Source organism: Simochromis diagramma, unplaced genomic scaffold (assembly GCF_900408965.1).
Source record: "Simochromis diagramma unplaced genomic scaffold, fSimDia1.1 OVJJ01000271.1, whole genome shotgun sequence".
Taxonomy (NCBI): Eukaryota; Metazoa; Chordata; class Actinopteri; order Cichliformes; family Cichlidae; genus Simochromis; species Simochromis diagramma.
In genome coordinates, this window is record NW_024386909.1 from 1662039 (window position 1) to 1950396 (window position 288358).

Genomic DNA, 288358 nt, shown 5'->3' on the forward strand with positions numbered 1-288358 from the left:
GATGATGGCAGCAGCAGTCGTTCTTCTCTGCGTGAGTAGCTTAATGTTCGTGTGTAATTTACGTTGAGTAGGCTAACCACGTTATTACATTAATGCATGTAAGGTGAACTAGCAAACCTCATCATAGCTACATGCAGCTGTCTTCTTGTTTGATGGCAGATACTCCCTTCACCCTGGCCAAAAAGGCTAAAATGACCAAAGAAAAAGTGGAAAACAGTTAAACATGAGAGGTTTTTGGATAAAGTTTGTGTTTTTTCCATTGTTTAAGCACTGCTTCCAGCCAAGAGTGATACCATATATGCCCCATAGCTGCAGAAAAGGCTAACATTGTTATCTTTTTACAAAAAAAACAGCTGAACATGAGAGGTTTTTGGACAAAGTTGGTGTTCTCCATTCTTTAAGCACCAGTTTGAGCACCGGTTAAGCACCGGCACCGTTTCAAAAGTACCGGTTTGGCACCGGTATCGGATAAAACCTAAACGATACCCATCCCTAATCCTGTGGTAGAAAAACATTAAGTTGTGTCCTGCTGTAAATCACATGATCAAATCACATGATTAACCCTCTGTTGTAGAAAAGAAATGTAAATGTTATCGCTGCGCGGGTGTATACACTCTTTCTCACAGTGATCTCTGTGAGCAACACAAGGTAGTGAATAACACACCCACGGTAAATTCAAAAATTACAGTTAAAAAGGTTAAATTTGCAGAGTTCACATAGTCATGTAACCCAAGTTTCCTCCTGTGGTCTCCTTCTGCTCCTGCAACAGAGACACACACAGATACATCCACACCTTTGTCACGTGGATGGGGGTTAACTTCACATAGTGGTGTTAAGTCAGTCAGTCTTGTCAGCTTTAACCAGCTTTTACCAGTCAGTCAGTTCCCCATTTTTTTTATTTTCACTCATTCATTCATCCATTGATTCTTTCTTTTGCTTATAGTGGAAATTATCGTCGCATTTCGTTTCCACCCTCAGCAAAACGACGACAAAAGAAGAATTTTAGATCGGATAGCCTCGCTGAATCCTTTTGGACAGGGACTTGTTTCCTTAATTGTCCCAAATAAGTGACTTTCTCTTGAGCCTGTTTTAATTTTGGAGAAACTCACTTTGCAACTGTTCGCAACAACATGGTGTGTAGTTCTTCCTATTCAATGTTCAGATCTGCTTAGATGACAAAGAATATTAAACAAAACTTTCAGTGCACTGTGAAAGTAACAAAATAAAAAGAATAAAAGAAAGGAAAGGAAAGGCCTTCTTAAATCATGACACGTGTTCTTCATCTCAGGGGGATAAATCATACCAAACCCAATTGGCAGGCTCAACTTAGTAATAAAATACAAATCAACAGCCAGTTTAATCTCAAACATTCATCCAATCAGCCACACCACACACAACATACAGCATAACCCTGTTGTCTCATTACATAATAAGTTTCTTCTCATCTACAGGGAGTGCAGAATTATTAGGCAAGTTGTATTTTTGAGGAATAATTTTATTATTGAACAACAACCATGTTCACAATGAACCCAAAAAAACTCATTAATATCAAAGCTGAATGTTTTTGGAAGTAGTTTTTAGTTTGTTTTTAGTTTTAGCTATTTTAGGGGGATATCTGTGTGTGCAGGTGACTATTACTGTGCATAATTATTAGGCAACTTAACAAAAAACAAATATATACCCATTTCAATTATTTATTTTTACCAGTGAAACCAATATAACATCTCCACATTCACAAATATACATTTCTGACATTCAAAAACAAAACAAAAACAAATCAGTGACCAATATAGCCACCTTTCTTTGCAAGGACACTCAAAAGCCTGCCATCCATGGATTCTGTCAGTGTTTTGATCTGTTCACCATCAACATTGCGTGCAGCAGCAACCACAGCCTCCCAGACACTGTTCAGAGAGGTGTACTGTTTTCCCTCCTTGTAAATCTCACATTTGATGATGGACCACAGGTTCTCAATGGGGTTCAGATCAGGTGAACAAGGTGGCCATGTCATTAGTTTTTCTTCTTTTATACCCTTTCTTGCCAGCCACGCTGTGGAGTACGTGGATGCGTGTGATGGAGCATTGTCCTGCATGGAAATCATGTTTTTCTTGAAGGATGCAGACTTCTTCCTGTACCACTGCTTGAAGAAGGTGTCTTCCAGAAACTGGCAGTAGGACTGGGAGTTGAGCTTGACTCCATCCTCAACCCGAAAAGGCCCCACAAGCTCATCTTTGATGATACCAGCCCAAACCAGTACTCCACCTCCACCTTGCTGGCGTCTGAGTCGGACTGGAGCTCTCTGCCCTTTACCAATCCAGCCACGGGCCCATCCATCTGGCCCATCAAGACTCACTCTCATTTCATCAGTCCATAAAACCTTAGAAAAGCCAGTCTTGAGATATTTCTTGGCCCAGTCTTGACGTTTCAGCTTGTGTGTCTTGTTCAGTGGTGGTCGTCTTTCAGCCTTTCTTACCTTGGCCATGTCTCTGAGTATTGCACACCTTGTGCTTTTGGGCACTCCAGTGATGTTGCAGCTCTGAAATATGGCCAAACTGGTGGCAAGTGGCATCTTGGCAGCTGCACGCTTGACTTTTCTCAGTTCATGGGCAGTTATTTTGCGCCTTGGTTTTTCCACACGCTTCTTGCGACCTTGTTGACTATTTTGAATGAAACGCTTGATTGTTCGATGATCACGCTTCAGAAGCTTTGCAATTTTGAGACTGCTGCATCCCTCTGCAAAATATCTCACTATTTTTGACTTTTCTGAGCCTGTCAAGTCCTTCTTTTGACCCATTTTGCCAAAGGAAAGGAAGTTGCCTAATAATTATGCACACCTGATATAGGGTGTTGATGTCATTAGACCACACCCCTTCTCATTACAGGGATGCACATCACCTAATATGCTTAATTGGTAGTAGGCTTTCGAGCCTATACAGCTCGGAGTAAGACAACATGCATGAAGAGGATGATGTGGACAAAATACTCATTTGCCTAATAATTCTGCACTCCCTGTATGTGTACCCGATGGCGCGATATGGCAGCCTCGCTTCTGTCAGTCTGCCCCAGGGCAGCTGTGGCTTCAATCGTAGCTTGCCTCCACCAGTGTGTGAATGTGAGAGTGAATGAATAGTGGCATTGTAAAGCGCTTTGGGTGCCTTGAAAAGCGCTATATAAATCCAATCCATTATTATTATTATTATTATGTTAAAACTTCTTCACACATTAGAAGCTCAACAATCAGCTCACTCATTGAAAACCCCTCATCAGCATTCTGTTTTCTCCCAGGTTATGATGCAACCATCTGACCTAACCTCCAACTTGCAGTTGTCACACATTGAAATCAAATGTGTGATAAGCTGCAGGATTCAAACACAAGTGTAACTTATAAATACATGTTCATACTTTTATTCCACAATCAGAGAGAAAGAAACAGAGAGAGAGTGCAGGACAGACAGACAGGTGACAGTCTCAGGTGTACACACTGCTACAAAAAGGAGGATTTAGTGTTTGTGTTATTACGAGTGCTAAACAAGAAGAGTTCCCAGATGGTACAGTGGACACATGTGTGACTCCTGTGATTAAAGCATCTTTCTTTCAGCTTAACGAGTGAACCGTCAGCTCGTTCAAACACACGTTAAAGTCCATTTGGCTCGACACCACCGAACAGAGGCAGCAATATAACATAGCTAACATTAACAGTGCAGTGAATCCTGCTTGTGCCGTGATATTCAGGACTGCAAACCGAGCAGCATCACTGACTTTCAGCTTGTTGTGTTTGTGGATATATGACTGACTTTAATTATCCATAAAATCATCACATTCTCTATAAGATCAAGGTCAACTATTGAACGGCGTATATTTTGAAGTAAAGGCTTTAAAACCAAGTTAGTACAAACATCGCTAATGACACATAACTTTCTTCTCCAGCACTGATAATTGGCGTCTGTTTTGTGTCAGTGATGTAAAAGACATGACCATTCAAACAGCAGTCGCTTTTTAAAACATCAGATATGTATCGGATTCAATACCACATACGAAAGTGACCCAGATCGGATTTGTGCTGTTCAGACTGTCATACCGTGTTCGGATATGGGTCGCATAGGATCAAAAAAGTTGGATTTGATAAGCTTTTGCCTGCAGTGTGAACGTAGCCTATGATGGTGGTGATGATCGTGACCTCGCCCCCTCCCGTGACATCACACTCCAAAGCCCTATATGAGGTTAGTCATTAATATATTTCAACAACATGGGAATAGAGCAGCTGCAAGAGAATTCAAGATTAATAAATCAATTGGAGGAAGCAAGAAGAATGAATTGTGTAAAGTTTGATTTATCTGACTGATTTGTTTCACTTAGTGTGCCTTATAATCCAGTGCGCCTTATGGTCCGAAAACTACAATAAAGTTTAAACCAAAGCAGTGGAGTGGTTTGGTTTAAACTAGATTAAAACCAACAATGGTCTTAAAAAATTATATATTTTAAAACAAAAGAATTAAACACACTAACCGAAATTGGATTTAGCTAAATTCTGGACCATGTTTCAAGATTGCAGTAGCTAGATGGCTGATTGGAGACCATAACAGCTAATAAGAATTTTTGCATCCAAGTCTGTAATTGGTTGGGTTAGTGGCACACTTATAACGTGTATAGAAAGAGTTAAGGGTGCAGGGTGCAGAGGTGTGGAGAGCAAGAGTGAAACTGAGAGCAGGTCCACAGATGTCTATTATGGTCTGTCAGCACACTGATCAGAGATCTGAGCATGAGCCAATGCCAACAACTGAGCAAGAGGGGCTGTTATTGTGTGTGTGAAATACATTTCTTGCTCAAATTAAACTATTCTTTGCTCAAAAATAATTTTCTCCTCAAGATGCAACATTAGACTTGCCAATTTTCTTAGATGTGCTCAGAATAGAGGCAAAAAATAACAGCACAGTTTATTTTTGTGTTTTTGTCTCCCTCTAGGGGTGAATTAGATTTCCTGTGAAACAGTTGGATCCACTTTCTTTCAAGTTCACTAAACTGTTGAGAGAGAACAGTATTGGGCTTGGTACTAAAGAAAAATAATGTATTACACATTACCAGTTACTTTTCCTAAAATTAATGCTTTATGTTACTTAATTACTCACTGGAGAAAGTTAATTGTTACACTACTTATTACATTACATCACTGTCACTCAAAAAACTGACACTGTCACATAATTAGCAGTTAACAATAAAAACTTAAAGATTACAGGCCCACACACCCACACAATGTGTGTCGCCCTAATGAAGACACACATACAATCTTTCTTTTAGTTTGTATGTATGAACACAAAGTCGACAGCAAAAATGAACATCAGCCCAAAGAGACTTCAAAGTGATCTCCACAGGGATGCTACTTTAGAAACTTGAACATGTAGAAACAAAGGCTGCTCATCACTTTGTTACCTGATGAAGTTCTGGGTCTGGCTGCTGGGCTGTGTTAGCATGTGTGTTTTTCTTTGTTAACACGTTTCTGTAATGTGATCTCCTTTTAGACATTCATATTTTCTTCGCCTCAGAGTTGCTCTGTGTTGAACTGTTTTCTGGCTTGTTGACTTTCACCTCTGCAAACACCAAATCCTGCTGTTGTCCTCTGTCCTGCACTGAGTCAGAGGATGCTTCATAGCCTAGCAAAAACACGTTTATATCTCCATAATGGATGTTTTTCTTCTTCTCCTTCTGATTTACTTGCTGGCTCTTCAACAACCAGCTCTTCACTTATTTGAATCTATAAAATGAAACAAATAGAAAGTTTCATTTAAATCTATTAAGCAGCTGGTGGAGGTACTACAGTAAATAACCTTCTGAACAGTTCAGTAAATTACAGGGAAGTTTAGTATTTCCTTAGAGTCTATTGTTGAGTTTGATGCTTTAATTTTAAGCACTTGTAAGACATAAGAGGCCGTTAAACACGACTTAACTATCCTGTGTTTGAGGTTAAATATATGTGTAAGTAAACAGATAATTTAACATGCAGGTAACATGTCAGTGACAGCAACTGATCATGTTTTCTACTGTGATGTAATATTTACCAAACAAAGATGATCAAGAAGAGTGACATCATCCCGAGGATTCCTCCAAGAAGTGACCACAATGGGAAGGAGCTACTATTCTGCTCTTCTGGTAAATAAACAAGATCAATATGAAACAAACAAGAGTTAAAGTAAACACTTGCCTTAAATATGATTCATTTTTTTAAAAAGACATAAATCTGTCACATAGAAATATTTTCTGAGCTTAGTTCATTACTTTTGGTACTTTTCGGAGTTCAAGTGGGTCTCAACATCCACAGCTGTAGTATTTAAGTCAGAGTTATAGATATACACAGTTATGTTTAATAAGTGAATAACACTCATCATCTTGTTACAGTCCAGTGTTCTGTTGGGTTCTGATGCAGGTATTGTAAGAGCCACTAATAGAAATAATGGCAGACCAAATGATTAAGCAATCTTCTTGCATAAACTTGTGTGCCTGCAGTCACTTTGCACAGACTGTGCCTTCAGCTTCCTGTTGACAAACTTCCTCAATGTGTTTGAATGTTTCTGCTTTAATTTAATGAGTCATTTATCAGTTGAACCACATGGCCAAAAGCATCCATTTAAATGTATTTTCTTTCTTCACCAGCACCAAAATCATAATCACATATTGTGAGAAACATCTCAGTTACACCACAGTAAGTACAGTTTGGCTGTGATGCAGCAAAAGCAGGTGGCTGATTCTTCACAGCTGAATTTATTAGTTACAGATAGCAATTATTTTAAGCCTGCTATAAGTAAATGTCACATATTCTTCTGTTTCTTTGTTAGCTAACTTAAGAAGTAAATATTATGAATGTTTTATGTCTATGCTTTGTGTTAACATAAGTGGGAATCATACATGTGAGCATATTTTGCAGCTTTAAATACTCAGCTTCACAGAGCTGCTTACATAGCAGCAGACTCTAGTTTTACTGTATAAAAGAACTTGTTTCCTTTGTTATAAGAACTCAATGATCTATCTACAAAGAAAATTCAATAATCAATTCTTTAAAAAAAACTAGCATGATGTTTTTGCTGTGTGCTCTGTACCTAAGATCATTATTTAATTAAATGCATTTATTCATTTTAATCTTTTTTTCCTTTTGACTGCTCTATAAAAGTTATTGTGTGTCATTATGTAGCCACACCCAGGCCTGATTACTGCCACACCTGTTCTCAATGAAAAAATCACTTAAATAGGACCTGCCTGACAAAGTGAAGTAGACCAAAAGAGCCACAGATCATGCCGCCATCCAAGAAAATTCAGGAAATGATAAGAAACAAAGTAATTGAGATCTTTGAATCTGGAAAATAAAGTTTGGTATAAAGACATTTCTAAAGCTGTGGGAATCCAGCGAATCACAGTGAGCCATTATCCACAAATGGTGAAAACATGGAGAAGTGATGAATGTGAAGCTGATTAATATTACCCCAAGAGCGCAGCAATGACTCATCCAAGAGGTCACAAAAAACCCAGAAAAACATCCAAAGAACTGCAGGCCTCACTTGCGTTTATTAAGGGCAGAGTTCATGACTCCACTATAAGAAGGAGACTGGGCAAAGATGGCCTATATGGCAGAGCTCCAGGATAAAAACCACTGCTGAGCTAAAAGAACATGAAGGCTCATCTCTGTTTTGCCAGAAAACATAATTTTGATGCTCAACACTTTTGGGAAAAAACTCTGTGGACCAACAAGACTTTTGCACATCTGAGTTTGGGTTTTCTTAGGAATAAGCAAAAGCATCAGGTCTAGACATACAGATCCAGCAGTTCAAACTGATAAAATGAGTTTTGGACAAGTTGTAGGTGAGCAATAGAGAAGAAAAGAAAAGAAAGAGAAGGTTGATGCAAGGGGTTCTGCTGTTGAAACTGGGTCTAACAACATGGCTTCTATGTGCCATCTACCTCCCGATGTCACTAAAGCAGTCAAGGAGAGGCTGGACGGAGTATATACCAGAGTACTTTAGTGCAAAATAAACTTGACTGTTGTCTGCCAAACAATGAAAGGAAATATGTTTTGAGAAAATAGTGTCAAGTGGCAGCAGGTGAAAGGAGAAAAGGAGAGGTCCAAGAATTAAGCCTTGTGGTCCCCACTGGAGGGGGGGGGGGGGGGGGGGGGGGGGCAGAGGTGGAGATAAAACCTTCATTGCTGACACAGAGATGAGGATCTCATGGTCCAATGTGTCAGAGCACACAGTTCCCAAAATCAGTTGCTGAAAGAATATCATTAAATTCCCTTAATAGTGTTGTGGTAAACACAGTGTTGTGGTGAGTTTTATACGCAGACTGTAACACTTTCAGGATTGCATGTTCATCTAAGAAGGATTTAGATTTTGGTTTAGGCATTTTTTCCAGGAGCTAAACAAAAAAGGTTGCTTTGACACAGGGCTAAAGTTTGACAAAGCAGAAGAATCAGGCTGGAGTTTTTCAGCATGTGTTGCACAACAGCATGTATAAAATGTTTGGCACTACTGAAAAATTCAGGGTCCTTCAAAGTAAACCAAATCACTGTAACACCATTTTTAAAATATAAGACGTTTTATAACAAAGTCATGTCAAGTCAATTTATTTATAAGAACAATATTGAAAAACCAGTAAAACCATAAGACAAGAAATAGAGAGAGTAGAGAGCTGTTGTTGTGGTGTGAAGTACTTGCGGCTGGTAGCTTGTGAGCTGCAGCCGCGGTAAATAAAATGGCTCAAAACCTCGACCCGTGGACTCGCCGTGTCTCATTCACACCACATTCTTGAAGTCAGTAGATGATAGAACTGATTCACCCAAAGTTGTCCAGAGTTCATAAGAATCTGACCCAAAATAACTCATTTAAATACCATTTATTTAACACCATCAATCTGAAATATGACTATAATTTATTTCAGTTTCGTGGGTTCTCCTCAAAGGATGAAGAAAGAAGTGAAGCAGAGCCTGAAAACGGCACTCAAATCCAAAAAGTGACATCACAGTAGATCTTAACAACAGACACATTATTGGTTAAATTTCACTCGACACCAAAAGACAAAACTTTAAATCACCATTTGAATTTTAGTGTTCCATCACTCCACACTAACATGAAAAAACAAGAACACATTTCACTGAGCTCATCATCAGACAAAGCATCCACAACAATACTTGGAGGAACAAACAGGCACTAATAAGAGCCTTATTAGAACATCCAAATCAGAAAGTTTACAGTAGTTTATGCTGTGTCTCGCAGTGGTTTTTATATTATGCCATACAGATTTAGGGATATGCTGGTTAGACATGCAGCTCATACATTTAAAGATAAGATACAAATGTAGTCTGATTTACAGAGAAGTAATGGCATTTGCTCTTCAATGTGATCAATGTAACTGTGCAGCAGAAACTGAACTGCTGGGTCAATATTGACTTGTTTTAACATTTGTGGTGTGCTCACTTTATGTGCTGTCTGGATCATATCACTTGGAGGAGTATTTGTAGGGTTCAGTGCTTTGTGGTCTGGGCAGTGGTATATGCTCATAAATAAGGGCTGAACATCAGACTAAAACAAAATCTGCAAATATTTGAAGTTTACACTCTCTAATTCTTAAGAGTTTTTTGTAAATCAAGTTATATTTTCATGTGGAGTTTTCCTTCCTTTTAGATGTTGCAGCCAGAGATTAGGGAGACACTGTATGAATTGCAATATTGTTTTGTAAGCTTTACAACAGAGCTTGAAGCAATATGTGTTGGATTAAAATCCACCAGAAACTTTCTCTGTTCCATGAAACGTTGGGCGTAGTCAAACAATCATATTTGATTAGAGGGAGATTCGTAATGAAGTGAGGTGATCTGGAAGTATCTGACTGGCCACTTTAACGAGAGCTGGTCAGATTATCACTTCACAGGTGAACTCTCAACATCATGTTGGTGATGTTTCTGATCCAGTGATGTTTCCAGAAATCTTAGAAAAACTTTATTCCACTAGTGAGACAGATATGCAAGCATCTAAATGAAGTTTAAAGGGAAAGCAGAAACCCCCCAAAATATGCAGGAAGTGGTTTGCTGGGTTAACTTCATTGATTTCTGTGTTTCTTTGTTAATGGACTTTGGTAATGTAATGTCTTAACACAGCTGTTCTCACTTATTCGGACCTCAGCGTAGAGTTCCTCTTGGCCATGAGCTCTCTGTGTTAAGCTGTTTTCTGGCTTGTTGACTTTCACCTGTGCGTACACCGTATCCTGCTGCTGTCCTCTGTCCTGCACTGAGACAAAGGATGCTTCATATCCAGGCTCAGAGAAGTTGATCTCTCCATAATGGATGTTTTCTTCCTCTTTTTCTGTTTTACTTGTCGGCTCTTCAACAACCAGCTCTTCACTTCTTTGACTCTATGAAATAAACCAGGAGGGTTTGTGGCTGAATTTCAAACCATTCTTATTGCTATTTTCAGACAATTTAAAGTGAACATATTGCCCTGATGAAATTAGTAATCATCTGAACAAACTAAAACTTCGTATTTTCCTACCTGAGTCTCTTGCTGAGTTTGGTACTTTAACAACCTGAGAGCTCTGCTGTAAAAGGTAGACACATCAACTATAGTCACTTGTTTGTTAAATATTTTTGTGAGTAAAGTTAAGCCTGAAAGGAAAAGGACATTTTTAATATGTAGCTAAAATATCCGTGACAGTAGCTGAACATGATTTCTGTTTTGATGTGAGATACTTACAAAGCAAAGATAATTAAACAGATCAGTAAGACCAACCCAAGGATGCCTCCAAGAAGTGGACTCAGTGGTAAAGAACCATTATTCTGATGTCCTGATAGAAAAATATGAAAAAAATAATGTTCCCAAAAAAAGATGTTATTTAATTTGCCATATGGTGTAGTTTAACTTTACCTGCAACAGTCACGTTAATCTCTGCTGATGTCTGATTACCCAGATCATTAGTGGCCACACAGTAATAAACTCCTCCATCTGTTACACTGAAGCTGTAAATCTCTCCTTCAGATACTTTCACAGCTCCATCTCTGCTCTTCTTGAACCAGGTGAAGTTGCTGACTGGAGGTTTGGCTCTGCTGGAGCAGGTCAGCTTCACCCAGCTGCCTGCTGACACCAAACCTGATGGATTGATGGATGCTGAGGTGTTTTTCGGAGCATCTGGAGGAAAAGATAAAGTCCCATAAATGATGATATGTTGACAAAGTCCAACAACAAACTCTGATTGTCTTACATGAAACACTGAGAGTCTCTTCTGTCTCTGCTGTCTTGTTTCCTTGGTTCACAGGATATCTGGCAGAGCAGCTGATCTTCTTTCCATCATGTGTGTCTGACAGAGTGATGTTCTGCTGGATTTTAGTTGTAAAGTTTCCATCTGTGTTTTCCTCTGTTTTGTTTTGTTGGAGATTCCAGGTGAGTTGAGGAGGGGAGTGTGGACAGGGAGTGAGAGCTGAGCAGGTTATAGTGACAGACTCCTTCTCCTTCAGATCACCTGGGATTGTAATATTGGGCCTCCAAGGAGAATCTGTGGTTTCACATCACAAACGTATTTGTAAATCGATAATAGAGAAATACAGCAAATACAGACAGAGCTCAGTGTAGGTGTTTGAAAGTCCCCATACATGTTTCTACTGTACAATCGAGAACAAATGTAAAATGTATTCAGGTTATATTATTTGCAGAAAGTAGCAGACATGTTCTAGCTCTGGATTAGTGTTGTGATAATACAGGAAATACAGTCAAGACACAGAGAGTAATGTGGGACTTTTCCTGCATTCAGGGAATATATTTTATTAATTTTTTTTTTTACAATATGTTTATGTCATCTATCCTCTAAATATTGTTAATTACTTATTTACTTTTTTGCACAGTTTCATGTCTTTTAGGGTTTATTTTTCTCTTTCTGTTTCTTGCAGTTTTGATGGAGTCTTGGTATTTGCATAATACAGACTATAGTCCATATGTCTATGTATGTTAACATTGTGCAGTCAGGTTGTGTTTCGTATGTGTTTATAAACTTTACTAAACAACATTTATGCTGAAATGAAAACCTTTTTTATTTTTGACTAAATCCTTTTATTGTTCACAATAAAGAACACAAAGAATCATCTAAATACAAAACAATTACAGAAACATATTTTTGTTATATTGGACTTTGTTGTGTTGGATTTGTTTTTTGTTGTTTAAAACAAGGCTGCATTTAACTTTATATTTTTGTTTCAATAAAAATTGCATCGACTGATGAAAAGAAATGTATCTTACCTTTAATTTTTATTTTAAGAGGTTCACAAACAGCTGTTGCTCTGAACGGCCAGTTCATAATTCTGAAGTAGTATGTGTTTGTATAAGTTGTGGTTAAGTTGGAAAACAAAGTGGTGCAGTTTTTCTCCTTCAGGTTTCCTGTAATATTCATTGGATACATGTTAACTGTCCTACTGCTGTTGAAGATCTCATTGCTTGGAAATGTATTAACATTGGAGTGATTTTTAATCCACACTCCAAAGACAGCTCTTCCGATGTCAAACTTTACTGGTCCAGCAGCACTAAAGCTACATGGGATTTGTAAACATGATCCACTCAGAGCTTCCATCTCTGTTGGTGCAGTGATGAAGAGGTCTGAATACTCAGGACAAGCAGTCGAAGGCTCTGGAAAAAACAAACAAACAGAGTATATCATTAAAATGTTGAAATCTCTCAATTTTTTTCTGTCCTCTCAACATCTTCAATATAAAGTTAACTGAATGTAAATGACTGAAATGAGTCGACTCACTTGGAATAAAGAGGAGACTCAGTAACATGATGCCTGTCATGATGTTCACAGACTGGACTGTCACAAAACTCATCACCTGGAAAAATATGAAAAAATACATGAATCCAGTGATGAATAAGGAACATGTAAATTCTTTTAAAAAGTAATTTGTTATTAAAAATAGAAACACAATATCACAGTCTGATATAAACAAACAAAACTGCAAATGTGTTTTCTTACCAAATGATCAGACTGCTTCAGCAGAGAGACGACAAAATAAAAGTCAACGTGTGATTTCAGCAGAAGCAAAGTGAGTGAAACACTTCTCTGTTTGGATGTTGTAATGTCAAAGCAAACAGACGTCTGATGTTCCCATCATGCACTCCAGTTTTTCAGATGCTGTACTCCTCATCTGTCTGCCCTTAGATGTTCTGATTTTAACTGTGTTTGTGATTAATTTATAGTTTACCTGAGTTTATCAATATCTCATGTAGACACAGGATTAAAACCATAGATGCGTGAAGTAAATAACACTGATCACTGATCTCACAGTGCTATGTGCTGCTGGGTCCTTGCATCCATGTGTGTGTTACTTTGACATAAATCAATTTTAGATGCTTAAGAGAAAACAATCTTAAAGCAAACATCACACAAAAAGAAGTAATAAAGAGGCCAAATGAAGAAATTGTGTTGCAGAAAGCTGTGTGTCTACAGCTTTGTACACACACAGGTTGTAGAAACCTGTTGACCAATTTCCTCAGTGTAGAAAATATTTCTTCCTTTGCTTTGTGCTTCAGTCGAGACATTCAACCAAATGCAGATATTGGAATTTATTTAACTTTTTTATTTATTTCACGAGTGGCTCTTTCAGTGCCACAATTAGACACTAAACATGAGAAACTACACGCTAACAGTAAGTGCACAACACACAGACAGAAAGTATGAAGTTTAACGTCCATATGTTAACACTGAAAGGCTCAAAGGGCCCACTGGAACCCTAAGTTATTTTTCCTTGACCTTGTGTGTGTATTTTCTTCCTTCCCACTCCTCATAAGTGTTCTGGTACCCCAACATCTGACACAGACACTCATATTTTTGAGTTAGGTAGTCTTGTGTAGCATTGATTGTTTAAGCTGGGGACTGTTACTGGAAGCTTGCCCCGATTGGGAAGCTGCTGGCTAACACAAGCCAGGGCACTCTGATCATGAAGTATCCCCACCAGGATTATTTGTCTGTAACACTGTGGCTCCTCTGATGTATCACACTTTAGGCCATTACTATTTTACTTTCCTATGTGCACCATAGTTTAATCATGAAAGCATTGTACATCCTCAGAGGGTAATTCTACAAGCACTAATAATAACATTAACCTCCTAAGACCCGAACTCTTCCACAGCATGCATTTTTAATTTCTCTTTGATATTTGGGCATATTGGGACCCGATGAATGTAAAAACAAAGAATTACCTGATTTTTGTTTCTAAGAAAAATGAGAGCAACATATGAGGATATTAGTTTAAAATTTCGATAGAACAGTAGCAGTATAATGTCCTCGTAAGTGGATATCAGGCTCTTCAATGCAGCACTGAACTCAATACATCCCGTAATAATATTTAGGAAGGCAACCCGCTACTGCAGTCCAAATTTGGAAGTTGGCTTATGTTTGATAATCAAAGTAGGAAATACTAATGAAAATCTTTCAGCTTTGAGATGAGATCATAGAAGATCGTTCATTCTAGTAAATGTCCCTGGTCATGTGTGTGGAGCAGCAACATGTGATATCTATCTCTCCTCTCTTCAACTGCTGTACAAGCACTTCTTTTTCTACGGCACAGACGAGTGTGCTGCTGGTTGTTTTGAGAACTGTTCATCGAAAGTGTTTGAGCACTGACTCAAGAAACAAGCTGCGAGGTTTGTTTTCTTTTTCTTTCATGTTTAGATTATTTGTCTAAATGCATGGCTAAAGACAAAGGGTTCAGCTGCTAAGCAGTCACATAGATGTGGTTAGTACCTGACAGTTAGATTTGATAGGCTAAACTGTTGCAGGAGGAATCTCGGTTGAGAGTGATACTGAGGTTGGGCTTAATTTATTTCTTCTTCTGCTCATGATATTATTTTCTGACAAACTCAACCTGCTTTGTTTCACCATCATTTTTAACTTCATCTATATTAAAAGCAGCAAGCAAAACATACATTTCTGCCCTCATTACAAAGCACAGCTGTTTACTGAGTGAACACCAAATATCACTCAAAATATTTCCACTCAAAGGTTACTTGACAATTAGAACCAGAAGACAAATTGCTGTTTGACTATTTGGTGTTTCCTTAACACATTTAAACAAAAGACAAGAGACATTAATACATTTATTCAAAATTAAATTAAATTCTAGCTGACAAACTAATTTTCAGTTATGACCAATAATATTGGAAGAAATCCTCTGCTGTTAAATATTCCTTGAATGAAATCAAGAAATTATTATTTTAATTAGAATGTACTAAAAGTGTTCAAATGAAAAAAACCTTTCTGCAGTAAATAAACTGCTATTTTAAGGCACATTGTCCTTACTGGATGTGTTATGGTGTGACTCTGCTCTTCTATCAGTTTTCTGTCTCTAGTTTGTTGGAGTGTTTTGATGAACCATCTGACAGAAATGGGAAAAAAACTTCCTTTTTGACTTATTGCAGACAAGTTAATCTGTGGATTTGTCCTTTGTTCGCAATTCAAAGACATGCTCACAAGCATTGAGACTACTAATGTCTTGAGTATATGAAGGACACCAAATAATATCTCATAATAATATGTTCACCTGTAATGCAACAAAGGTCAAAGAAGTTTGAGCCTAAAACTTCCTAAAACATAAACATTTAGACAAAACACTGTCTCCATTACCTTGCAAGGCATACTACCAAGAAAAGAGGTAAATCATGAAAAGATTGAACTCAGTAAAATAATTATTACTAACTTTACCTTTAACAGTCACATCAATCTCTACTGATGACCCTCATTAGTGGTCACACAATAATGTTACATTGAAGCTGTAAATCTCTCCTTCAGATACTTTCACAGCTCCATCTTCTTGAACCAGGTGAAGTTGCTCACACCAAACCAAATTTCAGCCATCATCTCTGACATATTAACATATAACATAATGTAGTCTATAATCACTTTGTATGATTGAGATCAGGACTCTGGGTGAGCTATTTATGTTGAGTGCAGTGATGCTGGAACAGGAAGACATGTTCTAGTAGAAGGACGTCCTGAAGTAGACTCAGGAAACACAGATTCACATAATGAGAAAAGGCTTCTTACAGACAACTGTACAAGAGTTCAGTAGAGACACATATTACTTGTAGAAACACACAACAAAGAATCAGCTCTTCTGCGCCACTCTGTGATGATTCAACAGCACATGAATAAATATTAATAATTCAAATTTAAGTCATTTCCCCTTCCCATTAGCCTCAGGGTAACCTTCATTTCCTCTGCTCTGTATTCCTCATTCTCTGTCACATACTCTTGCTCACTGTCTGCTACACAGACACACGCTCTACAAAAAATGAAGTGGTTTAGTTGTGCTGCCACTGCTGGGGTGCAGTAACTCCACCACCCCACTAGGGGGAGGAAGCGGGTTTGTGTACTCAAGTTTCTCTAGTAAATATAGGAAAAGTTCATGGAGTCTGGCCAAGTTGATACCAGCTCACAAAATATTAGCTCTGAAGTTGGCTGTACTGGAGCATGAGAAATATATGCTTGTAAGTACGATTATATTCTGTGTTCATGTTAAGCTTGTGATGTAAAATGGGTTGTTGACTCTCATATTTGAAGCCGGCATGTTAGCTGCACTGCCGATGCTAATTGTGTTAGCATGTCAATAGGAAATTCCATTATGTGTTAGCATCAAGCTAGCGGGATTTTGAGTTAACATGTTTTCATTTATTTTTTCTTGGTTATACCAGCTATAGTTCAAGTTGCTAAGTCTTCAGTCTGTACTTTGTAATGTGAGAAATATATTATGTTCCAGATGTATGTTTTAATATGCTTTTCTTATGTTTGTAGTTTTACAGTGCCTTCATTAGGGAGACAAATAAACCCTGCAATGAGAACTGGAAGCCTTTGCCTCTCCTTTTGAAGAACTGTTTATCTATCTGCCAAACTGGGCATCAACGTACAGGGAGGGCAGAATAGTAAAAAAGCATCATTCTCATCAACCAGATAGTTCTCTAAAAGAAAGGATGGATGAGACGCTGGAAACAAGGTCAAAAGTGTCCAGTTCTTTACGTTCCAGCCAGCTTACATCATCATCTACTGCTGCCGCCAGAGCACGAGCAAAAGCAGAAGCTGCCCGTGCTCAGCTCTCCTTTGCTAAGCAGGAAGCCAGCATCCTAAAACAACAGGCCGAGCAGCTTAAAAAGAAAGCAGATCTGGATGCAGAGCTACACGTACTCAAATCGCAGAAGGCAGCTGCAGCAGCCCTAGCTGAGGCTCAAGCTTGGGAAGCATCTGCGCAAGAGAGTGAGTACCCACAACAGCCCCAGCTGGACGGCATGCAGCAAATCAGCCCATTAGAACGAGTCCAAGAGTATGTGCAGCAACAGTCAGAACTCGGCGACGATCTGCAGACTCCACAAGTTAATCATCCAGAACTCCTATCTTCTCTGGTGCCACAGCCAGCCACGGCCATCGATGCAACACCAAAAGCTCACAAGGAACCAAGTATCCATCAGCCCAGTAGGAGCAACAACCAAGAATTCACACCTTTGCCAGTCTTCCGTGCTTTGAGCCCAAAGAGAGAATCTTGCAACTGGAGCTATGGAGGCGAGCCAGCAAACTATGATCGATTACACCATCCTCAGTCTAAGGTATGGACACCCACACCTGTAAGGAGTAGTCATGCTGACACTTCTGATCTAACAAGATACCTGATACGGAAAGAGATGATCAGCTCAGGCCTGCTGAGGTTTGATGATCGACCAGAAAATTACTGGGCTTGGAAGGCTTCCTTTCTAAGTTCAATTCAAGATCTGGGTGTAACACCTCAAGAAGAGCTAGACCTGCTATCCAAATGGCTCGGGCCACAATCAGCAGCACAAGCCAAGTGAGTCAGGGCTGCGTACATAAACAATCCCACTGCAGGTCTTCAGATGGTGTGGCAGAGACTCGAAGAGTGTTTTGGCGCACCAGAAGTCATTGAACATGCACTTTTAAAGAAAATCCAAGATTTACCGAAGCTGACGAACAGAGACAACCAGCGTTTGAGAGAGTTGGGGGATCTTCTGCTAGAACTTCATGCTGCAAAGACAAGCGTTCATCTCCCAGGCCTTTCACACCTCGATACAGCCCACGGGGTGAATCCGATTCTGGAAAAACTCCCATACAACCTTCAGGAGAAGTGGGTTGCAGCTGCCTCGAGGTTCAAGAGAGAGAATGCAGTGTCTTATCCTCCATTTTCCTTTTTTTGTGAAACTTGTGAACGAAGAAGCTAAAATTCGTAATGACCCGAGTTTTTCGTGTGTAACCGGTGCCAACGCCAACAATCCTAGAATCGAGACAATGACACAACAGAAGTATCGTTCACATGTCTCTGCTAAGAGGACGGAGATAGCAAGTAATCTGGCAGCCAGCCCAAACGTTCCTACAGGCAAGAACAACTTGGACCCTGATAAACAGTGTCCACTACACTGCAAGCCTCACCCTCTCAGAAAATGCCGTCTTTTCAAAAGTAAGACCCTGGAAGAAAGAAAGGCATACTTAAAGGACAACAACATTTGTTTCAAGTGTTGTTCTTCTGTGCAGCACATGGCCAAAGATTGTCCTAAATCAGTGCGGTGCACAGATTGTGGTAGTGAAAGACATATCACCGCACTACACCCCAATCCTCGTCCTCAAAGAGCAGAGAGCCTGGTGGCTAGTGAAGGGTATGGCGGGGAGGAAAGAGAAGGAGAAGCAAGTGTGGCTGACGTGACATCAAAATGCACAGAAGTATGCGGAGACTCAGTTGGTTCAAGGTCATGCTCTAAGATATGTTTGGTCAGAGTGTATCCTGCTGGGCAACCAGAGAAAGCTGTCAAGATGTATGCTGTTCTAGACGAACAAAGCAATCGCTCCTTGGCTAAAACATACTTTTTTAACATCTTCAACATTGAAGGACAGCTTGAGCCGTATACACTGAAAACATGCTCAGGTGTTGTGGAGATAGCAGGGAGACGAGCCCGTGACTTCATTTTGGAGTCCCTTGATGGCACCACTCAGCTTCCCCTGCCTACTCTCATTGAGTGCGATATGATACCTGATGATAGGACGGAAATCCCATCCCCAGAAGTCACTCATTTCTACCCACATCTGAAGGCAATCAAGGGAAAAATCCCAGAAATTGATCCAGAAGCTGACATCCTCCTTCTCCTTGGCAGAGACATTCTGCGTGTGCACAAAGTCAGAGAACAGCATAATGGTCTCCATAATGAACCATATGCTCAACGACTCGACCTTGGTTGGGTGATCGTAGGGGAAGTGTATCTGGGAGAAGTGCATAAGACATCCAACATCTGTGTATACAAGACCAACATTCTACCAAATGGACGAGCTTCACTCTTGAGTGCATGTCCAAACAATATGCAAGTCAAAGAAAAGCTTGGTTGTCACACCTCGAACCTAAGTCTTCAAAGCTCTGCACAACACTTGAAAAGTAAGGAAAGTGAGTTTGCCAGTCAGGTGTTTCAAAGGACACAACATGATGACGTCCCGGCAATGTCAATCGATGACGAGAGTTTCTTGAAGACATTAGATGAACAAGTCTATAAAGACAGTTACAATACTTGGGTTTCCCCATTACCTTTTCGGTCACCACGAAACCACCTTCCCAATAACAGACCTCAAGCTCTAAAGCGTCTTGCATCTCTTCGGAGAACTCTGGAGAAAAAACCACAAATGAGGAAACACTTCATCGATTTCATGCAAAGAATGTTTGTTGAAAAGCAAGCAGAGCCGGCCCCTCCATTAAAAGAAGGTGAGGAAAGGTGGTATCTACCAATATTTGGGGTTTACCACCCACAAAAACCTGACCAGATAAGGGTAGTGTTCGATTCAAGTGCCAAACATGAAGGGGTTTCCCTCAATGATGTGCTCCTGAGTGGACCCGACTTGAACAACACTCTCCTTGGGGTTCTGATCCGCTTCCGCAGAGAACCTATAGCAGTTACAGCGGATGTGCAGCAGATGTTCTACTGCTTCAAGGTGTGCGAGGAACATCGCAACTTTCTGAGGTTCTTATGGTATGAAAACAATGATCTCCAGAAAGCAGTGAAAGAGTTTCGAATGACAGTACATGTATTTGGCAAACAGTCCATCACCAGCAGTTGCCATTTACTGCCTCAGACGAGCTGCTAAGCAAGCAGAAGACTCCACTACCAGTGCAAGGGAGTTCATCACACGCAATTTTTATGTGGATGATGGACTTGCATCCTTTCCTAATGAAGCAGAAGCCACTGGTGTCCTGCACACTGCCCAAGCGATGCTAGCTAAATCAAACATTAAGCTACACAAGATTGCATCGAACAGCAGCAGTGTTATGCAAGCATTCCCACCAGAAGACTTGGCCAAGGATTTGAAAGATCTAGACTTGGGAGTGGAGTCACTACCTCTTCAGAGGAGTCTAGGTCTAATATGGAATCTGGAAACAGACAACTTCACCTTCTGTGTGTCGAAGGAGGAGAAAACCCTTGACAAAAAGAGGGATTTTGTCTGCAGTGAACAGTTTATTTGACCCTTTGGGATTTGTAGTGCCAGTCACAGTGGGAGGAAGACATTTAGTGAGAAACCTCTCCATTGAACAGTATGACTGGGACACACCATTGCCAGCTTCAAAACAAGAACACTGGAAACTCTGGAAAGACTCTATGAAAGACTTAGATCAGCTCCAGATCCCCAGACTATATGTTCCAGTGTCTTTGTCTACACAGACTCAGCACAGAGAGTTGTGCGTGTTTTCAGATGCATCAGTCATGGCTATAGCTGCTGTGGCTTACTTGAAAACAATTTCTGCAACAGGAGAGATCCACGTGGGATTTGTTATGGCAAAGGCAAAGCTGGCCCCACACCCAGCGCACACCGTGCCCCGTCTTGAGCTTTGTGCTGCGGTTTTGGCAACTGAAATGGCAGTCTTCATTCAAGATGAGATGGATATTGACATTCATTCTGTGACGTACTATACTGACAGCAAGATAGTACTGGGCTACATATATAACACCTCACGCAGGTTTTATGTCTATGTGTCAAACAGGATAGCACAGATCAGAAAGTCGTCTCGTCCAGATCAGTGGCATTACATCACCACTGAAGAAAACCCAGCAGACCATGGAACTCGGCCAACAACTGCTGCAGCTCTCAAAGGCACCAATTGGTTCACTGGACCATCATTTCTATTGGGCCCTTCAAAACGACTCCTTCCCCAGAGTGATGACTTTGAGCTGATACATCCGGAGGTGGATCCAGAAGTTCGCCCTGAAGTAACGACCTTCAGCTCAATGGTTAAAGAAAGCTCGCTTGGAGCTCAAAGGTTTCTTACATTTTCCACTTGGAGAGCTTTGACTCGTGCAGTCTCCACACTAATCAAAAAGGCAAGGAGTGTTGCAGATACACATGGTGGCAACACTGGGGATGAAGAAGAACAAGCAGTAAAAGTGATCATTAAAACTGCACAACAAGATGCCTTTGCAAGGGTGTTGCAGTGTCTAGCCAAAGGGGACCGAATCCCAAAACAAAGTCCACTGCGAAAGCTGACACCATTTCTGGACAAAGATGGGCTATTAAGAGTTGGCGGCCGTATGTCCTCAGCCGATATGTCTTTTGATGATAAACATCCTCTGGTCATTCCCAAGACGCACATTGCTACATTATTGGTCAGAAGATATCACGAACAGGCTGCGCACCAAGGACGCCATTTCACGGAGGGAGCTATTAGGTTGGCAGGACTTTGGCTGATTGGGGGAAAAAGGCTTGTATCTAGTGTGATACACAAATGTGTAACTTGCAAAAGGCTGAGAGGTAAAATGGAGGACCAGAAGATGTCAGACTTACCATCTGAAAGACTTTCACCAGATCCACCATTTACTCATGTAGGGTTGGATGTTTTTGGACCTTGGATGGTGACTGCCCGAAGAACAAGAGGAGGGCATGCGGAAAGTAAACGATGGGCAGTAATGTTCACTTGTTTGACTACCAGAGCTGTGCACATTGAGGTTATAGAGACTATGACCACTACAAGCTTCATCAATGGGCTCAGACGTTTCATTGCCATAAGAGGGCCGATCAAAACAATCAGATCAGACCGGGGAACAAATTTCACTGGAGCCTATAAAGAACTCAGACTTGACACATCAGATTCTGAGGTGAGGAATTACCTTAAAAGCAACAAGTGTACTTGGATATTCAATCCTCCCCACTCTTCCCACATGGGTGGGGTGTGGGAGAGGATGATTGGTATCGCTCGGCGAATCTTAGATGCTCTTCTTCTGAGGCTGAATCCATCGTACCTCACACATGAGACACTTGTCACCCTGATGGCAGAGGTTACCGCCATTATAAATTCAAGACCATTGGTCTCAGTGTCTTCTGACCCAGAAGCACCGGCAGTTCTCACCCCATCAATGTTGTTGACACAGAAACGAGATACGTTGACTGCTCCCTCTGGGAATTTTGATGTTAATGATCTGTCCAACAAACACTGGAAAAGGGTCCAAGCACTCGCTGATGCATTTTGGAAGAGGTGGAAAACGGAGTATCTGACCACGCTTCAAACACAGAGAAAGTGGACAACAGAGAAGCCAAACCTTCAAGTGGGAGATGTTGTACTGATGAAGGATTCGCAAGTAAAAAGGACTGAGTGGCCTGTTGGACTTGTGATTAAAGCCTTTCCTAGCCAAGATCATAGAGTACGTAAGGTGGAAGTGAAGGTAGTCAAGAATGGCACTCCTAAAGTGTATTTGCGGCCAGTGTCAGAGGTTGTTTTACTACTACATCCAGGGAATGGGTAGTGGTATAATTCATTATACCAGGCGGGGAGTGTGCTGCCACTGCTGGGGTGCAGTAGCTCCACCACCCCACTAGGGGGAGGAAGCGGGTTTGTGTACTCAAGTTTCTCTAGTAAATATAGGAAAAGTTCATGGAGTCTGGCCAAGTTGATACCAGCTCACAAAATATTAGCTCTGAAGTTGGCTGTACTGGAGCATGAGAAATATATGCTTGTAAGTACGATTATATTCTGTGTTCATGTTAAGCATGTGATGTAAAATGGGTTGTTGACTCTCATATTTGAAGCCGGCATGTTAGCTGCACTGCCGATGCTAATTGTGTTAGCATGTCTATAGCTGGGTTTCATTTGACGTAGACGTGACGTCGACGTAAAGCGCGAAATTTGACTGGAGGGCGGAAGTGAAAAAGATCAGCGCAAAATCACAGACAGACAGTACGCAAAATGCCTTTGTCCTGTTGTGTTTACGGATGCTCCAGTAGGTCGACCCGAGAAACTGATAAACGGTATTTTAGGGTACCAAAAATAGCCCAACGAAGAGGAGAAAAATGGAAAATTCTAACCGAAAAACGTAGGAAAAAATGGATTTTAAATTTACGTTTACAGTCGGGAGGAGCAGAGTCTGCCAATGCCCGTGTCTGCAGCGACCACTTCGTCAGAGGTAATGTTATGTTTGCAAACGAACTTATTAGCATTATGTTGTCGTTAAATTCTCGTTTACTTAGTGCTTTTAAGTTAGTAGTCTAATATTGACTTGATTGGGACTATAGGCTGCCCAAGTGCTTTGCAATCACTTCTCCATCCTCCTTTGCAATTACCCAAGTCTTCAGAGGTGTCTCGTTAGACCTCTGAGAATGGTTTACCTTGAAACAAACAACTGTCACTCTAACGAAGTCCTAAGGATTTGGCATGTTTGTTGGCGTTAAAGCCGCTAACGCTAACTGTTAGCGTGTTTAAGATAAAGCAATATAAGAACAAACACTCACCCTTGCAAACACCAAACTGTATCCATCACGGAGACGTTTTGTTCCAAGGTTGTGGACCCACCCGCTGACAAAAAAATTGTACGCCTCCAGACTCTTGAAAGCTTTCATTTGCTGCCTAGTGTAGTAAGAAGTCTGGAGGACCAAGTAGTTGGTGATATCCACAGCGTCGATAGTAGGCAAATCCTTTACTTCTGTGGTGTATTCGGACATTTTCAAAGAATACGGATCACGTCCGATATATTTTTTAACTATCTGTTTATATCTCTCCCGAGAAACGGGGTCTAAAGTTGCACAATAGCTGCTCTCCTGACTCTCCACAGTGTCCTCCATGTTTACTTCCGCCCTCCACTCAAAAATCGCGCTGCCTCCGCACGTCATCAGAACCACGTGACTGCAACCCAAGTATAGGAAATTCCATTATGTGTTAGCATCAAGCTAGCGGGATTTTGAGTTAACATGTTTTCATTTATTTTTTCTTGGTTATACCAGCTATAGTTCAAGTTGCTAAGTCTTCAGTCTGTACTTTGTAATGTGAGAAATATATTATGTTCCAGATGTATGTTTTAATATGCTTTTCTTATGTTTGTAGTTTTACAGTGCCTTCATTAGGGAGACAAATAAACCCTGCAATGAGAACTGGAAGCCTTTGCCTCTCCTTTTGAAGAACTGTTTATCTATCTGCCAAACTGGGCATCAACGTACAGGGAGGGCAGAATATTAGTAATACATGAAGATGTTAATGAGAGTGTATCACTGTGGTATTTTAAAAATGCTATTTCATCAGCCTGAAACACACTGGCTTCCTCAAAATGCTTTCCTTACTGCTTGACAGCCACTGGTAAAACATACAATTAATCTAAGGCTTAACATTAGTAGTGCTTTTACTTACCTTAGTCCCCTTCCAGTAAAATATGTTGGTGGTAGTCCGATGGTATCAGAACTCTGCCGTCTACTAAAAAATGCTGAATGACAATGTTCAGCCATTTGTTTGAGAGCTCAAGCTAAAGTGCACTTAGGTTCAGCAGCAGGAACAGGATCCAAAACACATCAGTACGTCCACCTCCGAATGGCTTAAGTAAAACAAAATGCTGACTTCGGATCAGCCTAGTCAAAGTCTTAACCTGTACCTGAATCAGATGCTGTGGCATGACTTCAAAAACAGTTCATATTGAAAATCCTCCAATGTTGCTGAATTACAGCAATTCTCCAAAGATGTGTGGGCCAAAATTCCTCAACAGAGGTGTAAAAAGCTCATTGCCAGTCATCGCAAATGCCTGATTGCAGTTGTTGCTGCTAAGAGTGCCCCGACCAGTTATTAAGTTTAGGGGGCAATCACCTATTCACACACAGCCATGTAGGTTTGCATTTTTTTCCCCTTAATCATAAACATCTACATTTAGTATGGAAGAGGGTTAGGGTCCCTGGAAGAAAAAACAAGAAAAAGTGGGCATGTCTTTTTTTTCCAGAATTCTGGAAAAAAAAAAGAAAGAAAGATCTGAAACATGTAAGTGTGACAAAAATACAAAAAAAAAACAAAAAAAAAAACCCAAACAGGAATTCAGGAAGTAACACGTTTTCACACCATAGAGAGTCTAATGGTGTCATCTTTGGTGACATCTGGTGGTCAAAAGTATGAAGAGCAGCTTAATCCTAAAAACTTGAACTGGACTGCTTCATGATGATGACCTGCTCTGCAGAGCTGAGCTAAAGATTTTGTTTAACATCACGTGACAGTTGTAATAGCAGGCTAAAACTTTGGTGCTTTGAACATTATGTCTATTTGAATAATAAAGAATTTCATTATAGGTTGGGAGCAAGCTTGTGGTGTGAGGTCCATGCCTCTATGTGCTCATGTAAATAACCAGTGGACCATTTATATAAAATATACAATAACTTATATGTATAGTTTATTTCTTATGTATATTTTTGACCTGGGGTTGCTTGTGAACTAGTTTTTATTTATTTGTCTATCCATGAAGCCAGGCATCTAACCAGACGCTCACTCTGGATTTCATGACCTTAGCCTCCAGTAATACAGCGAGGAATCTTGGAGGCGTTTTTGACCAGATGTGTTTTTATTCATCTTTTAATGCCTAAAAATGAATACTTAAAATACATTAAAAAAAATTAAAAATACTTTAAAAAAAATCCATTTAATTCTGATTGGGAACATTTCCTGCAAAATGGAAACAAAATGGCATTGTTGGCTGGCTGCCACGAGATGGCGCCATCAACACTAAAGTTAGATGTTCAACGTGCCCATAGAGCTGAGAAATACTACAGTCAGAAAGTTGGAGTTGACCTGTCAGAGAAGGTGAAGACTGAGCTGAAGACACTGTAGGAGAGAGTTTAAAAGCCTCTTGACAGGAAGCCCATGATCACCAAGCTCACCAAGAATTATAAAATGTTAATAAATAAATCAAGAAACAAATTTATGAATGAATATGGAGATAAATTCTTCTTAAAAGGTTGATAAATGCATACAATATATTATAATACATAACCCATAAGCCTAAACTGAGATATACAAATGTTTGTGAGTAATTTTACAAATGCATGTTTGAAGCCACACACAAATTCAAATTGATTCAATCACACATAAAATTATTTTACAAATGCATTTATATGTACAAAGCTGAACTTCCTACTGTATCTTTACAATTTCTTTGTTTCATATCAGACATAATGTAGAGCAAAATAATTTGCGTCACAAATAATCTGAAAATCTGACACTTTTATCAATTAAGATAAAATATTTATATTTAAATAAATAATTTATAAACTGAAAATGTTTGCAGATGTGTTTTTGTGCTAGCTTCCCTATATGGGACATTAATTTTAACAAGCCTGCTAAATAAATAACAAATCAAACAAGAGCATGTCAATGTGTAAATACTGCATTAATTTGGCAACAAGTAAAATAATAGTAATGAAAAGATCGCTTTGCTCAGGTTGAGGTGTGGGTCATCAACCAATTGGAAGGACAGTGGATTGATTGCTTTTCTCCACATGATAAAGTATCCTGACCAAGATGCTCAACTCCAAGTTGTTCCTTGTTCTTCCATCAGAGCCTGAATATATGTAACTGTGTGCATAGAGAAAATGCTATATATGTACACTATATTGCCAAAATTATTCACTCACTCATCCAGATTATTGAATTCAGGTGTTTCAATCACTTTCATGGTGATAGGTGTAAAAAATCAAGCACCTAGGCAAGCAGACTGTGTCTCCAAACATTTGTACAATGCAAAGTGCTGGCTGTAGTGGTGTAAAGCATGCTGCCACTGCACACCACAGCAGTGGAGATGTGTTCTCTGAAGAGACAATTCACGCTTCTATGTTTGGTAGTCTGATAGACAAATCTGGGTTTGGTGGTTGCAAGGAGAATCGTGGATTAAAGACATGGATGAGCGAGTTTTGTGTGGAAGAACTTGACTGGCCTGCACAGAGTCCTTATCGAACACCTTTAGGATGGATTCGAGTGGAGACTGCGAGCCAGGCCTTCTTATCCAACATCAGTGTCTGACCTCACAAATGTGTGTCTGGAAGAAGACACTCCTAAACCTGTGGAAAGCCTTCACTAAAGAGTTGAAACTATTATGTGACGTCTGTGGCAGCAACAGAAGTGTGTATCAACAATGGATAATATGGAGTGCGGGAGAGAGTACCACCGTGCAGGATTTAAAGCGTGGAAGTACTGACATAACTTTAAGTTTTAGTCTGTAAAAAGTGACAAAAACATTAGCATCCACTGTACACGTGTGGGAAGAAAACTTCTTTCTACAGAAAAAATTTAACTTAAATTCTGAGCAAGCACAAGGAATGTGAAATTCACAGAGAAACTCCCCACTGCAGCACTGGGTAAACCTCCACTGGCCCCACTCCTGCTAAACACGTGAAAACAGACTTAAGAGCGACAGGACTTAGTGCCACTCAATCTTTGATTTTATTTATTTTTTGCTGTGTTTTACTTGCGTCTACTAGAAAGAGCGCGTGTAGACACAAAACATTATTTTATTTTATATGCTAGAATGTCACGATTCGGCTGTGTGGCAGGCAGGAAGTGGACCCAAACGCAAGCTCACAGAGGCAGGAATGAACTCAAAACACAGCTTTATTGCTGGAGGGAAATGGCAAAACAAACTGATAAGAAACTACACTGGGAAGCAATACACTAGCACACAGGCACACAGCCATGAATCAGGGAGAATGCGACACTGAACAGAGGGAGACGCGGACATAAATACACAGAGGTTTAACGAGGGAGGTGGGAGCACACGGGGAACACAGCTGACACAGATAATCATAACGAGACAGGGCAGGAGCAACACAACATGACGCATACTGACGGGAGACTGTCAAAGTAAAACAGGAAGTACACAGAGGCGCAGACAGGAGGAGAGAGGGAGCACGGGGAGAGCACAGGCATAACGGGCTGGGGAAAACATGGAATAAAACACGAGGGGAAACGAGGGCTCACAGATACATAGAGGAGCACACAGGGGGTAAAAGTCACAAGGGGAAATCAAATAAGGAACAAAATACAAAAATACATGAAACTAAGAATGCTGGGCCAACATGGCCCAGGATCATGACATAGAATATGCAGAAAATGGGTTTAAATGTCTTCAAGTCAAAGACAGTTGCATATAATTAAATTTTTGCTTAATGCAATGTGCATAAGATTAAAAGATTAAAACTCATAAAACTATTTTTTATAAAAGGCTTTCCATTTGATTCAATTTTATATGATAGATTATGCATAAAAAACATAATTGGTCTGAAAGGTCTGTTGCTTTATTCAGGTTGAGTATATATTTTTTTAAAAGTAACCAAGTAACTAAATACTTTTGAAAATTAGTAATCAGTAAATTAATGGGATTACTTTTTGGAGAAGTAATCAGTAATTAGTTACTAATTACTTTTTTCAAGTAACTTGACCAACACTTTATATAAGTACCAGTCACTTTACCGTTCCCTGCTGAACTGCTGCAACTTCTATTTACGCATATTTAATATCATAAGAGATCAAAATCTGAAACCAGCTGTATGAAATTACTACAGGAGGGTGAACATAAAAAAAGCTTTTTTTTTACTTCACTGAATTGTTCGGCAGTGACTATGACACATTTTCATTTAAAGGCTCCACATTCATATTTCATTCTTTACAGTTTGTAAACGCATACTTCTCATTTTTTCTTCACCTCAGCGTAGAGTTCCTCTTGGCCATGAGCTCTCAGTGTTAAGCTGTTTTCTGGCTTGTTGACTTTCACCTGTGCGTACACCATATCGTGCTGCTGTCCTCTGTCCTGCACTGAGTCAGAGGATGCTTCAAATGCCAGCTTAGAGAAGCTGACCTCTCCATAATGGATGTTTTCTTCCTCTTTTTCTGTGTTATTTGCTGGCCCTTCAACAACCTGCTCTTCGTGAGGTTGAATCTATGAAATAAGCAAAGTAAAATCTGTGATTTAGACCTATAGAGTCCATTCTTAATCATGTTTTTAGACATTTGAAAGCATGTGACTAGGTGGCTGTTTACAATCATGTAAACAGCTACAGAGTTCAGTATTGTCTTACCCAAGTCTGTTGTTGAGTTTGACGCGTTGACTTTAACCACCTGGACGACATGAGAGGCAATAAAAATTTATCTGTTTATGTTGAATATATGTGTGAGTAGATTTCAGCTTGATGAAAAAAAAAACATTTTAAAGTGCAGCTAAAATATCACAGGTAAATATCATGTCTTCTAATGTGATGTCTGATACTTACCAAAGAAAGATTATCAAACAAATGAGTAAGATGATCCCAGAGATTCCTCCAAGAAGTAAGACCAGCGTGGAGTGATTGTTCTGCTTTCCTGGTACATGAAAAATAAACTGTGTGAGTCGAACAATATATAATAATGTGGAGTTAAAGATACCCTTGTTAAAGTTGTTTTGGTTACATTATCGTCAAGATTCAGTGTAACAATGTTATTAATAGATCAACAAGGAAAACCTAAAAGATAAATGGGAGAAAAGCATGGCATTAGTGGCTTCAGCCTTTATCTTTACCTCCAACAGTCACATGAATCTCTCCTGATGTCTGATTACCCAGATCATTAGTAGCCACACAGTAATAAACTCCTCCATCTGTTACATTGAAGCTGTAAATCTCTCCTTCAGATACTTTCACAGCTCCATCTCTGCTCTTATTGAACCAGGTGAAGCTGCTGACTGGAGGTTTGGCTCTGCTGGAGCAGGTCAGGTTCACCCAGCTGCCTGCTGACACCAAACCTGATGGACTGATGGATGCTGAGGTGTCTTTAGGAGCATCTGAAGAAAAAAGAATATCCCATAAATCAAACTCTGACTGTCACCACTCACACTGATCAGTGTGCTCACAAGCATTATGATTCCCACAGTCTTCACTATAGTGCAGACACCAACCAGATTTCTGTAATGCAAGAAATTAGAGCAAAGAAAACTTTTTGAAGTAACAGAAGAAATGTTTAATAGTAAATAAGACCATTTAAAACGAATCAAAGTGATGGAAATGTTTACTTTTAAGCAACAGTGTAAAGGATGTTGCAGTAAAAAACTTGTATCTTTAATGTTTAAAAGCTGAATTAATGCACTGTGAGAGATGAAGTATAATCTTGATTTTTATAAAATAAAATTCAGTATCTTATAAAGCAAATTTCTTTTTATCCTCGTTCATAAAGTATATCACAAAGAAAACTAGAAAAGAAGGAAAATGGAATTTAGAGCATTCAAGATGGCTGCTAGGTTGCAGACACACAGCTTGGCAGGTCCTCTGCTTTTTCCAAAAACAAAACACCTAAAAAACATCTAAAAACCCCTGGATAGCATTCAGAAGTTTTCTGATGACTCTGTGGTGGTTGGATGCATCAGCAGGGATGATGAGACAGAGTACCGGGCTGTGGTCGACTCCTTTGTCACGTGGTGTGAGCAGAATCATCTGCAGCTCAACGTGGCAAAGACCAAGGAACTGATCGTGGACTTCAGGAAGACCAGGAAACACTTGACCCCTGTTTCAATCTAGGGGGTCAGTGTTGACATTGTGGAGGACTATAAATACCTTGGAGTACACATTGACAATAAACTGGACTGGGCTAAAAACACCACAGCACTTTACAGGAAGGGCCAGAGTCGTCTCTATTTTTTGAGGCGACTGAGGTCCTTCAACATATGCCGGAAAATGCTGAGGATTTTCTATGAGTCTGTTGTGGCCAGTGCGATCCTCTATGCTGTTGCATGCTGGGGGAGCAGGCTGAGGGTAGCAGATGCCAACAGATTCAATAAACTAATCCATAAGGCCAGTAATGTTGTGGGGATGGAGTTGGACTCCCACAAGGTGGTGTCGGAGAGGCGGATGTTGTCCAAAATAAAGATAATGTTGGATAACACCTCCCACCCACTCCATGACATGCTGGTCAGTCACAGCAGCACGTTCAGTGAGAGACTGAGATTACCGAAAAGCACCACTGAACAACACAGGAAATCTTTCCTGCCTGTGGCTCCCTGTACAACGCATCCACTTAACACACTGGTTATTGCTACAACTACACATGTTTCTTTTCCAGCTATTTATTAATGAGTGACGTATGCATGTATGTATGTATATATATATATATATACATATATACATATATGTGTGTGTGTGTGTGTTGGTTTATAATGGAGCACTGTAACAAAAAAATAATTTCCCCCAGGGATCAATAAAGTATTCTGATTCTGATATTGACATCAACTTGTTTTTTTGTTTTTATACATTTTTATCTTCTGTGGAGTTCGACATGTAAAAGAAAGCAGGATAATTATACAATTCTCCCAGCCAAATGGAGTCAACATCTTTTCTTCACAAAAATCTTGAATTTTGATTTTGATTATGAATTTATACCAAGAAGTCAGCAACAAAAGTAGCAGAAGCATTAGCATCAGCTAACTGGGAGCATTTATTGTGTAGTGATGATCCACAATTCTGCAGCAGTCACTTCACTGACATTGTCAAGGATGTTATATCAACATATTCCATTAGAGGTCGACAAAAAATAAAGAAAACATCTAATCTGCCCTGATTAAACAAAGAGTGCAAGAATCTAATGAAAACAAGAGATCAATTACTAAAACAGTTCCTGAAAACAGGTCTAACTCTGGATAGACAGAGATTTACTTCAATGCGGAACAAAGTAACAAGAAGTTTGAGTACGAGCCAAAGCAAATTTTTGGTATTGGTAAAATTATCTGGCAACACCTAAATAAATTACTTGGCCATCATTCAAACAAAAGCAAAAATACAATTGAACTTTATGTAAATAACTCTATTGTTAGAGAGCCTCTATCTATTGCCATTAACTGAAACACTTTCTTTATTTCATCTGTTAAGGAGATCAGTCAGAGCTTTGACTCAGTCGTATGCTCTGATAATGTGAATGATGCTGGTCAAAATTTGTTCACCATTACTCATATTTCAGACACTGAAGTTATTAAACTAATTACAGGTTTTAAGACAATCTAAAGCACTTGATGTATATGGTATTAACACAAATTTCCTAAAGGAACATATGAATTTGCTTGTACGTCCAACAACTCATGTTTTGAATATGTCTTTCGAACACTCCATTGTTCCAACAGATTGGAAAATTGCTGCAGTTACACCAATTTTCAAAGCAGGTGTGAAGACTGACATGGCTCATTATCACCCCATAAGCATACTCCCGGTCATATCTAAAATAGCTGAGAAGTGGGTGGTTAAACTCCTCACTGCTCACCTAGAAAACACCCAACCCTCATTACATCCACTGCAGTTTGGCTTTCGGGCACATCACTCTACAGATACTGCAAATAGTGTCCAGCAGGTGGCAAAAGATCTTACAGCTGCTTTAGCATTAATGCATAGCTGGCTGGAGGACTCATGCCTAATGTTGAACACCTCAAAAACTGTCTGCATGTATTTTTCAAAACGCCCCTTAAACTTGAAGCAGTCAAACATATTCCCGCATGGAGTAGAGCTTGAATTAGCTCCAGAATTTAAATATCTTGGGGTCATTCTAGACCCAACATTATCCTTCAAGAGTCACATAAATAAAGTGTCCCAGGTACTTAAATTTAATAATCGAAATTTTAATCATATACGTAATAATTTAAATATGAATGTTGCAAAAACGTATTTTTACTCATTGATCATCTCTCATATGGACTATTGTTTGATGTCCTGGTCACTTGCTTGTCCAACAACACTTAAAACTATTGAAAAAAACTGACTTCCCACCACCATCATGTGTTAAAAAAACATAAATTACTGAACTTCAATAACTTAGTGAAACTTAAAAGAGTGTGTTTAAAAAGTCTTACACTGCCTTGCTCCACCACCACTAAAGCAGTTCATTAGGCATAAAGAAAGCTCAGACAGGACCACTCGAGCTACAACCTGAGGAGACTTGTTTATACCCCACAGACGGACATCATTTGGGCAGAACGTCCTTTCTGTCCAGGGTGGCCATCTGTGGAACAGTCTTCCTCAATCCATTAGAGAATGCTCGACATTCAACTTGTTTAAGGCAAAGGTTAAAAACTGGTTATGGACAAATCAGGTGTGTGATCATGTATAAGTTGTATATGTATATGTTTAATGTTTTATTTGGGAATAAAATGGTGTGTATGTGTGAGTTTGGTGATGGAGTTTTTATTATAAATGAATTATGAATTTATTTTATAAATTATTATGTCTATTTTTTATGTTTTATGGACAACAGATGGAAATTAGCCCTTGGCTATAATCTGGTATGTTTACATTCATGTATTTTTTTTTTTACATGTATGTTCATTAACATGCACTGTCCCAAATAAATAAATGAAATTAATTTTTTAAAAATAACTGGTGAGTAATTTTACCTCCAACAGTCATGTTAATCTCTGCTGATGTCTGATTACCCAGATCATTAGTGGCCACACAGTAATAAACTCCTCCATCTGTTACATTGAAGCTGTAAATCTCTCCTTCAGATACTTTCACAGCTCCATCTCTGCTCTTCTTGAACCAGGTGAAGCTGCTGACTGGTTTGGCTCTGCTGGAGCAGGTCAGCTTCACCCAGCTGCCTGCTGACACCAAACCTGATGGACTGATGGATGCTGAGGTGTTTTTAGGAGCATCTGGATAAAGGTGTGTCACATATTATCATTATTCATTATAAATAGCTGACTTTCATAATAATAATAATAATAATAAGTAAGACAATTTAAGGTCAATAAATATTTTCAAGTCTAACGCATGAACAACCACACATTATAGGATAAAGTACATAATTTGAACTTCATCAAGCTAAATGTACTTCCTTCTCAACTCACTTTTAACGAATACAACAAAAAATGATTATAAAAACAGCTTTTGAAACTTAGTGCTGAGTAATTTTACCTCCAACAGTCAAACGAATCTCTGATGTCTGATTACCCAGATCATTAGTGGCCACACAGTAATAAACTCCTCCATCTGTTACATTGAAGCTGTAAATCTCTCCTTCAGATACTTTCACAGCTCCATCTCTGCTCTTCTTGAACCAGGTGAAGCTGCTGACTGGTTTGGCTCTGCTGGAGCAGGTCAGGTTCACCCAGCTGCCTGCTGACACCAAACCTGATGGACTGATGGATGCTGAGGTGTCTTTAGGAGCATCTGGAGAAAAAAGAATATCCCATAAATCATGTTGTCATATGGGATTCAGTTCAGCAACAAACTCTGATTGTCTTACATGAAACATTGAGAGTCTCTTCTGTCTCTGCTGTCTTGTTTCCTTGGTTCACAGGATATCTGGCAGAGCAGCTGATCTTCTTTCCATCATGTGTGTCTGACAGAGTGATGTTCTGCTGGATTTTAGTTGTAGAGCTTCCATCTGTGTTTTCCTCTATTTTGTTGTGAGAGTCTTGTTGGAGATTCCAGGTGAGTTGAGGAGGGGAGTGTGGACAGGGAGTGAGAGCTGAGCAGGTTATAGTGACAGACTCCTTCTCCTTCAGATCACCTGGGATTGTAATATTGGGCCTCCAAGGAGAGTCTGTGGTTTCACATACATATTCATTATAAAATCACACTGACATTTGTACCACTGATTCAAATCTGCAAACTTGTTCTAAATTCATACTGTGATTTATAAATGTTATCAAGTCCTTAAAATAAAGGCAGAGCAGAATTTATAAAAAACAAGCAATCTTCTGAGTGTCATGCTGGGACAATCATTACTACTGTAACACAAAATTTGCTCAACTGATATTGATTATAATCAAACAATACATCAAAGTCCTGAATGAAGGTTTATTAATAGGCAAAACAAAATACTGGAAAAACAAAAACAAAACACTATTAATTCTGACTGTTATTTGAAGAGGATCACAATGAGCTGTTGCCTTGAATGTTTCTCTCTCTACTCTGAAGAAGTATGTGTCTGTGTATGTGGTGGTTAAATTAGAAAACAGAGTGGTGCAGTCTCTCTGACTCAGGTTCCCAGTAATACTCATTGGATAGATGTTAACTGCTGCACTACTGTTGAAGATCACATTGTTTGGATTACCGCCAAATTGGGATTGATTTTTAATCCACACTCCAATAATTTTTCTTGTGGTGATAAATTTCTGTTCTTCTTTGGGTCTAAACCTACATGGGATTTGCAAACAAGATCCACTCAGTGCTTCCAGCTTCTTTGATGCATTTATGAAGACTGCTGCTCCATCAGAACAATCAGCCAAAGCACCTGTAAATACAATTTAATTATTAATCAATTCACAAATTAATCTTAGTTGACTACATGTTTCTTTATGTCCAAACACAACTTTACAAACAATTTATTTAGTGAGTTAATATTTTTGTATGTGAATATTTTCTTGTAAAATTAAACATTTAGCTGATAATCCAGCGATAACAGGAACATTTCAGCCACCATCTGCTGTTTGGATGTAAGATGAAAATATTCATAATCAGAGTTTCAACACTTGTCTATTGTAATGCTTGAAAGTGCCAACATTTTGTTAATATTTTCCACTTAAAACATTTTAATTTAAAGTCAGCACAAACCGTAGCTCCATGTTTTCTTTGTTACTACATGAAGTTCATGATGTAAAATTACTCTAATAATGCCTTTAAAATAACTGAAATACTCACCTGAAACAAAGAGGACAATCAGTAACATGCTGACTGTCTCCATGTTCACACACAGACTACTCTACTGCCTGGATTAAAAAAAAAAGACAATTTCACGTATGAAGCTCTAACACTGTACTTTTTTTTTTTAGTGTTTTCGATTTGTACATCTCTTGTTTTCTTTTCTTGTAGTGCTATGTTGAAATAAAGAAAAATGTAACACAAAGCAGTAAAACTAAAACATCAGTAAATAAAATTACTTTACATGTACCTGTCAGTGTAGTAAAAGAAATATAAAAAGTTACTGAATAAAAGCAATAAAATGTTTCCTTACCAAACAAGCCCAAGTGTAGTCTTATCACTTTACAGTTTTAGAAGAATTACAGTGAACTGTGTTGCCCAACCAATGTTAGAAAGAAGGAAGTACAGAAAGAGAACATGCTGTTTAAGTGCATTAAAGTCACAAAGCTGTTGTAGGCGTCACCTGATGCCTCTGAGAAAAAGTCTTCAGTTCTGCTGCATACTGTGATAGAGGAAGGCAGACAGTACATTTAAAGACACAAATTACCTACACACCCTCAAAGACCTCTTTATTCACTTTAGTTTTTTTCAAGCTTGCAAACTTTTATAGAATATATTAATCAACATGAAATAATTATTGATTACCAGGAATTATATACACATGTATGTAGAAAACACAAATGATGCAGAAAGGATAAGTAAGATACCAATTTCCTGAAAAGTGATTTTTTTTTTTATTCACTTTCCTTGTTTCATTAAAAATGCATGTTTATGTTATTAAATACATTTCATATATTTATTTGGTGGGAATTTTTAGCTGAAATTTACTCTCATGAATCGACACAAAAGACTTTGTTGACCAACTTCCTCAAAATCCAGTCACAGTGAAGTCCCTCTGTCACAAGCACTTACATTTACATTTATCTTGTAGCAAATCTGCAGCGACTGCATCAGAACTAAAATAAATCACAAAGTGTGAGAAAGGGCACAGTAACAGTACAATTTGGTTGTTGAGCAGCAACACCAGGCATTTGTCTTTTGACACATGAGTTTAGTTGTGGACAAAAATAATTTTATATCTGAGCTCAATAAATGTTCAGCCATTTTTAATTAAGCCATGAATTCAAATATAGATGCTAAAATAATAATGAATATGACATAAGAAATATAAGCTATTAAACCCCACCATCTAATATAACGAAGTTTTTCTAGATACACTCAATGAGAAATCATTTCTAATTTAACTGGTCTAAATGCAAAATGATTATAAACCTGTAATTAGTTCATCTAGTAGACTTATTTAATAGAATCTAAAACAGAATTGGTTTGTTCCTCAAAATCAGATCTCAGTGAATGTAATGGTCAGTGTTGCCAACTTAGCGACTTTGTCGCTATATTTAGCGAGTTTTCAGACCCCTTACGCCTAAAGACGTGAACGCGCGTATCGCTTTTACTCTCAACAAGCAGCAGGTGCTGTAACGCAGTCAGTTCTTCTTTTACTCTTTTACTCTTATGCTGTTTTGTGGATCACAAGGTTTAAAACTACTTATAAACACACAAACACAAAGTAACTCCACCAGAGGGCCTATTTCGGGTCACTTTTGCCGGTCCAAGCTTGGGTAAAGGAGCAGGGTTGGAATTGTGACATTAACAAAAACAATAATTGCTAAAAGAAATTTAATTTGTAGTTCTAAATAAACCCTAAATGCATTTAGGACGTTTTTTACTCACTTTATGTCTCTTCCACGATGTTATTTCTCTCTCCAACAACATAGGTTACAATTAGATTAGCATAACCAATTATGCAAATTAGGCAATGACGTCATTTAGCGACTTCTAGCGACTTTTAGGACAGCCAATAGCGATTTTCCTTACTGAGGAATTGGCAACACTGGTAATGGTCTTTGTCTTAACCCTCTTAAGCCCCCAAGGGTTTTTCTGAGCTTCCTGCTCAAAAATGAAACACCCCAAATTAATTGATTATTTCTCTGCAATTATAATCCCTGTGTCTATAATCTTGGTATCAAAATAAAGCTAACACTTGTGAAATTCCATCAGAGGTAGGGATGGGTATTGATAAGATTTTCACGATTCCGATTCCATTTTCGATTCTGTTTAACGATTCGATTCTTTATCGATTCTCTTATCGATTCTCTTTAAAAAAGGAGAACACTAAAATCGATTAGCTTAGAACTTTGTTTTATATCTTCTCTTTGAACAAGATAGAAATTTAGGAGTAACATGGCCTTACAAACCCAACAGTGAGATCTTAAGAGATCCACAGCCTACGGCTCTTCAATGGGGTGTCACAGGGTCCCCAGGAAAAAAATTGTAAATGTAAAATAATAAAATAAATATTCTTCTGTAGCAATAACAAAGTATAACATAAATTGTTCTGTGGCAATTACACAAGAATATCCAGAAATGTCCCTGCCTACAATTAAACACATTCACTTACCGAAAATCGGGGGCATCTGCTGTGGCAAATGGGTGCAAGCCTTTTACCACAAACTTAGTCACTGCTCGGTGACATTCGTCTATCCTGGCCTGAAAGGAGACGCTACCGGTAAACTGCAGCGAGAGCTGCCAGCATCTGAGCCAGCCAGACTCTGTCTGTCTCGTCATGGTCACCTAAATGCACAGTAATGGCAGGTTTGTAATAAGGCAGATCGCGCTAACATAATATGCACTGTTAGTTGATTATTTACCTGCCGCATTAACGGGGAGAGGACGTGCAAACGTTACCGCTGCTGCTGGGTTGAGATTCACGAGTCCGGAGCGGAATTAAAAACACGACATTCATTTAAGGTCATCGCGTGTTTTGTGAGCAAATGCTTTTGCATATTCGTAGTGTTTCCTCCCTTAAATGAAACATCAACTTTGCAAGTATTGCAAGTTGCCCTGTTGTCATCCGTTCTCGTAAAGTATAACCAAACTTTTGAGCGTTTGAGCCGCTTACGCGCCGTGTTTCCTGCCAGGTAAATGACGCTCCGCAACGTGATGACGTCATTCGGGGCGACTGGAATCGATAAGGGAATCGTTTGCAAAAATGGCAAACGATTCCAAGGAGTTGAAACAGTGGGAACCGGTTCTCAACAAGAACCGGTTTTCGATACCCATCCCTAATCAGAGGTGTAAATATTGCAGAAGATGTTAGTGTGTCAAAGTTACTAACACTGGAACACAGAAAAAGTAAGTCAATTTTTTCCTCACCCAATTTGTTTATTTATTTATTTTAGCATATAACCCTTTTAAAAATATTCTTCACTTTACATTACATAGTCCAGAAATTCAGTAACTAACATATAAACATCATCTGTTCAAAGATTTATGTTTCTGAAGTGAAACAGTGAAAAATGACAGCACTGTCTATCCGATTATTAAGTGATGCCGTGAAGAATCCTACTTCTGGGCTAAAGTAGTCTGCATTTAATATGGCTTTTGTGTTGTTAACATGTTTAATGCTTTGTATTTTCTTCTATTTAATCTCAAAAAGCTCCTAAAAAAAGTCAGTGATCACCGTTGACCTCCCTCGGCTTTTATTACCGCTAATCATTTATTTAAGCTCAGTTTTTAAAACCTTATGATGTAACTACAGCACAGCCCATGCAGCAGTATATGAATGACTAACCTCGTATTGTGGATGGATTATCTCAGTTGTTCTCCTGGCTGAAGTTTGGTCCTTTTACAGCATCCTGCCATGCGATTACATTTGTTCCTGACCACTGAGAACCTTAACGTTAACTTTTATCGAGTAGAAAAAAAGTTAGCTTGTTTATGTTATGCTAACATAGCTGTGTCGCTAGCGGTCACGTAGCACATCATTATATACCAGCTAGCCAAACTTCAGTAACCCTACAAACGTCACTGCTGTTTTGTTTTCTGTCTTCATTTATGTTGGAAGTGATAAGAAAGCTGTACGTTTTAATTTGTTTCCAAAACCCCGCAGTCAGGACATGCTATATTGTATTTAGATGGAAGCTAGCGAGCTAACTTCCTGCTAACTTCTAACTCCGTTAAATGTCATAAATTCCATTTTCATGGATGCCTGGATGTTAAACTCAGTTGTTACACCTGGTAGAGCAGAACGCTGATAATTTTATTAAAGATGAAAGACTTAAGACAGTGTTTTAACTCTCAGTAATGCCATAGTGATCATTTGATATATGGACCTGCAGCAGAGTTTAGGCCCAGACACAGCTAGTGACGTCAGACTGAACAATCGGATACATAAATACCCAGACTTTGTACAAAAATGTCCAATTTCGGCACACAATCGACAACATGTCAGTTGAATTTTTCAGGTATTAAAGAGCAGAAATGATTTAAGTTTATTATCAGGATCTTGGAGCTACAAGCTCCCCACCTGATCCAAGCCAACTTCAAAAAAACAGCCCCCCCTCCAACTTTTACTCAGTGACAACAGTTACACAAACACCCCATTGTAAAACAAATATGGTGCGTCGTAAAAGCTAAGCCACTGTGTGTGTGTGCATGCATGTGCGAGCATGTGAGTGCATGCATGTGTGCATGTGTGTCTATGTGGGTGACTTCCTGGTTACAACCATTTTAACAACATCTTTAGTCATAAAAGGGTCATCTGCCCTCACCCAATATATGGCTTAACCCATTTAACGGTCCACCATATACAAGCACAGGTGAGCCCATAAATGGCAGGAAGTAAACATTCCTTACTAAATAAGGAAACCAGAATATTTCATGCAATGTTCCTGCAGTTAGACAATAGCTTCCCCCAACATCCTACATGTAGGGATTAACCGAAAAATATCTAATAGTGCAGTTCAAGACAAGGTTTACAAATTGTAAACACAACAATCACAACTTTTAACGAAATCACTCCAACAACTACACATTCACTTGGCAATGGGCCTTTTGTGCCATGCACATAGAGCAATTAACTGGCCTCTGGCCCTTTAAACTCTGAGGGGCTATAACTTTGGTTTCTTTTGGCCAATTTGCATGATTGACACCTCCTTTTAATCATTTGAGCCAATAGGATGACAGTAATAATGCCAGGTTCACGTCACTTCAACCAATTAGAAGTTGCAAGGCCAAACCCCACGGGGGCCCAAATTTACTGCATATGGCATCTATCCAGTCACGTGTCTGTAGCTGGGTCTAAAATGGAGGTTGTTGACGGAAGTGGCTCTGATGCAGCTAGTTAGCCATGATAGGTGGTGATAATCATAAGGCTATCGGCAACCGGCGAAAATGACGGAGGAAATCGAGATGGTAAGCCAATTTCTGTCTTAGCACATTTGTGGTTGTCTTTTGCAGCTCCTTCAGTGAATTATGATCAGAGCGTGGCAAAAATTGGTGTGAGGAATCCGTGATAGCTAACTAGGCTTTCTTTAGCCAGTTACATTAAGTCTGGAGAATTTCTGGTTTGGTTTTGTTTGTTTAGTGGACTTTTGTGCATTTACGTAACTGCTCTTTTATATGGTTTATATGAGATTTTAGCTGAGGTTCTGTCACGGCTGCACAGCAGTCGTGTGGTGAATTGAGAAAAGGATCCAAGATGCAGGCACTGACTGGGGTGCGAGTGAATGTTTATTTGCAGAGGTGATAAGGTGACAAAAACAGGAGGAGCAGAGCGGGGAGTAAACCAACCTAAACTGGGGAAAACTAAAGAACTCAACTTAAACCAAACACGCACAGGAGGAGGAACAAAATACACAATGAAAGATGGCGGAGAGACGCAGACTGAACACCGGGTTACACAGAATGATGCAGACGGACATGGAGTTAAACAGACGACGCGACAGAGAGCACAGGAAAACACAGGGCTTAAATACACGGGGAGTAATCAGGGAATGGGCCACAGGAGGGAGACACAGCTGGGAGCAATTAGGCTAACGAGACAGGGGAGAGGTAAAACTGAACACACTGACATGAGACATGAACTTTCAGAATAAAACAGGAAACTAACAGACACTGAGAACCAGACAGGACACTGAACTTGACAGGCAGACTCATGAGCAGACACAATAACACCATGGACAGACAGAGGGAACACAGAGAAGTGGGAGCAGGCAGGCAAAGAACAGAAACCTAACAAATGGCAAAATCACAACAGAATACACACTCGGAATGAACAAAAGCATAAGGCAACACAAAACACTGAGTCCTCAGACTCAGGACCATGACAGTACCCCCCCCCCCCCCTCAAGGGCTGGCTCCAGACAGCCCGACAGAAACACAAAAACTGCCCAAAAAACCCCCCCCAAAAAACCAAAAAACAGAAAACGACCCGACCATGGCGGGCGGTGGGGGTCCAGGACGGAGGGACATAGTCCAAAAAGGCCCAGACGGACAAGTTCAGGGGGCCGACCCGGAAGCCGACAGCGCCGGAGGCCAAAACAGTTCAGTTCCGGGGGCCGACTGTGTGAAAGGCAGCGGCAGTGGGGCAGGTCCGGAGGCCGGCCACGCAGTAGGCAGTGGCGTGGAAACAGTTCTGGGGGCCGACCGTGCGGACGGCAACAGCGGCGTGGAAACAGTTCTGGGGGCCGACCGTGCGGACAGCAACAGCGGCATGAAAGCAGTTCTGGGGGCCGACCGTGCGGACGGCAACAGCGGCATGAAAGCAGTTCTGGGGGCCGACCGTGCTCACGACAGCGGTGGCGACAATGCATGTCCGGAGGCCGGCCACGGTGGCGAAGATGCCCAACATGCGGCCTGGCAGATGACTGACGATGTTGAGGCGGCAGCTGGGGACCAGAAGGCTGCGTGGCCCCCGCAGTACCAGGTGAGAAGGAGGCTGGACCAGACGAGGCAGAAGCAGAGGCTGGACCAGGCGAGGCAGTAGCTGGACCAGGCGAGGCTGAACCAGAGGCTGGGCCAGGCGAAGCCGAAGCAGAGGCCGAACCAGGCGAAGCGGGTGAAGCTAAAGCAGATGCTGGACCGGGCGACGCTGAGGAGGCTGCAGCTGGACCAGGCGAAGCTGATGAGGATGCTGAAGCTGGACCAGACGAGGCTGAATCGGAGGCTGGACCAGGCGACGTTGATGCGGATGCGGAGGCTGGACCAGGCGGAGGCGAAGCTGAAGCTGGACCAGGCGACGGCGTGGGTGAAGCTGAAGCTGGACCAGGCGAAGCTGAGGCAGAGGCTGGACCAGGCGAAGCTGATGAAGCTGATGAGGAGGCTGCTGCGGGCGAGGATGATGAGTCTTGGGGCTGGACGGGCTCCCCGGGCCCTCCAGCTGACGAGGCAGGAAGCTGGCTAGGTTCTCCTGAACCTCCAGCTGACGAATCTTGAGGCTGGACGGGCTCCTCGGGCCCTCCAGCTGACGAGTCTTGGGGCTGGACGGGCTCCTCGGGCCCTCCAGCTGACGAGGCAGGAAGCTGGCTAGGTTCTCCTGAACCTCCAGCTGACGAGTCTTGAGGCTGGACGGGCTCCTCGGGCCCTCCAGCGAAGACAGTCTCAGAACCAGTGGGCACCGGAGCCCCTGGCACACACAGGACAGAACCAGCAGGTGCGGGGACCTCTGGCAGAGACAGAGCAGAACCAGCAGGTGCGGGGACCTCTGGCAGAGACAGAGCAGAACCAGCAGGTGCGGAGACCTCTGGCAGAGACAGAGCAGAACCAGCAGGTGCGGGGACCTCTGGCAGAGACAGAGCAGAACCAGCAGGTGCGGAGACCTCTGGCAGAGACAGAACAGAACCAGCAGGTGCGGAGACCTCTGGCAGAGACAGAGCAGAACCAGCAGGTGCGGAGACCTCTGGCAGAGACACCGGTAACTGAAACTGCGCAGGGCACTGGCTTTGCCCAGGCAGCGCTGGCACGGTGCAGTTCTTAGCTGGCGTCTTGGCTTCCAGGGGTCCAGAGTCGGCTGAAGGCAGAAACTCAGCCTCTGAGGAGGCCCTGGGGTGAGTAACAGTCTCTAAATTAGCCGGTTTCTGAGAAACTAGAGTGGTTTTAATGGGTTTGTCTCTCCGCTTAAAATGGGTGCTAGGAACGGGTTTCAAAATGGGTGGCACAGACACAGCCTCCAGTATGGAGGGAGCGGGTGACCGGGCTAATGGAATAGATGCAGGCTGGGCTAATGAACTGGCTAAAGGCTGATGTACTGGTTGAAGTGAGACTGGAGGTGGTGGAGTGGATGAAACACAGTCAGTTACTGTTATGGATGTTTTGAGAATGCCAACTTGTGAGAGGTCAGTAACCACGAAGGTAGGTAAACGCCGTGTACTGTCTCTACTCTCACTATGAACAGCCCCAGAAAACACAGTCTCAGAAGCACCAGCGTCCTTAAAACTCACCACAGATGGTCGCACAGGAGTCCCTGAATCCGGCTGTGGGGTGAAGCGCCGGTGGCGCGAACGTTGCTTCCCCACCGCTGACGGCTCCGACGGGCAGGGCAAAACCTCAGGCGGGTCGGGCCGTGAAACCTCCGGTGGGTGAAGCTGAGACGGCTGCTTTGGGACGGTCGTAGTCCACTGTTGCTGGGCAGAACCCGCCACTTCCCGAGCTTGCACCGCCTCCCGGGCTTTATGCAGCTCAGAGATTAAATCCGTAAATCCCCTGACCTGGTGGAGATAGGGATTTCCATCCAGAATAGCCTCAATGGCATTTATCCCCACAACCTTCGCTCGTGCGTTGGAGGTATGGGTTACCCAGTCCACCAGGCGTAGGGCGCGTGTGAGGTCGCTCTCCCCGGTCGAGGCCGCTGGATCCATCTTGTGGTCGCGTCGTACTGTCACGGCTGCACAGCAGTCGTGTGGTGAATTGAGAAAAGGAGCCAAGATGCAGGCACTGACTGGGGTGCAAGTGAATGTTTATTTGCAGAGGTGATAAGGTGACAAAAACAGGAGGAGCAGAGCGGGGAGTAAACCAACCTAAACTGGGGAAAACTAAAGAACTCAACTTAAACCAAACACGAACAGGAGGAGGAACAAAATACACAATGAAAGATGGCGGAGAGACGCAGACTGAACACCGGGTTACACAGAATGATGCAGACGGACATGGCGTTAAACAGACGACACGACAGAGAGCACAGGAAAACACAGGGCTTAAATACACGGGGAGTAATCAGGGAATGGGCCACAGGAGGGAGACACAGCTGGGAGCAATTAGGCTAACGAGACAGGGGAGAGGTAAAACTGAACACACTGACATGAGACATGAACTTTCAGAATAAAACAGGAAACTAACAGACACTGAGAACCAGACAGGATACTGAACTTGACAGGCAGACTCATGAGTAGGGATGGGTACCGGTATCCGTGTACCGGTATGCCATGATGGCACCGGTTCTGACATAAACGGTAGTAACCAGACCGAAAAGCAGCGCACATTTCGGTGCTTTATCTCGGTGCTTTTTTTTTCCTGAGCTGTGATACACTTTAGATTCTAGCCAATCATTTTACGTTTCCGAGGATAGTAGGCGGGGCCAGGTACGTACGTTCTTTTAGAGCAGAGCTACAGATTAAAAATGACCAAGGCGAAGCGGTCAAAAGTCTGGCTGTACTTCACAGCAAAATATGCAAACTCAGCAGCCTGCAACAAGTGCTTTAAGGTGATACTGTGATACTGTCAAAGGAGGTAACACCTCGAATCCGATGAAACACCTGGCGAGGCATAGCGTTTTTTTTTTAAAGCCGAGAAATGCGCCGTATTTGATAGCTTGCTGCGAGACCTCACACCGAGCACATCTACTGCGGGTGTGGTGCCTGTTATCGGACCCGGAGTTAGCAACATTCCCCCAAAAACACGAAGAGGAGAGTCCTGGCCCCTAGCCCTGCCAGTGTAGCAGAAATGATGACAGATGATGATGGCAGCAGCAGCCGTTCTTCTCTGCGTGAGTAGCTTAATGTTGTTCGTGTGTAATTTACGTTGAGTAGGCTAACCACGTTATTAAATTAATGCATGTAAGGTGAACTAGCAAACATCATCATAGCTACATGCGGCTGTCTTCTTGTTTGATGGCAGATACTCCCTTCACCCTGGCCAAAAAGGCTAAAATGACCAAAGAAAAAGTGGAAAACAGCTAAACATGAGAGGTTTTTGGACAAAGTTTGTGTTTTTTCATTGTTTAAGCACTGCTTCCAGCCAAGAGTGATACCACAAATCCCCTGTAGCTGCAGAAAAGGCTAACATTGTTATCTTTTTACAAAAAAACAGCTGAACATGAGAGGTTTTTGGACCAATTTTGTGTTCTCCATTCTTTAAGCACCGGTTTGAGCACCGTTTAAGCACCGGCACCGTTTCAAAAGTACCGGTTTGGCACCGGTATCGGATAAAACCTAAACGATACCCATCCCTACTCATGAGCAGACACAATAACACCATGGACAGACAGAGGGAACACAGAGAAGTGGGAGCAGGCAGGCAAAGAACAGAAACCTAACAAATGGCAAAATCACAACAGAATACACACTTGGAATGAACAAAAGCATAAGGAAACACAAAACACTGAGTCCTCAGACTCAGGACCATGACAGGTTCAGAGGTTTCTGTGGATACCATAAATGTCAGGACTGTTTCTGACCCCATGTTATAACTGATTAAACATGATCTTCTCCCTTTTGCCCCCCGTACCAGGGGCGTGGGGCTCGTCCTGCCCACTTAAGATCAAAGAGGGCTATATGTGACCTGCAATGTAAAATGAGTTTGACATCATTCATGTAGAGACCTTCGTGGAATGGGTTTCCATGCTTGAGCAGCTTCATCATTACATCACCAAGCACAATGCAAAGCATGGACTACAGTGGCATAAAGCAAACCACCACTGGACTCAATGCAATGGAGACGTGTTCACTGGAGTTATGACCTTTGACATATACCAGGATTTACTCATTAAGTCCATACTGGTCAGTGCTGTTTCCCTTGTATTGTAGCCTGTTGTTATCCAACTTTGATAGTTGCTTCCTGTTGCTGATGGCAGATCACTGAGCTAACAGGTGCTTTATAGTCATATAATTGAGAAGAAGACCAGCTTCCAGCTTCTTACAAGACATAATGTGGATTGCACAACACTGGTCACTATATTCTTCATTTCCAGTTAATACTTGTACAGCTGCTGTTATTGTGTGTGTGTATATATATATATATATATTTATTTATATTTCTTCATACATTCTTATATAGTTCTATACTGTGTATTGTGTATTTTGTTGTACAGTTATTTTATTTTCAACTTTAATTTATATATTTTATCTTATTCTTTCCCAGTTAAATTTACCCTTCATTCTAATTTGTGTTGTACAGTTATTTCATTTTTTATATTTTATATTCTTATATTTTATTCCTTCCTAGTTAAATTTACACTTTTTAATTTTTCATATTTATTTCCTATCTTATTCATAGCCCTTTCCTTTTTTTTTTTCTTTAGGTCACGAGCAGTTGTCTAAGCATTTCACTGCATATCGTACTGTGTATGACTGTGTACGTGACAAATAAAATTTGAATTTAATTCCACCTTGTCTCACATGCATTACATGTCACGTTTTGCTACTATAGTACAGATACAGCAACTTAAAATGGACAGCAGATCTGTGATGGGCTCCCAGCTGGGCCTTAACCAATCCTTGGCTGGTCTTTGGACTTGCTAGTATAGTATAGTAACATCAAAAATGTGTTGTGACACTCACAGTGCAGCTCTCGTGCAACTTACCGTATTTCTCGGACTACAAAGCGCACCTGAATATTAGCCGCACAAGCTAAAATCAGGGGAAAATCCTATTTTGTACATACAGTAGCTGCACCTGACTAAAAGCCGCAGGTGTTTCAATGTTGACTTATCATATGTAAGAGAATATGCACAAAGGGAATTGTCAGGAAAGAGATGGCTGTTTGGAGACACATCACTTCTATTAATATTTTGAAAAACAAGTTATGGGCACATATTTGCATAACTTTTTAGGTATATGTACAAGTAGCGGTAATTACAAGTACGAAACATGTACTGTGCTTCATAAATGAGTAACAAATGTAGTACATAACAATAACCTACAGCACACCAGAAAAATAGATTCGGACTACCTTTTTGGCTCAGGTGCAGTGACACGGCTTTAATAAGAAGAAAAGTCAGTCATTCACCACCATCTTCCTGCGCACTAAAACCACCAAAGTCCTCTTCTCCAGTGTCGGATATGAACAGGCTCAGGGTGGCTACGTCATCCACTCTCCGCTTCTTTCCTTCGTTGTCACTTTCAAAACCAAACAAATCCTCGTTGTCAGTGTTGGAGTCGAACACCCTCAGAAGGGCCGTGGCGGTGTCCTCCTCTCCATCATGCAGCAGCCCAGGCCTACGAAATCCGTTGGTGATCATGGATGTTTTCACACTTTTCCACGCTGTCAGATTCCACCGGTGGAGTTGAGCATAACTTGCTTTTCGCAAGTTTATCGCCGCTCATCATCCACGCCTCCTGCTGAACGCGTAGTGCTACTTTCAAGTTTGTTTTTCGTGCTACTTGTACGGCACTATGTTGCCTGGCGGATGGACACGTGACCAACATACCACTCTTGAACCCCGATACTGTGTGTCTGATCACATGCCCTTCCGCCAGGCAACGTAGTGCCGTACAACAGAGGAAAAAATAAAACAAATCGTCTTACGATATCACAAAAATCATGGACAATCCATAGAAAAGCCGCACCTGACTAAAAGCCGCAGGGTTCAAAGCTTGTGCAAAAAGTAGCGGCTTATAGCCCGACAATTACAGTACTTAAATTTTCAACCTCACTGATCAGCCAGGAAGCCAAGGACCCTCGCATGCACTAGTTTATGACAAAAGAAGTACGCCAGATCTTTCAAGTTGTGCAAGAACAGGAGAAGACCTGAATCTAATTTATACTCAAAGTGTTAAATTGGGGGGGGGGGGGGGGGGGTTGCCATCTTGGAGTTAATATGATCTAGGTAATTGGTGTGATCGACCCAGAATAACAGTTTATTCGAGTTCTAATTGTGTAATTACTTTGTTTATTACAACATTTGTAATGTTATTCAACACAACATTGAAATTCTACTATTTTTAGTCATGCTCAAAAAAAAAAGGATCATCAGTGTATATAACCACCTCAGCCGGCAAATCATTAAAAAAAACAATTCACCTTTGGAACGCCACAAGATTTTTCCATACTGTCAGAAAAGCTGCTATTTAGAAATGCTCACCATCACCCAGAAAGACAGTTGTTCATCTGAGATACAACAACACCTAGGTTCAATTATTATTATTAATTGATTTTATTTGAAAAGGAAAAATGCACAATATTAACACAAGTGTTGTGATTCAATGTTTTGTACCAGAGTTAGCTTAAGATTATTTGCATCTGTAGGGCCTGGCAGATTACATGCAGAAGATCATAAAAGTATTACAAAAAAGTAAAACACAACACACGTGACAAATCCACACAACCATAAACACACACACACACACACACACACACACAAAACACATCATTATAGACATTTCATTTTGTTATTAAAACACTGTTGTCAGTGACCTTGAACACAGTAGCATCTAAAAGCACAACCCTGTCTAGTTTCCTATCATCTATATTTATTAACCAGTGATCCCTTATATGTGCTGAGGCAGTTCTAGTATGAACTGGTCTAAAAGCATGCTTTCCTAATATGAATAATCTGAGTGAGACAAGCAACCAGTTAAGCTCTGGTGGTATACATTTTGAGCCAGTATGGCCATTATTTTTTTTAATAATTTGACTAAAAATATTTGAACACCACACTATAAAGAAATCTACAAACATCCTAAATTCTTGTTAACCAACTCTTAAGCGTTAAAAAATAGTTTCATATTGTATTTTAAACTGGAGTTTCCCCTCCTCTTGCAACTTGCATAGACTTTAGTTGTTCAGTTGTTAAGTAAGTGTTCATTTGGCAAATTCCTATCTCTGATTTGTTGGAGCGTCTTGATCTGAAGCAGCTGAAATAAAAACAAACAAACAATAAAAAAAGCTTTAGTTTCTGTTTGGTTTGGCAGTGATGAACGATAAAGATCCATGAAATGTAGCCCACACACACTAAAAATGAGAATATCACAGAAAGATTTGTCTCACCACTCAAAGATGGCCAGTGTGATCACAAGCACTGTGATTCCTGCAGTCTGCAGTAGAGCAAAGAGACCAATACCACCTGAATGTTCAAACAAAAGATTTTAAAGTTTGCCTTCCTGAAGAAAAGTCGAACAATCAGCAATCACAAAGATTCTTTAAGAGTGTCATAGACAAGACAACAGTAATTCATAAACAGGAATGCCAAATGCCTCTTTGCATTCAGTTGAATGAATACTGGTTAACATTACCTTCAGTATTCACACAAATTTCTGCTGATGTCTGATTACCCAGATCATTAGTGGCCACACAGTAATAAACTCCTCCATCTGTTACATCGAAGCTGTAAATCTCTCCTTCAGATACTTTTACAGCTCCATCTCTGCTCTTCTTGAACCAGGTGAAGCTGCGGACTGGAGGTTTGGCTTTACTATAACAAGCTAGGTTCACCTGACTGCCTGCTGGCACTGAACCTGATGGGTTGATAAATGCTGTGGTTTCTTTGGGGAGCACTGGAAAAAAAGGGGGGAAATAGCTCTAATACGGATTCCTATTATCCATTATAAACATTTAATATTCCATTAATCATAGTTTACTCACAGGATCCATAAAAACACTATGATTGTCTTACATGAAACACTGAGAGTCTCTTCTGTCTCTGCTGTCTTGGTGTCTTTTCCTTGGTTCACAGGATATCTGGCAGAGCAGGTGATCTTTCCATCATGTGTGTCTGACAGAGTGATGTTCTGCTGGATTTTAGTTGTAAAGCTTCCATCTGTGTTTTCCTCTATTTTGTTGTGAGAGTCTTGTTGGAGATTCCAGGTGAGTTGAGGAGGGGAGTGTGGACAGGGAGTGAGAGCTGAGCAGGTTATAGTGACAGACTCCTTCTCCTTCAGATCACCTGGGATTGTAATATTGGGCCTCCAAGGAGAATCTGTGGTTTGAAATGATATATCTATATAAACAACACAGATCATCAAGTCACGAAGAGGTAATTTAGCTCTGGTAAGACATGTGAACACTGAAGTCTGTGGGTATGAATATAACAGCAGCAGAAAAATCACAAACCTTTTTCCAAAAAAACAGAAATGCTCTAGAGAATGCAAAGGAAAAACACCATGCAATGAATTGGAAGTAATCTTTACTTTAAATAGTTAAGGTTTTCTAGTTTCTTAATTTCTCTAATAATCATTAATGGTATAGGCACAGGAACACTTCTGAAAACCACTTTATTTTGCTAGCTCTATCTTTTTCACCTATCTCTATCTCCTGTTCTCCATAGGCATCCTCTCAGTCTCCATGATTGTAATAAACAATCAGTTTAAAAATTCAGCTGTCTTTTCTCCTAGACATCTCCATACCTGCACAGGTATCTGAACCGGCCACATTTCCACTCTTCATAAGTGCCCTACCAGTACAGACTACAATTGTGCTACACTCTAACCTGTTCACATGCTTAACTTTCTTTGGAGAAACATAGGTTGCACTAAATGGTCTTTTCAGCATGAAAATGTCAAACCACAGTGTCTAAACAGTGCAATAACAGAATGTCTCTGTAGCAAAAAAGTGCTTAACTGCTACAGTTTAAGCCTGTGTTGTTCTGAAACAAACCAAAAAAAAAACAAAAAAACCCAAGAATATTACTTTAAAGTAACTTTGTTTTCCTTTCGTCACACTAATTAAAAAAAGGATGTAAATGTTTTGCAGATCATTTCATTCTAATTTTATTTACAGCTTTTGATGGAATTATGGAAATATAAATATATGTATATTCAGCTGTCAGTCTGGATACTCATTATGATAGTATTGTTAATTTTGGTCTCCACAGACATATATGCCAGTTCATGAAGAGCAATTATTAAAATATTGAACTATAAACTAATTTAAAAAAATCTTTACCTCTGACTGTTATTTGAAGAGGATCACAATGAGCTGTCGCCTTGAATGGTTCACTCTCTACTCTGAAGAAGTATGTGTCTGTGTATGTGGTGGTTAAATTAGTAAACAGAGTGGTGCAGTCTCTCTGACTCAGGTTCCCAGTAATACTCATTGGATAGATGTTAACTGCTCCGTTACTGTTGTAGATCACATTGTTTGGATAAATGACAATTCTGGAATCTTTTTTTATCCACACTCCAACGATTTTTCTTGTGCTCTTAAACTTCTGTTCTTCTTTGAGTCTGAAGCTACATGGGATTTTCAAACAAGATCCACTCAGTGCTTCCAGCTTCTTTGGTGCAGTTATGAAGAGGTCTGCTTCATCAGGGCAGTCAGCCAAAGCATCTGTAAATACAGCATTATAGACATTTTTCCCCTCCGTTTAACAGTGTGTGCTGATATTTTTCAATCAGGGAATGAGCAGATGGCTCCATCTATAATGGTCTTTTGGCATAATTCTAAATTAGAGTAGAGTATAAATTACCCCTATAATATCTTTGAATAACTGAATAAACAGCTCACCTGGAACAAAGAGGACAATCAGTATCATGCCAACTTTCACCATGTTCATAGACGGAATCTTGTTCCTTGGGTTGGCAGAAAACTTGTTAATTTAATAATATAACTACACAAAAACTATAAATAAAAATGAAACTATAATAACTCGTGTTTTCGTGACTACAAGTAAAGCACTAGTAAACACAATAATGTCTCTGTCAGTACGGTAAAAGAAAAACAACAGAATAAGTTTCAGTATCACAAAACTAAGAAATAAAAGCACAAAATATTTTCTTACCTAACGAGTTCATGTCAGGTCTTTTTTTAGCAGAATTCTAATAACCCAACTGAACTACTTTTTGTCATGTCAGAAATGAGGAAGTATAAAGATACTCACTGATAACAAGTGTGAAACAGTCAGTGTTATGCTTCCTGCTTAACATGCAAAAGAGGAAGTTAGAGTCCAAGATGACTTGTCCACCCTGCAAGACATCTTAGACTCCTTAAATGCCCTTAAGTTAAACCTGGTGCAGCGGGAATTATAATTACAGCAGACCCGCTGGAGCGGCATTTGAAGATGCTGCAGCATAAAACCAAGGTGCAGAGAGCCCTGTTATAGGTTGTGACTGAATTAAAATGTATGTTGCTATCTTCTTTCGGAGCTGCCAGCAACACGCCTCCCCGCTGCTGCCTGCCCTCTTCCCTCGTCTTCTGCCTCACGAGCACCCTGTGCCTGCTGCAGACAAGTTTTCTGAAGAGCTGGACAAGAGCGGAGGATTTCTGACACAATGTGCTCTCATTTTCAGGCAGAGGCTCCGAGGAGCCTTTTTGAACAGCCTGAAATGTGAGTTGGCAATACAGGGAGTGCAGAATTATTAGGCAAGTTGTATTTTTGAGGAATAATTTTATTATTGAACAACAACCATGTTCTCAATGAACCCAAAAAACTCATTAATATCAAAGCTGAATATTTTTGGAAGTAGTTTGTAGTTTGTTTTTAGTTTTAGCTATTTTAGGGGGATATCTGTGTGTGCAGGTGACTATTACTGTGCATAATTATTAGGCAACTTAACAAAAAACAAATATATACCCATTTCAATTATTTATTTTTACCAGTGAAACCAATATAACATCTCCACATTCACAAATATACATTTCTGACATTCAAAAACAAAACAAAAACAAATCAGCGACCAATATAGTCACCTTTCTTTGCAAGGACACTCAAAAGCCTACCATCCATGGATTCTGTCAGTGTTTTGATCTGTTCACCATCAACATTGCGTGCAGCAGCAACCACAGCCTCCCAGACACTGTTCAGAGAGGTGTACTGTTTTCCCTCCTTGTAAATCTCACATTTGATGATGGACCACAGGTTCTCAATGGGGTTCAGATCAGGTGAACAAGGTGGCCATGTCATTAGTTTTTCTTCTTTTATACCCTTTCTTGCCAGCCACGCTGTGGAGTACGTGGATGCGTGTGATGGAGCATTGTCCTGCATGAAAATCATGTTTTTCTTGAAGGATGCAGACTTCTTCCTGTACCACTGCTTGAAGAAGGTGTCTTCCAGAAACTGGCAGTAGGACTGGGAGTTGAGCTTGACTCCATCCTCAACCCGAAAAGGCCCCACAAGCTCATCTTTGATGATACCAGCCCAAACCAGTACTCCACCTCCACCTTGCTGGCGTCTGAGTCGGACTGGAGCTCTCTGGCCTTTACCAATCCAGCCACGGGCCCATCCATCTGGCCCATCAAGACTCACTCTCATTTCATCAGTCTATAAAACCTTAGAAAAATCAGTCTTGAGATATTTCTTGGCCCAGTCTTGACGTTTCAGCTTGTGTGTCTTGTTCAGTGGTGGTCGTCTTTCAGACTTTCTTACCTTGGCCATGTCTCTGAGTATTGCACACCTTGTGCTTTTGGGCACTCCAGTGATGTTGCAGCTCTGAAATATGGCCAAACTGGTGGCAAGTGGCATCTTGGCAGCTGCACGCTTGACTTTTCTCAGTTCATGGGCAGTTATTTTGCGCCTTGGTTTTTCCACACGCTTCTTGCGACCCTGTTGACTATTTTGAATGAAACGCTTGATTGTTCGATGATCACGCTTCAGAAGCTTTGCAATTTTGATACTGCTGCATCCCTCTGCAAGATATCTCACTATTTTTGACTTTTCTGAGCCTGTCAAGTCCTTCTTTTGACCCATTTTGCCAAAGGAAAGGACATAGCCTAATAATTATGCACACCTGATAAAGGGTGTTGATGTCATTAGACCACACCCCTTCTCATTACAGAGATGCACATCACCTAATATGCTTAATTGGTAGTAGGCTTTCGAGCCTATACAGCTTGGAGTAAGACAACATGCATGAAGAGGATGATGTGGACAAAATACTCATTTGCCTAATAATTCTGCACTCCCTGTAGTTGGCAACAGGACAGCGCCCTACCTCCCACTGCGAGACCATAGTGCTGACGTGCTACAGAAAAGCAGCGGGGTAATTCTCGCGACTTATCTTAATGCAATAAACCGAGCCACTGTAAAAAAAACAGTGACCGTCGCTGCCCCTCTCTGCCTAGCACCTCCAAGCTGAGAGACTGACAGGACGGCTGCTGGGTTTTCCTTGCCCCGCCCCTGGCCAGGGTTGTTTTAATTCCTTTTGCATTTTTAACTGTTTTTGTATAATAAATTACATTTTAGTGATACAGTTTTTATATCCTTCTATTCCCTTGGCTTTTTTGACAGTTTCCCTCCTTAGAATAACACCTGTTAATCCACCATTACAACTGCATATACCTTTGTATACTGAAAGATGAAGGACAGGAGGACAAAGATGGATTCAGATTGTTGGGCTCAGAGTTTCTGTGGAATGATTTGGTGTGTGTTGTAAAGAAGTGGCCTTAGGGCTGGGCCATATTATACCGTTCACAGTAATACCGGTATAATGTTAGGCAACGATAGGAAAATGAAATATCGCGATAGAATATGAGTAAAACGCGAATGCGCAGTGCCTTTGTTTTCATACGCACATGGCCGATTGTTGAGTGAAACAGATGAACCAGAATTGGTTTGTAAAAATGGTGCAGCTTCAGTGATGTGGAACTGGTTTGGTTTTTGTCCGTCAGATACACGACAAAGCACATTTTTTTGCAGAACATGCAAGCGGCCGTCGTTATTGTCGTATTTGTCGGACTAAGATGCTCTTAAATCTGGGAGTAATCTGGGTCCTAAACTCCGTATGCTTCAGGTCAAACGAACACTGCAGCATCACCGAGAGTTAAAAACTGTCTAAATTCTTTCATCTTTAATAAAACGATCAGCATTGCTGCTTTACCAGGTGTAACTATGAAGTTTAACTTCCAGGCATCCATGAAAACAAAATTTATTACATTTAACGGAGTTAGAAGTTAGCAGGAAGCTAGAGGAAGTTAGCTCGCTAGTTTCGCTAGTTACCTAAGCATGATATTGCATGTTCTGACTGAGAGATTTCTGAAAGAATTCAAACGTACAGCTCTGCTATCACTTCCAACGTAAATGAAGACAGGAAACTAAACAGCAGTGACGTTTGTAGGGTTACTGAAGTTGGGCTAGGTGGTATATAATGATGTGCTACGTGATCGCTAGCGACACAGCTATGTTAGCATAACATAAACAGTGAAGCTGGAGGACGAACACTAACACTTTTCCACTTATAAAAGTTAACGTTAAGGTTCCTGATAGTTAGAGACAAATGCAATCGCATGGCAGGATGCTGTAAACGGACCAAACTTCAGTCAGGAGAACAACTGAGATAATCCATCCACAATACGAGGTTAGTCATTAATATACTGCAACAACATGGGAATAGAGCAGCTGCCAGAGAATTCAACATTAATGAATCAATGGTACAGAAGTGGAGGAAGCAAGAAGAATGAGTTTAATAAAGTTTGATTTATCTGACTGCTTTGTTTCACTTAATGTGCCTTATAATCCCGTGCACCTGATGGTCCAAAAAATACGCACTGCACACTGCAGTTTAATGTTGCAAAGCACCTCTTTTTAACTTCAGTGGATATTATGCATGGTTATGCTCAGGATATGCCAGCCCATTTCTACTGGAAATGCCTTTTGGTTAAACTTTCAGCAAGGAATTTGCATTTGCACTGTTACATTTTTATAAAGCTTTAATGTACATAAAAAACAGCTTATTGTTTAAGTGAAAATAAATGGAAGGTTGTCTTTTTGCGCTAGTAATGTTGTGGAGTTGTATTTTGTCTCGCATCAATTATATCGTCAGTTATATCGTTATCGCGAATTTTCAAATACAGGGAGTGCAGAATTATTAGGCAAATGAGTATTTTGTCCACATCATCCTCTTCATGCATGTTGTCTTACTCCAAGCTGTATAGGCTCGAAAGCCTACTACCAATTAAGCATATTAGGTGATGTGCATCTCTGTAATGAGAAGGGGTGTGGTCTAATGACATCAACACCCTATATCAGGTGTGCATAATTATTAGGCAACGTCCTTTCCTTTGGCAAAATGGGTCAAAAGAAGGACTTGACAGGCTCAGAAAAGTCAAAAATAGTGAGATATCTTGCAGAGGGATGCAGCAGTCTCAAAATTGCAAAGCTTCTGAAGCGTGATCATCGAACAATCAAGCGTTTCATTCAAAATAGTCAACAGGGTCGCAAGAAGCGTGTGGAAAAACCAAGGTGCAAAATAACTGCCCATGAACTGAGAAAAGTCAAGCGTGCAGCTGCCAAGATGCCACTTGCCACCAGTTTGGCCATATTTCAGAGCTGCAACATCACTGGAGTGCCCAAAAGCACAAGGTGTGTGTCAATGGAAAATTGTATTTAGTAGTCAGTATAATCTTTTAGTGATATAAGTTTGCTTATGGTAGGATGCTGTTTGTAGTTATTTGGTAGTAACAGGATGTGTGATTTTTAGCAGGCTTGGTTCACCCCCACATCCTGGGAGCATGGGAGAGGTCGTACCTTGTTTTATTGTTTTAACGTAGCTATGTCTGTTTTAGTCTAAGTGCTTTAACTGCTGGACTTCCTCACCGTGCCATCTAGGGTGGGGGAGACTACCCTCTTTATGACCAAGGATGTACCTTTTGTGCTTTCATGTTATATGACCCTTTGATCAGCAGGACACACACACACACACACACACACACACACACACACACACACACACACACACACACACCACTGAAGTATAAATAAAGACCAGGGCAAAGCTCAGCGCGAGTCTCTCAGTCTGGAGGCTGCCCTTGCTAGCAAGAAGTTCTGTGTGTTTCTCTTCTCTGAGTCTTTACTGAAGAAGTGTTTTAGAATATTTTCCCTAACAGTGTGCAATACTCAGAGACATGGCCAAGGTAAGAAAGGCTGAAAGACGACCACCACTGAACAAGACACACAAGCTGAAACGTCAAGACTGGGCCAAGAAATATCTCAAGACTGGTTTTTCTAAGGTTTTATAGACTGATGAAATGAGAGTGAGTCTTGATGGGCCAGATGGATGGGCCCGTGGCTGGATTGGTAAAGGCCAGAGAGCTCCAGTCCGACTCAGACGCCAGCAAGGTGGAGGTGGAGTACTGGTTTGGGCTGGTATCATCAAAGATGAGCTTGTGGGGCCTTTTCGGGTTGAGGATGGAGTCAAGCTCAACTCCCAGTCCTACTGCCAGTTTCTGGAAGACACCTTCTTCAAGCAGTGGTACAGGAAGAAGTCTGCATCCTTCAAGAAAAACATGATTTTCATGCAGGACAATGCTCCATCACACGCGTCCAAGTACTCCACAGCGTGGCTGGCAAGAAAGGGTATAAAAGAAGAAAAACTAATGACATGGCCACCTTGTTCACCTGATCTGAACCCCATTGAGAACCTGTGGTCCATCATCAAATGTGAGATTTACAAGGAGGGAAAACAGTACACCTCTCTGAACAGTGTCTGGGAGGCTGTGGTTGCTGCTGCACGCAATGTTGATGGTGAACAGATCAAAACACTGACAGAATCCATGGATGGCAGGCTTTTGAGTGTCCTTGCAAAGAAAGGTGGCTATATTGGTCGCTGATTTGTTTTTGTTTTGTTTTTGAATGTCAGAAATGTATATTTGTGAATGTGGAGATGTTATATTGGTTTCACTGGTAAAAAATAAATAATTGAAATGGGTATATATTTGTTTTTTGTTAAGTTGCCTAATAATTATGCACAGTAATAGTCACCTGCACACACAGATATCCCCCTAAAATAGCTAAAACTAAAAACAAACTACAAACTACTTCCAAAAATATTCAGCTTTGATATTAATGAGTTTTTTGGGTTCATTGAGAACATGGTTGTTGTTCAATAATAAAATTATTCCTCAAAAATACAACTTGCCTAATAATTCTGCACTCCCTGTATTGCCAACTCACATTTCAGGCTGTTCAAAAAGGCTCCTCGGAGCCTCTGCCTGAAAATGAGAGCACATTGTGTCAGAAATCCTCCGCTCTTGTCCAGCTCTTCAGAAAACTTGTCTGCAGCAGGCACAGGGTGCTCGTGAGGCAGAAGACGAGGGAAGAGGGCAGGCAGCAGCGGGGAGGCGTGTTGCTGGCAGCTCCGAAAGAAGATAGCAACATACATTTTAATTCAGTCACAACCTATAACAGGGCTCTCTGCACCTTGGTTTTATGCTGCAGCATCTTCAAATGCCGCTCCAGCGGGTCTGCTGTAATTATAATTCCCGCTGCACCAGGTTTAACTTAAGGGCATTTAAGGAGTCTAAGATGTCTTGCAGGGTGGACAAGTCATCTTGGACTCTGACTTCCTCTTTTGCATGTTAAGCAGGAAGCATAACACTGACTGTTTCACACTTGTTATCAGTGAGTATCTTTATACTTCCTCATTTCTGACATGACAAAAAGTAGTTCAGTTGGGTTATTAGAATTCTGCTAAAAAAAGACCTGACATGAACTCGTTAGGTAAGAAAATATTTTGTGCTTTTATTTCTTAGTTTTGTGATACTGAAACTTATTCTGTTGTTTTTCCTTTACCGTACTGACAGAGACATTATTGTGTTTACTAGTGCTTTACTTGTAGTCACGAAAACACGAGTTATTATAGTTTCATTTTTATTTATAGTTTTTGTGTAGTTATATTATTAAATTAACAAGTTTTCTACCGCCTGACTACCGAGGACAGTGACGTCATCAGCGAGAGACCGGTGACCAGCATTGCGGAGCATGACGTCCGAGCGGCACTGAGGAGAGTGAACACAAGGAAAGCGGCGGGGCCAGACGGCATCACCGGCCGTCTGCTGCACTGCTGTGCTGTCCAGCTAGCAGGTGTGTTCACTTACATCTTCAACGAGTCCCTGGCGAAGTCTGTGGTCCCCACATGCTTCAAAAGATCCACCATCATCCCTGTGCCCAAGAACAGCAAACCCTCATCCCTGAACGATTACCGGCCAGTTGCACTGACCTCGGTAGTAATGAAGGTGTTTGAGAGGCTGCTGAAGAACATCATCTCCTCCGCCATCCCAGACACCACAGATCCGCTGCAGTTCGCCTACAGATCCAACAGATCCACAGAGGATGCCATCGCCCACGTCCTACACACCACTCTCAGCCACGTTGACAAGAAACAGGGTAACTATGTGCGAATGCTGTTTGTTGATTACAGTTCAGCGTTTAACACAATAGTGCCCTGCAGACTGTTCACAAAGCTGAGGGATCTGGGACTTAACAGCCGTCTGTGTGCATGGGTGTTGGACTTCCTCACTGGCAGAACTCAGGTGGTGAGGGTGGGCAGGTGCTTCTCCAACAGCATCACCATCAACACAGGAGCACCTCAGGGATGTGTCCTCTCGCCACTGCTCTACTCCCTCTACACTTCAGACTGTGTGGCCACCCATGGCTCCAACACCATTGTGAAGTTTGCTGACGACACAGTGGTGTTGGGTGCCATCTCCAACAACGATGAGGCGGCCTACATGGATGAAGTGAAGAATCTGGCATCGTGGTGCCAGGACAACCACCTCCAGCTGAACGTCAGCAAGACCAAGGAGCTGGTGGTGGACTTCAGAAGGGGTCAGCACAGAGACTACAAGCCCATTATCATTAATGGAGCTCCAGTGGAGAGGGTGCAGTCCTTCAAGTATCTTGGTGTCCACATCTCCTCAGACCTGACATGGGCTGCCCACATTCAGGTCCAGACCAAAAAGGCTAGGCAGCGCCTGTATCACCTACGACAACTGAGGAAGTTCAGGGTCTCTCCAAAGATCCTCAGGATTTTCTATACAGGCGCTGTGGAGAGCATCCTCACACAGAACATGACATCGTGGTTCGGGAACAGCTGTGTGAAGGACCAAAAAGCTCTCCAGAGAGTGATCCGTACAGCAGAACGCTGCTGCAGGATTGCTCTCCCCCCGCTTCAGGACACCTACACCAGGAGATGCCGGACTAGAGCAGCGCAGATACTGAAGGACCCGTCCCATCCTGGCAACAAACTGTTCCAACTTCTGCAATCTGGTAGAAGGTTCCGCATGTTCCGGGCAAGGACAGAGAGACTCAAGAGGAGCTTCTATCCCCAAGCCATCCGTGCCCTAAACACACACACCCGCCCTCTCACATCATCTATAATTGACTGAGTCAGGACTCTTCCAGACACTAAACCAAGGCACAATGTACATTTCAATTCCTTTAATTTTAAATATGTTTATATTGTCTATCCTGTAAAATAGTCAGATATCTATTCATATTAATGTACAGAATTCACCTGCTTGCTGCTACTACTGCACATTCACCCAGTGTATATACTATATGTGTATATATATATATATATATATATATATATATATATAATGTTCTTCCTCTACACCCCCCCCCCAATTTTTGCACATGTCGAGAAGCGTGTCAGGCTACATTTCACTGTGTGTTATACTTGTATAACTATGCATGTGACAAATAATAAAGAACCTTGAACCTTGAAGAACCTTGAACCTTGAACCCAGGGAACAAGATTCCGTCTATGAACATGGTGAAAGTTGGCATGATACTGATTGTCCTCTTTGTTCCAGGTGAGCTGTTTATTCAGTTATTCAAAGATATTATAGGGGTAATTTATACTCTACTCTAATTTAGAATTATGCCAAAAGACCATTATAGATGGAGCCATCTGCTCATTCCCTGATTGAAAAATATCAGCACACACTGTTAAACGGAGGGGAAAAATGTCTATAATGCTGTATTTACAGATGCTTTGGCTGACTGCCCTGATGAAGCAGACCTCTTCATAACTGCACCAAAGAAGCACTGAGTGGATCTTGTTTGAAAATCCCATGTAGCTTCAGACTCAAAGAAGAACAGAAGTTTAAGAGCACAAGAAAAATCATTGGAGTGTGGATAAAAAAGGATTCCAGAATTGTCATTTATCCAAACAATGTGATCTACAACAGTAACGGAGCAGTTAACATCTATCCAATGAGTATTACTGGGAACCTGAGTCAGAGAGACTGCACCACTCTGTTTACTAATTTAACCACCACATACACAGACACATACTTCTTCAGAGTAGAGAGTGAACCATTCAAGGCGACAGCTCATTGTGATCCTCTTCAAATAACAGTCAGAGGTAAAGATTTTTTTAAATTAGTTTATAGTTTAATATTTTAATAATTGCTCTTCATGAACTGGCATATATGTCTGTGGAGACCAAAATTAACAATACTATCATAATGAGTATCCAGACTGACAGCTGAATATACATATATTTATATTTCCATAATTCCATCAAAAGCTGTAAATAAAATTAGAATGAAATGATCTGCAAAACATTTACATCCTTTTTTTTAATTAGTGTGACGAAAGGAAAACAAAGTTACTTTAAAGTAATATTCTTGGGTTTTTTTGTTTTTTTTTTTGGTTTGTTTCAGAACAACACAGGCTTAAACTGTAGCAGTTAAGCACTTTTTTGCTACAGAGACATTCTGTTATTGCACTGTTTAGACACTGTGGTTTGACATTTTCATGCTGAAAAGACCATTTAGTGCAACCTATGTTTCTCCAAAGAAAGTTAAGCATGTGAACAGGTTAGAGTGTAGCACAATTGTAGTCTGTACTGGTAGGGCACTTATGAAGAGTGGAAATGTGGCCGGTTCAGATACCTGTGCAGGTATGGAGATGTCTAGGAGAAAAGACAGCTGAATTTTTAAACTGATTGTTTATTACAATCATGGAGACTGAGAGGATGCCTATGGAGAACAGGAGATAGAGATAGGTGAAAAAGATAGAGCTAGCAAAATAAAGTGGTTTTCAGAAGTGTTCCTGTGCCTATACCATTAATGATTATTAGAGAAATTAAGAAACTAGAAAACCTTAAGTATTTAAAGTAAAGATTACTTCCAATTCATTGCATGATGTTTTTCCTTTGCATTCTCTAGAGCATTTCTGTTTTTTTGGAAAAAGGTTTGTGATTTTTCTGCTGCTATTATATTCATACCCACAGACTTCAGTGTTCACATGTCTTACCAGAGCTAAATTACCTCTTCGTGACTTCATCAAAGATGAGCTTGTGGGGCCTTTTCGGGTTGAGGATGGAGTGAAGCTCAACTCCCAGTCCTACTGCCAGTTTCTGGAAGACACCTTCTTCAAGCAGTGGTACAGGAAGAAGTCTGCATCCTTCAAGAAAAACATGATTTCCATGCAGGACAATGCTCCATCACACGCATCCACGTACTCCACAGCGTGGCTGGCAAGAAAGGGTATAAAAGAAGAAAAACTAATGACATGGCCTCCTTGTTCACCTGATCTGAACCCCATTGAGAACCTGTGGTCCATCATCAAATGTGAGATTTACAAGGAGGGAAAACAGTACACCTCTCTGAACAGTGTCTGGGAGGCTGTGGTTGCTGCTGCACGCAATGTTGATGGTGAACAGATCAAAACACTGACAGAATCCATGGATGGCAGGCTTTTGAGTGTCCTTGCAAAGAAAGGTGGCTATATTGGTCGCCGATTTGTTTTTGTTTTGTTTTTGAATGTCAGAAATGTATATTTGTGAATGTGGAGATGTTATATTGGTTTCACTGGTAAAAATAAATAATTGAAATGGGTATATATTTGTTTTTTGTTAAGTTGCCTAATAATTATGCACAGTAATAGTCACCTGCACACACAGATATCCCCCTAAAATAGCTAAAACTAAAAACAAACTACAAACTACTTCCAAAAACATTCAGCTTTGATATTAATGAGTTTTTTGGGTTCATTGAGAACATGGTTGTTGTTCAATAATAAAATTATTCCTCAAAAATACAACTTGCCTAATAATTCTGCACTCCCTGTAATTCCCCACGGTCCTCTGGCCTCCAGCTATTCCAGCAGCAGCACAGCTCCCTCTGCCTTTCGCTCGCTGGCTGTCGCATGCCCTCGCCACATACTGCACAGTAGTGATGTGTCAGTCACGAACAAAATGGCTCTTAGAGCCGGCTCCTTATCGCAAGCCGTGGGTTTTTGTTTTTTTTCTTCCCTTTATCTCACCCTCTCTCACACTTTTTTCTGCTTCACTCCGCATGTGAGCTTTGTGCTTTGCGCTGGGCAGAGGGGGGAGGGGTGGTAGTCACACTGGCAGTAGCACAGGAACAGAGCGGGGGAGAGAGAGCCAGGGACAACAACGTCACATTAGAAAGGTATAGTAATCATCCACAACTATTTTCAGTTGCAGATGATAAAGGATTCAGAAAGTTTATTCATGCAGCTCCATATGACAGAGAATATGCATCTTCTTTTTGTTTTCATATTTTAATTTATATTTAATTGTGCTGCGGTTTGCAGTGTTTTGTGTTGTTTCACTTTAAATTGGTTTAAAAGGAAAAAGCTGAACATTTAAATAGTTAAAAGTTGAACTGTGACTAGTTGGTTTTTGTATTATATGAATATTTATTACATTTTATGTGGAGTGAATAAATAAAAGAATATTTACGGTGGCCCCTAGAGACAAAGCACGTAAAAACTCCAAAACGCGTACAAACTCTGAAGCACGTACAAAACACAACAGAAGTGCTCCAGAATGCTAGGCGCAGTGTTGAGCTTTTGTTACCTAGTGGCTACACAAGCCAGCAAGTACCAATGACAAATGAACATTTTTTTTATTATTATTTGAATATATATGAGTGCTTGTGTATAAATACACATATGCTTTCAATTGTGTAATTTAAGTGATCTAGGTAGCTCTGTTTTGGAAGTTCAGTTAACTCTGGGAATGTGCTTTGGAGTTTGTAAGTGTTTTGTCTCTAGGGGCCACCGCATATATTTATATATAAACATATAAAAATAAAACCACTTTTTTTTTACATTAGTAATTCCTTTTGTTCATAATTTTATATTATTGTTAATAATAAATTAATTAAAGCAACAAAACAACATGAAGAGCCGGTTCGGAGCCGAAAGAGCCGGCTCTTTTTAGTGAGCCGAGCCGAAAGAGCCGGTTCTCTAAAAAGAGCCGGAAATCCCATCACTACCGTCTCGCCTGTGTGATTAGCATCCGCTGTGTTTCCCGGGGTTTCCTCTTTGCCCTGTTCCCTTCTCTTATTTAGTGTCTGTCTCTTTCTCTGCTCGTCGTTGCGTTCTTTTTGTTATAAAATTTCAGCACTCATCTAGATGACTTCCTCAGTCTCAGCTTTGCATATTGACGGTATGGAATCAACAATGCCAATGAAACTGACCACATCCCACTGTTGGTAGTGCTGTTTGTGATCTGAGACTGACAAAGTCACTTGGATAAATGATGAAACTTTCTCCCATTGAAAACACAACCATACCTGGATGACTAAGCATGCTTTGAGTTATTATATGTTATAATTGTATTTATTATATGCACACACATTCTTTAAAACCTTCTTCTCATTGATTTTATTTTATTTATTTTTTTATTGAGGATGAAGACTATGAGCCCCGACGGCCCTCATCCTCTACATGGCGACATGCAGCAGCTCTCACACCCAAGCAGGCCAAAAAGGTGAAAACTGGAAAGGCTAAACCAAAGTTCAAGGAAAATGGGTCTCCTGGGGTGGAAGAACTGTGGAAAGACAGGGATGAGGAGGACAGAAATCCCAACCCCTTCAGGTTTAAGCCAGCAAGGGACCCAGGCCCTACATTTAACACCACAACAGCATGGTCTCCTCTGTCGCTGTTCCAGCTATTCTTTTGTGAGAACGTTGTCAGAACAATTATTGAGAACACAAATGCCAATGCTGCAAAGAAAAGGAGGGCTGGCAGCAGGTTTCCATGGACTGCTCTCACGGTGAAGCAATTTTACATCTTCTTGGCAATTCTTCTTTACACAGGCCTTGTAAGTGTACACTACAGAGCTGACTATTGGAGAAAAAAATGGCCTTATAACTTGGCCTTATAACTTTCACTTCCCTCGTGACACTATGTCAAGAAACCATTTTGAAGCCATCTTGTGGTCATTGCACCTTAGCAGCCCAAAAGATGACGAGGACAATTAAAATAAAAGAAACACCCCAGAGTACGACCGGCTTTCCAAAATAAAGCCACTCTACAACCAGATTGTGACTGCCTGCAAAGCCCTTTTCCAGCCATATAAAAACATTTGCATCGATGAGCGAATGGTGGCATATAAGGGTAGGATATCAATGAAACAGTTTATGAAGGACAAACCCACAAAGTGGGGATATAAACTGTTTGTCTTGGCTGATTCAGACACTGGCTACACCAGTAAGAGTGAGGTCAGCACAACATATGGGCTTAGCTACTCAGCTGTTATGGATCTTTTACATCTGTCATTGCTTGGGCAGGGCTATATTTTGTATGTGGACAATTTTTACACAAGCCCTACACTCTTCAGTGACCTATATAAAGAAAAAAATGGCTGTTTTGGCACTATTAGAAAAAAACAGACAGGCTTTCCGCGCACACGCAAAAATTACTTTCCTAAGAAGGCTGAGAGGGGAGATGTGCGCTGGATAAGGAAAGGCGAACTGGTGTTTGTGAAGTGGACTGACACTCGAGAGGTCACAATGTGCTCCACAGTGCACAAGGCCTTCAGCGGGAAGACTGTGAAGCAAAAAGTGAAGGAGGCTGCAGGTTGGACAACAAAGGCTGTACCTGTTCCAGATTGTGTTGTAGACTACAACAAGAACATGGGTGGTGTTGATTTGTCCGATGCTCTGATTGGTTATTACACTGTCCTCCATATAACTATGAAATGGTATAAAACTTTGTTTTATCATTTCTTAGACATTGCTGTTGTTAATAGTTTTCTTTTGCATATGGAGTTATGCAAGAGGCAAGGTAAGGAGCCAATGACACAAAAAATGTTTCGGGAGCAGCTTGCCAAGGAGATGCTGGACTTTGCTCCTGCCTCAGCATTACCACCACCAACACCATTGTCTAACCTCACCTGCATGCCATGTTATTTTGGCAGCAATGCAACAGATCTGAGGAGATATTGCTGGAGGTGCCAGGATGCTGGCATCCTGAGGGTGAAAACCCCAATTTATTGTAGGGCTTACGACGTCCCTCTGTGCCTCACATCAAAAAACAACTGCTTTAAAGACTGAGAGTCTCTTCTGTTTCTGCTGTCTTGCTGACTTTTCCTTGGTTCACAGAATATCTGATAGAGCAGCTGATATTCTTTCTGTCATGGTCTGGGTGAGTGCCAGTGTTTATCTCTTGAGCCGGCAGTTCAACCTCTCGGAGGAGCCACTGTGTTCCTGCTCATTGCTCTCACCTGTGGGTAATTAAGCTGTGGACTGTAAAGGCCACCACACTCAACCACTCTTTGCCAGATTCTCAGCTAACTACAGTTAGTGCAGGCCACCACTGTGTTTTGTACACTTTAATAGCAAATTACCTTGTCTCACCTTTTATCGCTCTTTCATGACTACTCACCAGATTACCAGACGCAAATCTCCACCATACTACAGTGGAGAGCTCTACCTGGATAGTAGGTAAAAGGGTCTGCACACTGACAATTACCCTACAGTACACCTATTTGGGTTATGACAAACTTTGAAGGAGAATTCAGGCTGGACAATTCAAAACTTCAGGACAGAACACTTTAATTTGTTTTATTCATTCAAAAGATTGTTTAAAAAACCCATAGAAGTCACCTTTTTATTGTTGTATTTATTAAGAGATATGTATTACTTACAAGAAAGCCACCACACAAATAGGATTTGTAGAATATGATGGTGGACATTTAAGAGATTATACAGTGTTTAAAATGTGTTCACCTTTAATAGTTGCATAGTCTGTTTAACACTCATCGAGAGCATTTTTCTGCAGAATAATTACAACTTACTAATTATATTACGTTGTGGAGGTAAACACAGACGACACGAGAGCTCTCGATAAACACTGCTCGTTTATTACTCCTCCAGTGGTCCACCACAACATTTTATTTTTTTTTAAATGCAACTTGCTGTCACAAGATAGTGACATCAAAACTAAAGACAGATATTCAACATGCTCATGGAGCTGACATCCCACTTCATTCAGAAAGTTGGAGCAAGTGAAGGAGAGAGTTAAAAATCACATTGAGTTCTTTTCTCCACCAGAATACTAGCATTGATGTTTGACGGGAATGCATTCTAAAAGCTGTCTGTGTCTACTTAAATGAAAAGCCAGATGACCTATTAAAGAAATTCTTGGTAAGTTGGAAAAGGAACTGTTGGCAGTCACAACGACATATTTTCATGTAAATGCTCCACATTTATATTTTATTCTTCATAGACTGTAAACAGATACTTCTCATTTTTTCTTCACCTCAGCGTAGAGTTCCTCTTGGCCATTAACTCTCTGTGTTAAGCTGTTTTCTGGCTTGTTGACTATCACCTGTGCGTACACCGTACCCTGCTGCTGCCCTCTGTCCTGCATTGAGTCAGAGGATGCTTCATATCCCAGCTTAGAGAAGCTGACCTCTCCATAATGGATGTTTTCTTCCTCTTTTTCTGTGTTATTTGCTGGCCCTTCAACAACCTGCTCTTCATGAGGTTGAATCTATTAAAAAAACACATAAGAAAATCTGTGATGTAGACCTGTTGAGTCCATTCTTAATCATGTTTTTAGAAATTTGAAAGCATGTGACTGTGGCTGTTATAGAAATACAGAAGTAAATATTCATGGAAACAGGCAGGTAAAGTGATTGAACAAATTTAGTATCTTCTTACCTGAGTGTGTTGTATAGTTTGACGCATTGACTTTAAGCACCTGGACAACATAAGAGGCAATAAAATAAAATATTTTTATACTAAATATATGTGTGAGTAAATCTAAGCTTGGTGGGGGAAAAAAACACATTTTATTGTGCAGCTAAAATATGAGTGACAAAATATCATGTTTCCTACTGTCATGTGTGATACTTGCCAAAGAAATATTGTCAAGCAAATTAGTAAGATGGTCCCAGTGATTCCTCCAAGAACTAGTCCCAGTGTGAAGTGATCATTCTGCTCTCCTGGTACAAGATAAATATGAAACACCATGTGAGTCAAACATTGTATAATAATCTAGACACAGAAAGACAGCCATTGCTAAAGTTTTTTCACATCCTCTTTAAATTTCAGTGTAGCAATGTAACTGAAAAATAAGTAAAAGCATCCAGTCAAGAAGAAAAGGGCGCCAAGGTCTGTGGCTATAGACTGTGTTGCTTTTGATGAGAACCCAAATATAGACAAAACGAGGTGTGGAAACAAACATAAATTTAACCAAGGGTGAGACGTTTATTTAGGCTTAACACAAGAACACAAACTAAAGAGAAAATTAGAACACAAAAGTAACCTAAACTGGAAAACTACAAGGAACCTAGAAAACTATGAAACCTGGAGAGACAAGGAAAGACAAGAATGAGTGACAACTTACAACATAAAAACAAAAGAGGGTGATGAGGGAAAAGGAAACAAACAGGGAACACAGCCGGGGTGATGAAACATAATGACAAGACAGTCCTGTTTTACTTTGACACGACCCTGTCAAAGTAAAACAGGAAACACTAAGGTGCAGACTAAAAACACGTGGCTAGACACTGGTAGTGATGTGCGATACCACTGATTTCCTTTCTGATCCGATACCAAGTAATATTCAGGGTGGTATCGACGATACTGATCCGATACCGATACTTTGTACAAAAATGTATTTTATTTATTGGATCTCAAGTTATAGCGTCATAATGATTACAGGACATCAGATTTCTTGTTCTTATCACTTAATAATGCAGGGTTCATCATATAGAAATAAAAAAACTGAAGTTGTGCCTATTTGAACACCTTGCCTGGCTGCAGCACTAAAGGACTCCGTGAGAGACGTCACCTGTCCCTCTCCTCCTCTTCAGTTTGCCTCAACATACGCTCGTCATATTCTGTGATATGATTTACTTTGAGGTGTTTGATGAGGTTAGTGATGTTGCCACAACCATACATGCTAACCCTCCCGATTTTTCCGGGAGAATCCTGAATTTCAGTGCCCCTCCCGAAAATCTCCCGGAGCCACCATTCTCCTGAATTTCTCCCGATTTTCCACCCGGACAACAAAATTGAAAAACCATATCGCAGAATTCATAGCGCGGCCCAGCCAATTCCAGTTAGTTTTAATATTACTCTTATTTCTCTTTCTGGGTCGAAAAAAAACTTTTAACATATTTTCAGGTGAGAATGTAGCTGTGTAAACTTCAAATATCTGAGCCGATCGACACATCGTCTTCAAACCCCCGCGGTCTTTCACTACTCGGATTAAACATGATAGATAAGTCACTTTGATAACTTAAAAATGTTATTGTTTGGCTTTTTCAGTGTTTTATTTGTTCGCGAGTAAATTGGTTTGGCTGAGAATAAAGTTATTAGATTAGATTAAATTTAACTTTATTAATCCCTCAGGAGGGTTCCTCCGGGGTTTTCACACAGCTGAATAAACGTCAAACAGAAAACTGATTTAATAGAAGTGTGAGACGGTCGAGAGTTTAAGTCAGCGCCCGGTTATATTTTAGATAGCAAGGAGCAGACAGCAGTTTCACTCCACCGAGGGAGCTCACGTCATACTACCCGGCTTTCTTTAGACCACGAAGGCCGGGTCCTCAAGTGGAAGCAGCCTCTGAATTTGGACATCCCTGCTGTTTCCGGGCCGGCCAATAATAATGGTGATATTTAACGTATTTTATCCGATAAATAAACACTGTAAAATGTATTTATCACCCCCCCCCCCCCAGCAGCCTTTTTGAATGTCTCTCTAATTCTGAGGTCTCAAGGTTGGCACGTATGGCCACAACATCTCACTATTTGCCACATGTATCGCAAACCACATCTCGGCTGTTTGTGGATGTAAAATATGTCCACAAATTACTCCAATTACGCTCAGCCATTGTTGTGAGTGCGCACGCCAGAGGCTGCCAGACATTTATACGGCCGTATTTCGCACATGACTATGAAAGGCGGAAGAGGAAGTAGTTCCTTTGAATGTAGACAATCCGAATGATATAGTTTCTTTCCACTGTGTTCCTGTTAATGATAAACTACAAATTTACCCTAAACTACTAAAATATCGATGTTTTAATGTGAGAATCGATTCTAGAACATAAATGATTGGTATCGGAGGAATCGATATTTCAGGATCGATCCGCACATCACTAGACACCGGGCCAGAAGGAAGGAACACACAGGGGAACGAGACAGACTGGGAAAAGAGGGAAACATGGAAACAATTAAGAAAGACAAGACACAAGGAGTGTGTGTGTGTGAGAGAGAGAGGAAGGGAGTGAGTGACACTGAGGGAGAGAGAGACAAGATGGGCTGGGGAGAAGAAATATGATGCAGGAGACAGGGGCAAAGGGGAACACCTACATGAGAGAGAAACATACATGAACGGGAAGACAAATTTTCACAGGATGCAGGGATGATGGAAACGCAAAAGGAGCCTAACACAAGAAAGCATAACACAGGCAAACACGAAAATTTCAGACACAGAGTCAACTAAACTTTAGGCTGAGTGTAACACTAAACGTAACCTGTCTTAAAAATGCAAAGGCACAAAACCCCAATAACCTCAAAGCTAAAAAATAGAAAACTAAAACATGACAACACAAAGAAATCACAAAACACAATAAAATCAAAATGCTGGGACAAATGACTCAGAGCCATGACAAAAGAGGAGAAAAGCAAGTCATCGGTTCTTAACAGCTCTGTTAAGAAAAAAAATAAAACAAAATAAGGGAAAACAAAAATAAATAAACAAAGAGAAGAAATAATAATAATAATAATAATAATAATAATAATAATAATAAGTAAGACAATTTAAGGTCAATAAATATTTTCAAGTCTAACGCATGAACAACCACACATTATAGGATAAAGTACATAATTTGAACTTCATCAAGCTAAATGTACTTCCTTCTCAACTCACTTTTAACGAATACGACAAAAAATGATTATAAAAACAGCTTTTGAAACTTAGTGCTGAGTAATTTTACCTCCAACAGTCAAACGAATCTCTGATGTCTGATTACCCAGATCATTAGTGGCCACACAGTAATAAACTCCTCCATCTGTTACATTGAAGCTGTAAATCTCTCCTTCAGATACTTTCACAGCTCCATCTCTGCTCTTCTTGAACCAGGTGAAGCTGCTGACTGGAGGTTTGGCTCTGCTGGAGCAGGTCAGGTTCACCCAGCTGCCTGCTGACACCAAAGCTGATGGACTGATGGATGCTGAGGTGTCTTTAGGAGAATCTGGAGAAACAAAAATGGAAAGAATTATCCCATAAATCATGTTGGTCTCCTGAAACTTTTACACATGTCCCTGCTGCAAGACACCTGAATAAAATTAGTAGGTCATTAGCAAGACTTGACTGAATGCTGAGGTGGCAATCCCAACCCGACTCAAGTAAATGTAAGTAAATGTCAGTGCTTGGAAAAATGTACTTCTAAAAGTAATTTTATTGCACCATGTTCATTCACTCATGTGCTGCTGTAACATGAAACAAATGGCTGAATCGCCACCTCAGCATGCAGTCAAGTTCCACATAGTCTTGCAAATGACCTACTAATTTGATTCAGGTGTAATGCATCAGGGATACGTGGAAAGGTTTCAGGACACCAGCCCTCCGGGACTGCAGTTTGACACGTGTGTCTTGAAGGCTTCAGTTCAACAACAAACTCTGATTGTCTTACATGAAACACTGAGAGTCTCTTCTGTTTCTGCTGTCTTGGTGTCTTTTCCTTGGTTCACAGGATATCTGGCAGAGCAGCTGATCTTCTTTCCATCATGTGTGTCTGACAGAGTGATGTTCTGCTGGATTTTAGTTGTAAAGCTTCCATCTGTGTTTTCCTCTATTTTGTTGTGAGAGTCTTGTTGGAGATTCCAGGTGAGTTGAGGAGGGGAGTGTGGACAGGGAGTGAGAGCTGAGCAGGTTATAGTGACAGACTCCTTCTCCTTCAGATCACCTGAGATGGTGATATTTGGCCTCCAAGGAGAATCTGTGGTTTCACATAAAATCACACTGCTCTTTGCACCACTGATTAAAATCTGCAAGCCTAATGCTTTCAAAACCTGTTCTAAATTCATACTTTGTTTTATAAATGTAATCAAGTCTTGAACATAAAAGTGGAGCAGACGTTATAATAAGAAACAATTTTCTGAGTGTCATGCTGGGACAATCATTACAACTTTAATACAAGATTTGCTCAAGTGATATTGATTATATTCAAAAAAATAGATCAAAGACTAGATAGTCAGTACTAAATGTTAGTTTAATGTTAATGTAATACATAAACAAAAAATAAACAAACAAACATACTATTACCTCTGACTGTTATTTGAAGAGGATCACAAGCTGCTGTTGCCTTGAATGGTTCACTCTCTACTCTGAAGAAGTATGTGTCTGTGTAGTTTGTGGTTAAATTAGAAAACAGAGTGGTGCAGTCTCTCTGACTCAGGTTCCCAGTAATACTTATTGGATAGATGCTAACTGCTCCACTACTGTTGAAGATCACATTGTTTGCCTCGTTGGCAAATTCGGGATTATTTTTAATCCACACTCCAAAAATTTCACTTTTGTTGTTAAATTTCTGTTCTTCTTTGAGTCTGAAGCTACATGGGATTTGCAAACAAGATCCACTCAGTGCTTCCAGCTGCTTTGATGCAGTTATGAAAAGGTCTGCTTTATAGGAATAATCAGCCAAAGCACCTGTAAATACAATTTAATGATTAATCCATTCACACATCAGTTTTAAACAAAATAACTACATGTTTTTCTACTCCCAAACAAAACTCTCATCTCTCATTAAATATTTGCTACACTTTAGTTAGCGTGAAAAAAAATATTTGCATATTTCCATTTTAAATTAAACATTTAGCTGATATTCCAGAGATGGTAGGAACATTTCCACCACCATCTGCTGTTTGGATGTAAGATGGAAATCTTCATAATCAGAGTTTCAAAAACTGTCTATTGTAATGCTTGAAAGTGCCACCAAAGTTTTTTGTTCCTTAGGTGTTAACATTTTGTACAAAAACATTTTAATTTAAAGTCAGTACAAAAAGTAGGTCTATGTTCACTCTGTTAGTAAATGAAGTTTACGTTGTAAAATAACTCCAATAATGACTTTGAAATACTGAAATACTCACCTGAAACAAACAGGACAATCAGTAACATGCTGACTGTCTCCATGTTCACACACAGACTACTCTACTGCCTGGATTAAAAAAAGACAATTTCATGTATGGAGTTCTAACACTGTACTTAATATTTTTAAAGCTGTTTTATCATAAAAATGTTCCTTCTTCATTCATACAGTTCTTGTTTTTATTTTCTTGTAGGACTTTGGTTTAAAACATGGTGAAATATAAAAAATGTAACACAAAGCAGTTCATATAAAACTTGAACATCAGTAAATAAGATAACTTTATATGTGCCTGTCAGTGCAATGAAAGAAAAGTAAAAAGTTATTGAATAAAAGCAATAAAATGTTTCCTTACCAAACAATCCCAAGTGTAGAATTATTGTTTTGCAGTTTTAGAAGAATTACAGTGGACCGTGTCGCCCAGCCGATGTTGGAAAGAAGGAAGTACAGAAAGAGAACTTGTTTAAGAAAGTGCAATAAAGTCAGTTTATCACAAAGCTGCTGGAGGCGTCACTCGATGCCTCTGAGAAAAACTCTTCAGTTCTGCTGATATCCTGTGATAGATAAGACTTCCTTAAAATACAGTCACAGTGAAATCACTTTTCTACAAGTACTTACATTTACATGTATCTTTTAGCACATCTGCAGTGACTGCATCAGCACTAAAATTAATCACAAAGTGTGGGAAAGAGCACAGTAACACTACAATTTGGTTGTTGAGCAGCAACACCAGGCATTTGATTTCTGGCACATGAGTTTAGTTGTGGAAAAATCCTATTTTATATCTGAGCTCAATAAATGTTTAGCCATTTTTAATTTATCCATGTTGTAATGAGGCCACAAATGTAAATTTGGATTTGGGAAATATTAATTATTATGATACATGAGAAATATAAACTATTAAATCCCCCCATCTAATGAACTAACATGTATCTATAGATATAGATAAATGACAAATACTTTCTAATTTTACTGGTCAAAATGCAAAACCCTAATCAGTCCATCTAGTAGATTATTTAATAAAACATTACGGTACAAATATTACAAATTGTTCATCTGAATTAGTTTATTCCCAAAATCAGATCTCAGTGAATACACGTACTGGCTTGCTGTCGTAATGATCGTTTAAGTGGTCCAGTCTACTTAAGATCAAAGTGGGCCATATGTGGCCTGTGAGGTAAAATGAATTTGACACACCTGATGTAGAGTTCTTCATGGAATTGGTTTCCATGTTCAAGGAGCTTCATGGGTTCATCACCAAGCACAATGCAAAGCATAGACTACAGTGGCATAAAGCACACCAGCACTGGACTCAGTGCAATGGAGACGTGTTCACTGGAGTGATGACCTTTGACGTTTACCAGGATTTGCTCATTCAGTGCTGTTCTGCTTGTCTTGTGGCCTGTTGATATCCAGCTTTAATAGTAGTTGTTAATGGAAGATCGCTGAGCTAACAGGTGCTTTACAGTCAGGGTGGAAACTGGTCTTCTGCTCAATCATACGTCTCACATGTGTTACACGTCACGCATGTCATTGGTTCTGCTATTATAGTACAGATACAGTGACTTAAAATGGACAGCAGATCTGTGATGGGCCCTTAGCTGGACCTTGGCTGGTCTTTGAACTTAATAACATCTCTTCTAGTGACATCAAAGAACAACTCAGTCTGAAACCAAGAACATGTATTCTTCAGTGTGATCTATGTGTACAGTACAGTTTCAATTCACACGTATCCATAAAAGACCCAAAGTTCTTCACAAAGAAAAAACAAAAACAGGTTATTGGAGTATTTTATAGATTTTGTGACAATTAAAGCCTAAAATACTCTTTTCATAAACACTACAAAGAACACTTGTGACACTCACAGTGCAGCTCTGGTGAAGCCTACTTCTTACTTATCCAATTTGATTGATCGGCCAGGAAGCCAAGAACCCACACATGCACTGGTTTATGACTAAAGAATTACGGCAGATCTTTCAAAAATTGCACGAACAATGGAAGACCTGCATCTAATTTATTATGAAATTGTAGCTCTACACATAGCCATTTGACAAAGAAATACTTTGGTTCCTCTATTGCGTAGTGTTTTCTTGAGATTGCAGAATAAAATGAAACAGAATTACAATACAATATATGAACTAGATGCTCCCAATGTCAGAAAAAAATAGTAATGAAACACCCAAAGACTAAAACAATGTAAAAGTAGAGTCAGTCTTGTCCTTCCTGATTATGTTCAACAAAAGAGGAAGTCACTGTGACAGTCTAAATCTTCACCCTTAAATATTTGTTTTTTCTGTCACTCACTCAAAGCTTGTAAGTTTAACCTTTTAATCGAGTGAAAAAATTTCAGCACAACTAAACAGCAGGTACAGACAGAGTACACGCTGTTTAGGAAAGTGCAGTTTTCTTGCATGCAAAGTAAAATATGTTCTTATAAGAACATAAGAACAAGAAATTCAGTGGCTCTGTGACAGATTCACAGCCTCTGTCTCACGCTATCTCCCCCTATTCTAGCTTTGATAGGCTGCACTGCCCAGCTGGCTGCATTTATAAAATCAAACTTCCAGTGTTAAAGCTGAAGAGAAAAATTTCAATCTTTGTGTGTACATCAGCTTCAGTACTAACCAGTATCACAGCAAAGCATTTACTGTGGTATTATGTGGTTGGTTTGATCTACCATATCTATGTTTTCCATCCTGCAGTGTTTTGCTTAATGATATGCTTTTAGCTTCTAGTCAGTATTAAGTCATTACAATTTTATTTATACAGCGTCAAATCACAAAAAACAGTCGCCTCAAGATACTTTACATTGTAAGGTAGATCCTAAATTAATACATACAGAGAAAAACCAAAATAATAATTTAACCCCCTATGAGCAAACACATTTGAGAGAGTCTGATACATTTATTAACAAAGTGCTCAGTTTTTACATACTGAAATTATATTTCAAACAGCACCAGGCCATAAAAGGGTTAATCATCAGTAAATGTCTAAGCTGTAACTTAAGATCAGCAAACAATATGTGTTTCATTGCAATGTAAATGATCACACCAAAGCTTTGAAGGAACTACATTCAATTCACATGTACATACTCTGCAAACAAATTAGGCATCAGTACTCGAGTAAAATTAGAAATGTATATCACATGAAGCAGATTTTGAAGGAAGTGATGAAAATAGAAGTTACTCTGCTCTTACAAGATAAGCACCCAGATGTTTTGATGTGATAGCCCTACATGGCTGAGCTGAAGGACAACAGGAAAGAGTCACTGCTGATCACAAAGAATGTCCATTAAAAAAATTTCCACTCACAATATGAATATCAATATTACAAAAATCAGTGTAGCCAGTGTATTTAAACCCTCAGTTTCCACCAGTTCCTTGTCATGTCATTGTAGATATTATGTTTGCGTTCCCACCTGTTTTCAGTTGTTCAGCCAGCCATTCAGTCTTTCAGTCAGTCAGTCCTGTCGTTCCTGCTCTGTTCTTTCACTCGCTCCAGTAAAACATCATCATTCTACACCGTGAGTCCAGTGTTTGGGTCATCTCTTCCTCGCCTCCACACACAACCTCTGACACAGTCATAAATCTTAAAAGGCTCTACCTACAACCAGATCAAAGTTTTCCATGCTGTTGGTTTAAATCTCAACACATCCGTGCATAAACTGTGTGACCACATTGAAATGTCCAAAGACAAAAAAGCACCATCACCACCCTCAATCAGTAAATAAACTGTTATTATAGTAAGTTATATTTATAAAACCCACAGATCCTTTACCCAGCAAACTGGCACCACACCCAGCTTCCATAAATCATTGCTCTGCTAGTCAAAAGGCAGATACACCACTCCTTTACAACACACACCAAATCATTCCACAAAAATTCCATCTTTGTCCTCCTGTCCTTCATCTTTCAGTGTACCAAGGTATATGCAGCAACCAATTACTTTACGTGTGTCTGCAACCAAACCTCCTCGTTTTCACTCCCAGCACTGGAGAGTCTTGCGTCAGTTGTTCTCAATAGGTCACATGATAGGGTGAGGCAGGGTCTCGTTGACTGTTATAAGTAATTACCTAGCAGTGTCCAACATTTGAAACATGGAGAGCTTGAAGACAAAATAAATTTCTTACCCACTTATTTAGATAATTCAATTCAATTTTATTTATATAGCGCCAAATCACAACATAAGTCGCCTCAAGGCGCTTCATAGATACAGAGAAAAACCCAACAATCACATGACCCTCTATGAGCAAGCACTTTGGCAACAGTGGGAAGGAAAAACTCCCTTTTAACAGGAAGAAACCTCCGGCAGAACCAGGCTCAGGGAGGGGTGGCCATCTGCTGCGACCGGTTGGGGTGAGAGAAGGAAGACAGGCTAAAAGACATGCTGTGGAAGAGAGACAGAGGTTAATAACAGATTTGATTCAATGCAGAGAGATCTGTTAATACATAGTGAGTGAGAAAGGTGACTGGAAAGGAAAAACTCAATGTATCATGGGAATCCCCCGGCAGCCTATGTCTATTGCAGCATAATTAAGGGAGGATTCAGGGTCACCTGGTCCAGCCCTAACTATATGCTTTAGCAAAAAGGAAAGTTTTAAGCCTAATCTTAAAAGTAGATATAGTTTCTGTCTCCCGAATCCAAACTGGAAGCTGGTTCCACAGAAGAGGGGCCTGAAAACTGAAGGCTCTCCCTCCCATTCTACTTTTAAATACTCTCGGAACAACAAGTAGGCCTGCAGAGCGAGAGCGAAGCGCTCTAATAGGGTGATATGGTACTACAAGGTCATTAAGATAAGATGGGGCCTGATTATTTAAGACCTTGTATGTGAGGAGCAGGATTTTGAATTCAATTCTGGATTTAACAGGAAGCCAATGAAGGGAAGCCAAAACAGGAGAAATATGCTCTCTCTTTCTAGTCCCTGTCAGGACTCTTGCTGCAGCATTTTGGATTAGCTGAAGGCTTTTCAGCGAGTTTTTTGGACATCCTGATAATAATGAATTACAGTAGTCCAGCCTGGAAGTAATAAATGCATGAACTAGTTTTTCAGCGTCACTCTGAGACAGGATATTTCTAATTTTAGAGATGTTGCGCAAATGGAAGAACGCAGTCTTACATATTTGTTTAATATGTGCATTGAAGGACATGTCCTGGTCAAAAATGACTCCAAGGTTCCTCACAGCATTACTGGAGGCCAAGGTAATGCCATCCAGAGTAAGAATCTGGTTAGATACCATATTTCTAGGCTTTTCAGGGCCGAGTACAATAACCTCAGTTTTATCTGAATTAAGAAGCAGAAAGTTAGCGGCCATCCAGGTCTTTATGTCTTTAAGACATTCCTGCAGTTTAACTAATTGGTGTGTGTTATCTGGCTTCATGGACAGATAGAGCTGGGTGTCATCTGAATAGCAGTGAAAATGTATGCTATGTCTTCTAATGATGCTGCCTAAGGGAAGCATGTATAATGTAAACAGAATTGGTCCTAGCACTGAACCCTGTGGAACTCCATAATTAACCTCAGTGTGTGAAGAGGACTCTCCATTTACATGCACAAACTGGAGTCTATTAGATAGATATGATACAAACCACTGCAGTGCAGTACCTGTAATACCTACAGCATGTTCTAATCGCTCTAATAGGATATTATGGTCGACAGTATCGAATGCTGCACTAAGGTCTAGCAGGACAAGCACAGAGATGAGTCCACTGTCAGAGGCCATAAGAAGATCATTTGTAACCTTCACTAAAGCTGTTTCTGTGCTGTGATGAGCTCTGAAACCTGACTGAAACTCTTCAAATAAACCATTCCTCTGCAGATGATCTGTTAGCTGTTTGACAACTACTCTTTCAAGGATTTTTGATATGAAAGGAAGGTTGGAGATGGGCCTATAATTAGCTAAGACTGCTGGGTCTAGAGATGGCTTTTTGAGTAAAGGTTTAACTACAGCCAGCTTGAAGGCCTGTGGTACATAGCCGATCATTAGAGATAGGTTGATCATATTTAAGATCGAAGAATTAATTAATGGCAGGACTTCTTTGAGCAGTTTTGTAGGAATGGGGTCTAAAAGACACGTTGATGGCTTGGAGGAAGTAATTATTGAAGTTAACTCAGAAAGATCAATTAGAGAAAAAGAGTCTAACTTAACATCAATGGTACTAAGAGTAGCTGTAGATAATATTACATCTGTGGGATGATTACTGGTAATTTTTTCTCTAATGATAAAAATTTTATTTGTGAAGAAGTTCATGAAGTCATTACTAGTTAACGTTAAAGGGATGGTTGGCTCAATAGAGCTCTGACTTTTTGTCAGCCTGGCTACAGTGCTGAAGAGAAACCTGGGGTTGTTCTTATTTACTTCAATCAGTGATGAATAGTAAGATGTTCTGGCTTTGCGGAGGGCTTTCTTATAAAGCAGCAAACTATTTCTCCAGGCTAAATGATGATCCTCTAGATTTGTGACTCGCCATTTCCTCTCCAGATTACGAGTCATCTGCTTTAGGGTACGTGTTTGAGAATTATACCACGGAGTCAGGTACTTCTGATTAGAGACCTTAGTTTTCACAGGAGCTACAGTATCCAGAGTCGTACGTAGTGAGGAGGTGAAATTATTAACAAGATAATCGACCTCTGTTGGGGTAGCGTTCAGATAGCTGCTCTGCTCTATGTTGGTACAGGGCATTGAAGATGATAACAGTGGGTGGATTATATTCTTAAACTTAGTTACAGCGCTTTCAGAAAGACATCTACTTTGATAAGATAAGAGATAAGAAAAAGACATCCAGCACTTCACATCACAAAATACGGAATAAGCCTTCAGCACAAATTATATTAAATATCACACAAAAACACTTTAAATTAAGTAAACATATTTTATTGAACACAAGTTTACATGTTTTGATGCCAGCTTGCCTGCAGCCATTTAAACAAATTACCTGTGACAAACTTTTTCATTTCAACATGTCTAAAATGTAAATAATAAATCATTCAAGAGCACACACAACATGCAAATATTGTATGAGCACGATGATAGCTAAAATAATTTTGTATGTGGAGGTTTCTAGTCATCTGCAGAAATGTCTCAACTGTCATGTAAAGTAGTTCCTTATTGGAGTGCTGCAACAGTATTTACTATTTACACGTATTTAAGAAAAATCTAAACAAAAAAGTCAACTGAAAACAGCCGTGTGAGATTAAAGCTGAACATAAAAAGCTGCAGGATTTTGTTTAAGTAACTACTTAAGAACAACACTAAACCGGAAAAATGACATTTGTATGTGCAGGTTATGTGTGTATGTTTCTTTAATACACTGTGTTAATGTAATGTTACTTTTTTCTTCACCTGAGTGTAGAGTTCCTCTTGGCTGTGAGCGCACTCTGTGTTTTCGTGCTTTTTGACTTTCACCTGTGTGTACACCGTATCCTGCTGCTGTCCTCTGTACTGCACTGAGTCAGTGGATGCTTCATATCTCAGCACAGAGAAGTTGAACTCTCCATAATGGATGTTTTCTTCTTCTCCTTCTGATTTACTTGCTGGCTCTTCACTCACTTTTCTGAGGTTCCTGCTTGAAAATCAAATAGCCAAAATGAATAGAGTATCTTTCTGCTATTACAAACTCTATGTAAACAATCTTGGTATCAAAATATAGCTAAACCTTGTAAACCTTGTTCATTAGCTGTTTAAGTATCAGAGTCAGAGACACTTTATTTATCCCCAAGGGGCAGTTAAGATAGATGATACCTTGCCGACCGTACATACAATACACAAACATCACACTGGCAAGACAGGTCAGGCTAGGTAGCACTGGCCACATGAGCAGCGACCCGGAACCAAAACAATGGAAAATGCACAACATGAGGAAAGACGAGGAGAAAAAAAGAACTCTGCCCAGACTGAGCTCCAACGGGGAGATCAGTTTGAGAACAGAAAAAAAGCCCACCTCAGCACATAGCACATGAATCATCACATCTCACAACATAGAAGACATAAGCTTCGAAGGCATTTGGAGGGGGTGGGGGGGTGAGTGTAGGTCTGTGTCAGAGTACATGCATATGTGTGCGTGTGTGTGTCTGTTCCGTGTTCAGCCGAGAGAAAGTGTCCCTTCACTCGGTTGGGAAAAAGTCAACAATCTTCGGTCGACGCAGGTAGCCTTGAAGGAGGAGGGAGAGAGTCACAACATAGTCTTGTTACCTAAGGAGGAATTTTGTTATTCCCGTCAGTTTTTGCCTTGAGCATCCAGCTGGCGCCAGGGGGGCCGCATGAGATGGAGATGGTAGTTGTTTTGGTTAGTGCGAAGAAACTGCTTCCAATTTTACAGTTGGTCTAATGTCTGTCACTGGTCACCAGGTCTCTCAAATACTGTTGTTCTTCTCCAAGATCTTATCCATATTGCAAAGCCGTGAACTTCTTGAAGATCTTCCCATATGGTGTTCAATAAACACAGTCTGAGTACTCACAGCTTGCACATCGTCAATCATTTCGGCCAGCCTAATGCGGGTTTTGAATAGCTGCAACCGCTTTCTTTGTTCTTCGATAAGCCAGGTCCAAGCCAGCTCTGATCAGCCAGAACTCTGTTATCATCGTTCCGAATGGTAGATGTCATTCAGTGTCCTCCATCGCGGGTGTCGCCAGGCACACGACACAATCGGGTATCCGGCAGCAAACGTCTCTGAAGGAAAATCGGGTTCTCCTGAGCCCAGGCTTTTTGTTTAGAGTAGAGTGCCAATATCCGTTGAGGAACCAGTTGATCAGATCCACAATTCTTTGGGTTTTAGAGAACAAGACTGAGAGACTCTGAGGGTTAGAGTTAGACGAGATTAGACAAGGACATAGAAGCCAAGCAGGAAAGATAAGGGAGGGAGAGGGTGAGAGATCCACCAAGAGCCAAAGTAGGAAAAATAAATTGTATAAATATCTTCTATATACAGTGGGGCAAAAAAGTATTTAGTCAGCCACCGATTGTGCAAGTTCCCCCACCTAAAATGATGACAGAGGTCAGTAATTTGCACCAGAGGTACACTTCAACTGTGAGAGACAGAATGTGAAAAAAAAATCCATGAATCCACATGGTAGGATTTGTAAAGAATTTATTCGTAAATCAGGGTGGAAAATAAGTATTTGGTCAATAACAAAAATACAACTCAATACTTTGTAACATAACCTTTGTTGGCAATAACAGAGGTCAAACGTTTACTATAGGTCTTTACCAGGTTTGCACACACAGTAGCTGGTATTTTGGCCCATTCCTCCATGCAGATCTTCTCGAGAGCAGTGATGTTTTGGGGCTGTCGCCGAGCAACACGGACTTTCAACTCCCGCCACAGATTTTCTATGGGGTTGAGGTCTGGAGACTGGCTAGGCCACTCCAGGACTTTCAAATGCTTCTTACGGAGCCACTCCTTTGTTGCCCGGGCGGTGTGTTTTGGATCATTGTCATGTTGGAAGACCCAGCCTCGTTTCATCTTCAAAGTTCTCACTGATGGAAGGAGGTTTTGGCTCAAAATCTCACGATACATGGCCCCATTCATTCTGTCCTTAACACGGATCAGTCGTCCTGTCCCCTTGGCAGAAAAACAGCCCCATAGCATGATGTTTCCACCCCCATGCTTCACAGTAGGTATGGTGTTCTTGGGATGCAACTCAGTATTCTTCTTCCTCCAAACACAACGAGTTGAGTTTATACCAAAAAGTTCTACTTTGGTTTCATCTGACCACATGACATTCTCCCAATCCTCTGCTGTATCATCCATGTGCTCTCTGGCAAACTTCAGACGGGCCTGGACATGCACTGGCTTCAGCAGCGGAACACGTCTGGCACTGCGGGATTTGATTCCCTGCCGTTGTAGTGTGTTACTGATGGTGACCTTTGTTACTTTGGTCCCAGCTCTCTGCAGGTCATTCACCAGGTCCCCCCGTGTGGTTCTGGGATCTTTGCTCACCGTTCTCATGATCATTTTGACCCCACGGGATGAGATCTTGCGTGGAGCCCCAGATCGAGGGAGATTATCAGTGGTCTTGTATGTCTTCCATTTTCTGATGATTGCTCCCACAGTTGATTTTTTCACACCAAGCTGCTTGCCTATTGTAGATTCACTCTTCCCAGTCTGGTGCAGGTCTACAATACTTTTCCTGGTGTCCTTCGAAAGCTCTTTGGTCTTGGCCATGGCGGAGTTTGGAGTCTGACTGTTTGAGGCTGTGGACAGGTGTCTTTTATACAGATGATGGGTTCAAACAGGTGCCATTCATACAGGTAACGAGTGGGGGACAGAAAAGCTTCTTACAGAAGACATTACAGGTCTGTGAGAGCCAGAGATTTTCCTTGTTTGAGATGACCAAATACTTATTTTCCACCCTAATTTACGAATAAATTCTTTACAAATCCTACCATGTGGATTCATGGATTTCTTTTTCACATTCTGTCTCTCACAGTTGAAGTGTACCTCTGTTGCAAATTACTGACCTTTGTCATCATTTTAAGTGGGGGAACTTGCACAATCGGTGGCTGACTAAATACTTTTTTGCCCCACTGTATCAGTAACATGCCGACTGTCACTACGGTCAAACACAGAAACTCGTTATGTGCATTTGCAAACAAAAAAGGAAGTACAGACAGAGAACCCGCTACTTAAGAAGGTGCAATCTTGCTTTAGTTGCAAAGCTGTTATAGGCCTGACGTGATGATACCAAATACAACACTGCAACAACAGTTTTGTCCTTTCTGCAAATATCCTGTAATAGACAACACTAGATAATTACTTATCACAGTCAAACAACATTTTTACTAAATTGAGTTAATTCCAAACATGCATAACACCTTACAGAATACATATAACTCTCAGTATGAATGTCACATTATATCTGTAGACATCAAATATGCAGGTATTGTTAAGCTATGAACAGTCACAGCATCACCACAGGAGCGATGTAGTGACACTCAGAGACGTTACAAAGGAATCCAGTGTTACTGCTCAGCCCAACACATTTGAGGTCATAAAATACAAAAAGGGATTTTATATTTTAGTTTCATGCATGCCAACAGTGGTAAATAAATAAACGACTGAAAAAAATAATAGATGTGTTTCATCTTTTTGCTAGCTGTGTTTAAAACACTGTATGAAAAAATATGTTTCATTGGGGAGCAACACACTGATCAAACAAAGCACGCAGCAAAGAAATTTCAGTGCACATAAACTGCTTTTGTGACTTTAATTTAATGCCTCCTTTTTAAAAGAGTTTATTTCTAAGTTGTGTGGAAGCACTGCTCTCACCAACTTGTATATAGATCATACATGAACAATCTGAACATGCAACATGATGAAGAGAACATCCACACATTTCTTCTGCACTTGTCTGTGTTAAGCTGTTTGCAGTCTTTGACCCGTGAGTACACAAAATCCTGTTGCTGTGTGTCACCGAGAAGTAACATCGTTTTTTGGAATTCCACAAACTGCATGCTTGGATAGACTTTGACAGACTGGCAGGTCTTATAGCCGACAGCTGTCCAAGTCTGACAGCAAAAATGTCAGACTCTTTATACAACTGCAAGATGAAGTGCCTGAAATGAACTCAGAAATGAAACTAGTATTTTTGGATTGCATTACACACCAGGAACCTTTGCCTCTACGAAGAGTGAAATAGAGATGTCTGTTACGTGTCTATAACAGGCGTTAAAGGTAGTGAAAGGTCAGAGTGAGGAGAGCACACTTCATTTACACAGAAAAACAATTATGTTCTTCCTATTTAAGAACAGCATGATTAAAAACAGTGCAGTGAGTGACCGCTGTGCCAAGCAGAACTGCATTGTATTTAAACACAGACATGTGAAAGGGCCAAAATCTTCCCATCTGTCACTGTCATGTTTAGAGAGTGACACGAGGAGCAGGTTTGAGGATTCAAACGTGAAACTGTAGCTACACACTTATGCTTAGACCAGAAAAAGTGTGATGGTAAAGCATTCACTTCTAAATTCACCCTGTACCACTGCTTCCTACAGTCACTATCCACTCCCATGTTTGAGGTGCAGTGCAAAAAATCAGATTGAATGTCCTCTGTTTGTGTATCGGTGTTCTTCCTCAGTAGATTGACTCAGATTATCCATTCAGATACATAGTGAACAAACAGATTGCTTTTAAACTCGGATTCTTATTTACTTTGTTTTCCATCTTCAGTTTACAGTAACAAGTTACTTTGAGTTTTCCACACATGACATCCTTTATCCATTTTCCTCTTTTTCTCTCTTTAGAAAAAAAATCATTATCTTCTAATTCTCTTAGCATACGTAACATATTAGCTAAGAATGAGTTTTAATGATAGACAGCAAAAATATCAAAGTTGAAGAAGCCTAAATTAACATGCTGCAGAGATTAGATCGATACGCTGACCCGGGAATGACTCAACATTCCCCTGAAGGTGGACGAGGTGGGAAAAGAGAGGTCTGGGCTTCCCTGCTTAGACTGCTGCATATTTAAAATAAGCTGAAGATAATGCATGGATAATTTATCATTTATGTTTTTTTAGATTTGAACTTTGATTAATTAAAGTGGTTGTGATGAACTTTTGAACAAAGTGCATCATTCATAATACACAGTACAATGCACCACACTTTTCAGTCATTTTTTCAGGTGTTTTAATTTGTCATATTTAGTTTTTGACATTAAAGGTTCCAAAATATAACTTGAGTGTTTCTTAGTTTTAAACTCGTCAGTTAGTCAAATGTTTTCTCCTTGTTTAGTCGACAAAGACATTAGTTGCCAGGAACATCCCTACAGAAAAACTAGCTGTAAGAATTGAAAAGGATTTATCAATATGTAATGTGTTTGGGATTTAGACTCTGATGACCCCTCATGTTAGAATGGAATCCCAGAGATTTTGGACAGGACCCCTGAAGTCTAGATGCTGGGCTACTATTCAGCCTATGCATCAAGCTAAACATTTATGGCTTCATTGAGCACTCAGGAGACTGTTGCATTTTTCAGAGCTTTTACTAATGTACCTTTTGTGATCCTTTCATTCTTGTAAAATTAGGCTTGGAGTAAAAGCTCCACTCCCGTCATTACTTGGTGTTTCCGCTATTCAACCACCAGATGGTGGACTTCGACATGACCAGACCAGGAATAGAAATATTTTTGATACAGGGATTCAATTACTTATAGAACAAATGACTGTGCCTGGTCTTATACATATGACAGTTGCAAGGAGTTTACAGATAAGCTGACTAGACCAAAGGAGGTGCTGCTGCCACTGTCATAAGTAATGGACTGGTTAGACTAAGAACGCAGACTCAGAGGATTAAGTTCAGTGTGTTTATTTACAGTGAAGCAACAACAGAATGTGACAACAGAAGGATTTCCAATCAGTGATTCCAGGGCTCCAGTTCAGACAGGACCACAGGAAGTCTCTCTCTCAGTAACTCACTCTGAAGTGTTGACAGAAAAGTCCAGACAGGAGAGATAAAGAGAAAATGTTCAAGTCAGCACAAGCTAAATGGAGGATCACAAAGTCACCATTCACATGTTGCACTAGACTAAATGACTTTGCAGTCAGTGTGTAAATTAAAATCAGCTACCAAAAGGACTTGGTAAAATGACCAACAATATATTAAAACAGATCAGAGAATTCATTCAGAGTCATCACAGGATTTAGGAGGTTGGTGGATAATAATGCAGCAAACTGGACTTAACGTTGAAGGAATGAAATGAGCTCAGAGTAAATGGATCATAACTAAAGTTGCACTTGTAAATCACTGCTATTCCCCCAACACAGTCTGAACACTTCAGGGCATTCCAAAAATTTAATTTTTGTGGTCCACAAAGGGGGCAGCAGTAGCTGTTGAAAGGCTATTTAACAGTAATAGCAGGAAGACAGCTGTAAGTGTAATAGAGTGTACAAATATATTAATTTTCAAACATCATGCTGTAGCAATCTTACAGAAGTGTGGTGTTTGATCAATATTCATGGATAAACTATAAAAAATAAGATGGTCAGGCTGAAGCATCTCCTGTTTAACAGACTCAGGGTAGTGAAGGAATGATATGAAATTATCCACAAAGTAAATGTTTCGATTCCTGCAACACCATCTCTACACTCAAAGTAAAATAGTCATGTACAACTGTTGAAAGTCACTGCTGTAAATTTAGTTTTTTTTTCAAGGTGGAGTTTTTCCTCCTGTGGAAACTTTAGTTGATGTGTTGCGATGTGACTCTGTTCATCTGACAGCTTTCAGTCTCTGGATTGTTGGAGTTTCTTGATCTGAACCAGCTGAAGGAACAAAACAAATAAATAAACCAGAAAGAATGAATTATTTTATTTTACTACAGATGAGTTAGTTGGTTTCAAATGAGTGTATCACAGAAACATTTGTCTCACCACTCAAATACGATCAGTGTGCTCATGAGCATTATGATTCCCACAGTCTTCACTATAGTGTAGACACCAACCAGGTTTCCACCTGTAATGGAACAAAATTTTAGAGTAATTCAGACAGTATGTGACAAAATGAACATTTACCAGTAAATAAGACCATTCAAGGTGAAAAATTATTTTCAAGCCTAACACATAAACAGCCAGATATTGTAGGACAAAGTACAAGATTTGAATTTAACATAAAGCTAAATTTCATTCCTTTTCAACTCAATTTTAAGGAATACGACAAAAAATTATTTAAAAAAAGCTTTTGAAACTTAGTGCTGAGTAACTTTACATCCAACAGTCATGTTAATCTCTGCTGATGTCTGATTACCCAGATCATTAGTGGCCACACAGTAATAAACTCCTCCATCTGTTACATTGAAGCTGTAAATCTCTCCTTCAGATACTTTCACAGCTCCATCTCTGCTCTTCTTGAACCAGGTGAAGCTGCTGACTGGAGGTTTGGCTCTGCTGGAGCAGGTCAGCTTCACCCAGCTGCCTGCTGACACCAAACCTGATGGACTGATGGATGCTGAGGTGTCTTTAGGAGCATCTGGAGAGAAAAACATAAATATGTTGTCCGATGGGATTCAGTTCGACAACAAACTCTGATTGTCTTACATGAAACACTGAGAGTCTCTTCTGTCTTGGTGTCTTTTCTTTGGTTCACAGGATATCTGGCAGAGCAGCTGATCTTCGTTCCATCATGTGTGTCTGACAGAGTGATGTTCTGCTGGATTTTAGTTGTAAAGCTTCCATCTGTGTTTTCCTCTATTTTGTTGTGAGAGTCTTGTTGGAGATTCCAGGTGAGTTGAGGAGGGGAGTGTGGACAGGGAGTGAGAGCTGAGCAGGTTATAGTGACAGACTCCTTCTCCTTCAGATCACCTGGGATTGTAATACTGGGCCTCCAAGGAGAATCTGTGGTTTCACATCACAGACATATTAACACTAAAGAACAGTATATTATATACATGCAGTTTGAACCGCTGTAGATTCTCAGTTTTGGTAACATAAACTAAGACTGATCACACTGATACACACATAGATTAAAACTAAAAAGAAAATCTAAGGCTCAAAGTGTTACATTTGTTAGTTGTTTTTTAAATATGGACACATCAATCAATTTCTAAGAGTCCAGAAGCTAAACTGGACTTAAAAATATTAAAATCCAGTCATGAAACAGGGCAGCATAGCGGCACAGTAATTAGCACTGTTGCCTACATGTTTTCCCAGTGTATTCCCAGCGTACGGCTTCTTTCCACAGTTCAAAGACATGCAGTTAGTGGGCTTAGGTTAACTGGTCATTTGCAATTGCCCTTGGTTGTGAATGTATGTGCAAATGTTTTGCTGTGTCTATGTGTTAGCCCTGCAACAGACTGGTGATCTGTCCATGGTGTACCCTGCCTCTCGCACTAAGGTAGCTTGAATAGGTTCCAGCCCCCACTTGACCCTAACAATTATAAGTGAAAGAGAACTGATGGATAATGAAAGAATGACAATATAAGAAAGGAGGAGCTGTTGTACATGGAAGGAAGGCACTTAAGAATAATCCTTTCTGAAGCAAAAATGTAGAAATATTTGACATTAAAAATGTTACCAAGTCTCACAGAATTGTGTTTTTCTTTTTTCCTATTTAATAAAATAACAATGAAATCTGTCAGTTTTACCCCATTGTATGTTCCTTTGTAAATGCTTTGTAAATATCTGTAATAATTTACAAAATAATGTCAGGACAATGATTTTGAGTGTGTTGTAGATCAATCAGTATCGTTGACAATGTATCAAACAGGATCAGACAGCGAATATCACAACAAAGGTTTGTATAATTCAATGCTATAGATGGATTAAAAACTTCAGTCTTTACCTCTGACTGTTATTTGAACAGGATCCTTTTGAGCTGTTGCCTTGAATGGTTCACTCTCTACTCTGAAGAAGTATTTGTCTGTGTAGTTTGTGGTTAAATTAGAAAACAGAGTGGTGCAGTCTCTCTGACTCAGGTTCCCAGTAATACTCATTGGATAGATGTTAACTGCTGCACTACTGTTGAAGATCACGTTGTTTGGATATTTGTCAAAGTAGACATAATTTTTAATCCACACTCCAAAGATTTTTATTGTGCTGTTAAATTTCTGTTCATCTTTGGGTCTGAAGCTACATGGGATTTGCAAACAAGATCCACTCAGTGCTTCCATCTTCTTTGGTGCAGTGATGAAGAGTGCTGCAGAGTCAGCATAACCATTTAAAGCACCTGTAAATAAAGTGCCATGATTAACAAACGTCTGTTCTTTCCTCTGCTGTTCACTGTTTGTCAAGTGTTTGTTTTAAAATGGAGTTAAATTACAAATAAATCCAATAATGTCTTTGAATAACTGAACAATCAGCTCACCTGAAACAAAGAAAACAGTCAGTAAAATGCTGACTGTCACCATCTTCATACAATAAAACTCGTTCCTGGAATCATAAAAATAAATAAATAAATAAAATCAACAAAAAGTTAATGATTATGATTTAGTGACTATCATTTACATCTGTGGAGCTGTGTGCTTTGAAAATAGCTCAAACATAACAACAATAATGTAACAGAGTTTAAGTCTAAGATTAAAGCACAAGTTTTTAAAAAATGACATCATGTCTCAGTCAGTTCACTGAAGGAAAAATAAGAAAAAGTTTAGTTTATAAAGTTACGAAATAAAAGGAATAAAATGTTTCTTTCATAATAAGCACATGTGTTTTACTGTTAGATTAGGCAGTTTCTAAGAAAGTTTATAAAGACGACATGCACTTTAAGAACAACACAAGCCAGAAATAATAAATGTGTTTTAGTTTAGAAAGTTAAGAAGTAAAAGCAGTAAAATGTTTCTTTACCCCACATTAGATCTGATGATTTTCTTATGAGTGAAATGAAGCAGCCTTCAGCAGAACTACTATAAACTGTAAAATACAAATTATCATCTGAGGAAGTACATGTAGAGACACCCACTGACTGTAGCGCTGCATAATGAAGTCTGTTTTGTGCCGCCTGCTTATTTCCTGTCAGAGAAGTCAGATGTTGCCCTTAAAGACACTTTTGGTCTGTCGAAGCCTCTGACCTTAACCTTACACAACTGTTTTAATCATTCTCAGTACGATGTATATGTACAACCTGTGCTAACACAAATCAAGACTATGAAACACTAACTTTCTCTCTGTGTATACACACACACACACACACACACACACACACACACACACACACACACACACACACACACACACATGCACACACACACAGCATAAAGCATTCTCTCAGGTTGTTATCTGGATAGTTTCTATGCTGACAGCTTTAGGGTTACAGGGTTGTAAGGTGTTGTTATCCATAGGAGTATGGGTTACTCCACACATTTGTGGAACTTCATATAAAACTCCAGCATCAGTTGCTGCTTGTCATTTTACCACTAGGCCCTGAGAAGTGTGTGTGTGCTACTGGAGTGGAGATACTGGAAGACAGAAGTGGCAAAGCTGTGGGACTTGTCAGGGGCTTATTGGTATCACATGTCACATGTTCCAAAAGTAATGCATTAGACTAACATTTTCAGTAACACTGTACACATTACTGTACAATGATGCCGTTACTTGCGTAGACACAGCCCAACAGACAGATCCATGTCTACAGATAACAAAGACAGTGATTAGCAGTCAGCCTCCATTTCTGCCTGTACACATTTCTACCTGATCATGTTAAAGTTTCTTTCAGCTGTTTTTCAAATTTGTTTTGAGCTTTTTTGTGTTTTGAAAAGGAAGAAATTAACCAAACTTACCTGAAGCTGTGTGAAGAAGTTTTCCCCCTTGTTAAATAAAAAAGTATCTGTGATTAACCACAAATTTTTAGAAAACTCAGCTTAGTTTCATTAGCCACACTCAGGCCTGATTGCTGCCAGACCCATTGAATCAGGAAATCACTTAAGCAGAGTGTCTGACAAAGTAAAGAAGTTTAAAAGACCTCAAAAAGCATCACAACATGTCACAACCTAAAGAAACAACCAGGAAACAAAGTCAGTGACATCTATTAGACTGGAAATTGTTAAAAAAAAATAATTCAGAAGCTTTGAGATTCCAGTGAAGCACAGTGAGGACGATTATCCACAAATGGAGAAAACCAGAACCTGTTGAACCTTCCCAGGCTTCCAAGAGAAAAACATCTGAAGAACTGCAGGCCTCACATGCCTCAGTTAAGTTCAGAGTATGTGATGCAAAAATAAGAAAGGGAAGTGTTACTTCCTTATATTTATCATATATTTATGATGTTTCTCTTATAAATACGTTCCATAACAAAAATACAAAAATACACAAGAAAAAGATTAAACAAAAAAAACATATTTCACTGGAAACTTTTAATGATACATCATGAGGTTTATGAGAGCACTGGTCACCAACTTCAACAAACTACATAACTACAAACTACATATGTTCTGACTTGAATATCCTGAAAACACTGATCAGGTTCCCTGTGATGACCTACAAGGGAACATTTCTCTGTAACAACATTTGTTCAACTGCACACTCATTTACTCTGCACTTCTCTTCTGTTCTCAGTCTTGCACACTTACTTGCACACTCAGTAGATACAATGAGAGTTCATACTCTCTGGGCCTTCAAGTCTCTGCGTTACGCTGTTGCACACGTTGATCTGTGAATGCACTAAATCCTGCTTCTGTGTGCTGTCCTGCACTGAGACTAAAGAAGGTCTCTGCTTGGAGGAGTCAGTTTCATCATAATGAACATCTTCATTTTCTGCTGTTCTGACTGCTTTTTGAAGAGACACAATCTGTGAAATCAAACGGACCAAACACATCAAACAAGCCCTGTGCTGCAGCCAGAGATCAGGCTGACAGTGATTACCACAATAGACAATGAGGAGCTGGAGAAAAACTGTATTCCACCTTATTTTGTTTGTTTCTTCATCAGTTAATAATTATGCAACGAGTTGGTACCATCTGAATAACCACTACAATGTGTGACAGTCGGCATATATCAGTAAAGTGGTCAAACACAGAAACTAGCTCCCTGCGGTTGCAAACAAAAAAGGAAGTACAGACAGAGAACCTGCTACTTAAGAAGGTGCAATCTTACTTTAGTTGCAAAGCTGTTATAGGCCTGAGGTGATGATACCAAATACAACACTGCAACAACAGTTTTGTCCTTTCTGCAAATATCGTGTAATAGACAACACTAGATAATTACTTATCACAGTCAAACAACCTTTTTACTAACTTAAGTTAATTCCAAACCTGCATTGCAGCTTACAGAATACATATAACTCTCAGTATGAATGTCACATTATATCTGTAGACATCAAATATGCAGGTATTGTTAAGCTATTAACAGTCACAGCATCACTGCAGGAGCGATGTAGTGACACTCAGAGACGTTACAAAGGAATCCAGTGTTACTGCTCAGCCCAACACACAACATTTGAGGTCAAATACAAAAAGGGATTTTAAATTTTAGTTTCATGCCAACAGTGGTAAATAAATAAATACCTGAAAAAACAAATAAATGTGCTTCATCTTCATTCTAGAAGTGTTTAAAACACTGTATGAAAAAATATGTTTCACTGGAGAATTAAACACAAGAACACATAAACATTTCAGTGCACATAAACTGCTTTTGTGACTTCAATTTAATGCCTCCTTTTTAAAAGAGTTTATTTTCAAGTTGTGTGGAAGCACTGCTCTCACCAACTTGTATATAGATCATACATGAACAATCTGAACATGATGAACTAGACGAGAACATAAACACATTTCTTCTGCACTTGAAAGTAGATAGACATGTGACGGCCCAGAGTGTTTGTTAAGCTGTTTTCAGTCTTGCACACTTTGATCCGTGAGTACACCAAATCCTGCGGCTGTGTGTCTCTGAGAAGTAACACAATTGACTTCCACAAACTGCATGCTTGGATAGACTTTGACTAAAATAGAACAGGACAAAATTGGCAGGTCTTATAACAGACAGCTGTCCAAGTCTGACAGCAAAAATGTCAGACTCTTTACACGACTGCATGTCTGTTACGTGTATAGAAGCACGTGTTGAATTGTACCATCTACTCTTACCAGTAGTAGTTTATAAAGAAATAAAATTCATTTTGAACAGAACAGAGATCAACTTATGGGTGCTATCCTCCACAGCAGTCCCAATTTCTCATTTAGCCCATTCTTGCTCTAGAGCAGCGGTCCCCAACCTTTTTTGTGCCACAGACCGGTTTATGCCCGACAATATTTTCATGGACCGGCCTTTAAGGTGTCGCGGATAAATACAACAAAATAAAACTAGTATCAGTACCGAAAAAAAGAAGATTTATTCATAACACAGGTGAAAAGACCCAGGAAAACCGAGTTAATGATAAAAACAATAACAAAATAACGCTAAAAATTGACAAAAACCCTGAAAACCATACATTTCACATCCGAGCCTCAACTCTCGCGGGGGTTGGGGACCGCTGCTCTAGATAATAGGTTGGAATCAATCAAAGTTGAGGACAGGTCAGGCTGTAGCTCAGAGTCACATGCACACTAAACACCTTGACAGGGTGCAATCAAAAAACCTTTTCAACATCAGTTTAACACACAATACAACACAACTGAGGAAGAGTTGAAATGGCAAACATAGTTAACTCTGGACATAATGAGACTGCATAAATGTGTCTCTCATGCCTGGTTTGGTTTGCATTCATCACACTGGGACATGGACAGATGATACATATTAGATACATAATAGAGCATTAATCACTCAGCTCTTTCATGGTGCACACAGGTAAGGTAGAGTTAGCCAGTGGCTGAGTGCAAGCAGAGTTCAATCAGCACTACTCCTTTAACACTGAACAACAAAGCTGAGGTTACACTTTCCTCTTAAAGCTGATGTTTGGTGGAGTAGAGCACTTAACTCTGTTTGTCTGCTCTTGTTGGTTGTAAGGTTAAAGTGACGCTGATTCAGAGTGGGGACCGCACCCTTCACCTGTCTTTAAATATCTCAAAATGGCACTTGTGGAACAAAAACATTTGTTGACACAGAGATTCAATTACTTACAGATTGAATGACCATGACCGGTCTTATAACACAATATACTTATAACAAATGGTCCCATGTGTGAGCCCATTTGTTATAAGTAAGAAGGATTTCCAATTAATGATTCCAGGGCTCCAGTTCAGACAGAACCACAGGAAGTCTCTCTCACTCTGAAGTGGTGATATAAAAGTCCAGACAGGAGAGATAAAGAGAAAATGTTCAAGTCAGCACAAGATGAATGGAGGATCACAAAGTCACCATTCACATGTTGCACTGGACTAAATTACTTTCCACTCAGTGTGTAAATTAAAACACCTACCAAAAGGATTTGGTCAAATTTGACGACAATATATTAAAAAAACATTGGAGAATTCATTCAGAGTCATCACAGGATTTAGGAGGTCAGTGGATAATAATGCAGCAAACTGGAATTTAATACTAAAATCTGAAGCTTACATTAATTGGGTCATAACTTAAGTTGCACTTGTAAATCACAGTCTGAACACCTAAGGGCATTCAAAAAGTTTCACTTCTGTCTTCCACAAAGGGGGCAGCAGACAGCTGTTGAAAGGTTATTTAATAGTAATAGCAAGAACAAGGAACAAGACTGTAATAGATTGTAAAATTACAGCATTTTCCAAACAATATGCTGAATCAGTCTTACAGAAGTGTGATGTTTGATCAATATTCATGAATAAACTATTAACAATAAAATGGTCAGGTTGAAGGAGCTCCTGTTTAATAGAGTCAGGGCAGTGAAACAATGATATATAATTATCCACAGAGTAAATTTTTCCATTCGTGCAACACCGGTTTTTACACTCAAAATAAAATGGTCATGAACAAACTGTTGAACATCACTGCAGTGAATTTAATGATATTTGAAGGTGGAGTTTTTCCTCCTGTGGAAACTTTAGTTGATGTGTTGCGATGTGACTCTGCTCATCTGACAGCGTTTAGTCTCTGATTTGTTGGAGTTTCTTGATCTGAACCAGCTGAAGGAAAAGAACAAAAAAATAAACCAGAAAGAATGAATTATTTTATTTTACTACAGATGAGTTAGTTGGTTTCAAATGCGTGTATCATATAAACATTTGTCTCACCACTCAAATACGATCAGTGTGATCACGAGCATTATGATTCCCACAGTCTTCACTATAGTGTAGACACCAACCAGGTTTCCACCTGTAATGCAGAAAACAGTAAATAAGATTGTTTTAGATGAAAAAAAAGTTTTCAAGTCTAACACATGAACAGCCACATGTTGTAGGATAAATTACAAGATTTGAACTTCATCAAGCTACATTTAATTCTTTCTCAACTCATTTTTTAGGAATACGACAAAAAATGATTAAAAACAACAGCTCTGCTGAGGTGTCTTTAGGAGCATCTGGAGAAAGAAATATCCAATAGATCAAATTCTGACAGTCACCACTCAAAGATGATCAGTATGATCACTGAGCATTATGATTCCCACAGTTCACTATAGTGTAGACACCAACCAGTTGTATGTAATGCAAGAACATTTGAGAGCAAAGAAAACTGTATGAATTGACAGAATAAATGTTTAATAGTAAATGAAACAATTTAAGGTGAATTTAAGTGAAGATGACAACTACCTTTAAACAAAAGTGTAAAAGCTGCTGCAGGATCACACTTTTCTTTTTAATGTTTAAAGGCTGAACGACCACACTGTGAAGGATGAAGTACAATTGTGATTTTTATAAAATGAAATTCAGTCTCTTATAAAGCACATTTCTTTTTCCTCACTCATGAAGCGTATCACAGAGAAAATTAGAAAAAGGGAAAATTTTAAAAATAACTGGTGAGTAATTTTACCTCCAACAGTCATGTTAATCTCTGCTGATGTCTGATTACCCAGATCATTAGTGGCCACACAGTAATAAACTCCTCCATCTGTTACATTGAAGCTGTAAATCTCTCCTTCAGATACTTTCACAGCTCCATCTCTGCTCTTCTTGAACCAGGTGAAGCTGCTGACTGGAGGTTTGGCTCTGCTGGAGCAGGTCAGCTTCACCCAGCTGCCTGCTGACACCAAACCTGATGGACTGATGGATGCTGAGGTGTCTTTAGGAGCATCTGGAGAAATAAAAGAGAGAAAGTGATATCCCATATACTATATCGTCCTATAGGATTAAGTTCAACAACAACCTCTGATTGTCTTACATGAAACATTGAGAGTCTCTTCTGTCTCTGCTGTCTTGGTGTCTTTTCCTTGGTTCACAGGATATCTGGCAGAGCAGCTGATCTTCTTTCCATCATGTGTGTCTGACAGAGTGATGTTCTGCTGGATTTTAGTTGTAAAGCTTCCATCTGTGTTTTCCTCTATTTTGTTGTGAGAGTCTTGTTGGAGATTCCAGGTGAGTTGAGGAGGGGAGTGTGGACAGGGAGTGAGAGCTGAGCAGGTTATAGTGACAGACTCCTTCTCCTTCAGATCACCTGGGATTGTAATATTGGGCCTCCAAGGAGAATCTGTGGTTTCACATCACAAACATATTAACACTAAAGAAAAGTATATTACATACATGCAATTTGAATTGCTGTAGATTCTCAGTTTTGTAAGTATAAACAACAACTGATGTACAAACCGATTAAAACTGAAAGATCACATCAAAGAAATTGAATGCAATCCTGTCTGAAGCATCAATGTAGAAATATTTGACTTGTCCTTTTAAACTTAACCAAGTCTCAGAGTTGTGTTTTATCTTTTTTTGTTTTCTTCTTAGATAAAACAAAACAAACAAAAAACAATGACATTTCTCAGTTTTAATCCATAAAATGTTCTTTTGTAAATGTCTGCATTAATTTACGAAGTGTTGTGAGTGTTGTTACTTTTAGCTTCAACCAATATTGTTGACAATGAATCAAACAATAGAGAGCGAGGATCAGAACAAAGGTTTGTATAATTTTATCATATAAATGTATTAAAAACATCAGTCTTTACCTCTGACTGTTATTTGAAGAGGATCAAGTTGAGCTGTTGCCTTGAATGGTTCTCTCTCTACTCTGAAGAAGTATGTGTTTGTGTAGTTTGTGGTTAAATTAGAAAACAGAGTGGTGCAGTCTCTCTGACTCAGGTTCCCAGTAATACTTATTGGATAGATGCTAACTGCTCCACTACTTTTGAAGATCACATTGTTTGCCTCGTTGGCAAATTCGGGATTATTTTTAATCCACACTCCAAAAATTTCACTTTTGCTGTTAAATTTCTGTTCTTCTTTGGGTCTGAAGCTACATGGGATTTGCAAACAAGATCCACTCAGTGCTTCCAGCTGCTTTGATGCAGTTATGAAAAGGTCTGCTTTATGGGAATAATCAGCCAAAGCACCTGTAAATACAATTTAATGATTAATCCATTCACACATCAGTTTTAAACAAAATAACTACATGTTTTTCTACTCCCAAACAAAACTCTCATCTCTGATTAAATATTTGCTACACTTTAGTTAGCGTGAAATTTTTTTTTTGCATATTTCCATTTTAAATTAAACATTTAGCTGATATTCCAGAGATGGTAGGAACATTTCCACCACCATCTGCTGTTTGGATGTAAGATGGAAATCTTCATAATCAGAGTTTCAAAAACTGTCTATTGTAATGCTTGAAAGTGCCACCAAAGTTTTTTGTTCCTTAGGTGTTAACATTTTGTACAAAAACATTTTAATTTAAAGTCAGTACAAAAAGTAGGTCTATGTTCACTCTGTTAGTAAATGAAGTTTACGTTGTAAAATAACTCCAATAATGACTTTGAAATACTGAAATACTCACCTGAAACAAACAGGACAATCAGTAACATGCTGACTGTCTCCATGTTCACACACAGACTACTCTACTGCCTGGATTAAAAAAAGACAATTTCATGTATGGAGTTCTAACACTGTACTTAATATTTTTAAAGCTGTTTTATCATAAAAATGTTCCTTCTTCATTCATACAGTTCTTGTTTTTATTTTCTTGTAGGACTTTGGTTTAAAACATGGTGAAATATAAAAAATGTAACACAAAGCAGTTCATATAAAACTTGAACATCAGTAAATAAGATAACTTTATATGTGCCTGTCAGTGCAATGAAAGAAAAAGTTATTGAATAAAAGCAATAAAATGTTTCCTTACCAAACAATCCCAAGTGTAGAATTATTGTTTTGCAGTTTTAGAAGAATTACAGTGGACCGTGTCGCCCAGCCGATGTTGGAAAGAAGGAAGTACAGAAAGAGAACTTGTTTAAGAAAGTGCAATAAAGTCAGTTTATCACAAAGCTGCTGGAGGCGTCACTCGATGCCTCTGACAAAAACTCTTCAGTTCTGCTGATATCCTGTGATAGATAAGACTTCCTTAAAATACGGTCACAGTGAAATCACTTTTCTACAAGTACTTACATTTACATGTATCTTTTAGCACATCTGCAGTGACTGCATCAGCACTAAAATTAATCACAAAGTGTGGGAAAGAGCACAGTAACACTACAATTTGGTTGTTGAGCAGCAACACCAGGCATTTGATTTCTGGCACATGAGTTTAGTTGTGGAAAAATCCTATTTTATATCTGAGCTCAATAAATGTTTAGCCATTTTTAATTTAGCCATGTTGTAATGAGGCCACAAATGTAAATTTGGATTTGGGAAATATTAATTATTATGATACATGAGAAATATAAACTATTAAATCCCCCCATCTAATGAACTAACATGTATCTATAGATATAGATAAATGACAAATACTTTCTAATTTTACTGGTCAAAATGCAAAACCCTAATCAGTCCATCTAGTAGGTTATTTAATAAAATATTACGGTACAAATATTACAAATTGTTAATCTGAATTAGTTTATTCCCAAAATCAGATCTCAGTGAATACACGTACTGGCTTGCTGTCGTAATGATCGTTTAAGTGGTCCAGTCTACTTAAGATCAAAGTGGGCTATATGTGGCCTGTGAGGTAAAATGAGTTTGACACACCTGATGTAGAGTTCTTCATGGAATTGGTTTCCATGTTCAAGGAGCTTCATGGGTTCATCACCAAGCACAATGCAAAGCATAGACTACAGTGGCATAAAGCACACCAGCACTGGACTCAGTGCAATGGAGACGTGTTCACTGGAGTGATGACCTTTGACGTTTACCAGGATTTGCTCATTCAGTGCTGTTCTGCTTGTCTTGTGGCTTGTTGATATCCAGCTTTAATAGTAGTTGTTAATGGAAGATCGCTGAGCTAACAGGTGCTTTACAGTCAGGGTGGAAACTGGTCTTCTGCTCAATCACACGTCTCACATGTGTTACACGTCACGCATGTCATTGGTTCTGCTATTATAGTACAGATACAGTGACTTAAAATGGACAGCAGATCTGTGATGGGCCCTTAGCTGGGCCTTGGCTGGTCTTTGAACTTAATAACATCTCTTCTAGTGACATCAAAGAACAACTCAGTCTGAAACCAAGAACATGTATTCTTCAGTGTGATCTATGTGTACAGTACAGTTGTAAATTTTATAAAGTTTCAATTCACACAGCTCTGGTGAAGCCTACTTCTTACTTATTCAATTTGATTGATCGGCCAGGAAGCCAAGAACCCACACATGCACTGGTTTATGACTAAAGAATTACGGCAGATCTTTCAAAAATTGCACGAACAATGGAAGACCTGCATCTAATTTATTATGAAATTGTAGCTCTACACATAGCCATTTGAGAAAGAAATACTTTGGTTCCTCTATTGCGTAGTGTTTTCTTGAGATTGCAGAATAAAATGAAAGAGCATTACAATAAAACATATGAACTAGATGCTCCCAATGTAAGAAAAAAGTAGTAATGAAACACCCAGAAGACAAAAACAATGTAAAAGTAGAGTCAGTCTTGTCCTTCCTGATTATGTTCAACAAAAGAGGAAGTCACTGTGACAGTCTAAATCTTCACCCTTAAATATTTGTTTTTTCTGTCACTCACTCAAAGCTTGTAAGTTTAACCTTTTAATCGAGTGAAAAAATTTCAGGACAACTAAACAGCAGGTACAGACAGAGTACACGCTGTTTAGGAAAGTGCAGTTTTCTTGCATGCAAAGTAAAATATGTTCTTATAAGAACATAAGAACAAGAAATTCAGTGGCTCTGTGACAGATTCACAGCCTCTGTCTCACGCTATCTCCCCCTATTCTAGCTTTGATAGGCTGCACTGCCCAGCTGGCTGCATTTATCAAATCAAACTTCCAGTGTTAAAGCTGAAGAGAAAAATTTCAATCTTTGTGTGTACATCAGCTTCAGTACTAACCAGTATCACAGCAAAGCATTTACTGTGGTATTATGTGGTTGGTTTGATCTACCATATCTATGTTTTCCATCCTGCAGTGTTTTGCTTAATGATATGCTTTTAGCTTCTAGTCAGTATTAAGTCATTACAATTTTATTTATACAGCGTCAAATCACAAAAAACAGTCGCCTCAAGATACTTTACATTGTAAGGTAGATCCTAAATTAATACATACAGAGAAAAACCAAAATAATAATTTAACCCCCTATGAGCAAACACATTTGAGAGAGTCTGATACATTTATTAACAAAGTGCTCAGTTTTTACATACTGAAATTATATTTCAAACAGCACCAGGCCATAAAAGGGTTAATCATCAGTAAATGTCTAAGCTGTAACTTAAGATCAGCAAACAATATGTGTTTCATTGCAATGTAAATGATCACACCAAAGCTTTGAAGGAACTACATTCAGTTCACATGTACATACTCTGCAAACAAGTTAGGCATCAGTACTCGAGTAAAATTAGAAATGTATATCACATGAAGCAGATTTTGAAGGAAGTGATGAAAATAGTAGAAGTTACTCTGCTCTTACAAGAGCAGCACCCAGATGTTTTGATGTGATAGCCCTACATGGCTGAGCTGAAGGACAACAAGAAAGAGTCACTGCTGAACACAAAGAATGTCCATTAAAAAAATTTCCACTCACAATATGAATATCAATATTACAAAAATCAGTGTAGCCAGTGTATTTAAACCCTCAGTTTCCACCAGTTCCTTGTCGTGTCATTGTAGATATTATGTTTGCATTCCCACATGTTGTCAGTTGTTCAGCCAGCCATTCAGTCTTTCAGTCAGTCAGTCAGTCCTGTCGTTCCTGCTCTGTTCTTTCACTCGCTCCAGTAAAACATCATCATTCTACACCGTGAGTCCAGTGTTTGGGTCATCTCTTCCTCGCCTCCACACACAACCTCTGACACAGTCATAAATCTTAAAAGGCTGTACCTACAACCAGATCAAAGTTTTCCATGCTGTTGGTTTAAATCTCAACACATCCGTGCATAAACTATGTTACCACATTGAAATGTCCAAAGACAAAAAAGCACCATCACCACCCTCAATCAGTAAATAAACTGTTATTATAGTAAGTTATATTTATAAAACCCACAGATCCTTTACCCAGCAAACTGGCACCACACCCAGCTTCCATAAATCATTGCTCTGCTAGTCAAAAGGCAGATACACCACTCCTTTACAACACACACCAAATCATTCCACAAAAATTCCATCTTTGTCCTTCATCTTTCAGTGTACCAAGGTATATGCAGCAACCAATTACTTTACGTGTGTCTGCAACCAAACCTCCTCGTTTTCACTCCCAGCACTGGAGAGTCTTGCGTCAGTTGTTCTCAATAGGTCACATGATAGGGTGAGGCAGGGTCTCGTTGACTGTTATAAGTAATTACCTAGCAGTGTCCAACATTTGAAACATGGAGAGTTTGAAGACAAAATAAATTTCTTATCCACTTATTTAGATAAGAAAAAGACATCCAGCACTTCACATCACAAAATACGGAGTAAACCTTCAGCACAAATTATATTAAATATCACACAAAAACACTTTAAATTAAGTAAACATATTTTATTGAACACAAGTTTACATGTTTTGATGCCAGCTTGCCTGCAGCCATTTAAATTACCTGTGACAAACTTTTTCATTTCAACATGTCTACAATGTAAATAATAAATCATTCAAGAGCACACACAACATGCAAATACTGTATGAGCACGATGAAAGCTAAAATAAGTTTGTAAGTGGAGGTTAGTCATCTGCAGAAATGTCTCAACTGTCATGTAAAGTAGTTCCTTATTGGAGTGCTGCAACATCTATTTACACGTATTTAAGAAAAATCTAAACAAAAAAGTCAACTGAAAACAGCCGTGTGAGATTAAAGCTGAACATAAAAAGCTGCAGGATTTTGTTTAAGTAACTACTTAAGAACAACACTAAACCGGAAAAATGACATTTGTATGTGCAGGTTATGTGTGTATGTTTCTTTAATACACTGTGTTAATGTAATGTTACTTTTTTCTTCACCTGAGTGTAGAGTTCCTCTTGGCTGTGAGCGCACTCTGTGTTTTCGTGCTTTTTGACTTTCACCTGTGTGTACACCGTATCCTGCTGCTGTCCTCTGTACTGCACTGAGTCAGTGGATGCTTCATATCTCAGCACAGAGAAGTTGAACTCTCCATAATGGATGTTTTCTTCTTCTCCTTCTGATTTACTTGCTGGCTCTTCACTCACTTTTCTGAGGTTCCTGCTTGAAAATCAAATAGCCAAAATGAATAGAGTATCTTTCTGCTATTACAAACTCTATGTAAACAATCTTGGTATCAAAATATAGCTAAACCTTGTAAACCTTGTTCATGAGCTGTTTAAGTATCAGAGTCAGAGTCAGAGACACTTCATTTATCCCCAAGGGGCAGTTAAGATAGATGATACCTTGCCGACCGTACATACAATACACAAACATCACACTGGCAAGACAGGTCAGGCTAGGTAGCACTGGCCGGTCGACCACATGAGCAGCGACCCGGAACCAAAACAATGGAAAATGCACAAGAGGAGAAAAAAGAACTCTGCCCAGACTGAGCTCCAACGGGGAGATCAGTTTGAGAACAGAAAAAAAGCCTACCTCAGCACATAGCACATGAATCATCACATCTCACAACATAGAAGACGTAAGCTTCGAAGGCATTTGGAGGGGGTGGGGGGTGAGTGTAGGTCTGTGTCAGAGTACATGCATATGTGTGCGTGTGTGTGTCTGTTCCGTGTTCAGCCGAGAGAAAGTGTCCCTTCACTCGGTTGGGAAAAAGTCAACAATCTTCGGTCAACGCAGGTAGCCTTGAAGGAGGAGGGAGAGAGTCACAATATAGTCTTGTTATCTAAGGAGGAATTTTGTTATTCCCGTCAGTTTTTGCCTTGAGCATCCAGCTGGCGCCAGGGGGGCCGCATGAGATGGAGATGGTAGTTGTTTTGGTTAGTGCGAAGAAACTGCTTCCAATTTTACAGTTGGTCTAATGTCTGTCACTGGTCACCAGGTCTCTCAAATACTGTTGTTCTTCTCCAAGATCTTATCCATATTGCAAAGCCGTGAACTTCTTGAAGATCTTCCCATATGGTGTTCAATAAACACAGTCTGAGTACTCACAGCTTGCACATCGTCAATCATGTCAGCCAGCCTAATGCAGGTTTTGAATAGCTGTAACTGCTTTCTTTGTTCTTCGATAAGCCAGGTCTGAGCCAGCTCTGATCAGCCAGAACTCTGTTATCATCTTTCCGAATGGTAGATGTCATTCAGTGTCCTCTATCACGGGTGTCACCAGGCACGCGACACAATCGGGTATCCGGCAGCAAACGTCTCTGAAGAACAATCGGGCTCTCCTGAGTAGGGATGGGTATCCTTTAGGTTTTATCCGATACCGGTGCAAAACTGGTACTTTTGAAACTGTGCCGGTGCTTAAACGGTGCTCGAACCTGTGCTTAAACAATGGAAAACACAAACTTTGTCCTAAAACCTCTCGTGTTTAGCTGTTTTTTTTGTAAAAAGATAACAATGTTAGTCTTCTCTGCAGCTATAGGGCATATATGGTATCACTCTTGGCTGGAAGCAGTGCTTAAACATTGGAAAAACACCAACTTTGTCCAAAAACCTCTCATGTTTAGCTGTTTTCCACTTTTTCTTTGGTCATTTTAGTCTTTTTGGCCAGGGTGAAGGGAGTATCTGCCATCAAACAAGAAGTCAGCCGCATGTAACTACAACGGTGTTTGCTAGTTCACCTTACATGCATTAATGTAATAACGTGGTCAGCGTACTCAATGTAAATTACACACGAATAACATTAAGCTACTGACCCAGAGAAGAACGGCTGCTGCTGCCATCACCATCCTCATCATTTCTGCTACACTGGCAGGGCTAGGGGCCAGGACTATACTCTTCGGGTTTTTGGGGGATGTTGCTAACTCCGGGTCCGATAACAGGCACCACACCCGCAGTAGATGTGTACGGTGCTCGGTCTTGCAGCAAGCTATCAAATACGATGCATTTCTCTGCTTTTAAAAAAACGCTATGCGTCACCAGGTGTTTCATCAGATTCGAGGTGTTACCTCCTTTGCACAGTATCACAGTATCACCTTAAAGCACTTGTTGCAGGCTGTTGAGTTTGCATCTTTTGCTGTGAAGTACACCCAGACTTCTGACCGCTTCGCCTTGGGCGTTTTTAATCTGTAGCTCTGCTCTAAAAGAACGTACGTACCTGGGCCAGCCTACTATCCTCGGAAAGGTAAAATGATTGGCTAGAATCCAAAGTGTATGACATCTCAGGGGAAAAAAAGCACAGAAATAAAGCACCAAAATGTGCGCAGCTTTTCGGTCTGGTTACTACCGTTTATGTCATGGCACCGGACACCGGTACCCATCCCTACTTCTGAGCCCAGGCTTTTCGTCTAGAGTAGAGTGCCAATATCCGTTGAGGAACCAGTTGATCAGATCCACAATTCTTTGGGTTTTAGAGAACAAGACTGAGAAACTCTGAGGGTTAGAGTTAGACAAGATTAGACAAGGATATAGAAGCCAAGCAGGAAAGATAAGGGAGGGAGAGGGTGAGAGATCATATTTTCTGCTGTAATGTAATATTTACCAAACAAAGATAATCAGGCAGACGAGTAAGATGAATCCAAGGATTCCTCCAAGAATTAGCCATGTTGGGAAGGAGCTACCATTCTGCTCTCCTGAAAAACAAGATCAATAAGAAAAAACATTTCAGTTAAAGAGTTAAACAGAAGCCATATACGGATTCATTTTATATTTTGTATAGCTCTGTTTAGAAAAAAAGAAATAAACAAAGAGAAGACAACAGTAGATAAGATGAAGAAAAATTGGATAAGAACATGCAACACATTAGTGGTTTCGACCTAACTTTACCTCCAACAGTCACGTCAATCTCTGCTGATGTCTGATTACCCAGATCATTAGTGGCCACACAGTAATAAACTCCTCCATCTGTTACATTGAAGCTGTAAATCTCTCCTTCAGATACTTTCACAGCTCCATCTCTGCTCTTATTGAACCAGGTGAAGCTGCTGACTGGTTTGGCTCTGCTGGAGCAGGTCAGCTTCACCCAGCTGCCTGCTGACACCAAACCTGATGGACTGATGGATGCTGAGGTGTCTTGAGGAGCATCTGGAGAAATAAAAGAGAGAAAGTGATATCCCATATACTATATTGTCCTATAGGATTAAGTTCAACAACAAACTCTGTCTGTCTTACATGAAACACTGAGAGTCTATTCTGTCTCTGCTGTCTTGTTTCCTTGGTTCACAGGATATCTGGCAGAGCAGCTGATCTTCTTTCCATCATGTGTGTCTGACAGAGTGATGTTCTGCTGGATTTTAGTTGTAAAGCTTCCATCTGTGTTTTCCTCTATTTTGTTGTGAGAGTCTTGTTGGAGATTCCAGGTGAGTTGAGGAGGGGAGTGTGGACAGGGAGTGAGAGCTGAGCAGGTTATAGTGACAGACTCCTTCTCCTTCAGATCACCTGGGATTGTAATATTGGGCCTCCAAGGAGAATCTGTGGTTTCACATCACAAACGTATTAACACTAAAGCATACATGCAGTTTGAACTACTATGGATTCTCAGTTTTGTCAATATAAACAACAACTGACAGTCAAATCGATTAAACCTGAAACATCACTGGTTAAAAGTGAGACATTTGATGTTTTTTGTTAATATCGACACATTTTGAAGACCATTTCTGCACCAAGAATTTCAAATTGTTCGTCTATAATGAAAAGAAAAAACATATCTACAAGAGGAACCACACACACAGCTGCTTTCTCTGGGCATGTTTGCAAAAAAATGAAATTTGGGTTGTTGTTACATTTACAAGAGTCCAAAGTGAAATTTGAACAAAATACTTTTATGTTTCCACGGTGAACTGAATTAAATCATCGACGATCTGCATGAAATTCAACAACTTAAAACTAGTTAATTGTATTCTTGTTGAGATGACATGATACAGTTGAGTAGGAGTGGTTAGTTGCCTGAACTTGTGATGTTACAAGATCACGTGAGATTTCCAACCACAGGAAAATCACTGGGGTTATGAGAGGCAGAAAAGCATACACACTCCACATGTCTGCTGTTGCTATTGGTAAATGGACTGATTCTTGTGTAGCATTTTTATACTCTCCCAGACCATAAAGCGCTTTATACAACATGCCACACAAGCACTTTCTCAATGCTTTTAAGTGCTTTCAAACTAACATTCACACCTATTCATACTACGATGGATGCATCGGACAGCAATTTAGTATTTTGCCCAAGGATTTTTGGCATGCAGACTGGTGGAGCCAAAGGTTGAACCACCAACCTTCCAATCAGCAGATGACCTGCTCTACCTCCTGAACTACAGCCACCCATATTGTGGCTTAAAGCTCAATAACTGGCAGAGCAGCCAGTCTGAGCGGCCTGTCATAGACCTGTCGAGGACAAAGACGTAAAGAAAATTCTGTGTCAAACCTTGTTGGCTTTAAGTAAATGATTCTAAATTGCCCATAGGTGTGAGTGTGAGTAGAAATGGTTATCTGTCTCCTTGCAACAGACTGGTGACCTGTGCAGGATGTGCTCCACCTCTCGCCCGATGACAGCTGAAATAAATCCCTGCCCCCTTGGATATCTGATAAGGAAAGGAGGAAAAGGACGGATGGAGTGACAGGTATGTTCTAAATCCATTAAATTGGAGGAAATCTGGGTATGTATTATTGGGCCTCCAAGAAGAATCTGTGGTTTCATATCACAAACATGTTAACACTAAAGAACAGTATATTACATACATGCAGTTTGAACTGCTGTGCATTCTCAGTTTGCTGAAGTAAACTAAAACTGACGTAGAAATGAATTAAATCTGAAAAAACATCTTCTTAAAAAAATTACAATAAATTTTCTCTTCTTTATCTCATATTATGTTCTTTTATAAATGATTTGTAAATGTCTGCATTCATTAAAGAGAGCTAGTATCAGAACAAAGGTTTATATTATTTTTTGATATAAATGGATTAAAAACTTCAGTCTTTACCTCTGACTGTTATTTGAAGAGGATCATGATAAGCTGTTGCCCTGAATGGTTCACTCTCTACTCTGAAGAAGTATGTGTTTGTGTAGTTTGTGGTTAAATTAGAAAACAGAGTGGTGCAGTCTCTCTGACTCAGGTTCCCAGTAATACTCATTGGATAGATGTTAACTGCTCCACTACTGTTGAAGATCACATTGTTTGGATTTTTGCCAAAGTCACCATTATTTCTAATCCACGCTCCAAAGATTTTTCTTTTGCTGTTAAATTTCTGTTCATCTTTGGGTCTGAAGTTACATGGGATTTTGCAAACAAGATCCACTCAGTGCTTCCATCTGCTTTGGGGCAGTCATGTAGAGTGCTATCCACTGAGGATAATCAGCCAAAGCACCTGTAAATACAGTTTCATTATTAACAAGCTGCTGTTCATTGTTTGTAAACTGTAAACTGTAAACTGTAAACATTTTCAATCACAACACAAAGCGCTGGCTCTGTCTTTCAGGTTGTTTTAAAATGGGTGAAAGTTAAATTACAAATGAATCCAATAATGTCTTTGAATAACAGAACAATCAGCTCACCTGAAACAAAGAGAACAGTCAGTAAAATGCTGACTGTCACCATCTTCATCTGGATTCACAAAATACAAACAAACAATAAAATCAACAAAAAAGTGAATGATAATGATTTAGTTATTATTATTTATATCTGTGGTGCTGTGTGCTTTGAAAATAGCTGAAATATTAAAACAAGGTAAAATCACATGATGTGTCAGTCAGTTGACTGAAGGAAAAATAAGAAAAAGGTTAATTTATAAAGTTAATGAATACAATGAGTAAAATGTGTTTTACTGCAACATTAGGCAGTTTATAAGGAAGTTTATAAAGACGACATGCTCTTTAAGAAAGACAAGTTCAAAATAATAAATGTGTTTCAGTTTAGAAAGTTAAGAAATAAAAGCAGTAAAATGTTTCTTTACCCCACATTACATCTGATGATTGTCTTATGAGTGAAACAAAGCAGCCTTCAGCAGAACTACTATAAACTGTAAAATACAAATGATCATCTGAGGAAGTACATGTAGAGACAGCCACTGACTGTAGCGCTGCATAATGAAGTCTGTTTTGTGCCGCCTGCTTATTTCCTGTGAAAGAAGTCAGATGTTGCCCTTAAAGACATTTTTAACTTTTGGTCTGTCGAAGCCTCTGACCTTAACCTTACACAAGTGATTGAATCATTCTTAGTATGATATATATGTACAACCTGTGCTAACACAAATCATGATGATGGACTATGACAGACTGTATCTCTCTCGCTCTACACACACACGTTATCTGGACGTCCAGTATCAAGTGTTGCTTGCCTTTGACTGCTGGGCCCTGAGAGGCCATGCGTGTGCTGCTGGAGTGGTGATACTGGAAGATAGAAGTGGCAAAGCTGTGGGACCTGTTTATGTGATTCATTTATTAGTAGAAGCTTGGTAAAGGTTTTGAATTACATTTTCTCCTTCAAGCAATGGAAACTCCAAATTGAATTCAATGTAATTGTTCTGTGAGGTATTTGGCTACAGAGGATCCTTGTGGTGAATCATCAATCGTGTAGCACAGAGGTTCCCTGATGTTCCAACTTCTGGCTCGCTGATGTCATAAAATGTATGTTTTAGGTCATTTATATCAGGGAGGGTAAGAAATGTTGGTGAGATCAGTAACAGCATGCTGATGCTGAACTCCTCCAACCTACGCGTGCCGCTGTGTCTCCAGCTCCTGGTTTAACCTTTCCAATGGACCTTTTAATTGGGACGTATTCAGAGGGAACATTTCTCTGTAACAACATTTGTTCAACTGCACACTCATTTACTCTGCACTTCTCTTCTGTTCTCAGTCTTGCACACTTACTTGCACACACAGTAGATACAATGAGAGTTCATACTCTCTGGGCCTTCACGTCTCGGCATTACGCTGTTGCACATGTTGATCTGTGAATACACTACATCCTGCTTCTGTGTGCTGTCCTGCACTGAGTCTAAAGAAGGTCTCTGCTTGAAGAAGCCAGTCTCTCTGTAATGGACATCTTCATTTTCTGCTGTTCTTCTGCTTCTTGAGGAGACAGACTCAGTGAAATCAAATATACCAAAGTGAATTGCAATGACGAGCTGGAGGAAAACTCTCATGCACTTCGTCAAAGGAGCTTGCAAAGAAAAGCGTCTGGACTTCTTTAAGTTGCTTGAAGACGTTTCACCTCTCATCCGAGAAGCTTCTTCAGTTCATCTTCTCATGCACTTCATTTTGATACTAATCTGTTATGCATTTTAATTTACTACCAGGACATGAAGAGTTGGCTCTGTCCTCAGATTCTTTTAGCTTTGTTTCTAAAAGAAATTTAGATTGTAAAGATACAGACTATTTTAACAAACTCTGGAGCAGGTCAGCTCACCTCAAACAAAGAGAACGATCAGTAATGTGCCTACTGTCAGACAGAAACTGACTCCCTGGTTTGGCAAATATACAAAATACTAGCTACTTCATTGTTTGTTGATTACTACAGAGTTTTGATTGTCTTTAATTCACAATAAAAAACTTCCCCTCTGCAACCAGAGTTGAATCATGTCTAATAAACATGATTATTCACTTCTGTGAGTACAAGGTGGCTGAAAAATAAAAACTATAATAACACAGTGTTCGAGTTTTTGAGAGTAAAATTCAAACGCCAGTCAATGAAATTCCTGAACATATCTGTCAGTGGAATATGAGAGAAATGACAAAATACAGCTGAGAAATCAAAACATTTCAGTACCAAAGAAACTGAACATTAAGTTCTATGATTTAAGAGCAAAATTAATTTCTTTAACACAGTTACAATAAACCATACTAACAAGTTTCATGATAGAAAGAGTGTCACATGCATCAACTGACTATCACACTGCATAATGAAGTCAGTTTTCTCTTTCCTGCTTATATCGTGCAAAAGAGGAGTCAGAAGTCAGTGTGCCATATGATTGCATTAGCAATAAATTTAACAACGCTCTATATTAACAGTTACACACTATATAGAACCACCTTATAGAATTATATTTGTTCGCAGATGTTGGCAGCTATCAGCGAATAGTTATCAGCTATTTTGAAACAAAAAATGTCATGTGGGGGATGTTGGAGAAAGGACCCAAACGCTGGACTTAGTGGAATGAGCAGTGGGTTTATTTACAGTGAGGTAAATGTACACCACACAATAAATCTCCAAAGTGCTCCCTCGACTCCCATGACGTGTCTTCTCCTAAGTGCTGGTATTTCGTGCTCTCTGCCCCTGTGCCTTCGCACACCCCATGTGTCTTGCAGCCCTGTGTTCCGTTGTCCTCCTGAGGAAAAACAACAGACACAGCCGTTATGGCACCAACTCCAGCAGGCATACACTGAACAGCACTTTAAACACTGACATGGAGTCTAACTCAACGATCCTGCGCCAGAGGAAGCTCCATCGCACTGTTAAGTAGCTCCCCCGACGAGCCTGATCAGAAGCAGGTGTGTGAGAACCTAGGCGTGACTGGCAGCCGGCAGGGCCACGCCCATAAGGCCTGCAGGTGGCTGTCCTTCATCCTTCAGCCACACCCGCAGACACCCACACGTACACACACCAGCATGGAACACAAGAGCACAGTGCAGCAAATATACATCCAATACAATAATAATAATAACAACAACAACAGCAATAGTAATACTAAAGGTCCACACTGCTCACGGACCCCAAGTCCCCGGAACTGGGTCCGTGACAAAAAAGACACTTTTTATCCATAAGAAGAACTCCATAACAGCAAATGAACTGTACAACAGAAAATACAAATGCTATTTATGGTCTCCTCACAAGAATGATATGAAAAATAAACTAAGCCAATATGGCATGTCTGTTAATACAGAGACACACATGTTAATATGATCTCTGGTCTCCCACTCAGAGACACAGGTCTCCGAGTGTCCAGCATTCAGACGGCTACCTGAGGACTCATGTGAGAGAAAATCTGCTCACACAGACATGTGTCAAATCCTGTCAATAAGGCCTCTGCAATGGTCTGAAGACAGTCAAACTTGTCAGGTAGTGATGTCCAGCAGGTGAAAATGCAGCTCCATGAACACGCACAGCTGTGGATTCCAGCTGCTTCGATGTTGCATTAACTGGCATTAACTCAGCCAGTTAATGCAAGACAAATCCAGCTGCTCATTAAAGATTTCTGGTTTGATCAGAAAATAAAACATTGGTCCATACACCTGAAAGTCCCAAAAATCCATTGTGTCTCGAGCAGTGTTGGGTAAGTTACTTTAAAATAGTAACTTAGTTACATTACTAGTTACTTCTCTCAAAAGTAACTCAGTTACTTCAAGTTACTCATTACTTTCAAAGTAACTAGTTACTAGGGAAAGTAACTTTGGTTTTACTCAGAATTCTCTTGTTAATGTGTTGCTTCCATAGCTTTGCCAGTCTTCTAGCTTGCTTACTTGCCACAAGTGCACTGTGCCACCTACCAATAGAAAGAAAAAGATAATGTGCATATTTCCACGAGAGAAATCCCACGCCTGGACCGTCATTGACTGCTGCCATGATTCTAGCCTACGTCACAGCGTCATGCGCGCCTTTTACATCCAACACAAAAACTGCGGTCGTGGTGCTTTGATTGTACTCAGAACTCGGAAATTCTGCCTTCTGAATAGGAAGATGTAGGTAACACCAGACTGCAAATGAGCTGCATACAGGGCTGGACTGGGACAGAAAATTGGCCCGGGCATTTTGACTAGAGACCGGCCCACCATTATAGGAAAAATCATAAAGCCTTTGAATGAAAATAAACGCTGTTGTGACAGTGATGTACACTGTTTTGATGGTATATATATGCATCAATCTATCAATCGTTTGTTGTAAGATTCAGATAATTATTTTTTAAAAGCTAGACATTTTAAATGAGAATAAGAAAGAAAAGTATTTCTTTGTGCCCCCCTCTCCCTGTTAATGCCCTACATGCCCCCCTGGCAAAACTTTGCTAGATCCGCCCCTGCACAGTTACCAGCTGTCAGCTACTTAGAAAAGGATCCTGGTGTTATTTGTCTCTCAGAAACAGTTCATAACTTCCCTTCAACTCATTCATGTCACCTAAAAGGTAAACCTGTTTCTCCATCACCTGTTCAGCTCTGATGATTCAGTAAGGACATCTCCTGGTTTCATCTTCATGTTTCCCTCTCACCAGATAACCAAACCGACATCATGACCAGCAGCTTTTTTGCAGCTGTGGCTCCAGCAAACATCAGCTGATACTAGAAATTAATATTAATTTCCCCCACACCCCTCTAGCAGATCATTACATGAAGGAACCTTTTAAAAAACAAAAAACAAGTGCGTCCATGCTCACAGGTGTACACACGGGTGATCACACCCACAAACTACACCCTTTTTGGCTCCTACCTCAAAACACACTGTGTTCTGTTGATCTTATGTGCTGCACAATAATGTTTAATATTTAGTATTTACTGTCATATTCCCATATATCATTGTGATGTTGTTTATTCTATTACTCTTGTTCTCTTCTGCTTGTTTTCTTTTTTCTTTCTCAGCAGGTGACCCAGGTAATTGATATATGCATTTTTTTTTATTTTTTTTTTTCTTCTTTTTTTTCTTTTTCTGCTCATTCTGTTGGTTTTTGTCTTTTGCCCTTCTCCCCCGTCCCTCTTCTCAGCTGTTTCTCTTTCCCTCTTTCTTTCTCCCCTTCTTTCCCCCAGTCAAGTCTGTCCCATATTCAGTAAGTGAAAATAAAATAAACAATAAAAGGTGAATCAAATGGACCATTATGGCAAGGCTGGGATGGTCAATTTGGTAAAGTAAATCCGTTGGGCATCTTTCTTTGCCTTTAGACAACAATTCTGATGGCAAAAGAGCCAAACGGGACAGGCAAAAAAAAAAAAAAAAAAAAGAAAAAAAAAGAAATTAATATTAAATAAATTCTAACAATAGCTGATCAAGCTTAAACGTGCTGCTGCTGTTTAGCGCGACATCCGCTGGTTTCCTCTTTCGGCACAAAGTGGGCGATAAACAAACAAGAGAGAAAAGACGATCAGCTGATCATTGATCAGTTTTCATGATTGAAGTAGAAACGGGAGAGGGAGGGAGACAATGAAAGAAGAAGAGGCAGCTGTGCAGCATAAAGACACAGAATAACTCCAGCTTTGTGCCTTTTTCATTGTAGCTGAATTACGGGACAAACTGTTCCTTTTCACCTCAATAAGAAACGCGTAATATTTTCTCTGAATACCAGACGGGACGGTTGGCAACTCTAATAACTTATGAACAAAATAAAGTTCAACATCATTAACTTCATAGCACCCACCCAGCTATATAGAAACTCCGTCATGCTAGCTAGCACGCAGTACGGAAAAAGTCAGAATAACGAAAATAAACTCCACCTAAACTTGGTTCATATCTGACCCAGATAGACTGCAGGTCATAACTTCTTACCTGAAGTTCAGTTCACACTTGGACCGGCGGCCACCTCGGGTCTCTTTTCCTTCTACGTCCCTTTTCCTTCATCCACCTGCTGGCCTCCACCACTTGCTAATGTTACTGAATCTGTGGAAACTCCGCGATAGGCTCGTTACTTCGTGTGGTGGCTATCTAAATCCCAGTAACGAGTAACGCGTTCCTGATTTTGGCATAATAACTAGTTACCGTGCTCGTTACCACAATAATAACGTAGTTACTGTAACGCGTTACTTAATAACGCGTTAGTCCCAACACTGGTCTCGAGTCCACAGATGTATCCGTGTATTTCCGTGGTGCTGATGCTGTGCTGAGCGGAAAGCTCCTGAAGCTTTTGAAGTGTCGGAATGTGGAAAGCTAACAACGACCCTCTCACCAGTAGGCTAAGTTATTTTTAGCCAATTACAAGTTGAATCTGGTAGTTGGGGTTGTCTATGTGTCTATGCGAGCTGATTTGCGATGTGCACCGCTGGCGCGGCCAATTATTTTTTGATGCACCTTCTCAGATTATTTCACTGCGTGTCGTGCCCAGGACTGGACTGGGACAAAAAAAAAAAAACAGCCCGGGCATTTTGACTAAAGACCGGCCCACCAGGTATTAAAGCCATAAAGCCTTTGAATGAAAACAAACGCTGTTGTGACAGTGATGTACAATGTTGTTGGTATATGTATGATTTCTATTCATTTTATGTCAGATAAAAACTTTGGTTGTAAGCTTCAGATAATTATTTAATAACAGCCAGACATTTTAAATGAGAATAAGAAAGTATTTCTTTGTGCCCCTCTTTCCCTGTTCATGCCCTACCTGGCCCCCTGGCAAAACTTTGCTAGAGCCACCCCTGCACAGTTACCAGCTGTCAGCTACTTAGAAAATGATATTGGTGTTATTTGTCTCTTAGAAACAGTTCATAACTTCCCATCAACTCATTAATGTCACCTAAAAGGTAAACCTGTTTCTCCATCACCTGTTCAGCTCTGATGATTCACTAAGGACATCTCCTGGTTTCATCTTCATGTTTCCCTCTCACAAGATAACCAAACCGATATCATGACCAGCAGCTTTTACAGCTGTAGCTCCAGCAAACATCAACTACTAGAAATTAATATTAAATAAATTCTAACAACAGCTGATCAAGCTTAAACGTGCTGCTGTTGTTTAGCACGACATCTGGCGCAAAGTGGGCGATAAACAAACAAGAGAGCCGATCAGCTGATCATTGATCAGTTTCATGATTAAAGTAGCAATAGGAGAGAGAGGGAGAGAAGAAGAGGCAGCTGTGCAGCTCCACCTTTGTGTCTTTTTTCATTCTAGCTGAAGTACGGGACAAACTGTGTCCCTTCTCAGCTCAACACGAAACGAGTAATAATTTCTCTGAATGCTGGACAATTCCGTCTTTTTACAGGACGGTGGCAACTCTACTAACTAACCTTATGAATAAAATAAAGTTCACTATCAGTAACATCATAGCACCCACCCAGCTGTATAGAAACTCCATCATGCTAGCTAGTACGCAGTACGAGTTATTGTAACTGACTGTAAAAAGTCAGCACAACGAAAATAAACTCCACCTGAACTTGGTTTATATCTGACCCAGATAGACTGCAGGTCATAACTTCTTACCTGAAATTCAGTTCACCTGACACTCGGACCGGCGGCCGCCTCGGGTCTCTCCTTGTCCTGCCTCCCCTCTCCCTGATCCACCTGCCAGCCTCCACCACTTGTTAATGTTACTGAATCTGTGGAAGCTCCGCGATGCTACCACCAAACAACTGAGTTATTTTCACACACCGGCCAGCATCTGGCCAATCCACCACCTTTCATTGTTTATACCGTTACACAAACAAAAAAACACAAAAAAACCACAAAAAACCAGGAGCACGAGAGTCCAGAACCAAAACACGACTGTTCACTAGTCCGTAACACAGTCAGGGGGCCGACCACGCACACAGCAACGGCGGCGACGGGCAAACAGTTCTGGGGACCGACCGTGCACACGGCAACGGCGGCGACGGGCAAACAGTTCTGGGGACCGACCGTGCACACGGCAACGGCAGCGACGGGCAAACAGTTCAGGAGGCCGACCTCTTGGAAGGTAGTGGCGGCCACTGAGCAGGTCCGGAGGACGGCCGCGATGCCAGCAGCGGCGACGAACTCTTTCCGGAGGCCGTCCCCGAAGGCCATGATGCCATCTTAGAGGCCCGGAAAACGGCTGGCAGAGGCGAGGCGGAACGGGTCGAGCTGGCACTGACGGCGGCGTGGCAACCACAGGACCAGACGAGGGCGGAGCTGAAGCAGGACCAGGCGTGGATGACGGCAGCAGGACGGCTGCGGAACCTGACGGCAGCGGGACGGCTGCGGAACCTGACGGCAGCGACGCTGCAGGCGGTGGCGTGAATGCTGCAGGCGGTGGCGTGAATGCTGCAGGCGGTGGCGTGAATGCTGCAGGCGGTGGCGTGGAAGTTGCGGGGGATGAGCCAGCAGGTGACGGCTGAACGGACTCCCACGGACTGTCAGCGGATGTGCGGATGTGCTGGCTGGGTCCTTCAGGACCCTCAGCTAACGAGACGTGGTGCTGGGTGGGCTCCTCGGGCCCTCCAGCAGACGTGGCGTGGGGCTGGACGGGCTCCTCGGGCCCTCCAGCAGACGTGGTTCTTCCGAACCCCCAGCAGACGAAACTTGAGGCTGGCTGGGCTCCTCAGGCCCTCCAGCTGACGAAACAGGAGGCTGGCTGGGTTCTTCCGAACCCCCAGCAGACGAAACATGAGGCAGGCTGGGTTCTCCAGAACCCCCAGCAGACGAGACTTGAGGCTGGCTGGGTTCTCCAGAACCCCCAGCAGACGAGACTTGAGGCTGGCTGGGCTCCTCAGGCCCTCCAGCTGGCGACACTTGAGGCTGGACGGGCTCCTCGGGCCCTCCAGCTGAGATTGACGGCTGAATGGGTCCCTCTGGTCCTCCAGCAGAGGACAGGGGCAGAGGGGCGGACTCACTGGAGCTCTCAGCAGGGGATGACGGCCGAGACTGCTCAGTAAAGTCCTCTAATGAAGCTGCTGGTGCTGGCATCTCGACCTCTAGGGGTCCAGAGTCGGCTGGTGACTGGCACCCAGCCTCTGGGGAGGCCCTAGAGGGAGCAACTGTCTCTGAGATGGCCAGCTTAAATGAACCAGCTACAGTTTGTGTGGAGTGTGTTCCCTGCTTGTAATGAGGCTGTGAGGATAAAGGCTGGGTAAATGAGTGGACAGGCTGCTGAACTGGTGGCCACTGAGCTACAGGTAGCGAAGTAGTAACAGGTGGTGGAGTGGCTGGCTGAACTGATAATAAGGCTGATGAATCTCTTGCCAACTGAGCTATTGACTGGGCTATGGACTGTAACATGGTGTCTACTGGGTCTGACTGTGACTGTAATGGAGGTGATGATTGAGCGGCTGACTGAGTTAGCGACTGCTGGGCAGCTAACCGAGCTACCGGCTGAGCAGCTGACTCAACGAACGAACACAGCCCCGGTATAAACAGTCATATGAACTGGTGAAACAGACAGAGCGTCTCTTCCACTCACCACAGCCGGCAGTTCCGAAGTTCTAATCTCTGGCTGTGGGGCGACGCGCCGACGGCGCGATCGTCGCTTCCTCCCGGGCAAAACCTCCGGCGGGCCGGGCAAAACCTCCGGCGGGCCGGGCAAAACCTCCGGCGTCCGGCTGGGTTGGGAAGCGGTAGCGGCTGGTGGGTGTAGGTGAAGTTCGTGAAGGATGAAGTCTTGCACGAGTGGGTGTAGCGAGTCCAATAGCCAGGGATAATCCGTGAGCAGCTGTTGCAGTCTGGCTTCCAGAACGTGGAGGAATGCTTCTCCCTCATGCTCTAGCCACAGGTTGATTATGTTTGAGGCGGAGTTCGTGATGAGGTCCCGAAGCTCCGTGGGTGGGGTGAATGCCGCTGGATCCATATCTGGCTGGTCCGTACTGTCACGGCGAGTGAGGTGAGCCGTGTGGAGGAAATGAAGGAGGATCCAAATGCAGGCAGTCGTGAAGGTGTAAAGGTGGTTTATTGAACATGAAAGTAAATACAAACGGCAAATGGAGCTAGAACTAAACTATACTGGGATCAACTAAACTACAGAGCACAAACCTTAACGAGAACGACCAGAAGAGACTAACGGCGGACAGCAGGGAGAACACACGGGTGAGACATGGTAGAAACGCAGATGAGGCAGGGTGGAATACACAGACGGACCAGCAACTACAATGACGGAGGACATGACTTAAATACACCCAGAGAAACACAGGGGAATTACACACAGGTGGTGGACACAGCTGGGAATGATCAACAAGACGAGACAGAGGTAAAACTGAACACACTCACATGAGACCCAGACCTTCACAATAAAACAGGAAATGAGAACACCACACCAAGACGCAGACCTGACACTGAGAAACAGACAGAATGACACATGGAACCTGAACTAAACTAAACGTGAGATACAACCGAGAACAATTCCTTAAACATGAAACTCAAATAATAAACATCATAATCATCATCATCATCATAAACACAACAAGAGAACAAGAAAACAATCCCTGATGCAAACTAAAACCAAAACATAATAACCTCAAACATGGAATAACAAAAACATGAAACTCCACATACTGGGTCCAACGGACCCAGACCCGTGACACTTACAATGCACCACTCGGCTAATTCATATTTCTTCAGAAATTTGGAAATGATAGCTAATCCAATAGTTAATCTGTTATCTAATTTTATAGCTAATCTGATAGTTAATTTGTTTTCTAATTGTTCAGGATAAACCAAGCAGATGGTGTCTTGAAGAATGGCTAAAGCAACCTGTAACTTGCCAACAGACAGGCAAGGATCAGATGACTTGAGAACAGTTGCTAAACTGGCATAAGAAGCAACCTTCTTACTGCAACATTCTTATGCAGGAGGTGGAAGAAGCAGTTCCCAGAGAACTGCTGGGAGGATATGGAGGCAAAGGCATAGCATGAACATAGCATGCTAGGCATTATGTAGAGATGCATGACTGTCTGAGAGCACTGCACCACATCCATGCAGCTAGTAGATGGAGTAGATAGTTGATCGTAGATAGAGCTAGTAGACCCAGACAGCAAATAGGCTTGGTTCTGGTTCTTTTTCGTCTGCGAGTGATTGATTTGGAAGAAGCAGAAACACTGGGAATTACAGCAATGCCATCGGCATTGACTTTTACACCGTGGGAAAGGGAAAGTGATGTAATGAATAGACAAGTAGCCAAACACCTGGGAAAGCAGACATATGACTGAATGTAGATCTCCCCATTGAACCAATGCACATGCTTCACTACAATACCTACAATAGCATATCTGCAGATGTTGTCAACATCTGTCATGGTCTGGGTGAGTGGCTGTGTTTTTTCATAGAGCTGGACTTTTCACCTGTGGGTGGAGCCCCTTCATTCCAATCACAGTCTGGACCTGTTTGCAATTTGGGCTACCTGCACTTAAGACCAGCGATCTCTGTGAGTCCTGGACAGATCTTCTGCTAACATGAGTTAGTGTGAGGCCTCCAAGTTTTTCTATGCATCATAGTTTTCAGCGTATGCTTACCTGGTGTTCTTCTCCCTGCGATTTTTGGGAATTCTCTGGTCCACCATTTCACTTTTAGCAATACTCACCATTTCCAAATGCTGGTCTGCTAGGTAATCACCGTCACAGCCAAGCCACTTGGATTTCCATTCACCTGCCTGACTCCTTGCCATTGCTCAATGGATTCACAGAACTCCCTCCCTCTGGACCCTTGGTTTCTGGACACTCACCCAGACCAGTTTAGCTTATGCATCCACTTCCTAGCTCATGTTTCATTGTCTACAGTTCATATTTCTCGTTCATAGGTTATGTTTCTATTTCCTAGCGTTTTGTTTCGTTTCATAGTTCAGACATAGTACTCAGGTTTGAGATAATTTAGTTCACAGCCATCTCCTGACTGTCATGGTTGTTTGAAAATAAAATCTTATTATAATGTTTGAACCTTTGACACCAAGCTGTGTTTGCATTTGAATCCATTCTCTTGGGTTTTGGTCACCCGGCCCTAGTAAACATATTGTTTTAGCAGGCAAGTTTCAGCTGAAGTGAAGTTTGAAGCTTAAGTTTAAGAACTTAGTTTATGACATTTTATTCACTTTGTTCAAATCTGAAACTATAAGTTTAGCTACATTTAGTTCATCTCTCCCCAACAGAGTGCCTGTTCTCTTTTTCTATCAGTATATCAAAGATGAGTGGACCGTGTAATTTCCATTACTTCACTGGTTTGTTTAACAGACAAATTATTTTTATTTAATGACATTTCAATGTATTTTCAATAAAATTGTTCAGATGATGATTTTTAGTAGAAAACTCATTTGTATCACTTATTCTCTCAGCATCATGTGTTATTATACCTTGTAAATGATCAACTTAATCATTGTAAATTTGCAGGCTTTGAATTAGTAACAGAAAAATGATTAATGTTGAGCATGTCACTTTAGATGTTCACAATACAGTAACATCTGACTTCCTCTTTTGCACGATATAAGCAGGAAAGAGAAAACTGACTTCATTATGCAGTGTGATAGTCAGTTGATGCATGTGACACTCTTTCTATCATGAAACTTGTTAGTATGGTTTATTGTAACTGTGTTAAAGAAATTAATTTTGCTCTGAAATCATAGAACTTGAGGTGAGCTGACCTGCTCCAGAGTTTTTAAATATACAGACTATTTTAACAATTTAAATTTCTTTTAGAAGCAAAGCTAATAAACCAACGTGTCTGTGAAGGTTCTCAGTCATCCAAACCTGAAGACAGAGCCAACTCTTCATGTGCTGGTTGAAAATCAGCAGAAAATGAAGACGTCCATTACAGAGAGACTGGCTTCTTCAAGCAGAGACCTTCTTTAGACTCAGTGCAGGACAGCACACAGCAGGATTTATTCACAGTTCAAAGACTGAAAATAGCTTAACACAGACAGGTGATGGCACAGAGTGTATCTACTCTCAGCTTATACATTCTTGGAATAACTCATGGTAGTAAAAAGTATTTGAGGGTGAGGAAGTAATTTCATACTTAAGCTGCTGTCATGTCTGACTTCCTCTTTCACAGGATTTTTGCAGGAAGCTAAAAACTGACGATTTTTTCACTGCTGTATTTCAGGGGCATCATGTCACACCTCTAGCAGCTTTGCAACCAGACAAAACAGACTTGTTGAACTTTCTTGAACTGCATGTTTTTTTTGTACCTCCTTTTTAATCTAGTGACTTATATGTTAAGTTGACTAAATGTTTCACTAAAAACATTTTCATCTCACTGTGAGATCTTCACTTGGGTGTATTTGGTAAGGAAACATTTTACTGCTTCTTGTCACAAAAACTTTTGTTTATTCGTCTTTTACTAAGAGAAGCATACATATTTTATTTATTGATGCTTCAGTTTTCCAGGAACTGTTATGTTATTGTTTTCTTATTTCAAGTGGTTTCAAATCACACAGCTCTTTAGATTTTCTTTATCTTTGGTAATAAAAACAGAAAATCTGCTGATAAAAGTTTTGATTGTTAACTTGTTTTGAAACACACCAGTAGAGTATAAAAGCTCCATGTGTGAAATCATTTAAATAAAAAATCATTTTTGTTCACAAATGCAGGGAATGAGTTTCTGAACATGGTGACAGTCGGGATGTTACTGATGGTCGTCTTTTTTTCAGGTGAGCTGTTTATTTAGTCAATCTAAGACATTTTTGAATCATTTATAATATTATTTGTTTCTTCAAGCAAAGTGAAAACAGAGACTTTTTCTCTTTATGTCTTGAAAAGCTTTATGTAGAAACGAGAGGGAAAATGTCAGTTTGTTTCTACATAAAACATACACACACAGAAACATAATGATACTAATAATTTGATCAAAGTTTGTTTAAAGTTTTGTTGGGAGCAAAATTCTTTTTATTATTATTTTTTTTAACAATATTTAATGTGTGAATGGGTTAACCATGAAACTATCCTTACAGGTGCTTTGGCTGACTGCCTTAATGACCTTTTTGTAACTGCACCAAAGAAGCTGGAAGCACTGAGTGGAACTTGTTTGCAAATCCCATGTAGCTTCAGACCCACAGAAGCACAGACATTTATCAGCACAAGAAAAACCTTTGGAGTGTGGATTAAAAACAATTCTGATATTACCAAAATCAAAAACAATGTGATCTTCAAAAGTAGTGGAGCAGTTAGCATCTATCCAATAAGTATTACCGGTAACCTGAGTCAGAGAGACTGCACCACTCTGTTTTCTAATTTAACCACCACATACACAGACACATACTTCTTCAGAGTAGAGAGTGAAACATTCAAGGCGACAGCTTCTTGTGATCATCTTCAAATAACAGTCAGAGGTAAAGAAATGTGAGTTTATACTTTGTAACATGTTATTTTTAATTAATTTTAATTAAATTAACTGCTGAGGAAATGTTAGATGAAAGACATAATGATCATCATAACTAACATCCTGACACTAAAAGGATATATGTATTTCTTTCTTTTAATTTCTGTGCTGCTTTGTTCAGGACTTGATTACATTTCTGAACTTCTATGTGAATTCAGGAAGATAGCATCACGTGATTAGTTTGAAAGATTTTGTCCTCTTCATTTTTAATATGTGTTTGATGTGAAACCACAGACTCTCCTTGGAGGCCCAATATTACAATCTCAGGTGATCTGAAGGAGAAGGAGTCTGTCACTATAACCTGCTCAGCTCTCACTCCCTGTCCACACTCCCCTCCTCAACTCACCTGGAATCTCCAACAAGACTCTCACAACAAAACAGAGGAAAACACAGATGGAAGCTTTACAACTAAAATCCAGCAGAACATCACTCTGTCAGACACACATGAAGGAAAGAAGATCAGCTGCTCTGCCAGATATCCTGTGAACCAAGGAAACGACACCAAGACAGCAGAGACAGAAGAAACTCTCAGTGTTTCATGTAAGACGATCAGTTTGTTTTTTCATCCTGCAAACATATCATGATTTATAGGATATAATTTATTTGTCCAGATGCTCCTAAAGACACCTCAGCATCCATCAGTCCATCAGGTTTGGTGTCAGCAGGCAGCTGGGTGAACCTGACCTGCTCCAGCAGAGCCAAACCTCCAGTCAGCAGCTTCACCTGGTTCAAGAAGAGCAGAGATGGAGCTGTGAAAGTATCTGAAGGAGAGATTTACAGCTTCAATGTAACAGATGGAGGAGTTTATTACTGTGTGGCCACTAATGATCTGGGTAATCAGACATCAGCAGAGATTCATGTGACTGTTGGAGGTAAAGTAAAGATAAATATAAAACTTAGTCATCAGGACTGTATTAAAGTCTTTGGAATCTGCATAAAGGACAAGTCCAGAAATTTAAGAAAGAGTCATGTGTGTAAATATCTGCTTTTACTTTTATTTTTAAGTGTATCTTATTTTGCTGTTTGTTTTTATACCTGTACATGTAAGTACATATCCAACTTAGACCCATCTCACACAAATGAAAGGTTCAGTCACTTATATGGTTTGGATTTGGTTCTTTCTTTTGTTTCTCTCTACAGGAATGATCAAGCCTGTATTATGGGGGGCTGCTGTTGGAGCGATCATTGGGATCATCATTCTCATCTGTATGGTTTTCATCCTTTGGTAAGACTCCCAGATACATGTTTTGCTTTTTTAAATCCATACTAGCTTTTATGTAACTGGAAAATAAAACCAAAAGTTGCAAGATACCGGTGTGTATGCCCCACAGGGTTGATGTCAGGAATTCTGGAGTAAGTTAGATGAAGTGTCTCCAGGGTGGTGATTGTAGAAGACTTCAGTGTAGGTGATGGAAACAAAGGTGATCGGTAGGTTCTGGATAGGTGTGTGTTAAGAGATGCAGAAGGATAGATGGTAATGGATTTTTTGAGAGAATGTAAATGACTGTGTAAATGACATTGTACTTTAAGGAGAGAGGGACATAGGGTGACGTATAAGAGTTTAATACATCTTGTGGCAAAAGTGCACTCTGAAAGAGACAGGAGACTCTCCAGGTCCACTTTGAAAAGTGAAGTGAATAAAGGCAGATTAAATGTTGGTGGATGTTGAAGATGAAACAATGTTGCACAGATTTCATGGAGGAGTTGAGTCTCCAGGTGGTAGACAGGAGTAACCAGATGGCTGGGAAAGTACAGCCGAAGTAGTGAGGTAATCTGCCAAGGAAGTGTATCCTCTGGACAGAAGAAAGAAGGGAATGAAACTCGGTGTGGAATGAGGACGTACAGGAAAGTATTCAAAGGAAGAGGTTAGTAATGAAAAGGTTGGATCAGGGATATTGAGAAAGTGCGTGGGACTTGTCTACATCTAACATTAATATGTAATTATTATTCAACAACTTTCAGACATTTTTGAAGACATTTGTTCAAAACTGTATTGCAATATATAATAATACTAATATTACTTTTTCACATACTACTGATGCTACCGATGCTAATAATACTATTAATAATGATTTAATAATTGTTATTAATAATATTATTATAATTGAAAATTTCAATTTAAAGAGCTCCGCTGTTTTTTGTAGGTATCTGCAGTCAACACATGTAGCTTCACATCCGACACAGGTGGGTAACTGAATTTCATTGTGTAATATTTTCTGTGTTTATGATTCTAGGACATAGATTTAACTGAGGTGATTCATAGTAAGTGAGGTAGAAATGTGAAAAGTGACCCTTTGTTGTGTCTTTTATTTCTCTTTTTACTGTTTGATGTGAGACACACCTGATGTTTTGACGCACAGGACTATATATTTAATATTGAATTTGGGTCTGATCTCTGGCTGCAACATTGGACTTCATAGCAGTTCTACGTTTACTGTGTTCAGTAAAAGATGGTTATTTTAATGGTACCAGAATTAACTTTGGTCTGTTTGTTTTCGCAGAGTGTGTCTCTTGAAGAAGCAGCCAGAACAGCAGAAAATGAAGACGTCCATTACAATGAGATCGAGTTCTCGAAGCAGAGGCCTTCTTTAGGCTCAGCGCAGGACAGCACACAGCAGCAGGATGTGGTGTATTCACAGGTCAAAGAGTGCAAGACTGAACAAAGATTAACACAGACAAGTAATCGAGAGTGCGTCTACTCTCAAGTACAGAAAAAGTGAGAGTGCGGATGTGTCTTTGGTTAAACAAACGTTAATACAGAGAAATGTTCTCTTGTAGTAAAATACAGGGAACCGGATCAATATGCTTAAGCTGGTAATGTCTGATGGTTGTTAACAGCAGTGAGTAGTGCTCCCACAGGAGACTAAAGTAAACAAAGGAGATATCAAAGTGACTCACATTAGCAGTTTATTTCCTGTAAAATATGTTTGTTCTGTGGAACCCATTTATCATACATACTACATTTTCAGTGCTTCTAAAATGAAGAATTTTAAAATAATAAGCTCAGCATGCAACTAAAAAATAAGCTCCACCTTCTGTATGTATACGACCCAAAATGTTGTGTGTTGGGTGGGGAAGTAATATTGGGTTCCTTTGTGGTCACTTAGTTTCTTACATGCGTCACTCTTGTAGTGATCTGTTTCTGTCCACCACTAACTAGGAGAGAAACTACAGTCTTAAACCCTCATTTTTTTGCATTTTTCTATGGTTGACATGAATAATTATTTAGAGATCGTAACATTTTACAATCTAATAAAAAACAACAACTTGTTTTCTGAAGACTTCTGAAATATTTTTTGTGCCATGATTTACACCTGAGTTACATGTTATACAATCAGGCTTTCATAAACTCAGCTCTTAAGTAAATGCATGACTGAAAGAATGAAGATATAAATGCATCGATCTATAAATGAATTTATAAAGTTTAGTAAGTCTAAACTGGGTGAAAAACTGAATGCCAGCTCTTCCTCTACAGTGGGTCTCCAATTAGAGAGACGGACACAAAATAACAGCTCTTTATTCAACTCAAACTTTAGTAAGTAGTTATAGTTCCAAATAAAGTCAAAGGAGTCTATCTTCTTTTGTTTTAAAAAGTGTATTTTTTTCATGAAGCTTCTTGCTAGTTTGCATACATCCTTTACTGCCACCTTGTGACAGCAGTTTTCTATTGTCTCTGAACGTAGGCTTAACTGTACTTGACTGCAGGCCATGAATCCTTGTACTGTGGTAGTGTGGTTGAGTCCATCTGTGTAAGTATTTGCCTACAGAGAAGGATTTTCAGTCTGCACGAACGTGCTCCTGTGCTGTCCTCCAAAAACCAAACAGCATGTAGCTTTTTAGCATTCATAGGTTGAATGGAGGTTTCTTGACACAAGGGCCAGAACAGACCCATCTGCCTTGTTCTGGAGTTTATCAGGAACAGGAGAAGCATTAAAAAACATCAAATAGCTGGCTGAAGGACCAACAACACGCTGTGAATAAAAAAAGAAAAAGAATGCTTGGACATTGCTAGCATAACGGACAGGTTTTTTGATGGGGCTCCCACATAAACGCAAAGCAGAAGACGAAGCAAGAAAACATAATCAAGTATATCTTGTCTTTGACTTCACCTGCACAATGGCGGTGCCAAGTTAGGTATCCCTGACAGAATTTGTTTCCCGTGCATCGAGAGCACGCGCAGGGCTGTCCAAATCACGGACAAACAGCATCCCACAGCTGTTTGTGTTTTTAAACCCATTTTGCACAGAGAGGCATTTTTTGAAAAATGTACTGATAGCAATGTTGAATATTATTACACAGTTAAAAAACAAAAATAACAACTACGTGTAAAATAATTACACCATAAAGATGTTTTGTTATTTAAAAGAGGTAGCAGTTTATTTTATTGCTACATGTAAGTTATTGTAGTTTACTTGTATGTGTTTACAAAAGGTTTGATGTGTGAAATAAACTGCAGTGGAGTTTGAAAACAAAATATCGGTGTGTTTAGGATGTACTGGGGGGCAGTGCTCCAGGTACACAGGCCCTCCATAGCTCCCTTCTTCTCTGCCAGTGAACTGCTAATGGAGAAATAAACTTTTAAGATATTTTCAGGCGAAATTGTAGCTGTATAAACATCAAATATCTCCTCAATTTATCAAGACATCACATATTTCCAAAAGTACTCCGACGTTTTCGGGGACGTCTGTCACCCACCAGCTTGATAGCAGACCGGGAGGTCGAGGATCACTAGAGCCTGGTTAGAACAGCGGACTCCCGGCACATCATTTTCAAACCCCCCGCGGCCTTTCACTACTCAGGGTTAAACATGATATATAAATAACTTAGATAACTTCTAAATGTTAATGTTTGGCTTATGTGTGTTTGTTGTTGTTCCTGAGTAAATCATTTTGGCTGAGAGTAGCTGACTCAGAATTAATTCTAACATTAAAAATATTTTAATTCAGGAGGAAACATTTTCACCGGGAACAATAATACATGTTAATACATGGAGATTCTGAAGGCTGCTTCAAAAATGATCAGATTATATTTTAAATATTTGTTCAGTTCTCTTCCAAACCCCAGCAGCTGGCTGTTGTAAATTTGGAGTGTCTACTATAATAAAAATAAAAACGTTCTAAGATCTTACCTGTTTGTTTTTTTTCAGGCATACATGTACACTAGTTTTATTAATAGAGAGATTTTGCTACTGAGGTTAAACATGATATATAAGTCACTGAGATAACTTCTAAATCTTAATGTTTGGTTTGTTTCAGTGTTTTATTTGTTTCTGAGTAAACTGGTTTGGCTGAGTTTAAAGTTAAGCTTCATAACATAATACCAGTTAAATTACGCGGGGACGGCAGTAAAAACTCCGACCTGTGACATCATCAAGTACACTGGTGTTCCAATTGTACAAATCGCGAGTCCATACTCACATTCTTGGCAAGTGAAAATTGAGAAAGGGAATCTGTTTCCTGGTTCCCATTATGCTCTCTGTGTGTCATTTCCTATTAGTAGTTAGCTTTAGCATTAGCGTTAGCCTAAGGCTACTTTAGAAACATGTTTAATCAAAATTGAATAAACTTTAAGACTTTCAAAGAATGTGGAGATTTAGATTTTCCATTTTTACTGTACAGTACAAAAGTGTGTGTGTGTTCTAGTTACATAATCTATTACAAAATCTTTGTACATAATCAGGGGCGGAGCGTGGGGGTGGCTTACTGGGCTTAAGCCCGGGTTGTTTTGTCAGAAGCCCTGGGTCTTTTGGAGTGTAATTTTTTCATAGTTAGATGCCTGGCTGACACTGTATAAAACAAAAAGTACACACAATATTCGAAGCACATAGTGCACACTGTGGGAATTTACGACTGTGCGTGAATCCCTCCTGATATTGGTATGATCCGAGCTCAGGCACTAGGCAACTGAGCGAGGGGGCGGGGCAGCTGCTGCCTGTCAGTGCGCTGTTGGAGAAACGGAGCCAGCCATACTAAGGAGAGCTTAAGTTTGACCAGGTACCAAAGCAAATCATTCATACCGTACAAATAATGTAAATATGATGGTGCATCACGAAAGATTGATATCAAACTGATCACTTGACCAATATTACGTTACTTGCTCTTCAAGTGAATCAACAAATGGCGAAATGAAAAGCCGAATAAATGCTATTTTTTTTAGAGAGTCTTATCTTACGTGTGTTTATTTCATATTTTCAGTTCTTGCCCTCCCCGACTAAATCGGTTTCAGTTATGTACTGAAATATAAGAATGGACATTAGAGGCTTCTTTCAAAGAAAAAACTCAGGTAAATGTTATTTTATATATTATGCTTTGTATGTTGTTCAGTATATTTCTATGCAAAACAAGAGGGATTTCAGTACACAGCAGGATATTCACATTTGTAACCAGATATTTACATACACTTTAGGGAGAAAACATTTTTACTGTACAACATCAATTTAGAGTAAAGTTTTGTTTTAGATAAATATTGAAATATATTTTGAATTAGTTAAATGTCAGAATAAAGAGAGACAGAGCTGTCTATAAGGAAAAACACAGAGCCTGTTTCTTTGACATGGGAAAATCAAGAGATGAAAATCAACCAAAACACCAGGAGACGAACTGTGGAGCTCCATAAGTGTGGCTCAATTTTGAATACAATTTGGTGCCATTTGCAATTAAGAAATACAGATAGTTTCTCTCTTTACTCTTAAAGTTAACAAATATGTTTTTTATATTTATCAATCTAAAAAAATAAACATTTAGTCTGATTTGATGTTACAATTAAAAAAGTGTTTGTGTTTTGATCTGAAGAGTATGTAAATATGTGGTTTCAACTGTATATTTGATGATTGTCAGCACAAAGAGGGAGAGAGAGGAACAGAGAGGGAGATGGAGAATGAGGACAGAACAGAGATGAACAAGAGCAGGTGAGACACACATGTTAGTCAAATGGTTGTTTACCAAAAGTATCACCGTATCATAGGTCCTCATGTATCTCGTACCTAGTGTTTCTTTTTAGGTTTGCTATTTTTCAAATTCTATATTTATTAAGTTTTGCAGGCTTGTTTGCACAACGAGGCTAAATAATTATATAAACTTTTCTAAATCTAAATATTGTACTTTAGTAGAATTAAAAAAATAAGTGTAGTGCAGGTCTATGATGATTTTTAGTGCTACTATCATCTAGTTCTGATTCTGGTTCTGTCTTTGTTAAGTCCTCAGTAGTCCTGATTTTGAACTGTTGTAGTCCTGTTTTAATTCCGGATCAGTTCTGGGTCTGGTTGAATTGGGGTTTAGTCCCTGTGTCTTGATACAGCCCCGATTTTGTTCTGCCTTGCTGCTTAATTAAAAAACTAGTTTAAGGTGTCCTGCATATGTGATATATATTTTCCCCTATATGAAGTCATTCTTTTTTGAACAAAACTCAAAACAGAGCCTATTAATCTTTCAGTCATTTTTAACCCCCCCCCCCTCAAAAAAAAAAAAAAAAATCCCACATGCATACTACCTTTTAGGGCTAAGCCCCGGGTGTTTCAAATGTCTGGCTCCGCCTCTGTACATAATGACATAAATTTTAATAGACCCTGTGCACGAGAAAATGCTAACTTCCTGGTTTGAGACCGGATGTAGGGTTGTACATTTCCGGTAGCTTTACTTTGAGGTCAATCGCTACTGCGAAGATATGCTCCAAAATCATGTCCAAAACTCGAAAACGGAAAGATCGCGTTAAGTTACAAAGAGCAGAAGGTGGGAACACTCACCACTGTTGTGTCATAAAAAATCTAATGATCAATTTTGACGTTTAAAGAGTTTAGATCGATCAGTTGTTTACATCACTCAACACAAGCAGAACTGCATCACTGCATGCAGAAGACACATCGTCCACATTCAGAAGCACATCTCTGTATAGTGACTGGACTTATGATTTAAACAGGCAAATGTTCCGCATTCAAACTACAGGTGAAAAAAAGTCAAACCAGAAGTTTCCCCCGTTATGTCGATATCAGCTAGTCAAGTACACACCTACACAGCATGTTAACAAACCGTGAAAAAAAGCCACACAAAAAATGAATGATTGCTGGTAAGGGTTTCTATACATTAGTATTTACGAAGGGTATGTTGTGACTTACCTTCAAAATTACAGCGGCCCCTCGCTATAACGCGGTTCACCTTTCACCTCGCTGTTTCACGGATTTTTTAGTGCAAGTTTGCATGCTTTTTTTTTTTTTTACATCACATTGTCCTGCGTCCTGATCGCTGCTGACGATCTCCTCCGTGACGTGTCTCCTGTACAGTACAGAATCGCTGCATCGATCGCTAGCAGTGTGACTCTGAAGTGCAGTACTGGATGTCGACGAAACATTTTGCACTGTCAAAAAATAAAATTGGCTACTTGATTTCACCTATCGCTGGTTGTTTTTAGAACATAACACCCGCGATAAACGAGGGACCACTGTTTACAGATACTGAGAAATATAACATTTGACTCCCTTTTCTCTTTTTGCTCTGAGGCGCGGGGGAAAAATATCGACAAGTCGATGAACATCATTTACAGATATATTGGGTAAATGCCCAAGACATCTATAGAAATGTAAATCGCCGCTTGATTCATTCATTTGCTTAACTTGTTTTGGACCGTAAACAAGGCGCGAATAGGACACCGGAAACAAAGCTCCCCACAGGAGTTTCCGCACCGGAAGTAGCATATGCTAACGTGCACATAGTCAATTCGTTTTAATTCCCTTGACAAACTCCTTTGTATTTAATTAATAAATCATTTTATATAGTTTTTTCTTACATTTCACACATTTTTGTCTTTATTTATGTGTTTTGAAAAGGTTGGGTTTTTTTTTTACAATAATTAAATAAATTAGACTAGCATAGATACTAGTGTTAAAAAATACTCCAGTAAAAGTTGAAGTACTGATTGAAGTTCTTTACTCAAGTAAAAGTGAAAAAGTACAGTACAAGATTTCTAGACTGTCTTAATGTACAAGCTGTGATCAGCTGAACTGCTGCTTTTGTGGATTTGCATAGTTATTCTGGCTGATTTCCATCCTCTACACTGACAGTGTACTTTTTATGTTTACTCTATAGTATACACTACACAACCATCATTTTCTTAATTTCAAATTTATCTCTACTACCCCTTGTGTAACTTAACTCTGACCATGAGCACCAAAGTCATTGTGCACTAGTCACATACACAATGCTGGAAGATCATATTTTGTCCAAGTTTGAACGATCTAGCTGTTAATTTGAGGTGAGTTTGGTAGTTTAACTATTTTTTAACTTAGGTTGTGGCTCGATTTGAAGTGGATTTGGATGCCTTGCTTGCAGAAAATTCTCCTGTGTCCCTCTGATAAACCTGCTACATAAGACATACATATGAAAATGTTCAGTTTGTCCTTGTGATTACCCCTAGTTGGTGTCTGACCTTCTTTCCTGTGCATCTTTGCTGATTTGATGAAAGCACAGTTGTAATAACGACAGGTTTATTTTATGTTGGTTTTTTTTTTAAATGAGTGTGTTCTTTTTCTTTGCCTTCTGGCTTAGGGGGAATGTTTTCTCCCTGGTGTTGCAAGTTCGTGAGGGTCATTTAAAACTCACAAACTAAGCAACATAGTGTATGCTATACAGTGCAACGAGGAGTGCTCTGACCTCTACATTGGAGAAACCAAACAGCCACTCCATAAATACATGACACAACATAGAGGAGCTACTCAGGTCCACCTCAACAGGACAAGACTCAACTGTACATCTGCATCTAAAGGATAAAGGTGCAAATGTTCCCATTTTGGACCAGAATACGAATGGTTTGAAAGAGGACAAATAGAGGCCATTATCCACTGTAAATGATCATTATTTAACAGAGGTGATGGCTTACGACACCAACTGTCACTTACAGTGTAGTTTTCAGATCCCTTCCCAGGTATCTCACCTCTACTCACATTTTGCGTTTCACAAGGTTTCACAATGGTTTCACTGAAAACCTCTGGTTTGGTGGTAATGACCCACACCTTTTTTCTCACCTTGGCTCATGTGATGAGGCATATAATTAATACTGGTACAAGGATCCTCTTCAGGTACAACCCTCACTAGGGTTTAAATAACTGGGACCTTCAACCATGTGGTTTTAGAACTGAAGAAGCATCTTAGATTAGAGATGCAATGTCTTCAAGAGATGAAGAATTCTTGTCGCTTGCTTTCCAAGTGACTTAGACTTCCATGAAATAAAAGACTGAGAACCTACACAGATATCTCAATTGCTATTTCCATGTCTTATTTAATACAGGATGGCATTCACTTTCAAGCATTTATAATTGGATGGGCAAAATTCCACAAAGGGGGCAGCAAGTTATTTAATACAGTATTAGTGATGTGAATAGAGGGCAGCATGTGTTAGCCCTGCATCAGATTGGCGACATGTCCAGGGTGCACTCTGGAGTAATTTAGTGACATTTTAAGGTGGAGTTTGTCCTCCTGCAGAAACTTTAGTTGATGTGTTGTGATGTGACTCTGCTCATCTGACAGCTTTCTGTCTCTGGATTGTTGGAGCATCTTGAGCTGAACCAGCTGAAGGAAAAACAAAGAAATCAATGAAAAACGAATCCCTTTTGTTTTACTACAGAACAGTTATTCTGTAAGTTCAATTGAGTGTATCACAGAAACATTTTTCTCACCACTCAAACATGCCCAGTGTGCTCACAAGCATTATGATTCCCACAACCTTCACTATAGTGTAGACACCAACCAGTATGCCAGCTGAAATCAAACCAGATTTTAGTGTTAAATGTATGTATGAAGTGACAAAATGAAAATAACTAACTAACCTACTTTACCTTCATTGTAAGTAACAGTCACATGACTCTCTGCTGATGTCTGATTACCCAGATCATTAGTGGCCACACAGTAATAAACTCCTCCATCTGTTACATTGAAACTGTAAATCTCTCCTTCAGATACTTTCACAGCTCCATCTCTGCTCTTCTTGAACCAGGTGAAGTTGCTGACTGGAGGTTTGGCTCTGCTGGAGCAGGTCAGGTTCACCCAGCTGCCTGCTGACACCAAACCTGATGGACTGATGGATGTTGAGGTGTCTTTAGGAGCATCTAAGAAAAAAAAGCGAGTTAGATAACTATTTTTCACTATAGCATTCAGTTGGCTCTCGTTCATTGCTATGGTATGATTTCTCTGTGCCTCATACTGACACTTTTTATGATTTCTTTATAGTATACACTATATAACCATCATCAACTTAGCTTCACATTTATCTCTACAACCCTTTATGCTGCTTAACTCTGACCATGAGCACCATAGTCATTGTGCACTAGTCACTTTACATCCAACACAGAGGTACTTTCACCCCATTGCACATGGAGTTGAAAACTTGCAGCAGAGTTAAAATCTTTTTAACTCTGCTGCCACAAGGACAGATGCAGAAAATCTTTACCACCAGCAGCGCTAAATTTAGACTCCCTACATTATCACATATAAATTTGTATTCATAGAATTAGTTTCACATTTTGACTGCTGTAACACAATCATTTCAGGATAAATTAAGTATTTCTTTTTTCTTCATTTTTAAAATTTCATGGATGACTGGGCTGTCCTTATAAAAACTACTTAAAAATTATATCCCACAAATCATGATGAGCTGACAGGTTCAAATAACAAACTCTGATCGTCTTACATGAAACACTGAGAGTCTCTTCTGTCTCTGCTGTCTTGGTGTCTTTTCCTTGGTTCACAGGATATCTGGCAGAGCAGCTGATCTTCTTTCCATCATGTGTGTCTGACAGAGTGATGTTCTGCTGGATTTTAGTTGTAAAGCTTCCATCTGTGTTTTCCTCTATTTTGTTGTGAGAGTCTTGTTGGAGATTCCAGGTGAGTTGAGGAGGGGAGTGTGGACAGGGAGTGAGAGCTGAGCAGGTTATAGTGACAGACTCCTTCTCCTTCAGATCACCTGGGATTGTAATATTGGGCCTCCAAGGAGAATCTGTGGTTTCACATCACAGACATAGTTTAAAAAAAAAGAGTTTAATTGGTGTGCATTTGCAGGTTTACTGATATGCACTAAATAGCAGTTTAACAAACCCATCTAAAAAGCAGTTGAGACTTAGTATGTAATCCACTGAATGCACCTATGTACAACTCAATGAAACATTATGAAACAAATGGTACAAGAACAACACATTTAAGGATAAAATGTGAGACATTGGATTAGTTTTGAATAACATAGACATTATTAAACAATCTATTTAAAAACAAAGTTGAGGCGAGGGTGAAAAAATACTAGAAATATTGTGTAATGTCAAATTTTATTTATTTTTTTTGGTTTTCAGAACTGAACATGTGAGGGATTTATCATTCTCAAAGAGTGTTGAGGTAAATAGTTAAACAATGTTTAAAAAAAAAGTTCTCAACAGAAAACATGCAAAGATTGAAGATTGTGTGTGTACAGGGATTTCTATAAATTCTATAAGTGACAACCAGTGGTCAAAACAGTGTAGCTGATTTGTATTCTAAAGATGCACAAACACTACTGCTTTCTCTAGGTTTGTATGTAAGATCTCCTAAACAAGTAACAGCTGAAAATAAAATAAAATAAATAAATGATAATAACAAAAGGTCAATCAAATGGACCAGTACGGCAAGACTGTGATGATCCACTCTGTAAATTAAATCCGTTGGGCCTTCAGACAATAATCCCGATGACTAAAGAACCAAACGGGTTCTTTATTCGTAGGGAAAGAGTCCATGTGCTTAATCATTTTTAAGGTCAGGTTCTGGCCTTAAAAATGATTTTGTATATTATGCAACAATGAAAATTATGTTTGTCTCAGACTCAGAAAAATTCGATGTTCTTTCTTTCTATTTTACTTAAAAAACAATCTAATTTCCCAGTTTTAACCCTTGATATGTTGTTTGTACATGGTTTGTAAATCCCTGTATTTGGGTTCTGGGCTTTTAAAAAAAATCTTTCTGAAAATTTCACACATTTTTTTAAATGAAATAAATCAGAACAGTCATTGTGACTGTAGGGTTACTGCAACTTTCAGAATGAAGGCATATATTTTTATGTTAGAAATGAATTCAAAATTCTTTACCTCTGATTGTTATTTGAAGAGAATCACAATGAGCTGTTGCCTTGAATGGTTCACTCTCTACTCTGAAGAAGTATGTGTCTGTGTATGTGGTGGTTAAATTAGAAAACAGAGTGGTGCAGTCTCTCTGACTCAGGTTCCCAGTAATACTCATTGGATAGATGCTAACTGCTCCACTACTGTTGAAGATCACATTGTTTCTGGTAACTCTATGATAACTTTTAATCCACACTCCAAAGGTTTTTCTTGTGCTGATGAATGTCTGTCCTTCTTTGGGTCTGAAGCTACATGAAATATGCAAACAAGATCCACTCAGTGCTTCCAGCTTCTTTGGAGCCGTTATGAAGAGGTCTGCTCCACCATGACAATCAGGCAAAGCAGCTGTAAGTACAGTGTCATGGTTAACAAAATGCTGTTCTTTTCATGTTTGCAGTTCAATGTTTACTGTATATGTAAGTGTTACAGTTTTCGTCAGGACATGAACAGTTGTCTTCAAAGGTCTTCCATTTTGTTTCAAAATGAGGTTAAATTAAAAAATCTTTTCAACAATGCCTTTGAATAGCTGAACAATCAGCTCACCTGAAAGAAAGAGACCAATCAGTAGCACACCGACAGTCAAAATGTTCACAGACAGAAACTCCTTCCCTGTGTTTACAAATAAAAAAGCAACGGCAAGAATCAGATAAACAGATAAAAAAGAAATAAAATCATTGTTTTGAATCATTTCACATTTGGAGCTTTTACACAATGTTGTCTTTAAACCAACTTTTCAATACAAACTCACTCTGTGCAATCACGTTTTTCATCCGTATCAGTGGTTTGTGTCATTTTTGTAATTTTTAAGTACACCTGTGGAACTATGCGAAACTATGCGAAAATAACTGAAATGCAATAAAAACAATATATCTCAGAGTTCATGTCAAATTAAAACACTAAATAAATTATTTGATGCATCATTTAGTTGCGGTGAAAAAAAAAAGTAAAATGTGCCTTACAGAAGTGTGGAGTGTTAGTGTAAGATTTGTCACTGTGACCCAGAGTTTTTTAATTTTGGGAATGTTTAGGAGTTTTCTGTTTTGTTATCCTTGTATTATAGTTCCATATTTTGTATTTGTCGTCAGTCAGCATTTGTTATTATGTTGGTTAGTTTAGTCTTCGCCATCCTGTGTTTCTATGTAAAGTAAGTCTTGTCTCTGTGTGTCTGTCTGGTTCCTCTGTTCTCTCTTGGTCCCTCACTCTCTTCCTTGTCTTGTCTCTGTCTCCTCCCTCTGTTCCCTGTATTTTGCCAGTTTGGATGTCAGTGTGTTTCCCATGTTTTCCTATGACTGGTCTCTCTCTGTTTCTGGATTTATTGTGATAGTCTCTTGTCCCGTGTGGATTATATTTGGTTTTGCCTCCCCTGTTTCATTAGTCAGACTCATTCCAGCTGTGCTTCCACCTGTTGTATTTCCCAGTTTAGGTTCCTTATCATTTCCTAGTTTCTACATGTTTGATTAATTCAGCAATAAAGTTTCTGAGTTCAGCCCTGCTTTGTGTTCTGCATTTTTGGTCCTATCCTGCCTGCCTCCCACAGCATTACACAACAGGTTTATACTATTTTTACAGTAAAACATGCACCATCGTTGTTAGGAGGAAGTTTAGAAACAGGACATGCTGATTAAGAAAAAGTGTTAGCATGTTCACATGCAGGCACAAGCTTGTTCCCTTTTTAGCGAGCAAAATAACCTAGCTGTTTTAATGAAATAAAAGGCAATAAACAACCGATTCTGTCAATTTATACACATTGACAATAAAATGTTCTTTGTGTAGATTCTTGTAACAGAGATTTTTAATATGGAGAGTTATTTTATTTCCTGGTTAAATAAAGCTTTAAATAAAAATGTAATTAAATAAATAAAGAAGAATAACAAAATAAGTTTTAGTTTAAAACTTAAGAATAAAAAGCTGTAAAATGTTTGCTTACCCCACATTAAGTCTGCTGATGGTCTTATGAGTAAACTGAAGCAGCCTGTAGCAAATTTCAGGAAGAACATATAGAGACATCCACTGACTGCACTGCACTGCATAATGAAGTCAGTTTTGTCCTTCCTGCTTATTTCCTGTGAACGAAGTCAGATGATATCCTTAAACATATCTTTAGCTTGTATTTGTCAAAGCCTCAAAGCTTAACCTTGCAGTAATGTTTTAGTCATTCTCAGTATTAATATACAACTTTTGCTAATACAAATGATGCTGACATCAGAAGCAACATACTTGTAATGCACTGTAAAATAATCATATTAAAAATGAGAAAAGCAATAGCATAATATTATCGTGAAGTAAATGTTTTTGGTGGCTCGACATGGGTGAGCAAAGCACAGTCTGGGCGGACAGAATGGAAACGGTATTTGTTACACAAAACACTGCCCCAGAATAAACAGCCAGTATTTCAACAGGTGTGGAAAAAATGTCACCGTTACTCACCACAACCGGCTGCTCTGAAGTCCTGGAATCTGGCTGTGGTGAGGAGTGTCGGCAGCATGGACGTTCCTTCCTCCTCAAAGGCGGGACACACAGGCTGGGCAGCGAATCCTCCAGTGGGCCGGGCAGGTAAGCGATTGCAGTTGGAGGATGAAGGTACAGGGTGTTGAGGAGAAAGTCCTGTATTAGCGGGTAAAGTGAATTCGGTAGACAGGGGAGACCTGAAACCAGTCGCTGTAGCTGGCTTGCTACAGTGCGATGATACTTGGAAAAAGGAAAGGTGCATAAAAAATATCTTGGCTTGTTCTTTCTGTTATTTATGTTTTGTTGTTTTTGGTGTTGTTTTATTTGTAATGTTTATACAGTGAAAATTTCTGTTTGTTTGCAAAGAGTCCTATTGGCATGACTGAGCTTCAATTCTTTCCCTGGAATCCAATCTGTCTGCAGTATGTACACACAGCACAACCTGTCACACCACTCCAGAACCTCCATTAAGTAACAGAAAGATAAACTTGATGACTCACTGAACTTATCTTCTTGTGATTCCAAGTATTCTTGTGGCATTCATCAGTTTATTTTATTTCTGTGCTGAATCTCAATCATGGTAATCCTGGTAAACCAGCCCTACTATGTGCTAACATCGCTTTCTGCGCTCCACCTACTCCAACTGCAAACTCATGGATCCACCTTTGTCAGTTCTTCTCTGTTACTAATCATACCTTTAACCAAGTGTAAGCAAGTTTTTATCCAGCATCTGAGACCATCAGTTGTGTTTAGAAATGTAACAATAATAGATAGTTTCATTATTTACAAAAAGCATGTTGTGTTTTTTTTTTCATACAAAATCAATTTCATGTGTTAGAGATTCAAATTTGTCTCCCATCACTAACAATCTGGCACATTATTTAGTCTCCTAAAGTTTGTTCTCCACTTTAGAGCAACCAAGAACTTTTTGCCACAGTTTTGAAAAGTGAAATTCAACTGGTTAGTACAACACTTTGCATTAGCAGATGTCTCTGTGTGTTGCATCCTTACAGTTTATGGATGCTGCTCACTAACCATGTTTGGTAGCATTAACACTTCGCCCTCTCATCCAAATATGGTCACTTCATTGTTACCTTACCTACCATTGTTAGCTTTTTTGTACAGTATATGGTCTGCATTTTAATTTTTTGAGAAGAAACAAAATTAAAACACCAACCAAATATAAAAAAGGCACATTAGTAAATATTCTGTCTGTCATCTCACACAGCTTACAAAAACAGTGTCTACTAGAGGTGAGGTCATCAATCTAAATATTGAGTACTAATGCTGGTACTGGATGTGCGATAACATCAATACTTTGTTTAATCCTCTATTAGGGTTGAAAATTATTGATTTTTGTTTTTTATTAAATTATTAGATAAAGCTGTTTTTTTATTTTATTTATACGCAATGCAATTTTGCTCATAAACGAGTTGGCGCTTTGTTTTGAGAGTAATAAACTTCATCCGGCGCTATGACTGGGGTGAAATATTGAAGAGTGGGCGTACAGCGTTTGAGGGTCCTTTTTGCTGCATGCTTACACATATACTGATAATGGTTAGAATAGTCTCAGGAAGTCCAAACAAGATGTCCGGAAATGGGCCTTAGAAATCAACAGATAGCCAAGGCTGCGCAGGGGTTGTTTTTCTTTTCTGTCTTTCTGAGGAGGAGCAGATACGAGGCGAGGTCGGACTGAACGGGGAGGATTTACAGCAGACTGCCATGTTCGTGTTGGGAGAAGACAGCCATAATAATCTTTGTTATTGTCGCATTATCAGACCTGTACAGCCTGATTCAGTGTCATCTTTTCTTTGAAGCAGTTCCCTGGTTCACACAAAGGTACAGCGCTGTAAAACTTGTAATTTCAACTGCTGAAACAAATTAAATGTTTTTAAATGACAGATATTTTCTCCTGAATTCCTTCTGAAAATTTTAAACATGAAACCTCTAAGTTCAGTATAAAGCCCTCTGAACTGCGATATATAAATCATTTTTTAGAAATGAAAAAATATACCTAAAACATGGACTATGAAAAATCTCTTTGACAGGCACATTTACAGGGAGTGCAGAATTATTAGGCAAATGAGTATTTTGTCCACATCATCCTCTTCATGCATGTTGTCTTACTCCAAGCTGTATAGGCTCGAAAGCCTACTACCAATTAAGCATATTAGGTGATGTGCATCTCTTTAATGAGAAGGGGTGTGGTCTAATGACATCAACACCCTATATCAGGTGTGCATAATTATTAGGCAACTTCCTTTCCTTTGGCAAAATGGGTCAAAAGAAGGACTTGACAGGCTCAGAAAAGTCAAAAATAGTGAGATATCTTGCAGAGGGATGCAGCAGTCTCAAAATTGCAAAGCTTCTGAAGCGTGATCATCGAACAATCAAGCGTTTCATTCAAAATCGTCAACAGGGTCGCAAGAAGCGTGTGGAAAAACCAAGGCGCAAAATAACTGCCCATGAACTGAGAAAAGTCAAGCGTGCAGCTGCCAAGATGCCACTTGCCACCAGTTTGGCCATATTTCAGAGCTGCAACATCACTGGAGTGCCCAAAAGCACAAGGTGTGCAATACTCAGAGACATGGCCAAGGTAAGAAAGGCTGAAAGACGACCACCACTGAACAAGACACACAAGCTGAAACGTCAAGACTGGGCCAAGAAATATCTCAAGACTGATTTTTCTAAGGTTTTATGGACTGATGAAATGAGAGTGAGTCTTGATGGGCCAGATGGATGGGCCCATGGCTGGATTGGTAAAGGGCAGAGAGCTCCAGTCCGACTCAGACGCCAGCAAGGTGGAGGTGGAGTACTGGTTTGGGCTGGTATCATCAAAGATGAGCTTGTGGGGCCTTTTCGGGTTGAGGATGGAGTTAAGCTCAACTCCCAGTCCTACTGCCAGTTTCTGGAAGACACCTTCTTCAAGCAGTGGTACAGGAAGAAGTCTGCATCCTTCAAGAAAAACATGATTTCCATGCAGGACAATGCTCCATCACACGCGTCCAAGTACTCCACAGCGTGGCTGGCAAGAAAGGGTATAAAAGAAGAAAAACTAATGACATGGCCACCTTGTTCACCTGATCTGAACCCCATTGAGAACCTGTGGTCCATCATCAAATGTGAGATTTACAAGGAGGGAAAACAGTACACCTCTCTGAACAGTGTCTGGGAGGCTGTGGTTGCTGCTGCACGCAATGTTGATGGTGAACAGATCAAAACACTGACAGAATCCATGGATGGCAGGCTTTTGAGTGTCCTTGCAAAGAAAGGTGGCTATATTGGTCGCTGATTTGTTTTTGTTTTGTTTTTGAATGTCAGAAATGTATATTTGTGAATGTGGAGATGTTATATTGGTTTCACTGGTAAAAATAAATAATTGAAATGGGTATATATTTGTTTTTTGTTAAGTTGCCTAATAATTATGCACAGTAATAGTCACCTGCACACACAGATATCCCCCTAAAATAGCTAAAACTAAAAACAAACTAAAAACTGCTTCCAAAAACATTCAGCTTTGATATTAATGAGTTTTTTGGGTTCATTGAGAACATGGTTGTTGTTCAATAATAAAATTATTCCTCAAAAATACAACTTGCCTAATAATTCTGCACTCCCTGTATGTTCCATGTCTCCAAAAATCCACTTTAAAATGACATTAAATGCTTAAAGGTGTGTTTTGAGATAAATCTGTTTTGAGATAAATCAAACAGATGCAAGTAAAACACAGCAGAAAATAAATGAAATCAAAGACTCAGTGGCACTAAGTCCTGTTTCTCTTAAATCTATTTTCACCTGTTTAGCAGGAGTGGTGCGGGTGGAGGTTTGCCCGGTGCCACAGCGGTCATGTCAGTGTGGGGATCCGGGGGTTTCTTTGTGAATTTCGCATTCCCGTGGCAGCGTGCTCGGTGCTTGCTCAGAAGTTTAGGGGGTTTTTGTGCTGTAAAAAGAAGTTTTCTTCCCACGCAGTGAACAGCGGACGCTAATTTTTTTGTCACTTTTCACAGAATCAAACTCAAAGTAAGGTCAGTACTTCCACGCTTTAAACGCTGCACTTTCATACTCGCTCCCGCACTCTATATATTAACCGTTGTTGATCTGCACACGTCTATTACCATGAACATTGCACGCGCTTACGTCATTGTCATGAGACACTCTCACAAACAAAATCACAGTTTAGTAATGCAGCATGCTTATGGGAAAGTAACAGGAATCTAATAGTAATCCCTTACTTTACTCGTTACTTGGAAAAAGTAATCAGATTACAGTAACGCATTACTACTGTCCCTCTCTGGTGAGTAGTCTAACGACATTAATTTGGCAGAAGCTAACGTAAGCATCAACCTTGGCAATTGTGCAGCATAGAAGACCCACAAACTTGCAAGCTGGAATGTTACTTACAGGCGTTACCTTTCAAATAAACATTTATCCCCATTTTATCGTAAATTAAATCATTATTAGGCACTTTGTTCACTTACCTGACTCACCGCTGACAGTTGTCTCTTTTCCACTGCGGGATAGCAGCAGAAACGAAACGTAGGAAATGTTAGTGGGGCGGTCTTGCCATATTACTCCAATAGAATTTCCTTTTTTGCTCCAACTCTAGTGGCTAGTCAAAATGATTACAATCCAAAATGAGTTAAAATGAATCTTTTAGATGAAAATAATGTTAACTCTGAAAAATTACTCTCTCCATTTTCCTGTGATACACGAGGGAAGTTGTGTCCAAGAAAACAAATGTCTTATTCTTCAAAGACAGGTTGCACTCCCAGCTGCAAATGACCAATGGAACATGGTTAGATACACCCAAAGCATCAACTGAGCAATAATGGAAGAACATATGGGAAGAAGAGAATTATCAAAAGAAGAGAGGTGACTTGTGCTCGTCCTATGGCCCAGTGTCATACCGATCAGTAAGTTGTGTGTATCAGTACATGTTAAAATGGAGTTTGTTAATATTCCAGTTACCTCTGTGGGTTAACAGAAACTGATTTAAGCCAATGATGGGGGGATTGGCCCAGCACTCGCTACCTCCATCTGAATGCCTCCCCCACAATCCGCTAGAAGATGCACCCCACTAGAAACCCTGAGTAAGCTACAATCAGCAGCCATATTTATTAATGGTAGCTCTCACCTATTGACCTATGCCACTTGGAAATTTGCTGGGATTTACTTTAGCTTAGAAAATAAGCCCCAACGATCTGTTAATTTTAAAACGCTTGAAAAACCGATAAGAACCTTTGCATTGCTGGATGAAAGTATTTTCAAGGGGGTAGAATCCCTTCAAAGTTCCCAAAACATCCTCTAAGTCCCAATCCAAGATGGTGACAGTGAGCAGATCAAATCCCCAAAAATCAAAAAACCCACAGTGGGTTGGAAAAAGAAGGATAATCCTTTGGGTTTCTCGATGTAAAAATCCACTGTGTGAACCAGAGTCATCTAATCTTCTGCTCACTTCAAAGATTCCCTAAAGAAATAGTGACTAATTGTTATTTGCAAAGGGTTTTTATACATTCTTTGACCCGATGAAAATTCAATGTTAACAGCATCTCCCACTGTGGTGCGAAATCAGTGAATCCCAATATCCAAGCACTTATTGTGACCATCCCATTTGAGCTCTCTTCCCCCTCCCCTCATCTCTGCAGCAAAAGTCATTATATTACAATTTTCATATTCATTCAACATAATTCACTTCAGTTTGCATAATTTCAGCATGCTTCCATATTATTTTAAGGAGAAATAAATAGTTTCCCTCTATCATTCTGTTTCTTTTTCATTTCTGAATACTTTTTTTTTCTTCTTTCTCTCCTGATCTCTTTTCAACACCTGTTAGGAGGTGAGCTTTATTATTTATTCAATCACATTACATTTAAAAATTACTTCCTCTGGTTGTTAATGCGTAATAAAATCGAAAACCTTCACTGTTCTCTGTCTTTCTGCCTGCTTCACTATCTACACACACAGACAGTTTTTTAGGCAAACTCCTCACACACACATACAGAGATCAAGGTCTCATCTGCACAGAGACATTGTACATTAGAGAGAGTTACTGATTTATGATTGTATTTTGATTACATTTCTGATTTGATTACAGCAGAAATAACTACCAGCAAAAGTTCTAAAACTCTGTCAGTCTATGCTACATTACAACCACAAAGGCTGGATTTCAGGTATTTTGCCTAATTTCTGTTGAAGCTAAGCCAAGGGACCTCAGGCTTCTTGACAATAATTATTGAATAACTATTGTTATATAATTATTTATTTTACAGGATTTTCAGTTGCAGTTTCCAAGAATGTTTGTAATGTTATATCAGTGAGAGGTCTGAGTTTGTATGTATATAAAGCGCTGACTAAACCACCCTGAGAACAAACTGAGGGCTGAATAAGAACATAAATGAAAAACACTGTCGAAATGCAAACATCCTTATTTTAAATGCTAAATTCTTACTTCAGTAAGTCTATTGTCCCGACATTTCTGTAAAATGTCAAAAGAAACATATTTAAAAAAAACTGTAGCAGAGTACCAAAAGCCTGTTGAAAGGGTTTCATCATCAACAGAAAAATTCAAAAAAGACAAAAAATATTTTGAAAAGTATTTGATTTGACAAATCACCATGGCATATATAGAAATACAAAAAAATGCAAGTTAGGTTTTTAAGTTTAGTTTTTAAGTTAAGTTACAAAAATAGTTTAATTACTGATTTTGTTATGCTTTTAAATGATCCGACAACAACCCACTATTTCTATTCACTGAGATCTGTTTGGGGGGAATAAATGAATAGATTATTTGTGCGTACTGTTATGTTTCTAAACAAAACTCCTAGATGGAGTGATTTTTATAATAATTTTGTATTTTACCACTAAGATTATACATGATTTGTCATTTACATCTATCATCATAAACGTTGCAGAAGTAGACGGTGAGATTTAACAGAAATAGCTTATTTCCAGTCTATCCTATTAATTAATATCATACAATCAAAATTTAGACTTGTTGCTTCATTAAAAATGAAATATCATTTATTGAGCTCAGATACAAAATAAGTGCTGTCTTTAATAACTATACTCACATCAAAAAATCACACGCCTGGTGGTGCTCCTCAACAACCAAAATATGTTGCTACTGAGGCCTTTGTCACACTTTGTGATTATTTTAAGTGCTGATGCAGCCAGTGCTGATGTGCTAAAATATACATGTAAATGTATGCGCTTGTGACAATGAGACTTCACTCAGTTTCAAGGACTGTATTTTGGGGAAGTTGGTCAGGGAGGAAGTTGGTTGAGTCCTCCAAGCAAAATTTTAGCTCTCTGCGTGAGTGTTCTGCTCATTGTTTGTCTTCTGGAGTCACGATTAACCATATGTTGATGAAAGAGCGCAAATGTGGTTACACAAAAATTACATTTTAATACTTGTGTTGAGGAACTGATAAAGAAGCTAAAAGGTAAGTTATTTTTAAACTTTTTGCCAGTCCTGTCTATGTAGATGTAACTTACATGAAGCTCCTACCATATCCCTAAGCCAGTGTGATGCTGCATATCATAATTCTCATAGTTCGCTTTAAAATAACAGAAGAAATATGTTTCTTCTATAGAACTTTTCTACCCTATTTGAGCACTAAGTGCTTTTTACAACACAGCTCATTCACCCCTTCACACAAGCCTGTTTTCTATTTTTAAGTGCTTTCTATTCAGCATTTACACACACAGACATATATATGCATGCAGAAGCAACTCAGCCTTCAGTATCTTGCCCAAGGAAACATTGACATGCTATGTAGACTGCATTCAGCTTGTGTTTTCTTGTGCATCTTCTGTTAATGTGCTTCTCTAACAGAAAACATCCTTACTCTTTTCTCTCTTCCTTGGGTAGTCTGTTTCCACCACTGTTTTTATGGTGGTGCAAGGGGAAACCAGAACACATTACAAATTCACTTCTGTGCTTCCAGCTCCCAAGTAATTAGTGCTTCCATGAGATTTTGAAGTCCGAAAGATTTGCTTATTTATCTTTTAAGGTAGAATAACATGAGAGGCCTATACTAAAAAGCAGGATTTTGCCTTGCCCAGGTAACTTCAGGGTAAAACCTGGGTTTTCTTGTACTGCAATATCGTTCACTTCTTAGTGGCGTATATCACAATACTGAAAACACATTTCTAGAAGATTCCTCAGGTGTCTGTGGGGGAATTAAGAGGGTGTAAAATGGGGTAAAATTCTTTCAGTTGTGTATAAATTCTGTGTGTTTTTCTATTGACCATCAGTAATAAATTCTAAGACATAGCTTTATTCTTTGAGGGTTTTTTTCTTTCAATTGGCAATGAACAATTTTACATTTTTATTGTTCTATAAGCATTAAAATATGATCCTAAAACAGGACTATTGTTACACCCCGGCCTAGGCAACCGGCGTGCAACCCAGGAAAAAATAAAATAAAGAAAAGAAAGGGCCCCCAAGCTCACTGCTCTTAAGGAGGGCGAACTCATAAAAAAAAAACTAATACGGGCTTCCACAAAAATAATCCCAAAACGAAAGTATGGACCACTATTTTCTTTAAAGCAAAATATGATATTTATTTACATCACAACACAAGGCGCCAAACTATTTACAACGGGGGGGAAGATCGCGACCATGACATACAGAAACACAGGGCTTAAATACATAGAAGGAGCAATTAGGGAATGGATCACAGGAGGGAAACACAGCTGGGGCAAATTAGACCTGACGAGACAAGGAAACATAAACTGAACACACTAAGATAACACAGACTTTCAAAGTAAAACAGGAAACACATAACAGTCACGCCAAACCAAAACGCCTAAAACAATACACTACCAACGCCGAACCGTAACACTATACTTGTTGAGGAAATTGGAACATAGACTAAGCCTATGTTTGAATTTTGCTTGGATATTTATACTCTACTCTCAAACCCTTAAACAGCACAGAGCTGAAAGAATAAAAACAGTTTATGTTTGGAGTTTTAGCTTCAAATCAGCTCGGTGTGCCACTGTTTCACAGCTTGTTTTTTTTTTCTGTTCACAGCCTGTTTTAAGCAGATTGTATGAATGTATGTGTTCTGTAGTTTACTGAATTGTTTGACCATAAAAATATATAAACAATTATATGTACTGTTTAAAATTGTGAATCAAATTACGAGCATCCCAAGAGTAAACACTCGGATACAAAAGAGCAGTCAGTTGTTTTTACTTAAGGATGCACTTATTCTGATTATATTTCAACATTTTGACCACCCTGGTTTACACACTGTAAAAGTAATTTGAGTAACTTTCTATTGTAATCAATGAACTGATGCATAAAATAAATAATATGTTTAGAACTGTTTAGAAATAATATTTCTAAACAGTTTTTAGGGCATCATGTGACACCTAGCAGCTTTGTGACAAACTGATTTTAATGCACTTTCTTAAACAGCATCTTTCTGTACTTCCTTTTCTTCAACATTGGCTGTGCGGCACGGTTCACTGTAATTTTGCAAAAACTGTAAAATGATAGGAATACACTTGGGCTTCTTTGGTAACATTTTATTGATTTTATTCAATAATTTTCTGTGCTATAACTTTTTTTCCTTTTTTTGATGTGCTGACAAGTGAATATATAACGTTTTTTTTTTACTGATGTTCCAGTTTTAAATAAACAGCTTTGTGTCACTACAACTTTATATTTTAAATGTTTATAACAGAAGAAAATGTGCAGATAAAAGTTTACCGTGAATCTTAAAATACAAAATAAGTATAATGTTACAGCACCATAGATAATAATCATTAACGGTGTTTCATTTTTTTTCTCGTTAGATATTCAGGCAATAGAGCTCTGTGAACATGATGACGGTTGGCATGCTACTGACTGTCCTGTTTGTTTCAGGTGAGCTGTTTGTTCAGTCATTCAAAAACACTGAAGTTATTTTACAAAGTGAACATTATTTAGATACCAAGCAAACATAGCATTACTTTTTCAAACTCTCTATATCCTGACTTTAGATTAAAATGTTTTATGTACAAAATGTTAACGACAGAGGAATAAAAAGGTTTGTTGTTATCTCACTAATTTTAAAAAAGAGAATAATTTGCTCAGAAAGCGCCTTCATTTGTTTTGGTCCTGCCCACTGAAAAACAATTTTTGGGTTTCGATACACTCTTAGTTACAGATTATTTTTAGTATGCAAGTTCCCATTAACTGGAATGAACTCTTGTTTGGATGTTTATACTCAGTAAACGTGGATAAAGTGACCAAGCTGTTATATGGCACTTTAAGCTTGGCTGCCCGTAAGACTGTCACTAAGAGATGGCTAAGTGAAAAAATCCCATCACTAAATGACTGGCATGAGGTTGTTCAAAATGGAAAAAATTATTTTTTCTAACAGGTTGATACATTTGTTGAGATTTGTGACAAATGGAAACATTACATTTAGCCAAGGCATCCTGAATTCGTAAGAACCTCTGAAATTATGTATCTCATATTTTTGAATTGTTTTATATAGATGTTGTGTTTTATTTTCTCTATTAAAAAAATTATATTTTTGATTTTTTTAAATTCTAAATTTAAAAAAATTAAAAAAGAGAAAAATTTGCTCAGAAATGTGAGAATGAAAAATAATGTAATTAATTGCATAATATTAATGTCTGAACAGGTTAATCATTAAATTTTATTTATAGGTGCTTTGGCTGGTTGTTCTGATAAAACAGCACTCTCCATAACTGCACCAAAGACGATGGAAGCACTGAGTGGATCTTGTTTGCAAATCCCATGTAGCTTCAAACCCAAAGAAGCACAGACATTTATCAGCACAGGAAAAACCTTTGGAGTGTGGATTAAAATTGATGCCAGAAATCCAACCAACGTCATCTACAACAGTAATGGTGCAGGTTATCCAAGGAGTATTACTGGGAACCTGAGTCAGAGAGACTGCACCACTCTGTTTTCTAATTTAACCACCACATACACAGACACATACTTCTTCAGAGTAGAGAGTGAAAGATTCAAGGCGACAGCAGACTGTAACCCACTTCAAATAACAGTCAGAGGTAAAAAAAAAAAAAAAAGTTTTAATTTTATACCATGAAAAATTGTCCTAACAGCCTGACACTAAGAGGATGTTTAGAATTTCTTATTTCAGTCTATGCACTGTTATTATTCTGAGGACTTGATGACATTTCTAAACGTCTGAATTTAAGAATAAAATTTCACAGGACAAGTTTTAAAGATTTTAAAAGCTGAAGTGTGCTCTGTAGTATTGACGTTTGTGTTGTGAAACCACAGATTCTCCTTGGAGGCCCAATATTACAATCCCAGGTGATCTGAAGGAGAAGGAGTCTGTCACTATAACCTGCTCAGCTCTCACTCCCTGTCCACACTCCCCTCCTCAACTCACCTGGAATCTCCAACAAGACTCTCACAACAAAATAGAGGAAAACACAGATGGAAGCTCTACAACTAAAATCCAGCAGACCATCACTCTGTCAGACACACATGATGGAAAGAAGATCAGCTGCTCTGCCAGATATCCTGTGAACCAAGGAAAAGACACCAAGACAGCAGAGACAGAAGAGACTCTCAGTGTTTCATGTAAGACAATCAGAGTTTGTTGTTGGATCCTGTCAACATATCATGATTCGTGGGACTTCATTTTTTTTTCTCCAGATGCTCCTAAAGACACCTCAGCATCCATCAGTCCATCAGCTTTGGTGTCAGCAGGCAGCTGGGTGAAGCTGACCTGCTCCAGCAGAGCCAAACCTCCAGTCAGCAGCTTCACCTGGTTCAAGAAGAGCAGAGATGGAGCTGTGAAAGTATCTGAAGGAGAGATTTACAGCTTCAATGTAACAGATGGAGGAGTTTATTACTGTGTGGCCACTAATGATCTGGGTAATCAGACATCAACAGAGATTCATGTGACTGTTGGAGGTAAAGTTACTCACCAGTTATTGTCAAAAAAAAATGCATTTTCATTTTTTCAAGTTTTCTTTGTGATATACTTCACAATTGATAAGAGAGTGAATTTCACTTTATAAAAATCAGCTTCATCCATCACTGTGTGGTTGTTCAGCCTTTAAACATTAAAAACAATTTGAGTTGCCTGCCCTTTTTGTATTATTATGTTCCATTTTGTATAATTTACAATTTAGTTTCAGTTTCAGTTTCCCTGTTTCCTCCCATGTCAGTGTCTCTCCCACTATGTTGGTTAGTATCATTTCTTCAGTGTGCAAGTTTGTCATGTCCCCCGTGTTTAAGTCCCTTTTGTCCTTTATGTGTCTCAGTGATGTCCTTGTTTTCCTTCGTGTCCCCGTCTCTTCCTCTCTCTCTTCCCTCTGTTTACATGTTTCCCCTTGTGTTCATTTCCATCTGTCATGTGTTCTCTAACAGCTAACAGATCATCTGCAGAGGAATGGTTTATTTGAAGAGTTTCAGTCAGGTTTCAGAGCTCAGCACAGCACAGAAACAGCTTTAGTGAAGGTTACAAATGATCTTCTTATGGCCTCTGACAGTGGACTCATCTCTGTGCTTGTCCTGCTAGACCTTAGTGCAGCATTCGATACTGTCGACCATAATATCCTATTAGAGCGATTAGAACATGCTGTAGGTATTACAGGTACTGCACTGCAGTGGTTTGTATCATATCTATCTAATAGACTCCAGTTTGTGCATGTAAATGGAGAGTCCTCTTCACACACTGAGGTTAATTATGGAGTTCCACAGGGTTCAGTGCTAGGACCAATTCTGTTTACATTATACCTGCTTCCCTTAGGCAGTATCATTAGAAGACATAGCATACATTTTCACTGCTATGCTGATGACACCCAGCTCTATCTGTCCATGAAGCCAGATAACACACACCAATTAGTTAAACTGCAGGAATGTCTTAAAGACATAAAGACCTGGATGGCCGCTAACTTTCTGCTTCTTAATTCAGATAAAACTGAGGTTATTGTTCTCGGCCCTGAAAATCTTAGAAATATGGTATCTAACCAGATTCTTACTCTGGATGGCATTACCTTGGCCTCCAGTAACGTGGTGAGGAACCTTGGAGTCATTTTTGACCAGGACATGTCCTTCAATGCACATATTAAACAAATATGTAAGACTGCTTTCTTCCATTTGCGCAACATCTCTAAAATTAGAAATATCCTGTCTCAGAGTGACGCTGAAAAACTAGTTCATGCATTTATTACTTCCAGGCTGAACTACTGTAATTCATTATTATCAGGATGTCCAAAAAACTCGCTGAAAAGCCTTCAACTAATCCAAAATGCTGCAGCAAGAGTCCTGACAGGGACTAGAAAGAGAGAGCATATTTCTCCTGTTTTGGCTTCCCTTCATTGGCTTCCTGTTAAATCCAGAATTGAATTCAAAATGCTGCTCCTCACATGCAAGGTCTTAAATAATCAGGCCCCATCTTATCTTAATAACCTTGTAGTACCATATCACCCTATTAGAGCGCTTCGCTCTCGCTCTGCAGGCCTACTTGTTGTTCCTAGAGTATTTAAAAGTAGAATGGGCGGGAGAGCCTTCAGTTTTCAGGCTCCTCTTCTGTGGAACCAGCTTCCAGTTTGGATTCGGGAGACAGACACTATCTCTACTTTTAAGATTAGGCTTAAAACGTTCCTTTTTGCTAAAGCATATAGTTAGGGCTGGACCAGGTGACCCTGAATCCTCCCTTAGTTATGCTGCAATAGACGTAGGCTGCCGGGGGATTCCCATGATGCATTGAGTTTTTCCTTTCCAGTCACCTTTCTCACTCACTATGTATTAATAGACCTCTCTGCATTGAATCATATCTGTTATTAATCTCTGTCTCTCTTCCACAGCATGTCTTTATCCTGTCTTCCTTCTCTCACCCCAACCGGTCGCAGCAGATGGCCGCCCCTCCCTGAGCCTGGTTCTGCCGGAGGTTTCTTCCTGTTAAAAGGGAGTTTTTCCTTCCCACTGTCGCCAAAGTGCTTGCTCATAGGGGGTCATATGATTGTTGGGTTTTTCTCTGTATCTATGAAGCGTCTTGAGGCGACTTTTGTTGTGATTTGGCGCTATATAAATAAAATTGAATTGAATTGAATTGAAATTCTCCCTAGCCATCAAGTCCTGTTTGTTGCTTAGTTATGTCCATGTCTCATCTCCAGTTTCCATTTCCCTACGTCTGGGTTTATAGTATACGTTTTCCTCGTTGGTTCGTCATGTTAAGCCTGTTTGTCTTAGTCTGCGTGTTTCCTGTTTTACTTTGACGGGCTTACATCCCATGTTCTGTGTGTTCAGTTTACTTCCTCCTGTCTTGTCATTATGTTCATTCATCCCAGCTGTGTTCCCCATGTGTTCTCTTTTCCCTCATCACCCTTGTGTGTATTCATGTGGTCTGCTGTCATTCATTCCTTGTCTGGTCATCTGTTATGTTGTTGTCATGTTTCTAGTTATTAATGTATCCATGCCAAGTTTTCATGTTTAAGATATTTAATGTTTTCTTTCTAGTTTTCCCAGTTTAGGTTTTTGTTTATCATTGAATTGGCTTTGCCTTTGGTTTTTGGTTCTTTAATCAGCCAATCACGTTTTCATTTTTGCGTGTCTCCTCCTCTCTCCACACAGTCAGCAGACAATTTACTGTTAAACATTTATTCTGTCATTTCATGCAGATTTCTTTTCTCTGAAATCTTCTTGCATTACAGAACTGGTTGGTGTCTACACTGTAGTGAAGACTGTGGGAATCACAATTCTTGTGAGCACACTGATCATCTTTGTGTGTCAGTCAGAGTTTGATCTATGGATATTTCTTTTTCTCCAGATGCTTCCAAAAACACCTCAGCATCCATCAGTCCATCAGGTTTGGTGTCAGCAGGCAGCTGGGTGAACCTGACCTGCTCCAGCAGAGCCAAACCTCCAGTCAGCAGCTTCACCTGGTTCAAGAAGAGCAGAGATGGAGCTGTGAAAGTATCTGAAGGAGAGATTTACAGCTTCAATGTAACAGATGGAGGAGTTTATTACTGTATGGCTACTAATGATCTGGGTAATCAGACATCAGCAGACATTGCTCTCTCAACTCTTACTTACTGTGAAGGTAAAGTCAGTCACAGATTTTTATTTTATTTTTCTTTAACGAATCCAATTTCAAAGTGTTAATATCATTTTTTTTCCTTCTTTCAAACTTTTTTGTGTTATACCTATACAAGAGACAAAAAGAAGTGTGCCTTATGTGAGCGTCGGTATGGTTTTTTGTTTATAGATTGTGCTTCATCTTTCAACATGTTGTTTTTCAGCCGTGAAATTTTAAAAACAAAACAATGCTTCTTCAGCAGTTGTTTGCACTGTTTGTTTCATAAATTAAAGTTTTCACTTTAACAGACCTCAGTTACTCTTTAACATTTATTCTGCCGCTATTTTACATCACTCTTTTTTTCATTACAGCTGGAAACCTGGTTGGTGTCTACACTATAATGAAGACTGTGGGAATCATAATGCTTTTGACCACACTGAGCATCTTTGAGTGGTGAGACAAATGTTTCTATGACAAACTCATTTGAAACGACTCGTCTCTAATAAAACAAAAAGGATTAATTGTTTCTCATTTGTTTTTATCCTTCAGCTGGTTCAAATCAAGATGCTCCAACAAACAGACATAGAGCTGTCAGATGAGCAGAGTAACACCACAACACATCAACTAAAGTGACTGCAGGATGATAAATGCTACCTGCTAAACCATTAAAATGTAACATATTTGTTTATAGTTTGATGTTCAACAGCTGTGTATGACCATTTTACTTTGACTATAGGGATGTTATTACAGAATTATCTCTCCTCAAACCACTGCTGCCTTCCCTAAGGATGGGAATTGATTTATTTGTTGTGATCAGTGTTGGGATCAATACTCAAAAAAAGTAGAAAAGTTATTACACACATTACACAGAACTTTTCTTAAAGGTAATGCAGTATATTGCTTAAGTACACGCAGGTTCAAATGTTCAAAAAGTGGGTAGCTTCACTGAAAAGGACGTCCCCCACCCCACGCCCCACCCCCCTTTATCACGGTGCTGGGCAAGGTTCAGCATTTACTCAGCTTTAACATGACTCTGGATTCTTGGCTAACTTCGTGTTAGCATACTGTCTGTGCAGGTACTTGCAAAGAGCCGAAGTTGTGTTAACGGTATAATACTGTAGTTTCTGCATTATATCTGACCAAAATATTGTGTGGGCGTGATCTCCAAATGGTGCTGATAGGATAGGTGTGGTTAGTTTCACAAGCACCGTCAATGCATTTCAATATGAAATGTCCAGTTTGCCAAGAGCCACGTAACTTAGCGCAAGTTTAAATATTAACTGGGGATTTTTGCTTCAGTGGGAAATTTACAGCATAGCTATGTCGTAACAATTAGCAGAAAATTGTAAACCATAAAAATGTTTGAATCGTTTGTGTACTTGATTTAAATATTCTCCTTCCTATGTTATGCACCTTGAGAAAAGAACTCCCTGATATAAATATGCAAGAGAGTCTATGTTCATCATTTCTCCATAAGATGTATTATAAGATTCTTCTGCTTATGTGTCAAGCTGACTTTACTGAATGAAAGGCTTCATATTGTCTCTTTCTGTCATCATGTAATCTTTGGCAGGTAGATACTTTGATTCTGTATATATTCTAGTATTACTGTAGCTCTTTGTAAAAACATAAAGTGCCGTCATGTTCTCTGTACTGTCATTTGACTTCTTTGCAAAGGCAAATAAAACTCATGAAGACAACCTTGTTGTGTTGAATGAAGCATCCGACTCTCAAAAACACAGAGTGCCAACACTTTAATGAGCACATGCAATGTTTATATAAAATCATAAAAACAGCTTTATTTAATCGTTTTAGTCCTAACAAAAGTTTATTTAAAATGGACTGCGGAAAAGTGGAAGTCAGAAAAATTCTTTTGGAAAACACAGATGCTGCATCTGGCTTGTTTTCATTATTTAGTCCAAAGCCCTGCATATTTGGAAACGTTTGAGACTTCAAATCTTTGGATTCTGTTTTTACCCCTGAGCCATAAAAGGCTGACAGGGTTTCAAATTCGTACCATAGGTGCATCTGCTAAAAATCTCAGATGAGCACGAATCCTGGTGACCAAGGTAAAGTAAAGAAATGTCACGTTTTCTAAAAATCTTGTGAGTGTAATAAATCGAGAACAAGGTGATGTGGGGTTTTTGATACCCTATGTGTATCTATTATGAGAATGAAGTGAAGCACTGGCGGCCGTCAGTATTTTTAATTTCAATTTCACACAGTGTCAACTTTTTCTGAACTGGGTTTGTAGAAAGTTGCTACATTTTACAAGCAGAACAGCATCTTAACGTCAGCACAGTAGCTGGGACAGAAGTCAATAACATACTAACAAGTCCTAGCACACTGTAGTTCGTATTGTTATGTATGTTCTGTAAGGTTGAGCTTTTGAGGCTTTTGATTGAGTCAAGTTAGAACATTGAGGGTGGCAAATAATTTTAAACAGTAATGACTGACTTCCTCTTTTGCAGGATAAAAGGAGAAAGAACAAAACTGACTGCATTATGCAGTGTGATAGTCAGTGCATGTCTATATGTTCTTTCTGACAAGATAAAAACTAGTTTGCATGATTTATCTTAGCTGTTCAAAAGCTGGTTTCATTTCACTCAAACTTTTATTTAATTGTTTTTCTTTTACTTCACTGACATGTGGGGATCTTATTTCCTGATCTTAAGATTTTGATTTTTACAGTTTTAGTTTTACTCACAAATACTTATAGTTATTATAGTTTTTATATTTCAACTGTTTTGAACTCACCGATGTTAATAATCATAAATATAACTGTGGCTTTTTTTCAGGTGAGCTCTCTGGGTAGTTATTCCAAGACATGGGATCATCTTACAATCATCTTACATCTTACAACTTCTTTTAGAAATAAATCTAAAGGATTTGAGGTCAGAGTCAAGTTTTCATTTCCTGTTTCTAAATTGAAATGCTTAAGAAATGGAGGACTACAACAGCAGTTTGTTAATCATGATTCTATATTAGGAAGTAGATGAATGGGTCCAGTCAAAGTCCTGAGAGGGGAGACAACAACATAGTGATTACCATCCAAGTAGCCTACACCACCTAGTGGCGACAGTTGTGCTAGCCACTGAAAAAGACTAATGCTGGAGGTTGGGTGGTGGTGCATGTGGGGTTTTGTTTTTTGGCACCACTTTGTTTTCCAATTTGTTTCCTTTTGCCAAATGGTGCACATTGGAGGACTATATCTTATGCAGAAGGTGCAATCTAAAAAAGATAGGAGACTGCAAGTTGGTGGCCACTGGTCTCCGACTTACTCCCTTCCTGCCCATCTTCCAGTGTGATCCTGATGCCTCTGTCGCATCTTGTACCCTGCTGTTATGTGCTGGATTGTGTCAGGGGCATCTCTGCACACTCCGATTCCATTATCAATATCACGTCCACAGAGAGTTCTGTGTTAGGACCAATTCTGTTTACATTATACATGCTTCCTTTAGGCAGTATCATCAGAACGCATAGTGGGAACATTTTGGACCATGTTTGACCTTCGGCAAATCAGATCACTCCTCGGTTCTGCTGCAAGCTGAAAAGTGAGCAGCCATGTCGCGTTCGGTTCAACACTGGACCGACCAATCAGACAGTGCCCCACGTCACTGCTTTAGCATCACAGACTGGGAAGTCTTCCGGACTGCCGCGAACAACAACATCAACAATTATGCTGAGTATGTAACAGACTTTATTTACAAATGAAAATGCATCAATGACGTCATACCACAGGCAAATGTACGAACTTACCCCAACCAGAAGCCGTGGGTTAAAGGAGAGGTCCGTGCAGCACTCAGAGCGTGAACTGCCGCCTTTAAACCCAGAGACCCAGGTGAATACAAAACATCCCAGTATGCGCTCAGGAAAGCAATGCAGGGGACAGGTGAAAAGAAAGAAAACAAAGAAAAGATGGAATTCTGCTACAGCCCTGATACCGTGGTGCTGCGACAACAAAACCATGGAGCGCATCGAGGATTACAGGAGACTTCAGAGAGGAGGCCACACCTCCATCCACATCGAAAGAGCAGAGGTGGAGAGAGTCTGCTTTAGATTCCTAGGTATCAACAACAGTGAGAATCTGAGTTGGTCACACCATGTTGGTGTTATCACAAAAGCAGCAAGACAGCAGTTCTTCTTCCTGCGGCGCCTCAGAAGATTCGGCATGAACTCCAGAATACTTAAAAACTTCTACTGATCCACCATGTATTCTGACTGGCTGCATCACCACCAGGTGTCCAGCTGTAACGCTCCGCACTGCAAAGCTCTGCAAAGAGTGGTGAGATCAGCACAGCGCATCACCAGGTCTGAATTGCCAGCGATGCAGGATCAGCAGACAGACAGCGCTGCATGAGGAAGATGTAGCCGATCCGGATTTTTTTCTATAACTGCACACTTCTATATGTTCACGTAAAGCTGAGGAGCACGAACCAAAGAATTTCATTACGGGTGAATGTGGCTACACTGTTTATTTGTATATGACAATAAAACTTGAAACTTGATACATTTTAACTGGTATCCAGATGACATCCCATTTTATTTGTCCTTCAGCTTTCAGCCCCCTCTTTTGTGGAACCAGCTCCCAGTTTGGATTCAGGAGACAGACATTATCTCTACTTTTAATATTAGGCTTAAAACTTCTCTTTGTGCTAAAGCATATAGTTAGGGCTGGATCAGGTGACCCTGAATCCTCCTCTAACTTTGATACAATAGGTGTAGGCTGCTGTGGCATTCCCATGATGCATTGAGTATTTCTACTTCAGTGACCTTTCTCTTTCACTTTCTGTTTATACACCTCACTGCATTAATATTATTATTAATATGTGGCCTTCTTCATCCTCTACCCGAGGGTGGTGCTGTCCTTGGTTGGAATAGGAAGAAGCCTTCTATACAGTTGGATTCTTGATCCATTCTATGTGCTACAGATGAGGGGCTGCTGCTGCTGCTCCTGTAAGGACAAAGGCTTGCTGTCGTCATCTTCAAAATGTTTTTCTAATGCGGTCTCTTTTTGCTGCTTTGTGGGTGGTGTCTGGAATTATATAAACATGCTGAAGTTTAATATGGGAGACAAAAAAATACAACTTTAGAGTAAAAAAGAGATTAACTATGAATGAGATCTATATATGTAAATATGAATACTTAGAAAGGCAGGTGCCTTTCATGATGGTTCCTCTTCTTGCACCATTTCTTTCTCAGGTTTCTGCTGCCTGAGGTATTCACTAAGCACGAGGTCAGCTGTGGCCATCTTCCTGATGTATTCATGGATGTTTGTATTTTCATCCTGGATGGTGGTTCTGACACTCACCAGTCCTCAGACCCCTTCCTTCCACTTAGTGTACAGTCTCAGGGTGCTGGACTTGGTGAAACCCTGCATGCATTATAAGGAGCTTTCTTGTCTTGATACCAGTGGCTTATGTCTCCTCGTTTGGCCACCTGGTTTTTGATGAGTGGTAGGTTGTAGGTATCGATCGCCTGGATTCATTTGTGTGCAATTTTGCCTTCTAGTAGTGCAATCCCCTCAGTTCTGACTACTTTCTCTTTGTTATCATCCAACTACACTTCTCTAGCACAAATGACAAATTTTAGTGTGATTGCTTGGGGTTCAAGCCGTGGTTGCATATTGCCTTTGATTTCGTCACTGCCTTACCTGTCTCCTCTGGTAAATCTGTGATCCTTTCTGTCATTGTCAAATGAAAACCAACCAAAAGACAATTCACTTACCTAACCTTCTAAACAAAAAATCCTAACTGAGCTCATCCTCGAAGAACTCCTGTCTTGTCTGGTCTTCTCCAGACAAGACAGTAAAACTGTTTTATCTACAGTTTTACTTTGTAATATTGTTCATACTTGTGCCCACGTAGCCTGTCTGGAGTGATCCTTTGCCCGTGGATTGTGCTGGTTGTGTGTGTGTGTGTGTCTGTTTGTGTGCGTGCGTTTATGTGGTTTCTTTTTTTAATTAAATTTTGAAATATACATAGTCCTTTGTCAGTGTGTGCAATGCTGGTGTTCGGTGTACTTTAAGGTTTTTGTGACCTTTAATGAGTTTTGTTTTTGTTTTTATTGCAGTGAACTGAGGACACAACAGTAGCTGTGGGACCTTCGGTGGTGAATCGTTTTCCACACTTCCGTTGTTGTACAGCACCTGGGGTGTAGACTTGATTTTACATGTGAGTTTCGTTTGGTCCTCAGCTCCTGGTAAGTCCAGTTCAATATATAGTTTTATTTAATTTAGCAAACTATCACAGAATAGGCTGTACCACAGTCAACTTTTGTTGTTTTATTCCTTGTTTTTATTTTTACAAATATAATTGAAGATATATTAATAATAGAGCCAGTCTGCCTCTGTTGTGCATCTTTGAACGTGTGTAATCGTTTTCTGGTTTTAAAAACACTGTATTTCATGGGGGTGAAATTCCCCGAGGTTGCGTTGTCATGTTTTACTTTTTCAAATAACCTCATTGACCACTTTGTCACACTGGCAACCTGGCCCTGATATCTCCCCTGGGTAGAGTATGCTCACAGTTCACTCACCTCATCCTCCATTGGTCTCTCTCCTTTTGAATGACTTGGGAGGCACTGCCAAAAGCAGTTGACCATTAGTGTTTTTATGCAGACTGATTACATACATTAGCTCCCAGGTACACTGCAGGACAACACGAATGGCTATCTGGCAAGGACATTCCCCTAAAATCTCTTTTCCACAGGCTATCCCCACGCTACATTGGTCCCTATGAAATTGGGGCCGTAATAAGCAGTCAGATTAAAGTTCCCTATGTCCATGTGAATTCATCCTACATGTATCTCAGGTCAAGCCAGTGCTCCCCAGTCTATTGTAGGAGGGAGAAGTAGGATGAGCACACACACACACCATTATTCAACATCACAGTAAAAAGTGTCAACATTTGCATGCTTGAATGGTAAACGCTCCTCCTCGTGGACGAATATAAAAATTAAGAGCAAGTATACCAAAATAAAATTTTAATATAAAGGAATATATTAGATGAGATTAAGATAAATGTGTGATCAAAAATGGCATTTTCAGTGATTTTCAACGGGATATTTTTTGTCATTAAGAATAAATGTGTCAGTTTGTGTGAGTTGAAACAGCTTCACACATAACTCAGTTTACGATCATCAATTCTCAACTGAGTGAATGACCACACATGCGCCATGACGTATTTATGCAGGCAAATTTGGTATATCAGTGTAACAGGCAAAAGAAGAAGTTTTTCCTAACAATCACTTCAACAATCCAAATAATATAGTTACTTTCCACTGTTAATGATAAACTATAAATTTACCCCCAAATCCTAAAATATTGAAGCTTCTATTAAATCAAACAGACCAAACTTAAAGTATAATGAAGATTTGGAGGAATACCTTCATCCACTTCATTATGATACTATAAAAATAACATGCTTTTACTGAAGACTAACCAAAACTTTAATGCTTTGCCACAATTTGTGTTTCTTAACTCACTTTCCAGAACTAATCAGTTAAATCAATATTCCACTGACCAATCACATTATAATGCAGGGACAAAACCAACATAGGGATATCAGGTATACAAAAAAACTGCATGAAGAGCTGGCTCTGTCCTCGGGTTTTTGGTTTTCTTTCTAAATTAAGTTAAGATTCTATCTTTGTAGAACTGAACATACAGCAAAGCTAAGAAATAAAATATTTCTTAATATTACCTAACCAGCTGTGTGCTGCCAGAGATTAAAACTCACCAGCAGGTGGTGCTATTGTTTTTTTCAGGTCATAGTTGCAGTAACCAATCAGGACTTGGCAGAGCCAGGATCAGAAAGTAATTCTCACATGTGCCGTCATGATTGAACAGTCTCTTTGAACCCAACTCTATCCTTATGTGTTATTTCATGGAAAGCACTGGCTGTAAGTATGTTATGTTTTGTTTTTTACTTTATGTACATTTGTGAATTGTGTGAATGGATTCAGGCACAGACTCGGGCTCTTTGGAGAAAGAGTTCACAAGTTTATTTACAAAACTAATGTCCAGAATGTCTGTGAAGGTTCTCAGTCATCCAGGTCATCGTAGTCAAAGGAGCTTGCAAAGAAAGAGGCGGTGGTTTACGACACCAACTGTCTGCCATCTATAATCCAGTTTTGAGTTCCCTCCCCAGACGCCTTAACGCCCACTCACATCCTGGGCCATCTGACCTCAGGAATTCGCATGATAAGGTGGGGCCAGGTTTCACAATGAGCTCACCCGAAACCCTGGCTGATTGGGACCCACACCCGTTTTCACACCTTGGGTCAGGCGATTAGAGGATCATCAGGGGGTCCTTTTGTCCCTCTGTGGGGGGATACTCCCACTAGGTTTAAATCTGGGACTCCCCACCATTTGACCTTAGAACTGAAGAAGCTTCTCGGATGAGAGGTGAAACGTCTTCAAGTAACTTAAAGAAGTCCAGACGCTGTTCTTTGCAAGCTCCTTTGACTAATGTCCAGAATATATACAAGGTGTGGAGGCAAAGGGGGGGGGGGGGGCTCCAGGGGGGTTGGAAGGGAAGGAAACAAACTCCACAGTACAATATATAAGTGTGTGTGTGTGTGTGTGTGTGTGTGTGTGTGTGTGAGTAGCGGCAGGAACTGGGCAGACAGGACAGTGGGAAGAGAGAGAAAACAAAACAAAAACAACATGTGGCCTGGAGTGAGCCAGCCAGAAAGACACAGGGACCATGACCAAAAGTTTATTTTAAAGAACAGTTAAAATTTATAAACTTCTTTTACATTCTTTGTGTTTATATTGTGTTACCATTGTTTAGATGGCAAAATATGTTAATGAGTATCTGAAAAGGATATGTTTGTTGATTTCTTTCAGCTTTACTCTGTTTCCAGTTTGAAGGGAACGTCGTAATAGCAGACAACACAACTGACACTTGTCAAAAGGCTATCTGTCTCCTTAGCTGTGCTTGAAACAGTAAGAACAGAACAGTTACAACAAACTTTGCTAACCAGTTTTGTCATGTCAACAAGAGAGGAATATAGATACCCACTGACTATCACACTGCATAATGAAGTCAGTTTTGTTCTTTCTGTTTATATCCTGTAAAAGAGGAAGTCAGTCAATACTGTTTCTTGAAAGTCTAAAATGACTCCGTCACTCTGAGAATAAGTTTTCTAACTTCACTCATTCAAAACCTGAAAGCCTAAGGTTACAGAATATAATTACTAACTTCAAGTATGAATATCACATTGTATCAGCAGTCAATATTTACAAGCTACACCACCACAAGATGCAGGGAGAATACGTAGTACAGGTGCTTTAGGTCAATTAGTTTTAGTTGCAAAGCTGCTATAGACATGAAATTATGGGCTAATTAAAAAAAATGCAAGAATAATACTGTCCTGTGATAGAGGAAGTCAGAAAGGTCTTAAGTCTGCAATTACTCAAGCCCAAGCACTTTTTTATTAACTTTGGCTATTCGAAATGTGCATAACATTTTAAAGAATACACATCACTCAGTACGAGTATCACATTGTATCTGTAAGCTTTGGATGCACAAGTATTGTGAAGTTGCCACTACTGTTGCCTCTCAGCCCAACACACAACATTTTAGGTCAATAAATACAAAAAGAGAATTTATGTTTCAATTACGTGCAAAGCTTGTTATTAAAAATAACAAGTGTGCTTCATCTTAATTTTAGCAGAATTTAAAACATGTAATATGTTCCATAACAAAAAGACACACAGATAGGAAGCACACAACAAAAATATTTCACAGGAAGTAAACTGCTAGTGTGACATCACTTTAATGCCTCATTTAAAAGAGGGTTTTTTTGTTTTGTTTTTTTAGTTCACTGCCATTATCTGACTATATATGGATCGGACACAAACATCCTGATTCTTATCAGGTTACCTGAAATGAACTACAACACAACATTTCTCTGTACAACATTTGTGCAACACATGTCCACACTCATTTCTTCTGCACTGGCTTTTTTTAGCCTTGCACATTTTGAACTGTTAAAACATCACATCCTGCTGCTGCGTGCTGTCCTGCACTCAGTCTAAACAAGGTCCAGATTGACATTCTGCATCAGAGTGCACCTTCTGCCACTCGTATATTTAACTCTACATTACATAAGTTGTTATATGTTACATGTCAGTCTATGTTCCATTTTTTTTCTTTTACACGGTAAGTGTTTTTCATGTAAATCATGTTTTCATATAAAAGTGAGCATTTAAGTTCCTAAAACTACCTTTGCTTCAGCTACAGTTTGCTAGGATTTGTCAGTGTCTTATTGACAACATCTACAGATATGCAATAATAAATAAAAGTAAACTATAACAAATATGGTACTGAAGTCAGGATCTTTTTGAAACAATATATAATAATCTAAATTCATGGGTGCAATTTATACAATGTAGCAATTTTCTACAAACCCAGTCCTAAAGAAAAAACGTGGGGATGCTGTAAGATGTAAATTGAAAACAGAATTAAATGATTTGCAAATCTGTTACGGCCCTGGCCATAATGTGTCTTGGTAGCCGTTTCTTGTTCTGTCTGTGTCTTTAAGTCTCTGCAGGTCCCTGATTGGATAAGCTGACGGCTGCCGATTGGTCCCCTGATCATGTGGTTGCTTTCAAAATCCCTCACTAGCAGTTGTCCAGGGGCAGCCACTAACAGCAGCAGCAGACCTGACCCTGGCCTCCAAACTCTGTGATATTTGTGATTCCCGTGACTTACAGAGCTTTGAATATAGTGTGTAAATTAGCCTTCACTTGTAAATAGTCACTGAAGCCGAAGTGGTGAGCTGCCTTGTTGTTTTCTGTATTATTTCCTTCTGTTTATTCATTTAGGTAGTTAGGCATAGCATTTGTCTTTTGTTTGTTCTTTTCATCACGTAGGGTTCAGGTAGCACCTCCTTGACTGATTAAGCTGGTTTTGTTTGTTATTTTGCCCTTTGTTCACCCCGGAAGTCACGCTTCAGTTTAGGCACAATAAACCACTGTTCACTAAGAAAGTGTTTTTTCTCTGTATGGCTTTGGGGCCCAGGGCGGGGTCACTTCTTTTTTTTAACTCTTATGTTACGTTCCTGTACCCCTAGACTGGGGCATAACAAAATCTCATAAGTTTATATTTTATTCACAGCAGAACATAGAACACATATCAAATGGTTAAAGAGAGGAAATATACTATTTACAGAGACAGAAAAAAAGGTCATACTGAGTTTGATTGTTCCCCCCCAAAAAACAGACACATTCAGCATTTCCTGTTCTTTTAACAGCAGTCAGTAAAACTGGGGGAACAGAGGAGAGCATTTGTGAAACTTTTTGGAAAAGAATGTTGTCCCTTTCTTGTCTCATAGGGTTCAACAGTGTTCAGTTTGTCATATTTTTGGTTCCAAAATGTGCCAAATGTTTCCAGGTGGTTAAAGGTCTGGACTGCAGGCAAACCAGTGCATCACCCAGATTCTTCTACTATGAGTTCAAGCAGGTGTAATAAATACATTATGTGATTCATCTTGCTGTAATATGCATCAGCAGTGATGGTGCCTTTCCAGATGTGCAGCCTGCTAATTACATAGGTACTGAAGCACCCCGATTACCTGTCTTTGTTACACTGTTGCCTACTTGCTGTCCTACATTCAGTCTAAAGAAGGTCTCTGGTTGGAGAAGAAAATCTCTTCATAATGGCCGTCCTCATTTTCTTGAAGACACAGACTCTGTGAAATAAAACGCACCAAACTTGAAATGCTATGAAGAGCTTGAGGATACAATAAGGTGATACTAACATCTAAAATCTGCTTTTGAGCACAGTCACGCTAAGCCTTCATTTTATGAGTGCACATGTAAAAACTACAATCATCAGAGTCAATTTCCTACCTGTGCCTGATGTGAAGCTTGACGTGTTGATTTTAGTCGCCTAGAAGTTACAGAGATGTAATCATCAGAAATAATAATAATAATAATAATAATAATAATAATAATGATGATGTCTTGAGCAATCTACCTGAAACATTTCCTACCAGCTTAATTGAACAGGTCAGTCCAGAATCCATCACAGCAACACATTCATTGCAAAATAAATGGTTACGTGTTTACACGCTTCAAAATATGTTTATGAATCTTGTGCAATTAATTAATTACATAACTTAGAAACTCACAAAGGGAACTTCAGACACACAGGAACGATAAAATGCATCCTATCATCATTTGCATGAAAAAATATTTCTATTTTGTGGAATATTTTAGCATCTTATGATACAATCTGAAGAAACTTCACATCTGTAGCTTTGTTTTCCCAGTGATACAAAAACTGAAATACTGAAGCTATAAACTTAAAGATATACCTCAACACTTCCACTGGTTTTAGTTAAAAGTTCAGTCAAAATGAAACCATTGACAGTTTCAAGCAATATCACAAGATATAGAAAAGTGAGACAAAATTCGATATTCCACGGATGGAATAAATCTGGACTGGACGTTGATCTTAGAGTCTTACCAAAACACAAAAACCATACAGATGAGTACGATGATCCCAGTGATCCCTCCTACAGCAGCCCACCATGATAAAGGCTGATGTGTTCCTGCAGATATAAAAAGGTTAGTGACAAATGCACTTTGATAAATATCATGTTTGTCACTGAGTGTTCAGGCTTATATGAAGGTAACTTAAATGTTCAAGTTGCTGTGAATGGTTTAATGTATTTACATTCAATCAAATGTTAAGAGAGTGAAAGCTTTCCTATTAACTTAATGATCTCAATCAATAATTTCATGTCTTATTTAAAACAGCATCATATTCAATGTTGGGGCCACAAACTTTGTGGTGATAAGGTTGTGTCTGCATGGTGTTGTATGTCTATTCCAGGGATTTGGGTTCATGTGGGAGGTTTTAATGAATGATAGATTTAATAGACTGTATTTCTTTTGCCGACTGTGTTCGTTTGTGCATGTCAAATGCCTTGCCTTCTTTAGATTGCCCTCAAGTAGCTTGCATGTGCTTGCGCTTGACTGCAAAGTGGATGGATGACTGAAATATGGAATAAATGCTCAATGGAAAATGAATGGAAGCTGGATTGTTTGCTGGTCTATTTAAGAATGAGTCAGCAAAGCAGTTCTCCCTACTTCATCCTCTGAGTGGCTTAATTGATATTAAGTCACTTCATTCAGTTCAATAGACAATAAAGCATTCTGTGCATTAGGGCAATGAATCTGACCAGAAGAAGACAAGCAAGCAGTTGATACTAATGTATTATGGGCACTTCTGTTTCTTCTATTTGGGCTTGAATTTTCTGAGGATGACTTAAAGCTCTTGGATCCTGTTGACAGTCCTTTCATTTCTGTAAATATGGATGTGTTCCCATTATTCTCACCAAACTTTCTTCAATAAATTCAAACCTGTTAATCACAATTCTGCATACAGTTTATTAATATTAATAAATGATTGATTCTTGTGCTGCTGTCTGCATTTACCTGTTGGATGAAGCTCTGCTGATGTCTGATTACCCAGATCATTAGTGGCCACACAGTAATAAACTCCTCCATCTGTTACATTGAAGCTGTAAATCTCTCCTTCAGATACTTTCACAGCTCCATCTCTGCTCTTCTTGAACCAGGTGAAGCTGCTGACTGGAGGTTTGGCTCTGCTGGAGCAGGTCAGCTTCACCCAGCTGCCTGCTGACACCAAACCTGGTGGACTGATGGATGCTGAGGTGTCTTTAGGAGCATCTGGAGAAACAAACAAACAAAGACATATCACACAAATCATGTTGTCCTATAGGATCCAGTTCAACAACAAACTCTGATTGTCTTACATGAAACACTGAGAGTCTCTTCTGTCTCTGCTGTCTTGGTGTCTTTTCCTTGGTTCACAGGATATCTGGCAGAGCAGCTGATCTTCTTTCCATCATGTGTGTCTGACAGAGTGATGTTCTGCTGGATTTTAGTTGTAAAGCTTCCATCTGTGTTTTCCTCTGTTTTGTTGTGAGAGTCTTGTTGGAGATTCCAGGTGAGTTGAGGAGGGGAGTGTGGACAGGGAGTGAGAGCTGAGCAGGTTATAGTGACAGACTCCTTCTCCTTCAGATCACCTGGGATTGTAATACTGGGCCTCCGAGGAGAATCTGTGGTTTCAAAGATTTTGAAAATACATACAAATAAATACAGTATATCTTTCTAATGTAGAATCATTTGTTCTGTTATCAATTTATTTATCATCTTTTCATATCTTACAAATAATTGTTATTATTACCCTGTAAGACCCAACCCATCAAAAAATAGCCAGAAAATTCAGATTTTTTTAGAAATGAGATGTTTATAAACCCTTATAACAAAATCCACATTTTGTTTGCTATATCATGATATATTTTTTATTAAATATTTATTATATTTTTTTGTATTGCATAAGATACGTGGCAACTGTTTGTTAAAAACAATGTTCGTTTTTTAAAAAAAAACAGTTTTGTCCATACCATTTTGAAATTATGGCAAATATTGATCATGTTGATGAGATAGAGGTTATGATACAAAGGGCATCATAGGGTTAACATGCATGGACATAAAAGGAGTGAAGCCTGTCAGTAGTATATATGTGAAGGGAATGGACAGTTTAAACCAAATTGGCAGAAGTTGTAAAAATCCCAAAATCATTACTGAATGACTGTGATCTTCATGGCCTCAGGTCAAACTGCACTGAACACACACAGTTCTGTCAAAAGAATCAGTGCATGAGCTCAGGAACACTTCTGAAAGCCATCAGTAGAGCTGGATGCAGAAATGGAAGTTAAATTCTTGCTTCGTCTAGTTGAAATTATTTTACATGAAGTGAGACGGAGATTAGAACTGGCTTTAAACGATACTGTGTTCTGTACAGACCTGTCACACACTGAAACTGTTTTCAAAATGTTATGACACAATAAAAACAGTATATTGATACATATTGACTGCTTCAGAAAGAATCCTGTACAGTTAAGAAATAAAATGTAAATCAGGAAAATCACTGTGACTGTATTGAAACTTTTAGGCTGAAAAAATTATATTTCAGAATACAGAAATCTATTTGAATGTGTTTTATTGTCATTTTGTTATTAAACATTCATTTATTTTAAAAATAACTCACCTCTGACTGTTATTTGAAGAGGATCACAATGAGCTGTCGCCTTGAATGTTTCTCTCTCTACTCTGAAGAAGTATGTGTCTGTGTATGTGGTGGTTAAATTAGAAAACAGAGTGGTGCAGTCTCTCTGACTCAGGTTCCCAGTAATACTCATTGGATAGGTGCTAACTGCTCCACTACTGTTGAAGATCACATTGTTTTTGTTTTTGTTAATATCAGAATTGTTTTTAATCCACACTCCAAAAGTTTCACTTGTGCTGATAAATGTCTGTTCGTCTTTGGGTCTGAAGCTACATGGGATTTGCAAACAAGATCCACTCAGTGCTTCCAGCTTCTTTGGTGCAGTTATGGAGAGGTCTGCTTCATCAGGACAATCAGTCAAAACACCTGTAAATACAGTGTCATGATTAATAAATTGTTGACTCTATCTTCACTGGCCTTTCAGATTTTGTTTGTCAATAAAGTTCAGATTGTAAAATGACTCCATGTCTGTGAATGAGTGAACTAACAGCTCACCTGGAACAAAGAGGACAATCAGCAACATGCTGACTGTCACCATGTTCACACACAGGAACTTGTTGATGCTGTTGTTGAAACCCTGAATTAAAAACACAAATCAGACATTTAATCACTTGAATTATGGATTTTGAAGAGATTATTCATATTTCTTTAAAACAAATTCTTAATCCAAACTTCCTCTGTGCAATACGAGCTGTCGTCATAAGGAACCATTATTAACAACATCTGACATATGAAATGAGTGAAACTAAATCACCAGGAAAGAAAATGACATAAATGTGTCTGTCAGTGCACTAAAAGAACAATCACAAAATAAAAACTTCAGTTTCGTTAAATAAAAGCATAAAATGTTTCCTTACCAAACAAGTCCCCGTTTAGTCTCACAGTTTTAGAGTGAAATGAAGCAAAATTACAATAAACCCTGTAAACTAGTGGTCATCATTTGAGAAAGAAGCAAGCACTAACATACCCACTGACTAAACCACACGATACAATCAACTGTGTCCTTCCTGCTTAAAAGCTGAAACAAGGGATATGACATGTCAATCTATTTTTAACGTCCACTCTGAACTCACATTCACAACCTAAAAGATTTTTTAACGTCACTCCTTCAGAGCCTGCAAACTTAACCTTAGTTAAAATATATTTTTAAAAATCCCAATATGAACGTCACTTATCGTCAGGAGCAGTAGCGGTTTTTGATACGGGCGACACGGGCAGTTGCCCGGGGCGGCATCGTGGTGGGGGCGGCATCAGGGGCATTGGCAAAACAATATATAAAAAATTGCTCGTACTCATGCTGCCCCGACATCAGCCAGCGCATATTGGGAATGGCATCGGTTTTCTATCGCCCATTTGCTGGGAGTAAGGGCGCCCTCCGTTTGCGAGGTGCGCCTGCTGCTTGCGGCTCAGGGAGCAGAGTGCGGGGCGGCAGGGGATTCTCTGGCTGGCTGGAGCAGCATCTAATAACCAACTCGCAAAATAAAATAAAATAAAAAACAAACCAACAAACATCAGACATCATGATACAGACTTGTAATTTGCACCGATGTTTTTTTTCGAAATTCTGTATGCGAAAAGTGCGCCTGCTTGCTGCTGTGCTGAAGTCAACGTAAACTTCATTGTCATCTCCGCTATACAGTCCAGTATGTAGAGAGACGAGACGACGAGGCTCCAGTTACAGCAGTGCAAGTAAACGAACAACAAATATAAGAAGAGTAAGAAAATAAATATACACTTTAGGACTAGGAGTGAAGGGATCAATAACAATTTAAAATTTATAATTTACAGTTTGATGATTTATAGTCTCACACACAACCTGTCGACAGGGGAGGAGAGACCTGCTGCTTGCAAATAGAGCAAATTTCATTCATAATGTTGTAAATCCAAGCCCATTATGTATTCTTGATTTGAAATCCCAGAAATAAACCTTAGACAAAGCAAATCTGTGAACTAAGGTGTAGGTCTATTAGGTTATGTTGTGGTGATCCCTGAGTTGGGGGATGGGTGTTCATACTGGAGTGCAAAATGAAAACCAATGGAAGATGGACAAGAAAAGTTCAAAGCCATCAGGTCCTCAGTTTAGAAAAAAGAGAAAAGAAGAGGAGGAGAAACGAGCAAAAGATGCAGGTAAGCAGATGTGTCATTGGATAATGGCAGGTCATCCTGAAACAATCAGAATCAGAATACTTCATTAATCCCTAAGGAAATTATGTGGGTTACAGTTGCTCCAAGAAGAAATGGTAAAAATAGTAACAGTAACAGACTAAACTCCAAACAATACATTATGTTACAGATTTTACACATTTAAGAAATAGCACTAATACACACAGACCACTAAATTATAAATATCAATGATAAACAGAGGGGATTATAAATAAATATCAAGAAAGTTGACAAGAATATTCCAGAGTAGAGAAGAGCGTGTGTAAAATGGCTGTAACTATAGCAGTGTTTACAGTGTGTTAGATGGAGGAGGTGTGCAGGGAGATGGTCACGAGCAGGAATGATTTCCTGTGTCGGTCAGTGGTGCTTTTCGGTAATCTCAGTCTCTCACTGAACGTGTTCCTGTGACTAGCCAGCATGTCATGGAGTGGGTGGGAGGTGTTATCCAACATTGTCTTTATCTTGGACAACATCTGCCTCTCAGACACCACCCTAACGGAGTCCAGCTCCATCCCCACAACATTACTGGCCTTGTGGATCAGTATATTTAGTCTGTTGTCATCTGTGACCCTCAACCTGCTGCCCCAGCATGCAACAGCATAGAGGATTGCACTGACCACAACAGAGTTTAGTAGCTGTTTGCATACTATGCATACTCTCTCTCTCTCTCTTCATATATGTGTGTGTGTGTTTCTCTGGTGAAATTCAGTATGGTTCTGACAACAGTTTTATATTAATGTACAATCCTTAATATATTTTATGTGTGTCCAGGGCACCAAACAGGCTAGGACCGCCACTGATCAGGAGTTATCTATTACAAGCTGTTAGGGTCATCGTAAAAATTAATATTCAAGTACTAATTAATACTAAAAAAACTGATTAGTAATAAACTCTGAAACTCTTTACCAGTTTATTTACCTTTGCAAAGAAATCAACAACAGTACAGACAGCATGACCACAGTCTGCAATCCCTCTGCCACAGAGGGATTGTAAGTCTAGAATATTTACAGAGAGAAGGCATCTACCTGCCATGATCACAGAGTACATTTAGAACATTGTATACAACAGAAAACTCGGCAACAATTGCTTTAAAGATTACATGGAGACACAATAAGATAATTTAGAGAATTTCATTCTGTAAAGTCAGCTTGAGACAGAGAAGAATCCTACAAATTTCATTACTCATCTATATTAAAACTTAATATAGATGATTAACATAGACTATTAGACCCATGAAGTGAATCACTGACATCTGAAAAATGATGTGTTGATACAGCTCTTGAATTCTCCTTAAAGATACAAGACTGAACAGTTTGTTCCTGGGAACAACAGTAAGTGAAAAACTCTGTCAAAAAATACAAATGTGTGGCCAGTAGATCAGACATATGTCATGATTCGGCTGTGTGCAGACAGGACGAGGACCCAAAATGTAAAAATCTCAACACATGGGAATAACTCAAAATGCAGCTTTATTGCTGACACACGGAAATCATACAGGACTAAAGTAAACTGGAGAATAAAACCGAAACTTCACCAAGAGGCACACAAGGAAACACACAGCATGAGGCAGAAAAACACAGGGCTTAAATACACTGGGGAATAACGAGGGGACTGACACACAGAAGGAGAGCACAGCTGGGAGAAATCAGACATGACAAGACCAAAGGGAAGCAAAACTCAATACATTCACCAAGGACACAGACTTTCAAAGTAAAACAGGAAACGTAACACTGAGACGCGGACTTGACTAGGAGATACAGCTGACAGGGGAGACAGAGCAACTAAGACACACAGAGACCAAACATAAGGGAGGCACAGACAACAATAAACACTGGGTCAATGGCCCAGGACCGTGACAACATATGCAGGGAGGTTGTAGATAAGATGGGAGTAAAAACATGATCCAGGGGTGCTCGCTTTTATGTGTGGGACCATTACCATGCTGCACTATCATCAGTGTTTAAATCAAAATTACTGACCAAAGGGAATTGGTCAGATTTGGCAATATATGAAAATAGATGAGAGAATTAATTCAAGAAGTCATCGCAGGACTTAGGAGGTTGGTGGATAATAATACAACAAAATAGATTTTCATACTTAGATTTGAAGGGATGATATGAGCTCAGAGTAAATGGATGACAACTTAATTTGCACTTGTAAATCACTGATATTCCCCCACCTCAGCCTGAGCACCTCGGGGCATTCAAATATTTGTAATTGTTTTGGCAAAGATCCACAAGGGGGCAGTAGTTATCAGTGGAAAAGCTTTTTAGGGGCCAGACTTCAACGGATAGTCAGGTCTGCAGAGAGGATCTTCCCTCCATCCAGGACCTGTAAAGGGTAAAGAAACAGGTGGAAAACATCACTGCAGACGCCTCACATCCCAGAAATAACTGTTCAAACTGCAGCCTTCAGGCAGGCGCTACAGACCACTGTTTACAAAACCCACGGAGACAGTTTCCTCCCCCAAGTGTCACTCTGATGAACACTGTGAAATGACCCACTCTTACATCATTCAGGTCATAACACATATGCATATTACACCACTCAGTTTGGTACCAATACTTTGTATAGTTTCTTAATACTTTGTGTAACTTGTTCCTTGTTTTTTGTTTGTGTGCACAAACTTGGCCAAATAAAGTTTGATTCTGAATCTAACACTAATGTTAGGAAAACAGCTGAAACTGTAACAGAGTGGAAACTGCCAGGATTGTCCAAGCATCATGCTGCAGCAGTCTTACATAAGTGTAGGGTTAGATCAGTGTTCATGGATAAAATGCTTGACCTTAGAGTGAAGCAGGTCCTATTAAAAAATTTCAGTCCAGTTGAGGACCGGCATGAACTTGTCCACAAAGAAAATGTCTCCATTCCTGCAACACCATCTCTACACAAAAAGCAAAGCTGTTGAACATCACTGCAGTGAATTTACTGATATTTTCAGGTGGATTTTGTCCTCCTGAAGAAACTTCAGTTGATGTGTTGTGATGTGACTCTGCTCATCTGACAGCTTTCAGTTTCTGGATTGTTGGAGAGTCTTGATCTGAACCAGCTGAAGGAAAAAAAGACAAAATCATTTTGTTTTAAAACAGATGAGTTTCTTTGTGGCTTTACATGAGTGTATCACAGAAACATTTGTCTCACCAAACAAAAACCATCAGTGTGCTCACGAGCATTATGATTAACACAGTCTTCACTATAGTGTAGACACCAACCTGGTTTCCACCTGTAATGCAACAAGATTTTAGAGTGATTAAAACAGTATGTGACAGAATGAACATTTAACAGTAAATAGAACCATTTAAGGTGAAACAAGATCCAAGAAAACCATAACTTTAACAAATAAGACCTGAACAACCACAGGTTCAGGTCTTAGTCTTGATGAAGGATGAAGTAAAATCTTAGAAGTTCATAAAACACAATTCAGTCTCACATAAAACACACTTCTCTTTCTGCTTTCTTCTCACATATATTACAAAAAATAGAATAATGGAAAAAAAATGCTTTTAACACTTCATTTGTTGGATCCAGTCAAAAACATTTTGAAATGAAAAAAAAATCTGCTGAGTAATGTTACCTTCAGTCAAATGAAGCTCTGCTGATGTCTGATTACCCAGATCATTAGTGGCCACACAGTAATAAACTCCTCCATCTGTTACATTGAAGCTGTAAATCTCTCCTTCAGATACTTTCACAGCTCCATCTCTGCTCTTCTTGAACCAGGTGAAGCTGCTGACTGGAGGTTTGGCTCTGCTGGAGCAGGTCAGGTTCACCCAGCTGCCTGCTGACACCAAACCTGATGGACTGATGGATGCTGAGGTGTCTTTAGGAGCATCTGGAGAAATAAATTATATCCTATAAATCATGATATGTTTGCAGGATGAAAAAACAAACTCTGATCGTCTTACATGAAACACTGAGAGTCTCTTCTGTCTCTGCTGTCTTGGTGTCTTTTCCTTGGTTCACAGGATATCTGGCAGAGCAGCTGATCTTCTTTCCATCATGTGTGTCTGACAGAGTGATGTTCTGCTGGATTTTAGTTGTAAAGCTTCCATCTGTGTTTTCCTCTATTTTGTTGTGAGAGTCTTGTTGGAGATTCCAGGTGAGTTGAGGAGGGGAGTGTGGACAGGGAGTGAGAGCTGAGCAGGTTATAGTGACAGACTCCTTCTCCTTCAGATCACCTGAGATTGTAATATTGGGCCTCCAAGGAGAATCTGTGGTTTTGCATTAAACACAGTTTTTATACAAATAAATGAAGTCAAAATTTGGATTGTATTTGATGTTCACCAAAAGACTCATTTCATGAGCTCAGGGACACTTTTGAAAACCACTGGTACGACTAGATGCACAAATTGAAGTTAAAACTCTACAATGAAAATGAAAATATGAAAACAAACATTGACGCTTCCTCTGTGTGAACTTATTTAACATGAAGTGAGACAAAGATGAAAACTGGTTTTAATCTGACTGATCAAAAGTAAAAATGTTTTTGAAAATAGTGAAAAACTGCATCCATTTGGCTTTTTATGTTTGGTATAAGAGTCCAGTTGCTAAACTGGCCTGTCTGTAGTACAGACGTGTACACAATGAAATCAATAGTAGTACATCATGAAACAGTGATCTGTTAGTCTTGTTATAACATAAACGAGAGCCTGACCCACAAAAAACAATCAAAGTTCTTAGTTTTAATCTTTTGTATGATATTTTTGACCTGAACAGAAATGAACTGAGATTGTAAATGATTTGAAAAACACTTCATTTTGTTTTTATTTACATTTTACATCCTGACTTTTCTGGAAGGCTTCCGTACAGTAAAGAAATAAACTGTAAGTCGGGACAATCACTGTGACTCTAGTGTTACTTTTAGCTTCAAGAGATATTTTAGACAAAGAATAGAGATCAACTGTCTGAATGTGAATTATTGTCATTTTAATATAAACGTAAATAAAAATAACTCACCTCTGACTGTTATTTGAAGAGGATCACATTGTGCTGTTGACTTGAATGGTTCACTCTGTACTCTGAAGAAGTATGTGTCTGTGTATGTGGTGGTTAAATTAGAAAACAGAGTGGTGCAGTCTCTCTGACTCAGGTTCCCAGTAATACTCATTGGATAGATGTTAACTGCTCCATTACTGTTGAAGATCACATTGTTTGGATTACCGCCAAATTGGGATTGATTTTTAATCCACACTCCAAAGGTTTTTCTTGTGCTGATAAATTTCTGTTCGTCTTTGGGTCTGAAGCTACATGGGATTTGCAAACAAGATCCACTCAGTGCTTCCAGCTTCTTTGGTGCAGTTATGAAGAGGTCTGCTTCATCAGGACAATCAGTCAAAACACCTGTAAATACAGTGTCATGATTAATAAATTGTTGACTCTATCTTCACTGGCCTTTCAGATTTTGTATGTCAATAAAGTTCAGATTGTAAAATGACTCCATGTCTGTGAATGACTGAACTAACAGCTCACCTGGAACAAAGAGGACAATCAGCAACATGCCGACTGTCACCATGTTCACACACAGGAACTTGTTGAAACCTGAATTACAAACACACATCAGATATTTAATTACTTGAATTATGGATTTTGAAGAGATTGTTCATTATTCTTTAAAACAAATTCATAATCCAAACTTCCTCTTTGCAATACGAGCTGTCATTCTTTCATAAGGAACCATTATTAACAACATCTGACATATGAAATATAAAAACAGAAATAATACAACAGAGTTTGTTTTTGTGAGTAAAACTAAATCACCAGGAAAGAAAATGACATAAATGTATCTGTCAGTGCACTAAAAGAACAATCACAAAATAAAAACTTCAGTTTCGTTAAATAAAAGCATAAAATGTTTCCTTACCAAACAAGTCCCCGTTTAGTCTCACAGTTTTAGAGTGAAATGAAGCAAAATTACAATAATCGATGTAAACTAGTGGTCATCATATCAGAAAGAAGCAAGCACTGAGATATCCACTGATTAACGTCTGCATACTAAACTCATTTGTGTCCTTCCTGCTTCTAACCTGCTAAAAGAGGAAGTGGATTAGTATTCTTTCTTAAACCTGTAACACCAAGTGTGTCATATTTGAGATGAGATTTTGTGAGTTGTGAGACTTCTTCATCATCAAAGCGATTTTTTTTTCTGTAATTAAGTTGCCCAAAACAGCAACATAGCAAATATGATACAAATTAAAACTCATGTTTGCAAATGAATATAGATTTATTTTTAATTAACTCCATTAAAAAATGCATTTTTGGCAGTTGTTTCATGTTTCAGGCTTTACAGGTTTAAAACTGTAAACTCACACTTGGAGATTTGTTGTACCTTTACTCCTTCAAAGCCTGTAAGTTTAACTTTAGTGAATATATTTTCAAACTCCCAATTTGAACATAACTTTTTATCAGCAGTTATCTGTTAAAAGTTACTAGGGTTGCCATACAAAAATAATCAGAAACTAATCAATACAAAACATGTAATTAATTAAAACTGAGCAAGCCTGTGTCACGTGTCTCTGCCTCTCTGCACCTCCTCTTTACGTTTGTGACATTCAGTGCACCGCTGGATTCAAGAAAGCAGGAAAAGTAACACAAGCACACCCTCTGCTGGCAACAGCAAATCTTAAAGGTTTGTTCAGCATCGATAAAGCTCCATGTTAATAAAAGGGGCAGCAGGTGGTGCTGTGTGGTGGCACCATCCACTCATAGCAACAAGGTCCTGGGTTTGAATCCAGACTGGAGCATTTCTGTGTGAGGTGTGTGAGTTCTCCCCGTGTTGCCTGGGTTCCTCCCACAATCCAAAAACATGCATTTATGTTAGTGACTCTGAAGTGAGTGTAAATGATTTTCTGTGTTAGTCCTGTTACAGACTGGTGACCTCTCCAGGGTGTACCCTGTCTCTTGCCCTATTGCAGCTGGCCTAGATGAGTGGGGGAAAAAGGATGAGGGGACATTAATGCAAGGTTATCTTTTCATTGGGGGTCAACTCTTTCTGTTACGACATATTTATTTATCAAAACACACTCAAAAAATCACTTCTTCACACCGTGTAACTATGTACAGCTGTCACTGCTACTACATCACTGCTAGTAATAATCATCATCATATTTCTGTATTTATAAAAATACTAATGACCCTGAATCCTACCTTAGTTATACTGCAGTGGATGTAGGCTGCTGGAGGGATTCCCATGATGCACTGAGTCTTTCTTCTTCAGTCACCTTTCTTACTCACTGTGTGTTAATAGACCTCACTGCACTGAATCATACTTGTTATTAATCTCAGGCTCTCTTCCACAGCATGTCTTTTGTCTTGTCTTTCTTCTCTCACCTCAACTGGTCGTGGCAGATAGATCCAGTAACCATCACGGTGGCAGACATCCAAGCAAGGGTCTCTAGTATAAAGAGTTGGACAGCACCAGGCCTCGACATGGTTCACGACTACTGGCTGAAGAAGCTGTCTGCACTCCATGGGTCAATACATGAGCGGGGCACAGAAAGGGATTGGCAAAAATACCAGAGGCGCAAAGCACCAGCTACTGGTAGACAGAACAGTCAGCCGAGACTGCAAGACCAGGCTGACCAACCTGTGCACTGCCTGGATTGATTACAAGAAGGCCTATGACTCAATGCCCCACAGCTGGATCCTGGAATGCCTAGAACTATATGAGATCAACAGGACCCTAAGAGCCTTCATCGGGAACTCAATGGGGATGTGGCGTACAACACTAGAGGCCAACTCCAAGTCCATAGCACAAGTCACCATCAAGTGCGGGATCTACCAAGGAGTGATCAGGTACCCTGCTGGGGTAATAGGCTGGCCAAAGGAGGAGATAGAAGCCACTGACATCAAGACAAGAAAGCTCCTTACCATGCATGGAGGGTTTCACCCCAAGTCCAGCACCCTGAGGCTGTACGCTAAGCGGAAGGAAGGGGGCCGGGGACTGGTGAGTGTCAGCACCACAGTCCAGGATGAGACAACGACATCCAAGAATACACTGGGAAGATGGCCCCAACTGACCGAGTGCTCAGTGAATACCTCAGGCAGAAGAAACCCAAGAAAGAGGAGGGAGATGAGGAACTATCATGGAAGGACAGGCCCCTCCACCGGCAGATAGAGGAGGTGGCTGATATCCAGAAATCCTACCAGTGGCTGAACAAAGCTGGACTGAAAGACAGCACAGAGGCACTAATCATGGCAGCACAAGAACAAGCTCTGAGTACAAGATCCATAGAGGCTATCACACCAGACAAGACCACAGGCTGTGTAAAGATGCCCCTGAGACAATCCAGCACATAACAAGATGCAAGATGCTTCTTCAGTAGGCGTGGACCATGTCAGCTCTTCATCTAACTCTTCATCTAACTCTTCATACTGGAAGAGTATGAAGAGATATCACAGTGAATATCTGCCACTGTGATGGTTACTGGACCCTGTTCGGGGAGGTCGCTGTGGTCTGCCCTCAGATCCACTAGCCAGTCCTTCTCCCATATGCTCTTCCAGTATTGCTCCGTCTCCAGCCTTGGTGGTGCTGTTCTCTTATTGTTCCTATTCTTCTTATTGTGGTTTATTCTCCTGCCTTCTATCTCTCTGGTGTACCTCCTCAAGCGGCTGGCCAAGGCTGTGAGTGTCTTGGCAGTTTCCAAGGCCTCATGTATGGACAGCTTCTTGTACTTCTTAGGCACCTTCCTCATCGCGCCTTTCTGCAACTCCAATAGTTGGCTGACCTCCCTCCGTGCTACCTTGATCTTAGCCTCTAGCCTCCTTCTCCATAGAGGGTACTGCTTGTTACTGTCGGTAATCGTGGCTATTCATATATATATATATATATATTAGGGGTGCAACGATACACAAAATTCACGGTTCGGTTCGGTTCGATACTTTGGTGTCACGGTTCGATATTTTTTCGATACAAAAAAATGTTCATGCATTTTTAATTTGTCATTTATTAAAATTATAAACATATATTTTAACTCAAAAGTACAGTTTTTAAATTTAACCCTAACCCTTGTGCGTGTTTTTTATTTTGACAGCGAATGCGCACCTGCGGACCATTTATGTGTAGCCCTGGTTATTTAGCTCATCATATTGCAGCCACAGAAATTCTTTTGTCCATGAAACCATAAAGCTGCACTTTCTTTTTGCCTTATAGTCTGATTTGTCATAACTTCTCCGTTTGTGGTAAGCTTTTCTTTGGCTGTCACTTCTTCACCCTGACCTGTCTTATTTGGCTCAGCAGAACTGAAATGCTTTTACACGCTCACTCACATAAGCTCAGCGATTCTCTGCGCGATCAACCTCTCACATGTTTAAGCTTGCTGCGGGAGATTTCACTTGTCATGTTTGCATAGTAAGCTAACGATTAATAAGACGATGTCAGAGGAATTGGTGCACAAATTATCATCACTCACAGATCAGTGCTGTCGCTCTCTACACACAGTTCGCACGATTGCAAAGTGAAAGCAAAAAAACAAGCGCAAATTCAAACGCAACTTCAATATGTCACATATTGACAGTGGCTCACCGATGCCAATGACATAATTACCCAGCTACATTTCTGAAAGAATGCAAAAGCATTGACATATATTTTTCCTACAATAGCCCGACGGGCAGGGAAGAGATAGATTTTGGTAGCCCGACTGAAAAAATCGCTAGCTCCGGGACGTCGGGCTAGCGATATTGCAAGCCCTGTATCTGATTGAGGAATCACTCATCTTTGGAAAAGAGAGTTTATTACAGAGAAATGTCTCTTTCCAAAATAAAAGCTATACTATCCGCTTCTTCTGGGCTATATTCTCAGCAGCATAAGGAGAGTCATGTGCTAACAGCTGTCTAAATGACTCGGCTAAAGTTAGTAGCATGCTTGTTGTTTTTGTCTTTGCACTAGGATGATGTCGGCGTAAATGTGCAGTCATATTCGTTGTGTTCCCACTAGTGCTTTCAGGTTAATCTCGTTGAAATGACCTTAACGCCACAACACGGCAAATCTCCGTTAACGAGCTACCGCCGATCGCTCCGTGCATGGGGCTGGGCTAGACGGCAAACACTTTAACGAGCTAACTGCGCTAACACACTAGTTCACACCAATGTAATTGAGCATTGCATGGCACATCCAACATACTGTTTTACTTTAGTCCATGACTCGCTTACCTTCAGGGTCATACGTCACATGAAAACCAAAATAATTCCAAACGCCAGATCTGAATGAGGGTGGGGGAGGTGCCCTGCGCTCTTCCTTCTGACGATGCTGTCTGTGTTGAGCGCTCAGTGGATCTGCGCTCGACAGTGCAGCCTAGGCGGAGTAGTCGAACACAGATTCACTGAGCGCTCAACACAGACAGCATCGTCAGAAGGAAAATTGATAAAATAAATTACAAATGTTGTATTGTTCGATACATATGCGTACCGAACCGAAAGCACTGTATCGAACGGTTCAATATCGATACGAATATCGTTGCACCCCTAATATATATATATATATATACTCCATGTACTCCATGTACGCCTCTATGGAGTACAGTACTCCATAGAGGCTGTACTCCCAGCCTCTATGGAGTACTGTACTCCATAGAGGCTGGGGTCTATCACACCAGGCAAGACCCCAGGTGCAGGCTGTGTAAAGATGCCCCAGAGACAATCCAGCACATAACAGCAGGGTGCAAGATGCTAGCAGGCAAGGCATACATGGAACGCCATAACCAAGTGGCCGGCATAGTGTACAGGAACATCTGTGCCGAGTATAACCTGGAAGTCCCGAGGTCAAAATGGGAGATGCCCCCAAGGGTGGTGGAGAATGACCGAGCTAAGATCCTGTGGGACTTCCAGATACAGACGGACAAAATGGTGGTGGCTAACCAACCGGACATAGTGGTGGTAGACAAACAGAAGAAGACGGCCGTAGTGATCGATGTAGCGGTTCCGAATGACAGCAATATCAGGAAGAAGGAACACGAGAAGCTGGAGAAATACCAAGGGCTCAGAGAAGAGCTCGAGAGGATGTGGAGGGTGAAGGTAACGGTGGTCCCCGTGGTAATCGGAGCACTAGGTGCGGTGACTCCCAAGCTAGGCGAGTGGCTCCAGCAGATCCCGGGAATAACATCGGAGATCTCTGTCCAGAAGAGCGCAGTCCTGGGAACAGCTAAGATACTGCGCAGGACCCTCAAGCTCCCAGGCCTCTGGTAGAGGACCCGAGCTTGAAGGATAAACCGCCCGCAGGGGCGTGCTGGGTGTTTTTTTTATATATATATATATATATATATATATATATATATATATATATATATATGATGAATTAAGCACTTGATAATGCCTTACTGATAACCTAATAATGCTTTATAGTCTGACATTATTATAAAATACTACCAATACAACTAATATTTGCAAATTAATTACATACACAACCAAATAGTAAAACGAAGCAAGTGTTAGACTTGAAAAGAGAAGTTGCTGTTTGTCAGACATAAAGCAGTAACAAAAGACTTTGACTTGTGGTAGTCGGATGAATCAGTGACAACAAATTTAACCCTGACTATGAGTGGTCAGCTGACCAGTAAAAGGTCAGTAAAGTTGTAATTAATTCCAAATGTGCATAACATTTTAAAGAATACATATCACTCAGTATGAATATCACACTATATCTTGTAAACTTTAGGTGCACAGGTATTGTGAAGCTTTTAAGACAAAGGATCTCTAAAAGATTGAGACGTGTAATGAAAGCAGTTACAAAGGAACTCGATGTTGCCTCTTAGCCCAGCACATGACATTTAAGGTCAATAAATACAAAAAGACATGTTATGTTTAAGTTGCAGGCCAAAGTTCTTATTAAAAATAATAATTGTGCTTCATCTTCATTTTAGCAGAATTATAAACATGCAACACGTTCCATAAGAAAACTGGAAATGAACTGAATGTGGCATCACTTTAATGGCTTTTTGAGAGTTGTGTGGAAGCATGACTCAGTGCTGATACCAAACTATATATAAATCAGACATGAACATCCTGAACATGTTGATCAGGTTCGCTGTGATACTCTACATGAGAAATGCTTTTCTAACAACATTTGTTCAACCAAAGACACTTTCACACTCATTTCTTCTACACTGAGCCATCACCCATCTGTGTTGTTTTTTTTAGCCTTGCACCTTTTGACCTGTGAATACATCACATCCTGCTGCTGTCCTTAACAGTCTAACATGGTAAACTCAACCTTACACAATATATTTAATAACTCCCAGTATGAACGTCACATTTATCCTATCTCACACTGATGTGCCAATTAATCAATGTTTTTTCTGGAAAAACCTTTGAAGTGATGGGAATTACATGATCTACTCATCTTTGATGTATAGAGAAAAAGAAAACTGTCATTATGGTGGGCAGACACGATTGCTTTCATATGTTTTGCTTTTAAATGGTAAATGTTATTCATGTAAATGTTTCCATATAAAAGTGTAATATAATGAACAGCATTCTTAAAATACCTTTGCTTCAGTTACAGTGTGCTAGGAGTAGGGATGGGTATTGATAAGATTTTTACGATTCCGATTCCATTTTCGATTCTGTTTAACGATTCGATTCTTTATCAATTCTCTTATCGATTCTTTTTAAAAGAGGAGAACACTAAGGTCGATTAGCTTAGAACTTTGTTTTATATCTTCTCTCTGAACAAGATAGAAATTTAAGAGTAACATGGCCTTACAAACCCAACAGTGAGATCTTAAGAGATCAAAAGCCTACGGCTCTTCAATGGGGTGTCACAGGGGAAAAAATTGTAAATGTAAAACAATAAAATAAATATTCTTCTGTAGCAATAACAAAGTATAACATAAATTATTCTGTAGCAATTACACAAGAATATCCAGTAATGTCCCTGCCTACAATTAAACACATTCACTTACCAAAAATCGGGGGCATCTGCTGTGGCAGATGGGTGCAAGGCTTTGACCACAAACTTAGTCACTGCTCAGTGACATTCGTCTATCCTGGCCTGAAAGGAGACGCTACCGGCAGACTGCAGTGAGAGCTGCCAGCATCTGAGCCAGCCGGACTCTGTCTGTCTCTCTCATCATGGTCACCTAAATGCACAGTAATGGCAGGTTTTGTAATAAGGCAGATCGCGCTAACATAATATGCACTGTTAGTTGATTATTTACCTGCCGCATTAACGGGAGAGGACGTACAAACGTTACCGCTGCTGCTGGGTTGAGATTCACGAGTCCGGAGCGGAATTAAAAACATAACATTCATTTAAGGTTATCGCGTGTTTTGTGAGCAAATGCTTTTGCATATTCGTAGTATGTCATGATCCTGGGCCATGTTGGCCCAGTATTCTTAGTTTTCATGTATTTTTGTATTTTGTTCCTTATTTAGGCCATGCCTGGGTTGCCCTGTTACGTTGTTCCATATGTGTGTTCCCCTTGTGACTCTTACCCCCTGTGTGCCCCTCTGTGTATCTGTGAGCCCTCGTCTCTCCTTGTGTTTTATTCCATGTTTTCCCCAGCCCGTTATGTCTGTGCTCTCCCCGTGCTCCCTTTCTCCTCCTGTCTGAACCTCTGTGTACTTCCTGTTTTACTTTGACAGTCTCCCGTCAGTGTTGCATTTACTCCTGCCGTGTCTTGTTATGATTATCAGTGTCACCTGTGTTCCCCGTGTGCTCCCACTTCCCTCGTTAACCCTCTGTGTATTTATGTCTGCGTCTCCCTCAGTTCGGTGTCGCGTTCTCCCTCATGACTGTGTGCTTCCTCATAAGTCAGTTCCTTAGTACTTCCCAGTTTAGTTTCATGTTATTTTGTATCGCTGTTATCTTTTGTCAGCAATAAAGCTGTATTTTGAGTTCAGTCCTGTTTTCCCGTGATTTTGCGTTTGGGTCCTATTTCCTGCCTGCCACACAGCCTGATCATGAGATAGTGCTTCCTCCCTTAAATGAAATATCTACTTAGCAAGTATGGCAAGTTGCCCTGTTGTCATCCATTCTCGTAAAATATGACCAAACTTTTTTAGCGTTTGAGCCGCCATGTTTCCTGCCAGGTAAATGACGCTCCGCAACATGGTGACGTCATTCGGGGCGACTGGAATCGATAAGGGAATCGTTTGCAAAAATGGCAAACAATTGAAACAGTGGGAACCGGTTCTCAACAAGAACCGGTTTTCGATACCCATCCCTAGCTAGGAGTTGTCAGTGTGTTACTGACTACATCTACAGATATGCACTCATCAATCTGATGATAAAAGTAAAACTATAACAAACACGGATCTGAAGTCACAATGCTTTTGTGATGAGTTCAGCCATGCGGGATGGGTTCAGAGTAGAGCCACTGCTCCTCCACATCGAATTGAGCTAATTGAGGTGGTTCAGGCATCTGACAAGGACGCCTCCCCTGGGTGAGGTGTTCCAGGCATGTCCTACCAGGAAGAGGCCTTGGGACAGACCCAGGACATGCTGGAGAAATTATATCGCTCAGCTGGCTTGGGAATGCCTTGTGTTCCCCTGAATATAATATCAGGGATAATATCATCTGCCTAAAACAAATATTTAAAGACTAAACACTTTGTCAGGTCTGTGCTAGTAGACCGTGTGGAGTGGAGAGAGTGGATCCAAAAGCAGACACTGGAGAAGAAACGCAACTTTAACTAAAAGCGAGTCTTTATTTATGGCTGAAATACAAAGAAAAAGCATAAGGAAGACAAAGACTAAACTTACAATACCTAAACTGTGAAAACAACTAAACCCTAAGTACATGGAATGTGAAGACCTGAAACATGAAACATGACAGAACATAAACAGATGAATCAACAAAGGACAAAGGGAAACTCACATTATAAATACACAGTGTAGATCAGGGAAGTGGAGATAGTTGGGAAACACTGAAGGAACTAATTAGACATAACAGGAGAGGAGAAGCAACACTGAACACAATGAACACAGGATGAGAGACTGTCAAAAAACGAAACAAAACAGGAAGCACCCGAGCTTGAGACTGTGACCAGGGGAGATACAGACATGGAGACACAACAGACACAAAAGAAACATGGATCATGGAGACAAGTTTAACTTAACAAGAAACGTGGAACACAGGGAAGGCACAGTAACAGAAAATTAAAGAATGGAAACTATAAATATAACATAACAGTAAACTAAGAGAACCAGAACCATGATGGACACTAAATCACAGAATATTAATTAACCCTGAAAACACATAAACGCTGGGTCACAGGCCCAGGACCATGACACCATTATCCTGATGCAAAATCCATTATGGATGGAATGGGCAGAGAGGGAACACATCCAGGCATTTTCAACATACTTGATGCTTACTCTGAACAGCACTTAATCTCTGGCTGATGACATTTCAGGGGCCCACAAGAGAGCAGGATACACAAGCGTGCATATTGAGAAAAAGGCAGTGGGCTGGGAACCAGGTGTTGTCGGCGTTATCATGAGCTCTGACAACCAGGTCAGATAACAGCTGATGAGGTGAGCTGGCTGTTAGACCAGGAGTAACAGACATCTCCAAAAATATCAAAGCACTATTGAAAATAGGCTCTATTGTCACAAATTGATCAGATATTTTAAGTGTACACCACTACAATCTAAGCAAAAGAAATATATTAGCGTATTTAGTGACACAAAAACTGAGTATTTCAAAGATTGGGGCCCTTGCTCCACCATTAACACTTTTGATTTGAAAAACATTCTGGGACACCCTACTGCCCGAAGTCCACACCACGACCACTTCATATCGGTTTGACTGGAAATAACTAAAACAATAATTTAATGGGTCATTAATGAATTTCAACTGGAAATAATAATTTTTAAATAATAATTGATGAGGTATTTACTTATTTCATTAAGTAATATTTCCTCTTTTTTTCATTTTCATCCATTCTTGACAGTTTGTTGCATTTATTTAATATATTTGGCACCTTCCATACTTAATATCCAGTCTTTTCATATTTACAGTTGACCTGGCATTAATCTGGGTCTATTCATTTATTACAGATTCACAATAAAAACGTGGCCTTTGAGAGCACAGTTGTATTTATTTTAACGCAAGTGATTAACATCTGTGAATTTTCAAAACGCCTGACGTATAAAAACTATGGTAACACAACGGTGTTCAGGTTTTTCTGAATGAAACTAAAACCGTAAAACTCAAAATCTAAACACTGGTAAATAAGATCTCCACAGTGCAGTAAAAGAAAAATAACTAAATAAAAGTTTGAGTAAAATGAGACCATCTTTAGAACAGTTACAATAATACAGTTAACAATGCCCATGAACGTCACATTTCTCCTGTTGAACATTGATGTGTCATTAAAAAAGATCATTTATGTGTCTGCTAAAAACACAGTGAAGTGATGGAAATTACACAGTCTCCTCATATTTGACATATTCAGAAAAAGGGAAAACAGTCCTCCGTTTTCTTTGTCATGTTTTGGTTTCACTCATTTCTTCTGTACTTGAGCGTAGACACACTCTGCCCCATCACATGTCTGTGTTAAGTTGTTTGGAGTCTTGCACACTTTGACCTGTGAATACACCAAATCCTGCTGCTGTGTGCTCTCCAGCACTGTGTCTAAAGAAGGTCTCTGCTTGGAGAAGTCAATCTCTCCATAATGGACGTCTTCATTTTCTGCTGTTCTGGCTGCTTCTTGTAGAGACAGACTGAAATCAAATACGCCAAACTTGAGATGTAATGAAGAAACGTTTCTTGAAAAATTGCTGATGATATAATGAAACGACACTAAGAAACAAATATGCTTTTGAAAACAGCCACAGCAAGCCTTTTTCTTTTCTCAAGTGCAGTTCCGATAACTACAATCATATTCACAACAAAATGTTAGTTTTCCTACCCATGTCTGATGTGAAGGTCAACGTGCTGATTTTTGTTGCCTATAAAAAAAAATATAGACGCTCTCTTAAATTTTCAGAAGTAATAATAACAAAAAACTCCAAAGGAATCTGCCTGAAACATTTTCTACAAGTTTAGTTATGTTGATTTGACAAGTGTGGAATTAACTACATAACTTAGACACTCACAGGGGAAAAACGATAATTTTTCAGACACTCAGGAAGAATGAATTAACATAACATCTTGTCATGTGGCAGCTGTGTGGAAGCACGAACACCGACCCAAGTGCAGGACTTCAGAGAATAAAGCGAACTGAACGACACCTTTATTGCTGGAATTCATATACCTGAGAACAAAGTACAAAACTATAATGCAGCATGGCTCGGATCAGGAACTAAAACTAGAAACTAGACAAGGGAACTTGAACACAAAGCACGCAACATGTAAAAAAAATAGTCGAAGATGTGACAAAGAACAGAGGCTGAAGAATCTGAAAATATCTACACAATCAAGGCAGAGAGGACACATCTGGGGAACACATGAAATTAAGAAAACTGAGAAGAAATGAAATATTTTCACATTAATGTGAGAGTCTTACCAAAACACAAAAACCATACAGAGGAGTATGATGAGCCCACTGATCCCACCTACAGAAGCCTACCATGATGAAGGCTGTTCTGTTACTACAGATATAAAAAAAAAAGTTACAAGTGAAAAAAACATTTTTATTAAATATCATGTTTGTCACTGTGTTGAGGCTCATCTAAAGTAACTTATGAGGTTCAGGGTGCTGTATCTGTTTGAATCTACTTAACATTAACCAAAGTTGGTTTCACTGTCAGATCAATTCATGATTTCAAAAAATATATATATGCACAAGATCATGTGCAATAAATGTATTATTAGCACTTTGTTTCTACTTTCTCTGTTTGCACTGGAATTTTAGAAGGACACCATTAAGCTCTTACAACCTGTTTGCAATGCTCTTATTTCTGTGAATATGTTTATTCTCACCAAACTTTCTTTGTTAAATCCAAACCTGTTAATCATAATTCTGCATACATTTTATTAACATAGTTGATTCTTGTGCTGCTGTCTGTTAGATGAATCTCTGCTGATGTCTGATTACCCAGATCATTAGTGGCCACACAGTAATAAACTCCTCCATCTGTTACATTGAAGCTGTAAATCTCTCCTTCAGATACTTTCACAGCTCCATCTCTGCTCTTCTTGAACCAGGTGAAGCTGCTGACTGGAGGTTTGGCTCTGCTGGAGCAGGTCAGCTTCACCCAGCTGCCTGCTGACACCAAAGCTGATGGACTGATGGATGCTGAGGTGTCTTTAGGAGAATCTGAAGAAGAATATTAACACAAATCCCTATTATTCATTATAAATAGCTGACTTCCTATAAATGATGATATGTTGACAGGATCCAACAACAAACTCTGATTGTCTTACATGAAACACTGAGAGTCTCGTCTGTCTCTGCTGTCTTGGTGTCTTGTTTCCTTGGTTCACAGGATATCTGGCAGAGCAGCTGATCTTCTTTCCATCATGTGTGTCTGACAGAGTGATGTTCTGCTGGATTTTAGTTGTAAAGCTTCCATCTGTGTTTTCTTCTGTTTTGTTGTGAGAGTCTTGTTGGAGATTCCAGGTGAGTTGAGGAGGGGAGCGTGGACAGGGAGTGAGAGCTGAGCAGGTTATAGTGACAGACTCCTTCTCCTTCAGATCACCTGGGATTGTAATATTGGGCCTCCAAGGAGAATCTGTGGTTTCGAAGATGTTGCAAATACATACAAATAAATACAGTATATAATGCACTATATCTGTCTAACGTAGAATCATTTAGTCTTTTATTTATTTATTTAAACTCTGCACTTAACACACACTAATCCAGTATACGGCAATGTACTGCACACTACACTTGTTATTACGAACCACTCTGTCACATGTTTGCTGTTGCAGCGCTTCGGTATCAATTTTGAAATGTTTTATATAATCATTTGTAATTTACTTGGAATGAATTTCATTGTTAAGATTTTTTTTTTTATTTATTTATTTTTTTTAAACTTGATTTTGATTTCAGATTACCTCATTAAGATATTTGTCTAACAATCACACAGTAGACTCGTCCACATGTTTATGCTTTTTAGCGTTTACTTTATTTGCACACACGGGTGCTGTACACAGTTGGCTGCAGCTCTACAGCTGCCAGCCACACACACACACACACATCACCAAAAACCACTCTCAGGACCCAACCGCCACAATTTGTTTTGTTATCTTTTCATATCTAACAAATAACAAGTTTAATAATAAATATTTATGGACCTAAAAAGAGTGAGGCCTGTCAGCAGTAAACGTGTGAATGGAATGGGAGAAGTTGGGGAATATCTAAGCACACTTTAAAAATCTGTAAAATGATCTTCATGCCTTCAGGTCAAACTGCAGTGAACATAGACAGTTCTATCAAACCTCAGTAGAGCTGGAAACAGAAAAGTCCATTCCTGTGAACTTATTTAACATGAAGTGAGACAGAGATTAAAACAGACTTTAACTGACCAAACCTGTTTTTGAAAATAGTGAAAACTGCATCCATTCATTTACTTACTGTCACGGCGAGTGAGAGGAGCCGTGTGGAGGAAATGAAGGAGGATCCAAACGCAGGCAGTAGTGGAGAAGTGAAGGTGGTTTATTGAACACGAAATAAATATGGACAAACAGCAAATGGAGCACGAACTAAACTAGACTGGAAACAACTAAACTACAGAGCACAAACCTGGACAAGAATGAGAACGAGCAGAGATGGACAGCAGGGAGAACACACAGGTGAGACATGGTTGATACACAGACAGACCAGCAACTACAATGACGGCGGACACGACTTAAATACACACAGAGAAACACGGGAATTACACACAGGTGGTGGACACAGCTGGGAACAATCAGTAAGATGAGACAGAGGTAAAACTGAACACACTCACATGAGACGCAGACCTTCACAATAAAACATCACACGCAGGCTCGACATCGAGAGACAGGAAATGACATATGAAACTAAACCCACATCTTAAACCCAGATAAACAGAAACATGGAACTCTAATAATAGACATCATAATCATCACCATAACACGACAAGAGAACAAGAACACAATCCCTGATGCAAACTTAAATCAAAACACAATAAACTCAAAATACTGGGTCCAACGGACCCAGAACCGTGACACTTACATTTTACAGCCTGACTTTTTTGGAAAGACTTTTATGTAGCACATGAATAATCTGTAAGGACAATCACTGATCCTACATTGCTATTTTTAGCTCTAAGAGATATTGTATGCAAAGAACAGAGAGCAAATATTTGAATGTGGGTTATTGTCATTTTGTTATTAAACATTAAAACTTAATCATTCACCTCTGACTGTTATTTGAAGAGGATCACAAGAAGCTGTTGCCTTGAATGGTTCACTCTCTACTCTGAAGAAGTATGTGTCTGTGTATGTGGCGGTTAAATTAGAAAACAGAGTGGTGCAGTCTCTCTGACTCAGGTTCCCAGTAATACTCATTGGATAGATGCTAACTGCTCCACTACTGTTGAAGATCACATTGTGTGGATAAATGCCTAATCTATTTTTAATCCACACTCCAAAGATTTTTCTTGTGCTGATAAATTTCTGTCCTTCTTTGCGTCTGAAGCTACATGGGATTTGCAAACAAGATCCACTCAGTGCTTCCAGAGTCTTTGGTGCAATTATGGAGAGTGTTGCTTTAACAGTACAACCAGCCAACGCACCTGTAAATACAACATAATGATTAATCCAATCACACAACTGCACATTTTTAAACAAATCGTGCAGTTATGGAGAGTGATGCTTCTTTTAGTCTACCAAAGCAGCTTAAATACAGTGTCATTATTAGCTGTTGATTCTATCTTCACTGACCTTTAAGATTTTCTTTGTTAAAGTTCAGAACGCAAAATGACTCCATGTCTGTGAATGACTGAACAAACAGCTCACCTGGAACACAGGGGACAATCAGCAACATGTCGACTGTCACCGTGTTCACACACAGGAACTTGTTGAAACCCTGATTTACAAACACACATCACATATTTAATAATTTGTATTATGGATTTTGAAGAGATTTTTCATTATTCTTTAAAACATATTCATAATCCAGACTCTGTGCAGTAGAAGCTGTCGTTTTTTCATAAGGAACCATTGTTAACAGCATTTGCCGCATGAAATATAAAAACAGTAATAATACAACAGGGTTTGTTTTTGTGAGTAAAACTGTCAGTGCACTAAAATAAGAATCACAAAATAAAAGCTTTCGTTTCATTAAATAAAAGTGTAACCCTGGTAAGATTTACAGCAATCAGAAGTACAGGGTTCTTTGAATGCATCGTAGTTCTTGGCTGATAGTTTAATTTCCGGGCTTGCTGTGAAGGCGTCATCTGCAGCTCGGTGCACGTGAAGGTGTGGTGTAGGGCAGTGGTTCCTAAACTTTTTTCGCTGGGCCCCCCTTTGTTTTACAGAAAAATGTTCGCCCCCCCCCCCCCCCCCCCCCCGCGCGCACACACACACGCACGCACTAACACATCCTCCAACCACACACACCCATATTTTGCTCAATTGTAGTTTATTTCACACCTCAAACATTTAGTAAACAATTAAGCAAATACAAGTAATCTGCAGGTAGTAATAAAATAAACTACTAACTCTTTTACGCTACTTCCGCGCACCTACACCGGTATTTTTGAAAACGCAGCTGTTTCGTCCACACGTAAACGGCGTTTCGAATCACCGAAAACGGAGATTTTTTAAAACGTTGCGTCTACGTGTGGACGAGGAATACAGAGTTCATCATGCAAAGTTAAAGGTATGTGCCTTTTTTCACGTCAGCTGTGCGCCATGTTATTGCTTACATGAGAGGAATTGCAGAATGGCAGAGAGTCAGATTAACAGTATTTTGTCTCTATCTTCAGGTTTTACAAGCTTACATGCACACGCAGTTACTGTCCCTCTGTTTAGAAAGGCAGAGGCGTCAAGGTGTAATTATTTTACGTTCAATTGTTTTTTTCCTGTGTAATAATATTCAACATTGCTATCAATACATTTTTCAAAAAATGTCTCTCTGTGGAAAATGGGTTTAAAAACATAAACAGCTGTGGGATAATGTTTGTCTGTGATTTGAACCGGGGAACAACTCGTGGCAGGATCAGCCTGATGTTATTTGTATCCCGCTGTAACTTTATGTTAGGATGCCTGGGTCGTTGACCCAGGGTATTTGAGTTTATTATATTATTTATACTTAGTCTTTGGTTTCTTTGAGTTCTGTCTCATGGTTTATGTCTCTGTCTTCTTTAGTTGCTCTGTCTCCCCTATCACCTGCATCCCCTTGTCTAGTTTGCGTCTCTGTGTGTCCTTAGTGGCTATATCCCCGTGTCCAGTCAGTGTCTGTGTCTGCCCTGGTCCCACGTCTCTGTTCCCTCTGTTGCAGTGCGTGCGAGTCTGTGTCTTTGTTCAGTTTGTGTTATGTGTTTCCTGTTTTACTTTGAAAGTCCATGTCTGATGTTAATGTGTCTGGTTTTGCTTCCCCTTGTCTCGTTAGGCCTGATTTGCCCCAGCTGTGTTTCCCTCCTGTTACTCATTCCCTGATTGCTCCCTCTGTGTATTTAAGCCCTGTGTTTCTCTGTGTCCGTGTCGCGATCTACCGTTTACTTTGCTGTGTGTTCTGTCATTTCTCTGGTTTAAGTTTGTTTTGAGCCTTTTTCAGTTATGTTATATTTTGAGTACTTAATTAAAGCCTTTTTGAGTTCACGTCTGTCTCCGGAGTCTGCACCTTGGGTCCTATTCCTGCCTGCACACAGCCGCACCTAACAGAAGATCGCGACCAGAACATGGACCCTGCAGACTCTTCAGCTTTTGGATTCAACGCTGAGATGGAGCGGATGATTAAGCTCCTTGACCGCATTGCTCAGGCCAATGATTTGAGGACCATGGCAGTTGGGCTAAGTGCTGTAGATGCCATCATTCGGAGCAACCCTCGGCTTACTCAGTTTTCTATGGACACTGTGCTGGGCGGCTCCATAGCTGCCTGGAGGGAGCAAGTCAGGGCTGGCGAGCTTGCTCTCTCTACCTTCACTTCCACTTCTTTACCGCCGCCCCAGGACAACACACACTTACCACCTGCCTCGTCGCTACCTCAGACTGCCTCTCCTTCCTCACACCAGCCGGGACCTTGTTCGCCTGCCCATTCGCCTGCCTTTTTCCTGGCGGCCATGTGGTCGGATGAGGAGGAGGTCTCCGTATCTCCGCCAGTTTCAGTTCCCTCATCTAGAAGGAAGCGACGCCATCGTCACTCCTCTCCTCGGTCATCCGTCCAGCAACCTGTCCCCGCTGGAGGGTCGGTGGAACCGCTTCAGCCGCCTCTTCCTGCTGGAGGGTCCGAGGGGCCCGTTCAGCCTCCCGACTCCGCTGGAGGGTCCGAGGGGCCCGTTCAGCCACCTGTCTCCGCTGGAGGGTCCGAGGGACCGCTTCAGCCGTTTCTTCCTGCTGGAGGGTCCGAGGGGCCCGTTCAGCCTCCTGACTCCGCTGGAGGGTCCGAGGGGCCCGTTCAGCCACCTGTCTCCGCTGGTGGGTCCGAGGGGCCCGTTCAGCCACCTGTCTCCGCTGGTGGGTCCGAGGGGCCCGTTCAGCCACCTGTCTCCGCTGGTGGGTCCGAGGGGCCCGTTCAGCCACCTGTCTCTGCTGGAGGGTCCGAGGAACCGCATCAGCCACCTGTCTCCGCTGGAGGGTCCGAGGAAGCGCTTCAGCCGTCTCTTCCTGCTGGAGGATCCGAGGGGCCGGTTCAGCCTCCTGTCTCTGCTGGAGGGTCCGAGGGGCCCGTTCAGCCGTCTCTTCCTGCTGGGGGGTCCGAGGGGCCCGTTCAGCCGCCTGTCTCCGCTGGAGGGTCCGAGGAACCGCTTCAGCCACCTGTCTCCGCTGGAGGGTCTGAGGAACCGCTTCAGCCACCTGTCTCTGCTGGAGGGTCTGAGGAACCGCTTCAGCCACCTGTCTCTGCTGGAGGGTCCGAGGAAGCGCTTCAGCCACCTGTCTCCGCTGGAGGGTCCGAGGAATCGCTTCAGCCGTCTCTTCCTGCTGGAGGATCCGAGGGGCCAGTTCAGCCTCCTGTCTCTGCTGGAGGGTCCGAGGGGCCCGTTCAGCCGTCTCTTCCTGCTGAAGGGCCCGAGGGACCGCTTCAGCCACCTGCCTCCGCTGGAGGGTCCGAGGAACCGCTTCAGCCACCTGTCTCCGCTGGAGGGTCCGAGGAACCGCTTCAGCCTCCTGTCTCTGCTGGAGGGTCCGAGGGGCCCGTTCAGCCGTCTCTTGCTGCTGGGGGATCCGAGGGGCCCGTTCAGCCACCTGTCTCCGCTGGAGGGTCTGAGGAATCGCTTCAGCCGTCTCTTCCTGCTGGAGGGTCCGAGGGGCCAGTTCAGCCTCCTGTCTCTGCTGGAGGGTCCGAGGGGCCCGTTCAGCCGTCTCTTCCTGCTGAAGGGCCCGAGGGACCGCTTCAGCCACCTGCCTCCGCTGGAGGGTCCGAGGAACCGCTTCAGCCGCCATTAGCCTCTGCTTTGGCTATGCCTGGTCCAGCTTCTGCCTCGGCTTCTGCTACACCTGGTCCGGCCTCAGCCTCTGCAGCTCCGCTTGGTCCGGCCTCAGCCTCTGCAGCTCCGCCTGGTCCGGCCTCAGCCTCTGCAGCTCCGCCTGGTCCAGCCTCCGAGGGTTCAGTTTTGTCTGCCCCTGAGGTCTCCAATCTATCTGTTCCTGCACGTCCTGCTCGTCCTGCCCGGCCTGCTCGTCCTGCCCGGCCTGCTCGTCCTGCCCGGCCTGCTCGTCCCGTTCGGCCTGCTCGTCCTGCACGTCCTCTCCGGCCGATGACTGGACGTCATTGCTGTCATGGACGGCCCCCTGAACTACGTCGCCGTCGGTGCCTCCCGCCCGGCCGGCCTCCTGATCTGCTCGGTCGCCGTCGGTGCCTCCCGCCCGGCCGGCCTCCTGATCTGCTCGGTCGCCGTCGGTGCCTCCCGCCCGGCCGGCCTTCTGATCTGCTCGGTCGCCGTCGGTGCCTTCCGCCCGGCCGGCCTCCCGATCTGCTCCGTCGCCGTCGGTGCCTTCCGCCCGGCCGGCCTCCCGATCTGCTCCGTCGCCGTCGGTGCCTCCCGCCCGGCCGGCCTCCCGATCTGCTCCGTCGCCGTCGGTGCCTCCCGCCCGGCCGGCCTCCCGATCTGCTCCGTCGCCGTCGGTGCCTCCCGCCCGGCCGGCCTCCCGATCTGCTCCGTCGCCGTCGGTGCCTCCCGCCCGGCCGGCCTCCCGATCTGCTCCGTCGCCGTCGGTGCCTCCCGCCCGGCCGGCCTCCCGATCTGCTCCGTCGCCACCGGTGCCTCCCGCCTGGCCGGCCTCCTGAACTGTTTTCTGGGCTCTTGGGCCGTCAGCCTCCGGGCCGGCCCCCTGACCTTTTTGTGAACTGTTTTTCCTGGCTGCCTGCGCCTGTCATGAGCCTGTTTTTGTTCTGTTGCTTTCCAGGCTCCGTTGTTTGTTCTTTTTCTTTTTTTTGTTTCTGGCTCTTTGTTTGGTTTGTTTCGAGCCCTCCATCCTGTTTCCCCCGCCGCCCACCCTGGTTCGGTTGTTTTTGTTTTTGATGTTTTGGTTGGGCTGTCTGGAAGCCAGCCCTTAAGGGGGGGGTACTGTTAGGATGCCTGGGTCGTTGACCCAGGGTATTTGAGTTTATTATATTATTTATACTTAGTCTTTGGTTTCTTTGAGTTCTGTCTCATGGTTTATGTCTCTGTCTTCTTTAGTTGCTCTGTCTCCCCTATCACCTGCATCCCCTTGTCTAGTTTGCGTCTCTGTGTGTCCTTAGTGGCTATATCCCCGTGTCCAGTCAGTGTCTGTGTCTGCCCTGGTCCCACGTCTCTGTTCCCTCTGTTGCAGTGCGTGCGAGTCTGTGTCTTTGTTCAGTTTGTGTTATGTGTTTCCTGTTTTACTTTGAAAGTCCATGTCTGATGTTAATGTGTCTGGTTTTGCTTCCCCTTGTCTCGTTAGGCCTGATTTGCCCCAGCTGTGTTTCCCTCCTGTTACTCATTCCCTGATTGCTCCCTCTGTGTATTTAAGCCCTGTGTTTCTCTGTGTCCGTGTCGCGATCTACCGTTTACTTTGCTGTGTGTTCTGTCATTTCTCTGGTTTAAGTTTGTTTTGAGCCTTTTTCAGTTATGTTATATTTTGAGTACTTAATTAAAGCCTTTTTGAGTTCACGTCTGTCTCCGGAGTCTGCACCTTGGGTCCTATTCCTGCCTGCACACAGCCGCACCTAACACTTTATTGTGGACAAAGTTGGACACTGTTGCTGCTGGGGAGGCCTTCTGTGTGTCAGGACGCTGACACGTTGATGCCTGCCATACCAGGAGGGCGGTAGGGAAAAAACAAAAGGAAGCCCACCTGAGAGATACCTTATCATTTTCTTTTGCTACTTTTTCCCCGCCTGAGATTCAGGTCGTTTTCAGTTCTCAACCCAAGACAGTGGGTAACTGAATAAACTGACACCATAAGGAACTGGACACTCACATGTTATTTTCTTTTCTTTTTCCTTTTCTTTGGGGTGTTGAAATATTGTGTGTTCTTTCTTGTCTTACATCTATTTTGATTGTTTCAATTATTTTTGTGATGCATTTGAGATGGTTACTGCATTTGAAGGTATCCCTACATTGAGGATGAGCAAAGGGATCTGATCCAAAGAAATTATATATAAAGCAAACTTTGTTTCACAAACCTGTGGTTGTGCGTGTTATGTGGGTTGGAAGTCTTATTGCTCTTACAAAGTTGCTACTGCCAATCTCCTTCCCAAACCTAGATTCGGATATTGTAGACATTGCACTTGGGTGAGCAGTATAGATCATCTCTTTATAGATAGAGGGACACACGTCCAGGTTACAAAAGCATCAAATGTTTTTTTTTACCAAACAAGTCCCAGTTTAGTCTCACAGTTTTAGAGTGAAATCAAGCAGAATTACAATAAACCCTGTAAACTAGTGATCATCATATCAGAAAGAAGCAAGCACTGAGAAACTCACTGACTAAACCACGCAATGCACTATGTTTGGCCTTCCTGCTTATAACCCGCTGAAAGAGGAAGTGAGATATTGCTGGCTGTAATGCCAAGTGTCATATTTGGCTTTGTAAGTTCTGATACTTCTTCATCATCAGTGTGACTTTTTTCCTCTAAAAAACCTCAGATACTGATCAATACTGAATCATCAATACTAAATTGGTGATTACTCATTTGCAACAATATCAAAACCACCTGTGCTGTCTTTTCCTCCTGCAGATGACACACAGCTTTATACAGGCAGAAAACCAGTTGTTCACCCCAACAGCAGCTGAACACATGGACAGAGACCACATTTAACACCACTGGGGCCTCAAGCCACTGGGACATACACATAAGGGGTCTCTTTTCAACTCCTTCATTTCTTGAGCCATACTGCTCAATCATCACCTGATTTTTTAAGTAAATAATTAAGTCATTAGCAGTAATCTGTAGTAATTAGGGTAAGAAATTAGGGTAATTAGGGTAGCCAGTAAGAAATGTTCAATCGCCACATTTAATAAAAATGTTTGTTATGTGCATCAGTCTGCACAGTTTGAAATCCACTCATATTTCAAATCTCATGTCTCCACCTGCTGTGGTTATTCTGTGTTCTCTGTGCTTTCTCTCCCCCTTGTCGCTCTGCCTGGGCGGGGCTCACTGCAGGCTCCTGCCTTTGGCCCACGTACCTGGCTCTAATTCCTCAGTTGATTACTCCATGGCTATTTATGGCTGGGGCTCGGATCTTCTCATCGCTGGATGATTGTTTGAGACGCGTTAGTGTTAGTTTCTGTATTTCATGAGTGAGTTTGCCTTTTGAGATTTATCTCTCTTTGTGAATAGTAGTGATGTGACGTTCTGTATCGAGGCTTCAAAGCTTGTGTCGAGTAATTGAGGGGGCGTTTCCGCGATGCGCGTATCGAGGCTTGCTTCATTTATGGGAGGAGCTGAAAATGATGATGTCCGAAGCCTCGCTGCCCGGCTGTACCACGTGACTGGTTCATGAAGTGGTTCAAACTTTGCCGCGAGATATGACAGCGATATAAACCCCTCAGACAAAATGTAGGTGTTTGATGGAGAGTTGCGGTTAGTGAGAGTTTGGAGGTTGAGGAGAGTGAGGAGAGAATGGAGCCAGCTAAGAAGAGGAGGATGTCCTCCCCTGTGTGGGAACATTTTGATCTTATATCTCTCAACAAGGTATGTAAATTTGTACAGAAGATGTATTTTCATAATACTGATGGTGCAATACAATTTATGTTAAGCTGTCTTTACTTTTGTACAAGGTGAAGTGTTTGCTATGTGCCAGGGAGCTGGGATATAACAACAACACCTCATCCATGCTTAGGCACTACAGAGCTTTGCATGAGAATAAGAGGAACACCGATTGTGGAGCAAGACCAGGTGAGCCATCAAATGCAATGATAATATAGCATGCAGTAATGTTACTAAATGATATAACAATATTATACAGCTGTAATAAGTTACGTGTGTGATATTTATATTTGTGCTTTGTCTTTATTGTCTTTCCTCAGCAGAACAATCTCAAATAGATGAAGACCTGGTTAGCATGGTGATTGAGGACTCCCAGTCATTTAGCATTGTGGAGGACAAAGGATTTAAAAGATTTGTTAAATCATTAAATCCTAGCTATGTTCTCCCCACTAAAGGTCATAAAAGCAGTGAAAATTTAGTTTTTACAGAATAAAATGTGGGCAGGACTGAGGCTCAAAGCCTCAGTGTGTAGCTGTCCATACCTCAACGTTACAAAAGTACAACCACTGTCCAGACCCCAACCACACCTCACCTCACAGTAAATGATCATTTCCATTTTAAGCATTTCCACATAACCATTTTCCATACTGCCAGTATAAATATACACAGTATACTGCCATCACTACAATATACATGTTTTACACACTCCTTTTGTTGTTGACATTTACAGGCTGTGTGCAAAAGGCCACACTCTTCAAATTCATGCCAACTAATATTTTTACGTCCAGTAGGTGTCCTACTAGAGCAAATGAAGCTTCAAGACGCTTTGTGCTGGGGTGAACCAATTGGATGAAAAGCTTCATGAAGCTTCATCTGCCCATCACTAGTGAATAGTCTCCCTGAACCTGCTGCCCACTTTCCTGCTTTGGATTGTTGGTGTGTGGATTTATGTGGTGGAGCACAAGTGTGTGAGAGGACCTATCACTTCCCTCCCTGGACCCCTGGATCTTTCCCCCCACATGTATATATTGTGCGCTTGTTGTTGTGTAAATTAACTGTCGTATTGAACTTTGAATTCCAGTCTGCGCCTGAGTCCTCTCCCTACCGGTGACAGACAGGTGACTTACATTATGAACTTTTCCAAACAAAAGTTATCTTGACTTTAGTGAACCTTCTCATAAGTAATAATCCTCTTTCTGTAAAACATCAGAAAACATTGAAAATATCAATATTAGCATTGTGTAATTTATACAGTTCATAATTTCATGAAGGAATTGTCATTTATCTGGGTCATTTGACCCAGTGTTTTGAGTTTTGTGTGTTTTGGTGTCATTTTTGTATTATGGTTTATGTCTTAGGCTCATTAGTAGTCTTTAGTTTTGTCTGTTTTGAGGTTCTTCTGTTCTCTGTTTGGTTCCTTGTCCATTAGGTTCCCCTTGTGTCTCTGTCCTCTGTGTCCCCCTCTGTGCGTTTGTTTTACTTTGATAGTCTCCTGTCTGGTGTGTGTCATGTTCAGTTTATTGGTTTAGTTTCTTGTATTTGACAGTCCAGAAAATATAATATAGTCACTCTACGTCTGACCTGGGCCCTGTTTCAGGAAGCCGGTTTAGTGGAAAAACTGAGTAAGTATACCCTGAGTTAACGAAAACTCTGGGTTTTCGGTTTCACAAAGCGAGTTCAGATGAAGCCTCAGTGAGTCACCATGACGACACACTCCGTGAAGCTAACCTGCCCCCTAGCAGGTTTACTACAACTAACCCTGACTGTCTCCGCCCCGTTGTCGGAAACCTGACAGTAGGAAGTGTCGGACATGGCGTGCCCCTGCCTTGAAGAGCCAGTAGATCGTGAAGCCCGAATTCTCCGCAGAGCTCTCCGCCGGGAGAGAGTGATTAGAGCGCGTTTGGACATTTTATCATTTCCTGATGATTTTCTGTGCGAACGTTACCGTTTCTCAGCACAATCTATAATTTATTTGGATAACATCCTCAGGCCTAATATTACGCATGTGACACATCGCGGACATGCTCTCAGTTCTGTACATATTATTTGTATTGCACTTCGGTTTTTTGCAAACGGGAGCTTTCTGTATAATATTGGTGACGCTGAGCACGTTTCCAAGGCTACCGTCTGTCGGGCAGTCAGGAATGTTACAGTTGCACTGAAACGTCTCCTGTACTCGTCTGTGGTGTTCCCCGGTCACAGACCCACAAGATTTATCAAAGAGGGATGCCACAAAATTGCAGGTATCAGGATGAACGAAACTTAATTTATGATGTGGTGATACTTGGACTACTACTTAAATTTTACATTTATTTTCAGGGTTCCCAGGCGTGATTGGCTGTATAGATGGCACTCACATTCCAATCATTGCTCCTTCAGTAAATGAAGGAGACTATGTGAACAGGAAGTCTTTCCACAGCATTAATGTACAGGTACATAGTTCCCTGTAGCATTTCAAACTAACATATTATTTCATTATAGTAATGGATGCTAATTTGTGTTCTCTGCACTGTGAAGATCATATATGATGCTGCCAACATTATCACAAATGTGGAAGCCAAGTGGCCAGGCTCTGTCCATGACTCACAAATATTCCGTGAATGTACACTCAGCACAAAATTTGGACATGGTGAGTTGAGAATACTTTAAAATATATAAAGACCAATTGCTTCAGGGACATTTGAACTGAAGTGTATCCTTCTGTCTTAGGAGAGTTCACTGGCTACTTGCTTGGTGATAGGGGGTATCCATGTTTACCCTATTTGCTTACCCCTTACCCTGACCCTGAACCGGGCCCACAGCAGCGATATAATCTGGCTAATTGCAGGACAAGAGCCAGAATTGAAATGACTATCGGAATGCTTAAGGCCCGGTTCCAGTGCCTGCAAAGACTCAGGGTCACCCCAGAAAGGGCATGTGACATTATTGTGGCATGTGTGATTCTTCACAACATTGCCACAATTAGAGGAGAACACTGTCCTTCTGAACCAAACATCAGCAGTGATCCAAACCATGAACATCCTGACCCTCCCACGGACATACAAGATGGAAGCGCAGTCAGAGACACCATATGTCACAATCATTTCCTTTGACCCATCACCTCAACATGTTGAAAGAAGAATAAACAGATTTTGTGTTCAACTGGCTTTATTGGTCGCCTGTGTTTCCTGTACACAAAGTATTAAAAGATGTAAACCTCATAAAGTGTCTCTGTTGCTTCCTCCTCTGTAACAGCTGTCAATGTTTCTTCATTATTTTCCTGTAGTAAAGAAATAAACAACATTGCTGTTCTACTGTAAACTCATGTAATCTGTGGAGTATTACTCACAACTGCATGTTGGTCTGGCTCAACAGGAGGCTGCACCAGATGCAGTACACCACCACCATCAACTTATAGTATATGAGGTTTATACAGGTCACTTATAACTTACAAGGGACCAAATGGCAATTAACAAACATACCAATCACCTTACACTTCATTGTCATATTGCTCTCAAAGACAACCAAGACTGAGGGAAGGCAAAATCAGTAGGAAAATAACTTCACTACAAAATAATCCATTATGGTAAAGAGTTTATCAAATGAATGAGTAGCACTGCAAAGGTGACTGTGAAGAAAGGATGTATGCACATCATGTCTTATTTTGAATTTACCCCCTATGTAGGCACTTGTGTCTTGCAGGGTTATTGACTCAGAGGATGTCCCCGCAGAGATGCCTTCGGCCACAGGGCGCCCACTGTTTTGGCTGAGGGCCAACTGCTCAGCCTCTGTGAGTGGTGGTGGTGGAGGACCCCCACCTGTTTTTCGGGCCTCCGCTTTTTTTCTGTTGGCTATAACGGGTCACATTTGAGCATACAGAGTAAGCAAATATGTACTTGTAATGTGCTCAGATAATTTCAATAAGTGCTTACAGAAAGAAAATTAATGTAGCCTCTAACTGCAATTGATTTACATGGGACAAACAGACCAAGCACTATGGCTCATAATACAATTACACCTTACCTGTTTGGACTATATTTTTATATTTCATTTTTACTTGCTGCCAGAAACGTTTGGGGCCTGTTGGGTTGCACCTGCGCTCACATCACGTCACAAAATAAAATGTATAAAATAAAAAATAAAATATAATAAATAACGTGTTAAATGGGTGGAAATCCCTAGATCAATGTTTAAATTAACACTCACGCATTGACTCTGTCGGCTTTGTTTTGCCATGCATGCTCCCTTCCTTTTGCAGCTGGGGCTGTGTTACTTTTTTTTCTGCAAAATTTGCATGTTATCGGCATATGCTGCCATCAGAATTTCGGCGTCAAGCGCTGTAAAATACATTGACCGCGCCTTCTTTCCCTCCGTCTCCATGGTGACTCGCTTAATCTGTGCTCCACTGATCAGGGCTTTATGTATCCTCCTGCGCGAGCTTAACTTGGGGTTAAAGCAACTCCGCGTTGACTGAACTACTTGTTATCAGCCTTTCTGAAACCGAATATTCCGAGTTGGACAGTTCGGGGTTACTCAACCCTGAGTATCGTTTTTCACTCTGAGTTTTCTAAACCGGCTTCCTGAAACAGGGCCCAGGTATCAGTTATTCAACTTAAACTAAATTTCAGTACTGGCAGGCAAAGTGTTTCCAAGGCAACAAGGTAAAGGAATAATATGATGTAGTCACACCACGTGACAGATAGCGGCACTGTGATTCACAAAGTCTCTTAAACATTTATGCAGGACAGCAGTCTTCTACTACTTTATACTTAAACACTTGCACCTTTAAGGATATATGTGCCTTGCTGCTCTTGTTGTCGTCATCTAACACATTTCTAACAGTCTGTCCTCTCATCATCTTTCACTTTTTCTCATTTCCTCTCTTCACTTTTATCATTATCTGTCACATCTTCTTGATTACTATGTGACAAATCGTCTACAAGCACACAGACCTGTTAACCTGCTTACCAACTGTTTTCCGCCTGTGTGGTGTTAAGGCACACAGAGGTCAAAGCAGAGTATAAAAGACCAGGTCAATAGAGAAACTGTAACAATCATGAAAATTGTGAAAGTTTAAATGAAGGCACAAAACGCACCTCTGTTTATGAAACTGTAACATTATAATTACAGTACCTTAGTTGAGTATGCCTAATGGCAGCATGTTAACATCCAGTACCTGAAATTAGGTTTAGGGTACAGATGTCACATACAGAAATATCATGATATTGCAGGTGTACTGGCTAGTTAAGCCATACATCAAAACATTTGCATCGGCTCACTGACCGTTTCATTTTCACTAACAAACAAACCCATGTATTGCCGTTTACATTCACTCGTATGTAAATAAATAAATATCTAATCATCCAGTTGTGTAGCAGCATTCATGCATGGAGACATCAGAAATAGATAGAAAGGTGATTTAAGTGACTTTGAATGTCTGCTCCAAGTATTTCAAAACTTCTGATCTACTGGGATTTCCCCACACAGCCATCTGTAAGGTTCTCACTGGAAAACATCCAGTGAGTGATGGGGGAAAAAAACATGTTGATGATGCCAGACATTAGAGGAGAATTGGTCAAGCTACTTCAAGCTTACAGAAAGCTGAAAGTTATGCAAATAACCACTCACAGAAGAGCATCTCTGATAGCACAACATGAAGATCATCATGGAAGAATGGAGTGATCCTTGCTAATAACAGGTCAGGTTGTTGGTGGTGTAATGGATATTCAGCAGACTAAGCCACCATGTCACAATATTCAGATTATATCAGATTGCGTTTTTTTAATAATAGAATGAATTTCACTCAAATGCCTTCCACAGCAGCTGTGATACAAAATGTTGCAAAATTAAGAAAAATGTTTCCAACACCGTGTTAAATCTCTGCCACAAAGAATTAAGACTGGCAAAAGGGAGGCCAACCCAATACTAGCAATGTGTACCTAATAAAGTAAACATTGCACATCCCCATTTTTTAAATAAACAGTGTATTAGGAATTGTGAGGGTGTTAGTGTGATATTTACTGTGGGTTATAAGTAAAACTTCAGAGTAAAACATGATAAATTAATTTGGGAAGGTTAATAAATGTAAGAAGCTAATTTCATGCAACATTTTGCAGTTTTGCTTCTCCTCCAAGAACACAATATTTTGGCTCAATAAATACAAAAGTATATTTCACTTGAATGCCAAGCCATTAAAGAGAAAATTTGATAACTGTGCATCATCTTCATTTTAGGAACATTAAAAATAAAATATATATGATAAACTTATGATAAATACACAAAAATACACAAAATGATAAAAAATAATAATAAATATTTTACTGGAGATAAACAGCTAATCAAACTTCACTTCAAAGTACCTTTTTAAAAGAAATATTGTATGGAAGCGCTATTCTACAAATATATATATATGAAGATCCTGAACGGGTTCTTTGTAATGAATTAGAAGAGAGTATTTTTCACCAACAGACACTTCCACACTCATTTCTTCTGCACTTGAGCGTAGATACACTCTGGGCCATCAGCTGTCTGTGATGGCCTGTCTCTGCTTTGAGTCTTGCACACTTTGACCTGTGAATACACCAAATCCTGCTGCTGTGTGCTCTCCTGCACTGTGTCTAAAGAAGGTCCGGGTCTCTGCTTGGAGAAGTCGATCTGTCCATAATGGATGTCTTCATTTTCTGCTGTTCTGGCTGCTTCTTGGAGAGACAGACTCTGCAATCAAACACACCAAACTTGAGATGTAATGAAGAACTGGGAGAAAACTCTGTTTGACTCAATCAGTGATATAATTTGATACCTTCAGAGTAGCAACTTGATGCTTTGAAAGCAAGTAAAACACAAAAAAACAGGACGTTTAATCGCATTTCATGTGAGTGAGGAATCTGCTCCATCTCACCCCATTAGAGCACTTTGTCCTCAGACTGCTGGTTTACTTACTGGGAGGCAGAGTATTCAGCTTTCAGGCCCCTCCCATGTGGAACCAGCTTCCAGTTTGGATGCAGGAGACACACACCCTCTCTACTTTTCTAAGATTTTTAAGATAAGATTTTCTTTTTAATAAAGCCTATAGTTAGGACTAGATCAGTGACCCTGAATCCTCCCTTATTACACTGCAGTTGGTATAGTCTGCTGGATGATTCCCATTATGTTGCTTTTTCACTCACTGTGCGTTTATATGCCACTCTCCATTTAATTATGTTTAATCTCTGGCTCTCTTCCACAGGGTGTCTTTGTCGTGGTGCAGCAGGTGCAACCAGGTGCAGCAGATGGTGGCCCCTCCCTGAGCCTGGTTCTGCTGGAAGTTTCTTCTGGTTTAAAGGGAGTTTTTCCTTCCTGCTGTCACCAAGTGCTTGCTCATAGGGCCTCATATGATTGTTGGGGTTTTTTGTCTGTTATTGTAGGGTCTTTACCTTACACTATAAAGCTCTTCATGAAGCTGGCTTGGCGTTATATAAAAAAAAAATTAAACTGAATTGAAAAGACTGCAGTCACTATTGTGCAGTCATGTTAAAACCACAATAAAGTTCAGTTTTCCCACCTGTGTCTGATCGGAAGCTCCATGTTTGACTGACTTCAGCCGCCTAAAAGGAACAAGACAACTTTTAGCTTAACTGTAGAAGTAAAAGGGGAAAAAAGAAATAATTATATATATATATATATATATATAAAAAATAGTATAGTAAAATTACTTTCCTGAAACGTTCAAGTATGATTGACTCAACCCTGAAGTTTCTTCAGTGCAGAAACAATTATCTGACTCATTAACGGACTCATGTTGTGCTATGTTGCCACCTTGTGGCCACCAGCAGGAATGACACAACCCTGAGTAGCTGTCCAACTTTACATTTGATTTTGATGTCATGTTCACTTAAAATCTACTTCTGCGACCATATAAATGTAAAATGCACACCAAAACATCCTAATTTTGTCTAAGACATTCACCCAAAATGTAACAATTTACAGTATTTAGGCAAAGTATAAGACAATGTTGTAAAATACCTAATACAAACAAATAAACAAAGTGATGAACAAGCTACTCACAATGCTAAAAAAAATTATTAAAATAGGTTAAGAAACAGACACTTACCAAATGATGAAAACCAAACAAATAAGTGTGATGATCCCAAGGATCCCTCCAACAGCAGCCCACCACGTATCAGTTCCTAAAGAAACACATGTTGAGTCTTTCTGCTCGGTATACTCAGTGTTCATTCATATATGTCCAACCTCCTTATTTTACTTTCCCCTGCTGTTTGCACTTGTACTTTGTGAAGATGTTCAACCGTGATGAACAGCTGACTACCTACATTTTTCTGAAAAGATTTATCCCATTCCTGATTATTTTGATCAATCTGTTATGACTAAAGTTAAACACAATGTTTAGAATTGAGCCTTTTCATCTATCATTTTACATTTACCTGAAATATTAAGATGAGTCTCTGCTGATGTCTGATTACCCAGATCATTAGTGGCCACACAGTAATAAACTCCTCCATCTGTTACATTGAAGCTGTAAATCTCTCCTTCAGATACTTTCACAGCTCCATCTCTGCTCTTCTTGAACCAGGTGAAGCTGCTGACTGGAGGTTTGGCTCTGCTGGAGCAGGTCAGGTTCACCCAGCTGCCTGCTGACACCAAACCTGATGGACTGATGGATGCTGAGGTGTCTTTAGGAGAATCTGGAGAAAAAGATTAACACATATCCCCATTATTCATTATAAACAGAATGATAAATAATGGGGATCCCATCAATCATGATATGTTGACAGGATCCAACAACAAACTCTGATTGTCTTACATGAAACACTGAGAGTCTCTTCTGTCTCTGCTGTCTTGGTGTCTTTTCCTTGGTTCACAGGATATCTGGCAGAGCAGCTGATCTTCTTTCCATCATGTGTGTCTGACAGAGTGATGTTCTGCTGGATTTTAGTTGTAAAGCTTCCATCTGTGTTTTTCTCTATTTTGTTGGGAGAGTCTTGTTGGAGATTCCAGGTGAGTTGAGGAGGGGAGTGTGGACAGGGAGTGAGAGCTGAGCAGGTTATAGTGACAGACTCCTTCTCCTTCAGATCACCTGAGACTGTAATATTGGGCCTCCAAGAAGAATCTGTGGTTTCAAATCACAAACATATTAGAAATGAAGAGCACACTACACTTTATACATGTTCAAATCTTCAAACTTCATCCTGTGATCTCGTTATCCAAAATTCATAGATAATTTTAGAAATCAGATCCTGAGCAGAGCAAACATTATAAATAAGGAAATATAAACACCATTCAGGCTATTAAGACAATAATTGTGACTGTAACATAGTATATCCTCAACAGACATAGACAGAGAAAAAAAATCTAACAATCAAGAACAAAACTACAAAATTATTGTTTGCTTTAACTAAGAAAAAGCAAGAATTCGTTACCTCTGACTGTTATTTGAAGAGGATCACAAGAAGCTGTCGCCTTGAATGGTTCACTCTCTACTCTGAAGAAGTATGTGTCTGTGTATGTGGTGGTTAAATTAGAAAACAGAGTGGTGCAGTCTCTCTGACTCAGGTTCCCAGTAATACTCATTGGATAGGTGCTAACTGCTCCACTACTGTTGAAGATCACATTCTTTGGATTTTTGCCAAATCTAGAATCATTTTTAATCCACACTCCAAAAGTTTCACTTGTGCTGATAAATGTCTGTTCTGCTTTGTGGCTGAAGCTACATGGGATTTGCAAACAAGATCCACTCAGTGCTTCCAGCTTCTTTGGTGCAGTTATGGAGAGGTCTGGTTGTTTTGTACAGTCTGCCAAAGTACCTGTAAATACATTTTATGGATTAAGTTATTCACACATTAATACTGTACTGTAGTCCCACCAAGACTTAAAACATAATCTTTGATTAAATGATTCAATTACATTGATTTTTGTATCTGTGTGTTTATTACACAATCACAGGTTTTAACAGAGCTCATCTAGAGCTGAATTAGACATAAAGGGTTACTGATTATTTCTTTTTCTTTTGTCATGATTCAGTTTTTAAATTAGACATTAAAAGTGTAGTTGATTTAATATACTTTCTTTATTTTTTCTTAAGCTGTAGGTGTTACAAGCTGTAGCTTCAGCCAACAACCTTTCAGTCATTTGACTTCTTCTTCTGTTATTATTTAAATTCTTGTTTTGTAAACAAACCAAAGAGAAATTACCAATTAAAGAATTTCAATTTCAAGTTAGGACAATAACAGTTGGAAAAAGTAGCTGTAGGGTCACTTTTTCTTCCAAATAAAATTCACATTTTAAATGATTTCAATATAAGTGAACAAACGGCTCACCTGAAACAAAGAGGAGAACCGATAACATGCCGACTGTCACCATGTTCACAAACTCCTTCCCTGCATTTTAACAGACAAACACAAAGACATCTGTTTATCTAATCATTCCACTCATGAAGTTTTAAAACAGCCCCGACAAAGTTGTTTCACAAGAGAACTTCCCCTATTTAACGACATTTTTTTTTCTTAGCAGTGATCACTCTGAATCTATAATCACACAGTTCATTTAAAACAACAACACAACTAAGTAAAATTTAATACATATTACATTTAAAATTACTTAATGCGTCTTTCATTTAAGTTAAAGAATAAATAATTATTAGTTTTAGAGAGTAACAGTGAAATGTTTCCTTACCAAGTGAACAAGTGATTTCACAACGAAATGAGGGGGTTTTAGCACAGTTACAGTGAACCATGTAGCCTGACTGCTGTTAAAAAGAAGGAAGTTCAGAAGGAGAACATGCTCTTTAAGAAAGTGTCCTAAGGCCAGCCTGCTTGGTTGTAACGCTGCTACGGGCATGGCATCACATGATGCTCTGACCGAAGCAGGAAAATAGTCACTTATCTGTCCTTCCTGTTAATATCCTCTGATAAAGAAAGTCAAAGATTACAACATCGTTAAAGTCTCAAAGTACTTACAAACCATCAAAGAACTTCTTTACTAACTTGAATTATTCTAAGGTTTTGTGCTTTTATATTATATATTTAATAACATGAATGAAATTATATCTGTCATGTTTCACTAAGAGTGGATTCAAATGAGCAAACCAACTCAGTCGTACAAACACGTGAAAAAGTTTATTTATGGTGAATTAAAGAAGGAAAATGGAAACACTTGGTGAGCAGGTGGAACGGGAAGGACCTGAGGAGAAAGGAAGAGGACAAAGACCGGTGATAAGCGCACACACAGTAACGTTAGATTAATGGGAGCAGGCGGCTGGACGTTTGGGAAAGGTGCAGGAAGGTGATGAGGAGAAATCCAGGTAAGCAGGTGAAGCACCGGCGTGAAGGTCCGAAGTGAGGAATCCGTGCCTAACGCTGTTCTCCAGGGGGCGAACGGAGTAAACAGACGAGCGATCTTAGTAGGAGTAGCTCTGCAGAGGGATGAGGAGAAGACGAAGATTACAGCTGGAGATTCCCGGAATGAGCCCATTACCACAGAGCTGAAGCACAGCTGGCACACCGCTGTTCATCACCAGCTTGACGATGCCAAACACCACAAGCTGAACACCCCGAGAACTGCGGCCACGCCCACTCACCCACCTAAAGAAAACAGGAAAAGCAAACCCCACCCATCTCGGATCCTTGCAATATCAACAGTAATTATACACACAAGTATTCTGAAGATGTATGGGCACAAATGATTAAAACTGGTTATAACTGAAAGCTTTAATCTCAACCTCCAGTTTAGGGATGGGTACCGGTATCCGGTGCCATTATGGCACCAGTTCTGACATAAACGGTAGTAACCAGACAGTAACCAGACCGAAAAGCAGCGCACATTTCGGTACTTTATTTTTTTTCCTGAGCATAAGAGTTATAAGTTATAAGATACAATCCAAGTCGTAACATTGCTGTATGGAGCTGCAGATTTGGTTGCAGGTTAACATAGCTGGACTGGCCATCAGGCATACCGGTAGTGATGTGCGGATCGATATTGAAATATCGACTCCTCCGATACCAGTTATTTATGTTCTAGAATCGATTCTCACATTAAAATATCGACATTTGAGTAATTTAGGGTAAATTTGTAGTTTATCATTAACAGGAACACAGTGGAAATAAACTATATCATTCGGATTGTCTACATTGGAAGGATCTACTTCCTCTTCCGCCTTCCATAGTCATGTGCAAAATACAGCTGTATAAATGTGTCGCAGCACTATGGCGTGCGTACTCACAACAATGGCTTAGCGTAAATGGAGTCATGTGCGGAAGTATTTTACCTCCACAAACAGCCGAGATGTGGTTTGCAATACATGTGGCAAAAAAGTGAGGTGTTGTGGCAACAACACTAACCTCGTCAAACACTTCAGAGTAAATCATATCACAGAATATAACGAGCGTATGTTAAGGGGGAACTGAAGAGGAGGAGTGGACAGGGACAGGTGCTGCTAGGGGGAGATAGACGTCTCTCATGGAGTCCTTTAGTAATCTCATGTCCTGTAATCATGATGAAGCTACAATAAAAGATACAATAAATAAAATACGTTATTGTACAAAGTATCGGTATCGGATCAATATCGTCGATACCACCCTGAATTTAACTTGGTATCAGATCGGAAAGGAAATCAGTGGTATCGCACATCACTACATCCCAAGCATTTGCCCAGTGGGCTGATGACATTTTTTTTTTTTTTTTTTTTGTAACGGCATGAACAATGAGAGGTGGTGCATTGGCCAGATGCTGGCAGATGTGTAAAAATAACTCAGTTGTTTGGTGGTGACTATGGCGGAGCTTCCACAAAGGCCAGCAGGTGGATGAGTGAAAGGGGAGGCAGGAGGAGAGCCCCGAGGCAGCCGCCGGTCCGAGTGTCAGGTGAACTGAACTTCAGGTAAGAAGTTATGTCCTGCAGTCTATCTGGGTCAGATATAAACCAAGTTTAGGTGGAGTTTATTTTCATTGTGCTGACTTTTTACTGTCAGTTACAATAACACGTACTGTGTACTAGCTAGCATGACGGAGTTTATTTATAGCTGGGTGGGTGCTATGATGTTACTGATAGTGAACTTTATTTTATTCATAAGGTTAGTTAGTAGAGTTGCCAACGGCTCCTTAAAAAATTTAATGGTCCCTCATTCAGAGAAAATATTACGTGTTTCATGTTGAGCTAAGAAGGGACGCAGTTTGTCCCGTACTTTAGCTACAATGGAAAAAGACACAAAGCTGGTTTTACTCTGTCATTACGCTGCACAGCTGCCTCTTCTTCTCTCATCCTCTCCCCCTCCCTCTCCTGATCGGCTTTTCTCTCTTGTTTGTTTATCGCCTACTTTGCGCCAGAAAGAGGAAACCAGCGGATGTCGCGCTAAACAACAGCAGCACGTTTAGGCTTGATCAGCTGTTTTTAGAATTTATTTAATATTAATTTCTAGTATCATCTGATGTTTGCTGGAGCCACAGCTGTAAAGCTGCTGGTCATGATGTCAGTTTGGATATGTGGTGAGAGGGAAACATGAAGATGAAACCAGGAGATGTCCTTACTGAATCATCAGAGCTGAACAGGTGATGGAGAAACAGGTTTACCTTTTAGGTGACATGAATGAGTTGAAGGGAAGTTATGAACTGTTTCTGAGAGACAAATAACACCAGGATCCTTTTTTTTACGTAGCTGACAGCTGGTAACTGTGCAGGGGCGGATCTAGCAAAGTTTTGCCAGGGGGCCAGGGGGGCATTAACAGGGAGAGGGGGGCACAAAGAAATACTTTTCTTTCTTATTCTCATTTAAAATATTTAGCTTTTATTAAATAATTATCTGAATCTTGCGAACAAAGTTTTTATCTGATTTAAAATGCATAGAAATCATACATATACCAACAAGACTGTACATCACTGTCACAACAGCGTTTGTTTTCATTCAAAGGCTTTATGGCTTTAATACCTGGTGGGCCGGTCTCTAGTCAAAATGCCCGATTTTCTGTCCCAGTCCAGCCCTGCAGGTTAATACTGGCAGTGTTACCATGCCAGCTGACTGTATGTCATCATCAGCGAGTGTTGTTCTTTATACATCAGTATTACCAAAGTTTATCATAAGGCAGCATACTACTTGCTTTCAGGTTTCATTCAAATGTTAGTCTTTTCAGTTGTTTCCCCACTTTTTTCCTGTTTCAAAATCAAACACCAGTTTGTGAGAAGATTATCTTCCTTTTTTTAATAGGCAGATAAAGTTTTGCATTGGCATTGGCTAATTTGCCAATTGTATGTTAGAAATGTTCGTATTTTAATATTCAAAAATGTTTTTGCCCAAAACATATATGCATTATATGTCAGTAAAAATACTAACAGTTGGTAGAATTTTTTTTTAACATCATCTGCCAATTATATCTGCCACCCTTTTCCAAATCTGTGCCCCTACCTGGCCCCCCCAACAAAGATTTTCTAGACACGCCACTGCGCAAACCGAGTGCTGGTGGGTTGCCTGTTATCTGGCCCGGAGCAACATCCCCCAAAAACCCGAAGAGTAGAGTCCTGGCCCCTAGCCCTGCCAGTGTAGCAGAAATGATGACGGATGATGATGGCAGCAGCAGCCGTTCTTCTCTGAGTGAGTGGCTTAATGTTGTTCGTGCGTAATTTACGTTGAGTAGGCTAACCACGTTATTAAATTAATACACGTAAGATGAACTAGCAACTAGCAATTAGGTTTTTGGACAAAGTTTGTGGTTTTTTTTCCATTGATTAAGCACTGATTCCAGCCAAGAGTGATACCATATATGCCCCATAGCTGCAGAAAAGGCTAACATTGTTATCTTTTTACAAAAAAAAAACAACTAAACATGAGAGGTTTTAGGACAAAGTTTGTGTTTTCTATTCTTTAAGCACCAGTTTGAGCACCGTTTAAGCACCTGCACCGTTTCAAAAGTACCGGTTTGGCACCGGTATCCGATAAAACCTAAACGATACCTATCCCTACTCCAGTTTCCTCTCTTTAAAACTACATGTTGTGAAACACATGCATCCAGTTCACTCACAAAGTGGACCTTTAAAGAGGAAAAAAAGGTTTCAGCAATCAGTCGAAAATCATGAAATCAATAAAGATTAAGATAAGATAAGATAAGATAAGATAACCTTTATTAGTCCCACACGTGGGAAATTTGTTTTGTCACAGCAGGAAGTGGACAGTGCAAAAGTTATGAGGCAAAAATTAGAATACAATAAGAATAAATACAGTACACAACTGTACAGAATAGAATAAAATACTATATACAGTAGAATAAAATAAAATTGTTTTTATTTTTGAAAGATGACATGGACAAACACAAAGCAGAACAAACACACGACAACCAAAATCATCCAGGTCACAGTCTTTATCCATAAGTTTGCTAATGTCTGGAATTTACTTAATTCATCATTGGTACTATGAAGGTGATAATGTTTCTCTGTTGCTATTGTTAAAGCTATAGTAATGAATCTTTTTCTAAATATATATAATTGGCTAGATCAGTTGTTCTCATCAGTGCTTTTGTTTATTATATGAATTTGTCTTTAAGAGTTTCAAGTGTTACATGAAACTCTTAAAGTGTATTCTGTGGTTTTGTGGATGAATCAAACTGATCATAATGGTAGAAAATACAAGTGCATTTACACGTCAGTGATATGCTTTTTTTGGGAATTAGGATTCTGCCACCCAGTATTGGGTAATATATATTTCTTTAGCTTTTAAATGCTGCACTGTGGCACTTTTCAAAACCAGCAACAACTGCCTTTCTATCATGTGGCTGCTCGGTATGCTGTGTGCTCTACATTTGGTGAGGACACTAGTATTTACACCTTTCTTCTGTACTACCATTAAAACAACAGAGAATTTTAGAAACTTGTACAAGCTTTTGTTTCTTGCTAACCATGGCAGTAAATGCAGGGATGTTTTAAGTTTTTACTTCCTTAGGTTATACTTCCTCATGAGACTTGCAGACACTTTAGTTGTTAGACTATAAGCTCTGCTTATCTTTCTGCCTCTGGTTTGTTGGGACGTCTCGATCTAAACCAGCTGAAAGAAAAAGGTGGAAACAAGTTAGAAAGGAGGAAAGCTTCTCATTTGATTTTGGTTACATTATAATTAATGCTGTAACTCATGTAAATACATTTGAAATGCCTCACCACTCAAAGATGACCAGTGTGCTGACAAGTATTATGATTCCCACAGTCTTCATTACAGTCATTTTCCCCCAGTGTTCATCACCTGCAATGCGACAGCACAGTCAACTCCTTGATGGAAAATGACTCCTCACAAATGCAATTCCTGTGTTTACCTTCAAACAGCAGCTGACTGCCTGCTGATATCTGGATGTCCAGATGATTCCCGCAGCTGCAGTAAAACAATTTGTCTCGATCGAGTTTGGTCACCTCAAAGCTGTAAACCTTTGTGTCAGCTTTGATCATCTCCAGTTTATCACCACTGGTCATGAACCAGACATAGCTGTGAACAGGAGGGTTTGCCTGGCAGGAACAGGTTAGAGTCACCATGCTGCCCACTGATACAGGACCAGTGGGACTGATCAGCCTGGGAGGGTCTGGAAGAGATTTTGGAGTGAATAAAGGTGCACAAAGAGAGAAGAGGCTCTTTATTAAGGTTTTCTCTAAAAGATAAGGCTTCAAGTCCTACATGAAACATTGAGAGTTTCTTCTGTCTCTGCTGTCTTGGTGTCTTTTCCTTGGTTCACAGGATATCTGGCAGAGCAGCTGATCTTCTTTCCATCATGTGTGTCTGACAGAGTGATGTTCTGCTGGATTTTAGTTGTAAAGCTTCCATCTGTGTTTTCCTCTATTTTGTTGTGAGAGTCTTGTTGGAGATTCCAGGTGAGTTGAGGAGGGGAGTGTGGACAGGGAGTGAGAGCTGAGCAGGTTATAGTGACAGACTCCTTCTCCTTCAGATCACCTGAGATTGTAATATTGGGCCTCCAAGGAGAATCTGTGGTTTCACAACAGACACATCAAATTAACACAGGTATTATTTGGCTTTTAGTACACAAGGCTGATAACCATTCAAATACAGTTGTGTACTTACAAGTGTGTAGTTTTTAAGCTTTGCGCTTTGAGGACTCATTGGCATAGAGGTGTAATCTCATTACATTATTTAATAATAATACATACTTGGGAACAATAATGTCTCAAAAAATAGCATTGTGCTCAGTGGAAAAATAAACCAATTCTGATAAATTTGAGGAAAAATACTTTAAAGCTACTCAGTGATGGTGGTTCAGTTCACGCCACTCTTTCAACTCACCCTGTAAATCTTTGTGATTGGATCTTCAGCAGTGATGATGTTATTGTGCTGACAAAAACTACGTTTTACTCAAGTACTCAAACCACCTTCATTTTCCTGCGGATTTTTTGAAAATACAAACCTATCAATGAGGATCGCCATCTGCATTGATACATCTTATACGCCTAGAATTGAAGCAAATAAGTACTTGTGCTCAGTCCCTGTGAAAACAATTTAGGCACACTAAAGTAATCCGATTGGTTCCCAGATGACAGAGTTTTGCATTTCATATTAAATCTACTCTTAAATATATAATCGAGCTTCATTATTGCACCTCACATGCTCTGGAGAAAGTTCTGTGCTGAAACACATGAGTACATTTCTGCTGTCAGTTGTTGACGCTGGAATACAGTCACACCACCACAGTTGTTACTTTTAAACTGCAACCTCTTTCTACAACTGAGATTTGATGATTATAACATTTTCTGGGCTCATTTTAGGGCTGTAAAATGTGGATCATATTTTCTTTCCAGCCAATCACGCACATTGGGACAGGGTACAAAAAACACAAACACTCTTTGTGAAGTCGAAGGTGGTGTCATCTAAATAAATAGACATATGTTCTGGATTTCCACATTTATACCTAGTTCTTTTCTTGGTTATGACTCCAGCACAGCATTTTCCCTCTCTCTACTCTAACTTTCAGCCCTGTGATTTATGATGATGATTTAAAGTTTCTATAACAATATAAATAATATAATTTGTTATTAATAAACTCTCTTACCTCTAACTGTAATTTGAAGATGATCACAGTAAGCTGTCGCCTTGAATGGTTCACTCTCTACTCTGAAGAAGTATGTGTCTGTGTACTTGGTGGATAAATCAGAAAACAGAGTGGTGCAGTCTCTCTGACTCAGGTTCCCAGTAATTCTCATTGGATAGATGCTAACTGCTCCACTACTGTTGTAGATCACATTGTTTGGATCTATTAAAAGTCTACTGTCACTTTTAATCCACACTCCAGCAACTGCTCTTCTCCCATTAAAAGCCTTTTCTGGTTTAGCTCTAAAGTTACATGGGATTTGGAGACAAGATCCACTCAGTGCTTCCATCTGCTCTGGTGTAGTGACGAGTAAAGCTGAATCCTCAGGACAAGCAGCCAGAGCGCCTGTGAATTTAGGAATTTAGTGTCTAGATTAAAATAATGTGGAAAATATTAGCATGCATGCAGATGTTCAAATGTTGGAGTAATGTCTCTGAAATAAAACAACTCACCTGAAAGAATGAAGATACTCAGTAACATGTTGGTTCTCAACATGTTCACACACAGTGCTGCCATGACACACATCTGACGTTGCGAACACAACTCAGTCAACAGGTCGACAAATTCCTAGCTTTACATATTTTATACATAGTGATATATTCAGGCATTTATATTTATCCACAGGATGAATATCATTGTCACATATAATATGATAATGTGTAAAATCTACTTACCCTGAAAGTCAAACCAACAAGGATCTCTTTTTTGGCTTAAAATGATAAGAAGTAAAAGTATCATACACGCACTTATACACACTCCACCTATCAAAAGAGAAACAATAAGGTCTTGTAATATTTCTGCAAATGTGTAGCAACTTGGGATTTCAGCTGCCAAGGGAAATAATGAAAGAACGAATTTCCCTTTGTAAATAAAAACCCATTTTGGGACTCAGTATGATGACCTGAAAGAATGTAATTCTGCATTAAAGCAATCAAAAAAAATCACAAAGCAGTCTTATAAGCTGTGCCTTCTTTATGTAGGGCACAATACATACATTTAAAAAAAACAACTTGTGTTTAAGCTGCACACCAACATAAGCAACCAGTGCATTATTAGCTAACCAGACAATTTCATCTTCCTGTCCTCGTGGTTTTCATTGTTTGTCATACAGTCACTGTGTCACCACAGTCAGTTTCTGCGTTGTTCTGATAAGAGCACAGCTACAAGTGCTAGAAATCTTGCAATATGTCAACTCGTGTTTTTAGTCATTTATTTATGTTTCTTCTTTAAAATCAGTTCCAAAGATGCACAGTTTTTGCAGCTACATGTTAGCCTGATTGGTCAGTCTACATCACGCGTGCCCTGAGATGAAGATCCATTTCATCTCATTAAAGAATGTTTTTTAGTGTCTCATTATGAAAGTCTGTGTAAAAATAAATGGTGAGGCCTTGTTTGGAGCAACAACACCAAATTTATTTTTAAAACTGTAGGAATCTAGGATACTAATGCACACATGCCCTTTCTCTCGGTGGGCTGGAGAATAAAGGTGGATTTCTGTGCCTAGACTTCAAAATCAACTTGCAGCTGATCCCACAAATGTGGAGCATTGACTGCATAAGCTCTGATATCTTTTAGTTTGAGGTGTGACCCCAGGACATGTAGAAGAAGAATGCAAATGAATGAGACTGGTGCTATGCAGATGGGTCCTGACCATTAAGAGCCTTAGAAAACACTAAATAAATCGTAACTGACTTCCAAAATGGAAGAGCAGTGAGGCCGGGGGGGAGTTTATAGTTTTTTGGAGTCAATTGACAGTCTTGCTGCTGAATTTCAAACTATCTCCAACGATGTCAAAAGAGATTGGAGGAGACTTGGGAGTTACAGTTATCCAGATGCAATAAAGTTTTGGACTTTTTCCTATCTTAGCTATCTTCAACAACAGAACAGATTTGTTTGTCAAGGAAAGTTAGAGTCAAGAATAACACATGTGTGTCTTGAACAGCAGCTGTGGGTGCAAACTGTGTTGTTGCTGTAGTTGCTGCTCAGGCAGTGTGCAGGCTGCAGCCTTGGACTTAACTTTGAGTTCACAATCAGTTCCTGTGTTAAGACGGTAGTTATAAATTTAAGGAAGCTGATGTCAAAGACTGTTGGGGACTTGTGCAACACTTATTACTGCTAAGGAATGAGAGCTTCTGACATCATGGGTACACTTTTCTTCACAGCATTGCAGCTTTTTATAGTGTTTATTGAATAAATGTTTTTGAAATCATATTTTCTTTTAAGCATTTCTATGTGTACCACCTTATTAATTAGTATTGTTTTGAAGATGATCAAATGTTTACTTGTCTGTGTGTCAAAAAAGTCAGTCGTGTTTGCAGGGTTTTCTTTTTTCATCTCAATAACAAGCCATGAAATTTTGTCCATAATATTTAAGATGATAAAACTTCATTAACTGTAAAATTGAACTGCTGCATGAAACGACATATTGGCAGTGTAGTATACAAGCTTCATCTCACTGTGGCTCAGATGGCCACAAAATGAAATCTCACTTTTTCATATCTGCAATTTCATCAAGCTCAAACAAACCATTAAACCCTGCAGGGTAAGCACAAAGGAAGTGGTACTGTTTAACACACATTTTAGTTGTCATGCCACGACTGTGGGATTCTCAGGAGGAACTTGCAGCACACGCATTGTTGTTTCTTGCTGTAATGTTGTTCTCCTTTTAACATTCTGTTTGTTTTATGTGGATTTACGCATTCTTTAACCTAATATATAAATATATAAGATTTCCTGTCAACAATGTGTGTGCAAGTGCAATCAACCCTTTCTATTTAGAGCAGGAACACAAATGCCCTGCAGAGAAATTCACTCAGCATGGTGTGGATATATAGTTTTTTACACATGAGAAGTATTTCAGCTGTAGGCATGAAGCAAGGCTTTATGCATATATGCATAGAATAGAGTATATAGGGCAAAAACAGACTTTGTACAATTCTAAGGAGCTTGAAAGTCAATATTTGTTATGATCACTGGTTAATCCTGAACGTAGGACTGTGTAACTGGCAAATTTCAAAATTGATCAAGCAAGGTCCAGTATGGCCAAGACAATACTTTTAACTTAATAAAGACTCTTATGTGGGTCATGAGTACTTCTGAAATAAATCGTCATCATTTGCCAAATTCTGGACACATTTTAATCACCACTAAATCACTGAGAACTCCATAATATTTCACAATAAAACTAACCTTTCTTGCTTTTTTAAGTCCTGGAATGTAAATGTGTACTTTGGGCCAGCTGCAGTGGTTTTAAAGTGTTATATAACAAAATTGACCAGCCAAGCAACACAAAAAGCGGATAGCGCAGTAGGGTAGAGTGGTCGCCCCATAATCGGAAGGTCGGGGGTTAGAAGCCACTGAACGGCTACCCTTGTTAGGGTGCCTGGGCCGTTGACCCAGTGTTTTGCCTTTTATTGGTTCTTTGATTTTGTTCATTTCATTATTCTAGCTTTGCCTTATGGGTTATAGGTTTGATCTTAGTTTAGGTTTTCTGTGTGGGTTTTGTTAGTGTTCTGGTGTTCTGTTCTGTTCTATAGTCGCTGTATCCCTGTGTCAAGTCTGCGCCTCTGTGTTGTGTTTCCTGTTTTACTTTGAAGGTCCAGGTCTTATGTTAATGTATCTGGTTTTGCTGATTTGCCCCAGCTGTGTCTCCCTCCTGTTACCCATTCCCTGATTGCTCCCTCTGTGTATTTAAGCCCTGTGTTTCTCTGTGTCTGTGCTGTGTGTTCTGTCTGCCTGAGTTTATTTTGGATTCTCAGTTTTGTAACTTTTTTTAGTTCAGCATTAAAGCTGTTTTCGAGTTCACGTTTTGCCTCCGAGTGTCAGCCCTCACATGACAACCCTACACAGTCCCTACACCTGCTCCCTGGTGCGCCTGCTTAGTGCTGCCCACTGCTTCACTGAGTAAATGGGTCAAATGCAGAGGAGTAATTTTCCCCCATGGGGATCAGTATACATTATTATTAAGAAGTTCAGAAATTGTTCATGTTTGAGGAATGTTTTTCATTCCAATAAAACAAGCTTTAACTGCTCTTCTCGTGCCTCCGAGTCACTAACTGGCAGCACAACTAAACATAGCAGTGCAATATGATATTTGGATCAATCGGCCCATCAGTACAGCAGCTTCCTGACATTTCTTTAAGTAGTCTTTAGGAATAGATCTCCAGGCTTCTTCAAGCACATTCGAAGCTCTTCTTTGGATGTTGGCTGCCCTTTTGTTTTTGTTCTCTGTCCAATTGATCCCATAGTTATGTTGAACTTCAGAGAGGCCAATTGAAGCAATTGGAGTTAAAAAAAAGAAATCATGGAATATATTTCTCCATGACAACAACATCTTCCACTCCATGCAGGAGACTCTGAAGGCACTGAGCAGCTCCTTCAGTGGCAGGCTGCAGCACCCACGATGTGGGACAGAGAGATGCCACAGGACTTTCCTTCTAACTGCTGTCAGACTCCACAACAAAGACTTTGCAGATGACCACACACACGGACAAAACACAATTCCAATACACTATGGTAGCCTTTGCTTAGTCTCTCTTATGTGCAATATTACTGAGTGCAATTTTTCTGATGCCATGCAATTTTTGGGTGAAGCTATTACTGCTTGATCAGAATGTGCATGTGTGTGTGTGTGTGTGTGTGTGTGTGTGTGTGTGTGTGTGTGTGTGTGTGTGTGTGTGTGTGTCTACAATTTTCTTGTTTTGTTTACACATCCACTCTGTGTATATATACACATATGCTCGCTGTGTACATGTATACAACTTGGCCAAGTCTACATTTAGTCTTACTTTAAGTTTCCATACATACATTTATATTCTTAAAATAGAGATGTCCATATTTATATTCCATTTTACATGGTACATTCTTTAGACTGTACAGGGAGTGCAGAATTATTAGGCAAATGAGTATTTTGTCTACATCATCCTCTTCATGCATGTTGTCTTACTCCAAGCTGTATAGGCTCGAAAGCCTACTACCAATTAAGCATTAGGTGTGAGTGCATCTGTAATGAGAAGGGGTGTGGTCTAATGACATCAACACCCTATATCAGGTGTGCATAATTATTAGGCAACGTCCTTTCCTTTGGCAAAATGGGTCAAAAGAAGGACTTGACAGGCTCAGAAAAGTCAAAAATAGTGAGATATCTTGCAGAGGGATGCAGCAGTCTCAAAATTGCAAAGCTTCTGAAGCGTGATCATCGAACAATCAAGCGTTTCATTCAAAATAGTCAACAGGGTCGCAAGAAGCGTGTGGAAAAACCAAGGCGCAAAATAACTGCCCATGAACTGAGAAAAGTCAAGCGTGCAGCTGCCAAGATGCCACTTGCCACCAGTTTGGCCATATTTCAGAGCTGCAACATCACTGGAGTGCCCAAAAGCACAAGGTGTGCAATACTCAGAGACATGGCCAAGGTAAGAAAGGCTGAAAGACGACCACCACTGAACAAGACACACAAGCTGAAACGTCAAGACTGGGCCAAGAAATATCTCAAGACTGGCTTTTCTAAGGTTTTATGGACTGATGAAATGAGAGTGAGTCTTGATGGGCCAGATGGATGGGCCCGGGGCTGGATTGGTAAAGGGCAGAGAGCTCCAGTCCGACTCAGACGCCAGCAAGGTGGAGGTGGAGTACTGGTTTGGGCTGGTATCATCAAAGATGAGCTTGTGGGGCCTTTTCGGGTTGAGGATGGAGTCAAGCTCAACTCCCAGTCCTACTGCCAGTTTCTGGAAGACACCTTCTTCAAGCAGTGGTACAGGAAGAAGTCTGCATCCTTCAAGAAAAACATGATTTTATGCAGGACAATGCTCCATCACACGCGTCCAAGTACTCCACAGCGTGGCTGGCAAGAAAGGGTATAAAAGAAGAAAAACTAATGACATGGCCACCTTGTTCACCTGATCTGAACCACATTGAGAACCTGTGGTCCATCATCAAATGTGAGATTTACAAGGAGGGAAAACAGTACACCTCTCTGAACATGTCTGGGAGGCTGTGGTTGCTGCTGCACGCAATGTTGATGGTGAACAGATCAAAACACTGACAGAATCCATGGATGGCAGGCTTTTGAGTGTCTTGCAAAGAAAGGTGGCTATATTGGTCGCTGATTTGTTTTTGTTTTGTTTTTGAATGTACAGAAATGTATATTTGTGAATGTGGAGATGTTATAATTGGTTTCACTGGTAAAAATAAATAATTGAAATGGGTATATATTTGTTTTTTGTTAAGTTGCCTAATAATATGCACAGTAATAGTCACCTGCACACACAGATATCCCCCTAAAATAGCTCAAACTAAAAAACAAACTAAAAACTACTTCCAAAAACATTCAGCTTTGATATTAATGATTTTTTTGGGTTCATTGAGAACATGTGTTGTTCAATATAAAATTATTCCTCAAAAATACAACTTGCCTAATAATTCTGCACTCCCTGTACATTTGAACATTTTATTTTCCACTACCTGTGACAAAGTTTTTTTTTTTTTTTTTTTTTTTTTTTTTTTTTTTCATTTAAATTGATTTGATTTTTTTGTTTTTTTTCTTAATTTTTGCTGCTCTTAACTTTATACTGTCCACTTTCTGCCATGACCAAGTAAATTTCCCACTTTTGGGACTAATAAAGGTTTTATCTTATGTTATCTATAAACCAAGTGTATTCTAAAATATTTGACTCATAAAAGTAGATTTTCGCCTAATAGCTTTTTGTATCATGGCCATAGAATAACATTTTTTTTGGAAATCACCTTGTTGCAAAGTTTGAAATTAGTTGTTTGCTATGTTGCCATGGTGGTTGGAATGCAAGGAGTAGACTGAAAGTGAGAGGACAAAAAAAAGACTTTGCAAGACATTAGGGAAGTCTGGAGAACTATTGGCTAGCTCATTGGTAGCAAAATATAAAGATAAGAGGGGAAGTTTCAGACTTTTGTACAGTACTGTTAAAGGGCAACAAATGAGGATCTTTACAAAAAACTTTTTTTTTTTTTTTATTTATTTATTTTTTTTATTCCACACTTGAAATAAAAATGTCCAACACTCATTAAAATACAGCTAGCTCAGGTTTCGTTAGGTGATACAACAGAAAGTTACAAAAAGTAACAGTAGCAGTTTCCTTTTGTCTTAACTCCAAACATCACTCATCACAATAACATCTCAGATTAATTTATGGATACATTCAGTCTATTTGGCTTTCTTAAATTTGCCTGGTGTGGCTCCAGTTTTCTGCTTTTTCTTTGCTGATCCTTTAATCTCAGGTTCCTGACAAAGAAAAAGAAAGCAGTATAGAAAGTGTCAGGACTAAGAAAAGAAATGAGTCTTTACACCAGCAGTTTCCTGTTTTTATAACGAGATCTAAATTAAATATTCAGTCAAACACTTCTGCCTGCTTTTTATAGTTTACAAGAGGAATAGAAAGAATTTTAAACACAGAAAAACAAACAACAAAACAAAAAAGGAACACACACTCAGTACCATAGTTTTTCTGACATGTACCTTTCGCTTATGACGACAGAGACCCAGTGACAGTGAAGAAAGAGTCCAAACGTCCCTGCGTGCTGCCCTGTCTGCTCTTCACATCTTCTTACAGCCGTTACGGAATCCTGTCCTCACTGCACACACATACACAAAATAAATAAAAGCTACTTATCCTATGAGCATGTTCGTTCACATATTTAACAGGCAAAAATGTATAAACCTGCAAGGATGAACACACTGTACATCAAATATCTGTTTCTTTTTCTAAAGAAGTGGAGGCGTCAGGCAGGAGGAAAAGAGGAGAAGCACAGAGGAGGTTCATAGATGTACAAACCGGATTCCAAAAAGGTTGGGACACTAAACAAATTGTGAATAAAAACTGAATGCAATGATGTGGAGACGGCAAATGTCAATATTTTATTCAGAATAGGACATAAAAACAAAAGTTTAAACTGAAAAAATTTATCATTTTAAAGGAAAAATATGTTGATTCAAAATTCCACGGTGTCAACAAATCCCAAAAAAGTTGGGACAAGTAGCATTAAGAGGCTGGAAAAAGTAATTTGAGCATAACGAAGAGCTGGAAGACCAATTAACACTAATTAGGGTTAATTGGCAACATGATTGGGTATAAAAAGAGCTTCTCAGAGTAGCAGTGTCTCTCAGAAGCCAAGATGGGTAGAGGATCACCAATTCGCACAATGTTGCGCAGAAAGATAGTGGAGCAATATCAGAAAGGTGTTACCCAGTGAAAAATTGCAAAGACTTTGCAGTTATCGTCATCAACTGCATAACATCATCCAAAGATTCAGAGAATCTGGAAAAATCTCTGTGCGTAAGGGTCAAGGGCGTAAACCCATACTGGATGCCCGTGATCTCCGGGCCCTTAAACGACACTGCACCACAAACAGGAATGCTACTGTAAAGGAAATCACAGAATGGGCTCAGTAATAGTTCCAGAAACCATTGTCAGTGAACACAATCCCACCGTGCCATCCGCCGTTGCCAGCTGAAAACTCTACAGTGCAAAGAAGAAGCCATTTCTAAGCAAGATCCACAAGCTCAGGCGTTTCACTGGGCCAGGGATCATTTAAAATGGAGTGTGGCAAAATGGAAGACTGTTCTGTGGTCAGACGAGTCACGATTTGAAGTTCTTTTTGGAAATGTGGGACGCCATGTCATCCGGACCAAAGAGGACAAGGACAACCCAAGTTGTTATGAACGCTCAGTTCAGAAGCCTGCATCTCTGATGGTATGGGGTTGCATGAGTGCGTGTGGCATGGGCAGCTTGCATGTCTGGAAAGGCACCATCAATGCAGAAAAATATATTCAGGTTCTGGAACAACATATGCTCCGATCCAAACGTCATCTCTTCCAGGGAAGACCCTGTATTTTTCAACAAGATAATGAGAGGCCACATTCTGCATCAATCACAACATCATGGCTGCGTAGGAGAAGGATCCGGGTACTGAAATGGCCAGTCTGCAGTCCAGATCTTTCACCTATAGAGAACATTTGGCGCATCATAAAGAGGAAGGTGCGACAAAGAAGGCCCAAGATGATTGAACAGTTAGAGGCCTGTATTAGACAAGAATGGGAGAGCATTCCAATTTCTAAACTTGAGAAACTGGTGTCCTCGGTCCCCAGACGTCTGTTGAGTGTTGTAAGAAGAAGGGGAGATGCCACACAGTGGTGAAAATGGCCTTGTCCCAACTTTTTTGGGATTTGTTGACACCATGACATTTTGAATCACCATATTTTTCCCTTAAAATGATACATTTTCTCAGTTTAAACTTTTGTTCCGTGTTTTATGTTCTATTCTGAATAAAATATTGACATTTGCCATCTCCACATCATTGCATTCAGTTTTTATTCACAATTTGTTTGGTGTCCCAACTTTTTTGGAATCCGGTTTGTAGTAAAGGAGGACATGCAGAGGGTTTGTCTGACAGGAGGACGATAGGATTGGATGGAGGCAGATGATCAACCATTGAACGCAAAAGATGCCAGAAACACTTCATGTACAGAGACAACAGTGCCACCTAGTGGTCAAACATTAAACAAAAAGTGTGTGTAGTCAAAGTCACAGCAACAACAGATCATCTCAGTCAAACTAAGTAAATAGGTAAAGCAGAAGATAAGAATGAGTCAATATTTAGTTCACCTGAACTGTTTCTCGTCGCACATGAATTGGATCAGTCCTTCCTCATCCGGCTCGTTCCACTTCAGCTCCACTGTAGAACAATCCACCACTTCTGGCTTCAAAAACAAACCCCTGGCTTCTTTGTACAGCCAGTCTTCTGGAGCAGGGTGCTTCTGCATAAAGACAAGCATTGCACACACACACAGAATCAGAACCAGCACCTCGCTCAGCTGACCTGCACTACAGACTACAGCAACCTTTAACTTACATTGGAATCGATGTTCTCTAGAATCTCTTCGATGCTGCCGTGCTGTTTGATGAGGTCGATTGCTCTCTTTGGGCCGATCCCCTTGATAGTGCCGCAGTAGTCACAGCCCAACAGAATACACAGGTCAATGAACTGGGATGGAGTATGGAAAGGAGGAAATGTCAAGAAAGACTGAGATTAATGTTGTGTTTAAAGCTCCACAGCACAAACATCTGATAGCCAGGAGAGTACCACCACATATCTTTGAACAAACAGCACAGCATGCTGACACGCACTAGGTGATAGTTGTGTCATCATGAGAGAAGCACGGGAAGTGCTTCAGATTTAAAGAGAAACTTATTTATATAAACCTTTGTAAAAGTCAGGAAAAAAAAAATGTACCTGTTCATTGGTCAGGCCAATGTCCTGCAGGATGCGATTGAAGTGGAACTCTTGAATAGGAAGTTTCCTGAAACAATAATGAACAGCTTATAGTTAATGACTACTATTTATGCTGCTATAGTGGGTATCAAACTACCAAATCCTAAAACCTCGAAACTTGGTTCAAATTTATGAATTTTAAGCGTGAACTTATTCATTTAAACCATCTCATATACACATATATTCATATGGTAAACATAAATCTGATGTAGAATTAAGGCAACAGCTTTAAGTCATTTCCACTCTGCTAATATCTCTGTCAAAGGCGATGCCGGTTCATACTTTGCTTCGCTGGCTGTGAGATGTCTGAGAAGGATGTTTGTCCCAAAGGTCAGCCCGTCCATATCCTCTGTTGCCGTGGCAAACACCTTCCCTCCTTTAACCAGAGCAGCACAGCTGGCCTCAGCTTCACATGGAGCCTTTAAGGAAATGAAAAATAAATAAATAAAATTACATCTAACAGAATGATACACACAATCTGTCTTAATGCAACTACCTCAAACTGCACTGCAGAATCCCAATTCATGTATATTTTTAAGCTTTAGGCATAATTTCATTACATTTCTGTCTTTCTCTGTGATTGACCCCAGCTGGACTGTGTAACTGTAACTTAGTAAGGGTAAGAGGATAAGAAGCCTATTATATTGTAAAAACACTAAAACACAAATCATTCATGGGAGGGATGTCTCCAAACTGTGTAATAAGTGTGGAAATATTCTCGATGCCACAAAAATGTGTAGAAATAGAAATCTCACCTCAATGTAAGGCACTCCCATCAGGGTCAGGAGCTTCTTACACTCATCATTATGCTGCTTGGTGACTTTAACCAGACGCTTAGTGAACTTGTCAATGTTCTCTTGCTCCCCTGGTTTGAGAGAGAATAAAATCCAATTACAGTATTTTCCGGACTACAAAGCGCACCTGAATATTAGCCGCACAAGCTAAAATCAGGGGAAAATCCTGTTTTTGTACATACATTAGTAGCACTTGACTAAAAGCCGCAGGGTTCAAAAGCTTGTGCAAAAAGTAGCGGCTTATAGTCCGACAATTACGGTAGACTTTCATGCCTAAAGGAAAACATGTTCACAGACTTTCCCATAATACTTGTGATATAGTCTGAGTTCAAGTTTGGTTTAAAAACTAGCAACTTCCAACAAACCATGCTGACTTTAAACTCTTTGACCAACAACCCCCCCCCCCAAAGTCTTTACCAATTTCTTGGGCCTGGGCAAGCATCTTCTCAGCTTCGGCTCTCCTCTCCCCTCTTTTCTCAAGCTAGAAGATGAAGACACGATCAGAATGAGAGAGAGCTGTCAGTATGAAACAGAGCATGTAAGGAGTTGCTGACATAAATGAGTGACAGAAATCCACTGCACTGAAAACAAATCTTTCCATTTGCAGATGGGTGAGGACCAGAGGAAATCCTTACTCACCTCTGCTGACTTGAGCTGTGGGGGCTTGCCGTCAAACACATACACAGGTTTGATTCCATGTTCCAACATGCGGATGGTGCGGTAGAACATTCCCATTAGGTGGCTTGAAGAAAGGAGTAAAGGCAAAAATTATTCTTGTGTACTCAGACCTGAGCTACAAATCACTAAGTTTCAACAGAGGAACTACTGCATCTGCAAAGGATCTACAATTAGGTCTTCTTATTCAATTTTAAATGTTTATTGTTGCAGCAGTACCTTGTTGTCTCTCCATCTTCATTCTGTAGAACGTTACCATCCTGTCGCACAGCAATCAGAAACTGGTAGATGCACATAGAGGCATCAATAGCAATTTTCCTGCCTACAGAAGGTGAAAAGAGGTGCTTGTTCAACAATGACATAAAGAGTTAGCATTCCATCATGCATCATACAGACTGTATGTTGCAACAAACTGAGGGTAGACCGACACTCATGCATCACTTATGTATAAGGAGTGTATTCTGGAACAGTTACCAAAGAAGTTCTTTATGTCTTGCTCTTTAATGGCACCAGGGGCCTGGTCAGCAATTAGCTTGGCAAGTCCGTGTATTCCCATTGTGTCAGAATATCTGAGAACAAGAGAGAGAGTGAAGCTCTTGGATTAACATGCTGTGTCATTTCCATCCCAACTGCATTTCACAAAGGCCCCATCACTGGTGCAGGTCTGCAGAAGCTTGAGAAAACAATGAGGTCACAGTACAAGTTATTTACAAATACGAACCTTTTTTTTTTTTTTTTTTTTTAAACGGAGGCTTCGTATCAATTAAAAGACGAGCTCCACGTCATTTGTTATCTCTCAGCAATGTGTGTGCCAGGTTTGTGAATTTACAATGATCTTTAAATCGACGGGTTCATGTAAGCAAACTGGAGAGCAGAAATGTGTCCTGGCTTTGATCTACTAGTGTGTACCAGCTGACCTCAATGAAAATGCCACAGGATGTAGCCATCTATTATCAAAGCTAGCTTTCAGGTTATATAATGTTAACATTTACAACGGACTCACCAATTTAGTAAAATGCTTCAGCTCGTGCAGCTACTCCACGTCCTAGAGCGCGAGGAATTGTGACTGTTTCGCGGGAAATCAAATAGCAGGCATTTTCTATCGATCTATCGAGCGCCGCACTTCCAGGTACTCCTAAAACCCGTGCATCGATAGTGCAGGGTTTATTAATCAGGCCTGAGTTCCGACACGGAAGACCCGCGAAGGCACTGATTGGTTATTTACCGTTGAAGGAAATCCGGTTTATTGGAAAAAGGGGGAAAAATAACACCGTCGAAAGCTGCGAACTCCTACCTTTTAGTTCATCATTTCCCGAGGCGTTAAAGACCGTAAATACTCCACGTTTATTTTACATTGCTTGTGAGTGAAATTTGTCACCGGCTGGGATTAACCGGTAACATTTCAGGTGTATTCTTGTTTCCCCGCCCAATCCGGAAAACTCAGCCGAGTCGTCGTTATTTTTATTTTGTAAGGTGACGTGGAGTCGGAGCTCTTCTTCTTCTTCCACACTGGCCCATGTGTGAATAAAAGTACTCAGTGTACCCGGATATGAAGGTAGTGATATTACGTTTACACAAAGTATCAAGAATTTCCAAGATGCTCGGCTGTAAGGCTGAATCTTCACACTGAGCTCCAGTGTAGCGGAGAAGAGAGCAGCCTACTGGGGCCTGAAGTCCAAGGAAGCCGGCGGACAGACAGATTTTGTTGGATCTGGAGCATCGGGACTGACGACGGAGAGAACGGTAGATCGACTGTGTTGATTTCGTTGTTGTAGTCTTTTTTTTTAGCGAGCATGTGCTTATTTGGAGTAAAACAGTGTTGATGTGGATGAATCGCTTGCTTTACTTAATTTAAGGAGGCCCCCTTTGATTATAAGCATACTGCTGTCCACAGAAGCAGGACAGAGCTTGTAGTGTTGCGACCTTGCTCTTACTGCTTATTACAGTTCTTGTATATACTATTACTTATCTCGCTGTGTGAGGCATTTCTGCCTGTTTCTGCCTGTTTGCTGCTATTATTCATTCAACTGATTTAACTCTTTGGCTTGAGTCTTTCTAAATACTTTATGGGCTACTTATGTAGTCCTGTAATTAGTAAAAAGTTCAGATGTGCATAGAGCTGTGACGCTACTCTTTAGTTCGTCACAGGGGACGATCAAAAAGTGATCTGGCTTATGTCAAAGGCATTGCAACTTTACCACTCAGACCAAATTTGCATTGCTGTGAAATTCAACACTAATGCCACATCAACAATAACTTTAGGTCGCCCTTCTGAAGTTCTCCTTCTATCACTTGCATAAAAAATGTGAGGATTGTGGTTTTTCAGGAAATGTGGTTGATAGGGAACACATTTGTGTGCTTTGTAGAGTATGCAAATGAAAGGGGAGGTGTGGCATTGTATCAAAATGCGTCACCATTCCAACACAAACTTAATACATGTTCATATGCAAGTTAAGCATAACATGAACACTAATGTTTGTCTAATATACTTTGAAATTGAAAGCAACTCTGAAACTCTGCACCTGGATGAAAACTTAAGCTCTGAGCCATGTTACTTATTTTTTGCTCTTGTAAACTCCAACATACAGAAATTGACGATGCTTATTTGATTCCAAACCCTCTTTTGGGCTGATGAAACTGATGAAATGCATTGCAATTCACTGTGGTTACACAGCATCTGTGTTTGAGCCAGTTTCATCATTTTCTGCTGTGTTTGTTGAAGCATCGCAGGAATGACGTTGCATAAAATTGTTCAGTTCTACCTCTCTGCGTTAAGATAATTATGTGCCACATTTGAAATGCACAAAAGTGAGAGACGGGCTAGCTTAAAATGAACCTGAACTGATAAGCTGTCGTGTTTTCAACAGGGGCCATGTGTCGTGGAACAGGACGCACGTCAGGTGGCTGTCAGAGGATGATGCTGCACTCTGTCTTGATCCTGTTCTTGTTCTTAGGCTGGGCCCTTGGTTACAAGATTGGAGACAATGTGACTCTTTATGTCAACAAAGTGGGCCCTTATCATAACCCCCAGGAGACATATCACTATTACACATTGCCTGTTTGCAGGCCGGAGAAGGTCAGTGTTAGTTCTGTGTCACTGCGTGGTGTTGGTCTGTTGTAACAAAACAGAGGAACTGGAGACATGTCGATGAGAGTGTAATGATAATATCTGAATCTCAGGGCTTACATCTCCAGTTCCTGTGAACATATTTTTATCTCAGAGTCCAAAGAAAAGACTTTACTATGTTATATTTTATCCCTTATCTGTTTGTTTCTACGTGAGGATGTGATATTGAGGTGAAGTGTTACTCCCAACCAAAAAATCTGAAAACGCGTATTAATTCATGTTGAGTAAAGAAGTGTCTTTTTATAGAAAGATCATGGCATTTTCTTGTAAAAATGTGATAAAAAATGACATCTTGAAACATAAGAGTAATAATAATAATAATTTTGTGTAACTGATTTGCTGTTAGGAATTCACACATTCCACCAAAACACAAGCTTTTCCTTTAAGTTGATAGTTTATTTAATGGCTCACAGGTTTAAGGGAAAAGTCATTATTGGAAGTTTGATTGTGTTGGTAGCAGTTTAGCCTGCATTTTCAAAGGCCGGAGTAACATTGTATTGATTTTTATTTAGCTGGCAGTTTTAAAATAACTGCTCTCAGAATTATGATCAACTAATCCTGTATATTAAATGCTAATACTTCTTTCATCAGGTGCATCATAAATCTCTGAGCCTGGGAGAAGTGCTGGATGGTGACAGAATGGCTGAGTCTTTATATAACATCCGCTTCAAAAAGAATGTGGAGAAAACAATTCTCTGCCAGCTCACTCTTTCAGAAAAACAGGTATTTACACGAGTAAATTTGTAATAGTTAACATGCTTAACATCAGAAAACTGGTTGGTTATAAACTGCAAACACTGAAAGCTTTGACCAGCACCGCTTACAAATGAAACAAAAATGCTATTCTACTCCTCAACTCGAGTTTCCCATACAGAAAACTGAAAAAGGGGACCTCTAGTGGCAACATGGGGTATTAACCCAAAAATGGCTCCTACAACCAAGGTATGCAAAAGAGCATCTCTGGACATATAAAATGACAGTAGAGTGGATGGGCTACAGCACCTGTCAGGACAGCAGAGGCTACAGTTCACACAGGCTCACCAAAGACTGGAGAAATGTTTCCTGGTCTGATGAGTCAGAACTGGCTGACCACCTCCGTGTACCATCTTCTGCTTCAAGGAGGTTAACAAACCATGTCACAAAGCTTAAATAAACATCGCATTGACTGTGCTCAAAATCTCTGAGGAATGTTTCCTGGACCTTGTTTAATGGAAATCAAGGCCATTCTCAAAGTGGCCAGAAATTATGTGCAAACGGATTTCCTTTTTAGATCTGCTGGTCTGTAGCAGTTATTTTTTCTTTTCCTGGATAAGATAATAAAACTAAAACTTTTGGGGTTTTTTGCATTTTATGGAAGTCTTTCATCCTTTGTTACCTTGGATACATGTATCCGTATCAGGATCTAATCCCTCTTGATATTTGCTGTTACACCTGTACTTTGTTGTATGCTGAACCTTGGAGTCTGTAAAATAGCAGTTTCACATAATAAACATCTGTACAACTTTAGCACAGCTGTTTCATTATGTGAGGCCACAACCTTGTTCTAATAAAAAAAAAAAAAGAGGGACAATACATATTAATGAATATTTTAACAAATGTAAATGTGCCAGATTATAGCCCTTGGCTAATTTTCATCTGTAGACTCTCTGCCAGGTTGATGTTACATACAAATTAATAGCAACATACAGAGACACTATTTCTAGACCATGTATATCGACAAGGACAAAAAACAGTGATCCCTTCATGTTAGAACAAACGATGACAACAACTACTGCTTAAAATATGTCATCTGTTAACTGTTGGTGCTTGTTTTTTTCCTTGGTAGGTGGACGAGCTTCGTGAGGCCATTGAGGAGCTGTACTACTTTGAATTTGTCCTGGACGATATTCCAATTTGGGGTTTTGTAGGATACATAGAGGAGAGTGGTTTCCTGCCTCACAGCCACAAGGTAGAAACTATAGAAATGTTTTATTGATATGCTAAGCTTTTGGTAAACCAAACTAAGCTTCATTCCTCTTACTTCTAAACTCCTGCCTCTTTTCTGTTCTATCAGGTGGGTTTGTGGACTCACCTGGATTTCAACATTGAGTACAACGGCGACTATGTGATCTTCGCCAATGTCTCAGTAAAAGACGTTAAGCCTGTTCCATTAGAGGAGGGGGCAGGTGCAGCAGTGGGGGGTGTCGGAGTAGGCGGAGGCAGCCTGACGGTGACCCATACCTACAGCGTGCACTGGTTTGAATCATCTCTGCCCTATTCCCGGAGAGCCGAGCGTCTCAGAGACTACTCGTTCTTCCCCAAAACACTGGAGATCCACTGGCTGTCCATCATTAACTCACTGGTGCTGGTGGTGCTGCTTCTTGGCTTCGTCATCATCATTCTCATGAGAGTCCTTAAGAATGACTTTGCTAGGTGAGTAAGTGACGCAAAGACAGTGAATAATGCATTGCTTGAATATAAAAGACAAAACAAAATGTCAGGTCTCTTTGTGCCTTTAATGTGGTTTAATAATGGGTTGGCTGAGCACAGAAGGTTGGAGGTGCAATTCCCAGCTGCTTCAGTCTGCCTGCCAAAGAACCCTTGGGCACAATACTGTAGGAGGCCAAAGTGGACCAAGAAAGTATCTCCCACAGCATCACACCACCACTACCAGCCTGATTTGTTGATATAAGGCATGCTTTCACGTTGTTAACACCAAAATCAAAGGGCCAGACAGTTTTTCTAGTCTTCTCATATCTGACTTTGGTAAGCTGATTGAGATTGTAGCCCCAGTTTCCTGTTCTTGGCTGACAGGAGTAGCACAAGTGAGTTCTGCTGCTTTACGCCCATCTGCTTCAAGGTTGGACATGTTTTTTATTCAGATGCTCTTCCACGTTGGTCGTGACGAGTGGTTATTTGAGATACTGTTGCCTTCCTGCCAGCTCAATGGAAAGCAATGAGCAGCTTACTGGATATTCTCTTTTTCAGACCATTTTCCGTAAAACCAGGAGATGTGTGTGCAGGAAAATCTGAGATTTTCCTTTTCTTTATTTTATACATATATATATATATATATATATATATATATATATATATATATATATTTATTTCTTTTTATCTGTTGAACACTTTAAGGGCTTTTGTTGTTGTTTTTTTTTCTGTCTCCAAGCTCTCATTTTACTATGTTTAAATAAAAGCTTTAATTTGAAGTTTAGTCCTTAATGTAGTTTCTTTTTGGCCTAAATGTGCAAAATTGTATGCAATTCCTGGACCTGTATTACCTGCAAGACCTGTAAATATAGCAGAGACTTTTCTTGCTCTCGTTTTGGTTCTCCCAGTCATAAAAATACTTTGCTTTCACCTTCAGGTACAATGTGGAAGAGGAGGGTGGCTGCGATGATCTGGACCAAGGAGACAATGGTTGGAAAATCATCCATACTGATGTATTTAGGTTTCCTCCTTTCAAAAGCTTGCTCTGTGCTGTGCTGGGAGTTGGGGCTCAGTTCCTTACCCTTGCCACAGGTGAGTATTGACTCTCAAATTCACAAACACAATGAAACACTGGCCTGTTAAATCCCAGTGAGGTGTCTTGTTTTTTTATTCCCTTTGAAATGGAGCATTCTGGTTTTCTGAGCACCTCTATCCGATAACAACAGTCTTTGTCCCAAGCATTAGAGTAAAAGGGAAAACCTGAAACTTGTATATACATAAAGGGCCTAAATATGTCCTTTGTTTGCTTTAGCGATAATCCTCATGGCATTGCTGGGAATGTTCAATGTGCACCGCCATGGCGCCATCAATTCAGCATCCATCGTCCTGTATGCTCTGACCAGCTGTGTGTCAGGCTACGTCTCGTGCAGTTTCTACACACAGATCAACGGCCAGCGCTGGGTGTGGAACATCATCCTCACATCATCTCTCTTCTCCGGTAAGTGAAAATGGAAGCGACCCGGCATTTAAAAGCACATGTTCACGTGTCAGTTTCTCATCAAAGGCTGTGCGGTTGGTGTGCGTGTTTTTCGGCCTCCTAGCAACACTTTTGAAATGCGAAATAGTTATCTGCCGCACTCAAACCTCGTGTTGACCATTTACAAAGGAGCTGGCAGGTTAAAGATTAAAGACTTAATGTCTGATTTAGTTAGATAATGAGATATTTCCATTCTCATATCTGCACTTGGATGTGGTCAGTTTCCATGTGCTTTTTTTTAACTTTTGCAAAATTGTTTTGAACAATCAATATAATTGATTTTGATAGTATTTTGCGGGATGACTTGATGGTGAAGGTATACACCATGTGGGCACAGATGGTCTCTCCAGCTGATCTCTGGTTTGTTTCCCAGTTGGGCTTTGTGCTGAATGCCATTAACCTACTCTTTGTCACAGTTTTTCATAACTATGTTATTAAATATAAGCTTAAAAACCCTCAAAGTAAATGAAAGGAACTTAGTTGTAATAGTTGAATGTACAATCCACCAAGTAAATTATTTACTCATGAATCTGTGTTCACTTTGCAGTATTTTGTTCACGTTCCTTATGACATAATGCTGTCTAGCAACCCTCAAAGGAAACATTACATGGATTATTAGATGCTTCTCTTTTATTAACTTGATTATTCATCCCTCCAGCTCCACTGTTCTTCACGTGGAGTGTAGTGAACTCTGTCCACTGGTGGAGCGGCTCTACTCAGGCTCTGCCGGCCACCACCGTGCTCCTGCTGCTGGGTGCTTGGTTGCTGGTGGGCTTCCCGCTAACAATCATTGGTGGCATTGTGGGAAAGAACCGAGCTGGCAGCTTCCAGGCACCGTGCCGCACCCGTAACATCCCCAGACAGATCCCGACTCAGCCCTGGTACAAACATACGATTGTGCACATGGCCATCGGTGGCTTCCTTCCCTTCAGGTGAGCTGACCTCAGGTGTTTAGTCAAGGGGAGATTTGTAGAAGTGTAGTCATAGATCAGAGATTAGAAAAGGTGACAATAAAACACTTTATGGTTTTAATCACAAGTAATTAACATTAGACTTGTGAACTATTAAAGGGAAACCCATCATCCAGAGCCCTAGGAAGATAATAGGCAGTTATTGCAAAAGTGAATTTTTTTGTTTTGTTTTTTTTGTCATCTCATTTGCATTCACATGTTTTATAGATCACTGCTCATTATTCACTAATGTTTCCTGTAATTAAAACTAAACAGGAAAATATCCAGGAACTGCTGCACTTCATTCTTTTTTTCTTTCTTTTTTTTAATGCACCATTTACATAAGTATACATCGAAGCTGAATTTAGATTGATTGACTTCCGTAAAATAAACTATTAGAATTACTCCCTCTCATTTTTGGATTTTTAACTCTGTTTTCCATCCAATCTTTCCCTAAGTGCCATCTCAGTGGAGCTGTACTACATCTTTGCCACTGTTTGGGGAAGAGAGCACTACACGCTGTACGGTATCCTGCTGTGTGTCTTCGCCATTCTCCTGTCTGTGGGCGCCTGCATCTCTGTGGCACTGACCTACTTCCTGCTGTCTGGCGAAGACTACCAATGGTGGTGGAGGAGTGTGCTAAGCACGGGATCCACCGGCATCTTCATCTTTGTCTACTCTGTTTTCTACTATAGGAACCGGTCCTCTATGAGCGGCCTGGTGCAAAGCACTGAGTTCTTTGGGTACTCCCTGCTCACAGCGATGGTCTTCTCCCTGATGCTGGGCAGCGTGTCCTTCTGGTCCTCATTGGCATTTATTCGCTACATCTATCGTAGCCTCAAGATGGACTAGAAATTCAATTTGAAACACGCAACTTAAAACAGACATTTCCACTTAGCACACAAAGACAATCTTCATTCTCCTCTTTTGCTTTTTCACTCATACACACCTGTTGCATTAAAGTGAGGAGAAACAGGGGCCTTTTCCTTGATTTAAAAGGGGTTAATAGTTAAACTTGGACAGCGTGCTGGATTGGTGAAAGCTCAGATGAGTTTGGGGCTGGAATCGCATAGATTTATGATAAAAGGGGATATTTCAACACAAAGGGATGATTGCTTCCCATCAGGGATAAATGGGTAAATTGTTGGATTTGCTACGTGAGTGAATGGATTTTTTCAGACTGTGCAGCATCTGATTCCCGCTTCATGGTCCATCACAGTTATGCTGGAGCTATATGTCCTAAATTTCCCACAATATACTTTACCTACTGAGACCAGCAGAATGGTACTGTAGTTTTGGCTTATTGTGCAAGAGCTATTAATAAACGCATTGTTTTGCACTGGCCTGTTTGAGCTCCACATGGCCTTGCAGCGGATAAAAAGAATGATGCCTTTTAGATTGAAGTTGGTGGGGAAGGGGGCAATATTGTAACTGTATTCTGTGGTCTCCATTGACTGTGATTTTGGTTCTGATGTAAATATAGTCTTTACAGTAAAACTCTTTTTAATACAATACTGCCAGTGTTCTGGATTTTTCCCTCTTCAGTCTTGTTTTGTCACAACTGTTGAGTAGAACTTTCTTCATACTCACACCAGATCCTAAGAAATGCTATATAACCTCAAAATCTATAGTGCTATGCAAAAGTCTCATGCAATCTAATTTCTTTTTAGAAAAATGTGAAATGGTTTGCAGCAATGTTTTGAAAAGTGCAAACGTACATGGAACTGAGCCATCTTCTAATTTCTTAAGAAGTCTTCAGGAATAGTTCTCCCAGGCTTCTCGAACGACATTCAAAGCTCTTTCTTGGATTTTGGTTGCCTTGTGTTCAGTTTTCTGTCAAGATGATGCTACACTCCTTCATGTTGGGGTCTGTACTCTGGAGAGGCCAATCCATAACTCATAATTCCATTTTATCACAAACTGTTTCCTCAAGACTTTTTGTACTGTAAGAGGCCTACATTAAAAGAGAAAAACCCAAATAATCAGACAAGCACCTATGAGCAAGTACTTGGTGACTGCGGGAAGAGCAAAACTATTCTTTAAGAGGACGAAATGTTTGGCAGAACTAGATTCAGAGAGGGGGTAACCATCTGCCGTAAGTGGTTTAGCTTAGAGGAGGATGACGGGACAGAAGACACATGGTGAGTGAAGAAGAAACACTCATCACAAGAAGCTAGGTTAATTGCAGGATCAATCCTACCTTAGGATTGAGGCCTGATTATCATTATCACCTGATTTAGCCCTAACTATATGCTTTATCAAAAAGGAACATGTTTAGCCCCATATTAAGAGTGGAGAGAGTGTCTGTCTCTCAAACACAACTGGGAGCTGGTTACAGAGAAGAGGGGTATGCAAGCTGAAGACTGCCTCCCATTCTACTTTTAAATTTCCTAGTAAGTACACAAGTAAGCCAGGAGTCTGAGAGCGAGGTGCTCTAATAGGGTGAGATGGTACTAGTTTAAGATAAGACTGGGCCTGAATAATCAAGGTTTCTGTTTCTAAACTTTCTAGGGCCAAGTACAAAAACCTAAGATTTATCTGAATTTAGAAGCAGGAAATTACAGGTAATCCAGGTTTTTAAGACACAAAGGTTAACTAAGGGGAGTGTATCAGCTAGCTTTTTGCTTTGTCTAACTCAAAGCAAAAAGCTAGCTGAAAATAACACTGAAAATAAACCATTTCTCTGCAGATGATAGCCGTTATACAACCGGGGCGGCTTTACTGTGACTGTGTCGTTTACTAAAATAAGCTAGCATTAATTATAGCCTTACTACAGTTAATGTATTTATATATAATATAAGTTTTAAAACTGAATATATTGCATACTCTTTACCCGCCAAAGACAAACACACAGAACATCGAAACCTCTTTTTTATAGAGTTAGAAGTATATTTTAATGGAAAACATTTGTACTTTTAGTTCAGTAAACATTTATTTTTACAGAAAGTACACACACTGTAGTGTTAATTCTTTTAAGATTAATTTTTTATTCATTGTCAGCACAAAGCAAAAACAAACAGAATGACAAACATTTAAAAATAATTACACACATTTGCAATCACAGATATGGGAAGGACAGAGAGAGAAAAAAGACAAATATTTACCATCTATTAAACCACAGATTTAAAAAAGAAGAGACAGAAGTGAACTCCTTTGTGCTCAGGCATCATAAAGACAACCGGCCCCTCTCAGTTGGGACAAATCATCTGGCAAATAAATAAGCAAGGGAGATCAACATTGAGGAACAAATTCTCATTTCCTGCTAAGATAGCAGCAACTCTTTCATGAGGAATAACTCTAAACAATTCACTGTACCACAAAGTAACAGTAGGTGGTTTATCCTTAACCGAGTTAATAAGAATACATTTACAGCAACAATAGTTTATCACATAGTTTACGTTGTGGATAAGTTAAAGTTGTTTCTTTTGAGGCTAAACCAAAAAGAAAATATCCAGGGTCCCATTGGATATGATTCTTAAAATATTGCTCAATTCTTGAGATATGGAACTCCAAAACCTTTTAATAGTTTACATTCCAGAAGTAATGAAAAAAGATAACATTTTCTTTTTGACATTTGATACATAAAGGGGAAACAAGAGGTGCAATCTTATGCAAAACATTAGGAGCTTTATATAGGCGGTGCAAAAGTTTGTATTGGGTTTCTCGCAAGCGGTAGAAGTAGACCTAACTATGCTAATGGTTCCTTTCCAATCATCCTCGATGTATTGATTATTAAGATCTCCCTCCCATTTTTGAATGGGATACAAATTAAAACAAGAACCCTGGGATAAGTACCTGCTGAAACGCCTTAAAAACCCAAGCAGGATGGTGCAATGAATCCCAAGCCCGACTTATAGCACAAGTCTATATGATCCGCCTGGGTCAGCATGGTCACTAATATGTGTTTGCATGAGAGATTTTAGAACAGAAAATTAAACCAAAAATAGTAGCCTGACAAGCCTTAAACAGAACCGTTCCTGCTCCTACAAACTGTCTTCATTTTAGGTTGACTGCATTCTTAATATTTGCTACCAGATGTCACCACCTTAAAATTGAAATTTACCAAAGTGGCAGATATCTGGACCACCTTTTAAAACCCAAAGGAACCTGAAGTGGAGAGAGAAAATAACAGCTAACATCATGGCCTTACAACACAGGACTTTCGAGTTGTCTTAGAGGTTAGCTAACTCTATTAATATTAGCTCATAAGCAACAATGCAAGTACATACTTAGAGTGATTTGCATCCCCAAGCTCCCATCTTTGAAATCAGTTTCTCTGCTGAAAACAGCTTAAAACAAAGCAGGATGGTGCTATATGTCCTAAGACTGACCTAGAGCAATGCTCCCAAGTGGGTTTTTTAAGGCTTGTGGGTGTGGGCAGGAATGTGGAGGGCTAAGCTTCTTTTGTGACCCAATTCATAAAGCAGTCAGCCTCTTCCATAAACTGGCATTATTATTATGTGTGTTTCAGTTAAATTTAACAAGCTTCCCAAATATTTAAGAAATTACAGGATTTCAGCAACAACAAAAAAAAAATCATGCATCAGCATTCGCAGTGCTTTTTTTCAGGAAATGCATTCCATAGTTATTTTTTTTTTTATCTAAACAGTCTTGATACTGGGTCACAAATCTGTGCAGACAGAAAATATACGAGGTGGGTTTGGAGTGTGGTGTATTAGTAGACTAGACTAGAGTAGAGTGCAATCAAATACACCTGCCTTCAATGAACCCAGCCCAATCACAGCCACTGGCTCACAGCAGTTTTTTTTCCCAAATGGCGACACTTGGTGGCAAAGTTTTAAAGCGTGCCACCAGAATAAAACCTTAAAGCTCTGAGGTTTACTTTTGTATTTTCTGATCTAAAGTCACTCATGCCAACACACATCAGTAACCATGCTGACCCATGTGGACCATATAGACTTGTGCTTACTTGGCCTGTGTCTTCCTATCCTCACAGACTTGTGGAGTTCTGGCAGCAGCCTTGAAGGCAGTCTCCCCCTGGCATACCTCACTATGTGGGCTGAGAGAGCTCTTGATTAGGAGATGAGGAACAACATCTTTGAAACTGCTGAACTGTTTCCAGCTCTGTGCGAAGGAAGGAGGACCACAGCAAAAATGCCACTTTGCATGGTGTACAGAGGACAAGCACTACATATGAGCCCTAGCTTAGCCCTAACCTTAACTTAAAAGTTCTTGTCCATCACTTTAATCTGAAATGTTATTATGACCCACAGGAGGTGAAAGGACTGACCAACAAACAGGTGAATTCATGTTTAATTTTGGGTCAATCTGACTCATTGATTGAAACTGAAGCTGTTTCCAGCTCTGTCACAGAGGAGAAACAGGTTTTTTACTGTCCCAAGTGTGGTGGCCTGAAGGAGGAGAAGAGGAAAGGGTAACTAAATGGTACTGACAACACCAACACCAAGGTTTTCCAGTTACAAAGGCACACAGACTCTGTACTGACAAGACAGAGGCGTGGCAAATTAATATAAAATGTATTAAATTACCTGAGAATATAGAACTGCGGCGAAATGTTAAAAAATAAAAAAATAAAATAAAATAAACATAAAAAAATAAATGAACGCAGCAAATTAAATGGCGGTACTTGCAATACCACCAGACCTTTTAATTTAAACTCTTAATAACCACACATTGCTTAAAAGAACAAGGTTTGTGGCCTCTCGCTGCTTTATTTAAAATAGCAGCTCAAAACTGGTTAATTGGCCACTTTGGCACTCCTTCCTCTACGTTGCTTCCCCAAGGGGTACCACCTGTTACTCACCCGTGACTCACACAACCACCTAAATGGTGGTTTATACACATCGTCCAGTGTTTACACTCTCATGGATAAGAGGGAATATCACTAAACATCACAGCTATTGTAAATGACGCCGGCTACTAACAATGACTGAGCTGAGTGTATCAGATTTTCTGTGGATTTTATCTGAAAGCCATTTTAATGTTCTGTTGATGTTGACTTAACGGAGACTGTCTTTAACGTAACTATTTTATGACCACAGTAAAATTAAGTACAACCTTTTTTGTGTATCGTGGGTTGTTTGTTTTTGTTGTGTGGGGTTTTTTTTCTTTTCTTTTTTTAAAAGTTGTTACTTTGGGTGAGGCTATTAGATGGAAGTGTTGACAAATAAAAGTGGGCATGTCAAATGCACTTTCAAGCTCATAATTAGAATTAGACAGTCTGTTTTGACAAAGGGAAGAAAAACGGGCTTATTGACTTTTTCTGATAATGTAATGTGGCTGAAAGAAACATCCTACAGCAATGTTTTTTTAAAATGTTATTTTGTATCTTCCATCCCTTGGAGAGAACATTGGGTCTTGCTTGATCACTGAATGATGAAATATATTGTTTTGATTTTCATAGGGATTTCCAGTAGACTGTATTTTTATTCCATGAACGTTAAGTTTTAGGGTCACCTAAAACTGGTTTGTCAGGCCACATCACACATGGCACTAATGATCACAGATGGTATCGAAACTTGACTGTGCGCTGAGGTGGCAACCCCTAACCCTACGCAAGTAAATTAAAGTAAATGTATTTGGAAAAATGTACTTCTAAAAGTCGTTTTAATGCACCATGTTCATTTACTCATGAGCTGCTGTAACATGAATCAAACCTTAGTCAGATAATTTGAAATTCAAAGGTTGTGCTTTTGCTGATGTCTGAGCTGACAATGCTTTTGTGTCGTTTGTCACACAGTGTGTTGCAAGCGGAGGTCCAGCTGTTATGTTACAGATTTAAAGGTAGATTTGAAGTGCTCAGTGACGCTTGATAAACTGCAAATTTAAAGCTTAAATATGATGTCAGTTTTAATCACATATTGGGTCTACGTTCAGGAATTGCACTTCAGTTCCATCCTGATGAGAAACAGCTCAAGTGAACTAAGTGAAGCATTGACTTTTTTTCCTGTTCTTTTCCTCATTTTATCTGCCCACTGAGTTTTCATGCCATGAGGACGAAGATGATCTGTTGTTGCTGTGACTTCAACTACACACACTTCTTGTTTAATGTTTGACCACTAGGCTGGACTGTTGAGTATGTACATGAAGTGTTTCTGGAGTCTTTTGAATTCAATGGTTAATCATCTGTCACACAAAACCTCTGCATGTCCTCCTTCACTACATCCATGAACCTCCTCTCTGGTTTTCATTCTTTCTGTCCTGGCTGGCAGTCCTACTCTTTTAAAAAAATAAAAAACATAAAATTTGTATAAACCTGCAAGAAGAACACACTGTACATCAAATATCTTTTTATTTTATTTTGCTTGTTAAATGTGAGAATGAGAATGCTAATTGTTCAAGTGTAGCTTTGATTTTGTGTGTGTGTGTGCAGTGAGGACATTGCTGCGACTTTGACCACACACACTTGTTATATAATGTTGGACCAGTAGGTGTCACTGTTGTCCATGTACATGGAGTGTTTCTGGCGTCTGGAGAAAATCAGAAAGATTAATGAACTTTTTAACACTTTATTAAAAAATATTATTGATTTTCACATAGACACATGAAGCAGTATTTCATTCAAGTCCTCATTTTTTTGGAAAAAAAATCATTGGTGATTCATGCATGTCTGACTTCAAAACAGGCGTGCATGTGTGATTGTGTCATCTGGGGCAGGGATAGCTCAGTAGGTAAAGTGGTTGCCCCATAATTCACTTGGTGAGTAACTGGCCTACGGGGATCAATAAAGTATACATTATTGTTATTACTACACAATTCCTCTAATTAGTCCACCCTTTTTCCTCCTCAAGTTTGCCTCTATCATGCGCTGGTTGTAGAATTTCTTCGAGTGGGGGCTGGCTCTCACTTGTATTCTAGAAACATAAAAATAAAAACACTGTTTGGATAGTACTGCCATCTTTACCACCTCTTTCATTTTCGATGGGTCATGGTAAATCACCTTATCAAGAGCATTCTCAGCCCATGTAGTAAGGTCTACCAGGGGACAACTCCCTTTAAGGCTGCTGCCAGAATTCTAAGACTAAAAGGCAAAACTGGTTTAAGTATTTCTGCTGGAGCAGGTAGTTTGTTGCAGAGGCTGCAGAGATTCTGTTTAAACTATAATATTTTGCAACATAACCAACCATGCTGATGTCAGCTCAGTGTGAGTGGAAGACATAGGCATGATAATCAGTGATGTATTCATAAACTGCAAAAGGATGTACCTGTTCCAATTCACTTCCTTGTAAACCTCCCTGTTACAGCCCTAGCTGGGCCTCCTGAAACTGCCCTTGTGTGGGCGTGGTGTTTTTTCTCCACCTCCTCCTCTCTCGCCACTCCTACCCCCTCTGTTTCTCTCACTCTCCTCTCTCCCCAGGACACAGCTGCTCTTGGTTAGCCTTGTTTGCCACCTGAATCCAGTCAGCAATCACCTCTGAGGCTACTTAAGCTGGGGATGAGCTCTGAGCAAGGGAGTTTTCTCTGGTGTCTCCGCTTTGTGTGCTAGTTGTGTGAAGGTCCTGCCTATAGTGTGTAAGTAGTATGCCTGCTTTACGTGAGTAGTGTGGGCTTGTGGGCCTTGGTGGCAGTAAAGCTAGCTGCTGCTAGTGACACGGTGAGCTTGTGGGCCCCTGGAAGTGCCTCCTCGTGGTGTGGAGTTTTTGTTTGGTTGTTGTGTTCTGTGTTGTTGCAACCTTTTTCCAAGTGTTATTGGTAAAAAGGCCTTGCCGGCTCTTTATGTTAAGATTATCTATAATAAAGATTATTTTATTTACTAAAAACACCTGTCTGTTTTCCTTTCATTCTGTTCTGGACTCATTTGTTACTGGTCCCCTCACTCGTATGCCTAGACCCCTTCGGGGGGGACGTAACAATGTGGGGGCTCGTCTGGAATATGAATGGAAGGAACAGCAATTGAGTATTAGTGAGTTGTTTGCTGGTGGCCTGTTTAGTTGTATGGTATCTGCTGTGCTCTCTCTCCAGTTAGCAAAGGGGAGTGTCTAGCTGAGCGTAAGCTCTTCCTTCAGGCACTCATTTTTTATTTTGCCTTTTTTATTTTCGGAGTAATCCCGGGTGGGGATTAGTTCCCTGTCGGGGGCAGGCTTGTCTGTGCTTTGTGCACTTGATGCTTAGCCTTTAAAGTTGCCTCGAGCCTGGTACACTCCAGAAGCTAACTAGGCTAAGATTTTAGTAGGTAGGTCTGGGGAGAGGGTCGGTGGTATTTTTATTTATTGGTTAACCTGTGGCCAAACATTTCCCACCTGTTTCTCATTTGTGTATTGGAGGTGGTGCTTCTTTGTTGTTACTGTTAGCCTCAGGTAGTTTTAGTTTCAGTTTTAATGGCTACCTTTGAAATTGCCGTGTTTAAGGAAAACCCTTCGCTTGTCCAGCTGGACGCCTGTAGGAAGATGGATTTGCATGAGGTCTCATCATTTTATGGCATTTCTGTCTCCACGGCTCTACGTAAGGCTGAGCTGAAAGCTGCTCTTGTGTCTGGCTTGGTGGAGAAAGGGATAGTGGCCCTGCCAGTGTCTGCCAGTCCACTTGAGCATGGTGTAGCGTCTCAGCCTGTTCCGCAGGTGCCAGCTCAAGCTGTAACTCCATCAGTGTCTACACCTGTTGCTCAGTGGCTGCCTGAGGACAAGCCAATGACGCTGCCTCACTTTGAACCACTCTCCATAGTCATCCGTAGGTTCAAAGCACGATGCTATGCTACATGTCCGCCTGGCTCGTCTTCAGTTGGAAAAGGAGGATCATGAGAGGCAGTTCCAGCTAAAGGAGTTGGAGCTTAAGCTTTTAGACGCAGAGCTTGCCAGAGCCAAGGAGGTTGAATTGAAAAAGGTGGAGACAGCTGTTAAGTTGCAACAGTTGGAACTCCAGCAGGCTTCCCTTCCTCCGACTGCCTCCATTCGGCAGGCGGACACACAATTTGATGTGGGGAAAAACATTTGTCTGGTTCCAGTGTTTCACGACATCAAGGTTGACAGTTATTTTGAGTCCTTTGAGCATATAGCTGCAGCCTTGCACTGGCCACGGGATTCTTGGGCTATTTTGCTATGATGTAAGCTGGTAGGTAAGGCTCAGGAAGTTTGTTCCTCATTGTCAGCTCAGGACAGTCTGAATTATGACAAGCTGAAAAGTGCAATCCTGCTATCTTATGAGCTAGTCCCAGAAGCTTAGCCAGCGTTTCCGGGGATTAAAAAGGGGACAGGATCAATCCTACCGAGATTTTGCAAGGAAGAAAAGTGTGCTTTTTGATCGGTGGTGTGTGTCCAACAAAGCTACTGACCTGGCGTTGATGCGTGAATTAATGTTGGTGGAGGAATTTAAGAACCGTATCTCTAAGCAGATTGCAGTATACCTCAGTGAACAGGTTTCCTCATTACAGCAGGCTGCAACACTGGCTGATGAGTTTGCCCTCACCCATAAAACTAGTGTTATTGAGCACGACCGACGCGATGCCTGAGTGAAGGTTAGCAATGTGCCAGCTGTGCAGTACCCAAGGAGCGAGGTACCTGTGTCCCGTCCCAAGGCAAAACCAAAGTGTTTTTTCTGTTTCAAGTCTGGCTATTTAGTAGCAAATTGTAAGACCTACAAACAGAAAAAGTCAGTCTAAAGGGCTAGGAGTGTACGAGCTAGCAAAGCTGATACAGGTGTGGTTTCAAGAGCCAAAACACAGCTCTGTTTCTTCTGCCACAAACCTGGCCACCTGGTTGCTAACTGTTTGAATGCCCACTCAAAGCAAAAAGGCTCTGCTCTGAAAGGAGTCAATCATGGTTCACAAACGGACAAAGTTGCCAGTCGGACACGACAATTGGAGCATAATTGCTTGGTGGTGTCATTTGGTCCCTGTCAGAAATCGACTAATTGTGATCCGCCACCTGTTGACAGTCTTTCAGGTCCAGATGACCTACAGTGTGACAGATTGGGTGTGATACAACCATTCCAACCTGCACCTCTGGCTAACCAGCTTGCCTGTCGCCATGACCTAGCAAAGAAGCGCCTGAAAAGTGTTTCAGTAAGGCCTTCTAGCTATCCGCTGGCTTCTCCATATGTGATGGCTCAAAAAACATCTGGCTGTCACTTGGGACACTATGTTGAGGAGTTCTGGACTGTTCTGGACTAATTTGTTACTGGTCCCCTCACTCGCATGCCTAGACCCCTTTGGGGGGGACGTAACACTCCCTCACCCCAACTCTCTGCTCTGATCTAAATCCAGTGGTCATAGAGCACTTTCGGTGAGGTGAGGACATGCTTCTCCTTATGAGGTGCTAACAAACGGCATCAGCCGTGGAAGCAGTGTCTGGTGGGAAAGCCCACACCAGAAATGTATATGCTGGGTGGAATAGTGAAATGCCCGGCTAAGTCAGGACAGACAAAGCAGAGCCACAGGGGAAAATTTTTAACCATATCCATTTATTAATCCTGAGAAAACAGATCTAAAGAAAACTAGGTGCTAACTTTAACCAACATTGCAAGTTGGGTTAAGCACAAACAGGCCCACCAGTCAGGCTGAGGTGCTGATTAACAATACATATCAGAGCAACAATCAGGATATCAAAATCTTGTTTCTGCTCTGAGACTGAGATGGAAACAGCCTCAGAGGTATCAGTAGGTTTGTTGGTCTTCTCCATTTGTAGAGCACTCTCAGCCCATATAGCGAGTTCTTCCAAGGGAAGACTCCCTTCAACCCTGCTGTCATAACTCCATGAGTCTGTGAGGGTAAAGACACAAGAGAAGTAATCACAAGTCTATATGGTCCACATGGGTCAGTTGCTGATATGTTTTGGCACGACTGACTTTGTAACAGAAAAAGTAAAAAAGGGAATATTGATGAGTCTTAAACACAACAGTTTCACACAAACTTGGGGGGAAAAAGTGGTTGGATATTTGTAGATTCTTTAAAACCAAAAAGGATTTAAAGTGGACTCTCTGTTCAGCTGTGGAGGGAGAAATGATGACTTCTGCCATCAGGACTTACAACACAGAGTGAAAGAACATTTTTGCAAGTTGTCTTAGAGGTTAACCAACTCTGTTCATATTAGCTCACCAGACAACAATGCTGAGTACATACCTGGAGAAAAGTGCATCCCATAATCTTCCATCTTTAAAATCCCAGTGATTAAAGCAGGAAAGCTGGAATAAGTATCTCTGCTGAAAGAGCTCCAAACCAAGCAGGATAGGAACTTAAGACTGACGGACTTAAGACTTAAGAGCAATTGTCCTGGGCTTTTAAGGAGGCTTGTGGGTGTGGGCAGGAATGTGGGGGGTTGAGCTTCTTCTTTTGTGAGTCTCTTTACAGGCAGTCAGCCTGTTTCTACCAACTGGCATCATTTACATTTCTTTAAAATGCTGTTTCTCAGGTCTGAAAAAAGAAAGTACAGTTAGAAAGCAGCCATGCAAACGAGCTTTACCAAATCCTTTCAGCTCACACTTTATAAAATATGAAACACTTAATACACTTAATGCACTTAAATCAATTAAATAAACACATCTTTACTCATGTGTTTGAAATACATGATGGACTATATGATGTGAAAAATTCTCATTTTGTAAAGAAAACCAAAACTAATGAGTTGCTGACTGTGAGCTGCAGCTGTTGTAAATCATGATTTTGTGGATATTTCTCACAGGTGAGTTGAGTAAAGTTTAGCTTGTTCTGCTTTGATGTCAACTAGATCTGTGTTAGATGATTTTGATTTAACTTCCTGCTCTGGTTGTTTCAGACAAGCAGCCAGTTTGATCTTTGCACCGATGATTAATTTACTTTCTATTATCAGAAGATTTGTGCACATAGTTTATAATTTCAAATGTTTCAGAGCAAATACAGCTGCTCTTTGAATATATTTTTGCATATGTTCTGCATTATTTCAGTGAGTATTGAAACCTGATGTTTAAAATGTTTTAAAATAAGCCAAATTATACCAATATTACATACAAATAATGAATTAAACCTCTAATTTAGATGTTTTTGATCATGTGGAGGTCATTTGGAGTTTATAAGATAGCAAATGGTAGCTTTCACCTTCTTTGAAAAGCACCTCTACATTGTAAAAGTCTCTGACACTAAAACACCCACATAAGTCAATATAAACAATAGCAAGGCTAACGATCCACATCAACGCTCGTCATAAACCCACAGACACATGCATCTGGCCTCCTCTGGCTCATTCAGAATTAGAGACGCACCCAGTTCACCCAGTGACCACTAAACATACGCTAATGTGTATTTTAGAGTTCCTGTATCACACCCTGCTACCTCTGATTAATTATCAAGTCAATGCAGACAGATGGCACCAGGGCCATGAGAGATAAGTGAGGGTAAAGGTGTTTGTGTTAACATGTCTTAATTTGAAGTAACTGCAAAGACACAGAAGTCATATTGTTTGCAGATGATACAAAGTTCTATAATGAACTAACACTGGATATGAGCAAAACAAAACTCATACTATTTGGGAGATGTACAAATTTTGTCATTAATAAACTGATGATAAATAACAGACTTAGAATCATAAATAAAACCACTTCAACAGAACCACCAAACCCACTTTTCAGCCTTTTAATTAAATACTCTTAAATTTAAAGGCTTGATTGACCTCAGAACTCTACACATAATTTATAAAGCAACAAACAAATCTTTGACCCACAACATTTAGGACTTGATCAGGGCTTGTGTGGAACCTTCTTTAAATCTCAGTGATTCACCGAGATAGAAAACAACTTGAAAGAGTGAGTGGTGAATCAAAGAGAAGAAATTAAATAAACTTAATGCAAACTGCACAAAAGAATGTAAAACTCAGCGATACATCCAGTGAGCAGCACTTCTCTGGATGAAACAAGCTTCTTGATGTCAGAGGTCAGAGCAACAAGACCAGACCAGTTCATGCTGATAGGAAAGCAGGAGTGACTAAACATAACCACTCATTAAAAGCAAACTATACAGAAGACCATCACTGAGAGCACAACATGTCAGAATTTGAAGCACATGGGCTAGAAGCAGCAGAAGACCACACTGGCTACAACAGCTGTCAGCTAAGAACAGCAAACTGAGGAAACAGACTCACAAATATTAGACAATAAGAGATTGGAGAAATGTTTCCTGGTCTGATGAGTCTGCATTTCTGCTGTGACATTCTGGGTCAGAAGCTAAACACAAGATTTTACGACTTGTAAAGTGTAACATGCATGCACTTTTTAACATCCTATCAAATATTGTAGATTATGATGTTAGACACTCAATGAAAGCAAAACAAAATATGCAGCCAGTATTTAATCCTAGAAATGTCGTCATTTGTTGGAAGAAAATGAATGGCACTGACTGAAACATTTCCAACATATATAAAGTTGACTTTATCAGTCTCCTGCATGAGCCTTGATCTACTGCACCAACTCTGAGGAAAAAAGCAAAAACAGACGTACATTACATGTTAATTCTTTCTTTCTTTTTTTTACTTTAACTGAGATTCACTGAGTCTTGTCAAAACAGCCTATGTTTTATATTTAAATGGCAAGAAAATAAAATCTACAAGAAATAAACCTGTAAAACAGGATAAAACATGTGTGTAGCTTCCATGTTGAAAACTGCAGATGACATGGAAGTCTTTTAAATCTTTGTGAAAACCACCAGCATGTGGTTTGGCAAGACCAAGGTGGAAGAAATCCTCATCTGAAGCTTTGCTGAACATAAAGATTTCTCTCAGGTCATCATGATTTGGTCTTTATCCTAATCAAGTCCTAAATGTTGTGGGTCAAAGATTTGTTTGTTGCTTTATAAATTATGTGTAGAGTTCTGAGGTCAATCAAGCCTTTAAATTTAAGAGTATTTAATTAAAAGGCTAAAAAGTGGGTTTGGTTTATTATCCTAATTCTATGTTATTTATCATCAGTTTATCAATGATATAATTTGCTTGACTCCCAAATAGTATGAGATTTGTTTTGCTCAGATTCAGTGTTAAATCATTATAGAAAAACTAAGTCCTAAATTGATTTTCTAGTTCATTCAGAAGTTGTTCCAAGTTACTTCCACAATAACTTTGTATCATCTGCAAACAATATGACTTCTGTGTCTTTGCAGTTACTTCAAATCAAGACATGTTAACACAAACACCTTTACCCTCACTTATCTCTCATGGCCCTGGTGCCATCTGTCTGCATTGACTTGATAATTAATCAGAGGTAGCAGGGTGTGATACAGGAACTCTAAAAGACACATTAGCGTATGTTTAGTGGTCACTGGGTGAACTGGGTGCGTCTCGAATTCGTCTCTAAGTCTGAATGAGCCAGAGGAGGCCAGATGCGTTGATGTGGATCGTTAGCCTTGCTTTTGTTGACCTTGGCTTATGTGGGTGTTTTAATTTCACTTTTCGCACATTTAGCTTTTCAAAGAAGGGGGAAACTACCTTTTGCTATCTTATAAACTCAGTAATGTTCTCCACATGATTACAAAGATCTAAATTAGAGGGGTAAGTCATTATTTGTATGTAATATTGGTACAATTTGGCTTATTTTAAAACATTTAATAAATATCAGGTTTCAATACTAATAATACAGATTTTGTTTAAAATATATTTAAAGAGCAGCTGTATTTGCTCTGATACATTTGAAATTATAAACTATTTGCACAAATCTCCTGATAATAGAAAGTAAATTAATCATTGGTGCAAAAGATCAAACTGGTTTCTTGTCTGAAACAACCAGAGCAGGAAGTTAAATCAAAATCATCTAACACAGATCTAGTTGACATGAAAGCAGAACAATCTAAACTCATTAGATTTATTTGTTTGTTTTATTAAATAAATTCTTCACATTATATAGACCACCTTGTTTCGTTTTAAACACATGATTAACTATGCAGACCTTGATAAATTGACTTAATTTCACTTGCCACTTTCAGACTCATTTATTAAAGTTAATAAAGACAAAATGAGTGGTCAGCGGTCATTGTGATATTCTGTGCCACATTTGTGAATGGTTTGCATGAGTACAAAAACCATTTTTGCCTCAAAAAGCTGATGTGGGGGTTTACACAGAGGTGTAACTGAACGGCTGCAGGTCAAATTAAAGTGAAGATGTTTTTTGCAAAAATGTTCTATGTGAGTGGAAAGTTCTTTGGGTGATCTAATACTGCGTTAATTGATGCAAACATGCAGTGAGTTCATTTCAGTAATTAGCTGCTAATTTTAGCTGCTAATTTTAGGCATTAAGTGTTTCATATTTTATAAAGTATGAGGTGGAAAGATTTGGTAAAGCTCATTTGTACGGCTGCTTTCTAACTGTACTTTTTTTTTCAGACCTGAGAATCAGCATTTTAAAGAAATGTAAATGATGCCAGTTGGTAGAAACAACCTGACTGGTTGTAAAGCGAAGAAGAAGCTCAACCCCCCCACATTCCTGCCCACACCCACAAACCTCCTTAAAAGCCCAGGAGAATTGCTTTTAAGTCACCTTCCTGCTTGGTTTGGAGTTCTTTCATCAGAGATACTTTCTCCAGTTTTCCTGTTTTAATCACTGGGATTTCAAAGATGGAAGATTATGGGATGCACTTTTTTCCAGGTATGTACTCAACATTGTTGACTGGTGAGCTAATATGAACAGAGTTGGTTAACCTCTAAGTCAACTTGTAAAAATACTCTTTTACTCTGTGTTGTAAATCCTGATGGCAGAAGTCACCATTTCTCCCTCCACAGCTGAACAGAGTCCACTTTAAATCCTTTTTGGTTTTAAAGAATCTACAAATATCCGACTTATTTTTTTCTACTTTGTGGGAACCTTTTGTGTTTAAGATTCATTGTGTTGATGCTCAGTCATCAGGTAAGTAAATCCCTGAAGGTTGATTCAGTTCACCTGGATGTAATGTTTTCAATGGGAGAAATGTTTTGTGACTTCTTCAGTCTGAGACCTTTTGGGATTTAAGACTCATCAATTTAACCTTTGTTAATTTTTTCTGTTAGAAAGTCAGTCGTGCCAAAACATATCAGCAACTGACCCATGTGGACCATATAGACTTGTGATTAGTTGTCCTCTTGTCTCTTTACCCTCACAGACTCGTGGAGTTCAGGCAGCGGCCCTGAAGGGAGTCTTTCCTTGGAAGAACTCGCTACATGGGCAGAGACTGCTCTAAAAATGGAGATGAGCAAAAAAACCGCTGATACCTCTGAGGCTGTTTCCAGTTCAGTCTCAGAGCAGAAACAAGATTTTGCTGTCCCAAGAAGCCAGGATGGCAACATCACTGCCACTCTGCACCCTCCCAGCACTGCTCCAGAGAAACCTAAAGGAAAGGCCCGGGTGGTGTTCACGGAGAGGCAGTTGAATATTCTTGTCCATCACTTTAATTTGAAACGTTACTATGAGCCAAGGGAGATGAAACAGTTGGCAGAGATGACAGGACTGACCTACAAACAGGTGAGTGTTTTTCAATTCAATAGAACATAAGAAATTGAATTTTGGGTCCATTGTACTGATTAAATGTTTTCTGTTTTCTTCCATCTTTAGGTAAAAACTTGGTTTCAAAACAGACGGAGTAAGTTTAGGAGGAGGTCACATCCTCAGCATGTGAATCAGGGCGTCCCACTTCATGTAAGTATCTCCTATTATTGAACAGAATTGTTTATGATTTGATTTTATGGTATTTTTAATTTGGTTGTTGTTTTGATCTGTGTTGTTCAGCACTTTGGTCTGCCTGGTGTGTTCTTAAAGTGCTATACAAATAAACGATGATGATGATGATTCTGTCATTATCTGGGGAATTGACTGTATTTAAAAAAGTGTAATGCCAATAATTTAAAACAACTATTCTCGTTTTACTGACAGTCCCCTTGTCCCCTTCAGTTTCAGGGAGAGAGACATCTCCTATTAGAGTATCTCCTATTATTAAAAAGCACTGTTTCTGATTCTGTCATTATCCGGGGAATTGATTGAAGTATTCTTGAAGTATTCTTATTTTACTGACAGTCCACCTGTCTGTGTTTCAGTTTCAGGGAGAGGGACAGCCCCCATTCAGGCAGCAGTACACCGAGCACCAGGAGGTAAACTCAATCCCAAATGGTGGAAACCATCAGGGCCCCTATCATCATGCTGTGGACAGTTTTGCTCCTGGACCTCAATGGACCTTCCCCAACTCGCCCCAGACATTTGGCTGGTCGATGCCACCAGACAACGACCAGTATGAATTTAACCCTGGTATGAATGTACATGAAGAATACTATATGCCTTTTGTATGAGAAACTGTAAATAAAATATTTACACCCATTCAAAACTGAACTTTCTCAGCCCCTCCCCCTCTTTATTTATAGAGTTTTTACATGTAAGTTGACATATCAGGCCCAATAAAGAGGGTACCACAGATACAAAGATATATCTCAATACAGATTAGGCCATTAAAGTTAAATAAATAAATAAATAAATAAAATAAAATAAAAATAAAGGGAAAAGTGGGAAAAACACACACACAGAGAACAAAACAAAAGAAAAAGCAAAGAAAAAAAGAACAAACAAAAACAAACAAACAAAAAACACTCCCCCCAGAACCAGAACAAAAGAAAACCCCATGGTACTAAAGTTTAGTCTGTTGGAAGTGTTTTCAATGAACTGAAGTAAATAATAAAAGGCTGCCACATCTGTGAGAACTTATTAACATTTCCTCTGAGTCTGAATTTTATTTTCTCCATTTTTAAAAAGAACATAACATCTTCCAGCCAACGTGATCGGGCTGGAAGGTGATGAGCTTTCCAAGACAGCAAAATTCTACGTCGTGCCAGCAGTGAAGTGAACATAACATCCAGCTGTTTATGACTAAGGTTTAGGGTGGCATCTTCAGAAACACCAAACTAGTGGGCATGGTTGGAGTGTAACGCTCAAAACATGAGAGAGCACTTCAAAATAAAAAGTCCAGTATAACTTAAGTGTCGGGAAGGCAAAAAACAGGCATTGCATCTGTTGCACAGGTCAGGAATGCTGGGGTATATTTTAGATAATCTAGATGTGTAATCTGTATACCGTCTTAAACTGAATAAGGGAGAGTCTTGCACATGAGGCTGAAGTATGAATTTTGTCAATTATTTTGTCCCAGTAACCTTCCCCAAACGTAAGACCCAGTTCCTTTTCCCAACTCAAAGCAATTATTTGGTTGAGTAATTGCTCGATGCCATAATTAAAGTATATATTTGTGATATTAGAGCCTTACTGTGAGGCTTCAACTGGAATAAGTTTTCCCACCAAGGCTTGAGAAGCTGACTTGGAAACTCTGGCAAGATAGAAGATGCACAGTGTCTTATTTGAAAGTAGCAGAACAAATGATACGGGGGCAAATCATACAAAGAACAAAGGTCACTAAAGCTGAGAAAAATTTTATCTTTAAAAAAGTCATAAAAACATTTGATACCTTTTCTTGCGTATATGCAAAAGGAGGAGTCCACCAGTGATGGGGGGAAGAGGTAGTTGTTGCAGATTAGGGTCAGAGCAGAAGCAGAGACTGAATTGAAGTGATGCCGGAATTGATACCATATTTTTAGAGAGCCAATTAGAACAGGGTTGTCTGTAAACTGTAACAGGGAAACAGGAAGGGATGAAAATAATAGTGCCAAGAAGTGATACAGTGATACTTCTTTGAAAAGACAACTTTACATAGGTCAGCAAAGGGTTAAATTTTGCTGCTTGCAAAGCTTTAAATGAACTGGTAATATGCACTCTAAAGCCTGAAGAAGCTAGTTGGAAATCAAAATCAGTTTGTCTAAGCTCTTGTGCAGCTGGGTTTATGGGAAAACATTCACTTTTTTATATATTAATCTTACCCAGAGAAAGAGCCAAAATGTAGAAGTATTTTCATTATAGAGGATAAATGAATTGTTGGATTTGTAACATATAATATCACCTGCATATAAAGCAACCCTATGTTCCGTACCACCACGAATAACCCCTTGAAACAGAGGCGAGGTTCTGAGAGCCACAGAGAGAGGCTCTATTGCTAAAGTGAAAAGTAAAGGTGAGAGTAAAATACTCCGAAATCAGTGTTAGTACAAACAGATGCCAGTGGCGTAGTATATAAAAGATGAATCCAAGATATAAAACTGTCACCAAAACCAAATTTCCTCAAGACTGCAAAAAGATACCCCGATTCCACTCAATCGAATGCTTTTCCAGCATCCAATGAGATCACCACCTCAGGGACGGTGCTATGATTTTTGGAATATATTATATTAAGAAGGGACCGTATATTAAAAAAGGAATGTCTTCCTTTAATAAAGCCTGTCTGTTCGTCTGATATAATAGAAGGGAGAACTCTTTCCAAACGGGTTGCTAGCAGTTTGGATAAGATTTTAAAGTCTACATTAAGAAGGCTTATTGGTCGATAGGAGCTACAACAGGTAGGATTCTTTCCTTCTTTATGCAGTAATGAGACAGAAGCCTGTCTTAGTGTTTGAGGGAGAGAGCCTTGTTTCAGTGACCCCTCAAAAACCGACAACAGCAAAGGGGCCAGTTTTCTTTTTATAAAATTCGGGGGGTGCTTATGAGGACCAGGGAACTTTCCAGACTGTAAGGATTTGATTGATGACATAACCTCATCTAAAGTGAGGGTAGCATCATTGTCTGCTGCTGTTGAGGTTGCGATTGTAGGGGTGTCCAATTTGTTAAGAAACTGGTTCATATCTATAAAATTAGAGGGGAACTGTGATGCATACAGAGCACTATAAAATGGCTTAAAAATTTAGTTGATTTCAGTTGGATCAGAAGTCAAAGTTCCTGATTCATTTTTAATTTGCAAAATTTGGCAATTTGGCAAATTTGACGTAGCTGGTGGGCTAGCACATGAGAGGCTTTATTACCATGTTCATAATAGTTGCCACGGGACTGTAATATCAATTGCTCTGCATCATGGGTTGACAGGCGACTGAACTCAGATTGTAGTTTAAGACACTGCTTATATATTTTAGGTTAGGGAGTTTGAGCGTGGTGCCGGTCTAGAGCTTGAATTTTGGCAGAAAGTTCATTTTGCTTAGCTTTCTTTGATTTATATAGGTGAGATAAATAGGAAATTATTTGGCCTCTGAGGTAAGCTTTAAGTGTTTCCCATAGTAGAGAATTTGAGATGTCCTCTAAAACATTCGTAGTTAAGAAACCATCAATTGCAGATGAGATATAGTCACAGAAAGCTGAATCAGACAAGAGTAGAGAATTCAACCTCCATGGATGCTGAGGTCTATAGCCAGCAGACAATACCATATGCAGGACTAATGGAGCATGATCAGATATAACAATCAGGAGATATTCAGAGTTGCAAACTTTAGAAGCCATGGAGCCATTTATAAAAAAGTAATTGATGCGAGAATATGTGTGATGAACATTTGAAAAAAGGAATATTCTCTGGCTTCGGGATTAAAAAACCTCCAATCAATGTGTCCATTTTGGGTCATAAAGTGTGAGAAAGCCCTGGACATAGCAGATGATGCTTTAGAGCCAGTGGCAGATTTGACTAAAGCTGGGTCAATAACGCAGTTTAAATCACCTCGAAGATCAGGAGGGTGCGTCTTTAAGTCAGGAATCATCCTGAAAAGATTATTAGCAAACACAGCGTTGTCAAAGTTTGGGGCATAGACGTTCACTAAGACAACTGGGTTATTCATGAGGGTCCCTACAACAATTAGATATCGTCCATTTTTGTCAGCAATCAATTTAGTGAGAGAAAAATGTATTTTATTCCTAAATAAGATTGCCACTCCTCTGGCTCTACTATCTATGTCTGAGTGAAACATATGACCTATCCATGGAGGTTTAAATCAATTATGATCTTTGACTCACAAATGAGTCTGCTGGAGAAAAACGACATCTCCATTGAGATGTTTTAAGTGACTGAGAACCCGAGATCTCTTTACCGGACCGTTCAAGCCTTTCACAATCCAAGACAAAAATCTAATAGTACTATTGTTGGCGCTGTAACCAGCCATATATATGTTTTACTGAAATCTGGTTTATGACAAAATGACCGTACATGGGAACCCCCCCCCCCCCCCAAAAAAAAAGCAAACAAACAAACGCACATACAACCAAAGCAAACAAACACAGGAACAATAACTCAGGGTGTAACAACCACATCTGTGAGCCATAGTTCCCCCCACCCCACCCACTTCTATCCCATTTCTGAACTAAGGTGACCACAGTATATCCTAGCCCAACAACTTCAACATCCTAGCCCAAACTCCTGATACCTAGAAACTGCATGTAACCTTAACTTTGGAGTAATAAGTATATATCCCATCATAAATCAAACCTTCTAGGGATCAGTGAACATTAATTCAAAATATTACAAAAGAAACATAAGAACCAGGTGTTAAAACGGTGACAACTAGTACACCATGAAATAACAGAAACATATAGTGCTTGTCTGCCTTTTCTGTAATTGTCCGATTGCCTGTAAGTCAGCAAGGATTCAAGTCACTTTACTCGCAGCTGACAGTCACTGTGGCCTTTGAGCTTCAGCTTCGTTCCTCAAGCCCTGCACGAAATTATCGGCTTCTGAAGCAGACAGAAGCCACTTTTTCTCCCCTGTGGGCAGTGTGATGCACAGTTTAGCCAGGAAGAGGAAGAGGTGGTTTAAATTCCTGCTTATAAAGTTAAGAAATTGCATCTTTAAATGTGTTCTGTGTTTTGTTTTACTCTTTCCCTGTGGCGTTATGTTCATGTTGTGTCTACTGTGCCTTTCTGTCCCATGTTTCAGGTCCCTTTGTTCTTTCTCCTCAGTTTCTATTAAGTGTACATGTCTAGAGTTCAGTCAGTGTGTTTCCTGTTTTACTTTGAAGCTCTGCGTCTCATGTCAGTGATTCTAGTTTTGCTTCCCTTGTCTGGTCCAGCCTGATTACTCCCAGCTGTGCTCTCCTTCTGTGCCTCATTCCCTCGTTATCTCTCACTGTATTTAAGCCCTGTGTTTCTTTTGGTCAGTGTCGTAGTCTCCCCTCAGGACAGTGGCTGTGTTCCCCTGTGTGTCAGTTTAGCCATGTCCCAGTTTAATTTTGTTATGTTTTTCATGCCATTCTGCAATAAAGTATTTTTTTGAGTTTAATTCCTGCATGGTGAGTTTTGCGTTTGGGTCCTTCTCCTGTCTACGCACAACCATTTCATAGCGTGTACGCTGTGAAATGTCCATAAATTTTTCTATACATATTCTGTACAGTACATTGTTACCTGTATATACGAAATCAGTTGCTCACGTATTTAGGACCACGTTGTGTCTTCCTTTTATATTTTTATTTTCCCTTGCTGTAAGAGCTCTGTAACACTGAAATTTATTCTCTTCTATTTTATACAGAACATGGCTGCAACTAGTGATGGTGAGATGAAGCCTTGTGATAAACTGAAGCTTCCCATTCAAGCAGTCAACTCATGGTTTGAAGCATTGTGATGATTCATTTGCTCTACTGCGCCATCAAGTGGACGATTCAAGTGAAACAGGATCAATGATTATAATGATGTGATGTGTAAACCTCTCAACTGAATAAATAAATTGGTCTTTATGGTTATTTATCCCGAATATTGTCTCAGTATGTCTGATACAAAAGAAAAAGTGGAAACTATCAAGACAGAGTTTTTGGGATGATTGTGTAACTGTAATCATGCTTATGTACATCTGAATAATGACACAAACTAGTGTGTGGTGCTTCAAGTTGAATAAATAAAGAAATTACTTTTGTTCATGACACCACTAACTAAACTCTAAATATTAGTTATATTTAATATCATATTAATGTTTGTGTATAATACATTGGCAGCTTAACACAGGAATGTACATGGAAACAAAAAGGGAGGGAGTTGTGATGTGAATGTGCTTGTGACTTTATAACAGTGCTCATGACACTAGGGAAAAGTTATCATTTGTTTTTATTCAAAAATAGCAGCTTTTCCACAGTTCCGGGACTTTAGACAGTTTCTCTTTTTTGAGAGGATTTCTCCTGCTTTTGAAAATACCCTTTCACAGGGCACAGATGAAGCAGGGGTTGCAAGAAAAACCACAGCAAGTTTATACAAGTTTGGATAAAGAAATTTGTGTCCAGCCCAGGACTCCAGCGGATTCTCCAGTCTGCCGATATTTGGTTCATGGGGGTATTTCTGCACTTCAGCTGTTGCATCAGCAGAAGCATTTGGGGTCTTTGTCTCCAGAACAGTGGTGTCCAAACAATGCCACAGTTTGCTACCAAACAGAATGTAAGTAACTAAATACAATATAATAATCGAAATGTGCTCATATACCTTGAGTCACAGGCTGAGAAGCTTTTGATGATGAGGCTCATTCATTCAAGCTGTGTTACTGCAGCAGCACCTTAAAGCAGTAGTGAAATAATGGAACAAACCTTAGCAGTTGTACTGCTCTTGAAATATCCCACCATCCTCCTACAGGTAGTCTGAATGTCAGACAGCGTGGTGTGTCGATCAAGAGCTGTTTTGACCATGTATGTGCCACACAATTACTGTGACGCAAATGAAGCTCCTTAGCACAAGCACCCATGTTTGCTGCTCCATTAGTCACATAACATCTAACTTTGTCTGTAATGCCCCACTCTGACATGAGCGATGCTGTTATTTGTGACAAATTGATAGCAGTATGAGCTTGAGGGAAGTGCTGAACACCTAACACTACAGAATGCAATGCAGTGTTAGAGTCAATGAAATGGCAGGTGACGGCTAGGTAAGCCTCTGTGTTAATGGAGGTCCACATATCAGATGTCAAACTAACTGCAGAAACCTTGGCCACAGTCAGTTTTTCTTTTTGTTTGGACTCTTTGTATCTTTGGTCCACCATAGCTTTTCAAGCCTAAACAAATGAAAGTAAAGTACTTAATATGGAAATAAAGGCAAAATGGAAACATGCTTCATATTTTAAGATACACACCTGTCTTGTGGGGAGAACATAGTTAGGGTTCAAAACTTTAACAAGCTTCCTAAACCCACTGTCCTCCACAATAGTGAAGGGCTGGGAATCCTCTATCACCATGTTGACCAAGGCCTCATCCACATTTCTCTCCCCTGACACAACAAAAAAAACATTAAGAAATTACATATATCAGTAAATACAAACCAAATATTAATGAATTACATGGGGAATATAAATTTCTTTTTTTTTAATCAATCAATCAATCAATCAATTTATAAAGCACTTTTCATACAGAAAAAATGTAGCACAAAGTGCTTTACATAGTTAAAAGCAGCCCACCCCACCCTCCAACGCACTCCCCACACTCTCAATACACATATATCCCCCCACCCCCACCCACACCCACACACACATACACACACGTGCACGCTTAAAGAGTAAAAATTGGGCTGGGCTCGCATGAGCCAAGTGAGGAAACATTATAACAGAGAGCCGTCTGCACCGGGAGCCGGTCACAGACCGCAGCCTCCGGGCTGGGCACACAGCAGGAGGGAGGCCAAGGAGCCCCCCAACCAGGCTGAGAGGACCCCAGAGACCCAGCAGCCACGGTCAATAACAGCCCCGGTGCAGAGAGCGCCCTCCGAGGAAACACTGGAGATATGACGCAATACGATATATACAGGGTAAAATGATAAAATAAATAAGAACAGGATACAATATAAATATAAATAGAGTAAGAAGATTAAAAAATGAATAAGAATAAAATCAATAAATATTAGGTAAATCCTAAATTAATAATAGAATAACAGGATAGAATAAATAAGCATAAAAAATAAATAAACGCTAAGTAAAAGCTAAATTAAAAAGGTGGGTCTTGAGCCTGTTCTTAAAAACATGTACGTTCTCTGCGGCCCTGAGCTCCTCCGGCAGGCTGTTCCACAGACGAGGACCGTACCACTGAAAAGCTGCCTCTCCGTGAGTATGTGTCCTGACTTTAGGGACAATCAAAAGGCCAGTACCAGAGGACCTCAGGGTCCGCGAGGGTTCGTATGGTAAAAGCAGATCTGAGAGATAAGAAGGCCCAAGACCATTAAGACATTTAAAAACCAATAAAAGAACTTTAAAATCGATCCTGAAACACACGGGGAGCCAGTGCAGCGATTCTAAAACCGGTGTAATGTGGGCTATTCAACTATTCACATTTCAACTTTTAACTATTTAAATTTTCAGCTTTTTCCTTTTGTAAAAACAACACAAAACACTGCAAACCACAACACAATTAAATATAAATTATAATATGAAAACAAAAAGAAGATGCATATTCTCTGTCATACGGACCTGCATGAATAAACTTTCTGAATCCTTTATCATCTGCAACCGAAAATAGTTGTGGATGATTACTATACCTTTCTAATGTGACGTTGTTGTCCCTGGCTCTCTTTCTCTCTCTCTCTCTCCCTCCTGCTCTGTTCCTGTGCTACTGAGTGTAACTACCGCCCCTCCCCCCTCTGCCCAGCGTAAAGCAAAGGCTCCCGTGCAGAGTGAAGCGGAAAAAAGTGCGAGAGAGAGGGTGAGAGAAAAAAAAAAAAAAAAAAAAAAAAAACAAAAAACAACACGTGACGGCTCGCGATAAGGAGCCGGCTCTAAGAGCCATTTCGTTCGCGAACGACCCATCACTATCCAGTCACCCAAGAGTTACAAGGCGCAGAATCATCGACAACGACAACCACATCCCCAGGAATGAAGTTCCGTCCGATTCTCTGCCACTTCTGACGCTCTTGAAGCTGAGGCAGGTACACCTTAACCCAGCGCTTCCAGAACAGGTCAGACATGTACTGTACTTGCCTCCATCGACGTCGTCCATACACGTCCCCCTTCTGAAACACTCCTGGTGGTATCAATGGCTTGGTCTTAAGCAGCAACAGATGGTTAGGAGTCAAGGCCTCCAAATCATTAGGATCAGTAGAGGCTTTAGTTATTGGTCTACTGTTCACAATAGCCTCTGCCTCACAAAGAACTGTACAAAGGCCTTCTTCGTCCAAATTCTGCACTTTCAAAATGGAATTTAACACCTTCCTAACAGACCTTATGAGACGTTCCCAAACAGCGCCATGATGGGAACCAGCAGGAGGATTAAAGATCCACTTTATGCCCTTTTGCAGCAGCGTCTCATGAATCTGTGCCCGATTCCATCCTTCCACTGCCTCTCTCAACTCGCGTTCACCACCCACAAAGTTTGTACCATTATCCGATCGCATCTCCAATACCTGACCTCGCCTTGATATAAATCGACGAAGCGCATTGATAAAAGAGTCTGTGCTCAAAGATGACAACACCTCTAAATGCACAGCTCTCACTGCCAGGCATGTAAAGATAATTCCATATCTCTTTACTTCACACCTTCCACGCTTAACTTGAAAGGGTCCGAAACAATCCATTCCAACCCGAGAAAATGGAGGTTCATCGGGTGAGATGCGATCTTGTGGAAGGTCTGCCATCATCTGACATCCTGATGCTGCATGAAGTCTGCGACACACTATGCATTTAGCCAAAATCCTCCTTATGGCAATGCTTGCACCTGGAACCCAATACCTTTGCCGCAATTCGGACAGCATGTGGTTACGTCCACCATGCCCTATTTTCTGATGTACATGTTGTAGTATTAGGTCAGAAATATGCAGATCCCTGGCTATAATTGCGGGATGCCTTGCATCTTCAGGCATAGCTGCTCTACTAAGCCTACCTCCCACTCTCAACACACCATTCTCAAGCTTAGGATTAAGCCGATAGAGCTCACTACTCTTCTTCACCCTTTCACCCCTCTGCAACCTACTGATCTCATCCACATATCTCCTACGTTGACAAAAGGAAAGAACTGCATTCTCAGCATTGTTAAGTTCTTTTACCGAAAGAAATCCTTTAGCAGCATGGTCCTTGACAGTTTGCAACTCTCTTTTAAGCTTTTTCTCAAGATTTTCTTGAGTCACGCTAGACGCAAAGCTCTCTTCCAGCTGTTTCCTCTTTTTACTAAGTTCCTGCAACAAATCTTTGAGTCTAAGAACCCATGCAACCATCCTTTTTAGACGAGTCCACGAAGAAAAATAAGTAATGAACTTCATCGCACCATCCTTGTGTTCACTTGCATCAACAGCATTGACTAAAACGGTCATTTTAGTCTCTGGATCATTTATGGAAATCTGTCCAAAATGAAGGTTCACTGGCCAATTAATTTCTGGTTCAGCAAGAAACTTTGGCCCTGACAACCAGGAATCATCCTTGATAAACATCCATTTAAGGCTCATAGCTTGCTGTTCTACAGCCTTCCTATTATTTGGCATTTTTACCTGATTGGACCTAAAAGGTAAACCAATGGTGTAATGACCATCAACCAACTTAACAGAGTCCATCACTGACTTCATAAACTGCTGATCTTCTCTAGACAAAGCAAACTGCTCATCCTGAATACATTCTGGAAAAATCAGCCTCCATTTGACCTTCCCACAGCTCATCCAATCTTGACACGGAAATCCTATTGACACTCACATCAAAAATGTCAGTCTTACGATCCTCTCTGAGAGGACCATTCACCGTCCAACCCAGCATAGTTTTTACTGCATAGGGACCTCCATTTTGACTTCTGATAACATCCCATGGCTCCAAAGCCTTGGGCACATTGGTCCCGATCAACAGGTCTACCCCCGGAATTTATCTCCAGTATGTTAATATGGCGCAAATGTGGCCATTTATCGAGGTCTTCCTGTCGGGGAATATTACATGGATGCACAGGCATGTTTTTCTGAGTAAATAAGTCAGGCAAGTCACAGTAGTGATCTAAATCCAAACCAGCTACTTCCAAACCTGAAACCACGTAACTACTGACCATTTTCTCCTGACCCATTGTCCGCGAAAGAATGCCAGTTTTCCTTCCTGAAAGATTCAGCCTATTCATGAGCCCTTCAGTACAAAATGAAGCTGAGCTCCCAGGATCTAGAAAAGCATAGGTTATCAGTGACTGATTACCTTTCTTGGACTTCACTCTAACTGGTATTATGGACAGAGCACTATTTTGCTCACCGGCCCCAGTAACACCACTGCTTTGCACAGCACATGAAGGACCTTCATCTGGTGGTTCTCTCCCTCCTATAGTTTGCACTGCAACACTTTCCCTCTGCTTGGAGTGAATATGTAAGAGTGTGGGGTGTTTCTGATTACAAACTTTACACAAGAGACGTTTCCCACAGTCTCTGCTTCTGTGCCCAATGCGCAGACAACCATAACACACACCATTCTCTTTCAAAAAAGATAATCTTTCACAGTGTAACTTTCTTTCAAATGAAGGACACAAATCCAACATATGCCCTGCTCCACAAAACAAGCAAGCCTTGGTCACAACTGAACCACTCTCTTGCCTCATTGCTGGCTCAATCTTTCCTTCCACCTTGGTCACTGTAGTAGCAAAACTACTCCGCTTAGCCTTAGGGTAAAACTGAGACTTATCCTTTCTCGCCTCTTTTCTGATGGCTGTTGGAGGATCCTGTATATCTCCAAACAATGGGTCACTTGCGATCTTAACTTGCCTTTCGACAAACTCAACAACGTCGCAAAAAACCACTTTACGTTGAACTCTTTCCTGCAGATCGCAGACAACATTCCTCCACTTATCCCTGAGCTTATAAGGCAACTTTTTTTTATAACTGCTTGCATATTAGCAGAGACATCCAACTCATGCAAGGACTCAACGTCTCCCATTGCATTACAACATTGCCTTAATAAAAACCCATATTCCTGCAAAGCCTTCACATCATCAGATTTTATAGGTGGCCATTTACTGACCCTTTCAATGTAGGCAGCAGCAATTTTCAGCGAATTGCCAAAGTTCTCTTGGAGCAAAGATTAGGCTTTAGCATATCCATACTCAGCAGGCATATACTGACAGCTTCTGACCATTTCTCTTGGATGGCCTCTAGTATATTGCTCGAGAAAATATAAACAATCCTTAGCACTGTGAGTTTGACTCTCCACCATGTGCTCAAAAGCTCTCATAAATGTTTGATATTGCAAAGGATCACCATCAAATAACTGAATGTCACGCCTTGGTAACAAAAACAGAGACTGCTGCTCAGCCAATAAAGTTGTAATTTCATTTTGTTTCTTCAAAACTGTGACTAGATGATCATGACCCTCACCACCTTGCACTGTATGTGTGAGAGGTTTTGATTGTGCGTGAGACTGCGACATCATCTGAGTAGTTGAAACTGCACCTGGAAATACTTGATGTAACTTCGTCTCTGACTTTTCCAACGAAACGACCTTGGGCTGAAAAGTATTTTTAACCTTGGGCCTTACATCCAATACCTGCGCTTGATGATCACTTGCATCAACACCCTGATATGGTCGCTCTGGTAACACAGGTTTGAACGTCGGAGCATTAGGATTTAAGACACCTAAACGCCCCTGCTCTCGTTCTAAATACGAATTCATTCCATCTGATTTAACATTAACAGCACTTGAGACTCGGGACATTTCAGAAGTTTTTAAAACATTCACCTTTGCTGCTGAGGCTGCTATTTCAGTTTCTAAGTCAAGCAGTTCCTTTCTTTTCTTAAGCTGTATTTCTTGTTCTTCCAAAGCATGCTTTTCTTTCAACAACCTCTGTCGAACAAGAAGGGCAGCCATGTCAGCCTCTGCCGTTATGCGTGCTGACAAGGCAGATGAAACCATTGAGCCACTGAGTGATGATTTACTTTTCCTACAACTTTTGTTTCCAACATTAGAGATGCTATCACTTGGTTTAACATCATCTATCGCACCTTTACCAACATTCCCGGTGTGCCTAGAAGCACCAGAACCATTTCCAGCAGGTAATGGATCAGAAGACTCAACACCAGGTGGATTTGAATGTGGCAAATCAAGCTCAGACACCTGATTTTTGCTCTGAGGGTTTCCCTTTGCATCATGAAGCCATTTCTTTATCTCTTCCATAAACTCAGTATTATGTGCTCGCACACTTATAAACCCAGCAGTTTGTTTCTCTTGCTCTTCTTGAGGAAGCAAAGGAAGCAAGGTTTCATGCAGATGAGTTGCCTCATTAAGCAACACAGACAAATTCTCTAACTGAGTCTGAACAGTGGAAACATTATCTTCAGATTGCTTTAATTCTTTAATAATCTTTATGACCTTTTTAATTTTATTAATCTTAGTGTGCCGTTCGGTTTGAAGTCTTTCAATCTGATTCTCCAAAGCCTTAGCAGTCGGTTTTGGCTGTCTTTTCTTTCCATCCACATCACCACATTTTATTAATTGGTGTGTCTCCATTTTTCTTCAAAACATTACAAAATCCAAACACTGAACTACACCTATGCCACACCGCTTCATTCCAACGCCTCCACTTGATGACATTCACTTCATAAAACCTTGGACACACACACACACACACACACACACACAATTAACAGGAGCAATATCCCCCACTATCTGCCTATTAAATCTAACTAACTCGACCTAGTCTTCCGTACATACTAGCGGTGGGTATTTATGTACCTTCATACCGTCAGCTGTGAGGAAGACAAACTGTCTTAAACACAAACTGCGGCGGTACTCCCAAGCCAATGGCTTCAGCCGCCTGATGCACAATACCTAGAAAGTAAATCAGTACAACGCCTTGTGCAGCTGTACTGCTAAAACCTAACAGGGGAACAAGACTCCTGAATGAAATGTGCTTGTGTAGCCAAAGGCTTAATCTAAAAGCGTGTGGACAAAGGCAACAGCAAACTATAAAACTCTCACCAATAAAACTCATCTATATATAAATAATCCAATAAAACCTACAATCTTTCTGTTGACAATTTGTTGCGGCTACTCCAACCAATGGCCGCGGCAGGCTAAACACGAGGACCCTGATGACGCGCAACAATAAACGCATACCATACACTTCTGTATCATTTGCTTCTTTATTTCCACATGCAACCGTCCATTATATACATCGGCACATAGGATTAACTACTAAACAAACGCACAGATTGCACAAACAAATAACTGCAACTTATCAATAACTGCACTAACTATTATGTCAAATTACAACCTGGTCTATGGCATCAATTAGTACTCAAATATACAAACACCATCAAGTTACAGTCAAATATATCAAATCATTCAAGTTGCGCTCAAGTTGCGATCACGTTGTGTTCAATTTGCATTTATATTGCGATAATATTACGATCATGTTGCGGTCAACAGAAAGTTTTGCCTCGTGCTCACCCTACCTTCTGCTCATCACATCAGGTGCTGTGAACAAGTGAGTGCAACCACATTTATCTTATACCACACCCATGAGACACGCCCCACACCCATGCACCAATACAGTGAGTCCATTTAAACCAACCCACTTAGTCAGACGGAAACAACTCATATGGCTCCTACACTACCTTCGATTGTTAAGAATGATCAAACTGGTTTTATACCGGGGCGGTATTCTGCACATAGCGTGAGGCGCCTACTTAACATTATTCAGCACTCATCCTTGTTTAACCCTGAGGCTCTAGTCATCTCACTTGATGCTGAAAAGGCCTTTAGCCATCTGTAATGGCCGTTTTTTTTTTTTTTTTGTTTTTTTTTTACACTTATGTTCAAATCTCTTTGGAACATTTCAACATCAATCTGGTTTAGATCCAGTAAGAAGAAGATCTTGCACATTGTAATCAGGAAACCAGCTGCTAAAGGGAGACAAGGGATTGTTCTCACCCTGAGGACCACTATACCCACTCTGACCTCAATCAGTCAAAAAGGCCTTCAGCAGTCACACTGGTTTGGTAAAGAAGGTGTTGAGTTTGACCCACAGACTTTTAAAAGAGCTTCAGCTCTCCCTGCAAGGACCTGGTAGAAACTTTGTTGTCAGAACTGAAGGAGGAAGTTTAGGAAAACCAGCACATGATGTAGAGAAATTTGAGCACTGTGGCTCGACAGGAGCAGGTCCTGCCTTACCTGAACACCTTTGTCAGTGATGGAGGTTCCTGTTTGTATCCAAACACTGGGTCAGTTAAAGAGGGTGGGGGAGTAAAGAAAGGCCACTTCCTCCCTTGTGTTGGTGTAGCTGAAGTTGTATTGCACAGTGCTGTGTCAATATTTTCTCTTCTTGCCTTTGGCGCAGTTTATCACTCTAGATTATTTTGGTATGGACAACCCACTTTTGTAGTTTTCTCTGAGCTCTGTGTCTCTGAAAAGTAACGTTTCCATCCTAAAGAAATCCAGACTGTGTTACAGATCTACTGACCTTGTAGGAATTATTTTCTTTCCTCTGAACTACATCTGCTAACCATATCAGTGTCCTGGAGGAAGCACGTAAAGGCTTTGAACAAGAAGCTTGACTTCATGACAGGCTTCATTCTTCTTTGTAGTTGGCAGGTGTAGACACTGCACCAGATTTCTAAGTTTTAACAAATGCATATCAACAATACTTTGGACTAGAAAAGGTGGCAGTCGAGAAACGGGCAGTGCTTCATTTAACAAAGTCAATATTTAGAGCAGAAAAGATGCAGGTCTAGATCACTGGCCTTGAAATATTTATTTAAAACCCTGGACTAACCTCCAGCAATAAAACATGTTTAGCATAAAATATTAACAGGTGTAATTAAGACATGTGTGCACAAAGTCTTTCAAATACAGCCTCTGTCATTTCAAGAAACATGAAAGGAACATTTAAATTGGCCGTCAGATAAAATTTACATTAAACCTGATATGCTGCCAGTGCCAGCTAGTTTCCATGTTAGAAAAATACAGTTGACGCAGAAGTCCTTTAAATTTCTCTGAAAACCACCAGCATGTGGTTTCACAATCAGACCTCCACGCATCATATTTCTGCCATGTTGTTTTTGAAACCAGTATGGCAAAAATCCTCATCTTGAGGCTCCAGAATGACCATTGACCAATAAATGGGGGCTGTAACAGTAGGGATGGGTACCGGTATCCGGTGCCATTATGGCACTGGTTCTGACATAAACGGTAGTAACCAGACCGAAAAGCAGCACACATTTGCTTTATTTCGGTGCTTTTTTTTTTTTCTCCTGAGATGTCATACCCTTTGGATTCTAGCCAATCATTTTAACCTTTGAAAGGATAGTAGGTGAGCCCAGGTACGCATCGCGCTCAAGAGTCTGGCTGTGCTTCACAGCAAAAGATGCAAACTCAGCAGCCTGCAACAAGCACCAGTGCGACCAACTGCTCGGGTAACAAAAAACAAAAACTCAGCAACTCTCTGTGTGGTCAACAACAGACACACATTATGCCCCTGTTGTGGACTACACCAATCAGAGTGTTAAGAAATAAACGTATATTCTTAGTGCTTATTATATTGTTTTATGTATTTTAGTAATGAAGGCTTGTAAAGCAAGGCCACTTTTGACTCACAAACTAAGTGCTCAGCCAGACTGAAAAACAGGAAGTTAGTGTACAGCTGTACAAGCACATTAATAAACACAGGAAGTGAGACAGAAAAAGAGGAAGCAAGTGACATATAAGGAGTTGCTTGTATCGAAACTATATGTGACGTAGCAGAACGTATACATATATACGTATATATACACATATATACGCACGCACACACATATATATACACACACACACACATATATATACACATATACACACACACACACACACACACACACACACACACACACACACGCGCAGCTTGTGATTTTTTCAGAACTGTGGGTGCATGAAAGCGCCTAACAGCTCTCCATTTCCGGAAATGTAAAATAAAGATCATTTTCTGAGTTAGACCACTTTGAGCTGTTTGTCTTTCTTCACTGCCGAAAGAATGCAAAGAACAGAATTAATATGAGATAGTCGGGGGCGGGACCTCTCTGATTGGCCGTGGTCCAGTTGAAAGAGGGAGGTGAGTAGCTTAAAAAAAGCGATATCAATTCATTAAATCCTGAATTGACTTTTAAATATAACTGTGTTTTGCCAGAAACGCCAGATTCTCAGATTAAAGCTCACAAAACTATTTCAACAACCACCAAACAGCAAATGAGAGCAGGTACACTGATTCCACACAAAGACGTAAACACAGAGTGGACCCGACGCAACAGAATCAACTTTGTCTTTCTCGGCTTTCTCACCCGATGGCCCGTAGATGGACACGCTGTCGGAGCTCAGCGATTCTGATGCGTCAGGTCCGCTCTGTGTTTACGTCTTTTTGGGCTGATTCTGAGCTGCAGGTTTTGTCTCCCTCCAACCAAAATTCACTGAGCCAGCAGCAAAAGCAGCAGCAAACTACGCTTCACATTTGATCAATGTCGTCATGAATTTCCTCTGAGTTGGCCATCTGAGCTGTTTTGCTTCCACCACGATAAAAATCACACTTCATGCACAGCTCTCTCTCTCTCTCTCTGTACTTCAAGAACAGTTTCCTGTCTCAAATCTCTGTTTTATGCATTATTCATTCGCTTATTGCCCACCAGTCTACCGTTGTTTACAGCGCTGTCGGCCGCTGTCTTTTTCTTTTCTTTTTTTCACTTAAATGAACTCGGACGAGAAAGCCTATTTTTTCTGCTGTTCAATACTGAAGAAATTTTAATTTTTTAAAATTATGCAATATAGCAGAATATTTTTAAGGTTATCTGCTATAAAAAGCCAGACCAGAAAAATCTCATGTTTTTCTGTGGTTTATTCTTAGTTACTTTGACACAAAGGCATCTGCTGTGATGTTCACAATTCTGATGCAGTCTCACATGTATCAGTACTGATAAATGATCAGATAAATGATCAGAATTATAATATTCCTGACTGCCTGAGGCTAAATTGAATCAAATCAGGACTTTGAGAACCGGAATCGAATGGATTATAGAAATCAGTGATGATACCCAGCCCTAGTGAGCAGCGTAGGCCCGACAGAAGTGGATGTAGCTGTGGGTAATAAGAAAAGATGAAAAGAACTATTGATAACTTTTTTGTTAATTTAAGGCCTGATCCGTCTGAAATTCATAGCCAGTGCTCTGACACGGTGCCATCAATCTTTGAATGCTGAAAAAGCACAGTATCCAGAAAACACATTATATGTTGCAATAAATGCACTGCCCAAATGTCCCCTCTCCCCACTGCCTTTCAGCAGCATGCAGTACAGTTAGTTAATAATTTAGAAATGAATGTTGTCTGTATGGACTGCAATTCCCCCCCAAAAAAGTGCACATGTAGCACTGCGGTGTTAAGCGATGCGGTTGAAAAATTTGAGTGTGCCTAACTTTTGTGCCGGTGTGCGTAAATTTTTCAAGTTAGGCACACCGGTGTGCCCATGGCAAAAAGTTAGTCTAGAGCCCTGCCTATAGCTGCAGAAAATGCTAACATTGTTATCTTTTTACAAAAAGAAATGCTAAACATGAGGTTTTTGGACAAAGTTTGTGTTCTCCATTCTTTAAGCACTGTTTCGAGCACCGTTTAAGCACCGGCACCGTTTCAAAAGTACCGGTTTGGCACTAAACGATACCCATCCCTACGTAACAGTAGCTACAGTCATCTTTATGCTGTTGAGGCTAAAACTTGATGCTACGAGCTCAATCATCATTGCTAGAAGGCATCATTTAGAATATCTAGTAATAAAGGAGCATTAACTGTTAGCAAGGCTCTCTGCTTTCTCTGTAAAAACTTGCACTGTGAAGTCCGGGGTTGTTCACATTCCATGCAGTGCTGAAGACACCGGTGTTGCAATCATAATGTCCGTTGCCTGGTGGCATCGACCAGCCAAACATCTGGGGTGAGTTGTGGAGGGTCCATTGAGGTTCAGGCACAACATTGCCCACAGCATCAGGATAGTGGGCCTGATTATTTGCACCCATTCTCATGAAGTTGATGTCCAGTTGCTCGCTGAGTGAGGACGCTCCCTGAAACAGAATCACAGACAGATACACAGTCAGTAAAACCACAATAGATTTCTTCTTTGAAATTATAATCAATACATTTCATCAAATGAAATTAATTACCCAGGTAGTGACTGAATTGAAAACAGTTCTGTTTAATAATTGGAGATACTTACATGAAGCAGGACACCCTGATTGAGATGCTAAGAATCTGGACTGAACACGGAATAAATTTAATGAGTACAATGTACCCAAAATTCAAAATGAATTCAGTTTCTAATGTTCTAGTAACTTCGAAAAAGATTCACCTGTTTGTAGGTCAGTGGACAAGAGTTTTTATCTGGCTGTCTGAGAACAGCCCCCCGGTCCTTCCTTTGAGCACCTTGGCCTTTGCTTCATTCTCACACCTAGCACTTGTTGCAGTGTTTTTCCCCATTCTGGTTTCTCTGGACAGCAAAACTCTGTTCCTCCTCTATGACAGAGCAGGAAACTGCTTTAGCAGTCTCAAAGATGTTGTTCTTCATCTTCTTAGCAAGAGCTTCCTCAGCCCAAGCAGCAAGTTCTTCCAAAGGAAGACTCCCTTCAAGGATGCTGCCAGAAATCCACAAGTGTGTGAGGTAGAAAGACAGAGGGCAAGTAAGCGCAAGTCAGTATGCTCCACATTTGTCATCATGGTTACTGATATTATCTCATCTTCCTAAGATTCTAAATTTTGGGTTTACTTTTATTGGTCCCAAGTCTGATGTTGAGAGTAAAGCCTAAAGAAAAAAAAAAGTTATTGTCAGCTTTTCTACTCTCTGCTCTGTGACTACAGAGTCTTGAAATAAAACATGCAATGTTATTAAATCTTCCCCTTACTAAACACCTGAAGTCAGCTCAACTAAAGTGTAGGATGCTGCTGATGGCCATGTATGTTTGTACCAGGGTTGTATTGCAATCTGTCAGGGAATGTTACAGATGCAGCATGGAGGCTGGAAGCTCCCAGTTTGAATCATGACTATGCCCCCCCACCCAGATTCTAAATAAACGAAGAGAATACACAGATGTGCCCAAGATTCTGAAAGAGCAGCAGATTCCCCTTCCCAGCTCGGCTTAAGGTGAAATATACTGATAAAACAAAAATTTAGAACATGGCAGCTGAAGCCACTGAAGACATGCCCAGTAGAGGTAATGCTGTGAAAGTCGTTCAATCACCAGAAACCGCTCTGGAACTGAAGCAGCTAACCTGGAGCAAGGTGGGCAGAGAACCAACGAGCGCAGCTCTGAACAAGAAGCGAGATCCTGGCTACAAAGAAAAATTCAGAGCCTTCATGAGGATGGCACCTTCTCCCTCAGGAAACTGAGGTTTACCCACACTGTTTTACTTAATTCTACTTTATTCAGTTTATGGTGCACAATACATAAATAAAAGAATGCTCTCTACGGTGAGGCCTAAGCCATCGAGAGCCTCCTTCATAGACTGATGAGGAAGTTGGCTCTCGAGGTGAAGCAGGGTCCATTTCAGGGACCTCTACCTTGGAAGTTAAGATCTTATTTTGATTTTTGTTCCTTTGCTTGCTCACAAAGCCAATGATGATCATGACTGGGAAGCCCACCAGCAACCACGTGCCCTGCAACGTTGTGTTTTTCAACAACAGCAAACTTTATTTATATTGCCCATTTAAAAACCAGTGGTATACCAAAGTGCTTAACACAGGAGGGTCAATTGTAAGTAATAGAGAGAGATGAAGGCATGGCAAAGTACCAAACATGCTAGGAAGTTGATGGCATTAAAAACACAGAGACAAGAGAAATACATAAATGCATAATAGAATAATATGTGTAAAAGATAAGAGTTAAGAAAATTTTAAATCTCCTGAATCTAAACAAACAAATTCAAACTGAAAACAGATTAATGAATACATTATTAACTGAGTGAATGTGGATTGATATTGTTTATTTAGGTATTAGATGATGATAATACACCAGAGATGGCCAACCCAGTCTAACACAGTATATCTGAAACTATGACAGACAGGAAGTCATGCTCAAATAGTTTGAGTTTATCATCTAAATGTTACAGCAAAACTTCAGCTACAGTGCCATCCACTTCTGAAGAAATGTGCTTACATCATGATGAGTTAGGACTGATTGTTTCAGACTGCAGAACCATTTTCTCAAGATTCTTTAGATCAACCACTTCATACTATGACTATACTATAGAGTATTGTGGCAGAACATAGAAAGATAGACGTCTAAAGTCTGTAAAATATTTGGATGTTCAGTCTGTCAGATTTTGAGGCACATGGAAAGTTCAGTTTTGCAGGTGGCAGATTTGTGTTTTATTTCCAGCTTCTCATGCACAAGACACATTCTAAAACATGGTGTTCTCTCTCATTTCCCAATGTTACACTTGGCTCAAAAGCTGCAACATAAAAAAGGAGATGAATACCAGAGTATGGGTGAGAAGAGGTTTTATCTTAAAATGGAATAGCAGGTTGGCTAAAAGACAAGGCAAAGACAAGTGAGCTCCCTGGGAAGCTTGCCTCGGGTATGCTTTTATCCATACCTGACTAGGTGTGGCCAATTAGCACCAGCTGAACACTGAGCAGATTAGAAGCTGCAGAGGGACGTAAGACCTCCTCCCTTAAAAGGGTTCCTCTAGGACCCCTAAATTTATTAAAAGCCCCTCTGAAGCCTTCAGGTCCTTGACCCACAAACCTGGAATAACAGAAGCACAGTGTTCACATTATAGTTGGCATCCCTAAGTATGAGGATTTGAAGTTGCCACACTGAACACACAAAAAGTAACATGTGACCAACACAAAGGAGCACAAACAGTCACAAACCCAAAATGATTACCTGATCTGCTACAACACAAAACCAAAAGTAGCAACAAATAATCACAAGTGAACTGTTGTCTCCACCACACAAACAGTCACATACAAGTGGCGCTATACCACAACAAGTTACTTTAATCCAAAAAGTTCAGAAAATCAAGCACACTAGTGGCCAACCACAAAATGGAGAGCTATGGCCACACAATGATCACATCAAGGGTGGCTCAGCACCCCACAGTGTTATTGCCATCACCTGGCCAACAACACTCACAAGTGATCCAACAAAATATACATATTCCCCACAACACTAAAAGTCACAGCACAAAACACTCAACTCACAAGGATCTCATTAGCATCCATCAACACTGACATATGCACACACATGGTGTACACACAATGCCAACTTCAAAATGGTCTACCTGCCTCAGCCACAAGACCATAATCATGAATGGTCTCAAACCTCCTACCAAGTTTGGTGCCACTGATTTACTAGCCTAAAACACTAAAAACAACAAAACCCTAACTTTACTTACCCTAGTCTTCAGTGGTGTACCAGGCTCGAGGCAACTTTAAAGGCGAACTCGAGAGCAGGCAGCAGACCAGAGATATAGTCTCCTACCAAACTCTGAAGCGTACCCCCCACCCAGGATAGCCACCAAACACAATAAACTAAAACAAAGCAAAACAACAAGTGCTTTGATGGAAGGGCAGCACAGCCACCCAGCTGAAACACACTGACTAAAGGGACGTTACTCAATCACAGTGAGCACCTTCACTCACCCACTTAAAAGCAATACAAAAAAAACTGATATTCAATCTCCACTAAAATGTCCAAATATCCTGGACGAGCCGCCACTTATGTTACGACCCGGCTCAAAAGCCGCAACATTAAAAAAGGAGATGAACACCAGAGTATGGGTGAGAAGAGGTTTTATCTTAAAATGGAATACAAGGCAAAGACAAGTGAGCTCCCTGGGAAGCTTGCCTCAGGTATGCTTTTATCCACACCTGACTAGGTGTGGCCAATTAGCACCACCTGAACACACTGAGCAGATTAGAGGCTACAGAGGGACGTAAGACCCAGAAAGTATTTTTTTTTTTTTTTAAATGTAAAAAATATATTTACAGTATCCACAGATTTTACAAGATTCTAATATTTCTAAAATCCACCGTTTTTAAGATAAAAGGCCTAAACTTCACCTTGTATCTTTCATTTACTGAAAGAGACTAAGTCTGACAGATTATTTGAATTACATGAGTTTAAACAAAAATTGTCGTGGTCCTGGGTCATTAGACCCAGTGTTTTGTGTTTAGTATTAGTATTGTCTTATGTTTTGGGTTCATTCTTGTTTTCTTAGTTCCTTGGGTTTTGGTTCTTGTATTTCGTGTCTCTGATATCCCTACCTGTGTCCTCTCCCGGTGTTCTCTTTGTATCTCTGAGGTTGTGTCTCAAAACAGTTTCCGGTTTTACATTGAAGGTCTGTGTCTCGTTATGCCCATTAGTTTCAGCTGTGTCCACCCCGCGTGTCATTTCCTCATTGCCTCATTGCCTGGTGTGTATTTATAGTGTGTGTTTGCCTCTTTTTGTTGTCACTCTGTCTGTTTAATTTGATAAACCTCTGTGGCTCTCTGCTCTCCATTCTCCACACGTCATCCTCTGTGTCACCTCATTATGTTTTTCCCTGCAGCCTGTCATCACCCACCTGTGATGACAGGCTAAACAAGATTCCATGACTTCTAAAAAATGCATGTACTCAAATATTACAGTTCATTATGTTATGAGACTCAGTGAAAGTAAAAGAAAACATTGAGGCTGAAAACTCATGGATGGCAATGGCTTTTTCACTGTAAAAATAAGTTTTCTTCCCACGCAGTGAACAACGTACGCTAATGTTTTTGCCGCTTTTTACGGAATCAAACTCAAAGTAAGGTCAGTACTTCCACGCTTTAAACGTTGCACGCTCATACTCTCTCCCGCACTCGTTATATTATCCATTGTTATCTGCACACAGCTGTTGCCATGAACGTAGCACTCGCTTACGTCATTGTCATGAGACACTCTCGCAAACAAAATCATGGTTTAGTAACACAGTAACGCAGCGTGCTTATGGGAAAGTAACAGTAATCTAATGGCCTTTTTTGCAATAGTAATCCCTTACTTTACTCATTACTTGAAAAAAGTAATCGGATTACTGTCACTTGGTGTTTGCTCGCTCTATGGTAGAGTATCACTTCCTGTTCCTGCTCAAACACAGTGGTGTTTCTGAGTAGCTTATCTGCTTAGCAATTTAATTAAAAAACGTTTAAATACATTCTTTTTCACAGTATAATCTTCATGTGCTTCATCCGAAGCACACTTTCTATGTACTCACTACCTAATTTATAGCCAAAGTATTCACTCACTGTGTCTGTACACAGCAAATCCAGCATGTCCAAATTAACACTGTCGGATTTGATTTCAACACTATTAAAGTGTCTATATGGGTCCACACCAGAGAGTGTTAATTTAACTCTTTTTGGAGAGTTGGTACGTTAACTCTGATTTAGTGTTAAACACCAAATCTGTCTGGAGTTGATAATTTAACACTTGGTGTTAAGAGTTTATATATTAACTCTCAAAGAGTATTTTAGTTTAACTATGTAAGAGTTATCTTCTAATTCATTCTAAAAAGCGGGAATTTTACTGTTCTGAACTTCTAGAAATTTCTTTTGGAAATAAACATTTACTAAAAAGATGCAATGGTTTTTGAAAAACATTTATTCTGAACTGTGCACCACAATTTCAAAACATTTTCTGAAAGATGTAACAGTATACATGTTCTCACTTTCATTAGAATTTTGTTTATCAAAAGGTCTGACATGGTAAATGCAAATAACAGCATTCTCATCACTTATTTCTTCAATACAATATGCATGTCCTTCATTCATCCCTTTGTGGAACTTCAACACGCTTCTGCTCTCCCCCATATTCCATCTTCACAAGCATATCCTGTGCGGAGATTGAATAAAAATTAGTTGACACTAATTAATGGCACAAATAATCCAGTAAACAATTGCAGCACAGTAAAAAAAAAAAAAAAAAAAAAAAGGAATCCTCTTTGAGCCATTACTTGTGTAAAGTATTTTCCCAAAAGACAAAGACACAGGCAACAGGTAATACTGAACTAAATGTAAGACCTCAACCTTTTTCATTTTTACCTAAACCGTGTGCACAAAACTCTGGAGGGATCTAAATGCTACCGTAGAATCCAGTCAGGATGTCTGCTACTGCTGTTTGCTCGTTTTTTTGTTTTTTTTTATGGGCGATCGTTTTCAGGCTTCCAGTAGCACCATTATACCAACATTTCACATTCTAGACATTGTTTTAGGTGTATTTGACCAAAAGTTTGACTGAAAATTCACATGCAAGCTTTTTTTCAAGGCTGTGGTATTTGCCCGCAAATAATACCTTTCAGCTAGCTAAAACAGAATGTTATGCTATCACCGAGCAACATGGCTAATGCCTTTCACACAGCTTTGTCTCAACTCCAAAGAGCCACAGAAGTAAAAGCTCATAATAATAACTGAAACAATCTTTGAAAGAATGACTTACCAAGCATGGCAAACAACTCAAATATGTAGAGCAAAATGTTCTGAAACGGCTTCACTTCAGCTTCGATTGGAGCCGTGCTGGGGGCGGAGTCTGTGAATTTACTCTATTGGTGTCATAGCCCCTGTAGGAGTTCAGAGTTAAGAGGTCAAGAGTTAATGTTTCCATTGTAACACCTCCAGATTTGACAGAGAAACACTCATTTTTAACACTCGATTTTAACTACTATCATTTTACACCTCAGAGTTACATTAAAAGAATGTGACTCTGCTTAGAGTAAAATTAACTCTACTTTTGCAAGAAGACTATTAACACCAAAACATTTAACACTTTTGAATTTGCTGTGTACTGTTTCGCTAGCTTAGCTTAGCTCGTAGCTGACTCGTTAGCACCATGGCTACTTCATCTGTCCCTCCTGCACTTTCCTGCTTATTGTGTCAGATGTTTAGTTACTCCTCAGCCTCCTTTAGCAGTAATGATACTTGTAACAAATGTAGCATATTTGCAGCTCTGGAGGCCAGGATTAATGAATTGGAGACTCTGCTTCGCACCCTTCATTCACCCGTAGCTAGTGCAGCCGAAGATAGCGTAGGCCCCGCTAGCTGTTCCCCAGCAGACCCCAAGCAGCTGGGGAAAGAGGGCGGCTAGGTGACAGTGAGGAGGAAGCGTAGTCTTAAACAGAAGCCCCGGGTACACCACCAACCTGTCCATATGTCTAACCGTTTTTCCCCACTCTGCGACACACCCGCCAGGGGTCGAACTCTGGTAATTGGGGATTCTGTTCTCAGACGTGAAATATTAGGTCTCTCTCCTCCAAGTCTCTGTTAGTACATGACTTAATAATTGATCAACAAATCGATTTACTCTGCCTTATAGAAACCTGGTTGCAGCCGGATGATTATGTTAGTTTAAATGAATCAAGACCCCCGAATCATTTTAACTAGTGACGCGCGAATCATGAACGAATTGTTCAATACTCGAGAATCGCGTTACTGACTCATGAATCATGATTCACAAGTCCAACTGACTCAATGAATCATCCCTGTTGTTGTTAGCAAACTAATTTCATTAGTAGAAATATATCTAGCTTAAGATTAAAATTGTGGAGAAAAACACTACATCCAGTATCTTAACAAAAACACTTCTGCTCTGAACTGGAAGAAAAAAACCTGAGTAGAAGCTCACATCAAGACAATAGCTCCTCAGTTCACAGTAGCGTCGCTCTGCTAAGATGCTAACAGCCAAGGGCGTAGATTTGGTTTTGGCATTGGTGGGGACAGATGATTCAACCACCGAACCCTGCCCTGTTTCTTTTTTTTTTTTTTTTTGTCTTTGCTTCTTGATAAAAAAAGGAGAAATATACTTTCCTACATATGCTATTCCACATGCTTTTAAACCGTTTTAAATTACAATTCATAGTTTTATATGTGAATTATATAATGTTAAATTACTATTAAACAAATGACTGACTAAGTATTTTAGGCTTTAGTTTACTTCAGCCATATTCCATATAAATCAGGTATCATACAAAAATAAAATACAGTCATGACAATAAAAGAATATGACTTTAAGGACTTAACAACATTACTTCAGTGATAATACACCAACATCTCTTACACATTAGCACTAAGGCAACACTGAATGACCTGGTGGTTTTTGTCCATAAAACTACTCATCTAAGATTACCACAAAGTAAAAGATCTCTCAGCAAAATTATGCAACATTTTAGGCACACTATTGCCCCTATCAAATCAGTGAGCTGGGATTTTTTTTATTCTAAACATTAACTACTTTTACGGCAACAGACATGGACTACTGGTGCCCCACACAACAACTCAATGTCCACTATGTGAAGGAGCCAAACACATGCCTTCTCCTCTCGTTAATCTATAGCACCAAAACATCAGTCAGTCACCTGTGACCTTGCCTCTTCACCTCTGTCTGAGCTACAACATGGCAGAGCTGCCTCTGTCACCTGTTAAATAACAGTGAGACATTCCAAATACATGCAGTCACACATGTGCTTCAAATACAGTAATGAACAACCAAGTCATCATCCAATTTCACCTGTGATCTTGTATCACCATTACTCTCTGAGCTTTGTGTTGGTTCTTCTGTCACCTGACAAATAGGACATACATGACAATAAGAATAAAATGTGCAGCTGCTTCAGTGTTTCTGTCAATTTGTGCAGATCTTGATTCATCAGTAATGTTTGTAGGGTGAGTGCATTTTTAAAACTATTTGTGCAAACTGCACTACAAGGTGGAATATTTGCAAAATCATGACTACCTTATGATATTTTGTCTCAAAAATTAACCGTATGAATATGTCAGTACCATTAGGATGAAATTTTTGCGTTAGACATATAATTTTAACAGCCTTTGTAAACTAATATCCTGGCCCGCTCGATGCTGCCGTTTTCTCCGACAGTTTCAATCAAAATTAGAAATGCTACTCTGGGAGACTGAGATAACTAATAGTGCTGCCTGTTGTGCAGTTAGTTTCCAAAAAACGTTATTCATGGTTACATACAATTTTAGACTGATGTGGGCCAAAGCCTAGCATAGCCTGTAACATTATTATGACGGACACATTATATGAGTGAACCTGACTTTAAGTGACTTACAGGTTTCTTTGAAAAACACTTTCTTATATCCAGGTTCTTCCTTTTTGCTGCCGTCCTCTTCACGTCCTTGCAGGTCCTTGCAGCACAGGCTTGCCACTGCTAAAACTAAACAGAGCTCCCTGAAAGGCTCAGCCAATCACATTTGCCATATTTGTCACATGAGGTAGGACCCCAGTAGAGAATGTAATTTAACTCTTTGTGCACCGCTGGGTGAATGAGACATTGACAGATCCTTTTTTTTTTCTTTCTATCGCTTTTGTTTTTCTTTGCTCAAAGAGATCAAATTATTGGTGGGGACAATTCAATAATCACTGGATATTGGTGGGGACATGTCCCTTCCGTCCATGCCAAATCTACACCCTTGCTAACAGCACATTTGAGCTATGTCGCTACCCAATCGGTAACCCGCATGCGCAAATCTTACGTCACTTCCTCTCTTTGCCAACATTGCGACATTCAATATATTTGAATGATACGGTTAGCGACCAGTTAGCTCCTAGGATTTCTCAACAGCTCTGCCTCCTTTTTGAATACCGGGACGTTTAAATAACAGATACCTCTGTATACAAACAAATTGATGCTTTTCTCCTCAACAGAGAGCGTCCCCAGATTGAACAAAAGCTCCGTAAAATAATAAGAATGGCGCCTAATTACGGACTTAATAATACTGACTTAGTAATGTGTCACGTGAAGATTCATAAGCCAGATTAAGTGTTTACTGACAATTGACAGCGATAGCGGACATCATCATCGGTATTCCAACAATCCTCTCATCACAGACAAGCATAAACACACTCGACTATTGCTAAATCAAATTTAACATGCATTTGAAATGACGCTAATTCAGTTTATAATAGGGTTCATTCACTCGGTCAGCAGGTGGCAGTATCCTCACTAATGTCCCGATGTTTTAATCTTGAAGTTATATAATCCACTCCTTTGAGTTATATTGACGACGTTTCAGCCTGAACATGAAGAAAAACAACAACACAAAACCTCCGGCAGTGGAAAAACCTCCCTTTCACAACGTAGAGAAACCGTGTCTCGAATGACTCGAATGACTCAAAAACCCGATTCTCTTTGGTGAGTGACTCATTATAACTCGATTCAGTAAAAAGATTTTAATTTACCATCACTAATTCTAACTACCAGAAACCTCAAAGCGCAGGCCGAGGGGCGGTTTGGCAGCAATTTTTCACACCAGCCTATTAATTAACGAGAGACCAAGACAGACTTTTGATTCACTTGAATTAAACCCTGATGCTTAGCCTTGCTTTCGGCAAAAACGAAAGAGCCAGGTCGCTGGACTCGCCGCTCCTGTGTCAGCGGAGAGCAGGCACAGTTTGCGCCCCCCCCACCCCCTTATGTTTCGGTGTTGCGTTGACTTAGACACTTTGGGGGTTATTAAGTTGTTTACATATTAATTATATTTTTACCAATTGTTTTTGTTGTTGAGAATTTTAATTGTAATTTTTGTTTTAGAGTTTATCAACAGTATTTGTTTTAATTTGTTTACTGGTTTGCGTGCACTTGAGATCAAAAAAAAAAAAAAAAACAGATCGTCACCACGGCAGACCCGATGGCATTTTCATGCTTCGCAGCATCATTTATTCTTACAATAAGCACACGGTTGCTGTAACAGTACATTCAACGGCTGCAGCTCTCCCGCTGGCAGCCGTACACATCACCACCACCAAACCTGCAGCGGCATCGCAGGACATGCCCTGCCACATACCCCCATCACCCGCTTCACCCCATCACCCGCTTCAACCCACCCTGCGAGCAGGCGAGGGAATCGCCCGGCCCAGCGACGGGGAAGTGTCCACCTCCAGCGGAAGCCCGGGAGCTGGCCTGATGGCATTGCAGAGGAAACACAAATACAATGCTCACCCTGCAAAGCCATCTCATGCAACAAAACCATCTAACGGTGTGTTCACACCGAACGCGATAGAGGCGGGCAGAGCGTCAGGCTTACATGTAAAGTCAATGGAAAGGCGCGCTGACCCGCGATTGCGGCTCCCGCGAAAATTCGGAAGCAGATTTGCGTCGCCAAAACGCCAGAAACGCGCGTGAGTGTAGCGCGTTTCAGGCGTTTGACTCGCGAAAAAAACCACGCGCGTGAGTTTATGTGTTGCATTTTGTGCATACACGCGTTTCGCGTCCCCCGCTCGAGTTGGAAAAATCTGAACTCCAGCGTCAAATCGCGCCGCGACAACCAATCAGGAGCCTGGTGACGTGGCTGTTACCTAGTTCAAAGGGGCAGATCCAGCCAAAGCCCTTTATTCTTCAATAGAAGGAAGGCTAATCAATGCCGTAGCAAACAACCCGGAGCCGTACGACACCAGCTGCTTTCTGGACCGAGACAGGAATATAAAGGACCGAGCTTGGAGGAAGATATGTAAAGAGATCGGGCAATCTGGTAAGTTCATTCATTTCTCTTAAGTTTTCTCTAAAGTTTTCACTGACCCGGGGAAGCCGCACAAAAGCTAGCAAGCCACCGCTATTTTCCCACTGACGTACAAATACCGTTCTGCTTTTATGCATGTTGTCATTTAAGAATATATTTTATTGTTTATTAATAAACAGCACACAGTGGTCCCGCTGTTCATCTGTCACTGCCTCTTTTTTTTTATTTTCTTTTTTTTGCACCGTACAGCATTGCATTCTGCAGCCTGATTGACAAATCTCCTGCGCATGCCAAATTTATCATGTTTGGTTTTGATAACCATCACGTCCAATAGAAAAAACAGCACAAAAACACCCATAACTATGAGCCTCATTCGGAAATAGACACCTGCACCGCGAGGGAAAAAGGCGCACGAAAGTGGCAGGCAGATGAAGACAAAACACGGCATAATAATACTTTTACGTTTTGCAATCTACAAAGGTTTGCACTTTGAGAATCAATTGTGAGAACTGTGACCAATGTTCATGTGTGTGGGGAAAACAGTGTATAAAGTGCGTGGCCAGGGGCTAGTTATTCTGAGAACCCCTGCTGCAATAAATGAGGGACCACTGTCTACTCTATGATTATTATATTCAACCTGTTAACATTTAATACTGTATTGATAGAACCAACTGATTCTGCAGCAGAGCATCCCCTGTTGCTTCTCCTGGCTGCCCAGTCCCTGAGCTCCTGCTGCTGCACCCACAGGTATGTACAGCAAGCACTGATAGCTTTTTAGTCGGTGGGATTGCCTGTGATCACCTTTATTAAATATCTACAACCAATCTGATTGTATCCTGTTTTTGTTTTGTTTTGTTTTTTTCAATGTTGAAATTAAAATCTAGTAGCAGTCTTCTCATTTCTTTGTGTTCTGTGCTGTTTTACAGGCCCACAGGGGAGGACGGCTCCGAGGCAGATGAGGGACGGGTCCCAGGACGGTCCATCGACGCTGGAGCTGGCCACCCTGGTGTCCCTGAAGAGTCCACACCAGTCTCCAATGGAGCATTTCCTCCTCGGCCTTGTTCCTGCTCTGGAGAGCAGCTGGTCCTTTTTATTCCTGTCTCTCTGTAAATCCTTATATTTTATATATTTATGTTTAATGTTTTTCTGTGTGAGAATTCTAATATTATTTCAAATAAATTTTTATAATGACTAATGTCTCAGTTCTACTACAAGGCAAATGTTGGCACACGACTTGACACATGTAGAATTTATTTCATATTATACTAATGACAAAATATACTAATACAGTGGGATGCAAAAGTTTGGGCAACCTTGTTAATAGACATCATTTTCCTGTATAAATCGTTGGTTGTTACAATAAAAAAATGTCAGTTAAATATCATACAGGAGACACACACAGTGATATTTGAGAAGTGAAAAGACGTTTACTGGATTTACAGAAAGTGTGCAATAATTGTTTAAACAAAATCAAGCAGGTGCATAAATTTGGGCACCACAAAAAAGAAATGAAATAAATATTTAGTGTATATCAATGTGTGTGTCTCCTATATGATATATGGGGTGCCTTTGTCTGGACGTGCTTCCCATCCAGAGCTGCACAGCACAGAGGAAAGTTCCAGCGCTCCTGGAGTCCCTCTGTGATGGACCGCCAGTCTCCAGGTGAAGGCGCAGCCATGAAGTCGTCCACTAGACAGTCCCAGGTGGCCGTCGCTGCCTGGGGGGTGATCTGACACAACGACTCTGTAACTGAACGCTTGGTGCTGAAGGAGTCCGCGGTGACAAGGAACCTGGACAAAATTGTTCAAAATCAGTATTATGTGTACTGCAGTTACAAAATACATTATTCGAATTCCAAAATACTTTTGTGATGTCAGATTTAAATCACAAAACTTAAATCTTACATAGAACATTTTGTAATTATAAGGATAATTACAAAATGTATATTAGATAATATCTAAAACAGTTGTGTTTTATTTTAACTTTAACATATCATAATTTGATTGGTAGCAACTTTTACAACTACAGTGAGCCAATCACTCATAATTCCTAAACATGTCAATCAGGTAGGAATGAAGTGAGACATTAATAGAAATAAAGAGTTGTATGTTGACATGTAGCCCTTTCCTTGCTTAAATCATTAATATTTTTGAAAAATTAATCTGTGATAAGACCTAGCTTATCAAGATAGAACCATGTAACTAAAGATGAACCAAACTGTTCAGTTTTATCTAACTCTGTTTTAATAAAGGCTGGTGAGCCCTGCTATAGAGTCTGACAGCTGCAGGGATTATATACAAATATTCAACTATACCAGAATCAAACCAGGTCTAAATAAAAAGGAGTGAGTATCACTACAAAGGTTAACTCAGTGGTCCTAATGCTACAGTTTGATATCAGCAAACACCGAGCGCATACATTGATAGGACACCACAGCCATGCTATCATCGCAAACACTGATAACAGCATAAATCGAATTAAATCGGGACTTGATGAGAACTTCTGAGTATCACTAGAAATATTATAAATAGTCTCCGTACCACAGTTTGCTTTCAGCAAACACCGACAGCATTCACTGTTAGCATAGCACATCCAT

At 40.1% G+C, this 288358-nt stretch overlaps 16 protein-coding genes, 4 long non-coding RNA genes and 1 pseudogene across 24 annotated transcripts; 7 read left to right on the forward strand and 14 right to left on the reverse strand.

Moving 5' to 3' along the window:
* Positions 1-8599: 8599 nt before the first annotated feature.
* LOC120736186 (myelin-associated glycoprotein-like) lies at positions 8600-13071 on the reverse strand. Its single transcript, XM_040036164.1, has 8 exons — positions 12985-13071; positions 12766-12841; positions 12258-12641; positions 11230-11520; positions 10896-11156; positions 10725-10815; positions 10524-10569; positions 8600-10386 (listed from the first exon to the last, which is right to left on the reverse strand). The coding sequence occupies exons 2-8, from the start codon at positions 12836-12838 to the stop codon at positions 10075-10077; spliced, it is 1458 nt and encodes a 485-aa protein (XP_039892098.1). The 5' UTR covers positions 12839-12841; positions 12985-13071; the 3' UTR covers positions 8600-10074.
* Positions 13072-20459: 7388 nt separating this feature from the next.
* On the forward strand, positions 20460-24478 carry LOC120736184. The gene is made up of 2 exons (XM_040036162.1): positions 20460-22982; positions 24344-24478. The coding sequence occupies exon 1, from the start codon at positions 20637-20639 to the stop codon at positions 22770-22772; it is 2136 nt and encodes a 711-aa protein (XP_039892096.1). The 5' UTR covers positions 20460-20636; the 3' UTR covers positions 22773-22982; positions 24344-24478.
* A 4377-nt stretch (positions 24479-28855) lies between these two features.
* On the reverse strand, positions 28856-52758 carry LOC120736185 (B-cell receptor CD22-like). The gene is made up of 8 exons (XM_040036163.1): positions 52399-52758; positions 51838-52221; positions 50570-50872; positions 33654-33911; positions 29811-30071; positions 29527-29614; positions 29335-29374; positions 28856-29195 (listed from the first exon to the last, which is right to left on the reverse strand). The coding sequence occupies exons 1-8, from the start codon at positions 52445-52447 to the stop codon at positions 28947-28949; spliced, it is 1632 nt and encodes a 543-aa protein (XP_039892097.1). The 5' UTR covers positions 52448-52758; the 3' UTR covers positions 28856-28946.
* Positions 35123-36521, reverse strand: LOC120736202. The gene is made up of 3 exons (XR_005696432.1): positions 36218-36521; positions 35905-35972; positions 35123-35497 (listed from the first exon to the last, which is right to left on the reverse strand). It is a non-coding gene; the product is annotated as an uncharacterized LOC120736202 (long non-coding RNA).
* Positions 52759-58732: 5974 nt separating the features above from the next.
* On the forward strand, positions 58733-61654 carry LOC120736204. The gene is made up of 3 exons (XR_005696434.1): positions 58733-59323; positions 61354-61419; positions 61597-61654. It is a non-coding gene; the product is annotated as an uncharacterized LOC120736204 (long non-coding RNA).
* A 5832-nt stretch (positions 61655-67486) lies between these two features.
* Positions 67487-74457, reverse strand: LOC120736193 (B-cell receptor CD22-like). Its single transcript, XM_040036171.1, has 8 exons — positions 74326-74457; positions 73975-74042; positions 73151-73534; positions 72519-72824; positions 71820-72077; positions 68732-68819; positions 68536-68575; positions 67487-68365 (listed from the first exon to the last, which is right to left on the reverse strand). Exons 2-8 carry the CDS (start codon positions 74015-74017, stop codon positions 68117-68119), a joined length of 1368 nt encoding a protein of 455 aa, XP_039892105.1. The 5' UTR covers positions 74018-74042; positions 74326-74457; the 3' UTR covers positions 67487-68116.
* A 12734-nt stretch (positions 74458-87191) lies between these two features.
* Positions 87192-99639, reverse strand: LOC120736188 (B-cell receptor CD22-like). 2 transcript variants are annotated; one of them, XM_040036166.1, is made up of 8 exons: positions 99554-99639; positions 99209-99276; positions 98385-98768; positions 97607-97912; positions 97259-97519; positions 88668-88928; positions 88334-88415; positions 87213-88225 (listed from the first exon to the last, which is right to left on the reverse strand). In XM_040036166.1, the coding sequence occupies exons 2-8, from the start codon at positions 99249-99251 to the stop codon at positions 88144-88146; spliced, it is 1419 nt and encodes a 472-aa protein (XP_039892100.1). In that variant the 5' UTR covers positions 99252-99276; positions 99554-99639; the 3' UTR covers positions 87213-88143. The 2 variants fall into 2 exon arrangements, with proteins under 2 accessions (XP_039892101.1, XP_039892100.1); XM_040036167.1 differs by lacking the exons at positions 97259-97519; positions 97607-97912; positions 98385-98768; positions 99209-99276; positions 99554-99639 and adding exons at positions 88997-89293; positions 90240-90623; positions 90762-90826; positions 91241-91298 and having other exon boundaries at positions 87192-88225.
* Positions 99640-103408: 3769 nt separating this feature from the next.
* Positions 103409-109448, reverse strand: LOC120736194 (annotated as a pseudogene).
* A 13150-nt stretch (positions 109449-122598) lies between these two features.
* On the forward strand, positions 122599-128013 carry LOC120736192 (sialoadhesin-like). The gene is made up of 8 exons (XM_040036170.1): positions 122599-122674; positions 122981-123040; positions 123341-123718; positions 124003-124308; positions 124380-124645; positions 124920-124993; positions 125913-125952; positions 126270-128013. The coding sequence occupies exons 2-8, from the start codon at positions 122998-123000 to the stop codon at positions 126486-126488; spliced, it is 1326 nt and encodes a 441-aa protein (XP_039892104.1). The 5' UTR covers positions 122599-122674; positions 122981-122997; the 3' UTR covers positions 126489-128013.
* A 5997-nt stretch (positions 128014-134010) lies between these two features.
* Positions 134011-138938, reverse strand: LOC120736195 (sialic acid-binding Ig-like lectin 7). The gene is made up of 7 exons (XM_040036173.1): positions 138819-138938; positions 137435-137500; positions 136859-137236; positions 135442-135747; positions 134591-134860; positions 134432-134513; positions 134011-134324 (listed from the first exon to the last, which is right to left on the reverse strand). Exons 1-7 carry the CDS (start codon positions 138919-138921, stop codon positions 134243-134245), a joined length of 1287 nt encoding a protein of 428 aa, XP_039892107.1. The 5' UTR covers positions 138922-138938; the 3' UTR covers positions 134011-134242.
* A 10206-nt stretch (positions 138939-149144) lies between these two features.
* LOC120736232 (sialoadhesin-like) lies at positions 149145-155376 on the forward strand. The gene is made up of 7 exons (XM_040036223.1): positions 149145-149216; positions 150008-150376; positions 150612-150917; positions 150993-151253; positions 154117-154389; positions 154737-154818; positions 154915-155376. The coding sequence occupies exons 1-7, from the start codon at positions 149174-149176 to the stop codon at positions 154949-154951; spliced, it is 1371 nt and encodes a 456-aa protein (XP_039892157.1). The 5' UTR covers positions 149145-149173; the 3' UTR covers positions 154952-155376.
* A 7612-nt stretch (positions 155377-162988) lies between these two features.
* On the reverse strand, positions 162989-170633 carry LOC120736197 (vascular cell adhesion protein 1-like). Its single transcript, XM_040036178.1, has 8 exons — positions 170336-170633; positions 169974-170055; positions 169461-169844; positions 168160-168465; positions 167819-168073; positions 166845-166929; positions 166226-166265; positions 162989-166065 (listed from the first exon to the last, which is right to left on the reverse strand). Exons 2-8 carry the CDS (start codon positions 170014-170016, stop codon positions 165988-165990), a joined length of 1191 nt encoding a protein of 396 aa, XP_039892112.1. The 5' UTR covers positions 170017-170055; positions 170336-170633; the 3' UTR covers positions 162989-165987.
* Positions 170634-173291: 2658 nt separating this feature from the next.
* LOC120736196 (myelin-associated glycoprotein-like) lies at positions 173292-177224 on the reverse strand. Of its 3 annotated transcripts, XM_040036175.1 has the most exons (7): positions 177111-177224; positions 176598-176981; positions 175547-175852; positions 175216-175473; positions 174783-174864; positions 174571-174690; positions 173292-173972 (listed from the first exon to the last, which is right to left on the reverse strand). In XM_040036175.1, the coding sequence occupies exons 1-6, from the start codon at positions 177196-177198 to the stop codon at positions 174609-174611; spliced, it is 1200 nt and encodes a 399-aa protein (XP_039892109.1). In that variant the 5' UTR covers positions 177199-177224; the 3' UTR covers positions 173292-173972; positions 174571-174608. The 3 variants fall into 3 exon arrangements, with proteins under 3 accessions (XP_039892109.1, XP_039892108.1, XP_039892110.1); XM_040036174.1 differs by having other exon boundaries at positions 173292-174690; XM_040036176.1 differs by lacking the exon at positions 174783-174864 and having other exon boundaries at positions 173292-174690; positions 177111-177223.
* A 10318-nt stretch (positions 177225-187542) lies between these two features.
* LOC120736203 lies at positions 187543-189859 on the reverse strand. The gene is made up of 3 exons (XR_005696433.1): positions 189087-189859; positions 188490-188529; positions 187543-188301 (listed from the first exon to the last, which is right to left on the reverse strand). It is a non-coding gene; the product is annotated as an uncharacterized LOC120736203 (long non-coding RNA).
* Positions 189860-189893: 34 nt separating this feature from the next.
* On the reverse strand, positions 189894-192533 carry LOC120736233 (myelin-associated glycoprotein-like). The gene is given in 4 exon segments (XM_040036224.1): positions 189894-189992; positions 189995-190254; positions 191905-192282; positions 192506-192533. Coding segments are annotated over 4 exon segments (765 nt in total).
* Positions 192534-205560: 13027 nt separating this feature from the next.
* On the reverse strand, positions 205561-210732 carry LOC120736187 (sialic acid-binding Ig-like lectin 7). The gene is made up of 8 exons (XM_040036165.1): positions 210474-210732; positions 210119-210178; positions 209222-209605; positions 208606-208911; positions 208226-208486; positions 207895-207970; positions 207346-207388; positions 205561-206519 (listed from the first exon to the last, which is right to left on the reverse strand). Exons 1-8 carry the CDS (start codon positions 210532-210534, stop codon positions 206286-206288), a joined length of 1425 nt encoding a protein of 474 aa, XP_039892099.1. The 5' UTR covers positions 210535-210732; the 3' UTR covers positions 205561-206285.
* Positions 210733-215062: 4330 nt separating this feature from the next.
* LOC120736264 (myelin-associated glycoprotein-like) lies at positions 215063-218676 on the reverse strand. The gene is made up of 6 exons (XM_040036263.1): positions 218311-218676; positions 217820-218203; positions 216436-216741; positions 216083-216343; positions 215931-216012; positions 215063-215820 (listed from the first exon to the last, which is right to left on the reverse strand). Exons 1-6 carry the CDS (start codon positions 218381-218383, stop codon positions 215775-215777), a joined length of 1152 nt encoding a protein of 383 aa, XP_039892197.1. The 5' UTR covers positions 218384-218676; the 3' UTR covers positions 215063-215774.
* A 6183-nt stretch (positions 218677-224859) lies between these two features.
* On the reverse strand, positions 224860-230743 carry fen1 (flap structure-specific endonuclease 1). Its single transcript, XM_040036216.1, has 12 exons — positions 230630-230743; positions 230101-230195; positions 229846-229948; positions 229591-229693; positions 229369-229432; positions 228913-229022; positions 228440-228576; positions 228119-228185; positions 227738-227869; positions 227491-227642; positions 225345-225460; positions 224860-225110 (listed from the first exon to the last, which is right to left on the reverse strand). Exons 2-11 carry the CDS (start codon positions 230180-230182, stop codon positions 225442-225444), a joined length of 969 nt encoding a protein of 322 aa, XP_039892150.1. The 5' UTR covers positions 230183-230195; positions 230630-230743; the 3' UTR covers positions 224860-225110; positions 225345-225441.
* Positions 230744-230871: 128 nt separating this feature from the next.
* Positions 230872-239163, forward strand: tm9sf1 (transmembrane 9 superfamily member 1). 2 transcript variants are annotated; one of them, XM_040036215.1, is made up of 10 exons: positions 230872-230986; positions 231100-231369; positions 232494-232702; positions 233345-233476; positions 234579-234701; positions 234807-235165; positions 236100-236254; positions 236475-236660; positions 237358-237631; positions 238108-239163. In XM_040036215.1, exons 3-10 carry the CDS (start codon positions 232499-232501, stop codon positions 238499-238501), a joined length of 1827 nt encoding a protein of 608 aa, XP_039892149.1. In that variant the 5' UTR covers positions 230872-230986; positions 231100-231369; positions 232494-232498; the 3' UTR covers positions 238502-239163. The 2 variants fall into 2 exon arrangements, with proteins under 2 accessions (XP_039892149.1, XP_039892148.1); XM_040036214.1 differs by having other exon boundaries at positions 230884-231369.
* Positions 239164-246063: 6900 nt separating this feature from the next.
* Positions 246064-249480, forward strand: LOC120736250. The gene is made up of 2 exons (XR_005696440.1): positions 246064-248852; positions 249089-249480. It is a non-coding gene; the product is annotated as an uncharacterized LOC120736250 (long non-coding RNA).
* A 4245-nt stretch (positions 249481-253725) lies between these two features.
* LOC120736249 (homeobox protein NANOG-like) lies at positions 253726-255233 on the forward strand. Its single transcript, XM_040036242.1, has 3 exons — positions 253726-254161; positions 254652-255010; positions 255101-255233. Exons 1-3 carry the CDS (start codon positions 254131-254133, stop codon positions 255203-255205), a joined length of 495 nt encoding a protein of 164 aa, XP_039892176.1. The 5' UTR covers positions 253726-254130; the 3' UTR covers positions 255206-255233.
* The last annotated feature ends 33125 nt before the right edge of the window (positions 255234-288358 follow it).

Bases quoted from the DNA above. Each gene is read 5' to 3' on its own strand.
- LOC120736186 (XM_040036164.1), bottom strand. From the start codon at position 12,838: ATGAGTTTTGTGACAGTCCAGTCTGTGAACATCATGACAGGCATCATG. The intron at 10,816-10,895 runs GTAAAGTTAAAC...TTTTTCTATCAG, and splicing joins GATTAACGTGACTGTTGCAG to GACATCAGAATAATGGTTCT. The intron at 10,570-10,724 runs GTAAGTATCTCA...TACCTTTTACAG, and splicing joins TGTTTAATTATCTTTGCTTT to CAGAGCTCTCAGGTTGTTAA.
- LOC120736184 (XM_040036162.1), top strand. From the start codon at position 20,637: ATGAAAGACTTAGATCAGCTCCAGATCCCCAGACTATATGTTCCAGTG.
- LOC120736185 (XM_040036163.1), bottom strand. From the start codon at position 52,447: ATGAACATGGTGAAAGTTGGCATGATACTGATTGTCCTCTTTGTTCCA. The intron at 52,222-52,398 runs GTGAGCTGTTTA...CTGTATTTACAG, and splicing joins GATTGTCCTCTTTGTTCCAG to ATGCTTTGGCTGACTGCCCT. The intron at 33,912-50,569 runs GTAAGACAATCA...ACCTTTATCCAG, and splicing joins AGAGACTCTCAGTGTTTCAT to ATGCTCCTAAAAACACCTCA.
- LOC120736193 (XM_040036171.1), bottom strand. From the start codon at position 74,017: ATGGAGACAGTCAGCATGTTACTGATTGTCCTGTTTGTTTCAG. The intron at 73,535-73,974 runs GTGAGTATTTCA...TTGTATTTACAG, and splicing joins GATTGTCCTGTTTGTTTCAG to GTGCTTTGGCTGATTATTCC. The intron at 72,825-73,150 runs GTAATAGTATGT...GTGAAACCACAG, and splicing joins TCTTCAAATAACAGTCAGAG to ATTCTCCTTGGAGGCCAAAT.
- LOC120736188 (XM_040036166.1), bottom strand. From the start codon at position 99,251: ATGGAGACAGTCAGCATGTTACTGATTGTCCTGTTTGTTTCAG. The intron at 98,769-99,208 runs GTGAGTATTTCA...TTGTATTTACAG, and splicing joins GATTGTCCTGTTTGTTTCAG to GTGCTTTGGCTGATTATTCC. The intron at 97,913-98,384 runs GTAAAGACTGAT...GTGAAACCACAG, and splicing joins TCTTCAAATAACAGTCAGAG to ATTCTCCTTGGAGGCCCAAT.
- LOC120736192 (XM_040036170.1), top strand. From the start codon at position 122,998: ATGGTGACAGTCGGGATGTTACTGATGGTCGTCTTTTTTTCAG. The intron at 123,041-123,340 runs GTGAGCTGTTTA...CTATCCTTACAG, and splicing joins GATGGTCGTCTTTTTTTCAG to GTGCTTTGGCTGACTGCCTT. The intron at 124,994-125,912 runs GTAAGACTCCCA...TGTTTTTTGTAG, and splicing joins TGTATGGTTTTCATCCTTTG to GTATCTGCAGTCAACACATG.
- LOC120736195 (XM_040036173.1), bottom strand. From the start codon at position 138,921: ATGCAGTGCAGTGCAGTCAGTGGATGTCTCTATATGTTCTTCCTGAAA. The intron at 137,501-138,818 runs GTAAGCAAACAT...TTGTAAACACAG, and splicing joins ATCAGCAGACTTAATGTGGG to GGAAGGAGTTTCTGTCTGTG. The intron at 134,325-134,431 runs GTGAGAAAAATG...TTTTTCCTTCAG, and splicing joins ACACTGGGCATGTTTGAGTG to CTGGTTCAGCTCAAGATGCT.
- LOC120736232 (XM_040036223.1), top strand. From the start codon at position 149,174: ATGATGACGGTTGGCATGCTACTGACTGTCCTGTTTGTTTCAG. The intron at 149,217-150,007 runs GTGAGCTGTTTG...TTTTATTTATAG, and splicing joins GACTGTCCTGTTTGTTTCAG to GTGCTTTGGCTGGTTGTTCT. The intron at 150,918-150,992 runs GTAAGACAATCA...TTTTTTCTCCAG, and splicing joins AGAGACTCTCAGTGTTTCAT to ATGCTCCTAAAGACACCTCA.
- LOC120736197 (XM_040036178.1), bottom strand. From the start codon at position 170,016: ATGGTGACAGTCAGCATGTTGCTGATTGTCCTCTTTGTTCCAG. The intron at 169,845-169,973 runs GTGAGCTGTTAG...CTGTATTTACAG, and splicing joins GATTGTCCTCTTTGTTCCAG to GTGTTTTGACTGATTGTCCT. The intron at 168,466-169,460 runs GTGAGTTATTTT...TTGAAACCACAG, and splicing joins TCTTCAAATAACAGTCAGAG to ATTCTCCTCGGAGGCCCAGT.
- LOC120736196 (XM_040036175.1), bottom strand. From the start codon at position 177,198: ATGTGTGTTTGTAATTCAGGTTTCAACAAGTTCCTGTGTGTGAACATG. The intron at 176,982-177,110 runs GTGAGCTGTTAG...CTGTATTTACAG, and splicing joins GATTGTCCTCTTTGTTCCAG to GTGTTTTGACTGATTGTCCT. The intron at 175,474-175,546 runs GTAAGACGATCA...TTATTTCTCCAG, and splicing joins AGAGACTCTCAGTGTTTCAT to ATGCTCCTAAAGACACCTCA.
- LOC120736187 (XM_040036165.1), bottom strand. From the start codon at position 210,534: ATGGTTCACTGTAACTGTGCTAAAACCCCCTCATTTCGTTGTGAAATC. The intron at 208,912-209,221 runs GTAACGAATTCT...TTGAAACCACAG, and splicing joins TCTTCAAATAACAGTCAGAG to ATTCTTCTTGGAGGCCCAAT. The intron at 208,487-208,605 runs GTAAGACAATCA...CTTTTTCTCCAG, and splicing joins AGAGACTCTCAGTGTTTCAT to ATTCTCCTAAAGACACCTCA.
- LOC120736264 (XM_040036263.1), bottom strand. From the start codon at position 218,383: ATGTGTGTCATGGCAGCACTGTGTGTGAACATGTTGAGAACCAACATG. The intron at 216,742-217,819 runs GTAAGAGAGTTT...GTGAAACCACAG, and splicing joins TCTTCAAATTACAGTTAGAG to ATTCTCCTTGGAGGCCCAAT. The intron at 216,344-216,435 runs GTAGGACTTGAA...AATCTCTTCCAG, and splicing joins AGAAACTCTCAATGTTTCAT to ACCCTCCCAGGCTGATCAGT.
- fen1 (XM_040036216.1), bottom strand. From the start codon at position 230,182: ATGGGAATACACGGACTTGCCAAGCTAATTGCTGACCAGGCCCCTGGT. The intron at 229,694-229,845 runs GTACTGCTGCAA...CCTTTCTTCAAG, and splicing joins GAAGATGGAGAGACAACAAG to CCACCTAATGGGAATGTTCT. The intron at 229,023-229,368 runs GTAAAGACTTTG...CTCTCAAACCAG, and splicing joins TGCCCAGGCCCAAGAAATTG to GGGAGCAAGAGAACATTGAC.
- tm9sf1 (XM_040036215.1), top strand. From the start codon at position 232,499: ATGTGTCGTGGAACAGGACGCACGTCAGGTGGCTGTCAGAGGATGATG. The intron at 233,477-234,578 runs GTATTTACACGA...TTTCCTTGGTAG, and splicing joins TCACTCTTTCAGAAAAACAG to GTGGACGAGCTTCGTGAGGC. The intron at 234,702-234,806 runs GTAGAAACTATA...CTGTTCTATCAG, and splicing joins TCCTGCCTCACAGCCACAAG to GTGGGTTTGTGGACTCACCT.
- LOC120736249 (XM_040036242.1), top strand. From the start codon at position 254,131: ATGGAAGATTATGGGATGCACTTTTTTCCAG. The intron at 254,162-254,651 runs GTATGTACTCAA...TTACCCTCACAG, and splicing joins TGGGATGCACTTTTTTCCAG to ACTCGTGGAGTTCAGGCAGC. The intron at 255,011-255,100 runs GTGAGTGTTTTT...TTCCATCTTTAG, and splicing joins CAGGACTGACCTACAAACAG to GTAAAAACTTGGTTTCAAAA.